General features: G+C 38.5%; 1 pseudogene; it reads right to left on the reverse strand.

Annotated features, from left to right (window-relative positions):
• Positions 1–27635: 27635 nt before the first annotated feature.
• On the reverse strand, positions 27636–168279 carry LOC132318857 (uncharacterized; annotated as a pseudogene).
• Positions 168280–288358: the final 120079 nt, after the last annotated feature.

The following is a 288358-nucleotide window of genomic DNA, read 5'->3' on the forward strand; positions in this document are numbered from 1 at the left end:
TCTAGGTATGCACAATGTCAGTGACTTAGGCTTCTGAGTAATTTTTTCTGGACAATTTAAAACCAGTGATGTAAACTCAGGAGGTGATAGTCAGATGCATTATCTCATGTATGTTCTTCTTTAAGTATAGGTGAGTTATTTCATATTTGAGCAAACTTATTTTAGTCAAGACATGCAAGGGTGTTGATGAGAGTTAATTCAAACTCTTGTAACAGATAGCTTTTACAGTAAAAGTAATTAACAATTTCTCCCTATCACTATCATTGTCTTCCAGGCTTACCACCCCCTTCAGATGAATGATGACATCTCATTCACAAGAATATGATGCAATATCCATAAGCAAGGTTTACAGGAGTTATTTTGCAGAAGTAATTTGAGAAATGTTGAGGGAGAAATAATTCAGGCATGAAGAAACTGTATTAACTAATGCCTCATTTTTTCTCATAAAATTTAGGAGTCTTTAAGACGATGTCTGTAAACATTAATCCAAAACCAGCAAGGCCCATGAGTACACAAATTATGTGTAATTTTGTTTTCTACCTATCTCCTAGCAGTGCCGTTCACTACTTGTTCATAGAGTGCTATCTAAACTTCTTAGTAGCTTCATTTCTGTTTAAAGGCTGAAGGATTTGGTCTTTAGCTTTATTGTGTTCTGAATGTCAGTGAGTCAGGATAGATTTATTTTAAACTGAACTGATGATTTTATAAGATACAGGAAGTCTGTTACTTTATAACAATTATCTCTATAGGAAAGAACAGTACAAAAATTGACACAATACAATCATGTTCAACACTTAAAAGGATGTCATGCTCATAACAGCTCAAGTACTTCTGCATGGAACTGTACTGTGCAGGCTTGTTACATCTTAAAAGCTACCTAACACCAGCCTGGTGCCTATTCTACTGCTATACAGCTGTTAATATGATTGCAATATTTATCTTTTCATATTTAGTTCTTATTCTCCATTAGAACCAGAACTCCCTCTTTTTTTCTCTTAAGAGAATTGTGCATAAAAATCAGTTTGTAACCCTTTTACAATTACGGCATTGGAAGACATCTGTTGGAGTTAATCTAGGTCATCTCTTTACTGACCTTGAAGGATTTGGAGAATTCGAAACTTCAAAGAATCTAAAATATTTTAATTGCTCCCTTATCTTCCTTCTGCTTCATCTGTAATAAAGCTTTCAGTCTAAATCATTTCTCTCCTACCAACTTAGGCACAGTATCCAAACCTTGGTTTACTGTAAGAGTTTTCTTGTTGTAGTATTGCCTGCAAGTGTCAGGTGATACCTGAGATCTATTTTATATACTCAGAGAGAAGCAGAGAGTTTACAGTCTAAAAAAAAAATCCCCAAAGTCATCATTATTCGAGCTTAAGAGATTGCCAAAGGAGAGCTGAAGGAATAAGGAATTAAATTCATGAAAGGATTTAGATAACTATTAACCATGCTAAGACAATATCTGACATTCATGGACCTCTGAACATTTTTCAGAACTCTTTTGCACCCTCTAGCTAACCAGGGAAGCATTCAAAGTCCATAGGAAACTACATTTCTCCTCGTGGCAGTGTACACAGCTACTCAGCTCTTGGCATAGTCCTCAAACCCTCCGACCCATACCTGAGCTTGCAGTGGGATTCTCACATTGTTTATTTAATTATAGGAATAGAGCCAATAATGCTTTCAAAAGCAGGGCTAGAAAAAAGCAGGGAGATGAAGAAGTTACTACTGCTAGTAACTGCTAGTTGGAAGGCATATTGTCTACCTCCTAGAACAAATATTTTCCAGGTGAGTTGTGAAGTCTCTAAGGTTGAAGTCATTCTATTTACAAAAATTTTTCAGGACACTAAGATGACCCTTCTTAGATAAAGCATACCCTAAGTAACATAAAACTTGTGTCTTCTGAATGTTTGTTAGTTTTTTGGTGATACATAAAACCTTAGACTTAAACTGCCTTAAACTCTAGGTCCATCTTTCTAACTTATCATCTTCTTCCTTTCACAGCTCATTATTTCTTTTCTCATCTTCCTTTTACTCTTCAGGCTTTCTTGTCTTATTGTCTTTATTTAATGTATATGTTTATCAATTTGCAAAGCGACAGTTGTTTCTGATAACAGTCACATCTGTATATTCACTCTTTGTGTCTCTTACCTAAAATGTTCTTATCATGACAATAAAAAATTAGCCCTTTAGTAAATGGCTCATGGAGCCATATTTTTATAAATTCTTCACCTCATCTTCAGTCTATATGTAATGGCAATTAATATTATGTCAAAATGGTGTTTTTATACAGTGTATTATAACTGTGATGTGAGGCCACATCCAAGTTCCTGGTAGCTCCTAGATGGGTACTCTGTCTCTTGATTGATGTTGGGATAAGAATTTGGTATGTATCATAGGAAAGGTACCTGGGAGCTGAGCTGGGGATACATGAGCTATGATGTGAAGTTTCAGGGCAAGGACTGCTTTGCAGAACACATCAATTGTAATTTAAAATTAATCAAAACAGAATGAACAATTTACAGCCTCACTTACCTAGTGGGTATGAAGCTGTGTAAACGAAGTTAACAGAAGCGAGGCTGTAGCATTGACCTTACTGCCTTGACACCAAAATTGATGGTGCTTTACCTTAACTAAGATTTAACAGAAGGAAAGATCATGTCTGTATCCATTTGTTAAAGAGAAAAAATAAAACAAGCTAACTGCCAGTAATATTCCCTACTAACCCAATATTCAGCAGGGATGTTTTGTTTTGGTTTTTTTGGTCTTGTAAAAAATAATGAAATAATGAAATTTTACCGCTTTTTGAATGTTTTTGAACATGCTTTCAATTATTCACCAAAAAATTAACTCCCATAACACAAAATGGAATCACATACTATACCTGGGCATCTGTTTGTACAAGACACAAACTAAACATTTGAGGATATAAACATGCAGAAATAGATTATTCAGCAAAAGTATGAATGAAAACATTGATAAGCTGCATGATGAACAAATAAATACATTAATTAAAAACACTGGAATAGAATAGAAAATGTTGCATTTTTACAATAATTTTAAGCATATTTTTTTTCCATGGAAAAAAAGAACGTTTGAGTTCTTGCATTGATGAGTTGATCCTGAGGTGAAGTTTTCTTGTCCTTTCACTACCTAGAGATCAAAAACAAGCACAAGCTGTTTCCTGAATATGCAATTGCTTGCTATCCTGTGATGTTTCTTGATGGACGGTCTTTTTAATTCACATGCAAGTGTCTCTTGTACATTTCATATCAGCTTTTTGGTTAGCAACTGCTGTAATTACCTCCAATGTTTTCTTGCAACAAATTTATTATCTTCAGTATTTTTTTCCATTTTCATTACTTTGTCTACTGCTTCCTGTTCTTTGTTATTTTTCCTCCTCTTACATTTTTTTGCTTTATCATTCATATTTACTTTCTTTTTCCTTGACTTTCTTCTTCCCTATCCTAATTTTTCTCACACCACTTTACTGCTCCTGCATTTTCTACCATGCAAATTTGCTCATGAAATGATTTTGTTTCTATTTTCCTTTTTTAATAATGTCTTTAAGTATGTCTGGTTCTCTTTGCAGAAAAGTTATATAAGACTGTGAACTGTATGTGGTATTTATAATCATGGTGTAATCAAGGGAAGAAGAAAAAAAATTCTCTTGGACAGTAACTGGACCATATGAGTCACATATCTTGAGTGACAAATTGAAGATCTCTTTTTTCTCCATTTGTCTTAAAACTCTGAGCTCAAAAAGGATTTTAGCAATGACATAGGGGCAGATGAGCTTGAAACATGCAGTGGGATGAACAGTCACGTGGGGTAAGGCTGATATTTAAAAATAAAACCACAAAACTTAGACTTACGTAACTTAACACCATGATGATATCTAGCTAATGTGATGGAATTACCACAAGAATTAAACCAGAAGTTTTTTTAGAAAAGCTAATGACAGTTTCTTGGGGCTCTGGCCTCTCCAACTTCCTCACCTGAATCTGTAAGTTATGGGCTTTCATCCTGTATTGCTTTACAGCAGCATTGACATTGCTTAGGAGAAATATCCTTTTTACAACCCACTCATATGTAGATGCTGCTCCCAAATCTCTCTTTCACCAAAAGCATAAAACTTTTGTGTTTTCATCCTCCAGCTTCTCATAAAGATCCAATCTTATTGCCAGTACCCTAACAGCACTATTGGCCCTATTGGTCCTGATGGGCCTGACCTGGGACCCCCCACCCAGGGTCTCTGTGCCCCATTTTGGCTTGATTATGCCCCATCCTGGCCCCAATGATGGTCTAGGGGTGCCTGTGCTCAGCTCCATCTCTGGACCTGACTCTGTGGGGAGCTCATCTCCTCGACAGGCCCCTCAGCCCCATCTTGTCTCCACCCACTTGTGATGGGACACCCCGGCTGGGCCCCAGCCCTGGCTCGCTGCTCCCCAAAAGTCCTGGAGGCTCTCAGTCATCCCTGCCACTGGCTGTTATCTCAGCACACCCCACTCAGACCCTGCGGGACAGTGCCTGTCAGAGAGATTGCAGCTGCACTGTGCACTGGCACTTACACCAAAAATTTTCAATTGCAGAAAAAAAAGGCCTTCCAAAAATCATATTTTTAGAAATATTCTCTGTCATTCTCTTCTGTTACTCTTTCTAACACCTCTCAACTTTAATCAGGCTACCTTGGTACTAGCTTTCAGAAACATGGGAAAGAGAAAAGGAGAGAACTAGTTCAGGACTTGCTTGGAGAAGATCAGAGGATATATGCCATCAGAGGAGCTTCCAATAAGAGAAAATTATCATTGATGAAAATTTCTTGCGACTTGCATAATTTCAGAGATATGGTCTCCCCCTTCGCCCCCCCCCCAAAAAAAAAAACAAAACACCACACCACAAATCCAAACCAAAACAACAATACAAACAAAACAAAAAATCCTCCAAAGAAAGCATGATGGCATTAGTAAGAGGCAGGAGCATATCACATAGGGCGACCAAATGGGGTGGTAACTACTCAGACCTACATATAAGACTGGTACCTTCTTTGTCGATGCAGTAAGACTCTGAATCTCTGTAAATCTCATTTATAATCCTATGCTGAAAAGACAGAAATTTCCTCCAGAATATATAAGATTTCCCAGTTCTTACACAGTCATAAGGTGGATGTGTAAAAGAAATAAAGGTTTTATTTGTAATTTTGAAGGTCTCCCCCAGAACTCCAAAAGGAAAATATGAAATGGAACAAAAAGAACAGATATGGCTGGCCATCCTTAGTGTTAAAGCACAGTCTCTCCATGCTCATTAGCATAAAGGACATCTCCAAATAATTGATGGTAAAGAACAATGAATTAGTGCATATTTTAGTCACTTAGAATTGTATTAAGCCATTTTCATGAATGTAGGATGGATTTCCTATGTCATCATTAGGGTTGAAACTGTAAAGCTGTGGAAAAAAGTTTATACTTAAGGAGAAGTAACAAATTATACACTGGGATATAAATAAATACAAGATCATGAATGATACAGTCAAACATGCTCCTGTTATCAGTCTCAAGGTATTTAAAAAGTTATTGCCCCTCAGCTGGAGTTGCAGTTCTTTGAACTGTGTTACAGTAACTTACTTTATGACTGACGAGCTTTTGTGTAAACAATAGCCACAAATACTGTGTGCTTTTTGGTTTTGTTTTTTTCAAGGATACATTTGTAGGTAACCTTCTTCAGGAAATAGTTGCTAACTCCTGATGGTCAGAAGAATCCCCTGGCAGTCCCATTCAGGTTCCTAATTTCTAGAGAAGTTCAGGATTTCAGTTTCCTTCTGCCTAGCTCTGCAGTTCCCTGGACAGGACTTGCAAGTTTTCTTGATTTCCTCTCTAATGTGCCTCAACCTAGATTTTGGATTTCCCTCAGAGTGCCAAGTATCTGGAAATTAGAAGTTACAGGTTTTAACTTTAAAGCATCTGAGGTTTTTCTGTGTGTTTAGCTTTTAAACTTAGTCTTGAAAGCTTTCAGATAAATTTATGTATGTGTACACATATTTGCAGAACCAGTGTATTTTTATACATATAACAAATAATAGAAAGTTGTTTTCAGGTATCAAATGAGACTGTTAGAAGCATTTGTCTAGTCTGCCTTTACAACAGGAATGACCACAAGGACAACCATACTCCTGAAGTCAGAGGCAGCTGTTCATTTTATAAATAATGTATCTGTTTAAAAAAAAAAAAAAAAAAAAAAAAAGTGGGACACAAATTGTAAAGTTATGGCTTTAGGTTTGGAAAAGATTTTATGGCAAGTTAGGAAATCTGGACAGCTCCACGAAAAGAAGCAAACTGTGCTGAGATCTCAGGGCTCTTCTGTTATTTATTTACATCTGAATCAAATCCCATTGTAATTCTCCTGAGGGTAATCATTTTCAATGTGCAAATCAGATAATAATAAATCAACCAATACACCATACAAAGGCCCTTAAAATAGCAATGTGGATCACATGAAAATAATTTTATTGAAGCCAGGACCCGATAAAAGAGCTAAGACCAGAGTAGATACTGTACTTACTTTTAATTAGATGGAACTCTATGTCTTAAGTTACCCAAACTACAGAATTTCTCAAAGTTATGAATCATTTATAGTTTCCTCTGTCTTGGGTCACTGAACACTCACTGTTCATCAAAACATATAGCTGTATTCTTCTGTCACTCCCATAACATTTTCTCTTACTAATGCTCCTTTTTTAGATTATCACTTCAGGACAGACTCAGCTTTATCTTATTGAACTTAATGATAAGCAATGGATATACAGAATATTTTAAATAAAATAGCAAATAAATAATACGAAGTTCTTTGCAGATATACATTTGTAAATGATCTTTTTTTTTAGATTTTTTTTTCTCAGGAATGCTGAGCACAAAAATGAGGTAGAATCCTCATAACAGATGTGTTCTTGGCTCCAGCTAACTATTCACAAAGGAGAAATATATTTTCATTTTAAATGCAGGATATTGGGTTGTTTCTGCTTAAGGCACATTTAGAGTTTAAGTATTTGCAGGATCCTCTTAAGCTGTATTTTGCCTCAGCACTTGTTAATGCCTGTTTTTCTTAGTAGAAGACCGCAATGAAAATTAATGTATTCTACAAATATGTAGTATGAGATACAAAACCAGTTCAATTTTGGGATTAATTTGTGTGTCCAGAGTTTCTCAGTCCACGCATAAGTGTATGTGTTTAATTTTTTTTCAGCTGGCATCCACAGATAAGACAGACATTTAGAGTTCAATGCTATTAAAAACAATTGAATCCTATTGTACAGAATAGATTTCAGACACATGAGTCTTTAGTCCTCTACTGTGTTGCAGATCCTTCACAAATATTGAAAAACGGTTCTAAAGGTGGTGTAGCCAGCAACAGAGAGTTTCCATGCCAGGGGGATCCTGATATTTCTTAAAACTGATGCAATATGCTGTCCAATTTATTGCTTGTGAGAATAGGAAATTTTACTGTAAAAAAAGGAATATGACTGGATGTTCCTTGCATTGTCAATAAGCACTCGGACATTGCAAAGGCTAAGGAGACTAAGGACTCCTTTGGTAGTTTTACCCCAAACACCATACTTGAAGACACACTGTGCATTTGTCAGCTGCAGTCAGTCTGCTACTCGACAATGAGTTTCATTAATTCTTTGAACCAAACCCCAAAAGATGTGTGAGATTCCTCTCTGTGGGCATCAGGGTTCTCTATTAACTTAACTGATGCTGACAATAGTTATGGGAAATCATATGGGCAGCTCAACAGTAGCTACCACAGGTTCAGTATTCCCTCAGTCCTCAGGACTTCATTTCCCTTTTGTAATTGTAGGTACCAGCTGGAGGACGGAGGCCCTGAATACTCTGCATTGTAAAGAAGGCAAGGGTTCATATTTCACATACTGTAAATATGGTTTTACTTAATTTCAACTGCAACAGTGTTCTTGCATACTCGTTAGTAGTTTCATAATGTACTTGGAGAATGTAGAAATTTCATAAGTTTTACATGAGATTTACTCTTTGTAGTCCACTGATATTTTGCAAGTTGCATATAAGTTTTTTTGAGGCTAAGAGACTAGAATGCATGTTTGTGAATAGTACTGCAGTGATTAACCTTCTCTGGCATTTGATATGACTGTAAATAACCAACAATTAGAAGTTCAGTAGCCTAGCTGTAGGACAGAACTCTAGCCTGTAACTTAAGTCAAGTGTGCATGACACAGGAACCAACACTCATTCAGATAGATCAGATAGATGGTGATTAATATTTGATGAAGTACAGAACAGTCGTAGAAAGGACAGAGTAGAAGACCATTACCAATGCCACAAATACTTTACAGATTGCTTTGTATGACTACCCTCATACTCAGAGTCAAACCTTCAAATTAATTTGCATTAGAAGATAAAGTATAACATGTCTGGCTTGATTTTTTTAATGATAGCAGAATGAACAAGAAGAGTAGAGTACTTACTGTCATAAAATCTAGAAGACTGTACCTACAAATAAGATAATTTCACTTTACTCTCAAATGGCAGCCTAAATACTTATGCCAGGTGTGTCAATTATCACATTTAATGGTTGTAAAACTATTTTCTGCAGGGTTTGGGTCAGGAACTATGGAATTTAGAAATCTTTTATCTCCCTTTAAAGATGTTTTTCACTCACCATAAATAAAATAAATACGCATGATATATAAAATAAATAACCCTCATATTGTTGGAAAAAAATAAGTAAAATAAATAAAAATTAAAAAAATACAGAATGAGGAAATACAGCTCTTTTTTCTTTCAAATTGATTATGTTGACTTTTTTACTACTCTCCTGAAAGTATTCTAAAACCTAGGATATACGTGTATTCAAAATGTCATCCACCGACTCCCCTTGAGTTTTCCTAACTGTCTCTGAGTTCTGGTCTACTTTTTATTACACTAATAAAGGCATTTGGGACACAGGAGTAAAACAAATATTGTGTCCAATTCTTGGCTATTACAGTCAAGCTCATTATATAATCCTGTTAATAAATATATTCATCTCCATCCAGAAGCAGTTACATTCCTTGTCTCCACTTATCTTGGTGAAAGTCTGCTCCAGAATCTTGCTCCTCTCAAGATAGTTAGAATCGTTGCTCTAATTTCCAGCCAAAGCTTAGTCATGGCCAGTTTATGCTCACTTATTCTTTTTCTACCATTATCCTTTTACCATTGATATATCCAAGGAGAGTAACAATGTCATCTCTAAGCCAAATTCTCCTCTTTTCTGTTTTTATCTGTTCTTCAAGGTGAGCCATTTTGCTAAGTAACAGCAGCTAATTTGCAAGGCACACATTGTGCATTATTTTAACAGTGACAGAGATTCATACAATGTGATAACTCAGGAGCAGGTTCATGAGTAAGTGATTTAAGCTGAAGGAAACACAGTTTGGGTTGAGGTTCTATTGAAAATTTCATCGTGTTGTGTGTGTTGAAGCAGCCCATAGTCTTGGCTAGAGAAGTGTAGTAGAGCATGATAGCAATCTAAATTGAGTTGTGATGGCCGACAACCCTACTGGGAAAGATACTACATGTACAGGAGTCTTCCTGTGGAGCTTCTCCTGTTTCTTTTGACTGTTGTTTTCTGGAACAGCTGGCTGCTCTTGCAGAATCACAGTTTTTTTTCCTGTATTACTTATCACGTTGTATGTGTTTATCAAGTCTATTATTCATTCATATTTGATGAAAAGTATCTCAGCCTTTTTCAGAGTTGCTTTTAATGAACATTTTTCCACAGCCACAATTACTATCATGACAAGGTTGTTACTCTGTTTGTAAACTTATCCATATTAAAATAATGAAGAACATAGCACAGTATTTGTGGTGAAGAAAGACCCCGGTTTAAATGATACATTATAATATTCTATAATCATAATGTTCTTTGTTTCATTTGTCAGACCTTCTAATGTTGTGTTGGCTTTTTAAACACTGTTACACATTGAGAGGACATTTTCAGTAAACTGTCTATTGAACTGAATCTTTAATTTTTATTTTTTTTTTAATTTTCTGAGACAATAGAGCTACTTTACAAACCAGAAGTGTCTGGTTTTTATTATTACTGCTAATATGCCTTGTTTGGCACTCACAGTAGTAAACTTTCCTGATCTTTTTTGCATTAGAATGCCTATCCTGCTGTTCTCCTTTAGAATTTGTGCTTTTGATTTTTGCAATTGTATAGATAATAGTAACTAACAGAAGGCTAGTGCAAGTAACTTGCCTTTCTCTGAGCTTTAGAGGTAGATTCTTTTAAGATTTGAGACATCTTTCCTGTGTTAGACATCTAGGCTTCACAAAATGCCGGCTTCTTTCCAGTGATTATAAAGGGTGTTGAGGGTGACTTATTCAGGTGAACTCCAAGTCAGATTTCAGATAACAACAATATTTATTAAAAGTTTCTTCTCCCTATCTTCTGCTCTTTAGTTTAATGAAGAATATCAAAACAACTTCAGAATTTTTAATTGATTGGTCATTGGCCATCAACATCCATCTCTATATTGTTCTGTTGATATTTCTATATTGGTCTTCTTGAGTCTGGTGTTTATGGGCTCAGTACTGGACCTAGATTTTCAGTAAGCACAGAATTCCCCAGCCTATAGCATAGGTTAATCCTGTCTGTAGTGGACAAACTTTTAAGACTGTAATATCTTGAGCACCTGAGGTGAAACTAATGGTCCATCTAGCCAGTGTGCTGTTGCTGGAAATAGCCAGAAGTAGGTGTCTAAGAAAAAAAAAAAAAAAGAATACAGTGATGCTTCCTCAGATATCTCCCAGGCTTCTCTATGATCAAACTTCTTAGTGTTTTTGGAAATCAGTCTTCGTTCTCCAGAATCAAGGTCTCTTAACAAATAAGACAGGAAAATACCCACCCATTAACAACTTCAAGCAGGCCACATAAAACAAAAGGAAAACTAAAAATACCTAGTCAGATTGAGGACCTTGTTTGTATCTTTTTGCCTCCAGCTGGCCAGCCATCATTGACTTTGAGGACATTTCAGGTCTCCTCTGTGTATATTGCTGACAACAGCAACAATGGAACAATTTTGTTACATGTGTAACTATGCAAATTAGTACTGGAATAATCTTTTAATTTAACCTCCAAAACTTGTTTTTCTTGAATACATCCACTGAACCTCAGTGCCTCTAATCTCATTGCCTTTAGTCAACTTGAAACATATGCTGGCACTTTGTTTTCCAAGCTAACACATAATTGCAACTCTTTTTAGGTAGTTTGTGTGCCCAGTTCCACAAGACGTTTTGTGGTTTGTAAGTAGAGACTACAAGGAATTACAGTTCATGTACCTGATGCATTTCATTCTCAGTGAATATCTATTTGAGGCCTCCTCAAAGTTCAGATTATAAGTTTGAGTATTTAATTTTGCTACAACTTTTTATATCTTAAAAAGATGCTATTCAGCATCTTATTGATTTATTCACCTAACACTCTGACATCAGCTTCTGAGAAATCACAAGTTTCTACAAGCTGCTAGTATATTTTCAGGAATTTAAACAAAGTATGGATTTAGAACTTTTCAGGAAATCAAAGTTTTCTCATGTTTTTGTATCATAACAAAGCTGCTTTTAGTTGGCTGTTTTGGAAAATTCTGTATAAGTGTCCTCAAGAATCTGCACAAGATTTTGTATTCATGCTTCCAGGAACTATCCAATATTTCTTAATATCCAGTTTCTGGGACTGAGGCTTCCGCCCATCTTCAGAACATGCATGTCCTTAGAAGGTAATGTGATCCCTCACAAATTGACATTTGTTTTTCTCAAGTTTAAACCATTACTCCTTAAAAAGCTTTAGAAGCCTTTCCGCTCCTGCCAGATGTTCTTCCGATGTTTTATGGAAACAAACGAAGTCATCTAAATACATGAGGATGTCTTAAATTCTCAAAATGCGGCTTAGATCATTTAGTGCCTTCTGAAAAGTGCCTTATACACTCACAGTTTGAAAGGCATTCTAGAGGACTGAAATAATTGAGAGGATGTCATAAATGTTTATTTTCCCCCTTAATCTTCACCTACTGCTTTTTTTCTTTTTTTTTTTCTTTCCTAATTTGATGGTATCCTGATTCTCAGTGAAAACCAGTAAAATATTTTGCTCTTGACATGGAGTCTGTCATGGAAGGAAGTTGGTAACTATCCTGCCCTGTCTCTGCATTCTGTTTTCTTAGGTCAGTATTTAAGATTATTGGGCTTTTTTATAATTACAACTGGGTATTTTCAAGTCAATGAAAATTAGCTAATCAGATCATCCTGCAGCATGCAGTTTAACCTTTTTTCAGTGTTATCTGATATATCAAAAGAATCAGAATTCCACATACTGAGTGCAAGTACAGATACTGATAAAGTTCTTCCCGTTACTTATCTTAAAAGTTACTGATGGTTAATCTTATGTATGACCAATTTCTAGTTATTCTTACGTGACACCATCTTGTCTGGAGACTCCATTTTCAGCAGCCTTTGTCCTCATATAAGCTACAAAATCTATCTGACCAATCATGAAATGTCTCATTCATGAAATAATGTACCTCATGAGACCTACAAGAAGCCTATGAATATTGTATAATTAAATATCTTCCAATGAGTGTCTTCACTATCAAACAGCTCCTGATGTGGTAAATCTGATACAAAACTATAGCCCATAGGAATTAACAGCTGATATTCTTAAAGTGTATGTTTTTGCTTCTACACTTGTAACTGCTTATTAGTCTGGGGAACAACGATTATGAACTTACCCCACCAGACTTTACATATGAAGTATTTTCACACAGGGAAGTTCATACCTTGCAGCTGAACAATGACACTCACGACTAGGGAAAACTTACAGCACCTACAAAATGTTAGCAAAGTATGATTTCATTTTCTTATGAGTCTATACCTTCCATAACGCACAATCTGTCAAATGAACACAAAATCTAATTATCTCTGCAACTTGTTGTTTTTGACTCAGGTAAAGGTGCTTCTGCCATCTTGAAGCTGCTTCCATCTTCTGTAACATCCACGAAAATAGTAGGATTTCAGGGCCAGATGCAGGTGTGATCTGTAAAATGTTGATCTGAGAACTGCATCTCAGCAAGTCTTTTACTGACAAGTAGACTGTTCTATGGCTGGGAAAGTAGTAATAGAAAAAGAGAATTGTCTTAATTTCCAGTCAGAAATCTATTAAGTTTATTGGAAAACTGAAGGTAATATCTAGCCAAAGAAAGACAGAACTTAAATTCATTTTAATTCTCTGTCCCTTCCTCCCTACTCTCCCAATTAGAGACAAAAAAGCATCAAACAAAGCAGTCATTGTGTCACAGACCTATAACATAGCACAACTTCTTACCAGAGATATTGTATGAAACTTTTTTTTAAAAAGTATTATTCTGAAATTGAGCTGAAAGTGGGCTCTCTTATTGTTGATCAAGACCGTTCTGAATTAATCTTGTTTTAAAAATGATTACAACTACTCCTGAGTTTTTATCAAAGATATTTTTATAGGTGTGCTCTTTGATCTGTTGGACAAAGTGTTAATAAAAACTTCGCATAACACAATACCCTGGAGGGTACCCCTAGGAGCTTCCTTGATATATCTTCACAACTGTTAATAACTATTATTCATGTATTTTTTCAGCTAGGTGCAAATCCATCATTGTTTCATCTGATAGGGAATCCTAAACAAAGTTTTGTTAGATATACCAGGTCTACTGAATCATGCGTATACAATAGATCTGTTAGAATACCCAGAAAGGAAATGACACACATTAGACATGGTTGTTGATTAGTATCCATGGTGTCTATTTCTGGTCACCTTATTATTACTGAGGTTTTAGCAAAGTGACTGTTCATTAAGTTATTCCATTGTTTCTGTGGGTTCTAGAATTGGGCTGGCTTTGTTTGCCTTTGATTATCCTTTTCATTTATATTGCTTTCCTTATGTTCTTTTAAATATCATTATTTCTTCCTTAATATTTAAAGAAGAACACTAATATTCTGGAGGCTGTGTTTAGTGGATTCTTTAGTGCCAGAGGATGGATTTCATCACTTGTCAAAATATTCTATGAGCCATTCTTTCCTTAGTAAGTTACTTGTTTGTAACTTACTTTTGGCCTTAGTCCTTTTTTAGTTTCATCCTTCAGTTCTCATGCTTTTCCTTTGCACTCACCCTTAGATACATATATTTATCACGTTCTTTAATTTTCAGATAATTAAAAGTGTTACTGGTACAGCTATATTTGCTTTCTGATTTGCTTTGTACCTGTTTTCAACATCATGATAGTACTTAGCTGTGCCTTTACTATTGCCTGCTTTAGACATTTTGGGAAAATTACATAGAAAATTACGTAACAGTAACATTTCTAAGTTCTGAAGTCCAATACAGTACTAACTGGTATCTGGCCTGTTTGAAACAAGCATTCCTCAAGCTTCTGAGGATATGTTTCTGCAACACAACATCTGATTACACCTGTAATGGAGAATTTCAGCACAGACAAGAGCTCATTTTCAGAAGAATGCAATTTTAGAGCAAAGTCCTCCTCTTGTTACCTTATAAGTAATATGAAAGAGCATGAATAAAAAAACGGAAAATGGATATATATTGATTTTTCTTTGTTGCAAACAAACTGAGCCAGCTACCCCGATCTGCTACTATGATGTTAAATCAGAGCTATTTGGTGTAAATGTTTGCCACTTCTAATGGTTTCTTGCCTAAGACCTCCTCCTTTGTGTCTGACTAGTTTGATGAGTGTATTGAGATGGGTGATCTATGTTGAGCTGTGTTTGTACCACGGGCACTTCTAGTACAGCCCTATGTTAAAACTGCATGATATTGACATTGTGAAGATGTGTATACATGAGCATTGCTGTGGAAAGAAAAACAGTGGCTTTTAGAGAAGATGGTGAGGAGAGAGCTGCTGAGCCAATGCACTGAACTCACTGAAGGGCCTAACAATGGAGTACAGGGAGATACTCTTTCTTTCGTGTGAATCATTCCCAGATCTGCCTTTTCCCTTAGTACTCTGAAATATCTTTTTATTGTATAGATACTTTGACATAGGGCTTAGAGGGCTTGTTGGACATTGTTTCCCTAGGCCAAAACTTTCTGAATAGTGACTTGCAAAGCTTTTTGAAATATTTAAGATCTGCTACAGTACTCAGGTCAAATGATACTGTGTGACTGCATGTTTGGTTAAGTAAAACTTCATGTGATTCACAAAATTTTGGAAAAGAATTAGTTAGATGGAATCCTTTTTATCTAAGATGAGATATTGACAGTGGTGTGCTGTAGTGTATAACCTTGCAGTTAAATATAAAGTGCTTCTTAAGCCTAAGGAACTGAGAAAATTTTAAATGAGATAATTGAAAGTAACACAATCTCATAAACACCTCTTCAATTACCATAGACTTCCGATGTACACTGATTAAAATTTAGGAAGAGACTTCAATAAGGAAAAGTATTTACCATGATCAGTGAAGGGTTCTTGGGGCCAAATGAAGTGCTAACACAGTTTATTGTAATAAAATGTATTTCCACACAGTGGAATAAGTCTTCTGGAAATATAAATCAGCATAGCCCCATTGAAGTCAATATTTGTTCACTGGCTCCAGTAGAACAATACCAATTTAAACCAGCTGGGAATGTGGATTGTTGTGTTTATAATAGAAACCAATTGTAATGCATGCTAAAAATGTTACAGGTGATTGTCAAATAAAGGGTGGGCACACACAAACAGTCAAACACATGATCATATAACAGGCATCACAGGCTAAGTTTATGCTGCCTTTTAAAAATTGACTCTTAAAAATGTGTTGTAGGGGGCAGGTTGGAGCTTTATTGCTTCTAAGCTGAAGCACTTTTAAAATATTTGAAGCAGTCTAATAATTTTCAGGCACTCTTACCGTTAAACTGGTCGTGCTCAGAAACTTGATGACTTCCAAATGGATTAATTCAGCGCACTTCAGTCTGCATATCAGTAGTATTGAAAGTATACAGTCTTTTACAGTTAGAAAACCAGGACATGTTCTTTAAGTACACCTTTATAAATTTTGGCATAACAAAAGATTATATAGTTAAAAACTTTCTTCACTTTCACACAGGCTAATTTTTAAAACATTGAAAAAGTATTCACTGCTGCTAAATATCTTTTATAATAGAGATGGTAATAGAAGGTAATAATATGATTTTTTTTTTCTTCCAATTCTTTCATTCTGTTCAGAGGAATTTATCTCCACGTACAGGGCACAAAATGCTTGTTTTATATGTTTCCTTTAAAAAAAAAAATCTTAATGAAATTTGTAATGAAATCATGCCTGCTGTATAAATATGCAATTTTAATATAACCACACTCCAAGTGTTATGTTTGTAATGGTATTCTGTTTGGGAAATGTTAGGTGGATGTTAGTTGAATGGGAAAAGGATAATGGTAAAATAAATCCATTAATATAGTGAATTCCATATCCATGGATAGGTGAATATCAGTGGATTAATTAATGTTAATATGCACACACACAGAAACAAACAAATTAATAATATATGCTTGCAGTGTGAATCTGGCATGCATGTGGACGCAGGGCTACCCGGCCATTAGTGGATACTTCATATCTCAAATGCACATACAAGAGGCAAGTATTCTTCACAGCCCCAAACATTACTGAAACAAAAACTGTAAAAATCTCTGTAATTAGTGGGTGAAGGTGGAAAGCTACAGTATTTTGTTCCCCAGAATATATTCAACAGTAAAGATGGGGATGACCAGGCATTGATGGAGCAATGATGACTTCTTGGGTAATGCCAGAAATTTGACACCATCCTGTTTATATTAACAAATGAGAAAATAAGATATCTTTTACTGTGCCATTCTGTTGTCTATAACATCAAATATGATTCCTCAGGCTTTGATGAGTATTTTCAGACAAAAATTAAAATCTCTTATAAGCTACTTTGTCAGCAGTGCAATGCTACGTATGCAGGGACTCACACTTTCCAGATGGTGTCATGATCAGTTCATACCAGAGCATACGGCTCTCATTTTTTTAGAAAACATGTGGCGCCATATGACTTACTGATCATCAGTGCTACATAGGCTTTCTGAAGCTAGTTTTCTCACTTTTTCTAAATAAAACATCAAGTAAAACCCACCAGAAAATCTGATGATGTAGCTACTTGTTTAAATAAAGTCCTTTGACTTTGTACTGAGGCAAAAGAGGAGTACAGACAACATATATATAACTGGCTTTGCTCTGGTGGTAGTAACCTTCAGGAGAGCGACCAAATGTACAGCTGGGGACATTTATTGCACAAACCACATTCCCAGAAATATTTGTGTCTATGTCTACAGGATTTCAGAATATGTTCAGACTACTTCAGCTGGTTAGGTTACTGCTGCTTATCAAATTATCTGTTGTGAATTGAGCCAAGGTAATTAACATACGTGTACCTTCCTTTCTCCAACGTATCATGCCTCTTTGCAAGTGAAATGAGATACCTTTTTTAAAAGTGGAGCTAAGCACATTAACCATTTTGAAGGTTACAAATCATGATTAAGCTGATCAATTGACAAATGGTAACTTGTTAAATTGCAATAAATGTAGTGATTGCAATCATGTGAACGTACATTTAAGGTAATAGGAGTTAAGATGAAGAAGATAGGCAGAAGCTGAACTAGCAAAGACTTAATTTTTAAATGGTAAGGTAGAACTGACAAGCACAAGCATCTGGCATTAGCTTAGCCAATTACTATGTCAGTTTAGCTGGAGCAATTGTAAATGCAAGGGCAATAATGGAAAGCTACATTGGCTTGCACTGCCAGTTTTTAGTCTATAAATGCAGATATGAACATTAGCTATGCTCAGCTGTAGCTACGCACCATGTTTGTTTAAGAAAACTTGGTTTTACTTGAATGTTTTGTGATTTCATTTGCCGTATACTTACACAAACAATAAAGACAAGTTATGTGTCATAGTTATGACGTCATCAGAATTATTTTGGCTATGACAACATTACAGTACTCAGGCGTGCTTATCAGTTCCCAAGTTTGGAGATAGCACTGCCAGAGCCTTTATTAGGATGAAGACTTTGAGGGCAGCAAACTTCTTCCAGTGCATCATGGTTGTATGCAAAGGAACTTTTTTGTGTTCTCTGAATGTCAGGATTTATGCATTCCAGCAGAGGATGGATGAAACACTCTCACTGCGAAGTACGCTGTATCACATCCCAATAGGTAAGTCTAGATGCAGCTACTCCTTGTTTCATTGAAATAAAGAAATTTTCTTTTAGCACTTAAAAGAAACTTAGGGCTTTACTTAGTTGCTTACACTTAGACAAATGGTGTTTTCTGAGATGCCTTAACGTATGGGGTCCAGCTTCCACTTTAAAGGGGCATGGATCTCCTTGTAGGTCCTGTATCATATCTGCAAGACCTGTGCAGAAGTCTTGGATGCCTAGATCTTTGTAAGTGGCACTGAATGTATTATGTGTGAGTAACTGAATTAAGCCCATAATATTATTTCTTATGTGAAATTAGACAGGAAAAGACAATATTTTCTCTTTAAACACTTTAGAAAGATGATTCAGGTCCTGACTGTAGATACATGACTATATGTGCCTGTGTAGTCTGGGATGTCTAGCTCCCACTATGGTCAAAATGGAAACCTAAAGAAGCCAGTAGAGTCTGGAGAAACATTTGGCTCACCCTAACAAAGACACCTAGATTTTGTCAACTGAAAAGCTGTCTCCATTATCTACTGTATTAGCTAGGTCTCTATTGAGTTCATATTTATACATAGATGTCTAATATATGCCTTCAGTTTATCACTGAGTTCTACTCAGTTTACCCTAGACTTGGGTGCACGGAAAAAGATGCAGACAGAAACAACTAGAAAGAGGAGTGGGTTTAATTTAAAGGATCAGTACACTACAACCTATTTTCCTATTATAGTTAATGCATGAATATTTCAGGAGTTTTGATTCAACAGAAGTTTTGAATGGAACTTGCTATTGTTATTATTAGAAGAGTGTAAGGTGCTGGACAAACGTAGTCTGGTTTTAGAGCTTTACCATTGCCCATTGCCCCTAGTCCTTCTCAAAAACATTCCCTTCACTGACAGATTTGTTCTGAATGTAAGAGAAACTTCTGAGCAGGTAAAGTCAATCATTGAGCAGAAGTTAGTCTCAGCCTTAACAGCCATCTCAGAACCCTGATGACAGTATTACCCAACCAACGAACCACACAAAATCTCTGCTGTATTGTATAATAAATGTGAATAAAAATAATACTGTAGCACATATAGTTTGATGGATTAGGTTTTTCATATTTGAAAAAGAGAACACAATGGCACACTGTTTTAAATTTTACATTTACTTGATTTTAATTCATAGAAATATATTAAAAAAAACAGGGGAAAAAATTCTTATTTGCTTTGTCATATTTGTTTATCCCTATGTATTTTACTTTATTATAACTTTATTATAACTCTATAATAGTATCTTTGTGTTTTGGTTTGGTATTTTGTGCAAAAACCAGATTATATCCACAAGTAAGTGTATAAAAGTATGATTTATTTTCATAAATATAATTCACATACAGCTCAAGAATTTTGAAATCTGTTTATATCTGTAAATGGACAGATTCAAAATACAGGATAATATTACATTTCCTTCTATTAGAGACAGAATTATAGTTTAAACCCTTTGTATAGTGAAAGCTTAATGTACTGAATAAATTCCTTTACCTAAAATAGCAGCAAATCAAAAACACACTTGGCGTGTTTTCCTGATAGCCTAAATTTATATGTTAAACTATTTAGGAACTTCCACATAACAGGAGGGAAAGGGAACCCCCTAGCGCACGAAGTAAGAATTAAACATGGATTTTACCTGAAGCTGTATCCATCAAAGGTGTACAGGATGGTATTCAAGCTGGATTTTATAAATGAAAGAAATTAAATCACATATATATGTTTCTTATTTAAAACATATTTTGGTTTTGGCACAAGCTCAAAACATCAAGATTAGAAACATTAATGTAATTAATTCAATCTGTCCTTCTGAACCAACAATATATATATGTATTTCAGTTTTACTATCTGTTAGAAATTGTCATCAAGCTTAAAAATATTAGTTATTGCCTCCAGCATGAACTCTAAAGTCATAAAAGTTATGTGGAGCATGATATATTTTATTGTCATGAAAATATTTAAAATGCATCATATCTAGAAAGTCACTGTTGTGATATTTCGTCCTGTGTGAGTACTCCATTCCACTGAAAAAGGCATCAAAATTATCCCTATGGGGAATTTCAAATATTGAGCAAATGCAGTATGAAAGCTTTAGTTGTACGTTTCTGCTAATGAACATCTCTGTATGTTTCTCATATTTGTTGATTATATGAGTCTTGAATGACTGTGAGCCCAGTTGTGAACACTTACCTTTGCATGTTCACCCTACCATGTTCCTGTTTCAAAAGTTTCCTTCATTCCTCATGCTCTTTGATCCCTTTAGCAATAATTTTCTGCTTTTTTCTGGTCTTTCTTCTTTCTGATATACATTCAGCTGTAGGAGAAGTACAGATGTACCAAAACCTTCTAGCTAATCACTTGTTGGAATCATTATCAAATACAAACATGCCGTCACAAATGAGTGGAGATTTCTAATTTGGTAGCTGATGTACACTCACTTTGTGTTCAGCACGGACTGCTGTCAAAGACAACACCAGATTCCAGCACTGAAGAATCATGCATATTTAATAAAGCTTTTAGACTACTTTGTATTACCTTTTCACTCCATTTTTATACTGGGACTTTTTACTGACTTTAATGAAGTTATTCCTGGTTCTAACAAAGTTTGTGAGATCTAAATTAGCTTCTGTATTTCTATCTGGTTTAGATACATGGCAAAACCAAATACAACCCAATCCATTCTGTTTTCCAAGGGTGCAGCTGCATTCTGTTTGCTTCCCATATTACTAATAGGACATTTCAAAGGCTTTAGTGGTATAGTATAGTACACAACCTACCTCATTGTGTCGACTTTTAGATCATTTATAGACTCTTTTTTTTATTGTCACTGATCTTAAATGCAGGATCAGTTTTGTCACTTATAAAGATGAGTTTAACTAAACTGGAAGATATAGCATTTAAGTTAGTGTATATTCTAACGAAAATAGTAAAGGTAATGCATTTCTTCAGAGATTTTTATATCTTAATATATATCAGCTTTTCTTAGATGGGTGCGTGTTTAGCTTGCTGCTCTTCATCTATATGTTGATAGATACTCTGCTGTTTTTCTGTGTCTGAGTCTCTTTCTTCAGAGATCTCTGTTTTTATTTCACCTCTACCTCTCTCAGGATTCTGCCAGTTATCCTACTCTCTCCTCAAACTTTTCAAAGCCCAGGAAGACTGACAGCAAATATTGCTGCTGCCACATTTTAGTGTTGGGCCAGCAGAGAATAATGCATCCCTCTCTCGATATGTTCACTCTACCCTTCCGCTGCTCCCTGTCAAGGGGCGTGCTGAGAAGGAGCTGAAATAAATGATTATACTCAGTCATCAGTTTGTGAAACAGAACTAGGAGGAAGTTTTAGAAATAGGTCTCCTGTTCACTCAGCAGTTAGAGGAAAGAACATCATACTGCAGAGAGCAGAGGTGAAACAAAGAGAAAAAATACTGAGTGCAAATGGCCAAGATAACCCAGTGGTGAAGGAGGGCAGCCAGAGAGCTGGAGAACTTAGAGGAAAGCCTGAGCATCCAGCCAGAAGCCATGAGTTAAGCAATTCTTGTGGGAAAGCTTGACTGTAGGGTCTTAGCACTCATCAGGAGCCCAACAAGAAGGAAAGACAGACAGGTGTAGAACACCAAACCTCATGTTATTCTGTAACCACAGTCCAAAGAAAATAAAAACCTCATTAGTATTGGAAAGTTTGACTTTCACTGTGCTCACTTGACCATATTAAGTACTCATACCAAAAGTATCAAGCTGTACTGGTCAAATGTATTGCATAACCTCATTCTGTGTCAAGTCTCAATTGGTGTAAACTTTGAAAACTCCATTAACTCCAATGAAATTATATTTATATGACCCAGCTGAAATTCTAGCTCTCAAAATGCAAAATTAATTTATTTGTTTTATTACCTTTAAGCTGAGTGTTCATGGGGTAGCAATAGAAAAAAGAATGTCATAAGAACTCACTAATGTAACCACATAATGAGGAAACATTGCATTTTTAGCATGCGTGAACAATCACAGAGTGCTTGGTTAATGTACATTACATATTACTAAAGCTAATTACCAAGGGTGCAAATTAATGACTATATCATAGCAACAGATTCTCTGGCCCTGACAGTGGTGAAACACTTGCAACATTGAAAAGTTTTAGATCCTATTGGCATGCATTTTCAAACTAAATCAATGTTTAACAACCAGAGAGGGTGGTATTAATATCACATAACTTCAGGGATTTGATTAATTTATCTAGTCATAGGTGTTTAAAGCCATTTAGGACTCCTTTGCAAATCAGCCTGGCTTCAAGCTGCCACTTCAGAAAGGCCTGGATCTCCTATGGATCCTATATTATATCTGCCATCATCACACAAATGTCTCAAACTAACTGCATCCTCTCAGACTGCAGTAGATGCCTATGTCTGGCTAACCAAATCAGGCCCCAGATGCCTAGACTGTCAATGCCTACACTTGAGCTAGTGATCTTCCACCTTCTTCATAGTCAGTAAAGACAAACTGGCACTTTCACTTCCCAACACCAATGGTGAAATGTAAATGTCCTCTTCAAGATGACTACATCCAAGAGATGCCAGTTCATTGTCCACTTACAAAAGGAGCCAAAAGTATCATCTTAGATTATATATCTACATTTTATGTGGATATTGTCATCTAGCACCATAATGTTGCTCCTAGAAGAACGTGTGTCTTCCCCCTTCCCTCCCATCCTGTTTGTCACGGTAAAGATTATGCCACCCATAAAACCACTAGTACCAATATCAGCTACCACAGGCCCACCTGGCCTAAAATAAAGTGCCATTTTCTCCTTCATCTGTGGAATGATTGACCCTGCGAGATACATATTTGCTTGCATGGTTCTAGGAAAGCCTTGGGGATTGCAGTTGTTTAGTTCTATATAGGATATGGCCTTACAGGAAAAGTATTTTGCTTTGTTTCTAATTGCAGCTGGACAGCATACTGATTGCAGTAACCTACTTTTTCAGAGAAATGTAACTAGTTTTTCATAACAGATCTTATTCACCTCATTGTTTAATAAATTAGCTTTCTGAGGGACAAACAGAGGGTCACAGCAACTTGAGCCGTTTGCCAGAGAATACATCTGCTGCTTTTCTTAATAATGCCTTTAAATGAACATCTGCAAACCTCCTGATACTATTGACTAATTGTGTCTTCCAACCTCTTAACACAGAGAAAATAAACAAACGCCCCCCCCAATATTAAACCTTGGAAGCATCAACTTCATTTCCTCAAGAAGAAAATAAAGAAAGGATGAAGCTGAACATAATTATACTTTCCAGTAACTTGTCTGTACACAAAAAAATTAAAACTGTGAAAGAATCTTGATATTTAACGTAATGGGAATACATAAATATGTATGTATGTGTGTACGTATATGCACGTACACGGACATAAATATACGGAATTGCATTCAGTGGATAATAGCTAGTTGTTGGAGAGCTGTGTAAGGGTGTATGTATATAGACAGATAGACATCCTTTCGTAATAGTAAAGCCAGAAGCTTTTTCCACCTCTGCTTCTTAAAAATAAGTTTAATTCAATTACATACAAAACAATGTAAAAGATTACAATGAAGAGAATCTTCACAGATTTGTGCAGTGTATGAATTACACAAGAAAAAGTTGTCTTTTCCCTTTTTGCTCATGTCCACATGAAGGCATATCAATAGGACTCTTTTCACAAATTAAAACAGATTATAATTTTCTAATTTTCCACTTTTGCTGAGTATAATATTTAATAAAATTTGTTGTAATTTTCAAAGTATTTAATTTACTGGTAAATAATACTGACCATTGCTTCTGATAAAAAGTACTTGCTGCCAAACTATAAAACATTGAGAGACTCCAAACACTGAGACTGTAAAGAGATTTAAGCCATCTAGGTTTTATTCTTAGCACCACGGTATACTACCTGTGTACTACTGCACCATACCTACCAAATTACTTATTCAAAGTCCTGAAGTCCTGAAGGAGAATTCTCTTCCCTATTATACTGGTTTTGGCTGGGATAGAGTTAATTTTCTTCACAGCAGCTTATGCGTGGTGCCATGTTTTGCATTTGTGACTAAAAGAGCGCTGATAACACAGGGATGTTTTAGGTATTGCTGAGCAGTGCTTACACAGAGTCAAGGCCTTTTCTGCTCCTCACACCACCCCACCAGCGAGTAGGCTGGGGGTGCACAAGAAGTTGGGAGGGGACACAGCCGGGACAGCTGACCGCAACTGACCAAAGGGATATTCCATACCACATGACATCATGCTCAGCAATAAAAGCTGGGGGAAGAAGAAGGAAAGGGGGGACATTCGAAGTTATGGCATTTGTCTTCCCAAGTAACTGTTATACATGACGAAGCCCTGCCTTCCTGGAAATGGCTAAACATCTGCTTGCTGATGAGGAGCCAATGAATTCCTTGTTTTCCTTTGCTTGCATGCGCAGCTTTTACTTTACCTGTTAAAATGTCTATCTCAACCACGAGTTTCTTCACTTTTACCCTTCCAACTCTTTCCCATCCTGCTGTGAGGGAGTGAGTCAGTGGCTGTGTGGGGCTTAGCTGCTTAACAGGGTTAAACCACAACACCTATAAAAAGCACGCATTATTTGGCTATAAATTAGATTTTCTGTACATTATAAATATAATGTTTTCTTAGTGAAATTAAGTGTTAAAAATATTTGAAATATTTCTTTTTCTACCTATTTTGCTGCTGATAAAATCTAAGTTACGTATTTAAAAATTGAAGTAAAATACTAACCAGTCTGAGAGCCAATGACGGACTCAGTTTCTTACAAAGGGATTAAGCCTAATGGGAAGGGCACTCTGTGGGCACTGTGGGTTAGAACACCCTCAAGTTGAGGAATCTACTGTATTAAAGAAGGAATGCCTCAGATGTGCTTTAAAGTATGCAATTAAAACCACAGTGCACCACTGTGCACATCTGAGTCTAGCCAACCTGCCTCTCCAGAGGATGTTCCAGGCTGTCGACACTGAGGAGAAGGACTTGGGGGTGTTGGTTGATGAGAAGCTCAATGTGAGCTGGCAGTATGTACTTACAGCCCAGAAAGCCAACTGTACCTGGGCTGCATGAAAAGAAGCGTGGCCCACAGGTTGAGGGAGGTGATTCTCCCCCTCTACTCTGCTCTCATGAGACCCCACCTGGAGTACTGTGTCCAGCTCTGGGGCCCCCAACATAAGAAGGACATGGACCTGTTGGAGTGAGTCCAGAGGAGGGCCACGAAGATGATCAGAGGGCTGGAGTACCTCTCCTATGAGGACAGGCTGAGAGAGTTGGGCCTGTTTAGCCTGGAGAAGAGAAGGCTCTGGGGAGACTTTTTAGCAGCATTCCAGTACCTGAAAGTGGCCTACAAGAAAGCTGGAGAGGGACTTTTTGCAAGGGCATGTAGTGATAGGACAAGGGGTAATGGCTTTAAGCTGAAAAAGGGTAGATTTAGATTAGATATTAGGAAAAAATTCTTCACTAGGAGGGTGGTGAGGCACTGGAACAGGTTGCCCAGAGAAGTTGCAGATACTCCATCCCTGGAAGCGTTCAAGGCCAGGTTGGACGAGGCTTTGAGCAACCTGATCTAGTGGAAGGTGTCCCTGCCCATGGCAGGGGGGTTGTAACCAGATGAACTTTAAGGTCACTGCAAACATAAACTATTCTATGATTCATTCTATGAGATGTGAAGCCTGAACATAGGTATAAATGTCATATATATATGAATGTTACTCTTAATGACCTGCTCTGGACAGCCACATACTTGCATTGTTTTGTTTCAGAAAACTCTAATTTGTTATGAAGTACTACATGAAGACTTCTCGCCGTGAGTCAGACACCAAAATGACAGTCATCACAATAACCTTTAGGGATTTTATTACTTTGGCCAATATAATCTGTAATTACTAATTCACAGGATTTAAAACCGAAATACGAATATGGAAAACAGTACAGATAGCAATGGATAACAATATCTGCCAGCCAAATGTGACCGTAGCACTTCCTACAAATGAAAGTGATTTCAATAATAAGACCTTATTTCAAAATCCTTGATTAAAAAACCCCACCAATGTGCTCTTCCTCATTTTAGAAAATTCCAGGAAAATTTGCTATTTCTGAAGTAATAGAAGAACACCCTCAGCCCTCTTCTCCCTACAAAGGACTAGCTTTCAATTTTTTCATAGTAGAAGAATGATTCTTATGACTTCACCTTCACCTGAGCCTCCAGGTTCTGAAGCAAGGACTTAAAATGCTGAAGAGGATGGACCTTTTTGTAATTTATAACAGATGAAAAAAAAACCTCAACAAAACCATAAATCAGTAAAAATGCTGCCTTTTCACATTGGAAACATTAAGAGTAAGCCTGGAATTCTGTGTATGAATTTGCTTTTCTGGCTGCACAGAAGCTCAGGTTTAATTGGGGAAAGGCTGTCACTCACACAACTACATAGACTAGGGATAAAGGCACTTCCTTGGGCTAGGACAGATGTAGGTACAAATGCCCTCAGGCTTAGTAGGGCATAAAACGTGCCTTACGCTAAGTTCTCTACCTACTAAACAATGTGCACTGCCCTGATATTTTCATTTGAGTTATCCCTATTTTCATTTGAGCTTAGTGGAATTTGAATTACATTTAATCAGTCCTTGCCTTGCCAAACAACCTCTGGGCTCTCGGTGACACAGGTGCCACAGCTCTGTCTGCTGGATCTCAACAACCTTAGCCACTTCAGAGCAAGCCTAGGTGTTTAACTGAGCAAAGGCAGCAGCCTTACTGGGTATGCAGAACAACAAGCTCTAGGTGCTCTGGGAAGATTTGTCTACAATATTGTATATTTAGAGAAAGTCTGGCAGGTAGGCAAGTTAAGCAACAAATTTCCTGACAACTCTCCTGGATGTAACCACACACATTTAATATAATAGAAATTTAGACTTCTAAACCTAGTGTTGAATCAGATCCTCAGGTATAACCTCACTTACAAGATTGGAATAACTGCATGATCTTCAGTTTCCATAGGTATTACAAAAGAAATATGTCAGCTGTTGTAACACAGTCAGATCTTACTCATGTGAACATAAACAAATGAGAGTTTTATCAGTGTTAAAGAAACAGGGAGAAACAAAAGTTTTTCCATGAAACATTCTTCTTCTGTTTCAAATATTTTGCTAAACCTGAAACTTTCCCTAGCGTAGAAAAGAATTCTGGAAGTGAGAGGAGGGGAAGCAACATTGTCACCTCGGAAAGAATAGAATAAATGAGAAAAACAAAGCACTATCACAGAATCACAGAATCACTAAGGTTGGAAAAGACCTGTAAGATCATCAAGTCCAACCATTAACCCAACACAACCATGCCCACTAAACCATGTCCCGCAATACCACGTCCACACGTTCCTTGAACAGCTCCAGGGATGGTGACTCCACCACCTCCCTGGGCACCTTATTCCAGTGTTTCACCACTCTCTCAGTAAAGAAGTTTTTCCTAATATGCAGCCGAAACCTACCCTGGTGCAACTTGAGGCCATTTCCTCTTGTCCTGTCACTCATCACTTGGGAGAAGAGATCAACACCCACCTCTCTGCAACCCCCTTTCAGGTAGTTGTAGAGAGCAATAAGGTCTCCCCTCAGGCTCCTCTTCTCCAGATTAAACAACCCCAGTTCCCTCAGCTGCTCCTCATGAGGCTTGTGCTCCAGACCCCGCACCAGCTTCATCGCCCTTCTCTGGACACGCTCCAGCACCTCAATGTGCTTCTTGTAGTGAGGGGCCCAAAACTGAACACAGGATTCAAGGTGCGGCCTCAGCAGCATCCAGTACAGGGGCACGATCACCTCCCTGCACTTGCTGGCCACAGTATTTCTGATCCAGACCAGGATGCCGTTGGCCTTCTTGGCTACCTGGGCACACTGCTGTCAACCAACACCCCCAGGTCCTTTTCTGCAGGGCAGCTTTCCAGCCACTCATACCCAAGCCTGTAGCATTGCATGGGGTTGTTGTGACCCAAGTGCAGGACTCGGTACTTGGCCTTGCTGAACTTCATCCAATTGGCCTCGGCCCATTGATCCAGCCTGTCCAGATCCCTCTGCAAAGCCTTCCTACCCTCAAGCAGATTGACACTCCCGCCCAACTTGGTGTCGTCTGCAAACTTGCTGAGGGAGCACTCTATCCCCTCATCCAGGTCATCGATAAAGATATTAAACAAAACTGGCCCCAAAACTGAGCCCTGGGGGACTCCGCTTGTGAATGGCCGCCAACTGGATTTCACTCCATTTACCACAACTCTCGGCTTGGCCATCCAGCCAGTTTTTTACCCAGCGAAGAGTGCACCTGTCTAAGCCATGAGCCGCCAGCTTCTCCTGGAGAATACTGTGGGAGACAGTGTCGAAGGCTTTACTGAAGTCCAGGTAGGCAACATCAACAGCCTTTCCCTCATCCACTAGGCGGGTCACCTGGTCATAGAAGGAGATCAGGTTGGTCAAGCAGGACCTGCCTTTCATGAACCTGTGCTGGCTGGGCCTGATCCCTTGGTTGTCCTGCACGTGCCCTGTTAGTGCCCTGAAGATGAACCTCTCCATAATCTTCCCCAGCACCGAGGTCAGGCTGACAGGCCTGTAGTTCCCCGGATGCTCCTTCCAGCCCTTCCTGTAGATGGGCATCATGTTGGCAAGCCTCCAGTCGTCCAGGACCTCCCCTGTTAACCAGGACTGTTGATGGAGAGCAGCTTTGCAAGCTCCTCTGCCATCTCCCTCAGTACTCTTTGGTGGATCTCATCAGGCCCCATAGACTTGTGAGTGTCCAGGTGGCAGAGCAGGTCGTTAACTGCTTCCTCCTGGATCATGGCGAGTTTGTTCTGCTCTCCATCCCTGTCTTCCAGCTCAGGGAGCTGAATACCCTGAGGATACCTGGTGTGGCTATTAAAGACTGAGGCAAAGAAGGCATTAAGTACCTCAGCCTTTCCCTCATCCTTGGTGGCAATGTTCCCCTCCACATCCAGTAAAGGATGGAGATTCTCCTTGGCTCTCTTTTTGTTGTCAATATACTTGTAAAAACATCTTTTGTTATCCCGTACGACCGTGGCCAGATTGTGCTCTATCTGGGCTTTTGCCTTTCTAATTCCCTCTCTGCATGACCTAACGAGATCCTTGTACTCTTCTTCCATTGCCTGCCCCTTCTTCCAAAGGTGATAAACTCTCCTTTTTTCCCTGAGTCTCAGCAAAAACTCCCCATTCAGCCAGGCCGGTCGTCTTCCCCGCCAGCTCGCCTTATGGCCCGTGGGGATTGCCTGCTCATGTACCTTCAAGATTTCCTTCTTGAAGAAGGTCCAGCCTTCCTGGGCCCCTTTGCCCTTCAGGACCATCTCCCAAGGGACCCTCTCAACCAGTGTCCTGAACAGGCCAAAGTCTGCCCTCTGGAAGTCCATCTTAGCAGTTTTCCTGATCCCCCTCCTTACTTCACGAAGAATTGAGAATTCAATCATTTCATGGTCACTAAGCCCTAGACGGCCTCCGACCTTCACTTCTCCCACCAGACCCTCTCTGTTTGTAAACAGCAGGTCAAGCAGGGCACCTCCCCTGGTAGGCTCCCTTACCAGCTGTGTCAGGAAGTTATCTTCCACACACTCCAGGAACCTCTGGGACTGCTTCCTCTCTGCTGTGTTATATTTCCAGCAGATGTCCGGTAAGTTGAAGTCCCCCACAAGAACGAGGGCTAGCGACTGTGAGACTCCTGCCAGTCACTTGTAGAATGCTTCGTCGTCTTCTTCGTCCTGGCTGGGTGGTCTGTAACAGATCCCCAGCAGGACATCTGCCTTGTTAGCCTTCCCCTCATCCTTACCCATAAGCATTCAACCTTGTCGTCACAATCGTTGAGCTCTATACAATCAAAACACTCCCTAACGTACAGAGCCACCCCACCGCCTCTCCTTCCTTGCCTATCCCTCCTGAAGAGCTTATAGTCCTCCATTGCAGCACTCCAGTAATGCGAGTCGTCCCACCATGTTTCTGTGATGGCGACGTCATCATAGTTGTCCTGCTGCACAATGGCTTCCAGCTCCTCCTGTTTGCTGCCCATGCTGCGTGCATTGGAGTAGATGCACTTGAGCTGGGCTATCGATTTCGCCCCCAACATTGGCATGCCACCCCTAGGCTCATCTCTAGGCAGCCTGGTTTCATCCCCTTCCCCCTTCAAATCTAGTTTAAAGCCACTAGTTAAGACCAGAGACAATGTTTGGGGCTGGAGCAAGGAACCGTTCTGCAGGAAATTTTTTAAGGCCTCAGTTTTATGTACGAATAATACTCAAAACTTAAATGGTGTCTAAGGTCAGAAGCTAAACAATGAGAGCTGAATATAATATTGAGTAGGTGTTTTCTAAATGAACAACTTCCATTGTAATGTTTAAATGAGGTAGGGATATTCTGTAGTACCATACTTAAGAATAGTGTTAAAGTCAGGAGCATATAATAATTTAGGGATGAAAGAGGCAGGGAAGGAGAGATTTTGGTTCCTGGTACAATAGAAATTTTGATATTGTCTATTTTTATTTTATTTTTTAATTCTTAGTCTTACTAACATTTTACAATTAAGTTTTCCTTGTGTATTTATGTGAATTAAAGACTCACACACACCTTATCAATTCTCGGTAAAAGAAATGAAAACTCAGAGTTCTTTGCAATAAGAAATAGCCCGGATTTCATTAATATTATATTAGAATAATGACAGCATTCACAGTTCATAAACTAGGGATCCTCAAGACCATGAAATTATCTAATAAATTCTGAAATTTAAATTAAATAATTTTTTATTTCAGTTGCCATACACTGATATTTCCTTGGGGAGGGGGAAGGAGAATGAATCTGATATTGTATTTTATTGCCAACTTAAGGAGCTATAACAAAAATATTTAATGGCACCATAAAACTGGCAGAGATAAAACCACTGTATTCACAGCAGTCCATTACTGTAATTATTTAGTTATTTATACAAAATTATTTAATGAAATAGAGATCTGTTTCATGAAATCTTCAAGGTCAAAGTACCACACCAAGAATTTCAAAAGTGGGTCCCTCCAGTTAGACTCATTGATTTTTTGTGCCCACACACTTGTAATCTGATTTTCTAATTATACACTGCTTTTGAAAATCTTGAGTTACTCAAGAGCTTAAGCTTAGACGCCTTATAAAAAAATATTACCTGAATGACTGAATCTTTGAATGGGACCCCCGATATCTACCTTTACTATCAGAAATGTATGCCTGAAGTCTGAACTTCTTGTCTGTACTATCTCTACAATAGCTGGAAGGAGACAGGAACCTATAAAGAAACATTAATCTCATCTGTCTTGAACATTTATCTAGAGGAGACCTGAATTTCTCTTGGGAGATGCCCATTTTCATTGATAATTGAGCAATCAAGATGACTAACATAGCCTAGACCTCTAATTTTTAGACACTTGACACTAAGTGAAATGCATCCCACCTCAGGTGGCTGTCTGGTTGAAAACTGCTGGATTTATGACATATATATGTCAAAATACTGACCTTGTAATGCAAAGTTTGTATGCAAGTAATTCTTGTTCCTTCCTCTTAGTGAAGAATGAGAAGTAACAATACTGTCATCAAGTTGCAATTCTTAAGTCTGAAATTATTTCTCTCTGTACATTTCTGAATTATACAAAAGAATAAAAAGCCAGCAACATTTATTAAAATCCTAGTTGTTTAAGTGTTTTTAAAAGTAGGATTAGAAAAGGTAAAGCATAAAGTTAGATTTCTTGGCAAGCAGGATGAATTATTTCGATTATTTCAAGCACCCACCTGCTTCCATTGAGATCTAACTCTTTATTCAATACATCTTTACTCATTAATGTATTCTTATAAAGATGAGGTCATTGCATTGGAACAAATCTCTAGGCTCAGGCTGTCAAAAATACCAAAGGCAAGTTGTATCTATCTAAGTCTTGTTAGGATAGTTGGTATACACAAGTTGGGCATGTCTGTGACAGACTGGCCTTTGGAAATCTCTCTCTTACTGTTAAATTGATTTCTGAGTCTCTTACAGCTATTAAAGAAACAGCTGGCAACTGAATTTGTTTGACATAGAAAACTGTTACCTGCAGATTGCATGCTCTTGTGAAATGCCCTAAGTTTTCCACATTTGTTTAGTTTTGCTGCAGGAATCATAATTCCTGTTGCATGGGAAACAAATGTTCTAAATGAGCAATTAAGTTATTAGGTAAAATGGAATAAGATGTTAAAAGTATTCTCTTGCTCTCTTTTTTCTTTTTTTTTTATGCTTTTTCTTCCCCTTTCTATCCTGCTGTAAGTGATCAGTTCCTTACAAGAAGAAAAGTGAATAGATGAAAAACAGGGGGCAGGTGAATCTAGTCAAACTTAATCTCATCTAATCAAGTCATGTTCACTTTCTCTAAACAAAGGCTTCAGTCAGATGAGGAAGCCTGAAGGGAGTTAGGGCAGGAGTGTGGTGATTCACAACAACTTTCCATTTGAAAATTCAGTTTTAGAAACTGTCACCCTTTTTATATCATGAAAAGAGGAACTGTATTTGGATTGAAGTTCTACTTTGGTTTAAAATGGAAATAGTGGGTTTGTTTAGTTAATTTGGTACAATTTGCATGATCTTCCTTATTATCTGCTTGTTTGTGGGGTGTTTGGTTTTTTTTTTTTTGTTTTTTTTTAGGAAAATCTATCTTTTGGTGCTATTTATTCTAGTTTATCATATAATTCAAGAGTTTTGGTTTAGGGCTAACTTGTAAACTATTCTGAGCTTCTTTTTTTTTTTTTATTCCAAACAATACAGTTGCAAATACAGAATTATTATTTGTCCAGCCATAGCTCATTTATTTTCCAGGGACCCTCATAGCCTCCAGGCTAAACATCTGTGGAGACTCCACCCTGTTCTAAGGAGTTACTTCCTCTTCGGAAACAGCCATGTAATATTGAATTGACATTATACTCTACAGCCTTTGAAGCATGCACCATTGCCAGAAATGAAATCAGAACTCCACCCAACAGAGTGTATACTTCAGAGCGTCTTGCAAGCATGGTTTATACGGACACTGCAGAAGAGTAGTTTGTGTCGATGTAATACATACAAACCTCTCTAAAATGTTGATACATAGTTATTGCAGTGGAGATTACAACACATTTCTTGGCTATGCTATTCTAAATCATTGAGACTTTTAAAAATCTGCCTATGAATGTAAATGAGATTCTAAATAATGAACACTTCTCAAAAAAATCGACATCCCCAATCCCTTAGTGCCTGTCCATTTCTTAAATTTCACTTTGAAAACCTAATCTGCTTTAGGTTTTTATTTTTACTATTGTACAGATTCTACATATAATCCTTTTTATCAGTGGAATTCATTTATGGTGTTTAAAGTACCCAGCAAAATAAGTATCAATCTCTTCATGCACAGTACCACAATGCTATCTCTGAAAAAAGTGATAGAGACTACATCTTCAAATGACTTTCCAAAACCAACAAAACCTGACATGAGCAAATATTTAATACATATGATCTCCCACAACTCCCAGAAAATTGAATGATTATTTGTATTGTTGCTGAGTGTCGTGAAAAATATAACATCCCAAAGAAAGAACTCCTTTGTTATTCAAAATCCATGATCCAGGGACCTCTAAAAACTTGTTATCTGCCAAGTAATCACAAAGCAGAACAACTGATTTAATGCACGAGTTACAGAACTATGTGAAATGGCAAAAGTTGTAAGGATAAATGCAGGAAAAAATAATGAATTAAGTGGTAGGACAAGACAGCTGTTCAATCACATTTATCTATTCCACATTTTTATCAGTCAACTGGCAGTGAGAATTAGGGTTTCTCTGGTACCTTAATCAACTTCAGAAGGTACTCATTAAAGGGTTAGAATGGGGAGCAGCAGGCAGGAAGAGCTAGCAGTAAATTAATGAAGTAGAGTCAAGAGAAGCAGAGTAACTGAGAAAATGATAGGAAACAGGAACAGATTAGAAGAGATCAGTAATTGGAAAGTGTAATAGTGGGGAGGAAACTTGATTTGAGTGGTGTGTGCAGACAAAGAGCTGTAAAAGAACTACAGTAACCCTTATATTTTTTTCTTTTAACACAGACATTTCCTTACACACAATTAAAGTAGATTTAGGGGATTAAGAAATAAATGTCTCAGAGCTTGTGGGAATAGAATTGTTAGATCTAGTGTCTTGGCCACATTCCAGTTTGGATATTGCCCCAATTTTTTAAAGCTGTATATGGTAACTCTCTGTACTTCCTGTCCTAAACTGCCAAGTAGCCTTGCTTCATGTTGTCAAATAGCTGCTTATTCTTAAGCAGTTTGTGAGTCTTTGGTGTGAAAGATGGTATATCCAACAGTCTGGCTCAAATAAATTTCTTGGAGTTGCCAAAAGGAAGTTTTACATGGCAAAAGTTGTAAAGGTAAAACCTTCCCAGAGGTCCTGCTGCAATGGGTGTGTGGAGGGCAGGGAAAGGAACATATTCAATGCATTTGAATGAGCTTCTGGCAGCACGATTTCTCTTTTGGTTCTCATTGGACTTGATGAACTTCTCTTTGGGACAAGGCAAGGGATTTGGAGTCCTTTTGATGAGTCCAAAAGGTGGCATTTGCATATGTTGTGTTGTGAGAGAGGATTTTGACACAGCTACATTCATTCACTCAACAGCATAAGAATTTTGATTTTACACATCTGAATCAAGCAAAAAAAAAGAAATTTTTTTTTCAATGCTGAGGCAGAACACTGATGTCCTTAAGTCTTTTTCTGGGCAGTGAAATGGGTAATGAATTGTGATATCATCTTTACAATTGTCATTAATGAGAAATTAATCCGTCCCTTAGGAAATAAGACCTGCTGGATGTCATTAGTCAAAGCTGATAGACTCGCTTGCCAGCACAAATTTCTTCTGGCTATACTTGCACAAGCACAAACAGACATCTTGACTTCTGTGACTGCTTGGCCTGTGCAATAAAATATAGTTATAATCTCAGTAACTAAAAGGGAGGAAACAGAGTCATGAAATAATTACCTTCTTTCTGTTTGTGCCCAAGGTCCTTTTATAGTTTATTTCCTATCTGTATTTAGCACTGTTTCCACTATGATGGTTTTCAGACTCATTATTCTTTTTTTGGGGCCTTATTTGCTGTTACTTTTTCAAAGAAGTGAAAAAATATCATCCTACCAAGAATGCTGTTGCAAACTCTTCTTTCATTGAAACTTTTGTTCTTGCCCAATAGCTTTCTCTTCTGTTTCATTCCTTCTAAGGTTGATGAGTATTATAATGGATAGTTTTGAGGGTTACCGGGTGAAGGTAAAGTTCAGGCAGGTTGCGTTCTGAATGACCCTCAGTGACAGTTGTAAATGGGGCAAACAGTTCTAATAAGGAGTTCAGACTTACAATGGCCCACTTCACCATTTGGGGGGTTGGGGAGGGAGGAATGGTCTTTATTAGCTGAAGAGATTGTGCTGCTAAGCAGCTTCCAGTTCACATGCTAATGGTTAATTTTAATGGACAGGTTGTGACATTATTCTGAAAGAAGTTAAAATAACATTTTCACAGCCTGCAGTAATATAAGAAGTCTTGCTGTAATAAAGCACCCCATCAATACAATATCAGCAGAAAAAGAACTGTTACGTGATAGCAATGGATATACAAAAGTAAGATAACTCATTCTCATGCTAATATCTCATATTAGAGATATTCTAACACTTTTTGTAATACTAATGGTACATCATTCTATGGACAAGGTTTCTTTCATGTTATAGAGGCACTAGTTAGAATACCATTTTCCCTTGACACATGTGACTGCAGGAAGACATGCAAATCCTAACACCCTCTAAGACATGGTAAGTAAATTTTTTATTTTTGCTGTTTAAAACGTTTTTCTTGGTTGGAATAAGTGTTTAAGATGAAAGAGATTATTCACACCTGATTTTGTTAAACAGGGTGGAAGAGTGAGATTCTTTGAAAACTACATGAAAATGTTGACGCATCACTGCTGATGTCAGCCCCACCAGGATTTTACCAATTTCATGTGTGGATTATTTCTACTGATGAATGTAAAATATCAGGACCTATGTAATATGAAAAGACATGCAGCGGAAGTGTGGATGGAAATGAGAGTGGCACTTTTGTTTAACATTTTAGTAGGAAGAATCCCAAAGGGAAAAATTATTGGGTTTTTTCACATGTAATTCAATCTTTGAAAATAGACACAAATATAATTTTATAACAATATAATTATTTTATGGACTTATTTTATGGACTTATTTTATGGCAGAGGTAGGATTGTTTGGATGCCCTAAATGATTATTTTGATGCCTACGCATATTTAAATTTCTTTTAACTGGTTTTCTAAAAGGTATTGTGTCATTGTAGTTATTTAATCCTAAACTTGACTCCACCTTAGTCTAGCTTTTGTCTGTAACGATTGTGTAGTGATTGTCTGGACAATGTGCACAATCTACCTGCAGAGAGAATCACAACACATGCAAAATATCAAAATTGGGTCAGAATAACAATGTTTAGCATATTTTGCTGTATGAATTCATGAGTAATATAAGAATGTTTGTGAGAGTTGTGTAATTACCTGTTCCATTACCAGAAGACTGCTCCGTTATTATCTGTATTGATGTGGGCAGGAGTGCACAGGCAATATAGTTAAGAAACACATGCTATTTTTGTGATCTAAGTTACCGAGGAGGTGATGCATGCCAGACATAAAGGAACAATTGCCATGACTTGTTTTCTTAGCCAACTGCATGCTGTTTGGCAAGTTAACAGGGGAGAATTACACGGGTTATATATAATGGAATGTCTGAACAGCTGCTGTGGTGAGAGCAGTCGACAGGTTTGTCAGCTTTTAGAGTAATTAGCCAGCAGGAAATCCATTCCCAGGTGGCTACTGGAAAAAATCAAGTTTGGTAAAGCAATGATGGGTGAGAAAATGAGAGTGGAGATGTGTACAAACTTCTCTCTCTTTTTATAGAACAACAAACACTTTCCTGAAATTTATGGGGTTGAAACAGAAGAACAGAAATACTGGTTTAGTCCATTTGTCCATCTAGACCCAAAGTCTGTCTACAGCACTGGTCATAAGTAGGCACTCAGCAAAGAGGATGGGCAGGACAGGCACATGGTTTCCTAATATGCTGTCAGATTCCAGCTGATTTCAGCTCAGGGTATTTCTAGAGTCCAGTGTGGCTTCTTTCCTTAATCATCCTCAATGCACGACTCTTCCAGGTGGCCATTCAAGCTTCACATGAACCTTGTCAACTCTTTGCAACTGCTATGTCCTTTGGCAAGGAGTTCCACAGCTCTGCTGCCCACTGCATGAAAAAAAACTTCACTTGCTTTGCTCTGAACTTGCACCCTATTTGTCTCTGCTGATGGTCCCTTCCTCTTTCACTGGAAGAGATGAGGACCTATCAGCTCCTATCCCTTCTCTTCCTCATACTCATGAGTATGTATACCACTCTTATATCCCCCTTTTCCCAAGCTGTGTTTTTCCCATGCTGAAGAATCCCAGCCTATTTGAATATTCCACACACGGAAGCCATTTCACACTCTTTTTCATTTGCTTTGCCTTTCTTTGAAGCTAGTTACCGAATGAAATTGCATTTCATTGGATAAGTGGAGTGATCACAATCTAATCTTTGCTCACTTTATGTAAACTAGCTTATATAAGCTATAATAGATGAACCAAGAGAGAAAGATGTGCTAGATGATCTCTCTGAGGATTAGTTACAGAGAAGCTGAAGAAAATAAATGAATCTAAATGCCTAAATGTAATCCCTTGCTATTAATCCAGTCCAAGTCAATACACTGTAGAGGAACTGCTTTTTCATAGCACCATAGTGATGCAGTAGTAATATCTTAATTATTCAGATGGCTAAGTGCAGGAGAGGGACTAAGAAGTGCACAGGAACTTATTTTGCAAGAAGCTGTCAAAAATAGAAGTGAACCAGAACTGGAGGCATTCACTTGCCAAATCATGAACAAGCATGGTTAACCGAAGCAAGAATTCTATATTATTCTTCAAATAAGTGCCTAATCCAGCCATGCTACCACCCTGTACAGGAAACTGGAAAACAGGAATCCTTAGATATGATTCAGGAATAGAAGCAGCTTACTGCAGGTAGGAACCAGGAGGTGGAACAGGAGAAAAATGGATTCAACTGTGCGTGGAAATCAGGGACAACTTGGAGGGAATTTCACAGAATTGTTGTTACCCACATTGTTTAATGAACTATTTAGTAATTGGTCTCAAGACATTTAAATTTTTTATTCCCAATAGAACTTATAAAGGAACCTCCACATTTCAAACAAAAGAGAATATAGTATGTTCCATGGCCACACCCATGGAGATGGCAATCCTGAAGTAGAAATTATGCATGCAAAGGACTATGTATAATGATGTTTAATACAAGGCAAGTTAAAATACTTTCAGAGTTCTTCATAAAAAACTTCTTAATGGAAAAGGAAAACCTTGACAGATATAGTAAAAACAACTACCACATTGTTCATTTTTATAAAATGTGCATGTGTTCTGCTTATTTAAATATAAATACATATACAAATAATATAATAGAACTATTAATATGTTATTAATGAATGTATTAATGCTTCAGACAATGTTATGACTTAGCCATAAGTAACAATATTAGTTCGACTAATAGGGTATGTTTGTTTTGACCTCTGACTTTTTTTTTGTTGAAACAAAATCTTTAAAGAATAGTTTTCTCCCTTATATTTTGAATAGGTTCTTACATATTATAGCTAGCCCTTTTTGTTGCATAAAATAAACCTACATAAATATTTCCACTGGAAGTTTTAGTTGAAACAACTCCCTTGATTTCAATGCCCTTTCAAACTTAATTTTAATTTCAGTAAAACCAATATGCCTCTGGGCCAAATAGTAAAATGCAACTGTCATTGTAAATTAATTTTATAGAAGTCATTAAATAGCATTTCTTGAGTGGTTAATATTGGCTCATGCGCAGAAAGTATCATGAATGAAGCAAAAGTTCACGTACCAGACTAGTGACTTGGTATTTTGTGACCTAACATTTAGGCCATTGTTTATTTATGGGTTGTGGTTGTTATTGTCATGAATTTTTAATACTTCAAGTTTTTGTGGCTATTCTTAGGTAGCTGCAAATGTATTTACACCACCATACATGCATATACATTATTGCAAGAGTAATTTGAGGAAAAATACTGGTGTATTTTTACTCCAGCTGAAGTACTGAGAATGAAGTACCACCCACCGTAGGAGATCAGGTTTGAGACCATCTAAGGAACCTGAAAGTGCACAAGTTCATGGGGCCTGATGAGATGCATCCTAGGGTCCTGGGGGAACTGGCAGATGAAGTTGCTGAGCCACTATCCATCATATTTGAAAAGTTGTAGCAGACTGGTGAAGTTTCCAGTGACTGGAAAAGGGGAAACATAACTCTCCTTTTTAAAAAGGGAAAAAAGGAAAAACTGGGGAACTACAAGTCAGTCAGTCTCTCCTCTGTGCCTGGCAACATCACGGAGCAGATCCTCCCGGAAACTATGCTAAAGCACATGGAAAACAGAGATGTGATTGATGACAGCCAACATGGCTTCACTAAGGGCAAATCGTGCCTGACAAATTTGATGGCCTGCCACGACGGGATTACAGCATTGGTGGATGAGGGAAGAATGACTGACGTCATCTACCTGGACTTGTGAAAGCATTTGACACTGTCCCGCACAACATTCTTGTCTGTAAAATGGAGAGACATGGATTTGATGGATGGACCACTCAGTGGGTAAGAAATTGGCTGGGTAGTCACACTCAAAGAGTTGCAGTCAATGGCTCGATGTCTGGGTGGAGACCAGTGATGAGTGGGGTCCCTCAGGGGTTCATACTGGGACTAGTATTATTTAACATCTTTGTCAGGAATGTGGACAGTGGGATTGAGTGCACCCTCCGCAAGTTTGCAGATGACACCAAGCTGAGTGGTGTGGCTGATACCCTAGAGGGAAGGGATGCCATCCAGAGAGTCCTTTACAGACTAGAGAGGTGGGCCTACGTGAACCTCATGAAGTTCAACAAGGCCAAGTGCAAGGTCCTGCATCTGGGTCGGGACAATCCCAAACACGGATACAGGCTGGGTGATGAGTGGATTGAGAGCAACCCTGCAGAGAAGGACTTGGGGGTGTTGGTGGATGAAAAACTGAACATGAGAGGGCAATGTACAATCGTAGCCCAGAAAACCTATCGTATCCTGTGCTGCATCCAAAGAAGTGTGACCAGCAGGCTGAGGGAGGTGACTGTCCTAGTCTGCTCTTGTGAGACTCCACCTGGAGTACTGCATCCAGCCTCAGGGTCCCCAGTACAAGATATGGACCTGTTGGAGTGGGTCCAGAGGAGGGCTACAAAGACAATCAGGGGGCTGGAGCACCTCCCCTATGAGAACAGGCTGAGACAGTGGGGGTTGTTCAGCCTAGAGAAGAGAAGGTTCCGAGGACACCTTACAGCGGCTTTCCAGTACTTCAAGGGGGCCTACAGGAAAGATGGGCAGGGACTCTTTATCAGGGAGTGTAGTGATAGGATGAGGGGAACAGTTTTAAGCTAAAAGGGGGTAGAATTAGATTAGATATTAGAAAGAAATTCTTTACTGTGAGAGTGGCGAGACACCGGAACAGGTTGCCCAGAGAAGTTGCGGATGCCCCATCCCTGGAAGTGTTCAAGGCCAGGTTGGATGGGGCTTTGAGCTACCAGATCTAGTGGAAGGTGTCCCTGCCCATGGCAGGGGGGTTGGAACTAGATGATCTTTAAGGTTCCTTCCAATCCAAACTATTTGATGATTCTGTGATTTACTGTTCAAGAAAATGAGTACTGATCATCAAATACTTAAAAGATATGACCTTGCCAAACACTCTGGGGTGCATTGTTTATGTTGATCCATATTAAATGTTATTTCACATGAAACACATGTATTTTAAGAATGATCAAACTAAGGGAAAAAATACATAAGATCAGTCAAAGCTATGTGTTGTCATACTGAAGAAGGCACACATTAAAACATATTATTTGGAGGTAAGGACTATTTGCAGTCAGCTCTTAAATTTCACAGATTTTACATTTGAGATGGGCCTCATGATGCCCTGTTTGTTGGAAAAAACCTCAGTTTTTATCAAAGAATGCAGTGGGGCATGCACAGAAGGCTAAAGGCTGGAGACTGGGGTAGGTGGAATCGCTTTGCTGTGATCATGGTTCAAAATAGATTGATTTCCAAGAAAACTGGTTTCAAGTTCTTCTCAGACAGATTTCTCTTACACATCAGACAAATGTCTAAACCAAGAAAGGATATGGTTACTGCAATACTGAATATTGCAAAATCTGACTTTCTGGTTCCTGTCCCATAGCCACATCGGTATTTTAAATTAGGTGCATAAGCTGCTTTTACAATGTAGAGGGAGAATTAGATGCCTCAGATCCAAAACAATTGACATGCTAGAAAAACAGTTTGGGGCCACAGGCTTCAGGCAGCAGCATTAAACTACATGCTTTACAGACTGTTAGGCAACTTCTTTTCATACAAATGATTCCTTTATATTTTTGTATTATGCCATCAGCAATATCATGGTATCTAGATATTTAACTGCATTATGCCATGTAAATTCATTCTATGTATCAAATCAGAACTAAATACACTGCTCAATTTCTAAATAAAGAGAAAAACATGCATGAGCCTTCGCTAATTATTTGTAGAAAATAGCACATCACTACGAGGAGTCTTGAAGTATTTATGAACAGAAAATAGGGATACTGAATGAGAACACATTATTTTCTTCTGTGTCTGTAGTCTATTTTAATACACATTACTAAATATCCAGTACAGAAATGAAGCAGAAAGGCTTATAAGACTCTTTATCATCCTGCTGGCCTGGCATTCCTGGCAGAAAAGTAGGAAATGAAATGTCATTACGTTCTGTGCATGAAAAGTACTTTAGGAGCCTGGAGCCCTGATTTATTATATTCTTCAGGGACCTTTGTTTTCTTACTAATTTTTCCATTAGCAGCTCAGCAGCTTTTGAAGAAACTTTCTCATGTTATGGGTGTATTGATTGCCGCTTTACATGAAAAATATCCTCTTTTCTGTTGCCACCTTATCGTGTTGTGCTAGGCAATCTTTAGCAAGCTGTATTTCATTTCTCTTTTCTGCTTTATGTTGTGCCATATTTTACTCACACTTCATTCTCCTATTACATATCTATTATTTGTTTATTCAATAAGCTTGGAGTTGTCAGTATTTGTACCTCAGACACTCATAAACCAAATTCAAAGAATCATTGGACTTCCAGTTTTGTGTTTCAGGGCATAATACCAGAGTCTGTTTCTTTAAAAATAGCTCCACTCCAACTCCCTTGGCTTATTTAATACTAAGGAATCTGGAAGATGCAATCTCTGAAGGTAAACTGGGTGGAGATGCTTGGTGGAAGAAAAAAAAAAAAAAGATACTGCTTTGAAAGAAAAAAGAGACCAAGTAGTGGACAACAGGAAAAGCTGACAGCTGACTGCAACACAGCTAGAAAATCTCTCGAAGAGTTAAGTTCCTTGTTGATTTGCTTCCCTGCTGTTTGACAGGGGTTTAGGTGAGTCTGGGGAGACAATTACTAGAAAGAATTCCCTGGGCAGTCGTGCAATTGGGAAAACTGAGAGAACACAGCCTGCAATAAAAAAACACACGAATATCCAGAGAGGGCTTGCTGAGTGAGCTATTCGGGGGAAAACCTTTGGCATCTGAGTATGAAGAACATTCTGAATTCTACACAGAAATATAAAATATTATTGAACATTTACCTTAGGGCACAATCTCTCAGGAGAAAATACTGGGCCTGGGGAGGTGCTACCGAGCAGAACTAATTGATAATTCAGAGCATAAGAAAGACTAGGATGACCTTTTCCATTTTAACTAAGCTTGTCTTTTCACTGAAAGAGAAAAGTTTTTAAATCAGACAAAATGACTGGAAAGTAAAAAGCACCTGAAGGATAGATGAGAAATCACTGAAATAGGGCACTATTAAAGAGGAGGAATTCAAAATAAATCTCAAGTGAGGATACAGTTCTTTACATGATGTCCAGCTGCCTCAGCTAGATGTGTCAGTAGTTCTTAGAAGTTTGGTGTCACTTGGCCCGTGTTGCTGATGCTGTGGGATTAGTGGGATTGCTTTAAAGAACAAACGAAAATTATGTATGTATGACATTCTATTTCAAAGCGTAGAGAATTTTCAAAAGCTAAAGGTTTTTCCTACTTCTAGACAGCAGAAAGCTATGTTTTTCTTAGATGCAGTCAGAATTTCAAATTTTTACTTAACTTTGACCCAGATGACCATATTGACAGAATATTTGAACATAAAATAACCTAAAACCCACAAAACCCAGCCACTATGGATGTGGCATGTGTGGTCTCAAGTTCAGTGCTACGTGCCAGGACTCCATACATACTTAGGTATCCTCTAAGGACAATACACAAAGCCTTCATGTTCAGTAAGGAACACTGAAAATTAATAACTTAAAATCTAGGAAAATACAGTTATTTCTCATCTAGCCATCCTATTGTGCTCTGGCAGCCATGAGGGCAAACTGCATTCTGCAGTGCATTAAACACAGCATAACCAGCCGGTCAAAAGAGGTGATTATCCTGCTGTATTTAGCATTGGTGAGGCCTCACCTTGAGTACTGTGTGCAGTTCTGGGCCCCACAATTTAAAAATGGTGATGAGATACTTGAATGTGTCCAGAGGAGGGCAACAAAGCTGGTGAAAGGGCTGGAAGGAATGTCCTGTAAGGAATGGTCGAGGACACCATGTTTGTCTAGTTTGGAGAGAAGTAGACAGAGGGGTGACCTCATTGCTCTCTACAGCCTCCTGAGGAGGGGAAGTGGAGAGGGATGTGATCTCTTCTCCCTGGGATCCAGTGATGGGACACGTGGGTATGGTTCAAATCTGTGGCAGGGGAGCTTTAGAGTGGACATTAGGAAACATTTCTTTACGAAGACGGTGGTTGAACACAGGAACAAGCTTCCTAGAGAGGTGGTGGATGCCCCATGCCTGTCAGTGTTTAAGAGGCATTTGGATAATGCCCTTAATAATATGCTTTAACTTTTGGTCAGCCCTGAATTGGTCAGGCAGTTGGACTAGCTGATCGGTGTAGGTCCCTTCCAACTGAAATACTCTATTCTATTCTGTTCTGTTCTATTCTGTTCTGTTCTATTTATACTATTTGAGGATTTGTTTCAAGCTTCCATTTACTTTGGATCCATAAAGGTGGTCACAAACATCCTTTAAAGAATTAAGCATGCTTCACTTTCTTTTATGAAAGAAAAAAGGTGCATGAGAGAGACACAGTTTATTTTTGAGCCTAGTAATGACCGTGTTTTTTGAGAAATAAAGGGACTGTGCATCCTGTGCTTTTCCTGGCCTAAGGGGTTTCAAAACTATAGTTTCCATGCATCCCCCAATATACCAGCTGATACGTACAGATATGTTCTGTTGACACAAATGATAACAAACATGAGATTCAAGGCACAGGAAAGACATTTTTTGGTACAGCTTAACAAATCTGGCATAAAGTTTGGCTTGTGTCTCTATTGACTTCCAGGGTAGAATTGGCTTAAGTCCACTCAGCTTAAGCATGGAAAGAATGAAGTAACATCTTTTTAGGTATACTTACAGATAGGTGTAAAGCTAACTTCTCTAATGCTCTGAGACCACATGGATCTTGAACTCCTTTGTGAATGGTCTAGGCCTCATATTGAAATCTCAGCAAGAGACCTGTCTTTCTGCCCTTCTCACTTGCAATTGCTGGAGGAAGAAATGCGTTTGAATTCTTGCTGAAGATTGTTTTTAACAGAATCTCCTGCTTTCTGTATAATGAAGACTGCCCCCTTTTTCATAGTAGCTTGATCTCATGGTCTTAATTTTCAGGTGCGTACCTATGAAGAGAAGCTGTTCTTTCATTTCTATGTCTTTTCATTTCCATGAACAGAAGCTGTTCTTTCATTTTGTGAGTGGGATAGTCTTCTGTGTTAGGCACTTAGAGCAGACTTAACAGGTTGGCCCCAGAAGAGTGTTGCATAGTGCTTTGCTCAATTTCTGCAACTAGGCATTACTTGTATGGGACACAGGCTTAGCACGGGTAAGGACAATGTGTCTCTGAGTGTAGTGAGAGTTGCACGTCCAAAATGAATTAATTTCAGGCTTCTACTGAGTTTTAGGCATCTGTTGGACAGAAACAAAACATTTTCAGTTTTGGCTTTTAAGCCTTTCTCACTGTAGGATCTGCACCTGGTGCACTTGCTTATTCTGCTGTCTTGCCCAGATTTTTCTTCACCTTGATAGTGTCTTCTGCCTGTTAAATGACCAGTAAACAATGTGTATATGTTTTTGATGAGGCAAAGAAAAAATATTGCACTCTAAAATGAAATGGCTTGGTTATTGTGGATCATAAAGAAGGTCCTCAGAAATACACAAACCTGATTCTACAAGCATTTACACAGATTTGTGAACACTCATAGAGTCATCTGCATTTGTACACCAGTCCTGGATAGGTAAGAGTATAACTTTGCTTAATGTGCAGGGAGGAAGAATTCTGTAAGAATCTTTCTTAAAATAGAGAACAGGAGTAGGAAGAAGATGTAAACCCAACATCAATCTCCTACAAAAAAACATTCACCCCAGGAAATTGGGACAGGTAAAGAGCAGTAGAGTCCTATGGCTGGAATTCCCTGTCCTGCATAGAAAGTCACCAAGAATTAGATGCCTCTGATTGGAAGAAACCTATGGAAGCCGAAGTTAAGTGTCAGTGTGACCTTCTCTCAAATGTGTCCTTTTATGAAGTCCTCCTGCTTTAGCATTTCTTGTAGTAGCACTCTTTTCAGAACTTTTAAATTATATTAAATCTTATTGTTTGTTACCAGAAGATGAGAAATATTTAGTACTTAAATGCATGGTTTTTTGCTTTAGAAAATGTGAACATTCTTCATACTCTGATAGATATCTTTATTTCTAGAAGAAACATGTTGGCTGTCATTTAAATATTTAGTCTTAATTCAAAACAAGACCTCTCATAAAGAATCTGGAAGTCTAAGATTAACGTATGGTAATCACGTCTGTTCTTAACTTTTTTCTTTTTTTTCCCCAATAAAATTCACTCTTTCTGTTTGCTTGTTAAAATAGGAATATCTGACTATGTATTTTTAATGAAGGTGAAGAAAAGGAGGGAGAAGATTCTAGAAAGTTTTGTTTAAAAGTTTGTAAAAGTGTGATGTATCCATCATTAAACAGAGCCTTGTTTTTCTTCTTTAATTGCAAATAGTTTGCTAATAAAACAGTATGCTAGATGGTTACCACTAAGGAGTATAAGAAAATTCGGAGATTAAGTAGCTGAGGTATTAGTGGCAGTATATAATCTTCTCTTAACAACTTCCTCTGTACCAAAAGACAACATGTGTGGGAAGGAAAAAATATGATGTCAATCTTTAGAAAACTTTCCAGGAGGAATGCAGGAAATTATAGGGCACTGAGCCTGACATTTGTACAGGGCAAAATAGTCAAAACCAGTTAGTCGAAGAATTCTATCACTTCAATAAAAGATGGAATTGGTGGACACTAGGGTAAATATGATCCACTTAGGTGTGAGTCAACAGGGGTTTTGTAAAGGGAAATGTCGTCTTATAAACCCTTTGGAGTTCTTATAAGGATATGGATCCAAATGATCCCACTGATATAACTGGACTTCAGAATGCTTTTGGCAAAATCCCTCACTAAATGTCTTTAAGGAAACTTTGCAGTCATGAGATAAAAGCTAAACTGAATAGTAATTTCAAAAGTAGGAAACAGAGAGTATAGGTAAATAATCTTGTCTTTCCATGGATGGAGCTTTTAATTGGAGTTGTGCCCAGACCTGTGCTCTGGGATGTAGGCTGTTGAACATATTGGTATATGTACTGGAAAAAAAGAGTGATCAGTGAAATATCAATGTTTGCGTATACAAAATTATTCATCGTACTGAGGATGACAGCAGACCATGAAGAATTGTGCCAGAATCTTACAAGACAGGTGAATCAATAACGCAGATAAAATTCAAATAGACAAATATAAAGTGGTATAAAAAAAGAAAATCATCCTTCTTTCCTGGTTTCACACATGAAAAGAAGAGCTCTGAGATGATCATTATCAGAAATTAAATGTTTAAGTTAGGCTGATTCATGACAGCTTTATCTGTGCTTAATAACAGTTAAAAAGTCAAAACATCCCAACACTGGCAGATATGACACAGGAGTAAGGGAGACATGTGCCCTTCAGGAAGGACAGATGGAGTCCACAAAGGATATCTAGAGCATTTCCAACAGAAAAGTTTTAGAGGTGTGTTTTTGGCAACTGAATTTCTTCATGGATCTCTGACTTTGCCCTATTTGAGGTTTTGACATCTAGTTCACACATTAACACGTACAGATAGACACCTTAATTTTAGTGTTTGTAGTCATATTGTATACCTCCCCATGTTGTCCACTTATGATTATTTTGTTTTTAATAAATGCAAAGTTGTAGTCTTCTAAGTGTGGTGTGTCATTTGCCTGTGTCATCTTTGCCTGTGCATCTCAGCCTATTTGGGTCTCAATTAAAAGGAGCTACCTTAAATGAAAAAGAAGTGACTCTGCAGTGCAAATGATCCTGTTCTGCATGAAATCTAGTCACTGACAAAAAGAGAAAGCGAAAATTGCTGGCTTTTCTAAACTTTGTCAGTTAATCTCTAATCTTTAGCTATTACTGATACCCCCAGTTGTAATAACAGTGATGGCAGAATGGCAACTAAACCACCAGAAAACACTTATTCTGAATGATCATGGAATCATCAGATCTTTTCAACAATGACAACAGATTTCTAAGCTAATCCTGAGACTTTTTCTGAGAGCAGTACCATATGCCATCCCATCACAGAGGATTTCACTGCTATAGCAACTCCAGTAAGGACTGCAGAGGTATGAAAGAAAAGAAGATAAAAGTGAACTCCCATGTAAAATCAAGTAATTATGATATGTGGCAGATAATCCTGTTGTCAGGAGGAGAGCTATGTCTGGAAAGAAAATGGTAATGTTCTTGCAACCAGCAGAATACTGAAAACATATAGAAAAAGCAGTTCATAGCAGCTGCTAAGGTAGCTGCAAGATATTGCATGGAAAGAGAGAAGAAAGGTAGAAAATCACCTTCAGGAAAATTGCCCCATAAAACAAGCGACATGTGACAACATGAGGGGAAAAAGGTAAGTATCTAGTCTCTCTGTTTCAATCTGTAGTTCACACCCCTGGTTAACTGTAGCAGATAAGGAAAGGTAGAGTTATTTTGCAGATGCTACTGATGGTAAAATGTTATGGCAGATAAAATAAGTGTATGCATCTTTTTCTGGGGTTTATTTTTTTATTTGCAAAATAGTCTGATGCTATGTTTTAACAGCTCTCTCATTACTCTTTAGGTCAACTGCAGAATTGGGGGAGCTTCCAGTTTGCGGAGAATGTTGTTTCCTTAGAATTTGATTTCAGCTCAAATTTGGCTGGAAGTTTCTAGGCCTCTCCAGCTGCAAGGGATTGTCTAATTCCCATTTCACTGAACATCTGCAGGAGGACTGACAGGCTCTGTGGAAGCCGGAGTACCATTCACACTGCCCTTGGCACTACGAGTCTTGAAAGATTTTTTCAAGAAACCTAGCCTCCATGCCCTAACTCTTTAAGACACAGTCTCAAAATTCAAAACCTTAAGAAGGTTACCCAGAGCCATGACGTCCACGGTAGTTACTGAGAACTCAAGAGCTGAACTTTATTTAGACCCCAGAGTCTTGCGGTTTCTTTATTCCATAGTAGGGAATATGAAAACTGTCATTTTTATTGCTCCTGAATCACAGAGTTTGGAATTGCTAGATCTAGGTGGCAGGCATGACCGTAAGAAGCAGCACATTTCAGTGTTCCCAGCCCCAGGACAGACCAACCAGCAATGAGGAAACATTTCCTTTGGAAACTTGGTTTGGATTTGGTGAGACTTTATCAGAGAGCTTGAAAGTAATTCTTTCGGTCCAGTGCACACAGAGAAATTATCTTTAATTTTGTCAGGTTGGCAGTTTAGAACTATATCCTAAAGTAACTGCTTCTACTGCAGTTGCAGTAAATTTATAAAGGGCTTATTTTTTACCTAATCCATTAAAAGCGGTGCCAGATACTGTATGTTAAACAAGATATGGTAAGCAGAAAACGTTAATTGAGAAACAGAAGCAACTCATCTTTCTTCTATCAATGGAAATATGTTGCGTATTTTATGCTGCATACTAATTTTTTGGAATGACAAGACTCTTGAAATATTTCTTTTTACATAACTTTGTTTGACAAGCAAATCATAAAGCAATTTGTAAACTTGCCTTTCAATGCAATCTTTGTGAGACATAATGATATGATGGTTTAACGAACACCCCATCACAGAGAACTCTTCAGAGAAAACAATGCAGTTCTGTCTGTGCACATTCCTCAGCTCATGAACATGATTCTGCTTACCTATTTATTCAGGCAAAGGCTATTGGACATCTTGGCGTAGGAGAACTGGACTGCAAGACAAAAGAAACAGGAGAAGCTGTTAAGAAGCTAGCTTTTTTCCACTATAAAAAAAACTCTAGTTGAGTGGAAGTGAACAGATCTCCATTCTGGAAATTATTTTTCTTCTTTTCTAGCTCTGTAATTTCAAGTTTAAATATCGCATTCCGTCTATGTTAGAAAGACAGATGTGCATGCTCCTGTTCACCTTCACCTGAAAATATATCTGTACTCCAAAGCATATGTTCTTTTTTAATTTGCAGCGATCTTTTCAGATATGTCAGGGGCTGCCTACCCAACTATATGACTGCACTGTGGCAATGTTTGTTTCACCAGAAAAAGGTTTACAGGAACAGAATGCAGAATACTGTAAAAGGTATAGTTTCTGCAGCAAGTTTCCTTCCCTAAGAGGTCACATCTGTAAAGTTTTCTTTTTTTCTTTTTCCCCCCACAATGGATAACACCTGTTGAAACTTTTGTGCTGAAAAAGAGACACAAACTGTCAGGAAAAAAGCAAAAGCACAGTTTTCTGGCTCTTTTGACCTCCATAAACACCAGATGCATTACAGCTGGAGCCTGGAAAAGTCATCATGTTGTCATAAGTTCCATAATAAATGCAGTACAAGTGTGCAGCCTGCAGGCAATTCATATGAAGGTGATTTGGTGTCAGAAGAAGATGGCGTATAGGGGAATGAATCTCTAGGTCATTAAATAAATACATCCACTGGTGAATGGCTAGTCCAAATTTATACAAGGTTAAGAAATGCGTATATGGGACGGAAAAGAGGGGAAGTTTTAATGGGAAACAAAGATAAAAATGAAAAATTTACCTAACTTTGTAATTCTTTACAGAAGCTACAATATTTTGTACTTCAATCAGTCTCCTCTCTTTTCTCTTTCTAGCCTCAGATGGTCAGTGAATAAAAATACTTACATGCTTGATAAAAAGTGCCTGTGAATATGTGCCCTGACAAATATAATCATGGTAAATTATAAGATATGTTGAGTTGTTTGTAACAACATAACCTTTGGATGTTGTCTTTTTTCCCTGGTTACAGTCACTTCATTCAGAAACTCACAACTGTGCTTAACCCATCAATTTGGGGCCCATCAACATAATGTGAGTATATAATTTTCAACTATAACATAATGTCAATGATACAATGTCAGTTCTACAATTCTCTTACTTCCCTCTCCTTCATCTCCTACCACCTTCTCAAATTATTTAATTACTGGGAAGCTTCTAAAGCTGTCTTTAAATGAAGGGTATATTTAAAGAATCTAAATTAATTAGAGTGAATTTTTTTAAACTCTTCTTCCATTTGACCCCCATTCAAATACCGGAAGCTATTACCAGCTTTAACCATGGTATTCCTGTAAGATACATCAAATGCCAGCCAGTTACTTGCACACTCGGCTGTGATGGCTTGTGGCAATTTGTTTTGTTTGCTATTTTTTTTATTAGCTCTATCAGCTCTAACACTATCCGCACATGAAAGTTTTTCACAATTACAAAGGTTCCCTGGGAAAGGCAGAAAGCTAAAAGACAAAAATGTGCATTAGCAGCCAATGTATGAACAAGAGAACTGATGGGCCGTCAGAGAGATGAAAACAAAAAGGAAATTGTTGGAGCTCATAATGATGCTTCTCTCTGGAATTTTTTCCTCACTCCTGTGCAAATTAATCTCAACCTACTGACCTTCAGACATGCTGGAAGACTACTCTGTTTGATGAGTCTGGCCTTTGAGAGAAATTAGAAAAAAGGAGAGAAGCAGTTATCCTGAGATGATACAGCATTTGACAAGGTTTGCATAGACTTGTAAGTCCTTCTTGTTTGAATGAAGCTCAGAACTTTTCTCCTATGTACGGTGTAGCTAGCCCTGTAGAAGAGTGAGATGATAGGACAGTAGAAACAGAATAAACCAGAATGAACTCTTGTGATTCTCTCATTTGTTTGGTGCAAACAATCTTAGTTTGCTTAATATTTTATTTTATGAAAGTTTTTACACCCTTTTCCACATGACTTTGATCAATGTGGCATGATTTGTATGGGTCTAATTCTGGTATCATTGGCTGAGCAGAACTAGAGCACAGACCACACCATTTGACCCAAAATTTCTATTCTGAGTATCTGTATATTCTTCCAAATAAAAGCACAGCAGGCAACTGTCTTCTTATATCCATATATATAGTAGTAAAATTTTGTGCAGTGGTGATCCTTTGTACGGGAAGGTACCACTTCACAGGTATTCTGTGGTTACACCCATGACATCAGAAAACAGCCAGAGCACCTCTGTCACCTGCTTCTGGATGCAAAGCTGTACCCCCATATGGTGCTGTTTCTACACGGGTGTGATTTTGTAGACAGAGCAAGTATGACAATCAGTGAACCTCAGCTAGGATAGAGCCTTAAATTGGAAACAAACTGACAAAACTAGCTGTGTGAAGTTCATACACAGATCTAATTTTAATAGGCTATAAGGCATAAACACACAGACTCCTTGTTCGCAGAAAGCAGAACTATGCAATGTTTTCACAGGGCAGACCATAAGGGATAGTTGCTCTTCACTGTAAAATTAAGCGGAAGGTCCTTCTAGTCAGTTGACATTGTTGATAAAAAGTTGAAACCCAGTACTTTTTATGAGAATGAAAGGACTGATCTAGGAATATCTTTCAACAATATAGATGAGGTGAAGCAATCGAAAGTAACTTTTTGCTAATAAAACATGTGTCCTTGAATGCTGCAGCACATGGTAGGCCTACTGTGACTCTCACCTGGAGTGCACATGAAGCTTTTAGATGGTCTCAAGTTAGAGAGGGCTAAGTTTGAAGAATGCTGATTAATTAAACAAGTCTTTTTTTTGTAGGAAGGACATAATTTACGTTTTTTGGGGGTTGGGTGTTTTTTTAGTTTTTGCTACCACTTGATAAAATATTTTTCTTTTTTTTTTCTTCTTTAATAATGAGAGGATGTTTAAATATTCCCTTGAAAATACCTGACAGTCATGATTCCCAGGTCAGCACATCATTAGGAATGCAGTATCTAACATTTGCAAGCTCATTTTCAAGGCCCTGCAGGCACCAACAGCCCTGACTCTTCCTGTCCTGCTTCCCCCGGGGCTCCCCCCACCCTGCCCACAGCCCAGGACCCCATTTCAGACCCCCATGGCCATCAGCCCCTGCCCCAGCAACGCAGGAGCAGGACCTGTCTCCAGCTCCCCACAGCCCTGCCCTGCCTGGCCATGGGCCCTGCCGAGCTGGGCCCACCAGCAGGACCAGGCTCCAGCCTGGTCCCTACACCTGTCCCCAGGGAGATGCCTGATGCCCGGGGCTGGCTGGCATTCCCTGGTGCTCCCTGGCTGATCTGCTCCTGGCTGGGGTGGTGGGACAGGCCCCGGCTGACAGGCCCTGCCCTGACAGACCCCCTTGGGAGCCCCTGACACTCCTGGTCCCCGGCCCACACAGAGCTACTGTCAGACAGTCACTGCTGGGCCATCGTATGCGCAGAAAACTAATTAAACCAGGACTTGCTATAACTTTGAGACTGTCCTTTTTGTAGGAAAAGTGGTGTGTAATGTCCAGACTCCCGTCATGAAAATTTCTACTCAGAAATTCTGAGATCTTAGTAGACCTATCTGAAACCTTGCCTTATTTTCTTTTATCTTTCCCAAGATCCCTGCCTCTTTTTTTAAAACGCCCAGTTGTGTCATTCAGTCAGATTCACGTGTTACATTACACATACGGATAAAAGAGGTTGGCATGGGAGAGGAACGACAAGAAGAGGCAGATTAATTTATTCCAAAACAATAGTTTTAAAATTATATTAAAGCTACTAATTGCTCAGAACTTATACTGAGAATTAAAAGTATTTATGAGAACATTACAAATGTCCCTAACTTCAAGAATAATATAAAGAGACAGTGATTTTACAGTTCAAAGGCTTCCCATTTCTTTTTCCAATACTTCCTCTGAAAAAACGAAAAAAGATAGTATAGAAAGCCTTGATTCCTTCCTTGAATTTCAAACTGATCCAGGAACAGAAATGGCTTTGATTTTTACCAGAGACTTTTGAGAATTTTAGTTCTGGACACAGGAAATATACTTAATAGTTTGGCCACTATGTCTCTCATCTACAGTCATAGAAATTATGAGTGGAACTAACCTTGAGAGTCATATAAGTGATTCCTTACTTTCAAATTAACTATGTCCAAACCGCTTGTACCAAATATTTGTCAAATCTGTCCTTAAGAATGTCCTGTAATGGAAATGTTTTTCTTATTCCCCGTGGACACTGGGAATAAATTATTCCCTTCTTCTTTGCAACAACAACACTTATTCATACAAAGACTATGCCCTTAGTCTTCTACAGACTAAACAGTCCTCATACCTACAGTCGTTCTTTTTAGGTCATGTTTCCTGTACTTCTGCACGTTCTTGTTACATGCTCTCTGGACTATGAGCAAAGCAGAAATTTTTTTTTCTGTTTTTTTTTTCCAGTCTTACAAGCAGCAGTCATGTTTATACATCTCAGTACTTGTCTCCCTTTTTGCTGCAACTTGACATTTACTGATTTATGTTAAGATTAGAAACTGTCAAAGACAGACTGAAGAACCCTGCTCAAAACTGTCTGTCATTTTGATGGTTAACCTCTGATTTAGTCATCCTGTACAGTTTTCCAGCAAGCTTTACTCCCACTCTATCATTTCTTCTTTGCTTTCTACCATGTGTCCTGAGTGTTATTGTAAGGTCATCTGAGCCAATGCTACAAGTTAGACAGAGACAGTGACTTGTACTTCTCTCTACCCATAGGACCTGGGTTTTTTTTAAATTGCATTGCTCTGAAGTTATTTTTTTCTTAACACTGTCTTTCATTTTCCAAAGGCTATAAATAGATCAGTTGATGATTTTTTTCCAGTACACTTCTGGGAACTAAGATTAGACTACAAGATGAGGAAGCTTGTTCTCCGCTCTCTCTCCTCCCCCATTTTTTAAAGCTGCATACTATGTTCTTCCTTTTCTGCTCTGAAAACCCCAGCTGCCCTCCAAGAGTTGTCAAAGGTAACACCAAATGGCTCTGAGATTCCTTTGAAAAATTCTTTCTTCCTGCAGGTGAATTTCATTAAATTTAGTAGTTTGAAGTGATCCAGTCATTAATGTATTAACAGCAGTGCTAAAAATGGGGGGGGGGGGGGGGGGAATGCCTCCACACCTCATTTGAATATTTTGCATAGCTCTTGGATAATCTCGAATCTTAACAGGAGCTGGGAACCAAGGTGAGATTTTGCAGCCTCAGAAGAGCTTTCCTTCTTCAGTGAGCACACAAGAGGCATGGGAAACTTGAGGTCGCTGAATTCACAATGCAGTGGGAGCTGTGAGCCAGCACTGGGAGCATCTGAGATGAATGGTACTGCTCATCAGCCAACTTGCCCCTGGGGTGCAGTTTCACAATTAACTTCAGTCCGTTTAAACCACACTGATGTGAAAAAAGATAATTCAGCCCTGCCCCTGTATGTCTTTTGGGAGCAAGAGCAGGACTTCTCTTTTAGAAACAGTATGGTCTTAGATTGACATGAACTGACTAAACCAAACAGTAAGAATGTGAGGCTTGCAAACCAGTATTTTCTGCTGTAATGACAGGTGAAACAATTCTTGCTGAGTTCCTCTAGAAGTGTTGAATGCAGTCATCTCTCCTTCTCCCTTCCTCTTAGGCGCTGGTAAGACAGGCAGCTGCATGCTGGATACGCCTTAATGCTCAGTTATTAACTCAGCAGTGTGAGGATGGCTGATGTGCTCATGTCAGCAGAAAGCTTTCTGAAGATGAAATAACAATAGCTACTAGAGAAGAAGGTCATGACTTAGTTGTTCCACCAAAATCAGAGAATGCCTACTTAGTTAACAGACATGTTCTCCAGATTGAATTTATTATGTGTTTAATCTATGAAGTGATGTACACGATGGTGCGTGCATTTGAAGAGTGATGAAACCCATGTCTGGTATGTATTAGTGGGGAGAAAAATCAAAGATAAATTAATAATTCCTTTAAATATGTAGCAGAATACATGATAACATCAGAATATGTGCTAACAAAGCCCATATATTTTTCATCTTTGAAATGAATGCACCAGTATATACTGGGGCCACTCAGCTGGAAAGCAGATTTGCAGAAAAGGATGAGGGAGTCCTGTTGGACACTAAGTTGAAAATGAACCAGCAGTGTACCCTTGTGGCAAAGAAGGCTAGCGGTATCCAGGGCTGCATTAGGCAAAGGATTGCCAGCAGGTCAAGGGAGGTGATCTTTCCCCTTTAGTCAGCATGGGTAAGGCCACACCTGGAGTACTGTGTCCAGTTCTGGGCTCCTCAGTACAACAGAGGTATGGACCTAGTGGAAAGAGTACAATGAAGGGCCACAAAAATGATGAAGGGAGTGGAGTATCTATCTCGTGAAGAAAGGCTGAAAGACCAGGGACTATCTAGCCTACAGAGGAGAAGGCTCGGGAGGAGAAGGCTCGGGGTGAACTTCTCAGTATATATAAATACCTAAAGGGAGGGTCTAAAGAAGACAGAGCCAGGCTCTTCTCGGTGGTTCCCAGTGACAGGACAAGAGGCAATGGGCACAAACCAAAATGCAGAAGGTTCCATCTGAACATCAGGGAACACTTTTTTACTGTGAGGGTGATCAATCACTGGCAGAGGTTGCCCAGATAGGTTGTGGAGTCTCCATCCTTGGAGATCTTCAAAAGTCATCTGGACATGGTCCTGGACAACTGCCTCTAGATGGCTCTACTTGAATGGGGGAAGTGGACCAGATGACCTCCAGAGGTCCCTTCCAACCTCAGCCATTCTGTGATTCTGTGATGCTGTGAGTCTATGAAATTTCTCTTTCAAAATTTGCTCTTGTATATCAGTGCAAGAACAGGGAGTACTGCTGGTATTTTCTTGTATGTCCCACTATGAAGAAAAGAAAAACCCTGAAGCCACAAGAATTGTTTGTGGAGGGTGAGTTACTCTGCAGTGTCTCCATGAGCAGTTAATTAAGCTCTTGGACTTCTGCTGTTGAAAGTTAGCTTTCATTAAAGAGACCCTAACATTTCATGCACAGCTTTCAAAATAGTTCTGCTCAATTCCCATTCATTTGAATAATTTAGAACAAGTTCTCAAATACCTTCTCAAATATTTGGCTAGAGTTAGTTGGAAACGAAGATTCACAAATATGTCAGGTGTTCATTAATCAAAGCACGAATGGATAGTGGGCCAATGCTGCTCAGCTCAGGAGAGGTGGTGATTAGTGTTTTTCACCACCTTTTCTATTTCTGCTAACGGCTGTGCTGCTTGCAACGTATTTCCACTAGATGGCACGCTGTGCTTCAAAATAGACTTTTTTTACAACGTTTATATAACTAGGCTTGAATGATAACTTTTGTGATAAATATGCTGCATTTCAAAGACTTAGAGTAGCAGAAAGAAGATAGGCGTGCATAATATAACCAACCATTAATGAATCAGATGTAGAAGCCATGGAGCTGTCACTATTGCTTAAATTTACACAGATACACAGATGCAGAATCATTGTAACTCTGTACTACTTTAGTACTGACACAGTGTCACTGAACTCAGTGAGGTAAGAATTGGATGATTCTGTTGCTGCAGTAATTCCAAAGACGACTTAGTCAAATTATTAGCATTGGCCTATTTAGACTTCATTAGTTTACTGTTATGTAAAAATGACATGTAAAAAACAAACATGAAATCCTTCTAATTAAGCTATGTTGAACATGCATTCTACTGTATTTCTGAACTTCTTAAATTATGTCCCATTATTTTGCAATTCTATGCTACAAAATTAAGAGCCAGTAAATTAATTTTAGTTTTTAAGTTATCAGTTAAATCAAGGTGATAATTTGTTTTCCTAGTACATTTAAAGGTAAGCTTTTGTTTCTCATAAGTCTTGAAACCCAAATTACTATTGCTTAACATTTTACCATTTAAATTACGTAGTTATATCATTGCTGTAAAATGGCTAAAATCATTCCTGAGTTGTTACTATGCAGTCAGGTTCAGTATGTGTTACAGATAACAGCCAGTGGTATTGGAAGCACTCATCTGAGCCACAATCCACTCATACTGGGAGGATTCTTCAACACAGTGGGGAAGTGACTGGACAAACTGTAACACAGGATGAAGAGGGCAAGGTTAAATCAAACTCTTGAGGTAGGAAGACCAGGGTCATGAAAGACTGAATATGCCTGATAGAGGAAATGAATGTATAACAACCCAGGAAGAAAGAGGAAAGAAGGGCAGAATGTTTAAAGGATAAAAAAGATGGAAATGAAGATTTATGGGGAGCTTGAAAGGAAGAAGCCTAAGGACTGCAGAATTCAAATTTAATTTAGAAGCCAAAAAAACCTCCTTTCATAAACAGCTTAGCTTGAGACGGAGTTATGTCTTCTTCAATGTTCCTCTTAACTTACAGGGTTATCTCAGAGAGGGAGCTTCTAATTAATCCTCACCATTCCTACAAGCCCATGTTTTTCCTTTTCCTTTTCTTTGTTATTATGGTGCTACATTTAATGTCAACATATTTTAGTTCAACTTCACTCGTGCAAAAGGTAAATTCAAGGGAAATACAAAATATCCAACATACTAGGTCTTCTCTGTTCAGAGGACATTCTTCTTTAAAAGAGATTCTGTTTTAAAGAGTTTCTTCTTAATAAAACCCAAACGTGCCCCCCTCTAAAAAAACCCCACAACTCAACACATGGATTTCTATATGAAGTGTAGTTGGTCTTCTGGAACAACAACAACAACAAAATCTGGCCTTGCAAATGCAATCAAAACTTAAGCATCTCTGTCTTGCTTTTTCCTTCCTCTGTTCTGTCACAGTCAGTAATGAGTACTTGAAAGTTGGACTGAACCTTGGTGTCATTTTATAATTCCACTGGCTTCAGTAATACAATACACAGATTGTATTGAAATCAACATTCATAGAAATTTGATTCTGAAAGTGAATGGGAATGAAATGATTCTGGTTCTTTACCAGCTCTAGAAGAAAAGTCACTAGTACTGAAAGTAATTGGAAAAATCTATAGACGTCATCCTTAAGCTTGTGTAGAAAAAATCTAGGTTCTGAATGAGACTCAAACAAACTGTCTGAAAATATGAATTACTTGATAGTGCATATGTTTTAGGGACATGTAGAACTGTTCTTCTTCTGATCACATCTTTTGATTATTTAGTGGAAATATCTTGGAGGGAAATACGAAAACCGCTTCTATCTGCACAACCAGCTACTTATTCAGATATACATATTCCCGAACATGAGTTTTAATTTTACCATAAATAGCACCACAACATCTTGATGTTTGTGATATTTATCTTTTGGTTTTGTTTTTGTTAGGAGTTGCTGAGTTCAATAGCCTGATGGAGGCAAGGCTGTTGCAGCTCCCTCTTCCTAGGTCCAGCTAGAAGTGAAGCTGAGCATACCTTCCCAATAGGCACACATGCAAACACACATATAGAATTCATATATACATATACACACACCTTAACACAGACAGAAAACATGGCACTCACATGAACATGAATGACACCAGTGGCCTCATCATCTTCCCCTCTGTGGCTGATCAAGATGAAGGCCGGTAACTGGCCTTAGACACTCAGCCTACCCAGTAGCTGGCCCCTTGGATCCCCTGGGCTTCTCTCTCTCTCTCTCTAACCGCCCCCGTCATCCCCCACCCACACCCCAGGTTTCTCCACTGACCCCACCAGATCTCACAGGCTCTGCAGAACAGTTAGAAAATAGAAATGGAGTTTACATGAGGAGACAGGACACAGTGTGGGGATCAGGTACAGGGCATGGCCACACAAGCGCACTGATCAGCATCTGTTTACATGACTGACCTCTTTTATCCCTTTATTTCTCTATTTTCCTATGTTTATTTATCTCCAAACCACCTTGACCTCTCCCTTTCCTGCCTTTGATTCCTCCCCTAACATTCCATACTAAGTCTTGTGAAATGCAAAAACATTGTTCCCTTCCATCCCAACATTAGCCCCATAACACTAGCCAGTAATATCCCTCAGTCTGCAAAGCAATCTGGAGAGCCACTTCTGTTGACTCATGGTAGTAGATGTCCCGCCCAGCCCATGAGGCTGAGGTTCCCCTGGGACAGCTGGGAGAGGCGTCAGGGCAGTGGCTTGTCTCTTTGATTAGATTATTGCTATTTTTCCTCTGCGATCCTTCTTGGTTTTGGATCCTTCTTGAACCTTTAATCACAGAACCTAACAGTGTCAACATGGTTCTTCCTTTAAGGAAGAAATAAAAAACATATTGGTCTGTTTAGACCAAATATTTGTTTTGCAGCACATCTGGAATAGTATGCACTGAATGTGTGCAGGGGGGGGGGGGGAAATAAAATCACAACAATTTATATATTTTAACATATCTCTCTGCTCTTCTGTTCCAGTTTCTTGAAATCTGTATTCATTCAGCATTCCAGCCAGGATTGATTTTTATTGTGAACACGGAATACAATCTCTTTCAACTATTTCTTAGGTAATAAAATTTCCTAAATTTGATTTTGATAGTAATGGATTCTAATTTAACCATTTAAGAGTAAAGCTGCATTTTCTTTAGGCTGCTTTATGGAGTCCAGTGTATTTAGCAAGCTCCGGCTTTTTATATGCACCATACTCTTCAGAGTATTTTAGATTTTATGAGATCAGCAGACCTTAAATGTTCACCATCTCCTAGCATTTTATGACACTGCGTCCATTTCCTAAGACAATTTCTCCATTTGCCACTGATCTTGTTGTTCACTGAACAGTAAAGTAGTAATCTTATTCCACCTTGAAGTGCCTAAATGCTGCTTTAGTGATTGTAGAATGGATCTCCTTGGTTGAATTGTCAAGGAAATTGAAATCCCACTGGTCAACAGGTCTTTTTCTTAAACCAAGAAATTGGTTTAAGAAATTACTCCTCTGGAATTGTTTTTCACCTTCATCATGGCACTTTGTATATCTTTCCTCGGAACATCCTTTATGTGTTTCTAGATTTCATGATTACTGTTTTTCTGTGTAGGATTTTTTGCTTTTGTTTCTCAAAGTCTCTTTCTCTTCCCACATGTGTGTGCTATAAGATAGTGACTTACATAACATATATAGATACTGTATGTAGAAACTAAACCTTTAGTCAGATTGCCCAGCTATACTGAATACTTTAGTCTCTTTTTAAGGTAACTGAGATGTTAAATGCTTCCTAGTGCTTGATTTTAATACCTTTTTGATAATAAAAAAAAAAGTTTCACAACTGAAAAAAACCCCATTCTACAAGGTCCTATTCCTGTTCTTCAGTGACAGACAAATGATGAACCCATGAACTTATTTCCAGAACATTGGACATCTTATTCTGTCTCATTCTTTGGACAAATAATTATGTAGTCAAAAAGCAGTATTTGTTATTGAAAAATTTTGGAAAGAAAGGCATTAATTATGAAAAATAAATAAATACATTTCAAATCTGTTCTTGAGTTTCCCAAAATTTGGAAGTGAATTAGGGATAAATCTGGAAGACTTGCTTTCTTTGCAAGGGAAAATAAAAGAAAGAAGGCAGATGCAACTTCATATTTTTACATGAAGGAATAGATCAGAGGCAGACTGTATGAAGAGGCAGACTGTACAAAGAGAGCTCTGGCAAACTGAAATTATCTACCCATGGTTAAAGTTGGGTTTTGACTTAAAAATGAACATTCAGAACAGTGTACTTCATGGCTGACATTTTTTCTTCCAGTCAGGAAAAAATGTCTCATGTCTCTTCCAAATACAGAAATAACTTTCACTGTACAACTGAAGCTTGCTTTACAGACCTTCAAGGGCGTCTGTGTCTCCATTGATTCCACTGGGAATTTTATCAAGCTAGTTCACGCACATCAAAATTCTGGCATAACTGAGATTTCTACGTTAAGCAGACTGGATCACAGCTGGCATTGGTATTTTACAGTTTTCAAACCCTACACTTTCTCCAGTATTCTAAATATACCTTCTAAAAGCCTCAGGGGAAGTGGTGGATTCCTTTTCTCCTGTGTAAAGTAGTACTTTTCTTTAAATTGAAAGAGAACAATTTGAATAAACACGGTCTGGATCAGTAAACTAATTTTTAAGTCATCAACTTTCTCCAGTTGAAATATTTTCACATTAATATTGGTTCCTTTCTTCCGGGTAGAGTGATTTCAATCCTTGAAAGTAATCTCATCTGAAGGATAATGCTATTTTGATTTTTTTTCACAGAATTTTTGCTTAGCCTTCTACCTGTTGAGGACAGGGTAGCTTTCTCAAAATTACAGAATCACTGGAGATCATCTAGTCTGACACACCTGCTTAGACCAAGATCATCTAAAGCAGGTTGTTCAGCATCATGTTGTCGTGGTTTAGTCCCAGTCGGCAACTAAGCACCACACAGCCGCTCACTCACTCCCCCACAGTGGGATGGGGGAAAGAATTGGAGGGGCAAAAGTGAGAAAACTCATGGGTTGAGATAAAGACAGTTTAGTAGGTAAAGCAAAAGCCGCGCAGACAAGAAAAGCAAAACAAGGAATTCATTCACTACTTCCCATCGGTAGGCAGGTGTTCAGCCATCTGCAGGAAAGCAGGGCTCCATCACGCATAACGGTTACTTGGGAAGACAAATGCCATTACTCCAAATGTCCCCCCCTTCCTTCTTCTTCCCCCAGCTCTATATGCTGAGCATGACATCATATGGTATGGAATATCCCTTCGGTCAGTTGGGGTCAGCTGTCCCGGCTGTGTCCCCTCCCAACTTCTTTTGCACCCCCAGCCTACTCACTGGTGGGGTGGTGTGAGAAGCAGAAAAGGCCTTGACTCTGTGTAAGCACTGCTCAGCAGTAACTAAAACATCCCTGCTTTATCAACACTGTTTCCAGCACAAATCCAAAACATAGACCCATACTAGCTACTGTGAAGAAAATTAACTCTACCCCAGCCAAACCAGCACACATATCCACTTAGCTTCTGAATATCTCCAAGGATGAAGACTTTACAGCCTCTCTGAGCAACCATTTCCAACATTTCACCATCACCAGAGTAAAAAGAATTTTTTCTTATATTTAAGTAGAATTTGTGCGCATTACCTCTTGTTCTGTCACTGGATACCACTTCTTTAGTCCATCTTCTCTCTTCCACCTCGCTTAGTCTCTCTTATCAGGTATTTATATACAATGATAAGTTCGCCCCAAACCTTCTCTTCTCCGGGCTGAACAGTCCCAGCTTCCTCAATGTCTCCCCATATGACAGTTGCTCTAATCCCTTAATCATATTTGTGGTCCATTGCTGGACTTGCTCCACCTCACTTGTCCACTTATGTAGTCTGTATTTCTTCAGTTTGTCAATGTGGATGTACTAAAGTCAAGATAACATTCACTGTTATGCTCTCATGGTGCCAGAGAATTTTTCATAGAAGGCTACCAGGTTAGTCAGGCATGATTTCCCCTTCATTGACTTCTGCCGATCGCCTTCTTGTCCTCCATGTCTATGGAAATGGCTTCCAGAAGGATTTCCTCTATCACTTTCCCGGGGACTGAGGTGAGGATGACTGGTGGGTAGTTCCCTAGGTCCTCCTTCTTGAATATTGGAGTAGCAATTGCTTTCTTCCAGTCCTCAGAAATCTGCCCTAGTCACCATGATCTTTCAAACATGATGAAGGGCGGCCTTGCAATGACTTCAGCCAGCTCTCTCAGCACTTGTGGGTACATCCCATCAGGTCCCACAGACTTGTGTGTGTCCAACTTGTTTAAGTGTTTGCTAGCTTGATTCTCCTCCACTGAGGGTCAGTCTTTCTTACTCCAGACTTTCCCATGGGTCTCTGGGGCCTGGGATTCCTGAAGGCCGGTATCAGGTGGTTCAAGTTCCCCATGAGAAACTGCAAATATAAAGCGTCTTCCAGTTTTCTGGAAGAAAGCTTCGTCACTTCTTCCTGATCAGGCAAACTATAGCAGACACCCACTGCAACATTGCCAGCATTGGTCTGCTCTCTAATTCTGACCCATATGCTCTGAACTAGCTCATCATCTGTCCCAAGGCATCCATTGATGCATTTCTGCTGTTCTTTCTCTGCCTGCCCACATTATCTTAAGGACTGAAGATTTAGAACTTCATTCCTCGTTTGGTGACTAAAGTAGCTGAGAGGGGCTTTTTTTGTGGCTATAGTTGCTTTCTTCATACGTGTCTTACAATAACTGATTGTAAAACAGCATTATGACTTCTGGCTAATTTTTTTCTAAATTCTCTTTAAAGCACAAGTATCTCATACAAGCAGTTTTAATGGAACATGACTTTTTAAAGATCTTTTATTTCTGCCTTTGAATTACACCCCAGTGACCTATGCTTTTCATTTGATTGCTAAGAAAGAAAGAAAGAAAGAGGAAAAAATGTCTTTCAGGTAGCCTAAAAGAGAACAGAAATACATGAAGAATCCTTTTCAATGTTTTCCCACAACCAATGAATGGATGGATAAATAACTAAAAATCCAAGCAAATGCTGGCTTGGGATGAAACCACCCTCCTTTTGTGTATATCTTCACTGGTAACATACTTCCCATTACCATCTGCCTGTGATAAACTGCAGTCCTGCCTTGTTCCCCTCCTCATGCTTTATTGAGCCAAAACTTCCAGTTGTGAAAAAATAGCTTAGCAAGCAGGATGCATTGTTGTCTGCCAGTATCTCCCACTCTTTATTATTGCAGCAAGAGTTCATTCTCAAGCAAGTTAATAAATCTTAAAAGGCTCTCTCACTTGACTTACTGGTCTTTCAACAGGGTGGAAATTTATTATAGATTAATCCATTCAGAAAGACAATCTGTTCCATTTTGGCAAGTACTTCCATGACTCTAAATCAGCTGAGGTTCACCTGGAAACTTGTCTATCATTTTCATTCAAATCTGAAACTTCTCTTTTGTGTGCTATTACCAGACAGTATAAAGTTTTAATATGGCTTGTTTAATATGTTTAAGATTAAAATTTCAGATTCTGACTGAGAATCAATGGGAAAAGTAACAGTAAAAAAGAGAGAGAACTAAGAATGTTGGACAAACATCAGTCAGTATGTTTGAGATCCCTTTGTTTATTCATAACACCATATCAAAAAGCTCGTTATCCTGACTCAGAAACCTCTTTCGGTATGTGTGAAAGAGAAGTCTGTGACAACAATCAAGTAGGTGGACTTACCTTACCCTAGGAATAGCCAAACTAAAAAAAAATGGAATGTCTATACTCCTCATGTGAACACAGAGATGTCTTTGCTGTTCCTTGCTGAATTCTGCCACTTTAAAGAAGTTGCACAGTTTACTGTGCCACTTTTAAAAAAGTTCCCTGCTTGAAGGGGAGGAAGCTGGTCAGGTCATATGCATGCACAGCTATCTACAGGATCAATTTTGTGCAGAAGATAGTTGCTCCCCTGTGTTTAGCACTGATGTCCCATATATGTTCTGATGGTGGCATACTGGTCAGTGAGTTGCCTCATTACTATGTAGATATACTCACTGCTGCTGCTGCTTTGTCATCTGTAGTTGCCCTGGGAGACTGTCTATGGAAAATATGACAGATTCTCTTTTTTCTCCCATAGTACATTTCTTGGCTTTTGACATGATGAGAAGACATAGGATGGGTTTCCTTACTAGGACATATTGGAGGACTATGCCAAAGAGACCATGCCAAAGTAGCGTATCTTAATTTTCTTCTGCCTATTAAGTACATGATTTTGCCTACTGCAGTTCCCTAAATTATGTCCATATGTTGTTTGGGAAAATGATAGCTGAAATGGGCCCAAACCGTGCCAAAGAGTGCCATCATTCAACAGCATGGAGAGTGGTATCCCAGAATCTGAACATATTGTCCAGAATTGTTTAGTGCAGCTCTAGGCTCTCTAACCAGAAGAGGCTCAGATCTCTCACCCTTAGAAGTGACCAAGTATTTTTTTAGAGTGGCTGCACTTTGGACCATGGTTTTATCATTACTATTATTAGATTTTTGTGAAACGGAACACTGCAATGGAAATGGAAAACAGGTTATTTGTTAGTACACTTCCATCAATACACATACACATGCATAAGTGGCAATTACAAACATCAATGTGGTATGTTATTCATTATCTAAGTGATACTATATGTTGCTTTTCACTCATCCACACTGTGCAATATGAGATGACAGTCCTTTTGCACTGTAACAGGTTTTGATTCTCAAGGTCAGCAAAGGCTCCAGAGAAAGGTCTCTGAAATGTCTTGTAGTTCTGCTGCAACACTGCTTGCACGCCACAGCATCATCTGCAACCTGGTGTGGAGATAGGTAGTGTTTTTTTCTTGAGTAAAATGGGTCATATTCATCAAGGTAAGATACAAAAGGCTGTGGAGGTACTGTGTGTTCAACAGTTATTGCTTATTAGCAATCCTTTTCGATGAAGATAAGGGGTCATTCATCACTGAGGAGCAAGCTTATCCATGCTACTTTTTGGGAGCAATCCTGGAAGTTAACTGTCTCTAGATCCATTAGCAGGCTTTGTTTAACAAAGAGGTAGTTAGGGTGACTTAAAACAAACAAACAAACAAACAAAACCCTATAAAAACTAAAACCCAAGAGTGAAGTTATTAAATGTTGTGAGTGACCAAAGTTGCTCGGTCTCATTCACTGTGGGTTTTTTTGTTAAGTCAGATGTGCACCAGATGACTAAATAATTTACTGATTTTTTAATTTCATTTGGGGGAGGGTAGAAGGAAGTTCCTTTAAAGTAGTGTAGACAAGCCCTAGGTAGCTACATCACACTAGACATTGAGATTTTTTCAGATCAAACTCTTTTTCCTGTCCCAAAAGGTGTCCTAAAAGTATTTACTGTCCTGTGGATACATGATCTTTAAAAGAAAACAAAAAAACAAACTCAAGCAAAACAAATCTGTGTGGGTTAAGTTAAATCTTTTTCAGAGGAAATGTTTTTTTAGTTTCAGAACAATACTAGTCATCTAACACATTTAGATTTTTCTGCTGCATAAAATTGCATGATAAATATATGGAAGTTCCAATCTCCTTTTCACCCTCAGTAGTCTGTTGCTTAGATTTCAATTTCCAGTCTGGGTTAGAAATACTCTTGGAAACTGGTGTGTTTATGCACAAGTGGAATTAGATTGCTTTTAAGCTAGACGTTCTTAAATGTGCAGCCTGAGTCAGATCCCTTTCTTTGGTTTAGTCACATCAGTGTAAAAGGGTAAAAAGTAAAAGTTGTCCTGATTAGTATAGGCAGGCCTAAATGACTGCACAATATGCATGTGAAAAAGAGCTCAGTGCACTGTGCAGAAATATATTATATTGATTTGCAAACTGTATTATATCCACTGTGGTATTTCAGTAATACAGTGATGGATGACAACATCTGAATTTTGTTACCACTATTTCTGGTATTTTGCATTACATTCAGCTCAGGTTTCATAATCCTCTTAAACTTTGTGGACATGTTTCCATGGCATTGTTTTGAGGAATAGTCATTAGGCCAGAACTCTTTTGCTTCTCTCTAATTTGCAAACGACACCAAGTTGGGCCGGAGTGTTGATCTGCTTGAAGGTAGGAAGGCTCTGCAGAGGGATCTGGACAGGCTGGATCGATGGGCCGAGGTCAGTTGTATGACATTCAACAAGGCCAAGTGCTGGGTCCTGCATTTTGGTCACAACAACCCCATGCAATGCTACAGGCTTGGGGAAGAGTGGCTGGAAAGCTGCCCTGCAGAAAAGGACCTGGGGGTGCTGGTTGACAGCCAGCTGAAGATGAGCCAGCAGTGTGCCCAGGTGACCAGGAAGGCCAACGGCATCCTGGCCTGTATCAGAAATGGTGTGGCCAGCAGGAGTAGGGAGGTGATCGTGCCCCTGTACTCAGCACTGGTGAGGCTGCCCCTCGAATCCTGTGTTCAGTTTTGGGCCCCTCACTACAAGAAGGACATTGAGGTGCTGGAGCACATGGAGTCATTATCACTGGAGGTGTTCAAGGAATGTGTGGACGTGGCACTGTGGGACATGGTTCAGTGGGCATGGTGGTGTTGGGTTGATGGTTGGACTTGATGATCCTAAAGGTCTTTTCCAATCTTAATGATTCTGTGATTTTCTGCATATCTGCCTTCCAGCTGTGTGGCCTCTAGCATACATTGGTGCATGGGGTCATTCTTCCCCAGGTGCAGGACTTTGTACTTCTCGTTGTTGAACTTAATGTCAGCCCATTTCTCCAGCCTGTCAAGGTCCCTCTGGATGGCAGTATGACCCTCTGGTATATCAGCCACTCCTTCCAGTTTGGGTCATCTGCAAAATTCCTGAGGGTACACTCTGCCAGATCTCCACATCATCCACATTATTAACGAAGATGTTGAACAGGGCTGGACCCAGTATTGTACCCTGGGATACAACAAGTAGTTATTGGCCTCCAGCAAGACCTTGCACCACTGAAAACTCTGGACTATGTACATTTCGACAATGCTGAGATTTTTTTAAAGATACTGAAAAAATAAAATTATAACTTTCTGTGGATCTCTCTGATTTTCATGTGTAGGTACTGTCTAAGAAAACAAATATCAAAAATACCCTGATCACTCCAGATTTTCGTATTTACTGGAGTCATTCAGAGCTGCAAAAAACACAGTCAATGCCACTATCATTGTATTCTAGGGTAAACTCAACTTGTTTTAATATACTTACACGAAAGGTAGAGATTATACTAATTTTTCTTGTCTCAACGGAAGAACTGAATGATGGTTAACTCAAACAAACAGAAAGTGTTCAGAATGGAAGGGGAAGAATACTGCAGTTGGGTCTTAAGATTAAATGGCAGGGTTTTTTTCTTCTGTATGAAAACATAAACATTTAAATGGCCTTTGAAAGAAAGATCAGCCACATTTGCTCATCTCTGCTTTGAAAGGGCACATCATAGGGAACTCAATTTTATATATAATAGGAGAACTCAGAGCTGAAAGTAACATTATTGCTGCTGTACTGTAATGTCATGTTATCAATTGCACAATAAATACAACCTCAACTGTAGCTTTCTTAAAGAGAAGAGAAGATAAGGCTGTGCAAGGAGTACTGAACTGGAACTCTATTTTGGCAGCAGAAGCTCCACTTACAGGAACTATTCGCTGCATTTTATAAATACATGCTTGAGAGTAAACATATTCATCTTGATGCAAATATGCCTGGAGAATAAGAATTTGCTTTCTTTACTGAAGTCCTGTGACTTTTATGCCTTGTAAAATCATATTTGGATGAGAATGCAATTGTGTAGTAATAAAATACTTCTTAAATAGTGGAAGAAGATACAATGTAGAATCAATCTGAAATGGTTTCCCAGATGTTGTGGTAAAATCAGAACTCTTTAATATCCAACATCATCATTTGAATTTTCATATGAATCGTGTGAGTTAACAATCATTCAGTTCTTCCCTTGAGACAAGAAAAATGAATATAATCTTTACATCTCATGTGAGTATTTTAAAACAAGTTGAGTTTACCCTAGAATGCAATAAGTGACAGTGAATGCAATAAGTGATAGTGACATTGACTGTGGTTTTTGCAGCTCTGAATGACTCTGGTAAATATGAAATTCTGGAGTGATCAGGGCATTTTTCACATTTCTTTTCTTAGACAGTACCTACACATAAAAATCAAAGACATCCACAAAAATTTACATTTTTATTTTTTTAGTATATCTAAAAAAATCTCAACATTGTAGAAATGTACCATTTGGATTACTTTTGCCTGTTGTAAAATATTTTCTTTCAACACTTTATCCGGCCACATTTAAAAAAAATAGAAAAATAAGATTCACATATAAGCTTAAATATTTTCAACTATCCAAAAAGCCACCTTATTAAATGTTGGACAAACCACAGAAATTGGGGATAGTTTCCAAGTCCACGGAAGAGTGAGAGATTTTTTCACATTTTTCCTGGAGCTGTTTTTGTAAGCAATTATACAGAAAGAGAAAAAAGAAAGAGAAAGAGAAAAGAGAGAAAACAGTGTTGAAGTAGTATCACTGGTTGATACTTTCAACTGTTTTTCTTTATTTCAGTAAGGATATTGATCTATGTACAGTCTAATTTCCCTTTAGAGTAACAAACAGGTAAAGTGAGAGCAATCAAAGAAATCAAAAAACTGCAGGGTCCATCACAGATGCAATGTAAAGCTGGTCATCTGCCCTGCTCCTGATCATTCTTGCTTCCTCATCCCTCTTTCCAGAGCTGAAATGGTGCCAGGGACACCAGCCCCCTGCTCTAGCAGGGCAGAGAAGGGTGGCAGGAGCTAGAAGCAGAGTCGCTTTGCCTGTGTCGTCCAGTGGCAGTCTTCACTCCCCTGATGCAGTGCTCTATTTATAGTGCCAGGCATTGCCATAGATTTTCTTGAAGAGAGGACCTCCTGTAAGACAAATGGGTCCAGCTCTCTGATGCTGTGGTTCCCACCAAGAGGTAAAATCCCTCAAGGGACAGGTCCTGAAAATCCTTAGAGTGCAGTGGAACTGGGGAGCAGTAATCACAGAATCACAGAATCACAGAATCATTAAGGTTGAAAAAGACCTGTAAGATCACCAAGTCCAACAATCAACCAAACACCACCATGCCCACTAAACCAGATCGGCAGTGCCACGTCCACACGTTCCTTGAACACCTCCAGTGATGGTGACTCCACCACTTCCCTGGGCAGCCTGTTCCAATGCTTCAGCACTCTCTCAGTAAAGAAATTTTTCCTAATATCCAGTCTAAACCTCCCCTCGCACAACTTGAGGCCATTTCCTCTTGTCCTGTCACTTGTCACCTGGGAGAAGAGACCAGCACCCACCTCTCTGCAACCCCCTTTCAGGTAGTTGTAGAGAGCGATAAGGTCTCCCCTCGGGCTCCTTTTCTACAGACTAAACAACCCCAGTTCCCTCAGCTGCTCCTCATAAGACTTGTGCTCCAGACCCCTCACCAGCTTCGTCACCCTTCTCTGGACACGCTCCAGCACCTCAATGTCTTTCTTGTAGTGAGGGGCCCAAAACTGAACACAGGATTCAAGGTGCGGCCTCACCAGAGCCGAGTACAGGGGCACGATCATCTCCCTACTCCTGCTGGCCACACTATTTCTGATACGGGCCAGGAAGCCGTTGGCCTTCTTGGCCACCTGGGCACACTGCTGGCTCATCTTCAGCCGGCTGTCGACCAACACCCCCAGGTGCTGTTCTGCGGGCGAGCTTTCCAGCCACTCTTCCCCAAGCCTGTAGCATTGCATGAGGCTGTTGTGGCCAAAGTGCAGGACCCGGCACTTGGCCTTGTTGAACTTCATCCAATTGGCCTCGGCCCATCGATCCAGCCTGTCCAGATCCCTGCACAGAGCCTTCCTACCCTCAAGCAGATCAACACTCCTGCCCGACTTGGTGTCATCTGCAAACTTGCTGAGGGAGCACTCAATCCCCTCATCCAGATCATCGATAAAGATATTAAACAAGACCGGCTGCAAAACTGAGCCCTGGGGGACTCCGCTTGTGAATGGCCAGCAACTGGATTTAAATTCATTCACCACAACTCTCTGGGCTCGGCCATCCAGCCAGTTTTTTACCCAGCAAAGAGTACACCTGTCTAAGCCATGAGTCGCCAGCTTCTCCTAGAGAATACTGTGGGAGACAGTGTCGAAGGCTTTACTGAAGTCCAGGTAGACAACATCAACAGCCTCATCCACTAGGCGGGTCACCTGGTCATAGAAGGAGATCAGGTTGGTCAAGCAGGACCTGCCTTTCATGAACCTGTGCTGGCTGGGCCTGATCCCTTGGTTGTCCTGCACGTGCCCTGTGAGCGCCCTCAAGATGAACCTCTCCATAACCTTCCCCAGCACTGAGGTCAGGCTGACAGGCCTGTAGTTCCCCGGATGCTCCTTCCGGCCCTTCTTGTAGATGGGCATCTAATTGGCAAGCCTCCAGTCGTCCGGGACCTCCTCTGTTAACCAGGGCTGTTGATAAATGATGGAGAGCGGCTTGGCAAGCTCCTCTGCCATCTCCCTCAGTATCCTTGGGTGGATACCATCAGGCCCCATAGACTTGTGGGTGTCCAGGTGGCATAGCAGGTCGTTAACTGCTTCCTCCTGGATCATGGGGAGTTTATTTTGCTCTCCATCCCTGTCTTCCAGCTCAGGGAGCTGAATACCCTGAGGATACCTGGTGTGGCTATTAAAGACTGAGGCAAAGAAGGCATTAAGTACCTCAGCCTTTTCCTCATCCTTGGTGGCAATGTTCCCCCCTGCATCCAGTAAAGGATGGAGATCCTCCTTGGCTCTCTTTTTGTTGTCAATACTTGTAAAAACATCTTTTGTTATCCCTTACGACCGTGGCCAGGTTGAGCTCTATCTGGGCTTTTGCCTTTCTAATTCCCTCTCTGCATGACCTAACGAGGTCCTTGTACTCTTCTTCAGTTGCCTGCCCCTTAGTCCAAAGGTGATAAACTCTCCTTTTTTTCCTGAGTCCCAGCAAAAATTCCCCATTCAGCCAGGCCGGTCGTCTTCCCCGCCAGCTCGCCTTATGGCCCGTGGGGATTGCCTGCTCATGCACCTTCAAGATTTCCTTCTTGAAGAAGGTCCAGCCTTCCTGGGCCCCTTTGCCCTTCAGGACCATCTCCCAAGGGACCCGTTCAACCAGAGTCCTGAACAGGCCGAAGTCTGCCCTCGGAAGTCCATCGTAGTGGTATTGCTGATCCCCCTCCTTACTTCACGAAGAATTGAGAATTCAATCATTTCATGGTCACTACGCCCTAGACGGCCTCCGATCCTCACTTCTCCCACCAGACCCTCTCTGCTTGTAAACAGCAGGTCAAGCAGGGCACCTCCCCTGGTAGGCTCCCTTACCAGCTGTGTCAGGAAGTTATCTTCCACACACTCCAGGAAACTCTGGAACTGCTTCCTCTCTGCTGTGTTATATTCCCAGCAGACATCCGGTAAGTTGAAGTCCCCCACAAGTACAAGGGCTTGCGACTGTGAGACTTCTGCCAGTTGCTTGTAGAACGCTTCATTGGCTTGTTCGTCCTGGTTGGGTGGTCTATAACAGACACCCAGCTTGATATCTGCCTTGTTTGCCTTCCCCGTATCCTTACCCATAAGAACTTGACCTTGTCATCATAATCGAGCTCTATACAATCAAAACACTCCCTAACATACAGAGCCACCACACCAGCAGGTACTGGTGGACCCCAAGTTGAACATGAACCAGTAGTGTGCCCTTGCAGCAAAGAAGGCTAATGGTATGCTAGGCTGCCTAAGAGAAAGTACTGCCAGCAGGTAAAGGGAGGTGATCGTTCCCATTTATTCAGCACTGGTGAGGCCACACTTGAACAGTTCTGGTCTGCTCATACAACAGAGGCATGGACCTAGTGGAAAGAGTTCAACGAATGGCCACAAATATACTGAAGGCAATGGAGGATCTCTTCCATGAGGAAAAGTGGTTAGAGCTGGGACTATATAGCCTGGAGTGGTGCCCAGTGACCAGACCAGAAACAATGGACACAAACTGAAACACAGGAGGTTCCCTCTGAACATCCAGAAACACTTTTTTACTGTGAGGGTGACTGAGCACTGATACAGGTTGCCCAGATAGGCTGTGGTGTCTCCCTCCTTGGAGATACTAAAAAAGAGTCTGGACATGGTCCTGGGCAGCCAGCTCTAAATGGCGCTGCTTGAGCAGGGGATTTGGACCAGATGACATCCAGAGGTCCCTTCCAACCTCAACCATTCTGTGATTCTATGAAACTTCAGTAGTTTGTATACTCAGCATTAGTATGTGCTTTCTTAAACTTACCCATTAGTTTGTATATAGTATTATGTCTGTTTTCACTGAGGTATTTAATTTTCTTTTGCAGGATCTATTAATTAGTCAGGCTTTGTGTTTTTTTCAACTAGATGTTACAGTATAACAGGTGAGTGCTTGCAGGGATATTGCCTCTGAAGTTTTTAAGCTATAGAGCCAAATGTAAATCTGTACAAGTTGGCTCAAAATTCTCAGAAAAGCAGGCAATCTTTGCCATACCTTCCAAGAGAGTGGAAGATGCAAAGATAGTGGAAGTGAAAGAGCTGGGAACTTGGAATATCCCTTCCTGCTGCTTCTGCATGAAATGCGATGGGATGCAACTGGGAGTGATGGGGCCATGGGCTGTTGCTGTTCAGAGGAGCCATCACCCAACAGTAACTACCATATTCTCTTCTCTACTACTAGTAATAGTAGCTGCCAACTTGGCCCCCCCAGTTTTTAGTACAAAGTAAATGGCAGAATCATTTTCCTGATCCTGGAGATATAACTAGTTGGCTAATATTTTTATGCCTAGAAGTAGCCACGTATGAAAGAATGAAGCCAACATAAAGACTGAACAAAGCATGGTGTCCCTCAGACTCCCCCTAAAGATTGAATTAAGTTGCAGAAAAATATGTTGGTGAACATGTCACAGGAGACTGTTGTAATTTGAATTTTTGGAGTTCAGAATTTTTGGATTTAAAAGCTGCATACCTGATAGAGTGGAAAAACTGCAGAGTAATCTCATTTTATATACTTCACAGGAGAAAGGAAAAGCATTATTTGGAGTTCTCATCTTTTAGGCAATAAAGCCAATCAGTGACATAGCATGTATACAGAGGAGATTAGGCTGTTACTTGAAGAACAGCTGTAATTATTGGTCCTTTTGTGCTCTGTCCTTGACTCCTGTATAAGCACAGTTATTGCCTCCTGAAAGAAACAGATTAGCAGATGACTGTCCTTGTGACTATATGTTTCATCTGAAATATGAAAAGTCCCCAAGTCTAATCCTTTTAATGTCTGTGTAACTCCCTTCCCACCTTTTTGGACAGAGATTTCTGTGTCAACCCCTGTCCGTCCATTTGTCAACCCTGTCTCCTTCCCCCGTCCTCCCCCCGCCCCCTTCTCATTTTCATGCTTCCTCATTTTGGCTGCTTGAAGTACAGTACAGTATAAAGAATTCATCCTGATTTTCATTTCAGTTGCAGTTGAGAGATAAATACATCTGCTTCAAGTCATAGTATTTTACACTTTGTTCTATTTATCAATCTACAAACTGGTAAAGGATATTTTTTGTCTTAAAGTACATAATTTGTCTTAGAGTTTTTATGATTCCATCCTCCTCAGATGCTAACAAAAAACCTAAAATAATCCTAACAGTTAATTTTCATGTATCTGAGTGTTTTAATTCTACCTCTTATTTGCAGCAAGCAAGCAATTAACAAGTCTGTGTAATCTGTTTGCATTTTTCTAATATTATAGATGTGGACACATAGTTAAAGAAACTCCAACAAATATAATAATTGTAAGATACCATGGTTATTCTTTTCCTATGAGGTTTAGGGTTCAGTACATCTGTATGATTGCAAACATTAAGGGTTTGGATTACATATTAGTGATATACAGACAAAAATAAATGAGAGCAAGCACGGTTATTACTCAGTTATGGATATAGGAAATGTAATTAGCATGAACATTCTTTTTACCTGACAGGATAGAAAAAATTGTGAAGAATACAAACAGTGCTTAAAAAAGCTTAATTATCCCTTTAAATTAATTTTATTTCCTCTGAAATTGCCTCATAACTTTACAGTACCCTTCGACAAAATGCTATCGGGTTTTTATGCTTTCTGGTGGAAAATTCTGCCTTTTTTTCTCTTTTTAAAAAATGGCTAAATTTGCAATTTTATTCTGTGATGTCCATATGGAACTCAATGTTAAAAGAATAGCTAGCACAGAGACAAAGAATTTATGAGATTGAGCAACACACAGGAATTAAATTACAGGATTTAGTACAATACATCAATTTTCACTACCTTTTAATAAAGGGATCTTGTTTATGTCGAGATCCAGAATAATCAATGCTGTACCACAGATTTGCCGATGAATACTAAATGATGAAATTGTATCTCTCACATAAATGTTTTCATTTCTTTTATTTTTACTTATTTTTTAGTGTTATATCAGATGAAACCATTACTAAATTACTGAAATGACTTCTTTTAAAGCAGTAATTAGGGTTTCCTAGCAGGCAAGGAATTAGTGTGTTCAGCAGACCATCTGGCATGGACTATGTGAGCTGCAAATACTACTTTTTGCTTTTTCCCCCTTATGCAGATGCCATTACTCATCAAAAAGCATAGACAAGTTGATTCTTTATTTCATTCCACACTATGTCTCAGACTATATGGATTCCTCTTGGAAGTTGCTTATAATGAAATATTTTGAATATATTGAAAGGAATGGCAGTTAAATATCTAGGTAGTTTTAAAAATATAGTATTCATCTGCATACAGCCTTCCCCTGACAATGTGACCTTCAGTTGCTTTGAGATTTGATTTTTTAATTATTTTTTTTTTTAAGATGGGATTTGAGAAATTAGTACAACATGGCTATATGGCTTTTCTATTTCTCAGTATATTGTGATGATAAAGATATTAAAATGGTTGAGCAGTGCTCGTATGATATATTAATAGCACTCATCAATAACTAAGGCCTGGAAGTGTATTCTTGAGAGTGGCAAAGGTTATGTCTATGGTGATCAAGGCAATATTCTGTTAAGGAGTTTATTGAGCAATAACATCCATGCAGTATTCTGCAGAGAGTCTTAGCACTGTGCCTGTGTTTGATTAGCAAAGGCTAGTCCTTGCTCTGTATGTTGCTCACTCAATTGAGGGATTTCTATTCTGTGGTCTTTTGTAGAGTGTAGAAATTCCCAAATTTGCTTAACCTGTCAGCCTAAATGAAAATTCAGACAGAGAAATACAGACAAGACCTCTTTTGAAAAGTGTTGAATGTTTTCATTCAAAGCAATTGGTCATGGTCAAGGAAAAGAACAAAATAAAAACCTGATAGTGTTTAAGACATTTTGAACGGGCTTCTTCATAAGTATACCTATATGGCGGTGAACCAGCTAATTTATCTGAAGTCTCAAAGGACTTGGAAAGACAGTCTGCATTGAGATTGAGTGTGATCATGAATTTTCTTGTCACACAGTGTGGTGTTCTGCTTTGTTGCTTTCAGTCTTTGTTATAGTAAAGTACTGTTTTTTTTCTTTTTTAATTCACTTAGGACTGATGTTTCTTAGAAAAGATAGAGAATTTGTAAAAGACTTAAAAAGCTGGTAGCATATTCTGCATATCATCTGACATAAAAAAATACTAACTCAAGAGGAAGGCTTTGATTATACAATTGATCTTTTTATGGTTCCTAGAACAGATATTTTAGCTGATGTAAGACAAGAAAATGCATATCTCTGCAATACCTTCTGTTGAATTAAGAACTGAAGTGAGCTAAAATCAGACATACAAGAAAGCAAGTTAACTTGCCTGGATAGGCTAATGATGTTGTTCACTTTTGATTACAGATGTACCCATTTGTATGTTTGGATGAGTAAGCATAATATATTGAATATTTCTAAGCTATCCATTTGCTTAAATTTAGAAACAAAGGGAAAACTTTTTTTTTTCTTTCAGAGACAATCCTAAATGCTCACAGGTAACCCACAATAGTATCCTTTTGTGTTTGCCAAGTCCAAATTGTCTTTTTGGAGACTTTCTGTGGGATCTTGCTTATGATTTTGATCCAGTCTATGAGGAGAAATTGTGACTTTACTACTGTACTGTAGCTATTTTCTATCATATTAGGTCCTACTGACAGGTTAGTTCTGCTGATGAGCAAATATACTAGCATATTTTAAATGCAATTTTGAAGATATTGAAAACAAATTTATGAGAAACTGCCAAATATCTTTCTTAAATTTGTTTTGGTTAAAGTTAATAGAGGAATAACTTTGGTGATTCTAATATAAGTCTTAAAGCTGAAGCAAAGATTTCCAAAGGATTTTGTGAATGTAGAAGAAAGAGTTGTGACTGATTTATGATTGTTTACCCAGTTAGAGAAAATCTTCTGAATACATACAAATATTTTGGACATCAGTTTCACACAGTCACAATTCACAAACCAAGTCTTTGCCAGATTATCCTAAGAAAAATAGAATCTCAGCAATGAACAAGTTAGTGTCAGAAGACACAGATGAGGCTGTAGTACTCAACACTTCCTTTGCCTCAGTCTTCATCAACAAGGTCTCTGGGTCCTCTGTGCTTAGACACAGGGTTTAAGGAGGAGAGGAAGTACCAGCTGTGGATGAGGATTGGTTCAGGACTAAACCCATACTAGTCCATGACACCTGACAGGCTGCATCTGTGGGTACTGAACGAGCTTGTCCTTCCAAGGGTCCTGTCTGTCATCTTCAAAAGGTCATGGAAATCAAAGAATATCCCTAATGACTGGAGTAAGGCAAATGTTGCACTCATCTTAAAGGTAGTCCAAAAGGTCAACCTGAGAAACTATAGTATGTTCAGTGCCTGGAAAAATCTCAGCGTGAGTTCTCTAGGAACAGTCAGCATGGATTTTTAACAAGACAAAATCATTCCTGACCCACCTGATTGCTTTCTGTGATAAAATAACTGGATTTGTGGATGAAAGGAGAGCTCTGGATCCAATTTATCTCTACTTTAGCAAGGCTTTGACACTCTGTCAAATAATATTCCTGTATAGAAGTTGGGATGTTTTGGCCTGGATGGGTGGAAAAATCGATCGTTAAAAAAACTGGCCAGATGACTGGGCTCAGAGGATGGTGGTTAATGGGTTGGATGTTGGTAACAAGTACCACAGGAGTCTGTATGGGAACGTGTCCTGTTTAACATCTTTATCAATTACATGGACGAGGTGACGCAGTGCACTCTCATTAAATTTGCGTATGACACCAAGTTGGGAGGGACCAGTAGATAAGCTGAAGGTCAGTGTTGACATTCTCTGTGTGGAGAAACGCATTGACAGAACCTTCTGAAATGCGACAAGGACAAAAGCAAAGTCCATCCTCTGGAAAGAAAAATCCCTTGGCAGCAATACAGACTGGTGAGTGATGAGCTAGAGAGTAGCAGCTTTGGGGAGAAGGCTCTGTTGGCCCTGGAGGGCAGTGAGTTGAATGTGAGCAAGCAAGGCACCCTGACAAAAAAGACAATAAGCAGCATATGGGGCTGTATGAACAGGAGCACAGTCAGAAGATCGAAGGGAGTAATTACCCCCCTCTACTCAGCTATTATGAGACCACATCTAGATAATGCACCTGATTACATTTACCCACCCCCCCAATAAAAGAAAGATATAGATAAATTGGAGGAAGTTCTATGGAAGAACACCAGAATGGTTAGAGCTGGACCACTTACCCTGTGAGGACAGGCTGAGGGACTAGGGCTTGCTTGTTCATCCTGGAGAAGAGATGGCTGTGGAGGATCTAACAGCAGCCCCCCGTATCCAGGGGAAGGTCAGAAAGGAGGTGGAGCTAGGTTCTTCCCAGCAGTCTGTGGCAGAAGAATGAGAGGCAAAGGAGGAAATTTGAAACAAAAGTTGTTCAGACAGCACACAAAGTTTTTCTCCATAAGAACAGTCAGGTAGTGGAGCAGGTTGCCCAGAGATGTTGTGCCATGTCCCTCCTTGGAGGTTTTAAAGACCCAACTGGACAAAGCCCTGAGCAATCCTCTCTGACGTCAGAGTTGATCCTGCTTTGAGCAGGACCTTCCAAGGTCCCTTCCAGCCTGAATTATCATTTGATTCTGTGATGTAACTGTATTAAGTTGTGGATGTCAGGAATGTTCCATTTACTTTTGGAACTGTTCTTTAATACTGCTTCATGAATAGCAGTCATATAGTGTTAAATAGCATAACAACTGATCAGACTTGATTTTTCAGTGGGCTCCCCTTCTCAAGTTGCATCATCGAATGTTTTTTGATGTTTAGATAATTATCTAGATACTAACAAACTAACAATGAGGAAACACTTGTGAATGTGATTATGTACATTTCATGGTTTAGATTGTTGTGCTTTTTACTGCAAGGATAGCACAATCCCACAGCAAGAAAATACCTCTACACAAGTACTGTGTCTCACATAAAAGAAAAGGCGTAACAATCAGGAGAGGTTAAGCTGGTATGTGGGGCAGAATAAGTGACACATTATCTCGGGTCAGACCCTTCCAAAAATACACTGAAATTACCTTATGATGTAAAACAGGTATTGCTATTTTTCAGGAAAGAGAAGTTGCTTAGCTTTGGTTTTATTTCTAAATTCAAAAAGTCAGAATTTTGCTCTGGAGATTTGCATTGGTCATCCAATCTCTCCTGAAATACAGTGGTGTTTCTACTGCACAGGAATCCCTAAGACATTTATTTTTCAATCTTTCTGCTAAATATATTTTACAAGTCAAGAAGAGAACATTTGTGTTTCCTTAGTGTTAGCTAGTGCTATGTGTTAATGTTCAGTTAATTAAAGTAAATAAATGCATTGGTATAGAATTTATTTATGTTTTGAGATAAAACTACGCTTCTGAGATGTTTATACTTTTATACATGTGTCTCAACTCCTTAGTGATATGAGCTTTTTAAATGTATTTTCTGCCTTCATTAGCGCAACTATTCTGTAATGTAAAGAAAATATCCATGAAAACATTGAAAACAGCATATGCTTTAAAATAACAGGTAGAAGTGAATCTGTAGAAGTTAACTGCAGACTCTCTATACTGTCCACTGTTGACTTTTGCAAGTTTAAAGAATTCATATGTAGCTTTGTTTTGGAATATTTTCTGTAATAAGCAGCAAATGGGCTTTCATATTAATTTAATAATATAATATTTCCTTAGCAGCTATAAATGCCAGGGAAACTATAATCTTGAAATGCACTCGTATCTTTCTCTTTTCTTTGTTATCTAAAGTATAATTTGTTTTGATTCCATTTCTACTGTAGTGCTCATTCCCTTTTGTTGTTCCTTCTTTATTATTTAACACAAATATGCTGATTCTGATGCTGAGAAGGCTTGCTCTTAAAAGGTATTTATACTCATAATGGTGTATCCAAATATATAAAAGAGTGTTCAAGTTTTTTCCATTTTTGTTTTGTTTTAAAGAGCATCCATATGAAGCTAATTGAAATTTAGCTTCTACTTCCATAAAGGAGAAATGGCAATTAATGTCCTCTTTACCAGTGTATTTTTTTTCTTACTGCAATTTCTTTTTCTTTTAAAGAAAGTTTCCATAAGTGTTTCCATTTGGCTTCCCTGAATAAATTTTCCTTTTCACTGCTTGCCTGCATGCAAATCCAGACTTAATCCTATTTTCCCTGAGGAAAATTTGGGGTGGGGCTTCCACTTGAAGGGCAAACTAACAACAAAGAACCATTAGAGACAAAAGGATTTTGTAAATCATTAACAGTAGCAGGAACCCTTGATCCATCTCTACCTCTTTGCTCTCCCTTCCTAGATTTCTTTTCCCTCAGTAACAGTTTATGAATTTTAATTTCACAGAATTTGGGTATCCTGGTGATAGAGTGTCATGAAATACTTGTTGTGGGAAAAAAAAAAGGAGGAAAGCAGTAATTCAGCTCTTCAGGTAACGTAAATCAATATTATGCCATCCAATTCAACAGAACTCTGTTGATTTAAGAAATTACTTCAGCACACACATCCACCACCCTCAGAAAAACATCCATTAAGCAAACTGAAAGACTGGGAATGGGAAAACCAAGAAATATAAGATTCTATGTTCACAAGAATAGTTTTCTATGCTGAATTTAGAAAGAATACTAGCACAGTAATATTTTAAATGTTGAACAAGCATCCTGCTGAAACGGTATGTAACCTTCAGAGTAACAACTTTCTTGCTTTGAGATTAATATTTTATGTGTGGCAGTTTATGGAAAACCTAAAGCTAAACACATGAATTTGTCTCAGTGAGAAAAAGAGAGAAGCTGATTAGATCAAGCACAAAAATATGTTTTTAAACTATGCATTATTAAGAAAGGGGAAAAAAAGAGAAGTAGCTGAGTTGCTTCAGGGATTACTTCTGAGATATCATAAAAAATAAGTCTGTAAAAGACTTGAAGAGGTCAGCAAGTCCACTCCCAACCCTACAGTGAAATATGCTATTCGGAAGCAATGCTAGACAAATGTTGCCAAAAGGGAATGCAGAGTCTAGACCTGCTTTCTGCACAGAATAATTTATACAATCTATTCTACTGTTTAACTAGGACATGTTTAAACTCCTGAAAGCACTGTACAGAAATGCTCAGTCTGTCTTAAGCTCATTATTTCTTGTCCTATCCAATTATTTTCAGTAACCTCCTCTTCCACTTTGCAGCTGTCTTTTAAGTGTTTTAGGACTTGTATTTCAGATTTCTTTTCCACAGAATATACAGCCTGGAAAAGTTGTGTTTCCTACACCTGCCTGTCTTTTTCTTCCGGATTTTCCTCCTGTAATATTTTTTTGAGGGTAGTGGGGAGGGGATTTGAAATTTCCAAGGCTGTACTTGACTTGAGAGATTAGCTAAAAAACCAACAAAACAAAACAAAAAAACCCACTTCATCTATCTAACAAAACACTTACTTTCATTAAGCCCAGCAAGCATGAATTTCCCAGGACTATGAAGATAGTTTTTATTCCTCCTTCTTTTCCCCATTAGCTTTGTGTATTTTTGTATTGGTATAGCTGATTATTTCTTCCTAGTTGCAATGCTCTATATCATCCTTGAATTTGAATCCTACTTATTTTATTTAATTTCTTTCATTTTCCAAATGCACTTGAGTTTTAATCTCTTTTCCTATGTACTTGCAAGTCCAAAGATGTTCAAAAGTCCAAAAACTAAATGTCTGCACAATATGTAGACCTCTTTGAGAGCTCATCCATAGTTGAACATTTGTCTTCAGGATGAGTAACTCATCCCTTTACTCTTAGATGTGAGGATTTTAGAGAATACCCACTGAAATTTCATCTCTTGAGTTCTCACTCACAGGCCAATATTGTCATTCTAATGTTCTTAAAATGCTGTATGGCAGTATCATTAAGTATGTGATACTATGCAACTATCATTATATTCCAGTCAGAAGGCCAGGAAATTCTCATCAGTCCATAGTGTTAATATTCAGGAATCTGAATATTAGGAGACAGGCAGCACATTTCTTAAGGTATGTCATTCTGACAGATAAGGATATTCATTCTCCTAAAAAGACAAATTCTAGCTTTACGCATCCTTATGATTGCCTTTGGTAAATCAGTTTGAATCTCCCAGATGTTGGGCTATGTTCTTCCTTCATCCCTGAGAAGATATGGTACTAATTCTCATTGTAATAAGATGATCAAGAGAGTCCTCTCAGTTATGAGAAGTATCCATCTGCCTGCTCCCTTTGCAAAGTATTCCATTCATCCATCCTATACTGCAGCAATCCTCTGAAGTAATCTAGTTTTCCCATCTGTAGAAGTATTTATTTACAGCATGTCAATTTACCATGACTTCGGATGATGCCAACAGCCATAGGCTCTACACACCTTTCCAAGAAATTCCCCAGGCAGGCAACTCCCACACCAACAATATTTTGTTTTTCATCTCTCCAACAAGTTGTATGCCACAGATCTCACACATTTGTACCAGCACATAGGCAGAGGCCTTAAACTTAGGTATGTTTTCATTACCTAGTCCTCATCAGTGGAAATGAAAGAATAGTTACTTGTGGAGGAATGGGACAAGGGACACGTAACAACAACGTGTAACAAGGGACACGATCTGATTCCCGTGAGCAACCCTGTCTTTGATGAGGGTGAAGGCTCAGAGGAGACTGTTAACTGTCCTTGAAGGGCAGTGGCGTAAGAAAATAGCTAGCTGATAAACAAAAAAGGCGGAACTGCATCCAGGAAAAGGAGAAGTATTATTGTGCGTGGACAAAAGCTTTGTACCAATTATATGCACGCCTTTGGCGCGTGAACAGAGGCTGTAAGCCAATCATATAACTGTTGCGGACGCGTCTTCTTGGCATCTGTCTATATATACTCTGTAAAGCTTGAATAAAAGGGAGAATGACCATACTCATATTGAGACTCCGTCGTTACTCCGGGCCCGTCTCCCACTCCAACAGTTACTCTGTGGAGATCATTTGGTTCTATAGATATTTCTCAGACATTGCAATTTTCCTTCTAAGGACCCAATTCCTACACTTGCTCACAGAATCACAGAATCACAGAATCACAGAATCACAGAATCACTAAGGTTGGAAAAGATCTGTAAGATCATCAAGTCCAACCATCAAAGGAAGCAAACCATGCTCCTTCCAAATATCCTCAATGGCTCCTTTGTTTTACTGCTAATTTTTAAATTCTTTTTGCCTAGGTGATCCCTGCCAGTATGGAGCTTTTCTGTTGACTGGAGTAATTTTTGAACACCTCTGACAGAACAGTAGCAAGAAGTAAGAAATTTAGTAATCTGAGTTTCTACCCATTTTCCAGCAGCCAGCTGGGCGACCATGCATATAGCTGCCTGCTAATGTATCTGTGAAGGTGCAGCATGTGGCTCCCTGTGGGCATCAGGGGCTCCCCAGGGGCTGGCAGGTCAGGGCCTGGCAGCCAGGACCTGTTCCACTGCCCCAGTCAGGGAACAGGACCACTGGGGAGCACTGGGACATCCCCAGCCCCAGGCATCATGAACTTCCCTGGGGATGGGCCAGGCTGAAGACATTGTCCTGTAGATCAGGGCCTGACTGTGACACAGCAGAGGCTGGAGTTCAGGTCAGTCCCAGCAGGACAGCCCCATTTGTGAAGGAAGGGAGTCAGGCCCTACCAAGACCATTTTCTTCACAATGATTTTCCCCAAAGTCACCAGCTGGGCTCCTTCCCAGCTGGCCCTGAACCCAGGCCAGCAAACACTCAGGAGTGAGGAGATCTGCTCAGGGCCCTTGCAGTAGCTTCTCAGTCCTCAAAGCTTTACTCAGATACCAAAATTTAGATATCCATGTCTTAGCTAGATTTTTATGTTCCCACCATGGTCAACGGTGAGCTAGCCAAATCAATCAGTGAAACTTGTAGATGAGAGTCAGCTCTTAACTGTAGCAGTGGATGCTCTTTCTGGTGTGCTAAGATATCTGAAATATCCACGTGGGTCTGACAGATACATATTCGCTGAAGACCAGGGGTATTCAACCCTTTTGGATGAACAGCTGAAGGCTGGGAATAATATAATTATTTAAGTTTTCCAAATTGGCTGTATGTGCCTCTGTGTAGGCAACTGAATTGTACCATGGAGATCTGTACAGTTGTCCAAATACAAGAATAAATCAAAGCTAGCGAAAAATATTTACATTTGCAGAATCTTGGACACTTACATTTATACACTTCAGTTTAGGAATATGAATCTGGAGCTGAATCCTGGCCCAGCAGTATGAAGAAAGAATAAACAGGCACTTTGACAGAAATTGGATGATTTAATTTTCTTTGGAGAGAGCTACACTGTGTGTTTGATATTTCATCATAAGGAGTACATAGCTTGCTGGAGTCTCAGTGTGGATACAGTCAGTGTTACTCAGTGTAACAATTAATATCTTTACCATGTGGAGTACATGGTATGCGTGGAGTTTTACTGTTGGTGATACAGGAATCTTTGTGACTTCTGAAATTTAAGATGATCTGGCTTAATCTGTTCTAGCTGTTGAGAAAGCATGTCGTGATTTACATCTAAATTCTGAAACTGGAAATCACATGGAAAGGAACTATTTTCACTCAGTTGGATAAGTCTCAATGCAGGATCTAAAATAAAGTAATAAAATCTCAGATTCTACTTGCTGATAAGTAAGTCTTTACTTATCAGTAAATTCTATTCTATTCTGTATTAAATATAAAATTTATAATTTTTCATTTTCCTCTCTTCGATTCAGTCATTATTTGGAAGTATTGTAGGTAGTACTCTTTCTTTTTTGAGAACTTGAACTTGAACAGTCCTTAATTTAAAGACACCTTTTTTATAGTATTCAAAACAACTGTCTGCAGCTCTTAAAATTAGATTTTGCTTCATTTTGCTTTTGTTTTTTAATGAGATGGGGTCCTAGGATTCTTGTGTAAAATATGAGTAGATGAGCAGGTTTGAAAATGTATACTTGAAAAGTCACGGAGATCAGGGGATATCCCCACTAAATGGAAAAGGGAAAATGTCATACCTGTCTACAAGATGGCCCCAAAAGAGCATCCAGGAAACTACAGACCCATCAATCTTCAATCCCTGGGAAAGTAATGGAATGAGTCCTCCTAGAAACTATTACACACCCAATGAAGCAGGTGACTGGGAAAAGCCAGTATGGATTTACCAAAGGCAAATCATGATGGACTAACCTGATCATCTTCTACAACAAAATAACATTTTCTGTCAACATGGGGAGAGCAGTGGATATTGTTTACCTGGATGATGGAATTGAAAGCACCCTCACTAAGTTTGCTGATGACACCAAACTGGCTGGTGAGATGGACATATCAGAAGGGAGAGCCATCTTACAGACAGACCAGGACAGGATAGAAGAGTGGGCTAGCAAGAACAGTGTGAAGTTTTACAAAGGCAAGTGCAAGGTCCTGCACCTGGGATGACATAACCAAAGAGCCCAATACAGGCTAGGATCTGTGTGGCTGGGGAGCAGCCTTGCTGAAAGGGAACCGGGGGTCCTAGAGGACAACAAGCTGAACATGAGTCAGCAGTGTGCCGCAGCAGCAGCAAAGGCAGCTATCAGACCCTGGATCACTGGAACTACCTCCCCAGGGATGTGGTGGCATCCCAATCACTAGAAGTTTTCAACATGTGATTGGACAGGGTGCTAGATGATCTCATGTAGGCTCCCTTTGCCATGAAAAGTTGAACTAGATGATCTTCTGAGGTCCCTTCCATCCTGGACTATTCTATAATTCTATGATTCTACAAAAATCTGATTTAATTTCCATAGAGGAAATTAAAGGTGTTACTTGAAATTATTGAAGGTTTTCCTTGAAAATCATCCCAAAAATTAATTTTCATTTGAGAATTAATTTAAAAAAAATCCAGACAACTATTGTGCTTGATTTAACCAAATTGTAGAACTGCATCTATTAAAAAAAAGTCTTTGTATAGTCCTTGTATGTGGCCATAGTTTATGATGCATTTGAAGAAATAAAAGACTTGGATCTTACTAATTCATAATTAAAATACATTTTTTTAAAATTGTAGTTGTAGCTTTTGTGTTCTGGACTAATCTTTTTGGTATACTTCTATTATTTATTTAAAGCTCATTGAATTCACAAACTCCAGGTTCTAAAATGCTCACAATGTTGCTAGACATAGTTGGAAAGCTTAGTATCTGGACTTTAATGCACAAAATATCTGCAGTTATTGATGCAGAAATGGCATAATGTGATATAGCTATTATTTCATAAGTGTTAATATGCAATCACTTCTATTTAATAAACCTATGTTATGATTGATTATTTCATTTTCTGATTTCATAATTCTACCTCATCTGATTATATACCACTGGTTCTCAAGTTTGCAATTTATTGTAAGTTCACATTGTAAAATGTCATCATGTAAGATGTCATTCAATTAAAATAAAAGGTGCTTTATCAGTACCAAACTAATGAAGTATGAAACATTTTTTAAACACTGTGTAATGATGCTGGAGATTTCTTAAGAAAATTCTGCCCATAACTATTAGGTTGAATGTGCTCCTAGTGGGATTACCGTATTTCAGGCCAGGGGACTTTTTTTGCTTTATATCAATTTTGAGAACAGGGCAAAAAGGAAGGAATGAGAGAAAACCTGTCCAAAATTATTTAGAGCAATTAAGAAAAGAGTGAAGACTCTGCCTATATAAGTTAATGTACAGTAACAATTCTAATGATTATTTCTTTATTAATTAAACCTTACACATGGCCTTAAGCTTATTTTTGTAATAGCTATTATAAAAAGATTGATATTTAACAGTAGAAGGCTAATTGTCTAGTGTATTAAAGAACATTTTGTTCTCAGGCATGTAGTCGTGTTTATTAAAAAGCCTAGCTCTTTTGAATGAATGACAGCAAGTTTTTTTATGTAGATATGGGAGCAAGTTTCTATAGAAGTAATTAAAGTTGTTTCCATGTTTTTCAAAATATTTTGTAACAGAGTCAGAAAACTGCATGAATGATAATCGGTAACTGCTGTTTAGCATTTCACTGCAAGAGCATCATGGGGTAAATAAATGGTCCTTTTTTTAAATTTCTTATTTCTTTGCAGTGATGGGCTTGATGGAAAATACATGTCCACTATCACATATTCAAGTTAAGACAATGAAGATAAGCAAGGAGAAAGCTTTCTAAGTGATTTCTTTTTTCTTGTCTGTACCAAGCACACAAAAATTCATGAAGATTCAAGGACTGGGGGAGACTGATACAGTTCATGTTTACCGTTTAGGAAAAAAAGTAAGAAATCTTTATTTCTCAGGGGTTTTGTTTGTTTGTTTCTTTGTTTTTTGCTTTTTTTGTAAATTCTGAGGGCAAATAAGTTGTCCATAAGTATGTGTATACATATCTGGCCTGATCCTTATTACAGAATCACAGAATCACTAAGGTTGGAAAAGACCTGTAAGATCATCAAGTCCAACCATCAACCCAACACCACCATGCCCTGGGACATTAGTCCCAGGCTAGTAAGTAGAACTATTACAAAGGCTGTGCACATGAAAAGGCTTTTATTCCTTAAAAGCCCAGCTTTGTGAAGGTCTAGATAGCAGGCTGTAAACATTATTAAGTAGAAATAATTCTTTAATATTCTTTGCCTTTATACCTTAAATATCTTCATCATTTTTGCTATGTATGTCCATGGACAGGAATGTATGCTGTATGAATTGTGAAAAAACCCCTTGCTTTTATTCTTCAAGATTTTTTTCTTTCATGATGTGAACAAAATCCAGGCAAACTCTCTGGTTCCATTTGAAAAACGTCATTATTAGTAAATGTATGTATGTACTCAACAGGCTTAACTATGTTGTTATTCTGTTTCCTTTAAGTAAAATATCAGGTATGGTATATAGCTTATATGCTATATAGTTTGCCTCTACAATAGTAATCTATGAGTGGTGGAAAGGTCATTTGATATCTTGATATGAAAGAAGATTTGTTAAAGGCATTACTCGAAAACTAGATAGCTAATTGGAATCTATTTGTTTGTGCCTCACATGAAGCTATAGATAAACTAGAAATAAGTTTAAAAAAAAAAAAGCAAGAACCTTCTCTCTCTTACCCTTCGATCAATGTAAATGACATTTTATTTTTAAGGACCAACATCTTTTGCAGTGTGTGATGGTGAATAATTAATGCAATACATAAATTCTGTTTTAAGGAAAGAGTTGAGAAAAAGTCACCCCTCAGGACTTCTACACATCAAAGTGGTCTGTAAAAAATGCTAGTTCTAAGATTACATCTGTATGTTAAAGAATTTGCAAAGAATAAACTTAACATTTTGTCTGAAATGAAAAAAAGTAGTGTGTCAGTTCTCACTCATTATTTGCATTGTTCATTGCCTCCATGCCAACATGTTTTTCTTTAGGTAGGGCATAAAATGTTGTTCTGTCTTTGACTCTGTCCGTTGCCATAATTCCTAATAATAGGCTCTGACTCAAAATGAAACTAATGATTCTCTTCCCTTTTAAACTGTATCAATATAGTAGGACTATTCACCAGTCAAGTATCTTCGGTAGCTTCAAATTAATTTTAGCCTGTTCTTTATTTCTTTACAAAACCTGTGGTCAATATGAAAATGCATAACTAACTTTTCAAAGCAACATCTATTAACCTATACCATCAGATAGGTCTTTCTGTTGCATGTTATCTTCTTTCTATTGTATGTTATCTTACTTACATCTTTGCTTTCTCTTGAAAGTTGCTGGAAGTGATTTCCTTGTAAAAGTCAAACTGTATACCATGGCTAACAGGTCTCCTAAATTCACAGTTTGTTATCCATTTAAAACTTTTGGACTCTGTTCCTGAGCGTGATGGTGTGCTCCCCCCAGCCTGACCTTTATATCCCATAACCTGCTGAAGCAATAACGACAAGTGGCAGTTGTAATGGATGCGTCTGGTCATGATGGCTGCATCCAGCTCAAAGTGGATTCAGGGGAGACAGATAACAACACAATAGCCAAGTGCTAATTTAGGGCAATGTGTCCACCTAATCACAGTGCTGGTCAATGTTCAACTCAAGCCAAACTTGGAAGAAACTAAAATCTGTGGTCAGTATGCAAATATGACTATGAGTCAATCATCTTACCCCCATAAATAGTGAGCAGTCCAAGAGACCTTTGAGCTCTCCTGCATGGCAGTGGGCTGCGTGCCGGTATCTCTCCTTGAGTAGGGACATCTCTCAAGGTTACTCTTTGAGGTTGAGAGATTCCTTGCCGCAACAGGTTCTTGGTAAGTGACTAATAGCATACTGAAACTCTGAAACCTTAGCTAAGTGATACAAAGGATTGATTGCACATATATAATCCTTTAGACATAAATCGTTGACCAGGTCTGGGACTAAGTCTGGATCCAGCCACACCTAGACTCCTCTCTGAGAAGAAATTTAGAATGCAAGGGGGTCCTTTCTGAACTTCATGACTCAATGGGAGGGTCTTCCTGACAGTTTTGTCTGACCCTGTCCTCTGTGCAGTCAATAATCAAGTGTACCGTGCCATCGAATCTTGTTAAACCACTGTGGCATTTACCAATAAAGTTTGTTAACTCACTATTTTATATCAATAAAATATATTGTTGCTTCTCTCTTCTAAGTGAAGTGCACTCTCGCTCCATCCATGACACTGAGTCACATTGTCTTTTAAGAATGTCAGTATAAGTGGCAAGGACAGATTTCTTCCTATGCATTAATATTATTTTTCTGTTAAAAACTGCAATTAAGATGTCATTTAGATGCTCTCTAGTAAAGCCCTTTACTCATCTATGTTTTCTTCTATGAAGCTAGACTCTTTCTGATTTCTTTTTTCTTGTCTGAAATGGCTGGTGAAATTACTAACTTTCTACACTTCTCACCTTTTTTTTTCTGACCTGTTGACTCCCCATGTACCCATTTCTGTAGTCGCATCAGATGATCAGTGTCATCTCCAAGTCACTTAGGCTAAGTTATAGCAGGATCCAGTTATCCTTTCCAGTTCTATATCTTCCTCAGATCCCAGATTAAATGAAAGTCTGACCCTTCTCCTCTCAGCACTTCCTTCTTCACAGAAACTCGGACAACATGTCTGGTTTCACTGTAAATTGCAGCACTTTCCATGGATACCTGATGTGAATAGTACAGTGAGCAGGATCCTGAAGCACCTTAGGCTAGCAGCTAAATGCAGGAATGGGTTGCATTATTTCTTTAATTCTGTTAGTTTGCTTTGATTTTTATTAACTCTTTCTTCCCCTTTTCCCTCTGAAATGATACTTTAAACCTGAGAGGCTTATTAAGTTTTAAGAATTCTCCACATTTAATCAAATGTTGTCAGTTACTGAATTTTAGCTATTTTACTGTTTCACCTCTGTTGTACAAGGATAAAAAGGGCAAAAAAGGCTTGTATACAAAATGGAGCTTGCAGGCTTACAAAATGGTGGTACAAGAAATGTCTGATGTCAAACGTGTGTGTGTGCATGTGTGTATTTGTACTTGCACATATTCTCTTGACTGTCTGAAAATAATGCCAAAGCTTCTAATATTCTTCACATCTATTCTAGATAGCATTTTACAATAGCATTAGTTAATAGTTTTGGAATTTTATAGACTTCCTTCTAGCTCATGAAGAACAATTTACAAAACTAATTACACTATACTATTATAAAACAGACTGCTAACTATTACCTATCAAATACAGTAATGCTTGCACTTACTGACTATGCTTGCATAGACTGTTATAAATGGCAAGAGCTTCTAAGAAAGTGGAACTGCTTAAATTATTGACAGTGAAATCTTCAACAGTTTCCATAAACCTGAAATAAATCTCAAGTGTAACTTAAACCTTTAAAATTACAGGATACAATACGGGATACAACAAAACAAATTTAGTTCAGAACTCAGACTTGAACATTTTCAGTTCTAAGTTCATATTACATGTTGAGTAAGTACCATTAAAATCTTGACATTTACTGTTGATAGTAGTTTAACTTCATATGGTATTTGCAGTACTCTCCATTCCAAGCATAGGGGAACTGCAAATGCCTCACTAATGGTAAATACCACAGTATGATAAATGTCAAGACTTTAATGGTTCACTGTAATCATTATGGGATAGATTCTGATAACTTAGCCCAAAATGGGTAACATCTTGCTCCATGAAGAATCTCACTGACTTTAGCAGGAATGTTTGTGATAATGTTCGGGAGAAGAGCGAGCTCCTCTTTGTAGGTATCTACTGCAAATTTAAAGTCAAATAACTATCCATATTATTTCCTCATATGCCCTTCAGCTTTTCTTTAAGCTGTTTTTTTGTAAACCCATTTCCAAAATAGGAAAGTCCGCTAAAGCATAATCTAAGGTAATGCCTGCTTGATATAGTGCAGGAAGATAGGAAAATATATTAAATACATTAACATAGCACTGAACTTGAGCTAAAATACTCCCATGGTGGAAACATATATTTGTTTGGCCTTGGATGTTGGGTTACACAACCTATGTAGATTTTGACTAGTGCATTAGCTATAAATGGCAAAGGATGTTTTTTTGGGGAGAGGGGGTGGGGAGCTGCAGGATTGGCATCTGTGTGAGAAGGTCAGAGCCACAGCCAGTCACAGCCAGCTCCAGTCAGCTCAGCATTGGATCCACCACAGGCTGAAGGTGAGCCAGTTGGAGGACTTTGTGGCACCTCTGTGAAAAGATATTTAAGAAAGGGAAGAAAATACTGGAGAGAGGGAGGAGGAGGAAACAACAAGGTCAGAAGAGTAGGAGGTGCTCCATGGCAGTACAGGCATAACCCCAAAGGGGCTGCAGCCTGTAGAGGACCCATGCAAGTACACCCCGTAGAAACTATGATCCATGGATAAGCCCACATCAGAGCAGGCACATCTCCAAAAAGGGACTGTGTCATGTGGAGGAACCACGCCAGAGCACAGGAAGCAAGTAAGAAGGAAGGAGCAGCAAAAAAAAGAGTGAGAAATAAGGAGTGGCAGAAAGAAACAGCTATGCACTGACCCCAATAATATCTAGTGCCACTTGTTGCTTCACTGAAGGGACTGAGTGTAAACTGCAGTGATAAGAGGAGGGGAGAAGAGGTGTCTGGAATGAAGTGGAGACTAGGAAGCAGGGAGGAAAGGTGTTTCAAGAGAATTGAAGCTGGGAGTGAAGTTGACCCTGGGAAAGAAGCAGGAAATGTATTTTTCCATGAGCCTTCAAATGTTTGTCTGCTCTTCTGGGTTAACCCTGGTAGGCAGCTAAGCTCCACACAGTTGCTCATTTCCTCTCAGTAGGATAGGGAAGAGAATCAGATGGGTAAAAGTAAGAAAACTGGTGCATTGAGATAAAGACAGCTTAAAAGATAAAGCAAAGTTGTACGTGCAAGCAAAGCAAAAATAGGAATTCATTCACTATGTCCCATTGGCAGGCAGATGTTTAGTCATTTCCAGGAAAGCAGGTCTTCATCGTGTATAATTGTTACTTTGAGGAGGCAGACACCGTAACTCTGAAAGTCCCCCCTTTACTCCTTCTTTCCCCCAGCTGAGCATGACAACATATGGTATGGTCAGTTGGGGTCAGCTGTCCTAGCTGTGTCCCCTCCCAACTTCTTGTGCACCCCCAGCCTACTCGCTCGCAGAGCAGCATGAGAACCAAAGAAGGCCTTGACACTGTGTAAGCCCTGTTCAGCAACAGCTAAAACATCCATGTGTTATTAAAACTGTTTGGGTCACAAATCTAAAACATAGTGCCATGTGAGCTACTGTGAAGAAAATTCTCCCAAATTGGCCAAAACCAGTACAAAACCTTTGTTTCCCAGTGCCAGAACGAGTAGCTGAATGTCTAGGTTATGTTAATTAGCAATACATGAAATTAAATTCCCCAAGTTAAGTCTGTTTCGCCCATGACAGTAATTGGTGAGTGCTTTTCCTGCTTCCTTTTCAATCCACAAGTTTTCTCATTCCTGTCTTTCCCATCCTCTCCCAATTCCTGCTAAGGAGAGGGGCAGTGAGTGGGCAAGTGGTTGTGTGGGAGCCTGGCTGCTAACTGGGGCCAGTTCACCACAACTAGGAATTGGCCAGTGTTTTCCTAGTTTATGCTTGCTCCCACTATAGCATGAGTGCAGAATTTTAGTAAGGCAAAGGAGTGTTGAATTCTGGTCTTTCTGTCTGCCCCCATAGGTTCTTGGTGTTGGATCTAAACTGATAGTTCACCGGGTGGGTGGTGGGCCTGTCAATTTAGGTTTAGCAGAAGTGCTTCTGAAATCCATTATCTGGGTGAGCATATTGACAATTTTCCAACTCCATGCTGCAAAAACTTGTAGAGATATAGTTGCTTCTTTTGTTTTCTAATTCTTTGAGTTCCATGCTAAGAAAGTACATAATTTCCATGGCGGGATCATTGGCTTGACACTTAGTCCAGTCACAAACTTCTGTATAAGAAACTGTTTCCGTAGAAAGAATAGCACTCACTAGATCTTTGTGCATTTGCAAAAAGGGCTTACAGCATTAGGTTTAAACATGGTATAAACTATGGGGAAAATAACCCATATATTTTTGTTTGCACTACTGTCCAACTGTAAAATAAATAAATAAATAAATAAAGTAGGCCCTTATCCTGAAATCTTGTAAGGAATTATGTTTCAGTCGTCTGAAGCAATTTGAAAAGCTATTTTTTTCCTTGTTATTGTTTTGACATCTTTCTACTACTTCGCTTCATAATACAGCTGAACCTGCAAGGTTAATTTCTGATGTATTTTTAGACTGCCTTTATAGTGAAGATAAAGGCTACTTGCTAAACATACAGGCCTTGCAATCTTGTTTAGCTGTTCTGATGTAACATGAGCTTTAAGTAAATTTGAACTTATGATTCTTTTTCTGACAAAAGAAGCTAAACTGTCACTGGTTTAAGAATATTGGATAAGTTCCTTTCTACCCCTCTGCATCTCTAACTTCTTCTATTTATATTGAAGACAAAAACTAGCAGTGTAATATTCCAAGGTAGATTCTGTTGTGTAATGTTTCTACTAGTGAAATTCCCTAAAGCAAAGTGATCATGGCACTGCAGTTGTGCAGATCTGTAAGTAGAAATGATCTTTCAACTCCAAACTTGTCAACTGAAAGAATAACCTCATAAGAGTGGAAACTTGAAATTTAGATTCTCGTTGCCACCTTATGTCTTACCTTCTGCATGAAAATATTACAAAACATCCTTTCATTATACAAGCATGCAGTGTGCTATTCAGCAAACACAGTGCAATAAAGAAAGTACGAGACATATTAATGTAAAATAATGGTTGACATTTAGCATACACAAAAGTCGGTAAAGTCAAAGTTATGGTTCCCAAAGAAACCATATCTCATCTCCCTTGCATAAATATATTCTTTAATATATGTGCGCGAAGTGGCTGAATTATGGTTTCCATGGGAACAGTATCTGTGGATATACACATTTGTCATTTCTCTATGTAGAGCACTCAATAGAAAATTGCCTTTATTAATAACCTCAGTTTCTTGGACCCCAGCAAAACATTCATAAAAGTGGCATGAACATTGTGAACACAAAGCTGAGAAATAGTTTCCTTTACACTTCTGTTTAAGATTTCTGTGACTGTTAGTCTAAAATTGTCCCTTTGGTCTTAACTGATGATCTTTTTGATTAGTTGCTGGAGTCTGCCTGTGATACTCATCAGACCATGGAGTTTTTATTGCTCAAATATTCAAAGGCTCCATTGTTAGATATATGGCATCATTCATGGATGCAGTAAGATAGGCAGCAGAGGTATTCAGAGGCTTCATAACTTTTGAAGTTTAAACTGTGGCACGAAAATAGTTAATGCATGGTTTGAAAAACATAAAAATGCCTCATTTCAAACATTTTGATTTTGCAGATTGAAGAGGACATGGGTTATCAATTTCCTTGAAATAGACCAAGTAACAAAGCATAGGATGCTAATTTCCTGCTGACAAGGAACAGGTAATAGTGCACTTCCAACAATAAAAGCAATTGTAATTTTAGGCTTGTACAATGAATCAGAAAAGACAAATATTCAATCAATATTCATGTCAAAACTTCATAATTAAAATCTTAGTTTCAGGTTGTGGTTGTTTTTTTTTTTAGGGGGAGGTAGTTCTCAGACTATCATTGAAAGATTGAAAATTCCTTTTTGCTCATGCTTAGGGCTTTTTATTATTTTAATCTATTTTTATATAAAAATGTATTTTTAAGATAGCTGTATGTAATCTGTTTCAAAATTCTGTTTTCAAAATTATTTTTTCAAGCGTGGAAGTATCGGTAGAGCATATATAATAAACAAAATTGCTTTACTGTTTACATCTGCATTACTCTAATGCAACTATGAAAATTCTAACAGATTTTCCTATTTTTCTGTAGTGTTGGGTTTTCTTTTAGAAGTTAGTGTGTGAGGAGTGATGAGAAGGAGGTAAAAGTTTTCTATTTCATTCTCTTATATATTCATCCTATCTGATGCAGTATTGAATGTGATGGATTTACTAAAAGTTTCATGTGCAATGCTTTTTGGGATGTTTAGTGTTGGACTTAGCAGGGTTAGGTTTACGGTTGGACTTGATGATCTTAAAGGTCTTTTCCAACCTAAACGATTCTATGATTCTATCATTGTGCAAGAAGAAAGAATAAACTATTGTGGGAGGTGTCCAAAAAGTTTTGCTCTTAGTTTTTCTTACACAATAAATTCATTCCAATTCAATGAAAGATTTGTATAATCTCAGGAAACTGGACTGATACTGAGAGTTTTCACTCTTCTATTTTTTTTTTTTTTGTTCTTAGAATTCTGGTCCTGAGCCATCTTTATATATTGTTTTCAGTCACCAAAAATAATATGCTGTGGTGGGTTGACCCTGGCTGGATGCCATGTGCCCACCAAAGCCTCTCTATCACTGCCCTTCCTCAGCTGGACAGGGGAGAGAAAATATAATGAAAGACTTATAGGTCGAGATAAGGACAGGGAGAGATCATTCACCAATTACCGTCACGGGCAAAACAGACTCGACTTAGGGAAAAATTAATTTAATTTATCACCAATCTAATCAGAGTAGGGTAATGAGAAATAAAACCAAATCTTAAAAACACCTTTCCCCACCCCTCCTTTCTTCCCGGGCTTAACTTTACTCCCGATTTTCTCCACCGCCTCCCCCACTGCGGCACAGGGGGATGGAGAATGGGGGTTACTGTCAGTTCATCACATGTTCCTGCCTCTCTTTCCTCCTTAGGGGGAGAACTCCTCACACTCTTCCCCTGCTCCAGCATGGGGTCCCTCCATGGGAGACAGCTCTCCACAAACTTCTCCAATGCGAGTCCTTCCCATGGGCTGCAGTTCTTCGTGAACTGGTCCAGCGTGGGTCCTTTCCATGGGGTGCAGTCCTTCAGGAACAGACTGCTCCAGTGTGGGTCCCCCACGGGGCCACAGGTCCTGCCAGCAAACCTGCTCCAGCGTGGGCTCCTCTCTCCACAGGTCCACAGGTCTTGCCAGGAGCCTGCTCCAGCATGGGCTTCCCACGGGGTCACAGCCTCATTTGGGTGCATCCACCTGCTCCAGCGTGGGGTCCTCCATGGGCTGCAGGTGGATATCTGCTCCACCGTGGACCTCCATGGGCTGCCGGGGGACAGCCTGCCTCACCATGGTCTTCACCACGGGCTGCAGGGGAATCTCTGCTCCGGTGCCTGGAGCACCTCCTCCCCCTCCTTCTTCACTGACCTTGGTGTCTGCATCGTTGTTTCTCTCACATATTCTCATTCCTCTCTTAGGCTGCTGTTTTCGCAGCAGTTTTTTCCCCCTTCTTAAGTATGTTATCCCAGAGGCACTACCACCGTCGCTGATGGGCTCAGCCTTGGCCAGCGGCAGGTCTGTCATGGGACCAGCTGGCATTGGCTCTGTCAGACATAGGGGAAGTTTCTAGCATCTTCTAACAGAAGCCACCCTTGTAGGTCCCCCCGCTACCAAAACCTTGCCATGCAAACCCAATATATATGCTCACGACAGAAAGAAGCATTCTTAATCCAGAAAAACACAAAGTAATGTATTTTCTGATTTTGTGTGATGAACTTACAAGGGCTCTGTCAAAGGACTGAGCACAAAAGGATCAAAATCTTAGAGATTTACTCTGAAAAACAAAGTTGCAGACTCCTCCTTGGATTCCATGCTCAGTACCTTCGACAGGCATGTGGAGATACGTAATGCTTTTTGACTAACCTGTGTATCCAAGGCCTGTCATGTTTGTGTTGTTTGATATAATAATTTTGTAAGTGAGATTATAATATAACCATATGTAGATTTCTACATAGTCTCTGTTGATTTTTAATAATTGAATAAGAATAGGAATTTGTAGGACAGAATTTATCTTACCCTAAATAAGATATTAAAAATTTCAGGCAAAATGTTTCCTAGAAGTGCTTATTTTTTTCCACTGACCATAAAGAGAGTTTATGGTGACTAGCTTAGATGCAGGTGTAGATCTGTAAACCTCTCCAGCCAGGTAAGACTAATTCCATTCTGCATATTTGTTCTTTTTTCCCTTATAATTACATTACCAACATTAATAGAGTAATCAAGGTGGTTTTTATTTTTTTCTGTCTTATTTTACTTAAAATCCCTTCATGCTTAAAAAAATAGTGTTGCTGCCCTTGACAAAGCAAGAGAAATGTTAATAGGCAAGATCTCATGTATTTAGTATATACTATGTCTTGACTTAATCTGCTGAGTATTTTAAGGTCTTAGTAAAACAGCAATGTAAATAGAAGAGAAAGAGATCCCACAGAGGTCTAATAAATTAGCAGGTTTAACATTTGCTGTAAAGAAGTGCAGTATGGGTAAGATGATACATATAGTAGTTTGCTTTTATAGAAAAAGACTGATGTAGATTTGTGATAACTAGAAACAGAGGGTCACCTTGTGTTAACTAAAGAACAATCTGTTCAGATGTCATTATTTCAATGGAATGTACATAGACTAATTTACAAGTTAGATTTGTTACAGGATTTAGTGATAAGAAACGTGCAACATTTGGTTTCAAGAGGCAAAATATCAATGTTGATGGAATTACGGTTCAATAATAAAGTAAAGCAGTATCAGTATAGATGGCATTTGACAGTTGTATAAAATACATCCTGCCTAAAAATAGACATATAAGGCTAATGAGTTAGGTTATAAAATACAATATTTAAAAAGAAGTTCTGTAAAGCTGCTTTTTCAAAGGTATTTCAACATTTATGAATCATCTTACTTTTTCCATCTCACAAACTCTTTGGTGTAGATACATTTTTGTTTAGAGTGCTTCTTTTTATTTTAGCAAGAAAAAACATTACTTGCGTCTTGTTTAATTTCTACCGGGCAGATATGTCTTTCCTAGAAATGGCTTTCGTATAACTGGTCCGAGGATTGAATGTGACAGGTGTCTAACTGTCTCTACCTTAACCTGTTGGACAAAACCAATTAGCATTAAACTTCAACGGAAGACAAAAATAATCAGACAGAGCACAAAGATGTGGATAGAATCTTGCAACTACTGCCTGATGTGAGTCCATGCCCCAAAATATAGGACAAAAATACTTCATTAAAGACTTAAATCGACAACCGGTGTCAGAACACTACAGAGTACAATGATCCTGGTCTTCTTATTATCCTTCACATTTCTGGTAGAAGAGAGAGGAGAAGTGACATGTGAGAAGCAGTAATCCTCAATGAAAGGAACAAAGATAATACAAGTAAAACTCTGATAAAAATCCAAAAATTTAAAAAGTTTCCTGAATAATAGGAATGCTATTTGTTCTATTCCCTTTCTCTACAGTTGTCAGCAATTTCAAGACTACACCCTGAATACAATGAATGCTGAAATGCCATTGTCAGGGTACCGAACATAAAATGTTAGTCACGTGCCCGTCTTGCAAGAAACAAAATACTCAATTTAGGAACAAAGATAGAGCTAAGCGTCATTGTTGGCATTGCCAGTGTTAAAGAATATTAACTAGCAGTGAGAGGCTGAGACTGAAATGTAAGATCTGCAAATATAAATGGTCATAGACCTTTCCAGAACTGTGATCTGTAAATGGCACCACATCCAGTAACAACAGCGCCAAGATCTAATGCAGGCTATAGACATTGAGTGAGATGCATCATATGATACTCACTTTATCATGCACCATCAGTAGAAGACATGAAAAATAGAGAAGTATCCTCCTCTCTCACATTCACATACATAGATGTTTATATAGATTATATACATACAGATAATGTGATTTTTTTTTTTCACTTTTTTCACATTTTTCACATTGTCCAACCTCAGCCACTCAGAACCTTTAGTATCTTCTAAGGTCATGGAAGGTATTTGGATCACACTAGTATTATGATTACAATGTAGACGAACTTAGCTTAGATGAAGAGTTTGTTTTATAACCTTCAGATGTTTGTGGAATTCTTAGAGGGAATCCAAATACTAATAGTGGATGGAGGAGGCACCTTTTATTCAGAACCACCTACACTCACAACAAAACAACAATCAAAAGTCAATACTTTACTGGGACATTCTTCACATTATGTTTTTTCCTTATGTAGGATATGTAAGTGCAACACATAAGTGCATGCTGTCTGAAGCCTCTAATAGCGTAACATTATCTTATGAATAAATCCATACAGTTATGCTTCACAATTTTCTTGCCAATACCGTTTTCAGGATAATGTTTTTTATTGTGGAATAGCAAAGTGCTTAAGGTGCAGAAGGTGTGTGTCCTTCAGTTACTGATTGTGTAGCTGAGCAGACGTAACTAAATAAAAAAGCATAATTACATGACTAAATGTTCTGAAATGGCCAGCTCTGCCAATTTTATGCAAGTTGTTAGTTATGGAAAATGCCTTTTTATCATAATCAAATGAAATTATAGAACACATCCTGGAAAATCAACATAAATGCTATTTGCTCTTGCACAATTGCTTACATAATTTATGGAGATGGCAGACAGGTTGACAGCAAATTGATACTTAGACAAATCTGTTTCACACAACTGCAGTTAATCAAGTTGCACTCTGGATGTGTTGAATGGAATGTTAGTTGTTGCAATCCCTAAAGAAATTAAGGAACCAAAGTTATTTGAAAAAATGTCCAAAACATGCAACCTCTTCCAAATGTTGTCTGTATACTAAAAATGAACAATCTTTCCTCTAAATATCATGTAACAATAACATAGTCTTTCACTGCCTTTGGAGGAAAATATATCTCATTTATCTATCATCTGTGCTAGCTCTTCAACATAATTTTGTCATCCCTTGGAGAAATCAGCCTTAAAAATATCTATTAAAGTCCCAGGAATTTTTTTATTTAAATAAAAGCAGATGTTCACAGAAAGTTTTTGAGCAAATAAAAAACTTCCTTGATGCTTTTCTGAGTTAATAAATTCCTGGTATTATTCTGTGACTATAACTACAGCATAGTTACTAGAGGTTTTGGGGTTTTTTTTTAGATATCTGTATCTCTAAACTCAAAAATCATAGAGTCATAGAAGCATTTAGGTTGGAAAAGACCTTTAAGATCATTGAGTCTATCTGTTAACCTAACAGTGCCAAGTTCTCCACTAAACCATGTCTCTGAGCACCACATCCACACGTCTTTTAAATACCTCCAGGGATTGTGACTCAATCACTTCACTGGGCAGCCTGTTCCAATGCCTGACAACCCTTTCAGTGAAGAAATTTTTCCTAATATCCAATTTAAACCTCCCCCGGTGCAACTTGAGGCAATTTCCTCTCATCCTGATGTCATAATGTACATATTGCACTGTCTTTTTCAGTTAGAATGAGTATGTATGAAAGCACATACAGATCTTAGAATGTCATCTAAGAATCCAGATACAAAAAATTGAATCACCAATACCATATCTGAGCTATGATTTAAATGACAGTTAAAATCATACTTTCAAAACTAGTTTGAATACTAATTGAAAAACAAGCATTTTGCAACTTGAGTGGAGTTACTGCTGAGGACACCATCCTGAATGTCTTACTTTAAATTTATTCTAATGCCATCTTTTAAATTATGGCTGTCCATGCTCATATGCAATGCTTCAGATATATTGTCCTTTTTTTTCCATTGTAATTTTTTTCAAATTAAGTTGTTATGTAAATATGTAATTTGTTGCATTTCATTAGCATTGGCTATTTATCACTACTTGTATTATGAAAAAGATTAAAAGATATGTGGGGTGAAATGTCAGTCAACAAGAAATTTTTTCCTTGGCTTTGGAGCACTGTGAGAAAAACAATGAGAGTTCTAAGAAACTAGTAAATGATTGCTTGGCAGATCTTTATCCGGCAAATCATGTGGGATTAGATGCTTCAATTTGAATTGCAAAAAAAGTATTCACTGTTAGTTTCTAATCTGTGAAGAGAAACCCTATCTTGAAGAGAATCCCATCTGTAATTACATTATATGGTTCTTCAAGAATCTGGCAAATGACTTGATGATTAATATATAGATTCAGAAAGTAAGAGATTTGGATTTGCTTTTCCCTATCAATAGATTTGAATCCCACATGTATCATGGAAATTTCCTAAGCTCCAGATCAAATGTGTGTAATACACTGAAAGATGTTCCTTCACCAATTCTACTGTTCCTGGGTTGCTGTGCACCTAAGATTGTGAAAGTCCTAAAGGCAGAGGGAGGTGGTAAGGACAGGCCTGAATTTAGTCTCTGATCTCTGAACTCTTTTTCCATTCTGTATTACATAATCATTACTTAAAAACAGACACAAAACAAAGTAAAATAAAGCAAAACCAAAATTTGCTTCCTCTGGTAAAGCTGCTCTTTCTCACTAATCCAATTATTTTAACTTTTTTTTTATTAAAAGTCAACAAATTCAGGCTGGGGAATGCAGTTCCTCTCACATTAGAAATGTACTTGCTGAAGGTGCACTTGATCCCACTGTCTATGTCATTGGTTCCAGTATGGAGCCTTGAGGGACACCACTTGCTACTAGATGGACATTGAGCAGTTAACCATAACTCTTTGATGCAGCCATCCAGCCAATTCCTTATCTAACAGTCCATCCATCAAACCCATATTTTTCCAATTTAGCAGCAAGAATATTATTGGGGACAGTAACAAAGGCCTTACAGAAGTCCAGGTAGATGCAGCCAGTAGCTCCTGACTCTTCTTTAAAAAGGAGAGTCCTCCTTTTTAAAAATGGGTGTGATATTCCCTTTTCTCCAGTAATTGGGGACTTTTTCTGACTGCCATGACTTTTCAAATATGATGGAGAGTGGCTTAGTGATGATATCAGCCAATTCCCTCAGGACCCTAATAAATTTAAATAACTAAATCCAAAGCATAGCTTGTTTTCAGGTGCCAGTAAGCCTTAAGCGTGAACCTAATTACAAGACAGTGAATGATCAGAGAATTCTAATGTAAACCATATTGCTACACAAACAGCATAATAATGAAGTCTGGCAATCTATGAACACGTACCTTTTAGTCCCCAAATCTTCTACAGAAATAACTCTGGCTTTAACCATATTTCCTTTGACACTCCTGGGCAAGAGAGATATTTAGACTAGCCACCATGCATCAGTAAGTGCTATGTGCATGCAGACAAGCCAGTCTGATGTTGCTAAAAGGTTTGTATAAAAATTAATTTCTGCTTCCTTTTCCTTCTGTGAAAGCACAGATTGGGATTTCTCTATATAATGTGGTGCCATTTGTTACAGAACTTTTAGGAACTTAATTACATTTAAGACTGCTAGCTCTTTCCCAAATGTGATTGAAACTGTCCCAGAGATCAAAAATAGCTTGAAGATGTAGAGCAATACAGAAAATTGTATTACTAAATTGTCTTATCAAAAAGTGACACTCATACATGTAAGTGTCAGATAAGCAGACTTTTTAGGCTAGAGCTCAAAAAGACATGACAAAAATGAAAGTCATATAAGGAACCTAAGTAAATATATACATTAGTATATTATCTAAACTTTCCTTGCCAGATTCAGAAAAAAAATATGTTAATTACTGAAAAGAAAATGGATAACCTACTCAAAATCAGCTGAGAAAAATACTGTGTACCACATATTTGATTTAGGATATAAGATGCAGTATTGCCTTGACTCACAGTAATATTTTCATTGATATAAGCAGCTCAGTTGTGGTCTTCATTATGTGTTCTACTGCTTTTTGAAGTTGTCCATAATTTCACACTCAGTTTCCTAAATTGGATCAGCTGAAAGACTTCTTTAGCCAGAAAAGCTTGTTCATCTCTGTTTACTTCCTTGTTTTCCAAAATGCACACCCATAGAACCTGACTAAAACAAAGGCATTAACTGAAATGGAGCCAACTCAGCAGATGAAAACTGCAAGAATGCTGGCACAAATGGCACCTAGCTTCCTGGGTTTGGCAATATAAATAATGTTAACGGATATGCAAATTTTGTCATGAAACTGCTGTTTATTCTACAAAAATTTGCACAATTCATGAAGGTAGCAGCTGGTAACCATTGTTAAAACTCTTGAAAACCTAACTGGGATTATTAAAAGAAACATGGTCTTAATGCATGCAGTGATTTGTGGGTTTGTTTATTTGTTTGTTTCCCTTAAACACTTATTGAATAACCACATTTCTTAGTGAATAAAGTGATGGTGATAAGTTTCTGGAAAAGCACCTCAAATATTTGAAAGGATGAAGATTTACAAGTGCCACACATAAAACCTTAATGTATCTTGGAATAACAGAGGCAGTAGCACATATTTACTCTAACTACTGATTGGCACACTAATGCATTTTAGGAAAAAACCAGAAAAAATGGTGAGCTACCTCAGACAATTGTCTGACATTTGAGAAAAGCTTATTCTCCCATCTACATATTTTGTCAATGGCCCATTTCATAATGCAAATACACTTCTCTGTCCTGCTGTTCCACTCATTTACAACATTTTTTGAAGCTATTCGATGGGTAGTTTCTACGCAAGTTACGTGGGAGGAGGACTGGAGGTGGGTGTTGTTAGAGAAGTGCAAGCAGCTGCTGTATAAATTGTATGAGTCTCATGGATGTGTAAATGTCTGTTTATTTTTTTCCTCCGAAGACTTTTTACCATCACAGAGCATAATGCTATAAATACTATGTGTATCTCCTATGTACAACAGTGGGTGAAGCTGTGACAGTGACATACCTTTTTAGAAACACTAGGTCTAGAAATATCATCCATACGTAACAGCAAGAAAAGAAGATAATTTTTATTGCTCCTTCAGGACTCAGGATCAGAGAACAGACTAGTAGGAGTGAAATTGTGGTGGGAGTTTGTTGCAGACTACCTGATCAGGGTGAATAAATGGATGAAGCTTTCTTTAAACAATTTCAAGAAGTTTCTGTATCACCGACCCCGGCTCTCATGGGGAAATTTTCCCTTTCTGATATCTGCTGGAAGGGCAAAAACAGTGAATGCAAACAGTCACAAAGATTTCTGGAGGGTATCAGAATCACAGAATCACAGAATGACTGAGGTTGGAAGGGACCTCTGGACATCATCTGGTCCACTCCACCTTGCTTAAGCATCGTCACCTAGAAAAGGTTGCCCAGGACTAAGTCCAGATGGCTTTTAAGTATCTCCAAGGACAGAGAATCCTTTTCATTCTGATAAAAAGTTATCAGGGATAACTTTTTGACACAGGTACTGGATTGTCCAACCAAAGGTGACACATAGTTGGATCTGCTATCCAGCAACAACGAAGAACTGGTCAGCAACTGCCTTGTCAGTAGCAACCATGAAATACTGAAGTTGAAGATCATAAGAGAGTGAGGAAGGCAAGTACAGACTTGGATATCAGGAGAGCAGGCTTCAGCTTCCTCAGGAAAGTGATAAGTGGGATACCAGGGGAGACAACTCTGCAGAGCAAAGGAGCCCAAGAAAGCTGTCAGGTCTTTAAGGGCAAAAACAATCCATTCCAGTACCCAGGAAAACAAACAGATGTATCAGGAGAGTGCCCTGACTGATCAGGGAACTCATAGCAGAGCTCCAATGCAAAAAGGCAGCAGAGACAGAATACAGAGGATGAACATAGAAACTGGCAGCTGGAGATGGTGTCAGGAAAGCCAAAGCTCAGCAAGAAACTTCATGGGTAATAGGAAGAGCTATGGTTACAACAGCAGCAAAGGTCTGAAAAATGAAAATGTGGGAATATTACTGAATGGGGCTGGTGATTTAGTGACAGTGGACAAAGATAAGGCTGAGGTACTGTATTGGGGCTGGCTGGGATGGAGTTAGTTTTCCCCATAGCAGCCCTTATAGTGCTGTGCTTTGTATTTGTAGCTAGAAAGGTGTTGATAACACACCAATGTTTTGGTTACTGCTGAGCAGTGCTTGCGCAGCATCAAGGCTGTCTCTCTACCCCATCCCCTGCACCACCAAAGGCCAGCAGGATGGGGTGGGCAAGGGGTTGGAGGGGACATAGCCAGGACAGCTGATCCAAACTGACCAAAGGGATATTCTATACCATATGACGTCTTGCTCAGCAATAAAACCTAAGAGAAAGGAGGAGGAAGGGGAGCATTCATTATTAAGGCATTATCTTCTGAAGAAACCGCTATGCATACTGAGGCTCTACTTCCCAGGAAGTGGATGGACATCACCTGCTGATAGGAAGTGGAGAGTTTTTTTGTTTGTTTGTTTCCTTTGCTTCTGTGCATGACCTTTACTTTTCTTTATTAAACTGCCTTTATCTCGACCCAAGAGTTTTTGATCTTTTTTTCTCTTCCCCATCCTGCTGGGGAGTGATAGAGCAGCTTGGTGGGCACCTGGCAGCCAGCCAAGGTCAACCCACCACAGGTACTCAATGCCTTCTTTGCTTTATTCTTCACCAACAGGGTCTGCCAAGCATTTGCAGTTAACAGGAGTGCTCAAGAACTACCAACAGTGGATGAGGACCAAGTCAGTGATTACCTGTGAGAGCTCAATCCTTCTACTTGTTTAATGCAGCAACTAAAAAACCTATTTTAATGGGGAAAAAAATCTAGTAATGGGGAGTGTGAAAGACAGAAATTCTTAGAGGCAGCTGGTATAAACTGTTACAGATCCCCAGAATAAAATCACATAGAATCACAGAATCGTTAAGGTTGGATAAGACCTGCAAGATCATCAAGTCCAACCATCAAACCAACACAGCACCATGCCCACTAAACCATGTCCTGAAGTGCCACGTCTACACGTTTTTTGAACACCTCCAGTGATGGTGACTCCACCACTTCCCTGGGTAGCCTGGTCCAATATTTCACCACTCTCTCAGTAAAGAAATTTTTCCTAATACACAGTCTAAACCTCCCCTGGCACAGCTTGAGGCCATTTCCTCTTGTCCTGTCACTCGTCACTTGGGAGAAGAGGCCAACACCCACCTCTCTGCAACCTCCTTTCAGGTAATTGGAGAGAGCAATAAGGTCTCCCCTGAGCCTCCTCTTCTCCAGGCTGAACAACCCCAGCTCCCTCAGCCGCTCCTCATAAGACTTGTGCTCCAGACCCCTCAACAGCTTCATCGCCCTTCTCTGGACACACTCCAGCACCTCAATGTCCTTCCTGTAGTGAGGGGCCCAAAACTGAACACAGGATTCGAGGTGTGGCCTCACCAGTGCCGAGTACAGGGGCACGATCACCTCCCTACTCCTGCTGGCCACACTATTTCTGATCCAGGCCAGGATGCCGTTGGCCTTCTTGGCCACCTGGGCACACTGCTGGCTCATCTTCAGCCGGCTGTCGACCAACACCCCCAGGTAATTATTGGTCTTCTGAATTAAAAGACAAAATACTGAGTTAAGATTTGCATTTCATGTATTTTTGTCACTGACTTTAAAACAAGTTTGCTCTTTCTTACATCAAGATCTTTTTGTGATTTTTTTTTTTTTAAAAGGAGTAACATTTATTGACTTAAATTTTGAAACCACTGTAAACAAAAGCCAAATTATACTGTATCCTTTAACTAGCGAGGTAAAGTTAGCAGTTCAGTTTTTGCACAAATAAATGAAATAGGTATGAGTCATTTTATTATTATATTTTCATGTCCAAAATTATTGTGCAGAGATGACTACTAAGCAAAACCTAGCCTAATTAGCATTGATAGTCTAGTTATCCTCTTAATGTTCCTTATTCCAGCATACGACTAGGTCTGGATCCACTGATCCTTAGAAGGCTTATTCATTCTTCAATGTAAAAGATAGCTTATGTTCATAGTCTTGGTTTTCAAATTTTGTTTTTCTGCAATCTATGACAAAGGATAATACATTTACGGAGAAAATTACCAGTTTAGAGGAAGTGCTCATTTAATTTTTCCTATGTTCAATCCATTTCCAAACACAAAAAAAAGAAAACAAAAACAAACAGACAAATATGGTAAGAAATGCAGTCTTACATGCAATCTTATAAAAATATCTGACAGTTTAAAGAAGTTAGGCTGCATCTCATTTGAATAAAAGGGAGATAAAAAGGATACTCTTTAATATCAAAGCATGCAGCTTGTTTTATCATATTCATTCCATAACATTTGCTAACTGCATTAAAGATTGTTTCCCATTGATTTTGGATTTCTATAGATAAATATGAATAGATTTAATAATATAGCATCAGTCTGAGTCACAGGAGCCCGTGTGTTTGTAGCACCAATGACTGGAGCAACTGTGAGAGTGCCTGTGTGTTCCTACGAGTGAGAGCATAGGAGGGCAGCTATGGTACCAAGAGAGTCCTGGCCAGCTCTGTGTGTTTGTGTCTGTGTGCATGAGTGAAGGTCTGTACCAGCAAGTGGAGTGGGGCTCCTGCCTCTAGGGCTCATATGGCCAGGTTCCAGCAACTGGGGAGACTGGAATCCAGAGGGCAGCTACTGGGCAAACAGTGTTTGAGCCCAGCTGCTGGAGGCAGCTTGTACATATGTGCACATATATATATTTATTCTCACTATTGGACCTCCATCCCACTCAACAAGAGAGGGGAGCAGATGAGGCCGTTGGTGCTGTCTGTGTTCATGTGTGTGCTCTGAGTGTCTGTGGTCTGTGTGGCTGGTGATGTGTATATGTGTACAATGTGTGTACGTGCATATGTGCATATGTGTGGTGTACATGTATGGTCTGTGTGCATGTGCCTGCTGGGAATACATCTTCAGCCTCATTACTGGTTGGACTTGCGGTCACAGAGCTGTGTCAGCCTTTTGTCTCTTGGGTTGTTGGATCCAGCCTGATATATTTTCCTCTGCCATTGAAGTATACCTATATTTTTATTTCTTGATTATCAGACTTTTTAAAGTAGCTAACCCTGCCTTGGTTGGATCATGATGAATATTTTACATGGAATTAAACAGTGTCCTGGTCTGGGTTTCCCCATGTGGGAAGATGGCTAGATGTCACAGTGATTCCCCTACAGTCTCTGTAACAGGATTTTCTTACACTGAAAAACATTCTGTGCGTAATGAGGGGAAAAGAAAACCTGGGAAGCTTTCCCTTTAGCTTTCTGCTTGAAATGAACCAAGCTTCAGCTAGGAAATGTATTTTGACCTGATGCTTCAAGGTTCAGTTTAGATTATATATCTCAAAAAAAAAAAAGTACTACTTTTTTTTTTTGTGTGTCTCATTATATTACCCCAATATAACAGCTTTCCTCGAAAGTCTCAATTTCATCTACATATAATAAGGAAAAAAAAGTCTCTTTCTTGTACATATTAAAAATAAATGAGTATGTATACCAGTAAGGAAAAGCTGACATTAAAAAAAAAAATCATATTTTGTTATTACTGCATTTTCGCTATCTCCATTGACTGATGGCACAGTACCTAGCACAATGTAGCATCAATGATGTGAGCCATTGTGTGGTACTGTAATGAAAATGCTAAAGCTAACAGTACTAACAACATTGATTTAAAGGTTCCTTACTCAGTAGTACCTTAAGAAGTGCAAAGTAATTCAAATTTCCTTAATAGAGATATAGATATGTTATATTTTATCTGTATGTATTTATTGCTTAGACTATTTTTTAAGGGTTATGTATACTAAGAAGTGTACTATTAAAGATTAATAGCAAGATCCAATGTTAATATTACATGGTTTTCACCAGGGAACTATAAAACTTCGAGGAGGAGATTATAATGAGGTAGAGGGCTGTTACGGGAATTATTTACTGTATGCTATATGGTGATACTACCAACCTTGTACGTAAATAAAGATGTACTCATTCTTTTATTGTCTAGAACAAATGCAATGTGTGTTTGTTAAAGATTTTGCTGTATTGATTTTATAGTAAATTCAGAAATAGCTCTCCAAGAATTTCAAATAATACTAAAAGTTCAAACAATTTTTTTAAATTTTTTTTTTTAAGTTGATGTGAGACAACATAGCATTTTCTGATATTATGGCTATTTCAGCTAAAAATGAGTGAATCAACTTGGGTAAATCAAAAGCTAACCTAGTCTTTGTCGATTCCTTGAATTAAACCATTGACATTTGGAAATGTCATAACATTTTCATGTTTTCAAACCTGTTTTTTCTGGTCTTGCTACGGCTTTGAGATGGTTGGACCAAGATATTGTAAAGGAATCTGACTTTAAAAAGCTCTGTGTTCCTATACCCTGAAATAAACCTGTTTTCTCAAAAAGGCACAAGCAGAATTGAGCAAGAAAGAGTTTTTTCACCCTGCAACAATTCCCTGCTGTGCATCAAGATGGATGTCACAACTTCCAAGATTCTATTTGAAAAAACAGAGCCATCAGGCAGGTCAAGGCACCCGCCTGGGAAAAAGGAAGTTTTCTTCATGCCCCTTGGTCTCAGCCAAGCAGGCGTGTATTTGAAGTTGACTATTTTTAATCCCATATAATCTATTCCAAATACTGAGGATACACTTTCCTCTCTTTTTGAATAGAAATATTGTCCATATTGTACATGAAGAAGTTTCAAATATTAGCTACTTAAAAACCTTTCAATTTGATAAATTTGTATTTTAGATTAAAAACTATTTCATTGAAAACATTACTGCCCAGGGAAGTGGTGGAGTCACCCTCCTTGGAGGTATTCAAAGAACGTGTAGACGTGGCATTGTGGGACATGGCTTAATGGGCATGGTGGTGTGGGGTTTTTTTCAGGTTGGTTTTTTTTTTTTTTTTGTTTCTTTTTTTTTTTGTTGATGGTTGGACTTGATGATCTTACAGGTCTTTTCCAACCTCAGTGATTCTGTGATTCTGTGATTCTAACACTTTCTAAACTCAAGACCAATTTCCCTATCTAAGGCACCTAAATCATCAGTTTTAGTCAAAGTTTTTCATCATTTTAAATTAAAAACAAAAGAATCTTGACTATTTTTTCTTTAAGAAAGAGATGGATCCATATAATTAAAAAAAACACAAACAAAACCAAACAAAACCACCCCTCACCCCCCCAAAGTTATTAGGAAAGGACACATTCCGATCAAGTCTGTTCAACATCTCCCTGTAAATACATGTATGAGTGTAGATGTGGTAGGAGTTCCACCAACACTTTTCCAAATCTTGGCTGCAGTATAGATGAGTGGTGTGGTGGACTCAAGGTGAACCTTGTATCTAAAGCCAGTCTGGTGCCTTAATCATGTGTCAGTCATTCTTTCAAGAAGTTAAATGCCAAAATGTTTCTCCTGGGATAGCTAGAAAACTGGTTCCTACTTTACATAAAGTTTGAAAACAAAAAGCTTTGAACTGAGTATTTTTTTCATATATCCAGTTTTTGGGGTTGTTTGTTGGCATGTTTGTTTGTTTTGGAAGCAAGAAGACACATGTATGAATTCACACCTATACGCTGGGCTCTAAAATAAAGTCTTGGTCTAGAGTATGAGTTTTTCCCCTTATATTTCCACTTGATTTTTTTTTTTTTTTTTACTAAACTGTAAAAAAATTAGAACTATCTTCTTCTTACTAGTAGCCCAAAGGGATGGACACTTGGATCTTTACAGTTAGGGTTTATCATCAGCCTTCCATGGCTGTAAGCTTTATTTTCACGGGAAATAAATGGCTTGTGGTAGGGAACTCTTAATTTGTTTATAATATGGGGCCAAGAATAATATAAGAAAGATAAAGAAGCCGAACTCCTTGGCTTTTTGCCATTATTTCTGAACTATGGGCAAGTGCAATTGCTTACTGCCAAGTTTAAAGGAAGAGAAAGAGAGAAAGTACTTACCAGCCTCAAGCAGAAATAGGCTGGAGAGTTTTCCATCATTATTTTAACTTCTGGTTGAAAATCATTGATAATAAAATTTGAAAACACAATATAGCACACATACATTACATCTGAAATATTTATTTTTCAACAAATGGCATATAATAGCTATTAAAAAGACACAGTGAATTAATACATTGTTTCTGTCATCAACTCAAAGAAAGGAATGTTTCAATACAAGTTTTTTTGTCTTAAATAGGCATTCAATTTGACTTTTATCCCTGATTCTGTACAGATGAGATTGTTGTTGTCAGGTGTCCCAAAGAAATTGTACTGCTAGAGATGGAAGGAAAAAGATGAAAAAATGTATGAATAATTTATTTTTATGTAAAGGAGAATTTATACTTGCCTGCTCATTATGAAGATTTTGAAAGAAGCTCACTTTCTTACAGCCTCACATGTGCTTTTGAAAGGAGACGGGAGTTCCCCTGGTATTCAGGGGCCATTTGATAACTGAAGACATCAATGAGAACATAAGTTGTCTGTCTCCCACCTATAAAAGGGAAAAGGCTATCCACATCCATCAGTGCTACCTGTATTTTAGTCTACTTGATCAGCTTCGACACCTGACTCTGGAAGGGTTGAAAGTGGTAAGTACAATGCACCTAACTTAAAGTCTGAAAAATTAAACATTTAGTCCACAGTAGTTCTAGGCTGTCATATAGGATCCTTCTATAGTCAACATATATACTGCATTATACATTATACTGCACTGGAAAGTTGGTAAGCTGATGACATCTCTCTGAAGAGGCCTTCAATTAACACAGTTTGAGATGGAATCTAGGTAATTAGCTGATAGGTGACTAAAATTAACTGCAAATGTTTTTGAGAAGAGTTCTTTACTAATATAGACATACACTTTTTTTTCTCTCTTCTTTTTTTTCCGTCTTTCTTTTTTTTTAATTTCTGAAAAGGGAATTTTACACCACTTACATGTCAACATTCAGACATGGTGCCCTGAGACCACAATATTTCTAGAAAGGATTATCAACCTTCATGTTCCTAAGGTTCTAAGAGAAGTAAGCCAGAAACAGTCGAATGACTTCCTAAGAATCTTTCATCACCTTGAAACTATGAAGTGACAGGGTTTGTTTTGTTTTGTTTTGTTTTGTTTTTTTTAAGTGATTCTGAAGTGTCTTGTTTTGGAACTATGTTAGATTTCATTAAATGTGTCATTTGTCTTGGGTGTGAAATGTGCTAATTACTATTCATGGCTAAGGATGCAAGTGAACCTCAATGCAGGTGAAGATGATGCTATAATCCAATTCAGAACCCCCTGACCTGCTTCTTACAAGATTCACCTGCTAAAGAGTGGGGAAATAAAAATCTTTTTGGGCACTTCCATTATAATGCCACTAGATTATAATTGCATCTCTTATGCATTTCTATTATAGGATCTCTAAACCTTTCTTCCTTTCAACTTAAACACTTACCAGTCCTTAGTGATTTCTGCAGTACAAAAAATCTTGCAATCAGGACTGAAAAGCATACTTGGTTAGATATTAGCAAAAGAAGGTGAATTTCCAGTTTGGTTGTTGGATTAGACAGGAATTAACCATTCAGAGAGTGATGCAACTGATCAGTCCAGGACAGCAGCAAGTTGGGTTAAAGAATTTGGAGGATTTCACTGCAGTGGCATTCCTTCCTGCTCCTGTCTTGTTCATATAGCAACCAGCTCAACAGGAGAGGGGCAGAGCTTTTCCCAAGCAATTCTCCATATGAAGGAGATTGTAAATGGAATAAAGTGATAAAAATGTATCAGTAATTTTTCCTCTCTTTAACCTGCTTAGAAAAAGATTTTTACTGAATTTCTACTTCCTTTATCAGGAATGTGTTCACACTTTTTTTTCAGTAGCATATCTATGATGATTTCTTCTATTTGGGTTGAAATCTGAGCTTTGTGCTGTACAAGACCCTCCCATAACTTCAGTGGTGCTTTTTCAGTGGTTTTATACGGATAATGCAGATGTTTTTCAAAGCAAGCTTTGAGGTGTTCAGATTCCTATTGCTTAGCCTCCCTTTTCTGTTCCTCAGTTGTGGAAAAAAAAGACAAAAAACCAAAAAGCAAACAAGCAATCTGTATCTCTGTCTTGGCTTAAATTTAGACTACAATCAGTTATATTGCTCTGGCTTGTGCTGTGCCAGAATAAAACAGTATTGACCTCTGCTTGCACACAGTTATTAATCGCTGTCTTCTAAGATCTGCTATGTTAACAGTAAACCTCAAATTTTGCATTTCCAAGATGATCTGGGTTAAACAGAATACTTTCAATAGCAGAGTTTTTGACAGAACCAGGTATAAAATAGGTACACAGTAGAAGATTTTAAATAGTGTATGCAAGGATAACCTTTTGAAAAAAAGGGGTGGAAAGCAGGTGTCATGGGGCAGCAAGAGTCACCTTCTACCTTGGTTTGGTTGCAACCACAGAAATGTGACTTGTTAAAGCCTTAGTTCTATCAGGAATGGCAGTTAGGTAAATAAAGTGCCTTTAAAAAATGATCATGAGTGACAGCTTAATGGTACGCAGGAAGACCTGAGACCTTTGCTACTGTTAAAAAGAGCTGTAGGTTTCTGCAGGTGTTTATAGTGGTTATTATACAAAACTTCATGACAATCAGCAGAAGCACTGCTAGCAGAGTGAAAACTAAACCTAAAAAAGGTTACTTTTGCAGGGGAAGTTTGACATTTCCTTTTGTGAAACAGAATGGATACTTTTAATGCTGGGGTTTTGGTGTTTTGTTTTTTTTTAATTCTACTGAATTTTAATAATCAAATTATATGAGTTAAGTAATGATAGATTTAAAAAATCTAGTTGAATTTTATAATGATAAACTGTAAAGAAAAATCAGAAAATCATCAAAACGTGAGCCTTTGAGATAATAGGTTACTTTAATGGAAATGGCATTTATTTAATCTGTGGAGTGGTAGTTTTTCTATGTGTGTTTTATCATAACCAGTTTTCATGAACGTTGTACCATATCCTTCATTTCACCTTTAAATATAAGGGATGTCAGTATTCTTTATGTGTGCTGGTTTTGGCTGGGATAGAGTTAATTTTCTTCATAGCAGCTAGTATGGGGCTGTGTTTTGGATTTGTGCTGAAAACAGTGTTGATAAAGCAGAGATGTTTTAGCTGTTCCTGAGCAGTGCTTACACAGCGTCAAGGACTTTTCTGCTTCTCCCATCACCCCACCAGCGAGTAGGCTGGGGGTGCACAAGAAGTTGGGAGGTGACACTGCCGGAACAGCTGATCCCAACTCACCAAAGGGATATTCCATACCATACGATGTCATGCTCAGTATATAAAGTAGGGGGAAAGGTGGCTGGGGGACCGCTGCTTGGGGACAGGCTGGGCATTGGTCAGAAACTGGTGAGCAATTGTTTTCATTTGCATCAATTGTCTTTCTTGGCTTTTATTTGTTGTTGTTGTTATTTGCCTTTTCATTACAATTTTTATTATTATTATCATTATTATTAATATTTTGTTTTATTTTATTTAATTTAATTTATTAAACTGTTCTCATCTCAACCCACGAGCTTCCTCACTTTTACTTTTCCGATTCTCTCCCCCACTCCGCTGGGGCAGGGGGAGAGTGGGGGAGTGGCTGTGTGGTGCTTAGTTGCTGGCTGAGGTTAAACCATGACAATATGGTACAATTTTTGCAATAACTCATTAAAAATTTTCTTACACTTTTAGACAACATACTGAATTATTTAATGTCAACAAATACTTAAACCTCAATATATAATTATTAATATATAACTCAGTATATAGAGTCATTACAGTTGAAAAATTAGAACATAAAATAAGATTGAAATATTTTTTTAATTTGAAATAAGAATATACAATCCTTTAAAATCGGTTTTAGTAAAGGAAAACTACATTTCATTGCCATCTGTCCAAAACAAGCAACATAAGATAGCCTACTGAACTGTTCCTGAAAGTTAATTGTTATTGCAATAAAAATATTTTTAACCAACAGCACTTTTTTTTTTTTTTTCTTAAATCTGATGTGGAAACCATGAAGTCAAGAGCCAGAGTATTTTAACATGCAATTAATGCAATTGCAAATGCAATGTCTTTTCATTAAAACTACATGGTAAGACAATATGGCTATTCTTTATATTTGCTGTTAGATTTCTTTCCTAGAAAAATGTAAGAAATAAATTTGTTATGAATAACCTTTCCTGAAGATTCTAACAAAAACAACAACAACAACATCTTAGATAGTAGAAACTCTGTAAGACTGCAGAGTTTGGCTCTGGTGAAGGTAAGCTAATTCAGAGGAAATGGTTTCTTATGACAGAGACAATTTACAAAACAAAAATCTGTGACTTGTCCCATGCAGTTTTGTCATTCAGAGGGTGACTATTTGAGTCTATGCCAGTCATTGAGGCTACAGGTGTGGTTAACAGAGGAAAATGTAAGCACAGGTGGAAGGTGATTCACTCCAGTAATCTAAGGGAAGTGGTATTGATGGGAGATACCTTCTTTCTAGGTATCTCAGTGGGAATCTAGCTGAATTTGTAGAGCTTAACCAACATTTTAGAGGTTAAGGTTGCAAATGTGTTGCCAGCCACAACTTTCCCAACACAGACTGAACACGGAGCAAAGACTGGGTGATATTAACAGTAATGGCAAATGATATTATGAGTGAGTGATCTGTTTTTCTTCAAAAATAAGCAAACAAAAAAGAAATAGTAGATACATGTGTAGAATCGTGCACAAGTGTTAAAGGTTTCATAACATGCAGGTGGAATGGACGAATAGAAGCACTGAGATTTAGTTTAGTTGTAGCAAGGTGAGCAGGTCTTCTAAGTAATGTGTGGAGGCCTGAGGTTACTGAAATCCTTGAAAGCTCACTGAGGAAGGAAAAATCAGGTCATTCGCAGGAGGGATGGGGATGACGCAAAAGCAGGGGAATAAGCTACTGCTAGAATGTGAAACAAAGCTATTAAGTGGAGGCAGTCAGACTACATGTTAACAGTGATCTCTTTTGCCTTGAAAGTGATGAATTAGGTGAAGCCTGAGTCAGACATTCACTCAGTGATCAACATACTGATGAGATTAAATGGGGTTGTGTTTATTTAAGGAGAGAAAATGTGTTCAAAAAAACAAAGGGTCAAAGACATCACCATCCAGTTGCTCAACATTAAACAATTATTAAAGTTTTGTGCTTTTGAGTATGTCTCACAGAACAATATGACAAACATACCTGTAAATTATTAACATTTGGACAATTATCCACTATATTACACAAAGTAATAAATAGTAAATAAAAAAATATTCACAATTAAAAGCATCTATTCGCTACATAGTAAGGAGAAAGAAATTAGCTCTATGGTCACCTTTCCCCCCCCCCTGTAATTAATGCAACATACATAGACACAGACAAAACTTAAAAGAAGAGTGGGATGATATAAGTGAGGAAAGCAACACTGATATAAGACAATTGCTGCTGACAGTCCTTGGTCTGGCAGGTAGTACATCATCTGGTCTGTGGCTTGTTTACCCAGTTTGTGATATGATATGGCTGATCTTCCTGGGTCTGAATAAAAACTGGTTAGGTCATTTCAAGTCATTTTTCAGTAGAGTCTCACAAGCTGGTGAAAAGGATCTAGAAGAAAATTGGCATTGGGAGATGGGGAGGAGCACATACATATAAGAGAAGACAACAGTGGAACTCAATATTTCTTAGTCTGATTCTTATGGTTAGTTGAGCAGTTTCCCCTTGTTCCCACTCATTGACTAAGGTCAAGATCACACAGTAAACCTAATGGTGCACAAATGAAGAAGAGAGTCCCAAGGAAGCTAAGCCATCCTCTTTTCACTCCTACTGGAATTTTCAATCCTCCATCTTCCATTTTTCATTTCCGGAGAATCCCCAAATGCATGAGAAAGAGAATGAGTGTTTTTCTCATTATTTTTTCCAAAGAAGACCTAATTTTTGGTACATTGACTTTCAGAGTTACACTCTTTGTACTTATTAAGAGCAATATAGATATAGAAACTGGAGATAGAATCAATGGATGTTCTGATGTTGAATCAATATTCTTGGTTGCTTCTAGCTCTGCCTGAGCCATCCAGAAGCACTGTCAATTCTGTTGACTTTCTTGTACAGCTTTCTCATCACCCTATATCTTTATATGTAATTGTGACATTTTAAAAGCTTCCCTTTATTTTTACACAGTCCTCTGACCTACACTGAGTCTTCATTAATACAACACAGTGAATTACATCCTTCATCCCCCTGTGAAAGCAAGGCACTAACAAAGTTTCACGTTCTGTTCCCCCACATATAAAAGAAAACCTAGTTAATTTCTCAGCCAGTTTTGAGTGATTTCTAACTTTAGACCTCTTCATAAATTCATTCACTACGTAGTTAAACAATAGGTTACAGTAACTAGCAAGCTAAACTGCTACCATGTAAGTACCAAGGCTATGCGTGTTCTTTGAGAAAACTTGTAGTTAAAGTAAGCCTGGATGATCTCATAGATGCATCAGTAATGTTCAGATGAACAAAAGCCACTCCAGCTGTTCCTCTCACCATTTCAAATACTGTGTTACTTTTAGCTGTCATCTCATTTTGTACAGTATATAATAAATGCCTCCTACTGACCTGTGCTCTTGGCAAAACTCACACATTGCTACATCTTTTCATAGAGTGTACTGCTCAGGATTGCAATCTCAGAGTTATGTTTAGTTATGTTATTGGGATTCAGTTGCAGCGTTGTGTAAGTCTAATAGTGGATGCCTAAAGGAAGAGTAAAAATCACATGGTATTTCTTTCCCAAGAAAAGTAAGAAGCCTGAAAAAAAGATGATCCCACTTTTGACATCCAGCAGAGAAAGGCAAGATAATTGAAATGTGGCAATTGATAGGTTCACATTTTGTGATATAATGTTTGAGAAGGATTTATCTTATAAAAATATGTATATTTTATGAAGATCAGAGTGCATAGCAGTCTGTTCCAACTAACTTCCTATCTGTGCCTTGGGTGAGCAGTCTCTCCGGTCCTAGTGTGCTGGTTTTGGCTGCGGTAGAGTTAACTTTCTTCATAGCAGCTAGTATGGGGCTGTGTTTTGGATTTGTGCTGGAAACAGTGTTGATAAAGCAGGGATGTTTTAGTTATTGCTGACCAGTGCTTACACAGAGTCAAGGCCTTTTCTGCTTCTCACACCATCCCCCCAGTGAGTAGGCTGGGGGTGCACAAGAAGTTGGGAGGGGACACAGCTGGGACAGCTGACCCCAACTGACCAAAGGGATATTCCATACCACATGATGTCATGCTCAGCATATAAAGCTGGGGGGAAGAAGAAGGAAAGGGGGGACATTCGGAGTAATGGCTTTTGTCTTCCCAAGTAACCATTATGCGTGATGGAGCCCTGCTTTCCTGGAGATGGCTGAACACCTGCCTGCCAATGGGAAGTGGTGAATGAATTCCTTGTTTTGCTTTTCTTGTCTGCATGGTTTTTGCTTTACCTATTAAACTGTCTTTATCTCAACCCATGAGCTTTCTCACTTTTACTCTTCCGATTGTCTCCCCCATCCCACCTGGGGGGAGTGAGCGAGCAGCTGTGTGGTGCTTAGTTGCCAGCTGGGCTTAAACCACGACACCTAGACAATAGCTTCTAGAGCTAGAGTGTAAAAGTTTTAATCTGAAGAAACTCAGGAGACTTTGCCAAAAAGTAATGAATATACAGCGAAGCGTGAGAAGGTCTTTAAGAATTTCTGTTATGCAGGACTGCCAGTGCTCTGCCTGAGAGCTGGAGGTAACAGAAGCTGTTAGCGGAGCTGTAGCGTTGGAATGGGTAGCAAAGGGAGAGCAGCACACAACACAAAATCCATGGCTACTGTAGCAAAACTTGACAACCACAATATGGAAATCAAGTGTCAGTGCAGGAGAAAGCAAGCAACCAGCTGGCCTCAGAATTGCCTCACCAAAGGAGAAGACTGTTAATGATAGTTATTTTAGGAATGCAATATGTTCTGTTACCTTATCTGTCTACCTTTTAATCTTTTTCTTTCTCTCCTCCGTTAAATATTGTTTGCTTCTGTAACTGACTTCTGTTTGCAATAGGAGAAAACTGAGCATCACAAGGTATAGCTTAATTCTCTGATGTCTCTGGGTGGAGTCTTGAACCAATGCATTACCAGCTATCCAAATTACATGAACATTGTCCTCATTGCTTGGCAGAAAGGTTACAATTACATAGTATGCAAAAGGATGAAGCTCAATTTTTTTTCCATTCTATTTATTGGATATCATTTTATAAAGACGAGGTGGAGAGTGTCCTTAAGGAAAAAAGGAGCACACGATTGATAATCTATATTAATAAAAATTCATTTAGCAACGTACCTAAAGATTCTTTTATTATTAATCCATAAGAAAAAAATATCTCTGGTGTAAGCAACAGATTGCCAGAGATGTGAGAAGAATGGACCAAGGTATAAATGATAAATAATTTAAAAATCCAAATATTTTGCTAATTACATGAGAAACAGAACGTTGTCAGGCCAACTGCTTGCTCCCTACTGTTGTAGGAAATGGTAGTAGTGATTGGAACGGAAAGGAGGAAGATCTCATAAATGAGAAGACACACAGGTGCTGAAATGATTAATGTTGGATCTAAACAGTATAGGTGTCTGGCACTTCTTGAAATGCTCAGGAAATAAATGGGATATTTATTCTCTCTGACAGGAAGAGGAAAAGTGTGTGCTTGATTCTCCTTCTCAACAAATGAAGTGTTGAGTAAACTATTCTGTTGATTTATTATAGTGGTATCAGCTACCACTCCTATTGAAAAATTTCCCTTGGTATTTTCTGTATGAGCCACTATTTCAAGTATCTCCTCTCTAACCGTGAACATTAAAATTTAAAATACGCTGCAGCATTTTTGGTAAAGCAGATGGACATGAGAGACTTCTGACACAACTAATACTGTGCGCTCGCTCTCTCTTAATATATATAGAGCAAAATTATCTTCCTAAGTCTGCACATTTTCTTATAATTTGTTTTTGTAATAATTTGCTTCAGTCAATGTTGACCTTGGCCTCTGCTGTATTTGTTGCAACAAAATATAATTGTTTTTAGTTCAGACAATATTCATCCTCTAACGATTTATTCCTGTGAATAGTTTTGCTTCTGGAGTTGTTTCATCATAAATGGTCTGGAATTCAGGCACTTGGAAATTCCACAGTGGGAAGTTAATCTCCACCTCACTTTCTAAGTGAATTATCTCTATTTTATCACAAGAGAAGGCAAGTAAAATGTAGTTTGTTTTGAGACTGAGAAGCTTTTGTCAGTGAAGTGGGATGTCAACAGAAATAGTGTTTTTGTGTACTATCGAAGAAAAATGTTAATTTTACAGGTGGAGTACTTCATTTTGGTGCATTATCTTGAAAGTTCTAATTTTGTCATCTTCATATTAAAACTTTTGTATAAACCAAAGCAGGGAGACGTAATCACTATTCTATTATATTTGGTAATTCTTTTGAAATACTGAACCCTTTGGGTAAGAAAACCACAAGAGAATTGGAAAATAGCAGGGGAGAGGGGTGTTGTTCATAATCTTAGGGGGAAGAAGAAGACAGCACTGGATCATAGACTATACAGAAACAAAGACATTACCTGGATTGATATTTTTCTAACAGTACATTATAGATTAAACTTTTCAAGATAAAGCTGATACATAACTGACTGTTTAATGATTACCTTTCAATGTTTAATCATTAGTTAACTTGTGTTGCTATCTTTATAACTTATTGGTTGAGATTCATCCTTGCTAAATTTCACACACAGACTCACACAGAATCACACAGAATCACTAAGGTTGGAAAAGACCTGTAAGATCATCAAGTCCAACCATCAACCAACAAACACCACCATGCCCATTAAACCATGTCCCACAATGCCTTGTCCACACGTTCCTTGAACACCTCCAGGGATGGTGACTCTACCACCTCCCTGGGCAGTCTGTCCCAGTGTCTCACCACTCTCTCAGTAAAGAAATTTTTCCTAATATCGAGTCTAAACCTCCCCTGGCACAACTTGAGGCCATTTCCTCTTGTCCTGTTACTCATCGCTTGGGAGAAGAGGCCAACACCCACCTCTCTGCAACCTCCTTTCAGGTAATTGTAGAGAGCGATGTGGTCTTCCCCTCAGCCTCCTCTTCTCCAGGCATCTCAAAATATTTTCAATAAGAAATGATTTAACATATTGTGAATTGTGCTGTTAACTTTGTGTGAGTGCTGATGTAGTTCTTTGAGCAGAGTTAGGTACAACTTCTGTTGTTAGTATCTTGTGTTTGATGACATTGCTTATATTTATTGTGGATAACCAATGAAGTAGTAAGACAATGGGAGATGGGAATATAGTTACTCCTAGAGCAAAATATGTTGGCATACATCCATAAAGGTTTTACCTTTGCAGCCTTTTCTTTAATTAATTCATTGTATTTGCCCTACAGTCTGTATTTTCATCATCTAGTGTCCAAAAAAAAAAGTTTAAAGTTAACTTGTTCTTTTGAACTTTTACAAATAGGCAATATAATTACACTACAGAATAGAAGAAGAGAATACGCAAAAAAAATATTTATAATTAAGATTAAATGTGTTATTGTCATATTATTTCATTCTTTATGGTAAGTTATTCCTAAAAAGATTAATATTACCCTTTGCAGAACAGAACGTAACAGTAGCATGAACCACAATTTTTGAAGTTCCAAATTTTTTTTAAAAAATTAACTATGTTAGAGGTAGATTCTTTATGCATTCAAAACCAATATTTTTCCAGGACATCAGTCTTGATGATGAATCTGCAGTCCATATTTTCTAAATGAGAAGAAATTAGAGCTAAAACATGAATTAATCTGTTTATTGAAATTATTCTGAAAACAGGTCTTTTTTGAAAACAGTGGACATCTATGTTAAGAGAAGGGCTTCTGAGGAAAAAGCATGATTTCCCCAATCTTTCTGAAGTTGTCTGACATCGCATACATCCAAAAATTCCTATGCTTGGGAAAAATTGCTTCAGTTCTTGATTTTAGTATTCCATTTTTGAAAAACAAACAAGTAAACAACCCCCATAACAGCTTTATGTGATTTACAGCTTCTTAAAATTTAACTTTCTGAAGAATAAGATATTTTTCAGATGTAGAAATATCTTAAACCTGCCATCCATTCATAGTAGTGTAGACTCACAAAAGGTGTACATTTCCTTTTTTGCATTCAACAACATAGAAGAGAAATTTTTGTTAGGAATACTATTGCTTAAAAATAAATGGAATTCTTGGAATAATTCATGAACTAGTTCTGATATTTCTGCTAGCATATTTGTTATTTGCATATTTAGTAGACAAATATTTCAGGCTATTAGTATTTCAAAAAAACGTTAACAGTATTTAGTTATTTTTTTATGAAACATCTGCTCTCTTTTTGGATAAACCTTTACAATGGAGGGTAATACAGGTACTTAAGAGGTCATTTATGTGTTCCTGGAAATTTGCTTTCTATTCATGTTCTGTTAATTTTGGTAAAGAAGAAAATAAGGAATTAAATAATAATCAGGATTTTTCTCAGCAAACTATATTCTGAAAACTTTTTGGGTTGAACCATCAGAATTTTTTGGTATAAAAAGTTGTTAAAATACTTCATTTTGACATCTTGATATTAAAAAAAAGACAGTCAAAAGAAAGTTTAGTTTTATTAAGCAAAGTAGTTCAGTAATTACTTATAAACGCATTTGATGAAATAGATATATTCTTGCAAAACAGTGTTTTAATCCAATCAACATTTTTCAAGGACAAACCTTTCCACTTAGACTTTTAAAATCTTTTTCTAATGTTTAATACCATTTGTGAATTATTTTTGACTGCATAATGACTTCTATATTTGCCAATACAGCAACTGAACTGTCTAGATACTACCTTTTTCTCTAACGTGCATTGAAATAAGAGTATAATTGATAATGCTAATTCATTTTAATGCAATGCTAATTCCTTTTTATTTAAAAGGGTTCTCTAGCACTGCTAAATTTTTGAAGCACATGTCACGTACTCCTTGTTTAGAGCAGTCCTGTGAAATACCTATTAGTGTCATTCATAAGGATGATGAAATTGTCATCCTGTTATACAATTATATAACGTATAAGTAGGAAGCTCTTCACAATGTTGCTGTTGCTAGTCTGATTAAGTCTTGTCATTAAAGACCTTTAAATATAATGATTGACAAAGGAAACCTGTTGTGAGAAAATGACAGATGCCAACAGGGCTTTCAATTAATACCATTGCAAAAGTTTAGTGCAACATCCTTTCTAGAACTGTCTATTCCTGGCATAGGTATTTGATATCAGTCCCCTTTCATTACTTTATTCCCCACCAGCAACAACACACACCTTGATACTGTTATGCCCCACTTTTCTGTGGTCACTTATTCTAGTTGCTTGCTGTTTGTGACAAAGTTGACTGAATAGTCTACCTCCCTACTCCAAACTTCTCCCAACCCACTGAGCAGATGGTCTCACTACAGCTTTGTCTAACATTTTCAGCTTAAACCCCAAACATTTCAGAAAACAAAAGGGTCTAATTTTTTAACTTTTCAATCTCTTTTTTTCTTTTCATCTTTTTCTTTTTCTTCACTGATTACATGATGCAAAACTAGCTCAAAAGAGAGACGTTTCTTTCTGTGGATACTTCATAGAGCTTTGGTTTAACTCCTTATACTTATAACTCTAGATTTCCTTCTGTATAGAAGGAGGAGGCAATGCTTACCTACTGACACAAAGACCAAGAGCAGTTTCCAGTGATGCTCAGCTGTCAAAAATACTTCCATACTCTGTAGGAATATGACTTAATTATAGTTTCATTATCTAAACCCAATCCTAATTCAGCCATGGGCTTTCTGAGAGATTTGAGAAAAGTCATATAGTCACAGATTTATCCCACCCAGCTTTACACACTCATTATCCTTATTACTGTGATCACGGTCGCCCTTCACAGTCCACACAGAGAGACCAGTTCTTCAAAGAGGGATCAAGCTGGCTTAGGAAATTTCTGCAGGTTTGTCTAAACTACAGAATTTCCCAGCGTAGACTCAAACCTTATTTTGACCCACAAGTTATGCTACAAGACTGTATATGGTACTCTTTATCTAAGTAATAAATGCACATTCTGTATCTACTAGCTATATGACATAAATTATATTAATATTTAGATGTTGACAAGGTACTAATAAGACAACTACTTAAGAGAGTTATGGTAAATTTTCATAGTGAGACTTCTGGAAAGCTGCAAAGAATTTTTGAGACAATATTTCCTTTGTATGGAATATTTAGATGTCCATTAGCTTCTAAATCATTGTTGCAAGGTAGTCACTGTAAAATGACCTAAACAAATATGAACAAGTCTTAGTGCTATTACCTACACAGCACAGATAACAAAATGGGAGGTATAATCCCTCCATCATACATTTCAGTTCAAAAGATGTTATATAGAATTAACTCCATCTGCTACAACTACAAATCTGGAGCATGACCTGATGGGACTGAGGTGCAGGCTCACATAACTTTTTTATTATCACTCCATCAGAAGTAGTAACTTGAGGAAACTGTGTAGGGCTGACAGCCAGGAACAATAAACTATTTAATCACCCTCACAATATTCAGCAGAGCTTGTCTGCTGGATCATTGAAAAAAAAATTGTCCAAACAACAGTTAGGAGCCTGAACATTAGATAACAAAGACACAATCTGTAACTTTAAATCTTTTCATTGTTTTGTTTTTTTTTTTAAGGTTTCTGAGAGGTGACACATAGTTTTACCTGCTGGAATGAAAGGTTTTGGCATAAACAGCGTGGTGGATTGACCCTGGCTGGATGTCAGGTGCCCACCAAAGCTGTTCTATCACTTCCTTTCCTTAGCTGGCTGGGGGAAAGAAAATAAAATGAAAAGCTCGTGGGTCGAGATAAGGACAGAGAGACATCATTCACCAATTACCGTCACGGGCAAAACAGACTCGACTTAGGGAAGTTAGTTAAATTTATTACCAACCAAATCAGAGTAGGGTAATGAGAAAATAAAACCAAGTATTAAAACACCTTCCCCCCACCCCTCCCCTCTTCCCAGGCTTAACTTCAGTCCCGATTTTCTCTACCTCCTCCCCACCAGCAGTGCAGGGGGACGGAGAATGGGGGTTGCAGTCAGTTCATCACACGTTGCCTCTGCTGCTCCTTCCCCTCAGGGGAAGGACTCCTCAGACTCTTCCCCTGCTCCAGTTCTGGGCCCCTCCCACGGGAGAGAGTCCTCCACAAACTTCTCCAATGCGAGTCCTTCCCATGGGCTGCAGTTCTTCATGAACTGGTCCAGCATGGGTCCTTTCCACAGGGTGCAGTTCTTCAGGAACAGACTGCGCCAGCGTGGGTCCCCCAAGCAGTCACAGGTCCTGCCAGCAAACCTGCTCCAGCGTGGGCTCCTCTCTCCACAGGTCCAATGGGTCCTGCCAGGAGCTTGTTCTAGCGTCGGCTTCCCACAGGGTCACAGTCTCCTTCGGGCATCCACCTGCTCCAGCATGGGGTCCTCCATGGGCTGCCGGGGGACAGCCTGCCTCACCATGGTCTTCACCACGGGCTGCAGGGGAATCTCTGCTCTGGCACCTGGAGCACCTCCTCCCCCTCCTTCTTCACTGACCTTGGTGTCTGCAGAGTTGTTTCTCTCACATATTCTCACTCCTCTCTTCTCCAGCTGCTGTTGCACAGTTGTTTTTCCCCCCATCTTAACTATGTTATCCCAGAAGCACTACCACCGTCGCTGATTGGCTCAGCCTTGGCCAGCGGCAGGTCTGTCTTGGAGCCAGCTGCCATTGGCTCTGTCGGACGTAGGGGAAGTTTCTAACATCTTCTAACAGAAGTCACCCTTGTAGGCCCTCCCGCTACCAAAACCTTGCCGTGCAAACCCAATATAAGCAGAAAATTTATTTGATTGACATGTGGTGTCATTCACATCTTTACTAAGCTAAACAACTAAATAGTTATTTACTATTTGTTTTGGGTGTACGTAGGAAGGCTTTGGTCTGCAGGGGTGGCAGAGGAAACACCAAGGTCAGAGGGGAAGACGGAGGAGGTGCTCCATGGCACAGGTGATACTCGCTGCAGCTCTTGGAGAGACCATGCTAGACCATGTTTTTCCTGACAGGATCTGCAGCCTGTATGATAACCCATGATGGGGCAGATATTTTTTTCCTGAAAGACTGCAGCTTGTGGAGAACCCGCATCGCAGCAGGGGAAAAGTGTGAGGAGGAAGGAGCAAGGAGCGGTTATGGACTGACTGCAACCTCCATTCCTTATCTCCCCTGCAATGCTCAGGGCAAGGATAGAGGAATCAGGAGTGAACGAATGAGGCTGAGGTTAAGAAAGGGAGGAGTAAAGGTGGTGTTTTAATTTTGTCTTTTTTGTTTTCCACTACCCAAATTAGTAATTAAATTTTTAGTTTAATAGGCAATAAATTAAATTAATTTTCCCAAAGTCGAGTCTATTTTGCCTATAATGGTAATTGGTAAGCAATCTCCCTGTCTTTATCTCAACCCACGAGCTTTTCCTTCTTGTTTGTCCTGTTTTCTCCCCCTGTCCTGCTAAGGGAGGGTGTGAGCAAGCAGCTGAGTGGACTTCTGGCTGTTAAAGGCTAACCCACCAAAGTGTTCTAAGGTTTCCTGACACATTCTTGCCTCCCAAGCATTTAGCCATGATATATCTGTTAGCATTAAAAAAAAGAAAGGCAAAGGCTAACCAATCCCAGAAACAATACACCCATTTGGAAATATATAGTAATATATCATTATATTATATATAAATATATCAATATATTATATATCAATATATCAATATAGGAAAATACCAGTATATTACTATATAGTGATATATCATAAAACCTCCAGTTTTCCCTTGGACACATAAATTGTTCTTCAAAATACAACCAGTATTGTAAATAAATTTAAATATGTTCTAGGCAATTTTGAAAACTTCAAACTTAAAGATACTTTATATAGTGTACATGAACTAGATAATTGTCCCTCAGAAAGTTTTGTCTACATTTAGAAACTTTAGAGACACTTCTATCCATTTTTTCTTCTTCCCTTTGTGTCCCACTTTCCGTTTTCAACATGTATAAATAAGATGGTGAATAAAAACATCACCAATAGTACCAAAATGAATATTTTTCTAAGAATTTCCAGTCTGATGCAGTTTAAGTATTACATGTAAAATGTATTTTGCTATCATCTGTCAGAGACATGGATCTGATTTGGAATGTTTCATCTTACTATTTGTGCATACGAAATGCAAATAATTTGCCTATAACCTGCAAGAATAATAATAATACCTCATTAATATTGTTACCTGTGTGATAAAAAACTGAAATAGTTTACAAACTAGGCAAATGTATTGAGTTTAACAAGTTAACAGGGTCATAATTTTTATAGCAGCATGTTCATGCCACTGTATTAGAGGTGGTGTCAGCATTTTCATTATAAATAATTTAAGGGTTTGTAACTCAGCAAGATAAAAACAGTAGTCCTGCTACATTTTAAATTAATTATTTGCTCAATGCATCTTCAGGCCTCAAAGGAGCATATGATAAAACTTAACGTTTTCCTCTAGGGGCTTTAGTAAAGCAGCTAGACATTCAGCTTTAACCAGACAATTTAAAAAGGTTCCTCAGTGCTACTTTGAATGTAAAGTTTGTCTAAACGTGATGTAGTTACATGCCAGGATAGGATCATTTTAGGATGTGTTCCAAGAACAGGCACAGCAGTGACTACCACTATTTGCCAAATAATGAATGGTAAGAATGATATTACTTACTGCAGAGGACAAGTGAGAGTTCACAGGAAGGAGAAAGACATTCTTTGTTACCAGATTATCTGGGAATCCTGGGTGTGCATTAAGAAGGAGAAAATATATGATTTCATTCCTGGCCCATTTCCAAAAGAAACACTTAAACATTCATTTATTTGTATACTAGTGAACAGGCTTGCTGATTTCATAAGGCTAAAATGAAGCAGACATTTAAAGAATTTCTGGATTATTGCTTAGATGGAGACATACTTAGGAAGCAAAAGAGCACTAAAGAGGTTGAAATCAGGTAATGATGTCTATTAACTCAGTTATATCACTACCATCACGCCCAATGTTTGTCAACATTCTCTTCCTTCTTTCTTAAAGACTGGAACCAAACTGGAAATCAAAATCAAAAGAAAGTGGAGAACGAGTGAAGTGGTCATCTGGCAAGCAGGGTTCACCCTGCTATATTTTTTAATAAAATGAATTAGGAACTGGAAGTTCTTCTTTCTCTTTAACTACTCTGGAGACTTTCTTAAATATAGAAGACTCTGCTGCGGTCATCTGAAGCTCAGTAATATGAATCCTGCATTTGATTCGAGAACACAATGTTTTCATCCTCACTTTCTTTCATTGAAGTACAGGTGCTGCAGTAGGATTAATGGAGTTAAGATTAACATGAGAACTTGATGATAACTGTTTTGAAACAAAGGAGGAATGCTTTGCAGTGTATGAGTTATTGCTGGCCAAATGTTATATGCATAATTTCAAAAAGAAATACACTGACTACATCACACCATTTCTGATCTTTGTCTTGCCTTTTTTTTCCCCTTGCAATTTTGAGGACAATGATTACACAAAAATTATGTATATAGTGTTCTAAAAAAGCAGCAAACACTTTAAGTAATCTTGGCATGAGGTAAATACCAGGCAAAAAACAAAAAAGGAAAGACTCATAGTGGGCAAGACCTGAGTGATTACTACACTGTTCTACATTTTTATGAGATGTTTAATCTCAGAAAATAACAGAGGTTGAGATTTTTGTTTGGTTGGTTTGGGGGTTTTTCCCCCTCTCCTAAAGAAGCACTGTGAAAACAATTTCTAAATCACCTTTCATTTTGTATTAAAGCACAGTCAGTTTTGTCTACTGGGTATGTACATATCACTTGAAGTGTTATTGTATCTAAACATTCAAATTATTCCAATCCCTTGAAATCAGCATGAACAGATGGAAGGTTTTCATTTGCACACTTGATGACGAGCTCATTAGGTATCCTCAGAAAAGCTTTTGAAGGACTTAACTATTTGAAAAGGTCCTCTCAGGTTTAAAGTGCCAAGTTCTCTTGCACACGGTGCAGGTGAACCTCCTTAGGAGCTAAAGGGGCTGATAACCCTTGAGTAAGAGAAAGCCTTTAAGATTTTCTTTAACTCTACTGCAACTAATAGCAAAGGACTTCTGAAACTGTGGCTTGTGGAGCAGCTTTCAGCATTTTGTGGAGACTGCACAGTGAGGTTCTGCAGGGCTGCCAGTATGGTATATTGCGATGGTCTCCCATAACACCCTATCAAGCCTTCAGAAATAGCTGCTGAAGCTGCTTTACTTTTTGTTGTTGCATTCTGTCTCACTGTAGTGTTCAGCCTCTGAAATGATATCCCTCTTGGATTTTGAAAATCTCTAACCATATTTCTTGTTTGTGAACTAATCATGCAGGTCAGGGTTTTAAATCAACACGTTGCTCTAGTACATTAAAAACATTCCTTTGATTGAAATGTATTTCATTTCTAATCATAGTATACAGAGCTGTGATTTAAGTATCTATTCCCAATATAGGGAGCTTACATTACTAGCATGTTGTTAATTTTCCCAGGGCACAGATTGCTTTAAAACATGAATGTGGATTTTAGTACCATTCCATTTAAGCTGACAGATCTTTCAGAAGAAACTTTACCTATTCTGCGCAAACTCATGGGATGCAGCTTTCTCCATCTCAGGAAGAATGTTCTCATCTGTTCCTGACTTCAGGAGCACGGCAGCTAATTTGTAACGGTGCTCTTTTTGCTTCTAATCTGACCTTGATCATTACTGTTGAGCCTTAAATCTCCAGAGAAGGTTAGATCATCATCCTCATGAGGCAGGACTGTAGCTGTAAAACCGACAGAATGAAGCTGCCTGGCAAGTGCGCCCCCCGTGGAAAAACAAAAAACACCACCACCACCACCACCAAAAGAAAGAAAGAAAAGGACAAAGATAGGTTTAATCTGTAGATGGCAGTAAGAGCCAGCAAGAAGCCTGAAGGCTATGCTGAGACCTTTTGCACATTAATCATACATGCAGCAAATTCCACAAAGTACAAGCTGACAAAGACCTTGCTTTGCCACAATCAATCTTTATTCACCGCTAGATTACAGTGGTTAGATATACTCAATTGCCTCAGGTCCAGGATAAAGCTTATAAATAACTATATATGTAATCAGCTTAAAATTTTGCTATTGTATTTTTTATTCTATTTTTGTTCTAAACTGAGATTGGGGTGCAATTCTTAGCTTTGCTATATGACCACCCTGGCCATCTGTCACCTTGACTACAAAGCTGTAATTTTAATGTTTGACTCTGTAAATGTTTAAAGCATTGTTCTATTATTTACAAAGGGAAGTATACAGCTAATAGAGTGCTGTTGAAAGAGGACTGTCTCAGCTCACTTGTCTGTAGTCCAAGATTTTTACTGCTGTGTGTCTGTGTTTTAAACTGAAGCAGCAACAGAATGGTGGAGTAAATGCTGCATTGTACTGCAGGATCCATTTTGGACAGCTCTATTCTCTAGCCCCCTTTTCTTTTTCAAAAAATCACAATGTACAAAGGATGATGTCTTTCTTCACTTTGGAAAGTTAGCAATGCACATATTTTCCTAACACACACTCAGCAACAGGAACTGTATAAGTATGTTCAAAATAAAAAGAAAAAAATTGAATAATGATGTGGATTTATTTTCCATTTCACTATATATTAAAATAACTTATTTAGAAATTTATATTTAGATTAACGTAATTTTGTAGATTTTTTTAAGTGCTTAGTTTATATAAAATATGAACTCCACCCTATATGTCTTGATTTGGCTCTATTTGTGCAATCTATGTATTCGTGTATCAGTCAGTCCCATGATGTTTTATCATTTAACTTAACAGCCCTTTCTCCATGGAAGAAAATTCTGTTATTTTTCTGCTTCTCATTCAATAGTGAAAATGTGCAAAAAATTTGTAATAAACCTAAAATTCCTTACCAAATAAAAGTATTTTCACAACATGACGCTTAAATAACATTATATAAGGTAAAAAAAAAAATTAAAAGGACTAAAAAAGCCAAATGAAAGAGAAATTATTTGTGGCCTTTAGTTATAAATACAGAGATTGTTAAGGAGGGCAAGATAGAAAAGAAGGTCTATCATGTCAAAGCATGTTTTTTGTAGGAAGTGAGTAGGGTCAGAGGCACACACATACACATATGTGTATATATATGAATGTAATTAGAGATATTGACAGGATAATTACTTTCTAGTACTTCTTCAATATCAGGAACTACTGCAGAGCTTCTGAGTACCTGCATTTGCTGTCAGATGCTTGCTTTAAGAAATTCAGCTTCCACAGTTCAAATGTAGATACCACATTTCAAGTAGGTTGCTTAACAGAAATGAGTGCAACTCAGTAAGATTTTCCCCCCGCCCCAGGTACACTGATGTTTTATATTCTGCTGAAATCAGTTGAAGTGTGTCACACTGGCATCGAAAGAAAACAACAGGTGGTGATTTCAGATTTCCCAGGTGAGGACTGCAATCAGTTGATCAGACTGCAGTTGCTTTTTACTCTGGGGTAAATTACAAATATGCATGGATTGTTCTTTGTGGTCATGCTTCATTGGTGTCCGGATTAGCTTCTGACATCACCAGCTTAAACTACATCTCATTTAGAGGCAGATAATTTTATCCTCCTGCCAAGGACATTCACATAAGTCACAGCATTCTGTGTCTGCCTTGGCTGTAGGAGAGTCATCTGTTTTAACTCTTTGAGAAATAAACATATTTTACTGAGAACTTTTCCATTCTAACATTTTTGCATCATTTGTTTTTCTTTATTCTTTTATATATCCCCTTCTAATTAAAGCTAAACAGAACATTCCTTTAAAAAAAAAAAACAAACCCAAACCCTTACTAATCAAGTGCCAAAGAATGCACAATAGACTTTAGCTGAGATTTATTCATTGCAAGTATAAAACGTTTGAGCAGCCTGTAATTTAATCTTCTTTTTTTTCTTTTTTTGTTTTCCTTTATCAAGTGATTGGTAGGCTGTAGAAAGCTCTATCCATTTTCTTGATTAATACAGTACAATATTACCTTTGGTTCCCTATCAGCATGAAGGTTATGAAAACTTAGTAGCACTCATGACATAGACAATATCTCAAACAGAAGACAAGAATATTAAATATGTATAGTATTTTTTGACAAACTGTTGATGCAGAGCTGAAAAGGAGGCATGAGATACCATCATGATATTAACACTTTGCGGAAGAACTTTGTAATTTTTGTACTTTAATTTTTTTTTATTTTGTTTTCCACTGGCAGAATGTCTGGAGCCTGGATCTCTTAAAAAAAGTCCAAATTTCACTAGTACTTCTCTTTAATTCGTGTTCACAGCTTGAAACTGGTTGGAATTGTGAGGAAGGTCAGCAGGTCAGAGTGCACTTCGTTAAGTTTATATGAATAAAAATAACCACTGGGATCAAAGTCTATTCCACCTTATTCATTTAGAATGTAATCAGATAAATGTGGGCTTAACAGCTTCTCTGTTTAAGCCCAAATTCAGAAGGCTGATTTGAGTTCTGTTAGTACCTTGTTAGTATGGGGATATTTAGAAGCACCTTTCTCTCCACTGACGGTTTTGTATGGGAATATTATAATACACTAATATCTGTCTTGGGAAACAGGTTTTTATAATGTTAATTCACTTCTCATTAGTTTCATAACTTTGGAGCTAATGGCAAAATAATGTAACAGGATAACAGTGTCTGAAAATGAACAATATAAATAACGATCTGCAGTTCAGGCAATATCAATACCTTTAAGAATTAGAAAAGTAGGAGGCAGGTAATACAAATCTGACAAGCCACATTGAGTATTTGGCAATGAAGGAAAATACAGAGGAAAAGAGAGAGCTGGAGATACAAAAATTGGAGTGGGAGGAACCACAGCACTGAGTATATAAAGGCTTTTTTCATGTAGCACTCTGAATTAAGGAGTTAACCTCAATGTTACTCTTTATTTCAAAATATTGATATTTAAAACAATCATTCCACTACGAAGAAAACAGGATTTATGTACAAAAGTTCCAGATAGCATGTGTTATCTGAACTGACTCTATGGGAAATGTACCCATCAAATCTTTCCCTTTTTTTCTTTTTTTTTTTTTTCCCCCCTGATACCATGATCCTTTAAAAATGTATAAATGGTCTAAATTTGGGTGACATTTCATACAACAGAGAAGACTTCAATCAGTTTCCTTTTGGAAACAAAGGTGAGGAGAGTTGGAAAACCTTATAACTATTGATAAAATACTCCTACCTAGAATTTGAATTGAGCAAACAGATGCAAAATTTAAGAGTGAAATACTTTCTTCATTGTTTTTGAAAGTCCAATCCACATAGAAGACAGTAAGCTTTTACTCTGAAGAACTTTTCACTCATTTATTAAAGGTTTGGAACAATGAAGATTCACCCAGTGCAATTGATTATCTATTTCTTATTTTATTTATTTTAAAAGGAAAAAAAATGTGTTTACATTAAAAAAAATAAAATGGAAAAATCAATTTGTTGTTTCAAAATTTATATTTAGATATTTAGAATATACTGTGATGGAGGGCATTTCTTCATGCATTTTCAGCATGTGTCTTTAATTGTACATGACTGTTTTTATTTCCTGGAACATATCAGTTTTCCCCTTGAAGTTCTTTCTTGATGGAGCTCAAAAAGAGGTTTTAGCTTATCCATCATATGATTCAGACATTGCAATTTTAATCATATTTGTATCTTTATTTGACATTAGCTTACAGGAAAATGTTTAGTAGTATGGAACATTTTGGCTTAAAATACACAGGATGCATTTTTAAGTGGCCTTGTTTCTATGGCAATGGACTGGCAGATTACCAGTGAAATCAATGGCAAAGTATAATAAAACAAATAAAAATCACCTTCCTACAGACAACCTTTTTACTTTGCTCTTACTACTTTGATCTTCATTTTGTAAATGATTTTCTTAAGTAGGACAAGTTTTTGCATTATTCTTAGTAGCTTTTTTTAAACACAAATGGTTTTAGTTAAAGCTAAGACCAACATAAAACTGTCATAACTGCCTTTGCATCACCAAAATTGGGTCATGCCTTCAGTGACATGGAGTCTTGGATGGTGCAGGTATTCAAGTAAGATCACTTGGAGCCAATTTTAATCCTTATATTACAACTGGCAAGAAAGATAAAGCCAGGATGAGTTTGGAAGGCATCACCAATTTAGAAAGGATTTCTGTTGTGTTTGAAAGTTTTAAACCATCCTTCAGTATCACAGAGAGAGTATTTACCTGCTCATCTCCATTTGCTATCATTTTATGGTTTCTAAGTTTAACTGTGATGATTTCATTGTTTGCCATTCTATTCTGTAAGGCCTTTGATACGGTCCCTCACAATATTCTTACCTCTAGATAGGAGAGATATGGGTTTGACAGATGGGCTGTTACACGGATAAGCAATTGGCTGGGTGGCTAGGTCCATAGAGTTGTAGTCAAAAGCTCAGTGTCAAAGCAGAAACGAGTAACGAGTGTGTCCCTCAAGGATCTATACTGGGACCAGTACTATTTAATACCTTCATCAGTGACATAGACAGTGGGATTGAGTGCACCCTCAGCAAGTTTTCAGATGATACCAAGTGGTTGGCTTGAGTGGTGGGCCCTTGCAAACCTCATGGAGTTCAACAAGGTGAAGTGCAAGGTCCTGCACCTGGGTCAGGGCAATCACCAGTATCAATACAGACTGGGGGATGAAAGAAAAATTCTTTTCTATTTTCTTGCATAAGGAACACTTAAGTAAAACTTGTTACTTCATTAGAAAGGACTTTTTTTGATTATTTCTCTTTAACCATCTTTTGAGTAGTACTAATTATATTTTAGAGATACTGAAATTTTTCAAGTTAGAATTGCAGAACTTTGGAAAGCTACATACTCAACTTTCTTGTTCTTTTACCATTTTGCTACCATTGACCATGTTTTAGACCACTATTCATTTGCCTAAAATTTGCCATCTGAGATCCCTTAGGTATGTAAGGTATTCACACGGGGCTCACAGGTATGAAAGAAGACTTAAAGGAGACTTGTATCTTTCTGACCAGAAACTAGAAGTCTAGAAGATTACCACCTAGTGTCTAAAGCTGCTCCAGATAACTACGTTCAGGCAGCTGACTCCCATCTTCTTTCTTCTGTATCTTGTATCTTATTTTAGATGGAAGTTTCTTAGAGGTTTTGGCTAGGACTTTCAACTATTACCATTAGTCAGTGCAGTGTGAACACCTGAGATAAGGGATACAGTTGCACAGCTTCCGGATCAGATCAATCCTGCTTTTGTCCATATTAGTTTGAAAAATCTCTAAGGCAAGAAGATAATGCCTTTCTATAAAACACCCTGTAGCCTGTTATTGCTGCCAAAGCAAACATTTCTAACACAATGGTGGGAGATGAGACTTTAGAATTGGTGTTTAACTGAGAGACAGAATCAAGATAATTTGGAATGTGAATACAAACTACAAGATATATTTGGAGCAGCAGCTTATGTTGCAGGGAAAAGGTTCTCCTTTTGATGCAATACATGCTGATACCATAAGGAAATAAATCCTATAATTTGTTACAACAGAAAAACAACTGCACTCCAAATAAAACATATACAAGGCAAATAAATACATCCTTGTGATCAACTGGATCTTAATTTGACTCTCAGGCTCTCAAGGGCTGGGTAACATTCAACACTTGCAGCAGAGGAAAAAAATATTGAGGAGAAGACAAATGTAAATGCAAGTTAATTGCCTCTTTCACTAAACACCTAGGGATTCTATGTATTCCTTATGCATTTTCTTTCAATAACCTTTGGATAAAACACAGAAAAAATGCCAGGAGAAGAAACCTAGCATTCCCTATTATAGAGCTACACCACTTGTCTTTCCCCTTCTTCTGTCTTCTTCCCCCTTTAAGTCCCTTGCTAGAGGATATTATCCTTGTTATTAGTATTCTGGTTTTAGCCTCTCAGTCTGAGAAATGTTTTCAACCTGAAATTCCCATTTTCTGGGCAAGCAATGTCAGCTAGCTATAAGCTTTGGCAAAAATTAGTTAACAGTCTATGAGTAAGTATGTTTATGACTGCTGTGTATCATACTGAACTCAGTGTTAGTGTGTGTTGGCATACTCTTTACATGTCTGTTATATCCAGTTCCTCAGGGAAAGTGGTCAGGAGCAAAAAATCTTGAATGGATGTTGTCGTGGGTTGACCTTTGCTGGCTGACAGACATCCATTCAGCTGCTCTCTCACTCCCCCTCTTGAACAGGACAAGAGGGAGAAAATAGGATGAAAAAGCTTTAGGTTTCAGATAAAGACAGGGAGATCACTTACTCATTACCATCAGGGACAAAACAGACTTGACTTGGGGAAAATTAATTTAATTTATTGCCAATTAAAATGGATTTGGATAGTGAGAAACAAAGACAAAAACGGAAACACTACCTTTGCTCCCCACACACTTTTCAGGCTCAGATGATCTCCTTCATTCCTCACATCTTTACCTTTTACCCACTCCCCACCGAGTAGCACGAGGGGGATGGGGAGTTGGGAGTTGTGGTGAGTTCATAATGGTTCATCTCTGCTGCTTGTTCTTCCTCACACTTTTTCCCTGTTCCAGTGTGGGTTCTCTCCATGGGCTACAGTCCTTCAGAATAAGTCTGTTCCAGCATGAGCTCTCCATGGGCTGCAACTCCTTCATGAAATCTCCACATGGTCCCATGTGGGGTCCTCCATGGGATGCAGTGTGGATATTTGCTCTGGTCTGGTCCTCTCCATGAGCTGCAGGAAAATACTTTCTCCCTTATGGTCTCTTCCATAGGCTGCAGGGGAATCTCTGCTGTGGTGCTTGGAACACCTCTTCCTCCTCCTTCTCTGAGCTTGCTGTTTCTCACACTTTCTTTCTGCCTCCTTAGTGTTGTGTGGCATTTTGTCTTTTCTTAACTACATTTTCCCAGAAATGCCACTCTCTTGGCTGAAGGGCTCAGCTGTGCCTTGTAGTGGGTCCATTGGAGCCATCTGAAAATGGCTGTGTCCAGCACGGAGCAGCCCCTGGCCGCTCCTCGCAAGGGGCCACCCCTGCATCCTCCCCCACTCCCCCAGGGAACACCTGGACACCTGCAACCAGCACAGATGTACCTGCAGATAACTGTCAACCTCTTCAGTTCTTGGGCACACACAGCTGCAGGTCTTTAAGAAACTTTAGAAGTAACACATAAGGAAACAATGGCTCCTCAGGCACCTAAAAAGTTAGTCATATAGTATGTGGATTTTGCTCTTAAGTGCAGGTGCTAAGTGTTTCTTGCGGATTTGAGGTTTAGTTCATAAATCTCTATACTCTTAACAATTGCTACATCACTTTGGGGACCAGATGAAGGTGAAGAAATTTCAAACACCAGCAGAATCCTAAATTCATCACTGAATATTACGTCTGCTTCCTGGATCTCAGTCTTTGGGTTCTCCAGTGTACAGATAATAAAGTGATGGACATTTCAGAAATCCTAACTGACAGACATACAGTGGTTTGGGAAATAAGATTTTCAGTTTGCACTGCTTCAAATGTATGAAGTAATTAGCTTATTCCTTCTGAAAAAAAACAAATGTATCACATATGCAAGTGATTTATCCTCTGGACCAAAGGCCTGATGTTACTTTCAACAGCAATAGTTTTACAACAATGCAATTCTGAATTCACAACTTAGTTTGATTTGCCCCAATGTGAGAAGTTCGTAAGTCTCTAGATCTTCTATAGAATATATAATTCTGCTTAGTATTCTCTAAATATCACAGAAAAGTATGAAGATTTTTTTGCTTTGACTTAGATGTTCATTGTGAAGTGTATGAAATGTTTGCTTCAATGAACATCTAAGTTCATCTAAAGTAATTATCTTTCTAAAGGCTAAAGTAAAATTCAGTCTGTCATTACCTCTTTTGACATTTAGAGTATATTGAGATACTTCCTAGTGGCTTTTCTATACAGATGCATACAGACATCATTATGCAGTCTTTCTAGATGCTTAAGGAACTGATTCTCTATGAAGCAGATTCCTATCTACTTTGTCCCCTCTCTGCCCTCCCAGTGTTCAGATTTAAACTTACTTTTATACTACTATCTACTTTTTGCCAGGCCACACAACTTAACTTGCAAAACAAGCTATTCACCCCAAAATGACAGCCCAATAACTCCTAAAATTGGAGCTGGTAAAAAGATGGGTAGTTCTGGATGTGAATGTGTTTTCTCCACAATGTTTTTTTTATGAACAACTTAAAGTCCACACATTCTGCAAGTATCAGCTATAAATTTTTCTTCTGAAAAATAGCTGACAAATTAGCAGTTAAAGTGTCATATACTTCAGAGCACACATGGCAGTTATTAAAATTCATAAGAACTTCACAGTGGTCACAGATCATGTGTCTTTCATCTATGCAGTGCTCTGCAAAATTTTCTTCAGACATTAGGAGAAGCATTTCTTCACTCCTTTCCACTCAAAGCATATGCTTTCTACCTAAATTCTGGAAAGTACTCCTGTATGGGCTGCTGTGACACATTGTAAAGTTCAGTGGGGACGTGAGGCACGAATTGCACTTGTGACATGCTCTGAGTTCCTAATGAACTAGCAGGAACAGCCTGCATGCTTATTAAAGTGTGATGTTTTCTCTTCCTGGCTTAATCAATTTGTCTGTTAATGTTCCTTGCTGACCTGTCAACCTAGCATCTGCCTGGTGCTCTCCCCTTCCATTGCAATAATCTAATCTAAAAGTACAAAAGCATAAAAGGCTGGTGAAAACCTTACACAAAGGGAATCTGTAATAGATTTTTACACAATGCAAAAGTAAAATAGAAGTAGCTGAGAGAGCAGGCCACAAAATACTGCATCAGTAAAAAGGTACCATATTTAATATTCTGCAGTATTATACCATTGTTGATACCTCCTCTGGTGATTTATAAATCTGCTAACATTAGCTATGTCTGTTGTCATGTGGGTAATAGTTTGATCATTTTTTAGTTTCACAGAACTTTTTCTAACATCATAATTTTATCTCTGGAAAGAATATTTTATTGCCTGGTTTCAACTACTGCAAGATAAATTTTGATACAGTGGCCACAGTGCTGCACCTGTGTTGTATTCAGCCAAAGCTTTACTTCTGAAAATATTAATTTCTCTTTTGAAAGTTGTAGGAAAGGCAGATACCAGTATTTCTCTTAGTAATTTTTTCCATTGTTTGTAGCATATGACTGATGATGCTGTCATGCCTTTTGCCTACCTGGAAATATTTGGGTGAGAATATTTTAGCAGTAGGGATACCAACACATCAAAATCACCAGTGAATCTTCTAAAAAGGAAGTTTTCTATTGATTGCTGCAGACTGCATTAGTAACATTCTTATCCTGTATGGTTTCATTATTTTTGTTGGATTTTCCCTAACATCTTTCTCAATTATTATCAATTTCTGAATGACTTGATATGACATGAATACATCCGGCCTATTTCCAAGTACTGAAGAAAAATACTTATAGAATTGTTTCTTCCTGCCTTTGCCTTGCATTGCATTGCTTTGCCTTACTTTCCTCTTCGTCTTTCTCACCAAATTCCTCTTCAACTTCACTTCCTTCTTTCTTTCTTTCCTGCTTTTCAGTAACACTTTGTTGTCCGTCTATTAATGGTCTTGTTCTGTTTAGGAGCATTAAGATATTTTCACTCCCCAAATATTTCCAAAAAATCTTATATTTAGTTCTGCCAACCCTGGTTTCCACTTCACAAACTTTTTTTTTCATGCACAATCCATTGCCATAATTCTTAATTGATATTTAATTTGCCTCCTAGCATCTAATTTTCTTCTATTGTATTTTTAATTGCTCCCTTTAATTTACAGTTGACGCAGGATTGGATTTTAGTGACATTAGCATGTATATATAGAGCATATACATTAGCATGTATATGCTCTATTTTCTATTAAAATTAATCCATGTTCCTTTTTCCTACAAAAGAGAAAAAGATAAGGCCTGTTGAAAAAGGGGTTACAGCCATTGTCCTTTAGACATCATTTTAATATACATATGTGAACCAACTTGTTAAAATGATTCTTGGGTGAATTAATAAAGCCGCTTTATAAATAAAACCCACAAAATAAATCCCTATATTGGAGTACCCTGTTGCACACCGTGAGAAAAATAAGTGGTGGTGTGGTTTTAACTTATTTATGAAAAAGAAACTATGACAGGAAAATCAGTCAATTATCAGCAAGGAACCCTTTTTTTTTTTTTTTTCATAATGTTAATATATTTTTCCTAAATATGAATGTTAATTAAAAAAATTATAAGGGGTAAAATCTGTCTTTGCAGAACTTCGCAAATAAATACAGGGAAATTATGCTAAAAGCATAATGTCTATTAACTGTTCTCTGAACCCTTACTGGACATTTACAAAGAGCAATTAAGCCTGGGTTAGAGGAAATAAAATGTGAGAGAAATTATGGCTAAAAGGTTTTGACCCTCTTCTATACAAATACAAAAGCTAGCTGAGGACAAAAGTTACTGAGCAACCTAGAAAAAGGGATTTATGGTTATCTAAAGATAAAGACTTACGGAATCCCACAGCAATTATTTTTTAAGCAAACTGAAGCATTGCATTGTCAAAGAGGTTAATACTAAAGCCCAGCATTAGTTGTGCATAATTTTACTGACGTTGGCAGTCACTATCAAATGAAATTGTCCTATTAGTGTAAGTTTTACATGATATCTGTCAGTAGATCATTCATGTAGCCTAGACATCTCCTTTTTAGATACCCTTATATCTACAACTATTAGAGCGATAATACATAAAATATTTATAGATTAGACATTTCCAATTGTTTTAAGAAACAGTTATAAAATTATACTCCTCCTAGAAAGAGTGAACTGTTCTGTGCTCTAATACCAGCCGTAAATTAAACAAAATAAGCACAAAACCATTACCAAGAGAAAATGTATTTGTCATCTACCAAGACTCACAGAAAAACTAATGTTGGAAGGGACCTCTGTAAGCCATCTAGACCAAACTCCTGCTTGGAGCATGGCTATATTGAAATTATTCAAGGTTGCTCAAAGCCATGTCTTGTTCAGTTCTGAAAATCTCTGTGTAACCTGTGCTTAGTGATTTTTTTCCTTTTGTTTTACTTACATGCATATCACAATTCCTTTTGTCACAACTATGACCATTGTCTCTTGTTCTTTTACTGTGTACCTCTGATAAGAATCTGGGTTGGTATCTTTCTTTCTGAAATGGACAACTGCAGTGAGATCTTTTGTTTTCTTCTCAGGCCGTGTACATGTGTGTCCAGGTGCTTGAGACAGGCCCCTGTCAGCCTGCTTTCTCATTGTTAGTGAGAGATTCTTTCTTGTAGTCCTCTTCCAGATGTATTTTCCCCTATTTCCTATTTCTTTGCTTACCCATGGGTAACCTAATGTCATCATCTACCATTCCAAACTATAAAGTAGAATCCCACAGTAACCCAAACAAAGCCCTACTAGTCTATGGCCAATTGACCATCTATTAAATCTTCTGTTTAAGGTTCAAAATACTATTTTAAGTAGCCTATGCATGTCTACACATTTAACTAACGTACAAAAAACACACTGTTGCCTGAATGTTGACTAAGGAATGTTGTTCAAGGAACGTGTGGACGAGGCATTGTGGGACATGGTTTAATGGGCATGGTGGTGTTAGTTGATGGTTGGACTTGATGATCCTATAGGTCTTTTCCAACCTTAGTGATTCTGTGATTCTGTGATTCTGTACGACAAGATAGTGGAGATGAGAAGATCTATCCATTTCAGTGTAAGAATTCAGAGAAAACAAGACATTCAAGGAGGGGGAAAAAAAAAAAAGGCAAGACATAGATTTTGCAGATCAGTTGCCTTTTTTGAGGAGGACAGAAATGTCTGAGTAAAGGTTCAGTTGTTCTCATATTTATTCACATATGAAATGTAATATAATAGAAGAAAAGCTGAATAGTATCATTGATTTGGTAAGCAACTTGACCTAAAGAAGATAATAAGTGGCACCAGAACAATAGAAACTACACCTTAGACTCAATCTAAATGACGCTCAGGCACCTTCTCACAGCGAAATATTCTAAAGGTCTGTGGTATTGGTAACACTGTATTTACCTCTTGAGTATTTCCTAAACATGAAGAATAGTGAATGATTCTTTCTTCTTAAAATCAACCTAAAAACTTTTTAAAAGATAATGTCCTGTGCAATGAAATGACTAGCATGTTAACAGATAGAGGAGTTGGAAATATAGCCCATTAATTTCATTTCAGCCGTAACAGCCTTTTTGAATTTATTGCAAGTAATGTTCATCTTACCTCATGTAACCACTTGTTAGGAATGCAGTTTGTGGGTAACATTAATAATACAAATAGCCAAACCAGTCTTTGATATACAAGCATTCAAACGTCTTGCTTCTCTGCACCCAATTCAACAAGAGTATAGTTCACAAAGCAGCATTTTGGCAACTGATGATTCATTTTCTATTTTAAAGCACAAAAATAAGATATCTCTCAACTGTGTAGTTACTATCTATTAGTCTTCAGACTTCCTTAACCTATGACAAAGCTAAATAGTTACATTTTTGCTCTTTATTGTTAGAAGAACAGTAAAATAACCAGTTTTGGTATTGAAAGGAAACAAATATTCACATCTAGCATGGAAGAATTCAATAATTCGAGTTATCAAAATACAAGTTGGTTTCTTGTATTTTAAATGGGCAATATCTGCATAAAGGAAGAAAAAAAGCCACTTAGTATAATAAGAAATACAATGAACTTTATTTTTCGTTCCTAATGCAAAGAAGGTTCCCCATTTTGACCCAATTTAATTTAATTTAGATCATAATATCATTTTGCTGAAATTACCAAAGTAAACAGTCTTTTATGAAATACGAATGTTGCAAAATATTGTACTCATTCACCTAAATTTTCATGATTATCTAAACAGAGTCTTGATGTTTTTCTTCTTTAAATTGCTACTGAAGTTGGCGAAATTGTAACTGTCAGTTGATTTTTAGAATTAGACACAATTCATAGTGAAATACATCCTGTCTTTTTTCCAGTCAAAATCTTTGGCTTGCCTTACTAGCAGATCTTGTCCACCTGTGAAGGACATGAGACATAAACCAATTCATTAGTTCAAATATGACTAAAACTGAAGAAACAGTCTTTGTCTTACAGACGTGTAAAGCACCACACTATCTACATGTTTTCCCCATATTCCATTTTGAAGAACAAGTAGCACAAAAATGTCCCCAGTGGCATCTATCAATTGTCCTTGATCTCTCTTTAGGTATCAGACAGGAGGCTGATAGAACAGCATCTGTTGTTTTTGGAAGCACCATCTCTCATACATATTTCTATAATGGTTAGTCTCCTTGTGACCCCATTCTGAAAAATAAGTACAATATCTGAGAACTGGCTTCCTCTCAGATTATACTGCAAATTTGATATTGTCAGGTTTTCTTCTCTTGTAAAGTCTTCACAGACATACTGTGTTTATCTGCATGTGTGAGAAAGTTCCATACTGTCTAGAGGTAACATAGCCAGTATTTTCACCAAATTACAGAAGATGATTTCTCAGTTATTCTAAAGTCCACCTGAAAATAGAATTAAAAATTATTTAAACCCAATATTACATTAGCAAAAAAAAAATCAAACTTTTTTTAAAGTTTTTTACCCATAAAAAGTGTAATTTAGATGGGGAGGAAAAAACCAACTCTTAACCTAAAACAAAGGACACATGGAAGTCTTACTGCATTTTTTCCATTACTTTAAGAGAGATGGAATGGGTTAAAGCACATGAGAACAAGGAATTGATCTTTTATGGCAACAGACAAATTGTAGTCTTACCTCTGCGGAGAATGTTCTCCCTTAATCCTATTTTCAATTCTGACTTAATCAGAGAGGCATATCAACTGCTCCTGCAATGAAATAATGTCAACTTTCAATATCACAATCACATCATGACCTAATACAGTGTCACAGAACCTTCCCTTAGATGTGCAGGATCCTATAAGGCTACTTCACATCCTGTTATTCCTACATGGAGTCATCATCCTTCCAGTTTGAAACCTTCTCAGTTCAGAAGGCTGAATTCAAAAGAGGGCAAGATAAGAAATAGAAATGAGATGCAAACCTAACAAGTTTTCAGAAGACTATTTTTTCTGTGACTAACTAGATAACAGCTTGCCTACCATTAACGTCATGAAATACGAAGAGTATATAATAGCTATTAGATCTTTTAGACTCCATGATACTGACCCCAGGGTATTCTTGCCCCTAAGCTTTGCTCATAAGCCAAACAAGGCTTCAGTTATCTGTTATGGAGGTCACTAGTGAGGGTGAGATTTTGTTCCATTCTCCATACCAGCAATACAGTGTTCTAGTTTTTCTTTTAAAATTATGGTTTAAATAATTTGTGTATAGCAAAGGAGAGGAGAGTTTTAGATTTTCAAATGCTATGTGTCTACTGAGAACTTGAAAATTGTTATAAAAGGCAGTAAAAAAAATAAACCTTTAATGTTGCTAAAACAATGCTATGTTTAAGTCAGTCACCTTCAGTATTTTTAAAGGCTTACACTCACACAACTCCTTCCCTCCCAAAACAAAGACATTAAAGAAACAATCAATATTTAGAGGGAGTAGGATTTCTGCCTTCAATATTTGTGAATAACACCTTCTGGAAAAAGATGTCTCAGAGTGAAGCAATAAATTTAGGACTGCATCTGAATCTGAGACTCTGAGTAAAATTCTGTATGTGCAAAGTTTATATATTTTCAATAGACTGATCATTAATGTTTCAAGCCTGTTTCATCATTGTACTACATAAGTACAGCTATCGCATTTGATAAACACTGAGTCTTGCTTAATTAATGATTTTCCAGTAATTGGACCAAATAAGTCTGGTTTCCTTGGCTTTGTCATTTGCCTTGTAACTGAAAGGGAAAAAGTTACTTACATGGCTGAAACTGAGGCCCTTGCATATGCCTTTCTCTTTCCATTAACTGTATGGCATTTTACTGTAACCATTTTTCTTTATATCCATTCAGATGTTTAAATGTGGTCTAATTCAGACCGTATGAATATATCTCCTCAAAATGGATGCAGCCCTGCCAAAGATTAGTTAATGTCACTCCCATTTTGGGATAATTGTACAGACTGCTTACAGGCTCAACAGCATCTTGAGGAGGGAAGGGGGAAATAAATCAAATTTATTTGAAAGTTCTGACTTCATCTCTTTGCAAGTGTGTAAGCCTGGGGCTATTTCTAGAGTAAGCTTGTTCTTTGTAGACTCAATTGCGTACATTTCTACTGTAGCAATGTAAGAGCAAAATTTAATTCTGGCTGTTGTAGCATTAAGTGTGACTAAGCAAAATGCACCCTGGAATTCCTGCTCCATTGTGATTGATGACTATCATAAAACTAATTTGAACAGTTAGAATAAGTGTTTTCAGGATGTGGGTATTAGCCTATCTCTTGTTTTTTCTGAGTTTTGTTTGAGGCTTTTGCCACAGCACCTAACACCAACAAATCTATAATCTCATTTGGGACCTCTGTTAATGGTCGCTATTGCCTCATACAAATCATAAGAGATTAACATTTTGATTTAGTGAGTATCTCTCTAAATGCTTGTGAATTACTTAATGCACTATAGCCAGGATTCCAATGCCTGCTTCTGAGTCATTGTAATAGAATGAATAAATAATAGCAATTCAAGGCACAAAGCCCTGACTTTCAGTTTTAACTGCTTCTACATTTCCTAACAGCGATTATCTACAGTAGTGATAGTGCCCAAATTTTCTCCTGATGTTAGCAGCCTGACCAGAAAAGAATGTGTCATAACTATCCTAGAGCCTGCTTTCATTACACTATGACAGTTTTCTTGCATAACAAGAAAACCTGGATAATTTATAAAATGTTTATATGAGCACTGAGTTTTTGGAACCCTATGGTAAATCAACTACCAAAGTCTTTGAAGTTCACCCATCACTGTTGGGGCTTAAGTAGCTTGGTTCACAGTCTGTTGACTGCCTGTATTAATAAAGCCAAATCATTAGTTAGACTGTCTGTATGAAGGGGTTCCAGTTTAATCCATACTATAGTTTCTGCATGAATGGGATTGACTTTGAAAACTGACTATTCAGCTAGGGCTTGGGGACCAGGGGGTATTCTTCTGAATGAGATAATAGAAACCCAACTGACTGGATTTAACCTACTGCAGACAGATTTATACATTCCTATCTTCACATTTTTCATGTCAACTTTCTTTTGAAGTGTCTAATACATATCTGAAGTGACTTTGTCACTGGGGGTAGAAAACCTGATTGGGTTGAGTACTTTGATCCTAGATGTAGGGATCAAATGATTAAACTGACAACTATTCAATATGTATTTCTCCAACTCACTTAAGATATTGAACAGTATTTCAAAAACTGTTTGAGAATATGAACACCTGAGTTTCATTTGCCTTCTATAGCCTTCAGAGCTTCCCAGAAATGTCTAGAGTTAGCTGTATCTCTAAACTTCTGAGTAACTATAGTGGGATACAGTTCCCTCAACTTATTTATGAAGTCTTATGCATGTAGTCTGATGGCCTAAAAGAGAGCTCCAGTAATTGTGCAAAATAATTTCCAAACAAGGAAAGGTCTTTAAGTCTTTTCTTTTAGACTAACCCTGTCCTAGTTCTAGAAATTGCAAATATTGGGTGTAAAAGCAATCCTATCTTTATTCTTATATGGAATCTGAACTTCTGCAGCTAGCCCATCAAAAAGTATTTGTTAGCTGTATGATTAAAAATGGTAATATAGTCATTGGAGCAGATAAAGATCCTGGCAATAGACAAACTGAAAAGTGGAAACAGATAATCTTAGAGAATAGAGAACTTACAAACAAAGGAGGAAGGAGAGGGAGGGTATTTGCTAATCATCCCAAAATCTTTGAATAATTGGTGAGTCTAGCTCGTGATTTGGATTGCACTCAGTCTCCACCGAAAACATCTTGTATTGTTAGCAATAATAGTGTAGGTCTATGACATATAACTGGGTGAGTGCGATTTAAACAGCTTTGTTATTGGTTAAACTATTTTTTTTCATTAGGTTATTGGGTTGTTTTGTTTTGGTTTGGTTTGTTGTTTTTATCTCCTTTTTTGAGGGAAAGGGTGACAGCCTTGCAAATACTTTTGGACTCTCTTAGATTCCCAAGCAGGAAGAAGGATAGCAAAGCGCAGAGCCAAATTATTTGAATCCTCAGCTTTTAAAATGCCCATCTAGTCTATAGGATAGATTACATTAAATAATAACAAACATTTACATAGACGAGGGCATATACCTGAGACCCCTAGAATCCAGGTGGCTGATTTTAATCTTCTCTTTCACATTTTTTCCTGTTATTCTGTCTTGCATGTATGAATGGAAACAAATGGCTGAAGTGGAGATGATGTCTAGAATCTTAAACAAGACACATGAATCTCATTCTCTCTTTTAACTCCTGCAACACTGTACAGTCTATTACCATGTTGATACTTACAGTAATATTTGCAAATAGCTAAGTTGCTGTCTCAACTGTTTGTTTTTGCCAGTTGAACAGCCAGACAAATAGTATGAAGTTTTTATCCATTGAAGTTTCTCTTCTGGCTCTCTAAGATCTTCAGGTAGAGTATCTTTTCACTTTCACAAAAATGCCAGAAACTCACACTGTGCTTATAGATAACACACACTAATATTTGCTAAAGTGGTACATGAGGAATTGCCTTTCTGCAGTTTCTGTTTCAGCCAGTGCATTATAATTAGTTTCAGACCCCACCTTACAGTAAATGTACTGCAGATCAATTCTTTAGTCTCAAAGATGTAAAAAAACCCCAAACCCAAACCATCCTTCTTTAGCCATCAAACAATTAAGAATGGTAACAGCTTCTGTGGTGATCCCATGTAAGCATCATAAAAGCAATATAATTATGTAGAGACAAATAGACCAATATTAATCTTGAATGACTCTGTGAAGCCAGTCACTTTATAACAGATTAAGTCCAATGTAAATAAAGATCACAATTTGACTTTAAAAAAATAAGGCAATAAAATGAGAATTTAGACTATATGTCTTACTCAAAGAAGTCCTGCCTGTAAACATAATCAATTGTTGACTTTTATTACACAGTTAGTTGCTAGCTACAAGAATTTTGTTCTTATAGTACAGCCTTTTTGTGAATTAGATTAAGTATCTCATAAAAGTAGCAGGACTTTAGTCTTTCCTTATAGGATCAGTTGAAATTGGAGTGCTCTCAGTCGAGATATAGTGTGATTTTCAAAAAATCTTTTTCCCTTCCTTCTTATCCCCCAAAATGTTGTCATTTATTTACCCTTGTTCTTGTTTTCACTTCTCAGAGTTTTCCAGAGATTTTCAAAGTAATTTTTGTACTTCCTGCAGAGACAAGTAATGCCTGGGAATCCTGAAACTCAGTGAAACATGGTCAAGAAAAACTGGACATTCCTCCACTTTTCTTCTCTGTACCCTAAAAAAAATACACCTTGTATTCTTTTAGGTTTTTTCCTTCTTTTTTACCCATACAACTGAGAATTTTTTTTTTTTAAACTTTGAAGAGAAAGCATGGGAAAATAGGCAAGAGTAATAGGACCTGAGCATCCTCTCTCAGCTTTACCTTAATTTCTTGGACCTAAACAAGTCTGACTGTCTTAGAGCATGTCTACATGAATAGATGCAGGCAGAATCAAGATCACCTGCCCACAACTTCATTCTGAGCTGTCTGAGCTGTTTGTAGATGGGAAATATATTAGTGCAATTAACATATGTTGTATCTTCCTGACTGATCAGTAGCTCTGCCCTGACAGACTTCATGTGTGTGTGCACCTATCCGTCTCCTTCCATTCAACAGGCTTTGGTTTCTCCCAGTTAGTCCAGTAGACATTATCTGCACCACTTCAAGACTGACTTCATTTTTTCATGAACATGAATGACCAGCCTTGCGTGTGTTTAGATGTTTAAAAACTCCTTTTGAGAAGCCATAATACAAAAATTAAAAACACTTTTCACAGGAACTGGGGGAAAAAAAAATTAAACCAGATCTTTCAACCATCATACTGATCTCATTTTTTATGTCAGTGCAATTTTTTGGTTTTTTTTGTTTAGTTGGGATTGCCTGTGTTTGACAGAGCAATAAGGAAAATCAGAATCAAGTCTTCTATTAAAGGACGCTCAAGCAGAATTTTTTTTTTTTCAATTAACCTATTCCTTAGGAAAATGTGGCCTTTGCAGAGCAAGCGTAACAGGATTTGAAGGGAATCAGAAGGCAGCAAATGTTCCCTATTCATGGGTATAATTTTAAAGCCATTTTCCAAACTGTTGGTGAACTTGCCTGGGAAGGAAGAGTAGATTAATTTGCTCTGTTTCTTTACACAGTATTTAGCTTTATGCTGTTCACTAAACAGGGTAATTACAGCACCAATCTTCACAATACGCACATACTGTAGGTGTATTTTGGAAAATGCTTCTTTCAACATTAATTTTTAAAATAAATATTAATGATGTCCAGTTAATAGAAAAACTTTTTCTTTTTTTTTCCCCTTTTAAATCTAGCCAGCATTTTTCAACATGTATATCAAGAGGGATCCCATGCACCTATAATATTTCAAATCCAGAAGACATTGCAAAACTCATTTATTTTTGTTTTAAATAACTATCTCTTAGGCATGATAAATTAAATGCAGAAATTGAACATTAAGTTGATAGTTTTATTCATCTACGTATAAAAGCAGAGCAAACAGTTTGCTGCAGTGCTTGTATGTGCACATGTATTTCTTCTGTATGACACATCCCCCGAAGGGCCCCTGGGAAATTCCATCTTGCTGTGCTATAAATGAAATGTCCTCTTGTAGTATACTGCACCATACTTCAGCAGCAGGCATCTTCCCAATGTCCTTCAACTTATAAAGAACTGCAGCAATGATGTGCCCGAGGGAAAACCTGGGAAGCTCTTGTTAAAATTCCATCACCAAATTAAGTGGAAGCTTGGAGTGATTTTCCATCCTCTGATGCAAAGTGCAGGTTCATACAGAATGCAAAACCATCTCTTCCAGAGATGAATTATTTCTAGAGCTTTAATACAATTACATTTGAAAAGCAAATATTTTGCCTGTTGGATAGGGCCAAACTGCATCAAAGGGCAGTTTAATATACCTATCTCCAGGCTTTCTTACATTGCCTTCATTTTCTTGACACTGTAGCTGTCGGATGTTACATATTTTTGTGATATGATTAAAATTTGTCTAATTTTTTGTCAGCTTTTTAATAATTTTGGTGAATAAAATACATTTCAATGAAATTGATAAACTAGCTTGTGCATTCTTGTAATACCTTTGAACTTCTAGCACACTCCTTTTATCTTAAAAAAAAGGACTAATTATTTTGCAACATAAGATGGCTCAGTTGTTACAGGTAAATGAAAAGGAGTTCATAGCTTTCATTATGTCTTTTATATGAAAAATACAGTGCCTAATGGTTTTATGGTTGGAGGGTTTCTTTTGAGAGAAGGGCAACAGTGGTGACTCTTTTTTCTAATTTTTAGTGCACTTAAATTTAAATTTATCAGGTAGAATGTCATATATTCTATCAAGTTAATACAGACAGCAGATTGATCTTTATAAAATATGCTTATTGAAATGCCTTTTGCTTATTTTGGAAAAAAAAAAGTAAGAAAGAAAAAAAGAAAAATGATCCACTTAATTCCCAGAATTATAAGGAAAAGAAACATTATTTTTTAAGAGTTTTGGATAGTAATAACAATAAGAAAAAAAAGCTTTTAACATAACAATGGCAAAATTACACCTACTTTATTTCATAGAATCACTGTGGTCAGAAGCAATCTCTGGAGATTGTCTAACATAACCTTACTGATCAGAGCAGGGTCAACTCATGTACAGTTAGGTCTTGAATATCTCCAAGGTTGGAGAGTCCATAACCTGTCTGGGCAACCTGTGCCAGTGCTCAGTCACCCACACAGTAAAAACTGTTTCTCACATCTAGGTGGAATTTTCTGTGTTTCAGTTTGCGCCCATCGCCTCTTGTGCTGTGACTGGACACCACTGAGAGGAGTTTGGCTCCATCATCTTTGCAGCACCCTCCCCCATCAGATATTTAAACACATAATAACCATCAACCCCTCTCCCATCCAGAGCCTTCTCCAGGCTGAACAGTACTAGCTCTCAGCCTCATCTCACATAAAAGATGTTCCAAGCTCTTACTCATCTTTATGGCCCTTCTCTGGACCCACTGTAGTATGCCGATGTCTCCCTTCTACTGGTGAGGCCAGAATTGGACCCCACATTCCAATTGTGTCCCATCAGTGGGTAGAGGGAAGGATCACCTCCCTCAGCCTGCTGGCAATGCTCTTTGTAATGCAGCCCAGAAGGCTGTTGGAACTCTTTTCTGCAGGGGCACATTGGTGCCTCATGAGCATGTTGGTGTTCACCTGGAGCCCAGAGCCTTTGCTGCAAAGCTGCTTCCCATCCAGTTTGTCCCCAGCCTGTACTGGTGCATGGGCTTATTCTTCCCCAAGGGCAGGACTGCGTATTTCCCATTGTTGAACTTCATGAGATTCGTGTTAGCCCACTTCTCCAGTCCATCCAGATCCCTCTGAACAGCTATCTGCCTGTTGGGTATATCGAGTTAATTTTCATCACAACATCCCGCGTGGTGCTATGTTTTGGATATGTAACCAAAATATAATCATGCTTTAGCTATTGCTGAACAGTTCTTGCACAGTGTCAAGGCCTTCTCCATTTCTCATTCGCCCCCCCCAGCATGGAACTCAAAGAATTAGAGAACAAAAGAAGCAACTATATTTCTACATGTTTTTGCAGCATGGAGTTGGAAAATTGTCAATATGCTCACCCAGATGATGGATTTCAGAAGCACTTCTGCTAAACCTAAATTGACAGGCCCACCACCCACCCGGTGAACTATCAGTTTAGATCCAACACCAAGAACCTATGGGGGCAGACAGAAAGACCAGAATTCAACACTCCTTTGCCTTACTAAAATTCTGCGCTCATGCTATAGTGGGAGCAAGCATAAACTAGGAAAGCACTGGCCAATTCCTAGTTGTGGTGAACTGGCCCCAGTTAGCAGCCAGGCTCCCACACAACCACTTGCCCACTCACTGCCCCTCTCCTTAGCAGGAATTGGGAGAGGATGGGAAGGACAGGAATGAGAAAACTTGTGGATTGAAAAGGAAGCAGGAAAGGCACTCACCAATTACTGTCATGGGCGAAACAGACTTAACTTGGGGAATTTAATTTCATGTATTGCTAATTAACATAACCTAGACATTTAGCTACTCGTTCTGGTATTGGGAAACAAAGGTTTTGTACTGGTTTTGGCCAATTTGGGAGAATTTTCTTCACAGTAGCTCACATGGCACTGTGTTTTGGATTTGTGACCCAAACAGTTTTAATAACACATGGATGTTTTAGCTGTTGCTGAACAGGGCTTACACAGTGTCAAGGCCTTCTTTGGTTCTCATGCTGCTCTGCGAGCGAGTAGGCTGGGGGTGCACAAGAAGTTGGGAGGGGACACAGCCGGGACAGCTGACCCAAATTGACCAAAGAGATATTTCGTACCATAAGATGTCATGCTCAGCAATAAAATTGGGAAGGCGGGAGGGAGGGAGTTTTTCCAAAATTGTCATTTCTTAGGGACTGGCTGGGCAATTGGTCTGCTGGTGGTGAGCAATGGCTTTTGCATCACTTACTGAGGGTTTTCTTGTGTTGTTTTTCTTTGGCCCATGAGTTTTCTCTGTTTTGTCCTTCCCATTCTCTCCCCCATCGCACTGCAGGGCAGGAGTGTTCGTGTAAGAGAGGGGCTGTATGGTGCTTAGCTGCCTACAGATGTTAACCCATGACATGCCCTCATCCACTGAGCAAGTCATTCTGTTGTAGAATGCCATCAATTTTGTCAGGTATGATTTCCCCTTTGTCAATCCATGCTGACTACTCCCAGTTATTGTCTTGTTCTTAATGTGTTTGGAAACTTTCTCTGGATTATTTGCTCCATCATCTTCACAGGGATTCAGGTTGGGCTGATCAGCCTGTAATTCCCTGGATTCTGTTTAGCTTCAGATCTCCACATGCAGCTGCTGATTTCTCACCAATATTAAAGAAAGAATAATGAAAGGAATAACTCAGGTTTGATGCCAGTAACAAACTGATCCCAACTTACTCTTTCCTTAGTCCCTTTGACTAGAATATCTCTTGATCCTTCTTGCTATAAGGAAAGCGTTTGGGTTAAAAGGATGAGAAAAACAAAAAAACCTCCACCCCCCACCCTCCCAAAACCTGAGAATGAAGGAGACAGAAATTTGCACTTTTAAAATTTCCTAATCAACTGAGGACTCCTTGCTGGCTGCAGCAGAGAACCCCGCAGAAATATGGGATGTGTTGTCATACCATCACAGAAGGTTTCAGACTACATTTGACTAGATACTGAGGGGACAGCTAGAAGTGAGAAGTGGTGAGTCTGTGATATGGAGAATTGGGCACTGTAGTATCATTGTGAGGGTGTTTAAATGCAAGTGAGAGTGGAGGGTACAATTGGTGTAATCAGGTTTAAGAGACGATGACTTTGCTCTATTACCATGGCACAAAGAATCACAGAAAGATAGGACTGGAAGAATTCTAATGAGACTGCTTATCCCAGTAATGCACAAGGTAGGATAAAATACACTTATGTTAATCCTGCTGGTTTTGCCTTACATATTTTAAAAGATTTCTACTGATGCATATTCCACAGAAATAAGCAAATCTTCAGCAGAACCTTTAGCAGATCTAGTTAGAGTCGGGGTACAAAAGTTTGTCTGGAATAAAATAATAAGCCTTAGTAGTAGGAGTAGTAGGAATGTTGTGATAAATAACTAGCTCCTTGACTAAAACCACTCTCCAAATATTTTTTATACATACCATTTAAAGAACTACAAAAAATCCGTCTGATGTCAATCAATGCACTCCCATTGACTTCAATAGAACTAAGTCAATTTACAGCAACTGAGACTCTGGCTCCAAATTTCATAGTTCAAACTCACCATAAAACAGCGAGGAGAAATTTTAGGAGGCAAACAACCCACAAAATTAAATTGATCTGCAAATGGAGTATTTCTCACCATAAATTAATTTGTCAGCAGATGCTGGCTTTTATCAAATAATTTCAAGAATCTAATTTAACAGTGAAGGAACTGAAGTATCAGTCAATTGTAGTTTGTATGTTTTACCCTTCAGCATCCCCCATATAAATGCCTGAAAATAGGTTTTCTAATGGAAAGCCTGCAAAATCCCCATAACAATAGCAGAACAAACAAATTTAACTGCAGTTAAACAGCATAAAGCAAATTTACTAGAATAATATATAGGCAGTTCATCATCACAACTGTAGCAACATTTTAAGTAACAGGATGTCTGCTTTCTGGGCACACTGCAATTAGAATGAGTTCACAACAAATGTGTTCATCAACCTGAATCTGCTCATTACAAGGATGTAAAAAGAGCCATCAGATAGATTACTTCAATGTCGTTAGTTTCCTTTGTTTATCTTTTCCTCTTTTTCCCTCTCTTTTCTTCTGTATTTGAAGGGAAGATAGTTTTCAGTTATAGACACCCACTTTAGACGCTAAGTTATGGTCATTTTGTTGATTTTTCCTACATAACCTTCATATGGGAGTTTGTGTTTCTCCTATTAAAGTTCATATTGCTTATTCATTGGACTAGATTATGGAAACAGCATATGAGTTAACTGTAAGTATCTCATGTTTGGTTTTTATGCTAGCTGCCTTTTTGTCAGACATGTGAGTGATGTTTCCTGCTAGTTGCATGGTAGAATTTTATTACTCTGAGAATGAAAAACATGTCACAGGCATTTAAAAACTGTTTAGAGGATCTAATTAATCTAATAGGGGAGCAGATGAGCTATCCTTTCTTTCCCTTCCTCTCCCTTCCTCTGCTATATTTCTCACTCACTAGTGGCTTTTATTATGGCAATTTATCTAGACCTAGAAGAGCTGAAGGGGAATATGGAGGAATAAGTGCCTCTCTGTGTAGTTAATAGTTACACTATGACATGAATGGTTGTTTAAGGTTACAGAAAGAGTGATGAAGCTGATACAGCTTCTAGTAATTGAACTCTTTTGAAGTGATTCTATTCTCACTGATAAATGATGTAAACCAGGAGTAGCTTTGGTTGCACATATAAAACTGGTGAAGGTTTTCTGAAAATTGAGACCAGATGCTATCTAAACAATAAAGCATAAAATGAAGTGGTTTTTTCACACTTGCAAAGGAATCTGGCTATTTGTTATAAGGCTGTGGAAGCTGTAATTGTTTACAGAATCACAGAATCACTAGGGTTGGAAAAGACCTGTAAGATCATCAAGTCCAACCATCAACCAAAAAAAAACCACCCCCATGCCCATTAAGTCATGTCCCACAATGCCACGTCCACACGTTCCTTGAACACCTCCAGGGAGGGTGACTCCACCACCTCCCTGGGCAGTTTATTCCAGTGTGTCACCACTCTCTCAGTAAAGAAATTTTTCCTAATATCCAATCTAAACCTCCCCTGGTGCAACTTGAGGCCATTTCCTCTTGTCCTGTCGCTAGTCACTTGGGAGAAGAGGCCAACACCCACCTCTCTGCAATCCTCTTTCAGGTAATTGTAGAGAGCGATGAGGTCTCCCCTGAGCCTACTCTTCTCCAGGCTGAACAACCCCAGCTCCCTCAGCCGCTCCTCATAAGACTTGTGCTCCAGACCCCTCACCAGCTTCATCGCCCTTCTCTGGAAACGCTCCAGCACCTCAATATACTTCCTCTAGTGAGAGGCCCAAAACTGAACACAGTATTCGAGGTGCGGCCTCACCAGCGCCGAGTACAAGGGCACAATCACCTCCCTACTCCTTCTGGCCACACAGTTTCTGATCCAGGCCAGGATGCCATTGGCCTTCTTGGCCACCTGGGCACACTACTGGCTCATATTCAGCTGGCTGTCGACCAACACCCCCAGGTGCTGTTCTGCGGGCGAGCTTTCCAGCCACTCATCCCCAAGCCTGTAGCGTTGCATGAGGCTGTTGTGGCCAAAGTGCAGGACTCGGCACTTGGCCTTGTTAACTTCACCCAATTGGCCTTGGCCCATCGATCCAGCCTGTCCAGATCCCTCTGCAGAGCCTTCCGACCCTCGAGCAGATCAACACTCCCTCCCAACTTGGTGTCGTCTGCAAACTTGCTGAGGGTACACTCAATCCCCTCATCCAGATCATCAATAAAGATATTAAACATGACCGGCCCCAAAACTGAGCCCTGGGGGACTCCGCTTGTGACCGGCCGCCAGCTGGATTTCACTCCATTCACCAGAACTCTCTGGGCTCGTCCATCCAGCCAGTTTTTTACCCAGCGAAGAGTGCACATGTCTAAGCCACGAGTTGCCACTTTCTCCAGCAGAATACTGTGGGAGACAGTGTCGAAGGCTTTACTAAAGTCCAGGTAGACAACATCAACAGCCTTTCCCTCATCCACTAGGCGGGTCACCTGGTCATAGAAGGAGATCAGGTTGGCCAAGCAGGACCTGTCTTTCATGAACCCGTGCTGGCTGGGCCTGATCCCTTGGTTGTCCTGCACGTGCCCTGTGAGTGCCTTCAGGATCAACCTCTCCATCATCTTCCCCGGCACTGATGTCAGGATGACAGGCCTGTAGTTCCCTGGTTACTCCTTCCGGCCCTTCTTGCAGATGGGTGTCACATTGGCAAGCCTCCAGTCATCCGGGACCTCCCCCATTAACCATGACTGTTGATAAATGATGGAGAGCGCCTTGGCAAGCTCCTCCGCCAGCTCCCTCAGCACCCTTGGGTGGATGCCATCAGGCCCCATAGACTTGTGGGTGTCCAGGTGGCATAGCAGGTCGTTAACTGCTTCCTCCTGGGTCATGGGGAGTTTATTTTGCTCTCCATCCTTGTCTTCCAGCTCAGGAAGCTGAATACCCTGAGGATACCTGGTGTGGCTATTAAAGACTGAGGCAAAGAAGGCATTAAGTACCTCAGCCTTTTCCTCTTCTTTCGTGACGATGTTCCCCGCTGCATCCAGTAAAGGATGGAGATTCTCCTTGGCTCTCTTTTTGTTGTTAATGTATTTATAGAAGCGTTTTTTGTTATCCCTTACGACCGTGGCCAGATTGAGCTCTAGCTGGGCTTTTGCCTTTCTAATTCCCTCTCTGCATGACCTAACGAGGTCCTTGTACCCTTCTTCAGTTGCCTGCCCCTTAGTCCAAAGGTGATAAACTCTCTGTTTTTCCTGAGTCCCAACAAAAGCCCCTTGTTCAGCCAGGCCGGTCATCTTCCCCACTGGCTCTTCTTACGGCACAGGGGATCAGCCTGCCCCTGTGCCTTCAAGATTTCCTTCTTGAAGAAGGTCCAGCCTTCCTGGGCCCCTTTGCCCTTCAGGACCATCTCCCAAGGGACCCTCTCAACCAGTGTCCTGAACAGGCCAAAGTCTGCCCTCCGGAAGTCCATGGCACTGGTTTTGCTGACTCCTCTCCTTACTTGTCCAAGAATTGAGAATTCAATCACTTCATGTTCGCTAAGCCCTAGATGGCCTCCGACCTTCACTTCTCCCACCAGACCCTCTCTGATCGTAAACAGCAGGTCAAATAGGGCACCTCCCCTGGTAGGCTCCCTTACCAGCTGTGTCAGGAAGTTATCTTCCACACACTCCAGGAACCTGCGGGACTGCTTCCTCTCTGCTGTATTATATTTCCAGCAGACGTCCGGTAAGTTGAAGCGCCCCACAAGAACAAGGGCTTGCAACTGTGAGACTTCTGCCAGTTGCTTGTAGAACGCTTCATCGGCTTGTTCGTCCTGGTTGGGTGGTCTGTAACAGATCCCCAGCAGGGTATCTGCCTTGTTAGCAGTCCCCCTCAACCTTACTCATAAGCATTCAACCTTGTCATCACAATCATCGAGCTCTATACAATCAAAACACTCCTTGACTTACAGAGCCACCCCACCACCTCTCCTTCCTTGTCTATCCCTGCTGAAGAGTTTATAGCCCTCCATTGCAGCACTCCAGTCACGTGAGTCATCCCACCATGTTTCTGTGATGGCAACTACGTCATAGCTGTCAATCTAATATTATTAAAAGTCAAATCTTTGACTGGACTAATTGTTAATGATTGTTGTACTTTCAAAACAATGCAGCCATGATCTAACAAGAAATATGAAATACTAAGTTTCTGAAAAATAATGCTGGAAACTATGTTCCTACATCAAAAGTTTCAAAAGTGACTGATATTTTACTCATTCTTGGATGTCTAAATTGAGACACATTTAGACATACATTAGACTTTTCTGACATTTTGGCAGAATGTATCTGGATACCTTAATTTGACCTTCTGAGAAAAGCCTGGGTGCATATCTTTATAAATGACCTGTATTTCCAAAGTACTAAATATGTCATAATTCTCATTCTCAGGGAAGGGGAAAAAAAAAAATCAAAGCAGGGATGGATCTCATAAAGAGTAGTGCATCTGGAGCAATATTAAGTTGAGCTGATGTTCTTAAGTCCCAAATTTCTGTCTTACAGAAAAAAAGAGATTTTGCTCAGCAGCTCCATAACATATAAAATATTTGCTTAACTTGAACATTCACTGAACCATTGCATTTCTGTCACTGCCTGTGCTCAGAGAAGCTTCACGGTCAGCATAAAAGTCAGTGTACAGCCAGAAACTTAATACCTCCACACACAATACAAGGTCACCTACACACACAATGCAGACATTGCTTATGAGCTTGCATTTTTCCTGCACAGTGTGTGACCTTAAGTAGATGACAAAATACTGGAAGATGGGTTAATGTGAATTTGAATAGCTCTAAGGAAGGCAGCCTTTGAAACTGTACCTGTACTTTTTACCAGTGTTTTAGCTTCTAGGACATGCAAATCAGGCAGGAATCGCCTCTGATTATGCTCCTAGCATTTATTTGCAACAGTTTAGTGGTCCTTGTTCACACTTTTGAGATGTGACTCTCTGTGGATTAACCTTAAGAGACGATTCCCTCGCTGCATCCCAGGTGGGTGGAAACTATTGCTTACAGCCTTGAGTCTATTCTTTTACACATCTTGATGTTTAGTGTTTTCTGATGACTCTACTCTGGTTTCTTTCCCAGTAACTCGGTTTTTTGAATCATTGCTCTAATGAACCAGTCCTACATGCACTGCAGAAAAGACTCAGAACCACATGTGGTTCTGGATTCCACTTCAGGGACAACTTGCTTTAAAGTGAGAATTTGGTGTACCTAACTTATGGGAAACCTGTTCTTTTATGGGATATGGATAGGTGTAACTGAACTTTGGATAGTGCAGCATGGAACCTGGAGTCCACAGTCAGGCTTACAGAGTCTTACTATTAGCGAGTGCAAAAAGCTAAAGTTTTTGAGTAGTGTCTAAGTCAAGCAGTGCACTGGACATATGGAAACAAGAAATACTGAGTCCTGACTGAAGTCTTAAATCCTGTCCCTAGCTATGCCATGAGCTTATGTGAAGAATTGCTAGCCACTTGTGATTTATGTGAGAGACCCGTTACCTAAAGGCAAGTAACGATGTTGGGTTTTGTTCGGTTTTTTTCCTCCCAAAGAATTGGCTAGAACTTAGGCTATAGTTTTAATTTCTTCTCTGACTGCAAGGCTCAACCACAGCTCCTGCTGTGCTAAAGCAGGCACTAACCTCTGACTGCAGGCTGCTTTTTATGGGAGGGCATTCCCCTCCTGTTGTGGAAGTTATCTCAGTTGGAAGAAAGAAACATACAGTTTCTTGGCTCTAGTGGTCACAGCAGCTGTCCAGCAAGGTTGATTTCTGAGTTTTGATCTCTGCTCCAAGGCCTGTTTCCCTATGTAATGCAATATATTGCATGTTAGTCACCTAGCCATTAACGGAAAAACCCCTTCAGCTTGTAACACACTTACCCAAAACTCTCAATCTTCATTCTTCTGAGTACACTGAAGAGGAACTTTAGGTTCAGCAAAAATTTCTATTGTTTGCTAAGCTATAGATAGAACATTAAAAAAAAAAGGTCAGGACTCAGCAGCTGCATAGTATAGAGAGCAGGTAGGTAAAGCATATGTGCACGTGGTTATATAGATGTTTGTGTGTGCGGTGTATGTGTATACCTTAAGGAAAAAAAAAAAGTTGTTTTTAAGTAAAAATGCTCAGAGTTTTGTTAACAGCTGCAATAAAAATTAAAGAATGTTTCCAAAATTATCTTTAGCTATAGTAGGCCTTTATAAACTTTCTTTATCAATAGCCTTTGTACTACTAAATATAAAATAAAATAATCTAAAATCTGCCCACTCCATCTTATAAGGAACAAAAGCAGCCATACAGCGAATTACACCTCTCATTATTTAATATGTCATTATGCAATTTTCTCTTCTAGTGTTCAGTTCTCTAATGAAGTTTTTTGACTTTTCCTGTGTGGCTTTGCATAATTAAATGTTTCTAATTATGGGTCAGATATCTGCCCCTTCACACCTGATCAAAGTAATATAGATGAGTATTATCTAGCCCTGAGTAATCATTGTTTGGAATAAAATTGTAAAGTGGCCTTCTGCTCATTTGGAACAGAAGAGCTATTTTCCTAACTTTTCATGTTGTCGTTGACAATCTGGAGATGACTGCAAAAAATAACAAGTAAAATACTAACCTTGGCCAAATTTCTATGTTCCAGTGCCTTTTCTTTCACTGTGGGAGCCAGTCCACCTACCTTAGACATCTATTACACTTAAGTTTTTTGCAGACTTTCTAAACAATCTTTTCTAAAGTGAATGCAGTACTAAGCTGCCAACACCTAGGTATATGCACGTAGAGTATCCAAGGCATCCATCCACACAAGGCAGACACATACATCACTCCTGCACACTCCTGTCCTCCTACACAGCACTGCTCTGGGAGACCTATGCTTTTCTGAAGCAGTAGCTGGAGATAAGGTGTGGTATCATACAGCATCTAAAATGTCACAAAGGATCCATGTGTCAGTGTATTAGCAACTGAATCCTGCCATAAATGTCTAAAATGACTGTCAAATGTCAATGAAGAACGCTTTCAGAGGGTGACATACACCACCAAAATATAAGTATTTATAAGACACTATTGGGACTAGTTAAAAACCATATTTACATGCGACAAGATTGGAGTAGGAAAAAAAGACAATAAAAAAGTCAGAAGGATACAGGAGAAATACTTAAAATTTGAGGAAAGAGAAATAACTAACTGTACTAACATAGGTTATATTCCATGCATTTCTGGGAACGGAACAAAAGATCTGTGATTCTTGCAAATCCTCTGTTGTCAGAGCAAATCCATGTGTGTCCTTCCTCTTGCCAGTGCAAGAGAACTACTCCCTATTAGTCCTGTCTCTCTCAGCTCAAATGTTAGAGGTCTGTGGAGGAGATCTAATGGTTCCAGCTGTGAATGAGTTGCAGATGACAATACAAATGAATGTGATGAAACTTGCAGGAGGGTAAAGTATTCAACCAATAAAATACCAGCAGGAAAAATACTAATTTGGTTTTCACATGCACTGTTTGAACTAGATGCACTAAAGCAGGCTTTTCACTACACACTTAGTAATAATAAGAAAATAAGATATCAAAGTATTGGGTATTAGAAGAAATCCTCTGTATTGCACAATGAGTTAAATTTATAGAAAAATTATTCAATATCGTACAATTAAAGAATTAACTATAATGACTACACACAAGGGGATTAAACTAAACTTGCATGGATTCCTTCACTTCTGACTTTTTCAATCAATGTATTGATTGACTTTTTCCTTTTTATAGTTGATTGTATCACATATGACTATTTCCTTCTGGTTTTAGCTTGTTTCTTAAGAAATGTATAAAATAAACATAGAATCTTAGGGTAACTAAGCCCTGAATCTCAGCTTCAGTGAAGAATCATTGGATCAATTTAGCTGCCCACAGATAGGCATCTAAGGCTGTACAAGTTTTACTATGGTATCCTACCTTGCCTTCAGCTGCCAGTCCAGAAAGGCATGGGTCTGCTGTAAAGCTATCTTATACTAGATTACCCTGTTTTGTCCTTGGATATCTTAGAGCGTCTCAGGTTATCTGAACACCTTTAATCTGACTGGTTGCTGCATTATATCCTATTAGTGTATGCAAGACACCGCTCTAACTGCATTTGACATGGCTACTCCCAGCCTTCTCAAAGTCTCTTGGTATGTTCCCCAGAGAAATGTCCTGTGAAAAGAGGAGGGTGAGAGGAAGGCGAAGGTGTGTTTCCAGGTGGCCTCCAGAAGAAAAGAATACAGCAGAAGAAAGGTGACAGGGCCTGGTGATAAGGCTGAAGGAGAGAAAACAGTAGCCAAGCAACGCAGTGGGAATAAAAGCTCCCATACCTGGCAGAAGCCAGACTGACTCCTTTTGCTCACCCTTCATTGGTAGCCATAGTGACAGTTATCAATCGCTAGAAGAAAATGATACAGCTCCAAGCAGTCCCTGGTTTCCCCTTATGCAGATCTCTGTCTTGCCTGGCCAGAACCTTCTTACTCATAGCTTCATTTCTTGGCCGTGACCTGTCTTAGTCTACATCCTCCAGCTCTTTTCCATCCCATCATAGGCCATGTGCCACCCTATAGGACTCAATCCCACTGTACATCTGGCAAGAGTGTCCTCCCCAGCTAAAGAGTGCTGGGCACACAGTATGCAGCGAGCAGGGGCGCTTTAACCCCACTCGGTGTGTTTAATACAAAGAGCATTTGTTTTTAGACACTACAAAGACCACTGGTCTCTCTCTTAGATTTTTTTTTTCCTAAATAATCTTCAGGTATCCTTATTTTTACTTTTTTGGAGGGTAATAACTTCATAATTTATTGCCTGTACCTGGCACCACCTAACTGAAACTTCTTAGGACCATCAAACATTTAAGAAATAAGTATTATAGGAAACTGTGATTCCACCTTACTGTTTTTTGTTTGGGGTTTTTTTTTGGGGTGGTGTTGGTCTTTTTCTTGAAAACTGTAATTTGTAGCCTGAGAAGAAATATTTTTTTAAAATTTGCATTTCCTGTGTATTTCCATTTTTGGTGAGGTTTTTAAGTGCTCCGTTCTTCCACTCATCAATGTTTTCTTCATTCAACTCTGCTAAAATATAATGCTCAATAGTCTCTCAGAGCCAAGGAATCTGAAAAGTTTCTTTAAGTGATTACAGGTGTAAAGGGATGAACTCTACATAACAGCTGGTTTCAGCCAGCTTTTGTGAAGTTTCTTAATAGCAGTACAGTTTTACGTCTTACATACTTACAAGTTACACAGATATCTTCTAGGTACTTAAGCAAGCAATGTTATTGGGATGATAAACTCTGTATGGCAGAAATGAACAGAAGTATATGAATGCTTGAAACGAAAAGTTATGTAGTTAAGAATCAAAAGACTGTGTTAACTAACCAGCTTTAAAGAACTGCTTAGATGGAAAGAAAATGTTGATCTAAGTGAAGATGGCTGCAAAGTAGCCACAAATAAATCTACAAATGGAAAGTTTCTTCACACAATGGGGTGAAGTTTTGGAACAACGTTTCAAAAGGAGCAATAAATTCTTCCAAAAGGCAAACTACAAGTCCTTGAGTTGTGCTGTTTCACAACATGAAAATTTGTTTCTCAGTCAGCTCTTCTCTAGAAGAAAATCCCTTTCTATTCCACTAAAAAACACAGCTAGTTACGAAAGGAACGAAAGCACTAACTCATGTCTTGAAGTTGTTATTTGTACATCAAAAAAAATAGAGGGAATGTTTAGAACTGTACATGCCAATTAAACAGATCAATGGTTCACTTCAGCAGAAAGAAGTTTTTTGTAGGAACTGCAAGCAAACTATATATTATTGGATGAACATTTTTAACAGATCTTATTAGCATAAAATTGAATGTTTCATTCATGACTGCACATGCAGACTGTAAAAACCCAACATGACCTCATTGATTTTTTGAATGGAGGTAGCAGAGCCTTTCTGCAGGATGCATTTATGACATAAATGATTCATATGTCACTTTTTCAGCATAACTGTGAAAAGGTGCTACGCTTCAGTGCCTTTATTGTAACCTTAGAGAATTTTGTCTTCCCTTATGAATATAGCTTGTACATTTATCTGATTTACTCCCTATTGTGGTGTAGTTTCCTTAAGACCTTTAAAAATAAGTTGGTTTTGATGGATAGAATTTAGTAAAGTTTAAACAACACTTTTACAACAGGGAATTTTCATAATTGAATTCAGTGCCAGGGTAGCCAAAATCCTTCACTATGTGAGTTAATTATACAGCTTTATATACATATACAAATTTATCTACAGTTGTCAGTAATATCACAGAAAATAAAATATTTCAGACAGAGGGAAAAGGCTATTTAAAAATTGATTTGGATTGTATTTGTAATCTATATGTATTGTTAAAAGTTTAAAATAAAATTAAATATAGTCCTGTTAAATTGGTCTCAGTTTTGTTCATTGTTATTCTGCCTCTTTTGTGAGGACCACGGCATTGCCAAATTTTCATCTTATCATATTTGTAGATTCTGTTTCACATACATACACATAAAATACGAAAGGATGATTTTTTTGGCCTGAAGTTGTGTTCATAGTACAAAAATGAATACAGAAAGCTAAAAACTTAACTGGGAGGTGGTGGTTATTTTGTTTTCTAATGCAGAATGGTAAATCTCTTGTAAATATTTTAGAATTCCTATGCTAGAATAATACATGTACCCTTGAACCAGGTAAGTCTGAGTTGTAATTTGGATGTCTTGAAAATTTTGGACAAGTATTAGAATCCTTGTAGGTTCTCTTCAGATTTTTTGAGCAAATAGTAATTTCACAGAATCACAGAATAGTTGAGATTGGAAAGGACCTGTGGAGGCTTTCTGGTCCAATCTGCCGTGCTCAAGCAGGGCCATCTAGAGCTGGTTGCCCAGGACTGTGTCTAAATGTTTTTTGAAGATCTCCAAGGATGGAGACTCCACAGTCTTCCTGGGTAACCTGTTCCAGTGCTCAGTCACCCTCACAGTAAAAAAGTGTTTCCTGGTGCTCAGAAGGAACGTCCCGTGTTTTTGTTTGTGCCCATTGTCTCTGGTCCTGTCGCTGTGCACCACTGAAAAGGGTCTGGCTCCATATTTTTGCACCCTCCCTTCAGGTATTTATATACACTGATGAGATCCCCCCCAAAGCCTTCTCTTCTCCAGGCTGAACAGTCCCAGCTCATATATGAGTCTTTTCTCATATGTGAGGTGCTCCAGTCCCTTAATCATCCTTTTTGTTGAACTCTCTCTAATTTTTCCATGTCTCTCTCATACTGAGGAGCCCAGAACTGGGCACAACATTCCAGGTGTGACTTCATTAGTGTTGAATAAAGTGGAAGGATCACCTCCCTCTTCCTGCTGGCAATCCCTTGGCTAATGCAGCTGAGGATACCCTTAGCCTTTGTGGCTGCAACAGCATTTTGCTGGCTCGTGTTCAACTTGGAGTCCACCAGGACCTCCTGGTCCTTTTCTGCCAAGCTGCTTTCCAGCTGGGTGAGCCACAGAATATGCTGGTGCATGGGGTTGTTCTTCCCCAGGTGCAGCACTTTGCATATCCCTTCCTTGAACTTCATGAGGTTCCTGTCAGCCCATTTCTCCAGCTTGTCAAGGTCCCTCTGGATGGTAGCACAGCCCTCTGGTATATCAGCCGTTACTCACAGTTTGGGAGTAATGTTTACTCATCTGCGAACTTGCAAGGGTACACTCTGCCCCATCATCCAGATTTTTAATGTAGCTGTGAAAGAGGACTGGATCCATAATTGGCCCCTAGGGTACACCACTAGTCACTGGCCCCCAACAAGACTTTACACTGCTGATCACCAGCCTCTGGTCCAGCCATTCAGCCAGTTTTAAATCCACCTCACCATCTGCTCATCCAGCGTTTACATCAACAGCTTCTCTATGAGGATCTTATGGGAGACTGTGTCAAAGACCTTTCTGAAGACCAGGTAGACAATATCCACTGCTCTCCCTTCATCTATCAGGCCAGTCATTTCATCATAGATGTTTATCAAGTTGGTCAAGCATGACTTCACATTGGTGAAGCCATACTGACTATGTCTGATGATTTTCTCATTTTTTATGTACCTAGAAATGGTTTCCAGGGTTAGCTGCTCCATCACCTTCCCAGCGATTGATATGAGGCTGATCGGCCTGCAGTTCCCTGAGTCCTCCTTCTTACCCTTCTTGAAGATAGGAGTGGCATTTGCTTTCCTCCGGTCTTCAGGCACTTCTCGCAAGTTGCCTTGATAAATCAAAAATTGTCAAGGGTAGCTTCAAGGACATCTCAACATTCATGGGTGCATACTATCAGGGCCCATGGACTTCTGTATGTCCAGTTTTCTTAAGTATTCCCTGGCCTGATCCTCTTTCACCAAGGGTACATCTTCCTTGCTCCAACCTTTCCCCTGGTCTCTGGGACTTGGGATTCCTGAAGGTCGGTCTTGCTAGTAAGGACTGAGGCAAAGAAGGCATTCAGTGCTTCTGCCTTTTCCATGTCCTGTGTAACCAGGTTCCCTGTCTCGTTGAGCAATGGGCAGACATTTTCCTTACTCTTCCTTTTGTTGCCTATGAACTTACAGAAGTCCTTCTTCTTGTCTTTGGCACCCCTGGCCAGATTAAATTCCATTTGGGCTTTAGCTTTCTTAATCTCATCCTTGGATGCTTGTGCAGTATTTCTGTATTCCTCCAAGGTTACTTGTCCTTGCTTGTACCTTCTGTATGCTTCCTTTTTGTGTTTGAGTTTGTCCAGGAGCTCTTTGTTCATCTATGCAAGTCTCCTGATATTTTTGCCTGACTTCCTGTTCATTGGGACTGCTCTTGAGCTTAGAGGATGTGATCATTTAACATTAATCAGCTTCCTTGGGCCCCTCTTCCCTTCAGGGCCTTATCCCATAGGACTCTTCCAAGCAGATCTTTGAAGAGGCCACAGTCTGCTCTCTTAAAGTTCAGGGTTGCTTTTCACCCTCTTCCCTGACCTCAGGATCCTGTACTCCACCATCTCATGGGCACTGCAGCCAAGGCTGCCTTTGACCTTCATATCCCCAGTGAGCCTCTACTTGTTGGTGAGTAGGAGGTCCAGCAGAGCACCTCTCCCCATTGGCTCCTCTATCACTTGGAGGTAGAAGTTATCATCAGTGCATTCCAGGAACCTCCTGGATTTTTTATGCCCTGCTGAGTTGTCCCTTCAACAGATATTGGGGTGAAGTCTGCCAATGAGGACCAGGGTCTGCGAACATGAGACTGTTCCTATCTGCCTGTAGAGGGCCTCATCCACTTGTTCTTCATGGTCCGGTGGCCTATAGCAGACACCCAATATAATGTCACTTTTGCCTGTCCTATCTTTAATCCTAACCCATAAATTCTCTGTCAGTTCCTCTTCCATCCCCAGGCAAAGCTCCATATACTCCAGCTGCTCTCTCACATAAATGACAACTCCCCCTCCTCATCTTCCCTTCCTGTCCTTCCTAAAGAGCCTGTATCCCTCCCTTGCCACACTCCAGTCATGGGAACCATCCCACCACATCTCCATGGTCCCAACAAGATCATAGCCCTGCAACTGCACTCAGATCTCTGACTCATCATGTTTATTCCCCATACTGTGTACATTATTATACAGGCACTTAAGAGGGCCACCCCAACAACTCTCTCCAGAGAGAGTTTGGGGGTTTGTCCCCAATGGTGCCTTGTAGGCACCTCCTTGCCCACATGCAGGTGCTGGAGGTGACCCCACCCAAGCCTCATTTTGTTGACTTTGCGATCCCTTCCTTCATGCCACCCCATGCCCTTTGCTCAGCAAACCTGTCCATTGCTCCCTCACAGCACTGCTGGTTGCCATCTTCTTCCACAGTCATTCCTAGTTTAAAGCCCTCCTAATGCCTCCTGAAATGGAAAAAAAAAAATAAAAAAAGAGAAGTTGAATTTTTTTCTGGTTTTCCCTGTAACACTATTTTTATTTAGTTGCAGATGCTGAAAAAGAAGTTTGATCATTTATTCTACCCCCATAACTGCCTATAGTTCATCACTAAATCATATGCTAAATGTCCTCTTTCTCTGAAAGTATCTTTCACTTGTACTGGTTCTGGCTGGCATAATTTTCTTCATAGTAGGTGGCGCATGGTGCTGTTTTGGATTTGTGTTGAAGGTAACCAGGGAATTTTTAACTGTTTCTGAGCAGTGGTCACACAGCATCAAGGGCTTTTCTGCTTCTCATGCTGCCCCACCAGCGGGTAGGCTGGGGGTGCGCAAGAAGCTGGGAGGAGACACAGCCAGGACAGCTGACCCCAACTGACCAAAGGGATATTCCACACCAGGTGATGTCCTGCTCAGCAATAAAAACTGGAGAAAAAAAGGAGAAAGGGAGGATATTTGGAGTTTGTCTTCCCAAGTAATCGTTATGTGTGATGGAGCCCTGCTTTCCTGGAAATGGCTGAACACCTGCCTGTGGATGGGAAGTAGTGAATGAATTTCATCTTTTGCTTTGCTTGCCTGCGCAGCTTTGCTTTACCTATTAAACTGTCTTTATCTCAAGCCACAAGTTTTTTCACTTTTACTCTTCCGATTCTCTCCCCCATCCCCCTGTGGGGTAGTGAGTGAACAGCTGTGGGGCTGAGCTTTCTAGGGGGGCTAACCCACGACAACACTCCTTCAACTGTCTTGGGCAAGCTCCCTCCCTTCCCCACTCCCTATTTCTGTTCCTTGAGAAAAGTTCAAGAGAATCTATGCAAGAAATGGTAGGATCATTGGTGATAATAAAGAGAGGGAAAATAAAAAATTATGTAGACATGTTTATTTAACCATATTATTTATTTTGTTCAAAGATTACAGGTCTCATTTTCCTCTAGTTATGAATACTGGCTGATCATTATGTTGGAGGTCCATTGAATAATTATTTTTTTTTATTTACTATGTAATTATGTGTTAATTTATTGTTTATTACTTTTTTGAGAATTTTTGACAAACTGGATTTTTTTTTAGGATTTACAAATAACAAAAAAGGAACATGATTTCACAAAATATAGTATCCACAAAAGATAAGTCGAGTTTTTAATTAAGGAAAAACATATCAAGTTCTTTATTCCACACACTGTTCATGTTTTGTGCTTCTGAGATTTCCTGATTGAACCTGTTCACCTCTGCAATTCACAAACATTTGTTTCCCAAACGTGCATGTTTCACATCCATTTATTAAGGTTCTAAGAAATGATATAGCTGAAAGATGGAGAATTCACTTTGATTGCTTGGCATTTCTTAGAAATTCTTTGATCTGTCTCCTTCCTTTCAGAGATCAAGTACATATAAAATGTGATCTGTTTTCCTGCAGCTGATGATGTATTTAGCCATGTTTTTTTTAACAGTCTGCATTAGCGATCCAAAAATTCTGCCATACATACCACATATGTAAATTACTAGAGATTATCATATTGTATTTTTGCACTTCTGCTTGCATTTTGCATATGTAGAAAATAAATTATGGAATATAAGTGGAAAGCAAAGCTCTTTATCCGTTTGTGGTTAGTGTGGATGTTTAGAATGATAAAGTCTTTGCTTTTGACCAGTACCAAAAGCTCTGATGCAAAGACTGTTGAAGGTAATGAATATCAGCATCAGGGGGGTCTGTAATCCATTCTAATAACATAAGGCTTGTCGACAAACTGCAAATGCAACCATTAACAGTGCAATATTACATAGCTATACCAGATAATATTGTCTCCATCTATATTATTGTTTCTGTACCCTTACCTTATGACCCGGACTCTCACCTTTGTGAGGGTGATAGAAAACGTGTTTGCTGTTGCGGGACAGTGACTTAGAGGTGGCTGCTGTCTTGATGGCCTTGTCTACTGGGCATCTTGATCTATGGTTTCAGAAGCACCATTGCGGAGCATGAACTTATGACTGGAGTAAGTCTTCGTATAGCTACATTTCAGAGGCAGAAAAAAACTGCAATATGCTCAGCGAAATTAGCAACCTGATATTGGGCAGTCTTTTGATATTAGAAGCTAGAGATTTTAAGGGTTCAGAATCCAGAAGCAAAGTAAATCTTTCAAAATCAGCTGTTCAATTTCTCCTGCTATGCAGCAGCCATATACTAAGAAAATAATCACCTGTTCAGATTAATTTTATGCTCTGTGTGTGAGTAGTAATTTTTACTGGTTACATTTTGTGTACGCATAACAGTGAAGAACTAAATCTTTCCAGTTCAGTTGGTTCATCTATGGGTTGCTGGCTTCTCCCAGTGTCTATTTCCTTCCACTTCTGACTGAAATGAAGTATAGCAGAAATACACCACAGGACTGCTTCCTATTCTTTCTTCTGAAGAACTAGCACATCATGCAGACGCATTTCACATTTTTTTGGGAAAAAATTGTGATAAGCTTTTAATAATTCTTGTATTTTCTACTTTGTGAGGATATTAATGTGCATGCTGCAGTGAGGGATAGGGGACAGTAGCTAAACATACATTTCTACTCAACGATTATGTGGAAGGAGGTATTTTCCCTGGCTTCACAAACTCTCTGTATATAGAGCCTGTATAAAGTTTCTGTATTCTTTTTTCCAGCAGGATGAGGATGTGTGGAGATCTCTTTTCTCGCAAATGTTTTCTTTCATTCGGTATTATAGCTGTTTTAAAAAGAATAGATGTGAAGTTCAGAGATTAGCTAAAATAATCGCTAAAATATTGCCACTCAGGAGTTCACCATACTTGAAGATAGAAAATTTAAGATTCATTGGGAAGTATGAGTCTCCTATTTCCTAGTACAATGTTTCCACAGGTCAGAATTAAGTATGCTGTTGGCAAAATTGACTGCCCAAGAGTAGAGCCAGGAGGGTGCCCAGGGTCTCTCTTGGGGGCAGACTTACCAGGGTAACGGGCAATACCACTCATCCCTTCCATAGTGAGAGGAGAGCGCAGACCAGCTTTCTGGTTCCAGAACACAGAAGATATTGCAGTGCATAATAACAAACATGAGTCATAAAACCTCTGCAGTGCCATATTCCACATTCCCATTTCCTTATATCCATTTTCCTTAGCACACATACTGACTTATTTTTGTTAAATAATTGCATTGTGCATTCCTGAAACAATAATGAAAATAACTGGATTTCACAGAACTGAAATAGGAGTTTATAGTAATTGTATGAAAGCATGTGGCTTTTAACAAGAAGTTGATGCTGGTTCTTCAACTACACCTATTTTGAAACATGTATAAGAAACTTACTGTTTCATATTAAGCAGCACAGGGCTTTTCTGGGGAACAGAGTATGGGAAGGGTTCAAAGGTGTTTTCATATTCAAACCAAACTTTGAAACTGATACTTTCCATATGTGTATAGATTTCATGTATATAGATTTCAGATGATAAGCAAATACAGTAACAGACTGAAAAATATAGATACCAAAAAAGTTTGATATGAATAATAAGAGATAATGAGCTCATGTTGCTTCAGATGTGTCTGTTCATGCTGTGCATTTGTGCTGATTGAAGTAAAATATAAAAACTAAGCTCTGGATAGCTCATTTTCTTCCCCAAGGCTAGAAACTGCTAAGTTTTTTCCTAAAAGAAATATGCCACCTGGGTAATAATTTAAATATATGGACACAAAGTTTCTGTCTTCTATGAGGTGATATCAAAGTCAAATCCATCGTTTTGACAGTACATCATGTATGGTAGCTATAGATCTCAATCCTTTTGTAATTAGCAAGTTTATGAGGAAGTAATGGTCCATTATTCTCTACTGAATTGTTTGAAATTTGTCCTGTCTTTAGAAAGGGCAACTTTCAAATTCACAAGTATATTGGTAGGTATGTCTTGAATTAAGCTGTTCTGAAAGCAGTCAAGGTGATAGTGACAGCAGAACAAAACAGAACTAAACCCAATCTACAATCTTTACAATAATTCAGATTTTTAAATCTTGATTTAAATTAGGAAACTTTCCACTCAACGTAGCTCCTTAGAGTAAATTAAATTTTTCTTTCTCTTTTTCAAGTTTTCTGTTTCTCTTTTGTTTTCTATTGCCGAAACTGAAAAAAGAAACACATTTAATTGCAATGATTTTACCGTATGTACAAAGTACCCTTGAGAACATATACTAACACAAAACTGCAAGTTTTTTTAACATGTGGTGAAGAAAGATAGAGTGGTTTGACATGAAAACAGGTAAACTGAAACTGGAAATAGGGGATATGTTTTAAAGAGACAGTGTGATTAAAATTCAAAATTAACACGCCCAAAGACTGATTGTGGTCTGTAAACAGAAATTGTGGGGTTCAGTTGACATAACTGAATACAGCTTCACTGTCTTAAAGAAATTATTAGTGTCACTCAGCTATCTATTCATGGGTATGTTATTCTCATATATGTTGCAGTGCATTCAATTTTTTTTTTTCTGATATTATAGAGCAAACTTCCACTGCCTTTGTCATTTTCATGATTATATTCTCACAATTGTTTTTTTCCATTGACCACAGATGTTAAAATGCCTAATATATTTCTATTATTTCATTCATACTGTCCTCAGGCCAGATCCAGTTCTTTTGAACTATTATTGAAAAAAGAATGCTGAAATAGATATAAAGTTTTCCTATGTGTTAATTAAAAGCATAGAAATTTTGTTAAGCTATGTGTATCACATTCTCTTACAATATTATTTTTAACATATTTTAAAAATTAGACTGAAAAGAACATTCAACTAAATCTTTTATTTATGCTTGCTTAGTGATTTTCCCAATGGACAGTAACTAGCATTTTTGCTGCTTTTGAAATTCTGATGAATTACTTTTTATTAGAATTCATGTTTGTTTACTCATTTCAAGCAGATTATTTCCTCTTAAAAAGCTGCTATGATTACTAGAAACAATATATATACACAGTATGTACAGAAAATTTCGTTTGTTCAGCCTGGAGAAAAGAAGGCTCTGGGGAGACTTTGTTGTGGCCTTTCAACATTTAAAGGGGGCTTAAAAGAAAGATGGAGAAAGACTTTTTATCAGGGTCTGTAGCGATAAGACAAGGGGCAGCGATTTTAAACTGAAAGAGGGTAGGTTTAGATTGGACATAAGGAAGAATTTTTTTATGTTGAGGGTGGTGAGACACTGGAACAGGTTGCTCAGAGAAGTTGTGGATGCCTGATCATAGGAAGTGTTCAAGGCCAGGTTCGATGGGGTTTTGAGCAACCTGATGTAGTGAAAGATGTTACTGCAGGGGGGGTTGGACTAGGTGATCTTTAAAGGTCCCTTCCAACCCAAACCATCCTATGATGCTGTGATTCTAAGATTGCAGTCTCCCTTTCTCACATTCTTCAGCTGTGTAGTTTTATTAGATGATTTCAAGAGATTGGTTCGTGAGTTAAATAAACCAGCTGTTTTTATATATAAGAAATTCTGTGACTGGCTTTGAGTGAGTAGTATATGTGCATATGTATTACTCTTCTCCAAGGGCAGGACTTGTAATTTCCTTTTGTTGAACTTCATGAGATTCCTGTTGGCCCATTTCTCCACTCTGTCCAGGTCCCTCTAAATGGCAACGCACCCATCTGACATATCTACACTGAGTTTTATAGTGCCTGCAAACTTGCTGAGGGCACACTGTCCTGTCACCCAGGTCATTAATGAAGATGTCAAACACTACTGGACATAGTGTTCGTCCCTGGGACACATCATTAGTCACTGGTGTCCAGCTGGACTTGATGCTGCTGATCACAACCATCTAAGCCTAGCAGTTGTGACAGTTTTCAATCATCTGCTTCACTGTCCATTTTTCTATTGTAAAATCACTTATGGATGCCAACAGTATGAAACTTCTTCATATTGCTCTCCTAGCTTAAGCCATTTAACACTGGTTAGGGACAACAGTGAAGTTGCTAGAAACTTGTCTTGGGAATATAGTTCAGTTAAACCTCATTTGCATGATGAAAATCGAAACACAATGGAAGCAAGATTTATATTGATCAGAAACATTTCAATTATTTTTATTTTTTATTGCTTTGCAAAGACATTTTCCTCAAGACTTAATTTTTTTTCAGTTATTTAGCTAGTAGTTATTTAAAGTCATCTGTTGAAGGTTTTCTACAGATGTGAATTTATAAATAAACTGTGTTTTCTGATTTCTCTTTTGGATGATAGGAAAAACCTAAGCCAAATAAAAATGCATAACAGTGATTGCATCTAATTTTAAAATATTTGTGCATCAGCTTGTGTATGTGGCTCCCTGCACATTTTGTTCTCATTAAAATGCCCTAGGGAATCCATTTTGAATAAAACTAACTAAATAACAAAGCCATACTTGACATTAATCCTCTTTTTTTGAAGAAAAACTTAGTAGGGATACACATGTGAAATCTATTCATTCTGCCCACTATAATAATTGTAACGCTTGTTAAGAATTTAAAAATAGAAAGGTATGAAACCTAGTTTGCATTTTACATTCCATAAATTAGCACAAAGTGTAATGAGCTATGAAACTATCTCAAAGATTACATCAGTTTAAAAGACAAATTTGAGTAAGTTGAGTTTCACTACTGACAGTAAAACAAGCTGAAAATTCATATAGGAGAAATTCTGCATTTTCTATTATAGTGAGTTAGATTTCAGTCTCACAGACATTTATTTACCTTTTAAACTTTATTAATAATTTGAAACCAATATGATTATAATACCTGAGAGTTTTGACACTAATTTAAAAAGATTTTTTAAATGTACAGGTTTTTATTCAAAAGTTGTCAATATATAGAAAAGTATGGACATATACACACACAAACACGCGCACACTGTCCTGATATGCCTTGACTTCATAGCAACTGTGGTGTTTTCACTGCATAGACATGCTGCTGATGTCTACTCTGCTGCTTCCCCTGGACTAGTGCCAATGTCCCAGTGTCTTATCAGGGTAAGCCCTGACAATGGCTGGTGTATGGCTGGAATTGCAGTCTGGATGATTGGTGAAATCCGGGGTGTACTGTAGTATGTTTTAAGAAAAATGAGCACATATGTACCAAAACTGAAAGGTACCCTCATTTAATCTCCTCCTCTTCTAAAAGTGCAGTGCATACTTCAAAGGACACTGGTGGTCTGAGCAAACTGGCTTCCAATAATTCAATACCAAACTTGGACATAGCAAGCAAATAAGGTACAAATATTACCTCCAATGTTAAAATCCACAGGACATATTGGAGTCTTAACATAGCATTAAGGTAACAGAGTTTGGGAAGGGAGGTTTCCTTGCCCTAGGATGAGACAGTGATTACATCACCGTTCCTCCTGTTTTTTCTGATGGGAGAGAACATCCGTGACATGTATCTAGGTTTTATTAAACTCTTACTGATTGATTGCATTTTCCTAGACAAGCTAGACACCTAGTTCTTGAACCACTATTACTGCAGTTTGAAGTGTAAGTTCCTTTAGATTACAACCACTCTCAGCCTGACTCCTGTTAAAGAGCAGTGATGCTTTACAATTCATGGCTCTTCACAGGTACCCAAAAAGTTCAAAACGGGGTTCAGTGTTCATGCAGAACATTTTTAAGAAAAGTGATAAATCAAGTTAGGTACTTCACTTCAAAATCCAAGTGAATCTTTTTCATTAACAGGAAACATTTAGGAACATCTTTAAAAAAAGAGAAAAACCAAGAAAAACAGTATGCTATGACTGCTGTTTACAAACAGAGAGGATCTGGTGGGAGAAGTGATGGTCGGAGGCCGTCTTGGCATAGCGACCATGAAATGATAAGAGTTCTCAATTTTTGGCCAAGTAAGGAGGAGGGTCAGCAAAACCAGTGCCATGGACTTCCGGAGGGCAGACTTTGGCCTGTTCAGGACACTGGTTGAGAGGGTCCCTTGGGAGACGGTCCTGAAGGGCAAAGGGGTCCAGGAAGGCTGGACCTTCTTCAAGAAGGAAATCTTGAAGGCACAGGAGCAGGCAGTCCCCATGTGCCGTAAGAAGAGCCGGCAGGGAAGACAACCAGCCTGGCTGAATGGGGAGCTTTTGCTGGACTCAGGGGAAAAAGGAGAGTTTACCACCTTTGGAAGAAGGGGCAGGCAACTGAAGGACCTTGTTAGGTCATGCAGAGAGGGAATTAGAAAGGCAAAAGCCCAGCTAGAGCTCAATCTGGGCATGGTCGTAAGGGATTACAAAAAATGCTTCTGTAAATACATTAACAACAAAAAGAGAGCCAAGGAGGATCTCCATCCTTTACTGGATGCAGGGGGGAACATCGTCACGAAGGAAGAGGAAAAGGCTGAGGTACTTAATGCCTTCTTTGCCTCAGTCTTTAATAGCCACCCCAGGTATCCTCAGGGTATTCAGCTCCCTGAGCTGGAAGACAAGGATGGAGAGCAGAACAAACTCCCCATGATCCAGGAGGAAGCAGTTAACGACCTGCTATGCCACCTGGACACCCACAAGTCTATGGGGCCTGATGGCATCCACCCAAGGGTGCTGAGGGAGCTGGCGGAGGAGCTTGCCAAGCCGCTCTCCATCATTTATCAACAGTCATGGTTAACGGGGGAGGTCCCGGATGATGGAAGGGTTGCCAACGTGACACCCATCTACAAGAAGGGCCGGAAGGAGGATCCGGGGAACTACAGGCCTGTCATCCTGACCTCAGTGCTGGGGAAGATTATGGAGAGGTTCATCTTGAGGGTGCTCACAGGGCACGTGCAGGACAACCAAGGGATCAGGCCCAGCCAGCACGGGTTCATGAAGGGCAGGTCCTGCTTGGCCAACCTGATCTCCTTCTATGACCAGGTGACCCGCCTAGTGGATGAGGGAAAGGCTGTTGATGTTGTCTACCTGGACTTTAGTAAAGCCTTCGACACTGTCTCCCACAGTATTCTGCTGGAGAAAGTGGCAACTCGTGGCTTAGACATGTGCACTCTTCGCTGAGTAAAAAACTGGCTGGACGGCCGAGCCCAGAGAGTCGTGGTGAATGGAGTTAAATCCAGTTGGTGGCCAGACACAAGCGGTGTCTCCCAGGGCTCAGTTTTGGGGCCAGTCATGTTTAATATCTTTATTGATGATCTGGATGAGGGGATTGAGTGCTCTTTCAGCAAGTTTGCAGACGACACCAAGGTGGGTGGGAGTGTTGATCTCCTTGAGGGTCGGAAGGCTCTGCAGAGGGATCTGGACAGGCTGGATCGATGGGCCGAGGCCAATTGTATGAGGTTCAACAAGGCCAAGTGACGGGTCCTGCACTTTGGCCACAACAACCCCATGCAATGCTACAGCCTTGCGGATGAGTGGCTGGAAAGCTGCCCTGCAGAAAAGGACCTGGGGGTGCTGGTCAACAACCAGCTGAATATGAGCCAGCAGTGTGCCCAGGTGGCCAAGAAGGCCAATGGCATCCTGGCCTGGATCAGAAACTGTGTGGCCAGCAGGAGTAGGGAGGTGATCGTGCCCCTGTACTCGGCACTGGTGAGGCCGCACCTTGAATCCTGTGTTCAGTTTTGGGCCCCTCACTACAAGAAGGACATTGAGGTGCTGGAGCGTTTCCAGAGAAGGGCGACGAAGCTGTTGAGGGGTCTGGAGCACAAGTCTTATCAGGAGCAGCTGAGGGAACTCTTTAGTCTGCAGAAGAGTAGGCTCAGGGGAGACCTTATCGCTCTCTACAGTTACCTGAAAAGGGGTTGTAGAGAGGTGGGTGTTGGTCTCTTCTCCCAAGTGATGAGTGACAGGACAAGAGGAAATGACCTCAAGTTTTGCCAGGGGAGGTTTAGACTGGATATTAGGAAAAATTTCTTTTCTGAGAGAGTTGTGAAGCATTGGAACAGGCTGCCCAGGGAGGTGGTGGAGTCACCATCACTGGAGGTGTTCAAGGAACGTGTAGATGTGGCATTGTGAGACATGGTTTCATGGGCATGGTGGTGTTGGTTGGTGGTTGGGCTAGATGATTTTACAGGTCTTTTCCAACCTTAGTGATTCTGTGATTCTGTGCTTCTGTGACTTTACGTCTTTTATATAGACAAAAATCCCAATTGCAGGGTGTTATTTAAGTACCTTTTTTGGTCTTTAGTATTCTTACATTTAAGTAAAGTTGATTCTCAAGACCCCGCTTTGTATCCCAGTTAGTAAAGATACAGCATGATTATACAGATAACATGGCAAAACTGATAATACCCTGACATTCACAGATAATCCATTCAGTGGTTTTTGCGTTGTTGGGGGGAGGGGAGGGCAGAGATTTCCTAGCAAGTTTTTTGTAAAAATTAAACTGATGTTTCTTTAGCAGGTTATCCAAAAGAGACTGTAGATGATGTGAAAGTTCTGCAGACCAAGGTCAGAGAAGATGGAGGAGGAGGCAGTGCTGCAGGTGATGGAGAAGAAATTCCCCTGCAGCCCCTGCAGAAGACCGCAGAGCAGGTATTTCCCTGCTGCCCATGAAGAGACCATGCTGGAGCAGATACCCACACTACAGCCAATCAAGGACCTCACACTGAGGCAAGTGGATATGCCTTGAAGGAATTGCAGCCTGTGGAAAGCCCGTGCTGGAGCAGTTTTATCCTGAAGGACTGCAGCCCGTGGAGAGGACCCATGCTGGAGCAGGGGAAAAGTGTGAGGATGAAGGCGCAGCAGAGAGAAGATGTTATGGACTGACCACAACCCCCATTCTCCATCCCCCTCAGGTGGGGGAGGTAGAAGAGTCAGGAATGAAAGTATGAAGTTCAGCCTGGGAAAAGAAGGGATGGGGTGGGCGAGAAGACGCTTTGGGGGTGTGTGTGTGGGGGTGGGTCTTTGTTTCTGACTGTCCTACTCTATTTTAATTGGCAATAAATGAAATTAATTTTCCCCGAGTTGAGTCTGTTTTGCCTGTGATGGTAATTGGTAAGCGATTTCCCTGTCTGTCTTGACCCATAAATGTTTTCATTGTCTTTTCTCACCTTTGTCCTATTGAGGAGAGTGAGAGAGCAGCTGGGTGGGTGCCTGGTGGCTGGTCAAGGTCAATCCATTACAGACCCTAATTATAAAAAGGTACTTAGTGTGACAAATATATTCCCAGACAAATTATTGTGTAAGAATGAGAAAATTCTGACTATATTTATTTATTTATTTACTTGCTTACTTACCTATCTATTTATTTATTTATTTGCATTGCTGCTTACCAGTCTGGATGTTACACAAAATGAAAATCCTATGTTCTCAATGAATTCTTTTTATAAGCAGAAGTTTTTATATAGTAAACTCTATGAATGAGCTTACTCTAGGTAAATGATAAGCAGTTTCAAATATAAAATTAAATGCTGGCTGTTCCCCCTGGTAAAAGAGTTTTGGGGGTGTAGACTATTTCAAAAGTTAGTATTGAATCAAAGCTTCTTAATGCCCATGTAGTTCTAACAAGAAATATTTTGAAAGACACTTGTCATGAAACCGTATTTAACAAGATCACTAGAAAAGAAGAAGAAAATAATTTGCAGAGTCAGCTAAAATCTATAAAATAACATGCAATAGAGAAAAATATGTAATGTTGCAATTTTGGATCAGTCCTTAAGAAGTGAAGAGCCACCAGCTAAAAGTCCTTTACAGTTTCACTTTCTCCTTTCTTTTTGCTCAAACCCTTATACAACAATGAACAGCTAATGTAATGTGAGAACTGTTTGAGCTGGAAAGTACACAGTGAATCAAGATCATTACATTCTTCATTACATTCTTCAGTGAAACAAAATGTCCTTTGTAAAACCCAGAGAAGACTGTTCAGTGAAAAGAAAGCAAAAAGAAATAAACGGGGCAGCTTGGTCTACATTCATCCTGCCTTAATTGAGCACCAGTTGATGTACTTAATTTAAGACCCTAGCTCATTTACACTTCCCTATGCTCCCAAAAGAGAGTTAGGTATCTCCAGAGAACAATTCAGATTTTAATTTTAAATCACTTTCTGTAAAAAATAAGTCTAGAGTGACTCTATTCCTTAGTTAGCCTTTTTGGATATGTGCCTAAAACTTTTTCAAATTATTTTTTTTTGGCAATATCTTTAAATGTCTTAATCATTGTCTTAAAAAATTGTTGAAATTATCATTTTCTTCCATTAAAAGATGTAGACAAGTAACTTCTCTTCCCTCAGTATACTTTAAATTGGCTCCCAATTCCTATGAAAACAATATGTAAATAGAAATATAAAACTCACTTATTTTCTCCACTTTCAGAATGTATACACATATATTCTGTTCCCATTCTTGACGACATAGCTGGATTTACATGTCTTTGCACAAATGGAAAATTAATTCCTGGAGTTTAAAAAGCAGTTGGTTGAAGTATAAACAACAGATAAGACAAAGATATTTCTGTTAGTTGCCAGCCTAGTAGCAAGTAGGTAGTGGATTAGTTGCAGGAATTTCTTTTGATTTTTTAGGGTATCTTTGTCCTATATTTACCAGTACTGAGTAATGATTTTCATGCTAACATGTAACTCTAAAAAGTTACCATCAGGTCCTTCTAGATTAAGTGCTTGCAGACATAGACCATGAAATATATTGTTATTAATCTGCTTCTGGATGTCTATGAATCACTTATTATGTCAATGCAGTTATGGATTATTCGCATTTGAGAATATGTCTTACTTGCTTTGCTGAAATGATACATTGTTATGCTTCACTTGTGACCGAGTTGTGCATGAAGCAGCTATCCAGCAGCAGCAGACATCCTGAGATGGAGCACAGGCAGCTACGCCTTGTCTTCTCGTCTCGCTTTGCAGACTAGAATAGGACAATAATGTTTCCATCTCTCCCATTGACTCCTCAGGACATTATTTTCTCCAGGTGAGGGAGTTGGAGTGCAACCCAAACACTCCTCTAAATGCGGTATCTGCAATTGGCCCCTTGGTTGTGCCAACACCCTTCCTGTGAGTAAGCTATGTAAAACTACAAAGGCCCAGAGGGAAGCTAATACTGGTACAGCTTGCTGTGGAGCTGAGTTTAGATTTATTTTTCCCCATTGTCCACACTGCTATATATTTAAATTGTGAGGCATAAAAATATGATTTATGATTGGGATGAGACATTTCCATAAAAAATACAGTTGCATAAGATCTGGACCTCTGATAAAGGGGAAAAGAAAAAAAGAAAAAATAAATCAGTCAGTTTAAATATCCAGGAGGTCAATTCCCCATAACTTTTCTTGATGAAACAGTGACTATCACTGCACTTTGTTTCCTGTTTCAAATGTTTTGATAGTATAATTATGAATCATACAAACTCTTTGCTTTTTGTTTTTAATTAACATTCCATTAGTTCTTTCAGAACTGACAATCTTCAGGCCAAGTCTCTGTTTTGAAAATAGCTGATGTAGTAAACCATGACCGATATCATTTATAGTAGAAATTATGACAGAATTATAGGAAGACAGCAAAGACACTTTGAAGATTAAAATATCCAGCAGCCCATGTTTTTTTCTCTCCTTAGCTACTAACCCTTTGAAAGCTTAAGCAAGAAATCTGAATGCAAACCAAATCCAACTTTCTCCTTAGAAAAAGGAGAGAGTTCGTTGTCAGCAGAAAGGTATCTAACACTGACATTCTGAGCTTACCACAAAGGAGAACTATGATCAGCAGATTATTTATTCTGCATAAAGACATCTTCCTCCATTTAAAATAAAATCTTTCTGCCTCTGAATGACAAATAGAAAATTACATGCAGGTTGGTGTATTATATTTTATATATACCATGCAATAATTAGATAAGTATCCTGTTCATTGGAAAAATACACACTAGTTGATTTATTTATAGATTTTTAGAGAATCTTCAAAGCCCAGATGAACTCTTTTCAAATACATTTTTAGGACCTGAAATTAAACATTGATGTCTTAAGAACTGGTCTTAGGTAAATGGAATCTTTCTTTGGATACCTTCAAAGACTACTTCCACTTCATCTACCTCTCAATTGTTTCCTCAGTTATGGAGAGAACACTCAGAGTGTAAGCAATGACAAGCTATTTTCTTTGAATTCTTTAACATCATAAAGCAATGCAGAGGCTTTTAAGATTCCACATGAATCTGAGTAGGGTAAATTCCCCACATAACCTTCTTTCTAGTGAAGAGGAAGGGAGAAAAAACAGGATGAGAGGGGGCAGTGACACAGAGAGATGTTGTGTTTTGTTTTTTTATTTCCCTTGCAAATCATCCTATTTATGCTACTAGATTGATACACCATAACACAAAATTCTTTACACACAATGGATAGCTCCCTGTGTATCACTGAATGTCCTAAGGTGAAAAGTCATTTTGTAGAGTGTTAGACACTGGAATTGTCTTTTCTAGATTGAACCAAGCTTCTTGTAGGCATCTGTCATTCCTCACTTTATTTTCCTACCTTCTGGACTGAGAAGACTGTGGAAATGAACATTTCCTTGTTACCAGATCAAAAAGCCTTGCTCTGCTTCCCGTGCAGGATATGGGGTTCCTGTCATATTCTGCACACATCTCCTGGTTCTTCTTACTTACTGGTGTAATTTGAGACTAACTCCTCTCAAATTAGTGATATAAAACTATCATATAGGAGAATGGAAAAAGGACAAAGTTTTGCAGTTTCATTTAAATCAACTTCTTTATTTCCTTACTTTAAACGTGATTAGCTTTGTAGAGTAACACTTGATAAAATATTTTGAACTATGTTTCTTTTATGTTATTAATGGGATTATCTATTTATTTAGACAGTAAATATCAAAACAGTGTCATGTAAATTAAAAATACATTACTACTAGTGACTATGTGAAAGAAACACCTAGCACTTCTGCTAAACTAAGGCTTTCAAATAGGGTTAATTAATCAGGAAGAAAGACATTTGATTCTGTAGCCACTTACAGAAAACTTACAACTATTAATATTAAAAAGGAAAATAACTGGAAGCAGTATTTTAAAGGAGATTTAACCAGAGAATTTGCTTAAAAGAAGGATTTCAGGTTCATGCAAATTGATTTCTTTCAATACTTAGCTTCACTCTCAGTTGAATCCAAACAAATTTTTTTTTTGATGTCACAATGAACTAGATGAAGCTAAAATTCTGCATCTTGTGCTAAAATGTATAAAAAAGCCATTTTTCCCAGACAGTTACAAGGGGTTTCCAAGGTAGTTCAGCTATACTGCCTGTTATGATCCCCCAGATCTTCTGAGTCTGTTTCAGACTTCCCAGGCTACAGTTTATAGCACAGAGCATGAAATCTTCCAAAACTCACCTTAATCAAGCCTGGGGCAGAGACAGGCTTCCCAGACCCTTGGGCTTTAAGTTCTCAATGATGACAGGTCCTGAAGCTCAGGACACCTCACCAGTCTCCATATTTGAGTTCTTGAGAGCTGAATCTTTGTATTCAGATAATTTTACACTTACTAGCTAGTCTCTGTATGCATGTGAATTTTATACTAACAGGTTTAGCAGTGGCTCCCATTCTAGTTGGTGTATCTACTTAACCTAGTTTTTTGGCAAAGACATGACTCCAGAATAGTTGCACTTTTTGTTATACTGGGTAACTTCTAACCAGCTCTTCCTAAGAACATTTATCTACTCATACTTTGAATGCCACAGCTTTGAAAGAAGCATAAAAACAGGTCCACAGAAGAAGGGATTCAGAGCATAAACTTAGTCTTGCCCTTGTCTCTCCTTCATCATGCTATTAATTTCCTTCTAGTTAGAAGAGTGTTATATAGTTTGCAAAATCAAAGACTCAAAAGATTGGAAATGCTGAAATTGAGGCTTGCTGTGCATATTCATCATGATACTCTCTGTAGCTGCATAATTTCCTGACATTTTTCCAATGAGATCTGCTATTAAATGTGCATAGTTAATGTAAAATTTATCAATGCTGTACAATATTTCCCATTTTAATGTGCATGTTATGCAGTATAAAATTGCAGATCTTAAAAATCTTTTTGTATACTGCACCTGCATAGTTTTTCCAATCAAACATGGTTGTAACCTCATTAAAGAATGAAATCATGTTTGCATGGCATATCCTGGTATTTAAAAAACCTAGGTGACCACCACTGACTAGACTGAAATCTTCCAGCTTCAGCTGGAACCTGAATCTTTCTTCATCATCTATTGAAATAGCACATAGTGCTCAGCATTTCTTTTTAGGCAAGACTGAAGCTACCATGAGATTCAGGAATTTTTTTAGGTTATGTGAAATTCTTCCATCTAGAAGCCTTCTACATCCTGCTTAGGAATGCTGTCCTTAAATAGCTTGAATTGGTAAACAGCTTTCTCTAAAAAGAGAAGTCATATCTGGTTGTGCTACAAAGAACACAAGGAACTGAAGGGCTCCATGTATGTCTCCTTGACATAGGCGAGTGTCTGGCAAAACAACAAAAAAATTTTGTTTTCATCAGCAATAGAATGCAAAATAGAAAATACACGAGTAAAAGAAGAAAACTGAAATTAACTCTGCAAGTTAAAAAAGAGATTATATTACAACTAAAAGTTGAGACTGAATAAGTTAGATCACAGAGAGATGCAAGAATGATATAATGTAAAAAAAGAAGACATAAACATTAAGATGGCACTAAATGGAAGTGTTACAGTAACATTAGAATTCAGGGAAAATGCAAACACTTTAGCAAGCTAGGAAAAGACAAGGTCAAATATGTTTGTGACAAGACACAGTAAAAAGAACAAGAGATATAATATAGCTTATTTTATATTTCTATTAATTTTAGAATTAGATTTTGAAGTAATAGGAAACTGGTCTCCTAATTGTCTCCTGGTTTACATCTACATATTGTTTGTGTGTCTGTGATGAGCATAGGTGAGGTAATTTAAAGCCTACTTTTCTTAATTCTCAGAGTTTTTATTCACTTTAAAGAATTTTTACTAGTAATTGTCCTTTTTGCTATGTTTTAACTGAGAAAAGAGTTACTGCTGTAGCTTATTGTCAGGATTGATTTGAAAATTCTTCAATTTACCTTTTCTGCTAAAAAAAAGAATTGTTATTTCTGCCTTCATTTTGTAGTGTGTGTTAGGGAGCTATTAAGAACTACAGACTGACAAAAAAATCCTGACAAAAACCATCCACAATCCCCAAGAAACAACCAATAATCTCTCCCTCAAAAAATGCAATTTGAAAAAAAAAAAGAAAAAAACCCAAAAAGCCCTATAGTCCATTCTGAATAAAAACTGACATAGAAGTAGGAATTTATGTCTGTTATTGGCAAACAGGGACTGTGAATGCTCACTTATTTTAGGTCATAAAAAGTCAGAAAATGTAGCATCCAGATGTAGTGAAATTCACAAGCATCAAAATTTGCCAATGCATTGTAACATATTGCTAAACAAGCACAAAAGAAGACAAAACAGTGAGAAATAAAACTGCATTAAGCAGAGATTAATGCATTGATCAAATGCAACTAGCTGCTAATTATAGTATTCAGTATGTGTGGAAGTTTTTAGCAGTATATGTGAAATGCATGTATTTTTCGTTCACTTACAGTATCCCATAATTTGTCTTTGCAGGGAATAGAAGTCTCATTGCAGCCTGCGGTATCTGCAGCATTAACTTAATGGTGCATTCTGGGATATCACAAGTGAACAAGGAAATACCAAGGATTTTGCAGAAAGAAAAAGATAATGAAAAGCTAGTTATATCTTGGTTTCTTTCTGAGTGCTCCTAAAGACTGGTTGTTCAGGCTTTTCAACACAGAAACCTCAAAATAATTAAGGTTTTTATTTTCTTTAGGGTTTCAGTGTACTTTTAAGATCAATAAACTATGTTCTTCAAACACTCAAATCTCTTGTCTCCTGGATGTTTGCTCAAGTCTAAATACCAATATGTCACACAGTAACTAGTTAAAAGTCTATATTCCATTTATTTGTGCTAAGCAGCAATCTTTCTTTGAAAAATTGCAGCAGAAAAAGTAGACCTGTGTTAAGTTGCATGGAAATAAAAAATGTAAAAAAGCATAACTATAAAATTGCAATTTTAGTTCTATTCTTAAATAATTTAACAACTAGTACAAGTCATAGAAATGTCCATTCAGAAAGGAATGTTTTATGCTTGTCTTGATTTAAGAAATAAAACCAAGTTGAGTAATGCAGTCCTTGACTGAAGTAAACTATACTCATAATAATTAGATTCACTAATTTTTGGGTAAGATGAATATTTTTCACTGTGCTTTCAGTAATGGTGGAATGTTTTTTGTCACTCCTAACGGAAACACACACTTGTCTATTTCATATATATAGTGATTGTGTGGCACATTCAAATGTACGATATTCCCTGTGAATAATCTTTGAGCAGTACAGAAGTCAAATTGTAAAATGTCTGTGATTTGATATATAATATTTCAGCAAGTCCTGGCAAGAAAACTGGGCTGCCTGCCCAAAGACACATATAATTGAATATTGTTGATTAAATTTAATTGACTATTTTTTCTTTGAAGTAGAGATCATGAAGTTTTTCTTTATATAACTTTTTCTTTATGTGACCAAGAAATTTATATGTAAACCCCTAATCATTACAAATATCTTGTACTGCTCAAAACTTCAGTGTGGATAAAATATTCTTCAGTTTTGATACTCATGGACAACATTGTAATATATGAAGAGCTGTTTCCTTGCTTTGTTCACACAAACACCACCGTTGATTTCCATGAAACTATTAGGATGAATAGTATATCAAGATTCAACTTTTATTTTACTTGCTTTATGTTTTATTGAGGTACAATATTGCCGTGTGCAGAAAACCTGTAAATTCAGTCCAGGTGGACATGGAAACTTTAGCCTTGAGTATACTAGAGCAATGTCTGAAATGCAAAAGAAATCCATGTGGTGTTTCATCACTGCCTTTCAGCAGGTCAGTGATATGTGAGGATGCATAATGAGGGTCCACAGCAGAAGTCAGATTATGTGGCACTTTCACAAACTACCTTTTTCCTGCTATTCTCCAGATTGCTTAGGGGCCATCGAAAATGAAGAAAGCCAAAATGATCAGCCTCTTCAGCAGCCCCCTCTTACCCAGGAAAGCACATGTTGTGAAACAGAAGCTATTTGCACAGTGGGGTCTTGAACTGTGGCAATTGCACTCTACTGACCTTCATCAGGGTGCTGAAACTTCTAATACAACTTGGTCTATGCCTGGCATTATGTATGTATTAGCTGGTTTCTGGGTCCTGAAAGTCACAGAATGGTGTTATGTTTAATCCAGTGCTACATGTTGGTCTGGTTTGGAATACTAAACTAGAGGAGACATTTTTAAATAATCACAGCAGCTGTTTCAGGAGGTTATATCTGTCAGAAAATCAAAGGAAAACAGCTTACTTTGTAAGTTTCCATTAACTGCCAAAACAATTCCTAAATCCCAGGAAATACTTTCAAAGTGCCAGACTTTTTCTTCTTTTTTTTGCTATATTTCCCAAATGTTTACACACAAAAATATTTCAAGGCTTTTTTTCTGGACTAGTAAATGCATAAAAAACTTAGAGCTCTTATAACTGCTTCTGGTTTCAGTATTCAATCTAGCACAACAAGAAATTATCCTGAAATCACTGATCCGCTATGTGAGGATGAAGGAAGCAAGGTATCTGACTTCAAAAACCCTTTTGCAAGCCATCTTTGTATACTCGGAGAGTGTACAATGATATTGTAGGAATATATGTGAAGAGTGGGTTTGTAGCAGTAAAACAGAGAAGAGATCCTCAGCAGTCCGACTTGCTTCCAAAGGGAAATAATATAAAGAGGTGAAAAAAGTAAACCAGAAATAAAGGCATAAAATGTACAAATAATTTTTAGGTCCTATCTGTCCTGTCTACAGCAGAAAAACTTATGTCGCATTACTTCAGCACTGATGTTATGGCCGGGGGGAGAACAGTTGAGAAAGAAAGAGAAAGAGAGGTTTGTGTTGTATCCCAGTCTCCTAAGAAAAATAACATAAGACAAAATAATAGGAAGTTGTTGTATCTCTGCAGACTGGTAAATCTGGATTACCATTACTAGTAGCAGGCCACAGGTCTATATTCAGCTGCAGGTTCCCAGAAGGACTTATCAGCTGTGATTTGCCTAATTTGTGAAAGAGCCTAGAGCTGTTTTTACCTTTTTTAGCAGTAACAGCAATTGTCTAACAACCAGAAGACTGATGATTTTTGCCTAATTAATTTTAGTTTTGTTTAGCTTTGCATGATATATTACTTTTGATATAGTTCTGTAATTAATTGATAGTGAAACAGTACTCTTCTCTGTAGGGCTAACAGTGACCCCATGATAATGATGCAGTGTAGAGAAGTACAATCACAGAATGACTGCATTCAAAAGCGTGGGCACAGGATGACAACAGAGGCTTCAGGGCTATAAACTAATCACCAACACTCAATTACTGTTTTTAAAAGGACTACAACCTTGGGAGCTGGGTAAAATTGGTTTTATGAAGGACAAAGAGAAAATAAACAGGCAACACATGTAAAACAGATTATGTAAATTCAGGTCTAACATGGAACTGCAGATCAGTGAATAAAACCCAAGGTGTAGTGCATGCTGTAAAATGTGAAAGATTATCCCAAGAGGACTGCGGGATTATAAGGAAAAAACCATCACCATCACTGTCACCATCATACTCATCCTGGTGAAGATCTCCAAAAGCTGATGACTCACCACAACATTCCTTCCCTTCTTTTTGAGGAAGCCTACGAACATCAGCCTTAGATGCACTAAAACTGGAGGGGCACTGAAAGGGTGAGTCAGAAACATTGTATCCTGACAGAGAGCTGGTGGCAGTTTCAAGTAGTGTCTTCCTTTGAAGGCTTGACAGTTTGTCAGTGTAGGGAGAAGTTTTGGGGTTTTTTTTATTTAGTCTAAATATGTGCACTAAATAGTGTCTGAGCACTAAATTTACTGGTGTATACGTATCCTAACTGGGTACTTGGATTCTCAAAGGAGCTCTTTTTTGAGCAAGTTTAGTCACTCTATAAGCTCAAATACCACAGTGTACAGATTGGTGAGGTGTAAGGGAACAGCACATAAAAGAATCAGTAAGAAAAACCTCTCACATAGATTTTCATAGTGGGGACATCTACAGCTGAATTAGTCATTCCAGGTGCTCTTCAGAGACAATGGAAAGAAATAGGTATTTTAAGGCTTCTTCTTATCCTAAGGTACATGTTTAAAATAGGTTAATTGAATCTTAGCCCAGAAGACACATTTCTTTCCTCTTTAAACTACAAAGGCTATCTAAAGTGACCACTGAGAAGTGGAAACTTGCATTATAGATGGCTGAAGTTATTTAAGATGGATCCTGTTACTCTTGACTGCTAATCTTTTCCCAAATCTTCTCTACACTTTCTGCATTGAACAAATAGCATCTTGCTAGGCTGTGCCAGCAGATGAAAGGATTTTCCACTTTCTGCCTCCATCTGTTCCTTTTTCAAAGGCTAGGGTTCGAACCCAACCCTTCCTATGAACATGTTTTATTATAAAATGCATTTAATTTAGAAAATTTTAAACTAACACATTCTTGAGGAAGAAAAAAAGCATAAAAATACTCTTCATTGGTTTTGTAAAGAGGAAAGATTGGGAAAACCAAATTGCAGTAAACAAAGAATCCAGTTGTAATCAGAGTATTAAAAATTATCCTACTTAAAAAGTTGACGAGAAACCATATTAACTCATGCCTATAAAACATTTTGAATATAAACCATAAAAATAAAAAATTATGAACATAGCATTTGAGAAAAAAAGTATGTTCAGGAAAGCAAACAACACAAAAAATTGACATTGTCCTTTTTAATAGTTTTTTATAACTAAGCAACCATAACAACAACAGCAACAACAACAACAATAATAATAAGTATTATTATAATATAAAAGCACTGAGGTAGAAGGCTGCGATACAATAAGTAAGAACCTGATAATGGACATACTTTTTCACATGCATAAACCGCCTGAATTAGTATCCTATTTCCAACAGCGACCGTAAATGGATGCCAGGAAAGAGGAAGAGCAGGGCAAACACCTCTCCTAGGAATATGTCTCCTAGGAAGATTCCAGACTTCATCTACTTTCAGCTCAGGTGATTTCTACAGATATACTACCTCCTCAGTAAGTCAGTAAAAGTGGGTAACCATCTCTTTTTATTTGTTTTGAACCTTGTTTGTACTACCTTCATCTGATGGCCCATAGTTCTATATTCTGTCTCTTGAGATGGTTTCTGGTTTCTCTGAGATACTCAGGTTACCAGAACTGTTATGGCAAGAAGGGGCAGGCATTTTAAAAATATAACCACAGTTATTTTGCAGCTGCTGATCTGAAAAGGCTGCCCAACATGAGTGATGTGAGGACAGACAGCAGAAGCGTGGAGCAGATAGGGGCAAAAATGTGTGGTATTGTAGGTGTTTGGATGAGGTGTTATAATTCCAGCAAATGCTTGCATGTCATACACAGTGCCTGTCAACTTACTTGAAGGACTGTGTATTTTTTATTCAGTAAGATAGCAGTTATGTAAGGACCAGAGTTTTTATAAACTAAAATTTTATGCCTGCAATAGCTGCATCTTTCAGGTAGAGAATAAATTAACAAAGATATATTATCTGGTAGATTTTGATAATATCTCCATATATATCTTAACAAACTAAATTTCTCTTTTGTGCCCCCCCAAAAGCTACTGATATTTTGAGGCTCTGCAACAGTTTCAGACAAAACCTTTACTTTGATAGATTGTTACCTGAGGGAAAGTGGAAAGATAATTACACAGAGAAAAGTGTGATCTGAGGAGATGAGGAGAGAATGAACATAAGAGAGGAAAGCTGGCAGTAATCCTTAATTTAAGGCTAAAACTTAAGAAAGGGTTTACGTTCAGAACTACTTTTTTATGGTACCTAAAACCACCATTTAGTCAATGGTCACTCTATGAAAATCAGGCTCTTGCCTAACCTTGAATATTCCTATGTTTCTGCCAGAATACTTTAAGTGTCTATGTTTCCACTAGGGGTATGGGCTACACTGTACAAAATTTAATGGCCAATGTCCAACTCAACCCTGACATAATTCAAATACTGCTTCTCAAACTGGATATTAACCTTTACTGATCACACCTGAAGGATCACAACTGACATATTCTAGCATGATATCTGCTAAACAAGCTTCACATAAAAGAGTGTGAAAGAATTGTAAGAAGGTACTGTATTGTGCTTCACATTCAAAAGTTATCCATCTCCTTGAAAACCTGCCGTTCACATAACTCTTACCAAATTCGTGCAGTAGGCCAACGTGAGCATAGAGGTCTGGATTTGCCTACCCATAAGATTACAAAGCACCAGCTCTCCAGTGCCTGTCTAGAGGATCTGGCATAAATGAGTTGTGAGGAAAGAGTGAAACTAAAAAGGAATTGTTTGTGATTTTCCAGCTTGGAGGAGAAAACTGTGACTATGCAAACAAGAATTTAAATTTCGGATTAATATTAGGAGAAAAAACCCACCCAAACTCAAAATTAAATCTATTGCACTGTGGAACTCTTTTGTTAAGAAAATGTCATTTTCCTCTCCAGACACTGAGACAAGAGTGCATTGGAGATCCCCTGAATGAAGTGGTTCTACAGCAACGGGGGATGTTGTTGTTTTATCTTTGTAATTCCAGCTATGAAATACCCAAACTCCCTTGGTGTTTTGCACCAGGAGGTGCTGATCCTTAATGATTCATTGATTCCCTGATTCTCTGGACTTGAAACTTTGTAAGAAAAATCACTCTTCCTTTTTGAAAAGCTAATACTTTTATTATCTGTTTAGAAACGTTCAGTTGTGAACTGAGTGTAGTATGATTAATACACTTGAACTATGTATTTTATTTCATGTAGCAATCTTTAAAATATATATTATTAATCTTTAATACTATAATGCATTTCTTAGAACTGTAAAAAAAATCTGGAAAGAAGTATTTATGAAATTATTAGCACTAATTTTACTGATCATGTGTATTTTAAAGGTTATGAGTTTCATTTTAATGCTGAAAGAACTGAGAATCTTTAACTGACATATTTTTCCTATGCATAGGTTCTTTATTGTGACAATTTAAACATTATTCTAAAAAAAGTGAGTATATACAGTTGTTTTAAGTTCTCTTTCATCCTGTCAAGTTACTTAGCAGTCCACAATAATAGTAAAATTATGAAGTAAAAGAGAAGAAAAACTCTCTTAAAACTACAGTTTGATAAGAACAAAAGGTAGTGGAAGGAAATAATAAAAGAAAGGAGATATATGTCTTCATACTATTACAAAACATCTTGATTGTAACAGCAGATTTTGGTAATTTTTTTTTAAAACTGAAGAAAAAACCCAAACATCTATCATCTATATGGTAAGACATGACACTCTCTAACAGCATGTTTTTCAGGTGTGAACAATGGTTGAAGACCAGGTTTTCTTGGGCACAGAGAGTTATCTGCTTTTGCGAGGATTTAACACCTCAATGAAATGAATAATTATGAATAGAAAAGCAATGCAATATATTCCAGTTTACAAGGTTATCACAGTTAGCTAACTGCCTTCAACTCTGACAGTAGTCCTCCAGCCCCCTCTTTACATGAGTTCACTCCTTCAGCTAATATTCTGCTTTTACTCTAAAGACTGGTGCTCGGGTCGGACTGTATTAGCTTCTAAACACTGTACAAATTCAAGTGCATTTCAGCTTATCATTTGAGCATATTATGCTGCTTGTTACACATTTTAGGAACCTCTGATAAACCGCAGAGAATTTTTAACAAAGGCTACTAAAGTTAATCATGGAGTTTAAATGTAATTTTTATGTACATAATACTGATCTTGAAACTTGCCAAAGTATTTCTGTGCGGTTGCTCATTGAACATACACAAATTTATAATGCAAAAACCTCAGAAGAATAACTGTGAAATTCAAAAGATTTGAGCAAAATGTAGGATTAGGCCTCTCTAGTGGACAGTGTATTGGATGGATAGTACATCAGGGCATGGTAAGTTTGCGCACACACACAGTCTTAATTTGCTTGAATAAAGCACAGTCTTGTCCAGGTCAAATTAAAGTTGGTGTAATTTATAGTCTATACAAATAGAAATATATCTGTAGTAAGACCCAAGGAAGGATTGAGTTTGTATCTTTTGATTAAATAACCCATTGTAATTCTGTTCTGAAAAATAGAAACTCTGCTGCTTTATACATTAAAGTGTTCAGGGGTATTCTCTGTTATTTAAGCAACTTATATTAAGCATTTTCTTACAGCATTAAGACCCAATCTGAGAGACTGTAAAAACAAATTATTAGTGAAAGCTGGTTGTAGGTATTTGGATTATAAATTTAAAAAAAAAAAAGAAGTAAAAAAAAGGCTGTGTTCCAAAATTTACATTCTGCATTGTCATAATGCACTTGTAACATGCAATATGTTGCTATTAAATTATTTTTTCAATCATTAAGGTCATGATTATAGTGAGGCTTATCAAATCCTGAGTTCAATAATTTGATTTTGTAGAGTGCAGATACATACGCACTTCAGAGAAGATTTAACTGTAACATTAATTTCCTGTTTTATGGATCTTATTAATGGTAAGAGGCTATTGCTATGAAAAAAACGGGAAAAATGTACTTGAAAAAATTTGCTGAGGATCGGTAGGGTGTATTTTAAATCACACTATAATTTTTATTGAGCAATGGTACAACAGCACTCTAAAACAGAGCAGATAACTGATCTCCAGCAACAACCCCTAACACCAGTTATCTGTCATGACTTCCACTGACAGACTCCTCTTATGATTTCACTGCTGAGCTTCTGTACTCCGTCTTCTTTGAAGTCAGTTTATTTTACTATATGAATATGCCTGGTCCTCACCAAAACTTCAGTCTCAAGACACTAAGTCATTTGTCAAAGCTTTCCAAGACTTGCAAAATAAGAACTAGTGGGTAGCAAAATTTTATCTCAGTGGAAGTTCATGTGGACTACTTCTGCATGCTTTAAAAAGTCTCATCTATAAATCTGAACATTATTCACATTTTTATTCATTACCGACCCATAACTTTCCTCTAACTCTCTTAGAAGTTTCCAGGACATTGAACAGAAGGAATGATGGAACAGAATCCAACACAAAATCTTGGAAGAGAGGTCATGGAGAAAAAAACCCGTGGACCTATTATACACTGGAACCTTTTATAAAAACAAAATAAAATAAAAAAAAGGAAAAAAGTTCAGCATGTCTCAAGTGCCTCCCAGCTCACAGACTGATGTTAGTAGTCCATAACATTGAAGACAGTTGAGAAGGCTTATAGTGTATACTTAATTCGTCATTAACAAGAAGAAATCAATCAGAGCTACCATTAAATAATAATACATAGGTCTGAAAATAGATTGGCTAGTACCCTAGATCATTTAAGAACTCTGGGTACTCACAGAGTGGTTTGTTACAAACTTCTTCACATACCTCTGTACTCCCAAAAGGACTGATTGAACACTGAAAATAGACCATAAAAATAACTCCTTCAGGAGATGAGATTACATTATAAGAATATGAGAGCAGCTGGGCCAGATGACAATAGGACTAACCACATACAGCAGTAAATGTGCTAGTGCAGCAGCATGATTTACACCCTTCTTTGTCAAAATAGAGTGGTCTTGTCAATATTCCCTAGCTACAGCAGATCCCAGTCCATGTTATTGTCTGAACCACATTTTGATATCACCTGAGAAAGTAACATGGAGGTCAAAATAACACCATGGAGCAAGGTAACAATTAAATAGTGAGGATGACTGTGGGCCCTTGCTTGGATCATACCACGTTGTGGCTACTTTACTAATATACCTAAAATCCTTCCAGCTCACGATGTCCAGGAGTGGAAGCCCTGGGGAGAAGAAAAAGAAAATAAGTATTATCAAAGTAACTCATCTGCTGATTAGTAGTTCTGTGGCTTCCTCAGCTTTAGCGGTCTCTTCGTATTTGATAGCACCTTATAGTTTTCTTCCATAAGTTGTTCGAACCCTTTTTCAACTGGTGCTATCTTTCAGCATCCACAGATCCCCCAGCAAGCCTAATTCCAGATATCAAGAACTCCCATCTCTTGTCTGTCTTGAACCAATGATCAGCCTGTATAATTTGGTACATGCTACTTCTAGTGCTAGAGAAGTGAACCATGTTGCTCTGTTCATCTTTCCCCATGGCACTGTAGCAGCTGGCATGGGTTGGACCTGGTTTCAAAAATAGAGGAGCAGTTTAAGGGTAAATACCTGAGAAAGAATCAGAGAAACTTTAAGAGGGGCAGAATGTGAGCGCCAGTGATTGTGACAGCCTGTTTTAGGTGCTGCAGATATCTGAATGAGCTGATCAGAAACAGGTATTCTCTACTCTGCCATATAACTGACAGGGTCTGTAATCACTCAGGAAGACAGATGGAAGAGACCCTGAGAGAGACCCTATGGAGAGAACAGAGGGGACCTTACAACCTGACCCCAGAACCGCAATTGGCACCCCTGTGTTGACCTACCTAACCATGTTACCATTCACTGGGTAAAAAACTGGCTGGATGGCTGGGCCCAAACAGTTGTGGTGAATGGAGTTAAATCCAGTCGATGGCCGGTCACAAGTGGTGTTCCCCAGGGCTCAGTATTGGGGCCAGTTCTGCTTAATACCTTTATCACTCATCTGGATGAGGGGATCGAGTGCACCTTCAGTAAGTTCACAGATGACACCAAGTTGGGCAGGAGGGTAGGAAGGCTCTTCAGAGGGATATGGACAGGCTGGAACAATGGCTCGAGGGCAAATGTATGAGGTTCAACAAGGCTAAGTGCTGAGTCCCACACTTGGGTCACAACAACCCCATGCAATGCTACAGGCTTGGGGACGAGTGGCTGGAAAGCTGCCCCACAGAAAAGGACCTGGGGGTGTTGATCAACAGCCGGCTGAATATGAGCCAGCAGCGTGCCCAGGTGGCCAAGAAGGCCAATGGCATCCTGGCTTGTATCAGAAACAGTGTGGCCACTCAGCACTGGTTGAGGCCGCACCTTGAATCCTGTGTTCAGTTTTGGGCCCCTCACTACAAGAAGGACATTGAGGTGCTGGAGCATGTCCAGAGAAGGGCAATGAACCTGCTGAAGGGTCTAGAGAACAGGTTCTATGAGGAGCGGCTGAGGGAACTCAGGTTGTTTAGTCTGGAGAAAAGGAGCCTGAGGGGGGAGACCCTATTGCTCTCTACAACTACGTGAAAGGAGGTTGCAGTGAGGTGGGTGCAGATCTCTTTTCCCAAGTTGCAAGTGACAGGATGAGAGGAAATGGCCTCAAGTTGCACCAGGGGAGGTTTAGATTGGATATTAGGAAAATTTATTCACAGAAAGGGTTTTCAAGCATTGGAACAGGCTATCCAGGGAAGTGGTTGAGTCACCATCCCTGGAGGTATTTAAAAGATGTGTGGATGAGGTGCTTAGGGACATGGTTTAGTGTGGACTTGGCAGTGTTAGGTTAATGTTTGGACTCAATGATCTTAAAGGTCTTTTCCAAACTAAACAATTCTATGATTCCATGATTCTATATTGTCCCCCTGGCAGGACAGAGGAGTCATGTCCCTCCTGAACATTAAATATACCTGTGACTATGTGTTTTGATATCTGAGTGCTTGTAGTCTTCACACTGTCAATTTAGTCCAAAACTGTGACAAGGACTCATGATTTCATAATCTCTTTTATATCACCCTTCAGTCATCTGTTTTCCATGCTGAACTGTCCTAGTCTGTTGCTCTTCCACATACAAAACCATTCTACCTCTTAGACTATGCTTCATGACTTTATATCTCTTCTGTTTCTACACTCTTTTGAGATAGGCTCATGGGTGCATCATGGAGGTACACAATGGTTTACTTTCCATTCTTTTACTAATAATTATATCTTTTTGCTGTTTCTTTTTTGAATATACCTTAATATTGGGCCAATGGTTCACAAAATTATCTCTGACAGCCCTACAATGAGATTATTTCCAATCAGCTCAGAGCCCAGCACTGTATAACCAAGACTGAGATCGATTTTTTGATGTTTGCTTTACATCTATTTATGCATCTATTTATTTAAGTTCTTGGTGATATCTCTACCCAAACAGCTCAGGTGAACTCTATTATTTTTGTCTCCACTCTCTTTTCCATTAACATGCAGAGGAAAGATCTGTTATTCTACTACACAGAGCTAATACTTCTGTAGTCTCCTCTGTAGTCAAATATTAAAGGATTTAATTCAAATATTTTGAAAAATATAATTTATGGTTTTCTGAATATTTAAGTAAGATATTTAAAGCACACGTATCAGCATAAAGTCTACTGCACAGTCAAACTAATTTTGAAATTTTAAGTCATTCAGGTTCAGCTGTTTCAAAACAAAGAAATAATTTGGTATTTTCTCTCACAGTCTTATCTGTTTATCTTGATGTCTGGTTATGTCAATGTACCCAGGGATCAAGAAAATACGACTTCTGTAATGAACACCAAACTTGTTTTTCACTTTGTATTGCAATATATCTAAGAAAGATATACAGCAGATTAGTTTAGTTTAAATTTAGTTTATAATATACGGGTTAACTCCAGGTTTTGTTTGCCTTTTTTGTTTTGTTTTGTTTTACTTTTAAGTGAAGTTTCTCACTTAAAGGTAACTGGCCTATATAAATCACTCTTACGCAGTCTATAATCTGCTTATAGCCTGTGATCTTGCAGTATTAGTATAGAGTTCTTGAAGTTTTCCAATTATTACTGAAAATTATTGAATATACGTAATAGGTAAACCAAAGAAGGTTTGCAATATTTGTAACCTTAATCATGTGCACTATACCTCATTCCTTGTTTTCTTACCCATTATTGAATTTATTTCCACCTGAGAGCTGGCAATGGGCAGAAAAAACATTCTGAGTTACAATATACAGCTCTGATTTTAGTTATTTTTTCGCTCTTAAAATAATTGTAGCATTTAGTTACTATTTAAACAAATTACCTCTAAAGTATTAAAATAATGTATACTGAATAACTATTTAAAATGACAACAGTAACTCACAACTGCAAAACCTGGATATGCATTAACATTCTAGGTTGTTTTCTGGAAATCTTGCTTCAAATACCAAAATGCAGAATCATGAGGGCATGTTAGCATACCTTATCATATATACTGCTTAGCTGGATGGTTATAGTTTTGTGGCTACTGTCACTGGCACAAATGCAGGCATTTGGCTCCCCAATGTAAACTAGAAAACAATCATCCTCACATAATGAATGGTCACTAATGGTTTGATGCTGTGGACAATTAGTTTCACTAATATGGTAGAACATAGTCAAGGTTATGCTTAAAAACAGATTGATAAGCCAGTAATGTAAGCAAGAGATGTTCTTCTGCCTAAGCAATAAAGTTCATTAATATCTGGAGCAACCAAAACAGTAGAGGCAGGTAAGATTTAGAAACCTAATTATCACAGATTTGGAAGGGATTAGAAATGAAGGAGCATAAAATTACCCGATTATTCGGAACTGCCTATTTGTGGCTGGATTGGAGGTTGACAATGTAATTTAATCAATGGTGACTTCAATTTTATTTATATTCATATAGTAAAGAAGGGTTTTGAAAAACACCCTCTTTGAATTAAGTTAAAATTTGCATCACTACACCCTGTAGATATTTATCAAAATCTCCCGTATTTATTTCATAGATGATTCCTGTTCATAGTTGCTGTTTAAACTATAAAACTTCCATGTTTCAAACAACTTACACTAATTATTGAGTTTATATTACATCCTTTTTCAAATGCATTGTACCAGTGATTAAGAGTACGGCTTTCTCTTTATATAACACAATAGCAATATTGTGCTTTAAGAATAAAACTGGAAATAATGTCCCTACTCAGAGAAGCTTATAGTCCAAATTAGATGGAAAACATAATAAGAAATGGCAGCAGACCATGGAGGGAATAAAGAAACAAAATGGAAGGAAACAAACTGAAAGGGGAAAGTGCCCTTAGGAATGTTATTTACGAAAAGTGAAATAGTTCTTAGTTTTTTCTTCATTTTAACATATTTTTTCATCTTAGTTTCTTGTTGTTGTGTCAGTCTTTGTAAACATTTAAACATGTAAAATCAGGAGGAAAAGGTCTCATGCCATCACTGGAATGCTCCCCCACCACTCTTGCACCCTGTTAATCTAACTGATTAGAATGACATTGTAAATATTTGGAATAATGGAGATAAAGTTCCAGCATTCCCAGGAAGAGTAAATATTACACAGATTTGGACTTAAAAAGAATGCAATAAGGCACAAGAAGAAGGAGGTAGCAAAAATGCTGTCCTTCAGTGGAAATATATACATTCATGTATATGTACACACCATGTCATGTCATATGTGAAGATGAACTGCTTCAGTCGTTTTCACTACGTCTTGCTTTTCAAGAGGGTTAACTAACTAATTTTTTTAAATAAGGATAATGAAACACTTCCTCTGTTGTTTCTGTACCATTTTTACCTTTATTATCATACAGCCTTTTCTTATTTCATTTTTGCTTTTGTTGTCTTCTAGACAGCTGTAGAATCCTAACTCACGAGAATAGTTCCATGGAAGTCAACACAGATGTATGCGCCATTTATATAATTTATACTTTCTTGTTTCAACATTTCACATCAATTAATTGTGGACTTTCTCATGGTATTGTCTGTTACACTCAAAATTCTGTTATGGGCAAAAGGGAAAACACACCATATATATGCAGAGACAAGAACTTATTCTTAGTCTAATTAAAGTCTTAGCATTCTAATCAAAATACAAGCAGTTATTGGTTCAGTTAAAATGACACTAATACTCGCAGTCTACTTCATATAGAAAAAAATGCATCAACAATACATTAAAACTGTTACACAAACACATCCTAGTATCTACCTTTTTTCTTGGGGTTTATGACTCTTCCAGAGTCCTGCTGGAGATAGACTAGGGTTGACAATGCCAGACTTCCTCAAGAAGTCTGTGAAGAGAGTGGGTCATGACAAGTCATCATTGTCAAGAGGTCTTTGCCTGGAGGAGTATGATGCTGTTTGATTGCTGTTTTTCATTCTTCACCTTGGAATCCACTCAGTGTTATTTTTACAAGTTTTCTTAAAACAATCTGCTTCTCTTTTAGTTGGTTTCTAATTTTCCAGCTTTTCTGTTCCTTGATCACTGTAAAGAAGGTATTATATGATTCACAAGGTTGTAGACTTGTAGTGACCAGTGACTGATCATTGTGGTTTTTGTTTGCTGTCTGGGACTTCAGATATTGTCCTTTGTTAGCATTCATTCATACCACATTTTATTCTACAGTCACAGACAGTTCATTCTACAGAGAATAATTGCATGGTTTTGCTATCTGTTACCAGTAGGCTGCATATCACACAACTGTACAAAGTTAAACAAAATCCAAAACAAATTTAAGAAGCAGTTACCTGACCACTAGGCAATTGCCATCACAGCTGAAAAAAGGTAAAAATAGCTCAGGCTGAGACAAGTCCAAATGAGTCCTAAGACTCTGTACTGTCAATCCAATACAAAGCCTGTGGCTTTTTACGATCATATTTGCAGGGATTCATGACCAGTTATGCTTCCCCTACTCATTTGAATGTCCTCCCCCAGCAAACTGAAAGACGGAAGCTGAACAGTACCAGAATTACAGATCAAATAAAATAAGAAAACAAATTTGCCAGCAAGTCAGGAACAGGACAGTAACTGATCTTACATCTAAGTCATAGTCTTGATTTGACACAATGACTACTAATAGTTATTTCTGAGCAACATTAGTAAGAGCCACAGGAATAACAAGAGGAACAAACAAGAATGAAAACTCAAACTCTCTTATGTATGCCACCACTACTAGTGACGTTTCAGTGTTAAAAAACTTAATGACTTTTATCAACCTGTATATTAGTTTGGCAAGAGAAAACCTCAGCTTCATAGCAGTTCATGCTTACTGATACAACTTTTCATTAGCAACACAATCTGCCTTGTACACCCTTCCTGGAGTTTGCATTCCGGGAGGTATGAATGGCTGACATAGGTTTTCCTGACACTACTGTGTCAACATCTTGACCCAGCCTTTGTGCTTTTTCTAAGAGAAGTGGAAAGGACCTTTCACATTTTGCCAAGGAAATTGCCTGTCTATAAATGTATCACTTCTGCTTTTGGGCTTTTATCATTACAGCTTGAGCTAAATTAAGTTGGGGTAGGAAAACAAACAATGTTTCAGATCATTACGTTTTTTTTCAAATTTAAATGCTATGTCGCTTTGTCCTGGATTTGGTTCAGTACTGGTTTACAAGTTTCTTCAAATACAGTTCTTCAACAGATAGAAATATACTGTATGCTTTTCTGAAAAATGTTGACCTTGCAAACCTCCTGTAATTTGCATAGGACATTATTATTATAATTGCATCCCACTGTGGTATGTAGTATACATAAGCAAAATGAAAAGTTATTGTGGTCAAAGAAAGTTTACAGTATGAATGGGTAAAACAGGTGATAAATGAGAGGCTGAAAACTGAAAAAACCCCAACTTGTTCAGTTTTATACAAATAATAAATGGCTGAGGCAAGGAGGGAATCAAGATTACTTGACTCCAGAAAAAATACAGAGATGGAGTCTGGCATTTACAGAATTCTTCTAATTTTCACCATGTTTTAATCTGGCATATAAAAATTGGTTGATTGAGTTTTGTTTGAGAATTCAGTCTCAGTTTTGAACAATATTTTGTAGGACAGGTGGTGTCAGTATTCACTTTATCTTCCTTATGTGTTAATCCTTAAAATGTTATGAGAAAAAAACAAGCAAATAAGCCCCTTCAGGAAGTAATTAATTTGATTCTTCAGATACTGTGTTATTTGGTTTATCACTCCATAAAATATGAAATTTCTTCCATTCAACTATGAAAAGCTTTTCTTTCTCTTTTACATTAAATCTCTCTTCAATATTGAGTCTATCCTTTTCTGTATTATATCAACAAAATTTTATTCTGAGTCACATTTTTTATTTTCTCTATAAAATCTATGGAAAAAAAAAATTTTAAGGAAAGATTTTTCAATATTCCTTTTCCAGTGTGTTGTGGTATGCTCAGCTTAGTCCACTCAGTGTGACATATCTCTATGTCATGGATGTACCTAAATAAAGAAGAAAAAAAAAAAAAAAAGTATTGATTATCTGAAAATCAAAATATATATTGAGCGTTCAAGATCATTAACCATCCAGGTTTTTTTATAAATATGTCTAGATAGCCCTTACTTTTATCAAGATCATAGGAAATATCACCAGCATTAAAAAAACCTAAGAAACAATTTTTTTTTTAAATGGAAAAGAGAAAAATATAATACAAATGAAAATTAAGTTCTTCTTCAAATCAATTTAGATTATCCTTATAATATCTTAATAAATATACATATTCTATACATAGAATACTTTCCAGATACACCAAGCCATAAACAAAATTGTAGAAAAAACCAAACTGATACTAAACAGTTCACTCAAATACTTTTAAAGACATTTAAAGAAAGAAAGAAACTGGTTCCTATTGTTGTCTACATAATTATATTCAATTATTTATCATTTAAGCTTTGAAATTCTTCTTCTTTTCTTCAAAAGAAAGAAGCTCTATTATTTTGGACACCATCCCAAACTGAGGATGACAACATCAGAGGGGCATTGGTTGAGAGAGAAAGGAATAAACATTTGTGTGTGAGAAAATGTAGTAACTTGCCAAATACTGAATAATTGCTAGGCAAGCCCCTTGTCTGGCACTTCTTACAAGTGAGTAGCCTGGAATGGGCTGGTGTATCATTCTCAGCTCTTCAGAGATGCAGCATCTGCACCAACTTTGTTTTATCAGACTAGAACCAGAACACAATTTGCTTTGAAGCTTTAAAAACAGTGGAAAATGTGGTAAATTAAGGAAAAAACAGGGGAAAAATGAAGAAAATATAAGAAACCTTGAAGGAAATGTTACCCTAAAAGAAAAATAAAGTAATATCAAGCAAATCATAATAAAAATATACCATAGGAAAATTATTTACCATTTTTTACCTAATCATTTGGTGAAATGTCTTCTTCCACTTTCTAAACATAAAGTTGGAAAACAGTAATGCTCTGTGAAGAAATATAATATTTCCAGCTGTTTCGCCTGCCTCTACTCAAAAAAACATGCGAGCAAAAGAGTTTTCATGATCATCTTCATTTATACTAATGAAATCGTGTTAACTTTCAGTAATGATAAATAAATGCAGACAAAGTGCTACAGGTCAGGATTCTTCCCTGACTTGACTTCACAGAAACATAGTTACCTCTACACTACTTTCACTATCAGCATCTGGGACTGTCTCACAGTCCTAGCGCCAGATGCTAAAGATAAGTTCATCTTTCAATGTGCATCTTTAGCGCAGACTATCCTCTGCTGTGAAATCATTTTTCGCCACAAAGAAAAAGCTATTTGTTTTTCTACAAACTCTGAGTGCAAATTAACAATATAAACATAGTTACCTCTACACTACTTTCACTATCAGCATCTGGGACTGTCTCACAGTCCTAGCGCCAGATGCTAAAGATAAGTTCATCTTTCAATGTGCATCTTTAGCGCAGACTATCCTCTGCTGTGAAATCATGTTTCACCACAAAGAAAAAGCTATTTGTTTTTCTACAAACTCTGAGTGCAAATTAACAATATACTGCTGATTCCAAGAGTTAAGAACTGGAATGAAACAGGAGGCAAAGCCACACTGTCAGTATGAACGTGGCAATAGGAAACTTCTCTAATTTTCATAACCGCTCGACCTCTCTTAATATTGTGTTAAGAGTTACTTTCATCTGTGCCTGATAAGCACAGTGTTTGCTAAGGATTTGATGTTTTGGTTATTTGAAGGCTCCAAAGGCTAGCTTTAGATACAGTGAGTTATCAGCAATATTCTTTAAAATTACTATTAGTGTCTATTTCACAACATTATTTTTTAGACTTGAAAGTGATCTTCCTGGGAATCCAAGAATCAATTATGTTGCACTTGCTTATTCTTCAAGATTTAATAGTTTTTCACTGGATAAATATGTGACTAATCATGTTACACTTACATTGTTTTTATTTAAAAATTAAATGAATTGCCAGATTCCAAGCTCTCTAACAATGAAACTATAGACTAGGTATATTCTAGCACTCCTTAAAGTAATGTCAGTAACACTTAGACATTCAAAAGGCTAGAACAATCAGGATAGGTTTTTATTTTCACTTTCAAAATAATGTGTTAATTTTAAAATATTCTGCTCCATTCACAGGGGTCGTGTTTGTAGGGGAAGGTACTAGAGCATGATACAAACTCTATTGAATTACTATAGCATGTGAACCAGGTTCATGTACAAAAATGGTAAGAATAAGTCTTCAACAATGAGAAAATAGAAGTAGAATAATCCTTCTCCGAGCTCAGGAATGTCTGGATTACAGTCCTACTGGTGATATCTGAAGAGTTGTTTTTGTGCTGGGTAAATAAGCTGAATAGTATTTTTTTTTCTTTTTTTTTTAGACACTGTTGCTTCTGTCTCTGACTCCACATTCCTGGCAACTGTCTTTGTGTCAGTGTTGATTTTCGTCAGAGGGATTGGCAAGGGGTTCTGGATAATAATTCCTGCTTTTTTCCTTTGAAATTCTCCAAACCAGTAACAGTTGTCAGAAATAAACCCCATATATTTATAAATTAAGTAATTATTAAATTAATAATAATTAATACCCATAAATACATAATATTTGCTTCACAGGTTTTTATTTTGATTTATTGTTCACTTGCTTGTTTAGTAAAACAACCCACCACAGAGCTGCCAGCACTCTGGAACTAGGACAAAGGCCTGAAATACAAGGAGAACTGTGTTCAAGTTCAACTTCTCAATCAGGCAAAACACTTAAAGCACTTACTAAATGCAGTGTCATAATTGCTGTAATCTAGTGATATAGAGTGGAAGTTTCTAACTATAATTTGTATTTTGGTCTGTTTTCTGACAAAGGCTTTGTCAAAACTGTCATGCTCTTTCATACTAAGTTTCAATTTGAACTTCAATAATAATTAAAATAATGACAGTTTTTGCTAGCTTTAGCTGGCTCTTAATCTACAGTTAAGGAAGGAGGACATTGATGTTATATTACTGAAGCACACAGAGAAACATTTTAATATTATTTTAATATTAAAGAGAGCAAACAGGTTCCTTAACTTTAATTTTTTTAAATAACAGTTAGTTATTGAGTGCACCCTCAGCAAGTTTACAGACAACACCAAGCTGACTGGTGCAGTTGATTTGCTAGAGGGAAGGGATGCCATCCAGAGGTACCTTGACAGGCTTGAGAAGTGGGCCCATGTGAACCTCATGAAGTTCAACAAGGCCAAGTACAAAGTCCTACACCTGGGCCAGAGCAATCCCCAGTATCAATACAGGCTGGGGGATGAATCACAGAATCACAGAATCACACAGAAACACAGAATCATTAAGGTTGGAAAAGACCTTTAAGATCATCAAGTCCAACCATCAACCCAACACCACCATGCCCACTAAACCATGTCCCAAAGTCCCATGTCTACACGTTCCTTGAACACCTCCAGTGATGGTGACTCCACCACTTCCCTGGGCAGCCTGTTCCAATGCTTCACCACTCTCTCAGAAAAGAAATTCTCCTGATACCCAGCCTAAACCTCCCCTGGTGCAACTTGAGGCCATTTCCTCTTGTCCAGTCGCTAGTCATTTGGGAGAAGAGACCAACACCCACCTCTCTGCAACCCCCTTTCAGGTAATTGGAGAGAGCAATAAGGTCTCCCCTGAGCCTCCTCTTCTCCAGGCTGAACAACCCCAGTTCCCCCAGCCGCTCCTCATAAGACTTGTGCTCCAGACCCCTCACCAGCTTTGTCGCCCTTCTCTGGACATGCTCCAGCACCTCAATGTCCTTCCTGTAGTGAGGGGCCCAAAACCGAACACAGTATTCAAGGTGTGACCTCACCAGCGCCGAGTGCAAGGGTACAATCACTTCCCTACTCCTGCTGGCCGCACTATTTCTGATCCAGGCCAGGATGCTGTTGGCCTTCTTGGCCACCTGGGCACACTGCTGGCTTATATTCAGCCAGCTGTCGACCAGCACCCCCAGGTCCTTTTCTGCAGGGCAGCTTTCCAGCCACTCGTCCCCAAGGCTGTAGCATTGCATGGGGTTGTTGTGACCAAAGTGCAGGACCCGGCACTTGGCCTTGTTGAACCTCATACAATGACCTCGGCCCATCGATCCAGCCTGTACAGATCTCTCTGCAGAGCTTTCCTACCCTCAAGCAGATCAACACTCCCGCCCAACTTAGTGTTGTCTGCAAACTTGCTGAAAGAGCACTCAATCCCCTCATCCAGATCATCAATAAAGACATTAAACAAGACCAGTCCCAAAACTGAGCCCTGGGAAACACCACTTGTGACCAGCCACCAACTGGATTTAACTCCATACACCACAACTGTCTGGGCTCAGCTGTCCAGCCAGTTTCTTATCCAGTGAAGAGTACACCTGTCTAAGCCTTGAGCTGCAGTTTTCTCCAGGAGAATTCTGTGGGAGACAGTGTCAAAGGCTTTACTAAAGTCCAGGTAGACAACATCAACAGCCTTTCCCTCATCCACTAGGCAGGTCTCCTGGTCACAGAATGAGATCAGGTTGATCAAGCAGGACCTGCCTTTCATGAACCCGTGCTGGCTGGGCCTGATCCCTTGGTTGTCCTGCAGTTGCCCTGTGAGCGTTCTGAAGATGAACTTCTCCATAATCTTCCCTGGTACCGAGGTCAGGCAGACAGGCCTGTAGTTTGCTGGATCCTCCTTCCGTCCCTTCTTGTAGATGGGCGTCATGTTGGCAAGCCTCCAGTTGTCTGGAACCTCCCCTGTTAACCAGGACTGTTGATAAATGATGGATTGAATGGAGATCAGCCCTGCAAAGAAGGACTTGGGGATTCTGGTGGGTGAAAAATTGAACATGAGTCAGCAATGTGCTCTCACAGCCCAGAAAGCTAGTTGTATCCTGGGCTGCATAGCAAGAAGCACTTGCAGTAGGTTGAGGGACGTGATTCTCTCCCTCTACTCCGCTCTGGTGAGACTTCATCTGGAGTACTACATCCAGCTCTGGGGTCCTCAGTACAGGAAAGACATGGACCTGTTGGAGCGGGTCCAGACGAGTGCCACAAAGATGATCAGGGGGCTGGAGCACCTCCCCTATGAGAACAGGCTGAGACAGTGGGGGTTGTCTGGCTTAGAGAGGAGAAGGTTCAGGGGACACCTTATAGCAGCTTTCCAGTATTTAAAGGGGGCCTACAGGAAAGATGGGGAGGGTGTGTAGTGCTAGGATTAGAGGAACGGTTTTAAGCTGAAAGAGGGTAGAATTAGATTAGATATTAGAAAGAAATTCTTTACTGTGAGGGTTGTGAGACAGTGGAACAGGTTGCCCAGAGAAGTTGTTTTTTGCCCCATCCCTGGAAGTGTTCAAACTCAGGTTGGACCGGGCTTTAAGCAAGGTAATTTAGTGAAAGATGCCCCTGCCCACAGCAGGGGGTGGGACTAGATGATCTTTAAAGGTCGTTTCAAAGCCAAACTATTCTATGATGCTATGAATATCTAAGTTGAATGAAAATACTTAGCAGATTCCTGATTCTTCATCTTCTTCACTGGCACATCTCTCAATATTATGAAATAGGTGGATGAAATAGTACTGCATACATTGCAGTGACAATACAAAATGTCCTTGAAAGATCTAAATCCCATTCATTTAAACCATAGACTCAAGAGTCATTAATGTATTCAGGAGTTCTTTGGATGACAGGACTGAGATTAATTTCAAGATTATGACATTTACATTTAGGTGTCTGCTTCCATTATCATCAGCGGAGATCAATGGAGCCCACAGAACAAATGGCATGTGAGGGTCAAGTCAGTTGTCCGGACATAACTGATAATACCTTTTGAGAGGCACCAGAATATGTGAGAGGTCCACACAGGGATGGCAGATATGACACTCATGAGACCCACATCACTATAGAATGGCAGCTGGAGGACAGCCAGGATTTGCTAGGGCATCGCTCATCTTCCTGGACAACTCCTGTGAGGCATTTGAACAGAGTCCAGTGTATCTGTTAAACGTCTTCATGGAAGGCCTGGGAAGAATTACAGCTGGCAAAGCTGAGCTTTAAAATTGATTTAGTGGTTCATTTGTAGTTTATGGGCAATTTTCTTAATGAAAAGTTTTTACTGATCAGCATGACTGGACGTCAGAAAGGCATAAAACACAACAGAGACATAAAGAAAAGAATTAGATGCACAAAGAACATTCTTGAACAGAAGAGTCCAAACCAGTGGTCTTCATACTGGTTCACATCTTCAAAAGTCCAAGCTTGTTTGGTCTTGCTTGCTGCAGTTATTTTCAAGACTAAGGTAATCTAGTAGAAAGTTTATAGAATATGCTGACATAGTTTTATGACACAAAGTTAGTGTACCAAAATCAGATACCAAACACTTAAAAATATAACAAAGTCCAAATGCCTGCTGATGCAGAGTTCCTTAGAGAGGAAAAAAAAATCTTAAGCCTGTTATTTAGAGCTTCCATTACTGAAGTAGTTTAACATTTTGTCACTCCACTGAAAAGGCAGAAAATTCAGTGTTTTAAGTCATCATATGTGTAGATGATAAAATTCTAGAATATCAGCTATATGCTACAATATTAGTCAAACTGTGGTATTTAGTTCCTTATCTACGGTTTCATTTTTCTTTGCATATTAACTAGGCAAATATGCCACCAGGAACAAGTGTCATTTATTGTAAATATGAAGTATCAGGAATTTTATGTATCTTGGTCATTTTTCATGGTAACACAAAAAAAAAAGATCATGTTTCTGATTATAGCTTTGACATAGGTATAGTTATGTATAAAAGATTTGTTGTTTTTCCATGAGATGAACTTAACCAAGGTAAATGTTAGTCAGATATTTTACTGTAAGGATACCTCCAAAATGTGTTCATAATTTAATCTTCTCATTATATTGAAGCAAAATGAATATATCTGATTTCTATTTTTTTTTCCCCAATGGCTATTATTTAAATAAAGATAATCTTTCAATGTATTGTTATTTATTATCCTTAGAACATTTGGTCACTTTTTTTATTAAATCTTATTCTGTGTACAGATATACTTACACATATATCTGTATAGGTGTATACATTTTTGAGGGTATTTCTGCATCACCAAATAATTTAGCTGCCCAGTTTGCTTCTGGGTTGTGGTTTCCTGTCATTTGCATTTGAAAAGAAAAAAAAGAAAGTAATTCTTTTCTAACCAGTCTTTTGAAACCAATCAATGTCTTTCCTTTGAAATAATATCTCCATGCAGGTTTGGGTATAGAGCTTTCCAAGACTTGTTCTCAAAATGCAATCTGGGCATGACTGCACCTGTTTCCTCTGTCCTACACAATTCTCCAGCATGCTCTGAAAGCTTTTCACCTCAAGACATCACTCTAAAATTTCCTTCAGATAACAGTTTTCCAGAAAATATGAAGCCTTTGTCATGTCTCCAGTTGTTTCCATGGTGCAGTCTTCAAGGTCTATAAGAACTTGCAAACAATTAAAGTCTTAATTATTTTTCACATTCTAGGAGTTTCTTTTGCAAGACAACAGATATATTCAAAGTTTTTAATCAGTTCTGTCATTGATTCACTCTTCTGAATCTCAGTCATTCTTTAGGTTTACATCTATCTTTTATGTCTGCTTCAAATGCACATGATTTTCTTGGGATCTGTTGCTTGGACCCATTGCTTGCGTTTTTATGCCATGTCTACCATATTAAGATGTTTCCCTGGTGTATGCTCTAATTTTATGTCAAACTTTTCAGTTCCTGGGAAAGCCCTTAACTGAGAATCAGCAGTATACTAACTTTTTAGGACAGAGATTTCATATTTCATTTTGTAGACCAACATGCAACAGAAGAAAAAAACAAGCAGTAGTCAGGACTAATGAAAGGGCTGCCATTTTTTGTGGGATGTACACCAATAAGAAGAGGGATGAACTATAACTCAGATAGAAATCATATAAAAGGATCTATTGTGGTTTTTTTTTGTTTTGGATTAATGGTATTGAGAACATAAGAACTGAACTCCAATTTGGGAATCCATGCTGTGAAGAGCAAACAAATTACTCGTGCTAGTTACAAATTGGACAATCAAGGCCATGTGAATTGGTAGAATTAAGGTTTCTGTAAGGCCTACTGCAGAAATTTTTAGAAATGTCACTTCAGGAACTTTCAGCTTCTAATTTGCTCATTAAAGAAGAAATGCAAGTGAATAGATTAAAAATATTTGCAGGCAAAGCAGTTTTACCACTCTTTAAGGATGAAGAAAAAAGTTAAGAATGTCATCTGTGTTCGGAGACAATAGCTTGACTATTGAGATCCAGCATTGTCTGAGATACTGTGTAGATCTCTCAGTAAACTGGCAGACTGATTCCAGATGTTACCTCTTAGTTGCTTCACTGACACTGGATTCTATAGGAGTTTAGGTGCGGGGACACTTACAGGTCTGTTAGGACAGACAATGGGCTTTTGTTCTGTACACAAAAGGCAGATTTCTGTCCTTCTTAGCCTTGAAGAACATGCATATGACGTAGCTTGTGATAGAATTTCCTGCTGAGGATATTAGAAAAGTTATTTTGAAGAGTATTAATGAGTAATAGTTAAAATAATCAAGTTACTTATGTATATTTTATATATAATATCATATATTATAACAATTAATGAAGTAATTAATTAAAAGAGTACAACAAGTCTTATGTTTAGTTTTCTTTAGATTTTGGATCTTAGTAGAAAAACTCTCCATCCTCTACTTTCTGAGAGTAGACTATACGGCACTGAAGTTGTCCTTGTCCTCAAATCTAAATGCACTGAACTAACATGATACAACCATATCAGTCCTGATCTCTTCCATAGACTGGAGGTGGACAACATTTCCTTTGTTTTCACTCTATAAACATATAGAGTATTATAATAAAATGACCTGTCTTTAGCAAGAGATTACTAATTATACTGAAGTATTAGGAAATGAGCATTTACACAATAAGGCAGAAAAAGAAAATGGCAATAAAAGGGAAGACTAAATATTCTTCTAACCAAATACAAATACTTTGGAAGTCAAGATGTGGGATTAATTCACATGGCTGCTAGGGAAATAATTAAATTTAATAATCTATTCTCTTAGCCTTGAAACTCAAAGTAGCTGATAGTAGTATCATGTAGCTGATAAAAACAAAGACAAACATGACAGCAAAGTAGACAATTATTTTAGTTTGGAATGCTGAGTAAATAATACCAGAAAGCAATGCACAAGTGTGGTAATACAGTTATTTAAACTGAAAGATAACTGGAGAAGAGATTTCTACACTGTAGTTTACACATTATCCACAAAGGGGATTGTTCTTCAAAATATTATCAGGCTGTCTTCATAGCCACAGGACCGGGGAAAAGGAATAATAATTTTATTAAAAGTGAAAGAAAACATTCCTTGATGCTATATTTTTAAAATGGAAGACTAGAAAAATAATCCTTCTGATGAAAGTAAAATGCGAGATTCTTCAAAAAAACCTTCAGAATAATGAGAAGCCATTAAGCTAGGTATTGCAATGCCTTTTCAAAAATTTGTGCTATTTTATTTAAACAATAAATAGACCAGAATCCATGCTACAAATCAGGTGGCCGGTTGATACAAGCTGTCATAAGTCCATTGACTTCACCAAAAGATGTTGTATTGAACCAATGGAAGAGCTGGTCTGATGTTAGAGTGGAAAAAAACCACCAAAACCCTTCCTGCTGTTTTCTGTCCAAAATATAACAGATGAATGCAGCGATAAATGATGAAAATACACATGCATTTTAACTACTTATTATTGTTTTTTTACTATGCAATTGTGAAATATGGGGGTTTTGCATCCCAGTTAGAGGACAGCCCAGATGGCGAAAGCTTACTCTCTATTAAAATAACCTCAGCTGCCCACTGACTACGCACTTCAAGCAACAGACATTTCATAATAACAGAGCTAATTGTCCAGCCAAAATACTTAGGATGTTCTATGGAAATTTTTAGTACAAAAAGTCATTGAAGCCATGTGGCTGCTGCATATTTTTTTTCCTTCTAATTTCATATAATCTCATAATTTTATGTAATCTTTTACCTATGGGATAGATAAACATTAGACTGTTGAGTTTAAAGAAAGAGGTCAGAAATTTAGTTTCTTGAGTCTGTGCAAAAAGGAGAAAAGGATTGCACGGTAAACCTACCTGCCTTTTCAGAATCAGAAGCTGCAAAGAAGTTCCACCTCCATTGTATACATGCACATCATCCAAGATAAAGGTCAGTATCTTACATTCGTTACAGCTATAGTGCTTTACTGGAGCAGCAGAGAAAGAAATGTACATCTCCTAGGCACAGTGTCCTCTAAGACAAAAAGTTTAATGTTTCCTCCTCTCACCAGACATTTCCTAAGATGTAGTGATAAGAAGAGTGTGGGGAAAACAGAACAATAGGAAATGGTGATTAAAAACAGGATAGTATGCTATTATTTTACTTTTCTATGGTACTCTGAAGCATTGGCTTGCCTCCCCTGGATATTTGAGACAGCCATTTCACAATTCCATATGGTTTCTGGCTAGAAGAGTCCATTATGTTAATCTAGTATAACCTCTTCAAAGCAAAGACTTAGACTATCCAAAAGAATCTAAAGGAAACAGTTTATTATTCTATGTTGTGCCATGCACTATCATAAAAATGTGCATTCATTCATGCAGAATTTATGGCTTCATGCAAAAATTGTTTTGCCTTGAATGTTATATGGATAGACTGAATGCCTTAGATGTCAGGCTAGTAACGGTTCTTCTGATCTGAAAATTGGTGAATGAACCTATGAAGCAACAGGTTGGGAAAAAAACCCCAACAAACAAAAAACAAACAAAAAATTTCCCACAACACAAAAAAAAAACCCCAACACCAGCATGACTACAACAGATAAATGTCCAGTGTTCCATTGAGATACTAAGTAGAAACTGTGGTATAACTGCATCAAGTATGGGACAGAGGAATGCTATCTAGCTCCCAAATCTCAGTGAACCCATTAACCACATCACAACATAAGGGATATCTAAATTGCAGTGATAACAGTGTAATGGGTTCTTTTTGGAAGAAAATCTCTATATATGGGCTAGAAGGAGTTGCAGAGTATTTGGATATCTCAGTGCAGATGACCACAAGATACATCATGATATTCACCCATCTCAACAGTACAGGACTTGGTTTTAAAACAGTTTGACCATGTTTCACAACTAGTTTTCTAATATTGCCATATCTTTATGCAGCTATATTTTAAAAACACTTGGATTATTTATTATGTGAAAGTAATTACAGTAATTCATGAGAACAGTCTTATGAGGAGCGGCTGAGGGAACTGGGGTGGTTTAGTCTCGAGAAAAGGAGGCTCAGGGGAGACCTTACCACTCTCTACAACTACCTGAAAGGAGGTTGCAGTGAGGTGGGTGCAGATCTCTTTTCCCAAGTTGCAAGTGATAGGATGAGAGGAAATGGCCTCAAGGTGCACCAGGGGAGGTTTAGATTGGATTTTTGGAAAAATTTCTTCACCAAAAGGGTTATCAAGCACTGGAAAAACATGCCTAGGGAAGTGATTGAGTTACCATCCCTAGAAGCATTTAAAAGATGTGTAGATGGGGTGCTTAGGGACATGGTCTAGTGGTGGACTTGGCAGGGTTAGGTTAATGATTGGACTCAATGATCTTAAGGGTCTTTCCCAACCTAAATGATTCTATGATTCTAATTCTTTTCAAGGATCTCTTTCCTTTACTTTTCCACATCTCCCGTGAATACTGAACAAGTGAATGAGCCAAACATAAAACAGAAAAACACAGGTCCTTTAATGTGATGACCACCCTCTTGAAATTATATTCAGTCTTTGTGTTGCATCTAGCTTTGTTTACCAGTTTATGTCTGTGATAAAATGAATCTAATTGTTACATTGATTTAAACACTATAAAAATACAGAAATCAACTATGAGAAATAAAAATTTTTAATTTTCAGCTTTCTGATAAATTGTAAGTAAGACTATGTACATATGTATTAGCAATATTTTAATTATACATGGCTGTGTGGCACTACTGCTTAATCATCAGTAAAATGTAGCAGACTAGAATACCACAGGAGATCAGAGTAAAAGTATATGTACAGTACAGTGCTAAGGAGATCCTAGTAAAAGTATATGTACAGTACAGTGCTAAGAACTATAGCTTAGTAAATATACCAGGGGATACATACGCCATTATGATGTGTGCATGTTATCAGGATATGGTAAGGGGAAAAGAAAAAAATGTGGTTTTATTTTTCAGTTCTCAGTCTTGCAATGTTCTGAGAGAAAAAGCTAAAATTTTAAAAACACTTTCAAATTTTCTGACATAAAAACCATTTTTTTTTAATACTGAATGAAAGTTAGAAACTAAAAAAAATTTAAATGTTTCAAGATAGCTGAATCAAACTATAGAACAATTTATTTAGTAACAGCTATTGTCTGGATTACCTGAGAAATATCCTGTACGATACAATTTTCCAGACATTAAGTCTAGACTTCAATTATTACATTGTATGACATAGAGTATACAATGAAGTATGTTTCTCCATTGGGGCTAAAACCCTCAGGTTTATTGTAAAAAATACAAACACAAAGTTTGCAGCTAAAAAAAGGAGATAATGAAGGTCAATCAGTAGTGATTAAGCCTAGAAGTCAATAAACCTCTCATGCTTCTTTATGTTAAGCAGGCAAAAGCTATTTAAGCATTTTCTGTATGTTGATCATATTCTGCAGCTTTTGGAAGGCTTGTGCTGATTGTCGTAACTGACAAATAACATTTTTCAAATACACTTCTGAGAACAATATTCTGCAGTTTGTTTTCTAAGGAAAGTGAAGTTGCAAATGCAAATTCAGAACAGCAATATTCATATACCAGCATTTATCACTCATCAGTTAGATTAAAATACGCATCTTTGCGAATGTACATTCACATACAGGGTAGTAGTAAAAAGCTTTTACAAATTACTTCCCCTCCACCCCTGCTTTTTCGTATTGAAGCCACATAGTGTTTTTCCTAGCAGATTTGCTTGTTTTCTTCATCAACAGAAAACATTACTACCCAGATCCTCTGCAAGGACAAACAAGTGTAGTAATGCTGAACTCAGTGGAGTGCTGGGAAAAAAACACACAAAAAATCCAACAAAGAACCCAAAACAAAACAGTGGTACTGAACACGCAAATCTCCTGAAGTTGGTCCTAAATTAACAGATTCGTTATTCTTATCTTTACCTCATTAGCACCTAGTAATGTGAACCAAGACTGGTGTTGTGTGAGCTGCAGGTGGGCAAATCCAGTAAAAAGATTTGTGAGAATGGTTCCCCAGTAAGACGGGATTCCTGTTGCTTATAAGTGTGATCATAAGGTGGAGAAATTAAATTACAGAAACAGGGATTGTAACTGAAAGGAACACATGTGTCTACATATGAAATTCAGAGTGAGGCACAAATGACAAAATTTGAAAATCACTGATATGCAGGGAAGACTATGCCATTTTTATTCAGCTCAATGAGGAGAGCAGGATGCTGTTCTACTGCTGCTGGAGAAACCACAGAAAGAATAGCTGAACAGTCAACACGTACTTCCTCGTCCTATCTGCAAAAGGGTATTTCTAGGGATGATGTAGTATCAGCTTTAAATATCATTGATAGAGTTAAACTGATACGCATGTTGCTATGGTCACTACTTAAAGCAATGGTCTATATTCAGACAGGGATGCTTTTCTGTGGAATGATGGGTGTTTAGTCACTATATATATATGGAGTTAACAGCTTCTTAAATGACTAAACAAAGGCCCTTTTTACAAACTTACAAGTACCCCGCCCTAACCAAGCAAATACTTACTCTCCTCTGATGTAAAAATAGCAGGGTTTGTTTGCAAAATGCAGTCCTCCATAGTTATGCTAACACCATGCCTATCACTGATAATAACAATTTCAAATCATAGAATCATAGAATCATTTAGGTTGGAAAAGACCCTAGGTCTTAGGTTGGATCATTGATACCAACTGTAAACCTAACACTGCCAAGACCATCAAATGAAAAAATGAATTGAAACTAAGGTCTACATAAGGCAGATGGAATATGGTCTGAGACTGACACAAACAAATGGGTAAAAGCTGTACATACTAGAAGTTAAAGTTACTGGTTATCAGAAGAGTATGCTTCTGAGACAGACTATTACATAGAATGAAAAGAATCTAGCCAGGATAAGGATGCTCTTTTGTGGCAAGACAAATGAGTTTTGATCCTAAATTAATTTTCAACATGGTGGTTAGTAAGTAAAATTTTCTCAAAATTTACAGAATTCAGACAGTAAGCTTGTCAAAAGCATGTCGGTTCTGTTTGACATACCACAGAGCTGATGACTAACAGGTGGTGATGAGCAAACTCTGAAAACAACTTTCAGCTGTTTCTGACTATGTAAAGAGTTCTAGTCTCCAAATCTTGGGACTAGAAGCCTTCACGGGTTTCTTCCACATTTATAGAGTATTTAGATGTGCTTGCAGTTATGTGACTGAAGTTAGGGTTTTCTTTTTCCCCTGTGCTGGTTTACTTGCACAGCGTTGTTTGTGTGGATGCAAGGAGCATTCAGCAACTGACAATCTCAAAACCATACGAAGCTGTGCAGATATGTAGGCAGGAAGAAAGCTTGGTACATAGATGGAGGGTTAGAGAGTCAGAGAGAGATAGGGATAGAAATATACCTACAACTTTGCTAGTATTGTAACAATTAAAACATTATTCCTGTTCTTGTCTGAAATTAGGGCTATTAAATGGTTGCTGATTTACTGTTTTCATTACAAAAAGTTTGTCTTATCTCCTTTCTTTAAAAGATTCTACTTCAGTTACTTTTAAATAGCCTTGTATTCTTCAATCTCCGTGACGCTTAGGCATTTACTACTCATCTCCACCTTTAGGATACTGGTTAAAAGGCCATAGACCTTTATATAAGCATGAAAGAAGAATATTAGAAGGATTTAAAAATATTTTTATTGAACTGAAAGTTATTCTTAAAAGTCAAATTTTAAATTTCTAGTTAAAATTAATATTCCGTCTGGCATGACAGGGCTTCTCCCTAAATTAATATCTGTCTTAGGGTATTAGTCTGGTACTAGCTCTTTACACAAGTGTGAAGTCCATATGCCTAGCTAGCCAATCTCTCTGACATCTATACAGTATTTGTACATAACTGCTTATGAACATATGTGTAAAGTTTTGTTTGGTGCAAAAGTGACCATCTTATTGTTTTTTTGTTTTTGCTAAGAAATAGGTTATTCTGGGTAAAGGTCACTGAATCTTACCTACTAGTGTATGACTTTTTGTGTTGCAATGTTGCATTTTATGCAAAGGATAGTTGGAAAACAGAGCATGACTTTTCAAAAAAGAATAAGGCTACCTTAAAAACAAATCACTTGGAGAAGATCCTCTGAATAAAAAAAGAGGAATTTAATTTTTGGTGTGGATGCTAATCTGAGGTGGGATGGGGTGTCTTCCTGATATTCTTATTTACTTCCATTAACTGGAGTATGCATACATGATCAGATTCAGCTTCCTTTAATGTCAGTGGAAAAATTGCTACCGATTTCAACAGAAACAAGCCAATCTTACTGATTTTTCATGCTAAGTGAAATTAACATGCTTGAGCAGAATATAAAAAGCTCATGAAGCAGAATATTATAAATCTTGGGGAAATCAGTGGTACATTGGTTTCAGAGAAGAATTGTGAGCATTCTTATGATAAAGGTTAACTGCATTAGTATAAACATTAAATCTTATACATCAACAGATCACATGACCACAAGCCAAGTATGAGGAAGTCATGATCCACACCAAATCCAAAAGCACAGTTTAGATATATAATATTAGTAAAATATACAGTTTTTCTGTATTTGTAAAAATTAGCATAAGAATATGCTTGTCTATTAAAAACAAGAAGACTGGGTTAAAAAAAAAAAAAAAACAAAACCAAAAAACCTACTAAGCAGAAGAAAATCTGTCTATTTGTTTCTCACTAAAATACATTTTCATTACGTTGGTTGGTTCACCTGTTATGCATTTGAATTGCTAGGCGTAAGTGGATTTATTTCTTACTGTCTTATCCCAAAGCATCACTGATATTAGAATATAAGCTCAGTGCTCTTTAAAGTTACTTTCTAAGGACCTATTGTCTTAGAATGGACCAAATTTCCAGGTTACATAATGTTGCCATAGAGGCTCCACACACAAATTATTGATATTATTCCATGCATGCTGTTCAATTTAAGGCACGATTATATTTTTTTTCAATTTTTATGTCATTTTCATTGCCCGTTCTGCAAAACAGAAGAAGAACGTCCATGATGAAGCACTCTGCCTCAATTAGTTCTTTATTTTATAGCTACCATTCTTGCTCATGTGGTATATAATTAATGAAAAAGTAACAATAGTAAAATCCTATAATACTTTATGGTCTTCCTTTCTGTTACTTTATCTGGGGCATACCAGTCCTATTTGTTTCTTTCTCATAGTCAATAATTCTAAAAGATGAGCCAGTGTACAATACTGTCAACTTTACTGTATAATATTTTATATTAGTCTCTAGCCAACCTGCTCTAATCAATTATAATTCAACTCATAGCACCTGGACAGAGTCCCATGTCCTATATTTTGTCCTTATATCTATGTTGTTATCTACTTTTCAACACATCTTATGTAAATGAGATGATCCTGATTCCATAAATAAGATACTTCTTTTTCATGACCATTCTTTGACAAAATACTTTTAGGTTGCCACTGTTTAGTGAATTTTCCCAAAAAATTATTCTAATCTGTTCAGTTTATGTTTTGCACAGTTTGCTATCACCATCTGTTTATGACCCACAGTATCCTCAACTTCTCTGAGTCCTGTTCTTTAACCCTGTCTGTCACTTCCTTCTTTCCAGACCTCCTGTTCAGCTTCCTATTACTAATCTTTATTCAGTTTACTACTTCAGCAGAATGCTGTAATAAAGAGGAGCTTACATACTGATTAAATTAGTTCAGTGAACTTTGCTTTTAAGAGATTTATTAATCTCTTCAGCATTTTTTTTTTTACCTTTTGCTTTTCCTCATGTTTCCAACCCAAGCCTTTTTGTTTTGGAAAATACTTACAGTTACTATGCTTGTCATTATTGCTAGGTCCATCATTTCATTAGCCAGCTTAAGTAAGAGATAAATCTCAGCCTTATTTCAGCCATTACATTCAGCATTTTCCCTATAAAATAGGCATTAAGTAGCCTCTCCTTTTAGTTATTAGTCATTTAATCATATAGCTATTTCTTTGTAAGTGTTAGCATTGGTGGCACTAGAAGCCTGATACTCAGAAGAAGAAAGATAATAAAGAATTACCTGTGGAAACATCATTCTTATTTAGAATTTGAATCATAATTGTACTTTTGTATCATTCATTGTTTTCCATTAATTATATGCATTCGCCAAATCTCTCTGTTCAAATACTGTTACAGTTCCTTTATGTGACACCTTATTCATTTATAGGACAGACCTATGCTACCGCATACCTACTATATAAGGAGGCTCTTGAATATATCTTTGCATCCTGTTCCTCTTCCCCCTTCTGTATTCACTCTTTTTTCCTTTAAACCTTTCTGAGAAAATGATTTTTTGGTCTTCTTTTTACATGTATTTGTATAATATATATGATATGCAAGTCAACTGGTTAGTCACACAACTTGATTAATTTTTGGTTCTCTTCAGTAAAGGCTGAAAGATTGCATAGTATCTTGTACTTTGCCATTCTTCTTCACCTTGTTTTGACATGTATTCTATTTAGTGGTTTTGCAGTTGCTACTATTGTCGTCTTTGGCATGTATTAGGTTTGTTCTGAAAATTGATGAAGACAGTTTTAAAAGAATTCATTAAAATTGCTACCGTAGTCACTATTGACAGAAAAGCTTGACCCAATTATTAGTCTTGAAAGCAGGAAGGATTATGGATTTTATATGTCAAGATTTTTGTCACATTGCATTTTTTGCATTATGTCTGACTTCACGGAAATCAGTATTACAAACCCTTGTAACAGGAGCTTACATAGCTCTTTCCTGTCCAGATGCTTATGTATAAACATATGGATATTTTAGTCAGGAGAATCATGAATACAGACCCTAAAGAGACAAATGGACTTGTGATCTGTCTAGTCACAGGTGACAGGTGACTTTTAATTTGAGGATTAGACTCTCCAAAATTTAGGCATAAAGGGAAAAGAATAAAACTTCACCTAACCAGCAGTTTCAATACATGAAAAATCCTACCAACTTTCATTTTTTTTCATTCTGGTGAAGAAAATAAGACAGAGATGCATCTAATCTAAGAGATGTATTTGCAGATGATACAAAGCTGTGAGAAGTTGTTGATACACCAAATGACTGTGGTGTAATTCAGAGGGACCTTGACAGTCTGGAGCAACGTACCGACAGAAATCTTGTGAAGTTTATAAAAGGGAAATGCCAAGCCCTGCACATGGGGAGAAATAACTCCATGCACCAGCACAGGCTGGGGGCTGACCTGATTGAAAACAGCTTGGCAGGAAAGACAGTGAGGACTGACCATGCACCAGTAATGCACTTTCACACCAAAGAAGGCTTCCCCTCTACTCAACGCTGATGAGGCCACAGCTAGAGTGCTGGGTAAACGTCTGGGCTCGCTAGTATGACGAAGACATGGACTTAGAGTTGGTCCAAAGGACTGCCATGAAGATGATCAAAGGACTGGAGAATTTGTCCTATGAGGAAAGACTGAAGGAGTTAGGTCTTATCTCCCTGAAGAAGAGAAGGCTCGGTGGGGACCTCATCACAGTATTCCTGTACTTAAAGGGAGCTACGAAGAGGATGGAGGATCTCTCTTCATAAGGATCCATGTGAAGCTCTGCAAAAGCAGGCATTAGAGAAATGTTGAGGATGAGCATGCAACTTCAGTCTTTCTCTCTCATTCCTTTGTCCGCTCCTCCTTAAGGAGGCACATGAAGAAGACGAAGGGCAACAGGTACAAGTTGCACCAGGAGAGGTTTCATCTCAACATAAGAAAGATATTTTTTACAATGAAAACAATCAATCACTGGAAAAACCTCCCCAGGGACATGGTAGAATCCCCATTGCTGGATTTTTCAAATTGTGATTGGACAGGGAGCTAGATAATCTCATCTGGGTTTCCTTTGCTGTGAAATGTTGGACCAGATCACCTTTTGAGGTCCCTTCCAACCTGGGCTATTCTATGATACTGGAGCAAGTCTGGCAAAGGGCCACAAAGATGATTACAGAATCACAGAATGGTTGAGGTCAGAAGGGTCCTCTGGAGATCATCTAGTCCAACTCCCTTGCTCAAGCACTGTCAGCGTGAGCAGGTTGCCCAGGACGGTGTCCAGTCGAGTTTTTAATATCTCCGTAGACAAAGACTCCACAATCTCCCTGAACAAGCTGTTCCAGTGTTTGACCACCCTTGCAGTAAAGATGTGTTTTCTTTGATTAAAGGATTGGAGATAAGCAGATCACTGGAGCATCTGTATATCAGAAGAGGCTGAGAGAGCTGGGACTGTTCAGCCTGAAGAAGGGAAAGCTTAGAGGGGATTTTGTCAATGTGTATAAATACCCAATGGGAGGGGTAGTAAAGAAGATAGAGCTAGACTCAGCTCAGTGGTACTCAGAGACAGTACACAAAGCAATGGGCAAAAACTGGAATACAATATAGTAAAATGTACTCATCCGTTCATTTCACCTCCCAGTTTGTTTTTTTATACCTTTAGAAAGTTGTCTTGCCTCTTGTAAAATATTTTGCTCAGTCATTTTCTGAATGTTTTTGACAGTTTTCTGTACGTCTTGCTGTATTGTTCATAAGCACCTTCATTTACAAGGTTTTTTTTACTTCTGCCAGGAATCTGATTATGATTTGTGTTTGTAATTGGAATGGATAGCTCATTACAGTTGCTAAGTGGAGCAGCGCCCATAACCTGTAGTTTCTAATTCTATATATTCAGAGCTGTCCATTCTATGAAAGGGAAGATTTTTAATACAGAGACTGGAGACTTCACATCAGGCATGTGAAGTTAGGGGTTACTAAAGAAGTTACCTAGTAATTCTTCAGTATGCGCTTTAATTTTTAAGATATGAAGGTCAACCTGAGCAACCACTACCTTCCTTTGAGAAAGAGAAAGGTTAATCTTATGAAAATTCAAGAAGGAAATATTTCCCTATCTTTATGAAACACATGATGTTAAATATGCATGCATTTAAATAATTATTTTTCTTTCCTGTAATTCCTTGACATATAAAGGACTTATAGAGCTGAAAAAAAAAGTTTTTATAAATACTAATATGCCAAAAATCTACATCTCCAAGGCACCAAAATTTTCATAAATTTCACTGTAACATGATGAAAAGTCTTAGGCAAACACAGGGGAAATTAATGTTGGAAATTGTTTCCTTTTTCATCATGAAACATTTTAATTTTAAGATTACTACAGATGACAAGAAAGATAAAATTAAACAGTCAAAAAATCTGAAAGAAAAAAAATATTTATTGGTAATATCACAGAACAGTATTGATCAAATCAAAAGTGAGTTTCATTGCTGTTGTTTTGTCTGAATGAACTCGGTTGCAAGTCCAGGAGAATATATTTCAGCCTTCTCTGGAGATCCAGAGAGAGAAAGAGTAGTTACAGAGTTATTCCTCTGAAAATGCATATTTATTTATTTACTTATGTTTTCATTCTGGTGGGATTTACAGAGAGCCTTGATGTCTCTGCTATTTTTCCTTTTTTTCTATTGTCTTGCAGCTTGGGATACCATCGGAGGTGTCAATATTTATTAATATATCCCTGTGTAGAAAGGAAAGGAGGAAAAGATGACTTCTTGCATGCTTGCTCTTGTAATTCTCACAAAGAATTGAACGGAAAAGTGAGTATTCAGTAAACTAAGTATTTGTAAATGAAGGATGACATACTATGCTGGTTTTGGCTGGGATAGAGTTAATTTTCTTCATAGTAGCTAATATGGGGCTGTTTTGTATTTGTGCTGGAAACAGTGTTGATAACACAGGGATGTTTTAGCTGTTCCTGTGCTTATACAGGGTCAAGACCTTTTCTGCTCCTCACACCACCCCACCAGCGAGTAGGCTGGGGGTGCACAAGAAGTTGGGAGGGGACACAGCCGGGACAGCTCACCCCAACTGACCAAAGGGATATTCCATACCATATGACGTCATGCTCAGTATATAAACTAGGGGGAAAGCTGGCCGGGGGACCGCTGCCTGAGGACAGGCTGAGCATCGGTCAGAGGGTGGTGAGCAATTGTTTTCATTTGCATCACTTGTCTTTCTTGGGTTTTATTTTTTGTTGTTGTTATTTTCCTTTTCATTACAAATTTTATTAGTATTATTATTATCATTATTATGATTTTTTATTTTATTTAATTTCACTTATTAAACTGTTCTTATCTCAACCCATGAGCTTTCTCACTTTTACTTTTCCGATTCTCTCCCTCATCCCACTGGGACAGGGGGAGAGTGAGCGAGTGGCAGTGTGGTGCTTAGTTGTCAGCTGGGGTTAAACCATGACACATACACAAACCAAGCATAGATTAGTATGGTTTCATGTAGTAAAAACTGTCAATTCCTACTATGTTAAAATACCAGTAAAAGAGGCTTTAGGATGCACCTGATAGCCTAATATTTTGCCAGAAATAGCATCTGTAATATTGAGGGATCAAATAGCATCCAGTTGAAAAAAACTTCAGAGATTTGCAGATTATATTGTCATATAATTAATAAACAGCTCCAGAGATTTGCAGATTATATTGACATATAATTCGTAAACAGCTCCATGCAGCTAAATTTCAAATTCAACTGAAGTTGACATCCTTCGCTGTGGTTCACTCCCTTTCATGAAGATAAATATGTGAGTGCTTCTTTGTGCCTAACTATACTGAGAAGGATTACTCTGGGAACTGTATCAAATAAGTAGCATGCCTCATGTTTTAACCATTAGCAGCTGGAAAGCAGGTGTGCAATAATCTGCTATCCTTTTGCGACACTTCAGGTCCACATTGACTTTCATCACAAAAAATAAAAGATGCAGTGCTTCATGGCATAATTTTCCACACAGAAATCCTGTGGAATTTGCTTAATGTTTACATTTGCTGTTCATATAAGCATTTATTCCTGCCAACATTTTCTGGATGATTAATTAAAAATTTATCAACACACGTTTGGAAGATAGGTGAGATAACAAAGTGCACCTACAGTTTCAGTAACTGAATGTCATCCTGGATACTCATTGACTATAGCTGGGATCTAGACACCCAAAGCTTAATTCAACTACTTAGTTGAATTAAGAAAGTTGAATTAAGGTACAAGACTCTTGCCCTATGACAAAGCTAATAGATAAGACATAGGATCTGTAGGACAACCTAACCCTTCTGGATAAACAACTATAAGCCAGACAACACTGGACATCACAAATGGTATTATATGTATGACTGTACCTTGTGTCAAGCTAGTAGGTCACGAGTGGGCACATTTATTTAGACATTTAAAAGTAGGAGTCTGCAGTCTTGAGCTGAAACCTGCCCTGAGTACCGAACTTATTCTGCCATAACTCCTTTTTCTCACATACTAACATTAATGTAGATATTTTTACTAACTGGAAAGAAATGTGATGCTTTACTCATGTCTGATCTTTTTTAGAATTTTGTAGATGGTTGATCCAGACGTTTATAGGTCCCTAAACATGACTCAACAGTGTTTTGATCACTTTCTGTGAAACTTCCTACTGCAGCCTGAGATCATGGTAGTCAGAACGGTACCATTAGCCTGGGACCCTACAGAAAGACACTGTTTAGCACTGTCTATCAGGATGCAAATTAAATTAACCCATTTGTGAAAACTTTTGAAGTTCACATTTAAGCAAACACAACTACTGTAACCATAAGTCTGAATAACCAATAGACTACATATACTTTAATCACCTTCCAGAGAGAGAAAGCCCAATTTATCACTGCATAGGTCCAGTTTTACAGTGGATGTCATTCAATTAGAATCTGTGGGGTTACTTTTATATAGAAGTGAAGAAACATTGGTAAACCACTCATTCTCAAATGGCTTGTAAAAGTTTTTATAACTTTTGACTGCATACTACTGCATGCACTGCATGTACATTAAACTCATTTTTTACCTCATAATTTTATTCCTATTTTTCTGTTCTTTAGGAAAAGATTTGAGAAATACACTTGACATGAATTTTTTGTAGAGTTTCGTTATTTTTCCTTTTTGTTTAAATTAAATGCATAGTTATCCTTATTTTTAGAATGAAATTTCATTGGAAGTTCCTTTGTTCAGGTACATCAGATCAAAAACTGCAGTAGGTGCCTTGACAATACTCCAGCATGGCAAAGATTGTGATTCGGGAACAGTTGTAGGCCGTGTGACAGCTTCCATGAAAGAAAGGTTAGCTGACTATTGGAAATGCCTACTCCCCCCCAAAAAACAAGAAAACAGCATACATTGGGTGTAGGTGGGAAGCTTTTGGTAGCTGTGGGGCTGTAGGGGTAGCCTCAGTGAGAAGAGGCCAGGGGCTGCCCCATGCTGGACACAGCCAGTTCCAACCGATTCCAATGGACCCACTGAAGGACACAGCTGAGCCACGATGGTGGTGCTTTGGAGAAATAATATTTAAGAAAGGGCAAAACACTGCACAGCAGTGAAGAGTAAGGAAAAAAGATGGTGAAAAACAGCCCTGTGAAGACCAATGTAAGAGAAGAAGGAGGGGGAATAGGTGCTCCAGAAGTTGGAACAGAGATTCCCCTGCAACCCATGGAGAGCGCCACACCAGAGCAGATATCCATACCACAACTTGTGAAGGACACTACGCTGGAGCAGGTGAATATGCCCTGAAGAAACTGTGGTCCATGGAAGTCCCACACTGGAGCAGGTTTACCCTGAAGGATTGCAGACTGTGGAGAGGAACCACACTGGAGCAGGGGAAAAATGGGAGGAAGAAGGAGTGGCAGAGACGAGCTGTTATGCACTGACCATAAACCCTCATTCCTCATCCCTCCCTGCACCACTCAGGGTGGTGGGAGGCAGAGGATGTATAAGAGTTGCAAAAGAAGTGAAGTTGAGCCGGGGGGTGTGTCTGATTTCCTCACTGTCCAACTCTATTTTAATTGGCAATAAATTATATTTGATTTCCCCAGGTCAATGTTCTGCCCATGGCTGTAATTGGTGAGTGTTGTCCCTATCTTTATCTCAGCCCACAAGGCTTTTCATCTTATTTTCTCCCCCTTGTTCTGTTGAGGAGGTGTTGTGGTTTAACCCCAGTAGGCTGCTAAGAACCACACACTTGCTCCCTCTCACCTCCCCCCACCAGTGGGATTGGGGGAAAAGGAAAGGAAGAATAAAAGCAAGAAAACTTGGGGGTCAAGATAAAACAAATAAATAAATAAATGCATTGTTTAATAAGTGGAAGAAAAGAGAAGAAACCAAACCAAAACAAGTGATGTAAAGGCAATCACTCTCCACCTCCCATGGGTAGACCAATGCTCAGCCAGTTCCAGAGCAAAAGATGGCTAAGCCTCCTATAACCCCCTTTTTCCCCTTTTAATGCTGAGCATGATGTTATATGGTATGGAATACCTCTTTGGTTAGTTTGAGTAATCTGTCCATTTGTGTCCCCTTCTAACCTATTGCACCCCCACACCCCACCAATCTATTGACTGGGAGAGCAGAGTAAGAAACAGAGAAGGCCTTATTGCTGTGCAAGCACTGTTCAGCAAAAGCTATAAAGTTAGTGTGTTATCAATACTGTTTTGGTCAAAAATCCAAAACAGAGCACCATATGAGCTGCTATGAAGAAAATTAACTCTATCTTAGCCAGGCCCAGTATAGGAGGTGAAGTGAGAGAGTAGCTAAGTGAGCATTTGGCAGCTGGCTAAGGTCAAGCCACCGCAACCCAAAAACCCCAAACTAGACCTTATGCTGTTGCCGTGAAGCACTGGTGGAGACAGTAATTTAATGAAGCTTTTAGACAATATTGTTACTAATGCTGATTAGCTGATTATATTCATGGCTTTGACATACACTTCACTACGACTCAGTTAGTATAGGAATTGAAGGATTGAAAGCTTTTAGAATACTAAAACCAAAAAGTACAAGTTAAATAAAAGTGGGTTAGAAAGACATGTAACACTGTAAGGTGGCTATAACAGATCATTTTTCAGCACCGGATTGAAGGGACAAAAATGAACTTTTTTCACTGCATAAGATGTGTAGTACACTGATGTCTGGTGAAAGGAAGATTGTTTTGGCATTAGTAACACTTTATAAACATGTAACCTTTTGTTAATCAACAGAAAATATGGTTCTGGGTTTTTTACTAGGCATTTTCTCCTTTTCTGTGACATTTAAATAATTAAACTTTAAATACAAACTAATAATGCCTTTTTTAAGCAGCAACTTTCCTGCTTATCCTCTTTTTTTTTTTTACTGGGAGCAAAAGATGTCATTTTAATTATACTTTGCACATATTTATGGATAACAGGAAGGTAAATGAGGTGTTCATTAAACTGAACTTAATGAAATACCCTGAGTCTGAATTCACCACTGCATATTCAAGTATCATTTAAACTTGTTCTTTTAAGTTTGCATTTTTCTTACTTCAGAGCTTGTTTGCAGCACTTTCCCTCTTCCTGTTGTTGTAATAACTCACTACCTTTTCTGATTTTCCATTAAGGTCATAGAAATTATCTTTCCATAAATCTAGCAACACTTTCATTTTTGGTATATTTCCTAAACCTTTTTAAAAATGCTTCACTCACATTTCTCTTAGAAAGCTTTACTTGTGTATTTGTATGTCTGAGAGTGAGATTTACCTTAAAAGGACCAAAAAAGCATTCTTTTCAATTCAACAGACAAACCCATCTGTTTTTAAAAAATACTTTAAAAACTGCCACACAGATTTTCATGATTTTGAAATCCTGTATCTCTTCTCATAATACAATATATTATTTTTGTTTGGTTTATTCATTTTACTGGTTTTTAATAGATAAATTTACAGGTACATGGATTGGAATTATTGTCCCTGCAGAGGAAACCTTTGTCTCACCAGCAAAAACAAAAGGTGGTAATCGATTCTGAAACGCTCGCTCTCACCATTTGAGTTAAGAGAAGTGTAAAAAGGACATTTCTGAGAAGTAGATTAGAAATAGCATGGAAAAGGGAGATACAAAAAGGAATGAAGCTGTTGTCATACTTCCTGATGTGTCAATTAGCAGTTGACATTTTTCTCATTGGAAGTATCAGAAAAAATATTTTCTGACCTTATTTGAGCATTGTGGTTGTTACCTCATCTCTGAGAAGTAGGAGCAAATATTTGTTTTATCATGCAGTTGGCCAAAAAAGAGTATTTGTATCTATCAGTCTGTCTATCTATTTTACTTTCCTTTCAATTGATTATAAGTCAGCTAGCTTCAAGATATCTGAATTCAGGAATTGGTAAATATCTGTCAATATTAATTCCTAAATTTGGTGGAAGCAAATTTAGGATAGAGCTCTAAGGGTGCTTGTGACCAATGGCAGAATGATGATGGACGAGGAGTTTCAGGAAGAGCCTATAATCTTGTTGAAAAACAAAAAGTCTAACAAAAATGTCCCTCTGTTGAACTCACCCCAGTTTACTGATGTCTATCATGTACTGGGGAACACCAAACTGGATGCAGTAATGTTGGTGGGATCTAACTAGTATTGAGTAAAGGCGAGGATAAACACTTCCCTGGACCTTCTGCCTGTGCTGCTGTTAACACAACGCCAGATGCTGTTGGCCATTTCTGCTGCCAGTGCACACTGCTGGCTCAAGTTATTTCACATCCCCAGGGACATTTCCCCAGAGCTGCTCCCCAGCTCGTCTGTATTACTGTTGAATTTCCTGAGGTTCCTGTTGGCCTGTTCCTCCAGTCTGTCTCCATCTCTGTGGGGGCAGGGGCCCTGTCTTCATATTGACTGGTCACTCCACTTTGTTGTCATCAGTAAACTTGATGAGAGTGAACTGTGTCTTCTCTACCAGATGCTTGACAAAGACTTGAACCAAGACACATTGATGTCTTCAGAAACACTGCTAGAATTAAGTGTTAGTTTTCTAAAATATTTTGTAAATAGATGTAACTACTTTGTGTAAAGTAGTCTACTTTTGTGTAAAGTGATGTCTAAAATTTATGAATATGCACATGTTTTCATAGAAAATTCCTAATATAATTTAATGAATCATAACATTTTGATTTGAAGCGTGAAAACATAAGTAGCTTAATTCAAACTATGAAAATCATGAAAAACATGCTAAGCATTCCTAAGAGATGTTCAGAATGTAATGATGCACCATTCAGACAAGTCAGGACTAAAGCTAAAGTCTTTGAAATAAATATCTGGAAAAGCATTTTGAGTCATTTGTAAAGATTCTTTACATATTATACAGCTGTTTTAATTTCCTGTCTTTGTGGGCAGTAAGTGCCGGTGAAAAGATTGTTTTTAAGAAGACTGCAGAACAGAGGGAAGGTATCAAAACATGAATAAAATAGTGCTACAGTTTAATCCAAGAATTCACTGGTATTCTTCCTATTTGCCACCCTGTAGACTCATTCTGAAACTTTGAAAGCCTGAGCTCCTCAGGTATGTAATCACATCTCACCACATGGACTGGCATTGGTAACAGACCATTAAATCTTAATGAATTTGGGTAAGATATTTTTTTTCCCAGATGGAAGTTATGCTTTGCTTGGTAATTTTTCTTTATTTAAATCTGACACTTCAGCATCTGTAAACTACTCTAAATATCTGAACACATTTTTGTTGATGTAGTCAATGCCAATCAACATATTCTTACTACATCCTGCTTTCACTAATTCATTTATCTCAGAGAGGTAAGAAATGTCTAAATAGATTTCAATTTGACATTTAAGTTATAATAATTCAAGTTATTTTGGATTTCAAATGTAGAATTAAAAAACCCCAACCCTCTGTAAATCAGAAAGTGTGACATATTTAATTTTCAAATAGAAAATAAGTGTTTTCTTAAGTTAAGAAATGTTATAGATCGATTCAGTGAGCACCTGAGTCTGCAAGAGTTTGTCAAATATACTTTACTTTTTTAGTGTATTACATGTTAACAAAAAAATGAATAAATGTTACTTGAGGGACTCTTCTCTTATATTCCCAGATAAGAAAGCTTTATTTCCGCTTGCTGAAACAATTTACACTGGTAACTGAAACAATTTAAACTAGTATTTTATATGCTGGGATACAGAGAGATCAATGACTTCAAGGTTCAAGCATTTGTTTAGAATTACAGAATCACACTATGTCTGAGGTTGGAAGGGACGTCTGGAGGTCATCTTGTCCAACCCTCCCTGCTAAAACAGGGACAGCTAGAGCTGGCTGCCCAGGACCATGTCCAGATGGTTTTTGAATGTCTCCAAGGAGGGAGACTCCACAACCTCCCTGGGCAACCTGTGCCAGTGCTTGGTCACCCTCACAGTGAAAAAAGTGTTTCCTGATGTTGAGATAAATCCTTCAGTGTTTCAGTTTGTGCCCATTGCTTCTTGTCCTGTCATTGGGCACCACTGAAAAGAGCCTGGCTCCATCTTCTTTGCACCCTCCTTTCAGATATTTGTGCATATTTATGAGATCCCCCTTGAGTTTTCTCTTCTCCAGGCTGGATAATCCCAGCTCACTCAGCCTTTCATAGGATCATGGAATCACAGAATGGTTTGGGTTAGAAGGGACCTTTAAAGATCATCTAGTCCAATCCCCCCTGTTATGGGAAGGAACATCTCTCACTAGATGCAACCTGAGGTTGCTCAAAGCCCCATCCACCCTATTCCTGAACACTTAAAGTAAATACTTTCCTTGTATAAGAGATTCTTCAGTCCCTTAGTAATCTTCATGTCCTTTCTCTGGAGTCTCTCCAATATGTCCACGTCTCTCTTGTACTGAGAAGCCCAGAACTAGACACATTACTCCAAGTGTGGCTTTACCAGTGCTGAGTAGAAGAGAAGGATCACCTCTCTCAACCTCCTGGCAACACTCCTCCTTATGCAGCCCAGGATACTGTTAGCCTTCTTTGCTGCAGGGGCACACTGCTGGCTCATGTTCAACCTGGTGTCTCCAGGCCCTTTTGTGCTAAGCTGCTCTCCTGTCCAGGTGCAGAACTTTGTACTTCCTCTTGTTGAACTTCATGAGGTTCCTGTCTGCCCATTTCTCCAGCCTGTTGATGTCCCTCTGGATGGCAGCATGACCCTCTGGTGTAGCAGCCACTCCTCCCGAATTTGTGTCATCTGCAAACTTGCTGAGGGTACACGCTGCCCCATCATGCACATCTTTATTGAAGATGCTAAACAGGACTGGACCCACTATTGATCCCTGGGGTACACCACTATTTACCAGCCTCCAACTAAATTTGCACCACTGATTATCGCTCTCTGGGACCAGCCATTCAGCCGGTCTTCAATCCACCTCACTGTCTGCTCATCCAGCCCATACTTCAACAGCTTCACTATGAGGATCTTACAGAAGACAGTGTCAAAAGTCTTACTGAAGTCTAGGTAGACAATATCCTTGTCTACCAAGCCAGTCATTTCATCATAGAAGTTTATCAAGTTGGTTAATCATGACTATCCCCTTGGTGAATCCATGCTGACTACTCCTGCTGGCTTTCTTGTCCTTCATATGCCTTGAAATGGTTCCCAGAATTAGCTACTCAATCACCTTCCTAGGGATCAAGGTGAAGCTGATTGGTCTGTAGTTTTCTGGGTCCTCCTTTTTGACCTTCTTGAAGATAGGATTGACATTTGACTTCTCCCAGGCCTTGGGCACTTCTCCCAATCATGATGATCATTTAAGAAGAGGTGTGTATTCAGCACAAAATCTGTGTTAAAACACATCTTCTACTCATTAAAAAGTGAGCCAAAGACTGACACACTTCCTAGTACATACTAGCTCATTGGCAGAAATTTCAGGGTAAACATGACTCTTGACTTTGGTCTCTGGGACTTGGTGATCATCTTGCCCAGTGTCAGTTTACTCATCCTAAAGGGATAACCACAGGACAGAGGAAGTCCGAGGATGTAAGGCTCCACAGGACAATACTACATTCTTGTAAATGAGCTCTTGTATGAGCTTCCAAAATTATGCTTCCTTTTCATGAGGCTGTTGTGGTCAGCTCACTGAAGAGGATGCTGACCATGGCCCTTCTGAGAGCAGCATGTTGAAAGGTCATCTGTTATGAAAGCAAGATAATATAGACAGCTTTACATGAGCTAATTCATACCATATGTGGCAGAATTTTTGTACAGAAGCAAAGTCTAGAGATGCAAACTTCTGGTGGTGTCAAATACAATCCACAGATACCATGTGATGTGGATGTCAGGTTTCATCACCAAGTGCATTCTTCTAGAGTACCTCTTATTATTCTGCACTACCTCTTCATGGGAATTTAACCAAGTAAGTTAGTAAACATTTTTCTGGATATCTGGGTTGAAATAAAGTATGCAAATCATGTAGTCTAGATAAGCTATGATACTAGTAGCTGTATTAATCTGAAAAACTATAGACATAAAGTCATATTCTACATATCGTGATTCTTTAGTCATTTCACTATGTTTATACCAGATATTTGAGTTTGAATTTGTCTTACCAACTACATACTTCTTTTTTGTATGTTGGTCACTGTAGGCTCCCTTTGAAACCAATGGGAAGATATATAATTTTTATATGATTTTTATACTACATTACATCTGCTTTTAAGATAGTGTTACATAATAAGTTAGATAATTGTGCTTCAGAAACACTTATTTTCTCTTCAGTTACTATATCTGATTAGTCAGATATAGACATCTACGTTACACTTGTCTAAAGCTAGATGAGATGAATCCCACACCAGCTAAGAAATCAATGAAAATTTTAATGCAGTTGTTGCTTGTGTCCTTCTGGTCCTGCAGCAGGAATTGCTAGAAAGAAAGAAATTAATTAAGTTAATAAATACATACATATATACATAACTTACAAATTGAGTAGATATTAATTCTACAGGCTGTTGCTATAATTTTTTAAGCCTTCTGCAGCAAGTATAACTCTTCTGTGTTCTCCTCCATCCATTTAATTCAGTATTTGAAGAACAGACAAAATCTGAAACTTCCTGTAAGAGGTGTTAGGATTAGGGTTAGGGTTAGCATTAGGGTTAGTGTTAGGGTTAGTACTAGGGTTAGGGTAAGAGAGGCCTGCAAAAACAATGCCTAGATGTTAAGAACATTTTATTCTAACATTTCCTTCTCCACTTTCAATGTGTAGTGTTCAGAGGTGGCATCAGCAAGAAATCAGAGTATATAGCTATGATATAGCTTTAGTACAAAAGTAAATGTTTCAGTAACGTAAAACGAAAGCTAGTATGTGAGAACATAATGGTTTTATGTGTCAGGCTGCAAATACCAGCTTTTCCTAGTACACAATAATCGGCTCAACCCAGAATGTATTACACAGTGTTACATATCTAAAAGGCCCAGTTGTCCTTGCACAAACACACCTGACTGCAGGCATTATCTTTCTTCTGAGTAAATGGTATTCTAAATCATTAGTGATGTATTCTATCTAAACAAAGCAAAACTTTCAAAATACTGAATTAAATTCATTATATTGCAACTTTTAACAGTTAATTAAAATTTGTCTTCATTTGTCATTTTAGCTCCCACTGTATTTCAATACTTTATTCTGTTGTACTCACTTTCCTATATTATTGCCTTATATCATAAGTCATTGAAAATCACACTGCTGTTTAAAGTCAACAGACTTCAAAAGTAGGACTACTAGCTTAAAAGGAGTCCTTAATTTCAGGATCGTTCATTCAGTCAGACACAAGTCCAAAAGACGTATAAGAGTACTGATATAAAATTTTTTATACTTGATTATTCATCATCTAGAAGATAAATATTTATTATTTATAATAGCTCTTTCACAAATTATGCATATGTAAATGTAACAGAAGCAAGGGGGAAATAAAGTCATTAAAACCATAATATAAGGAGTGACACGGAGTGACACCAGCATAGGCTGTATGACTTAAGGCTCCTGTGTAGAGTGATGACTGATAGAAAACTGCATATGAAGCTTCCCCAGTTTCTTTTTTCATTAATATTTTCATCTGAATACTGTGATAATCCAGAAGATGCTTCAGAATGGCAAACTGTCATGTTAGGTGGCTGTTAGCTGCAGCAATTTTCACTTTCTGACTTTAATCCACTAGTATTGAGTCACAGTCTTTAGAATTAATGTACTCAAGAAAAACTGTTTATAAACACCACAGAAATATCAAAACTTTTTTTTTAAATTGTTACACTATATGGAAAAATCTTTCATTATGTATGTATATTACTTTTATATTTCAAAGAAAGGAAAAACTTTACTACAGAGAAAAGAGTTTTTAAAGATATTGCTCAGGATTTTATTCACACCATAAATACTGTACTGTCATATTAAAATAAACATTTTTTCTCATAGACAGTATTTAAAATATGCTTTCTATCTGACCAGATACATTCTAGTTACTTTGTTTTCAATTTAACTGTAACACATTAAAATGCAGCACACAATGATCTAGAAGATTAAGATTAATTATGTTGCCTAACTATAGGCATCTATTGTCATATGAGGCTCGAACTCCTCTTCTAGGTACGTGTCCCATTGGTTCCATGTCATATCTGTCAGTCCCAAGCAGATATCAGAGACAGGCTGAGGAGTTTTAAATGATACTCCGTGAGAGTCTCGAGTCAGCCAAATTGAGTCTTAGTTACCTAAACTCCCATTTGTGCTCAGTGAAGAACAGCTAACTATCAAGTGGATTAGAAGTGGGTATCTAGTGAATTTGATAACTTCTACACTATCCAAGATATCAGCCTAGGACTGACAGAGGAGACCTATGAAAACCTGAATCTTTCTGAAGACAAAGCTGAATACCAAATAGGGAATCTCTGATAGCACTAAATTCCTGTGTTTAGGCAACTGAATGAGCTCTTTACACTGTAGAAATCTACATTAGGTCATATGAAACCTACCTTAAATGTCATCGATATCTCCAGGTTAGTTGTAATTTTGTAGTTTTGGTATCTACAGAAGAGGTTGTAGAAATGAACAATGATAATAATTTTGCATAAACTACAGCTAACATTTTTAAATGTGAACAAAATAACTGTGCTTTATGCATATTTTCCAGAAACAAAACAAACTGGGCCAAGCGTAGTCATAGATTTTTACAGTCAGATTTGATTACAAAAGATTTTGTTTTTCTGATAATAGAAGCCTTAGGCTTTTATCCACTAATTCCTAATAATACACATCTAACTTCTTGTTGAGTGAGAAGACAGTTAATACAAAAAATACCTAATCTTGTTTTTAAAATTTTCTATTACAGTTCTTAATTACCTTGAGTGTATTGCCTATTTTTTTTTTCAGTTTTCAAACCAAACTTAACATTTCACCATGCCATCACTGAATTAGAAATCTTAACTGCGAGAAACTTTTCAGTTCTAAATGGGAGTTTGAAATACAGCAAACATGTTCTTGATATGATGCCTGCTATAAAACACAAAGCAGAATGTCTCCAGAATCAATCTGTGTTAATTTTTTTCTTCACTGTTATCCTAACAAGCACATTGCATCAAGTCATCTTCTGACACTGTGAATGCATTAGTTCCAAAGTATACCCATATCCAGCTTCTCTGCGTATACTTTATTTTATTTTTCTGATCAACTGGGAGGCTTTGATAGATGTAAGGGAAGAGAAAATATAGTATTTTCTGCACAAGCATGTTTGATTTATTTTTTGATACAGCAAGTGAAGATAGAATGCCCACTTGAGAAGGTCAAGGTTCAGTATGACATTGAGTTTTCAAAAGAGTAAACATAATTTCTCTCTAGACTACAGAAAGAAGCATAAAAATATAGCAAGTTTAGCTGTCTCAAGTATTTCTCAGGCAGCTAGGAAACCCTAATCTAATCTGGATCAAGCTGCTCAGCTGAATCCAGGCTCTGATTTCCTGACATAGGTTTAACCCGTCTCAAATGCAGAACAGGACTGATGATGATGAATCATTCTGTCATTTAGTATGAGAGATTTTGAGGCCTCTTCCTCCTAAAAAAACAGCATCCCCATTTTAGTTTGTATTACTTTCCTTTTTTGCTAACATGATTACATATGATTATACTTTTTCATGGTTATTGTTATACTTTTCCATGTTGCTTAGTTAAGGCTTGACCAATGTACTGACCTTTAAGCATTGCTGTTAATGATAATACTATTTAAAATGTGACAAAGCTATATGAAACTGTAGAAAGGAGAACATGCTTTTTATTACATAAATGTATGGCAGACTGCATTTTAAAGATGCCAATGAAAGAGTCTGACTGGCAGTTTCAGGGTAGAAAAGATTGGACACATTTTACTCCATTTTTTCTTTTTATTTCACTATTATTGTGAGAGGTAGGAATCAAATTGGTCACTGAACAATGTGTTGTAGAGTTTTATGGCCACCATGATAAACAGCTTCCCAAACAGTTTGACTTTTTTTCCAAGTCAGATATATTAAGCAAAGTCCCTTGGACACTCTAAGATCCATCCTTCATAACAACAGAAAATTTCAAGTAAGAAATAAGGATGCTAATAAACATTGGTTTTGAGGGTTTTTTTTCTACAGGCAGATTTATTTTACAGACTATTTTTTTTTTTATACATTTATTATTTTAAGCTTTCCTTGTAAGCTTTTGCTTACTTCACAAAAATAATTTTATATTACATTCTTCAATTATGAAAACTAAGCTTGTTTCTAGATTTCTATGAAATCACAGAAGCTGCGTATCCATCCACTAATGCTTTTCTTTCATCCTCCTGCCATGAAGCAGGCAACTTGCACTTTCACCAAGCAGCAGCATTGCTCCTTCTCTGCACCTGTCCATCAGACACAGGTGGTTAGGCCAGTTACTGTGGAACATGGGATCTGAAGGCAAGATGGGTTTTGTGCTGCTATGGGGAAACACAGACCTCTGCCCAGCTGCGGGTCCATACTACAACCCCATAAGGACTGTGTGGTCTGACAGGTAGTTGTGCCTCCTGGTTGCTATAAGGATCTACACTTTCACAACTGCAGTTCACACCAAGGCAGACTCTACCAGGCAACATTTGTGGTTATATGGTAGATGCAAGGGATGATCAGAAGCAACCATTGTCATTGCAGCAGCTGAGCAACATGGAAAGACGACCTAGGCCATTTTATAATCAAAACTTTGCAGGGGGTAGGTAAAAGTTCCCTGAGGTAAACAGTATTGCCCCAAAAACAGAACTAAAGAATATTTGCTTGCTATTACTTTGATTGCTTTGCTTATTCTACTTCCACTTGCCAAATAATGCATTTCAATGTATTTAAAATTCCTTTAATGAAACCTTTCTCTCACCTCTTAAGATAAGTGCCTTTTAGACTGTAAGCTCTTCAGGGCAGGGACTATGTCATTTTATTGTGTGTGATTATAGGGCTTTTTAACACCATGAGCCCCCTTTGGAAATTATGACTTTAATAAGTAATAATAATGCTGCCCAAATCCTTAAAATGGATCTTTACTGGAAAGTTTCCACTGCAAGGAAAATGATGGTTAAAACTTTCTCTGATGAATAGCACCAACACAGAAAAGCATCAGAATAATTGTAATGGCTACATTCTGCTGGCTGCTGTGTAATATAATGAAGTCAGCACCTGCTGGGTCCAGATAAATCAACTGTTGCTTCATAGTGTGCAGCTGGACTTTTTAGTCAGATTACTCACAACAGTGGTATTCCCATCATGGCCATTATGAACACCACATTTAAAAAATAAATAAATACACAATATGCTAATGTAATTTTGGGATGATTTAGTAGCAGCATGAAAAATGTACTCAGTTGCTGTTGTACTAGGCAGAGGAACTCAATGCTGGCCAGAATGAAATGATCTATCAATCTTTATATTTCAGTTACCCAAGGTCAAAATAAGAACCTTACCAGATGTTTTTTTTTCCTTCTCTGATCTTTGAACTCAATGCCCAGAGGTAGAAAACTTTTTGATGGTGTTCATATTGCAAGTGAAACAGTGCTTCAAGTGCAGTAGGAAGATTTACTCATTTTAGCACATCCAGAGGCTTTGGGCACATTCAGCATAAGTGAACCCACTCTACAGACTTCTCAGGGCACAGTTTACACTAACCAAGGCAAATGTTCATATCTACTCGTCCTTGCTATGATTTGGGTCTAGGATTCTTTTAGTAATACAGCAATAAAGATAACAGGCAGAATATGGTGTCAAGCAATGACCATACTTAGCTATAATATAAAGATGTGTGTATCCTACAGAATCCTACAGAAAGGAGAAGGAGGAACGTTCAGAGTTATGGCATTTGTCTTCCCAAGTAACCATTATGCGTGATGGAGTCCTGCTTTCCTGGAAATGGCTGAACACCTGCCTGCTGATGGGAAGTAGTGAATGAATTTTGATTGCTTGTATGTGGAGCTGTTGCTTTACCTATTAAGCCATCTTTATGTCAAACCATGAGTTTTCTCACTTTTACCCTTCTGATTGTCTCCCCCATCCCACTATGGGGGAGTGAGCAAATGGTTGTGTGGGGCTGAGCTGCCTACTGGCGTTAAACCACGACAGGTAGCTATGCTCATACATGTACATACATACAGTCACACATTTTGTTTTGCACTTCTAATGGATTTACTAATGTGGACTGGTGTTTCCCAATTAAGTGATTTATTTTGAGGTACATGGATCCAGGTCTGCAAAGAGGAGATAATAAGCATTACTTTTGATATCTGGGGAAAATTTTTTCTCAGGCAGAAAAAAACTACTAAATCGTTTACTAAATGATTCCTTCTGTGCAGTTAGGATAAGAGTTTAGTGTCTGTCTCCTCTTTCAAAAAGATGGGGAAAGCTGTAGGGAACCTTATATACACTCAAAAAAAAAGGCTTCTGACTATCTGTCGTTATTAATAGGTAATTTAATAGAACTAAACCCAAAAAACTAGTAAATTCTCAGGAAAAAAAGGAGTGAAACTTTAAGGAAAAGATCCTAATTCAGGGAATAACAAATATTAATTCAAAACATTTGAGTTTCCATATAGAAAATCTTCAATGACTTTTAGTTCAACCCAATCTCCAACTCAATCATCCATACGTATCCAACAAACCACGTGCATACAACGTGTTCACTCCTACTTCCCTAGTGCATCTACACATCTGAAAGAATTCTATCTTTAATAATGTTTTATTTACTGAGAAACAGTAAACCAGAGAAAAACCGTTCAGCAATACAATTACAAACCATGTTGGGTTTTTTTTTTCTTAATAACCACTGTATATATATTGATCCTGGCCAAAAACCAATTTGGTGTACATGGAAGAATACGGGAAAGATACAGGTAAACAAATTAACATTTTGGGAGCTCAGGCAAACTTCATGATGTGGCTATAGATGTGTTAGGGCTTGAAACTGAACTTTGGGATTGAATTTGACCTAATTCTAATTGGGTAGAATTCAGCTAGCTCCTACCTGCTGTTTTGGTACTTAGTTGCCTACAAAGAGATGCCTACAAAGTACCTAACAATAAGTCTGCTAGAGGAAACCTGAGCTCTTCCGAAGCAGCACCAGTGGTTAGGAAAGTTACCTGAGAACATAATAAAAAAACCCAATAAATGCTTGCTTTTCACTAACCAAATCTCACCCCAAAATCACACACCTAACAATAAAATTAACCAAGTCTCCCTTACTGTCTTTCTAGTATATGACATCTTGATCTGTTGAGAATTTACTTAGATTCCATGTGTTTGGACAGACTATTCTGTTAACAATTAATAGGAAATATGCAGGTTATTTTATCTTTCACTATAAACGTTTAGTAAAAATAAAAATCTTACAGACTCACTTTATTACTACATACTCAGTACAAACTGTACATTTTCAAACAATCGGAAACCCATAACTATTAGCTAAAAAGAATTAGGTTTCAGTGTTCTGTATCAGTAAACTGTATTTCACTTGAAAGACTCAACCATAAACAAAAGAATTTGTATGAAGGAACTATTAAAATTCTAATACACGATTACTCTTTATTGTTGGTTTTTTTAAGGAAGATTATTTTTTTCTGTGTTTCTCATGTGAAATGTGGACGTGTGGCTTTATCAAAAGTCCAGTGAATTAATGAAAAATTTCCATTGAAACCAGTGGAGTTTCAATCAAGTAATTTTCCCCTGCTGAGACAACTTCTTTTAGATATTAATTCTCTTTAGGTACTAGATCTGTTTAAACAGATGTGTTGATATGGGGTTTAAGTGCTGTGTAAAACTTAACGAAATGTGAAAAGAAAAATGTTATGTATACTTTAACATTTATGGCAATTCATCTAGGACATGATTAGATGATTTAGCTCTCCTCTCTCTCTCAGTTTGCATTTTCACTTGCATTTGTCTTCTTTTTTAATTTGAATAGTTGCTCTTCTGTTGGTTATTATTTGGCTTTTCCCTCTTCATGGGCCTAAGTTTTGCTTTTTTGTTTGTTTAGATGTGATACATGTTTGCAAGTGAAAAGGGTTTGTATCATTACACTATCCATCAGCCTGCCCATCTGTCACTATGACTTGTAAGTCCGTCAGCCACCTACAGCTAAATTTCACAAGAGGGCTGCAAATAAAGGTTAAGGAATCACAGAATCAAAGATTAATTAAGGTTGGAAAACACCTGTAAGATCATCAAGTCCAACCATCAACTAACACCACCAAGCCCATTAAACCACGTCCCACAATGCCTTGTCCACACAAGGGGAGCTTTCCAGCCACTCATCCCCAAGCCTGTAGCATTGCATGGGGTTGTTGTGACCAAAGTGCAAGACCCGGCACTTGGCCTTGTTGAACCTCATACAATTGGCCTCGGCCCATCAATCCAGCCTGTCCAGATCCCTCTGCAGAGCCTTCCTACCCTCAAGGAGATCAACAATTCTACCCAACTTGGTGTTGTCTGCAAACTTGCTGAAGGAACACTCGATCCAGTCATCCAGATCATCAATAAATACATTAAACAAGACCGGTCCCAAAACTGAGCCCTGGGGGACTCTGCTTGTGACCGCCCGCCAACTGGATTTCACTCCATTCACCACAACTCTCTGGGCTCGGCCGTCCAGCCAGTTTTTTACCCAGCGAAGAGTACACCTGTCTAAGCCACGAGTCACCTGCTTCTCCAGGAGAATACTATGGGAGACAGTGTCAAAGGCTTTACTGAAGTCCAGGTAGACAACATCAACAGCCTTTCCCTCATCCACTAGGCAGGTCACCTAGTCAAGCAGGACCTGCCCTTCATGAACCCATGCTGGCTGGGCCTGATCCCTTGGTTGTCCTGCACGTGCCCTGTGAGCACCCTCACGATGAACGTCTCCATAATCTTCCCCGGCACTGAGGTCAGGCTGACAGGCCTGTAGTTCCCCGGATCCTCCTTCCGGCCCTTCTTGTAGATGGGCATCACGTTGGCAAGCCTCCAGTCGTCCGGGACCTGCCCTGTTAACCAGGACTGTTGATAAATGATGGAGAGCGCCTTGGCAAGCTCCTCCGCCAGCCCCCTCAGTACAACTGAGTGGATGCCATCAGGCCCTATAGACTTGTGGGTGTCCAGGTGGCATAGCAGGTCGTTAACTGCTTCCTCCTGGATCATGGGGAATTTATTTTGCTCTCCATCCTTGTCTTCCAGCTCAGGAAGCTGAATACCCTGAGGATACCTGGGGTGGCTATTAAAGACTGAGGCAAAGAAGGCATTAAGTACCTCAGCCTTTTCTCTCTTCCTTCATGATGATGTTCCCCCTGGCATCCAGTAAAGGATGGAGATTCTCCTTGGCTCTCTTTTTGTTGTTAATGTACTTACAGAAGCGGTTTTTGTTATCCCTTACGACCGTGGCCAGGTTGAGCTCTAGCTGGGCTTTTGCTTTTCTAATTCCCTCTCTGCATGACCTAACAAGGTCCTTGTCCTCTTCTTCAGTTGCCTGCCCCTTCTTCCAGAGGTGATAAATTCTCCTTTTTTCCCTGAGTCCCAGCAAAAACTCCCCGTTCAGCCAGGCCAGTCGTCTTCCCCGCCGGCTCTTCTTATGGCACACGGGGACTGCCTGCTCATGCACCTTCAAGATTTCCTTCTTGAAGAAGGCCCAGCCTTCCTGGGCCCCTTTGCCCTTCAGGACCGTCTCCCAAGGGACCCTCTCAACCAGTGTCCTGAACAGGCCAAAGTCTGCCCTCCGGAAGTCCATGGCACTGGTTTTGCTGACCCTCCTCCTTACTTGGCCAAAAATTGAGAACTCTTATCATTTCATGGTCGCTATGCCAAGACAGACTCCGACCATCACTTCTCCCAGCAGACCCTCTCTGTTTGTAAACAGCAGGTCAAGCAGGGCACCTCCCCTGGTAGGCTCCCTTACCAGCTGTGTCAGGAAGTTATCTTCCATACACTCCAGGAACCTCCGGGACTGCTTCCTCTCTGCTGTGTTTTATTTCCAGCAGATGTCCGGTAAGTTGAAGTCCCCCACAAGAATGAGGGCTTGCAACTGTGAGACTTCTGCCAGTCACTTGTAGAATGCTTCGTCGGCTTCTTCGTCCTGGCTGGGTGGTCTATAACAGACTCCCAGCAGGTTATCCGCCTTGTTAGCCTTCCCCCTCATCCTCATCCATAAGCACTCAACCTTGTCATCACAATCGTTGAGCTCTATACAATCAAAACACTCCTTAACGTACAGAGCCACCCCACCGCCTCTCCTTCCTTGCCTATTCCTCCTGAAGATCTTCTAGCCCTCCATCGCAACACTCCCAGTCATGCGAGTCATCCCACCATGTTTCTGTGATGGCGACTATGTCATAGCTGTCCTGCTGTACAACGGCTTCCAGTTCCCCCTGTTTACTGCCCATGCTGCATGCATTGGAGTAGACACTTGAGCTGGATTATTGATTTCTCCCCCAACATCAGCACGCCACCCCTAGGCTCATCTCTAGGCAGCCTGGTTTCATCCCCTTCCCCCTTCAAATCTAGTTTAAAGCCCTCTTGATGAGGCTTGCCAACTCATAAGCGAGAATCCTTTTCCCCCTTGAAGATAGTTGAGCTCAATCTGCTGCCAGCAGGCCTGGTGCCATGTAGACCGCCCCATGGTCAAAAAAACCAAAATTCCTCCGACGGCACCAGCCTCTGAGCCACGTGTTAACCAGGTTCGCTTTTCTGTTCCTTTCAGCATTCCTCCGCGCCACTGAAGGGATTGAGGAAAACACCACCTGTGCTCCCGAGCCCTCAACCAGTCTCCCCAGCACTCTGAAGTCCCTCTTGATCACTTTTTGGCTTCTTTGCTCAAGCTCATCGCTGCCAACCTGCAAAACCAACAGCAGGTAGCAATCAGTGGGCCGTACCAGACCAGGGAGTTTCCTAGTGACCTCTCTCACCCGGGCCCCAGGGAGGCAGCAGACTTCCCAGTGGGTTGGGTCAGGGCAGCATATTGGGCCCTCTGTTCTCCTCAGGAGGGCATCACCTACTACAATTACCCTCCTTTTTGTCCTAGTAGAGGTCGTTGAGATGCGTGGGGCAGACTGTCTCACCCTAGGCAGGCCCCTGAAAGGACTTTCATCCATATCCTCATTATCCTGGCCCTCAATTTCCAGAGCCCCATCTCTGTTGTGTAGGGGCAGCTGGGAAGGTGAGGGAGGCCAGGAGGGGACTCACCTGCTGCCCCAAGCAGGGACCTGTTTCCATTCCCCTTCGCCTCTTAGGTCCCCTCTTTCTGCCCAGCAGCAAGAGGGTAAGGGATCCTCTGCTTCTCATGGAGCCTCCATCCTTTGCCTTTGCCTCAGGGATGGTAGACTGGTGGAGCCACACCCTATCTCCCTCTCACACTCCCTGATACTCCTCAGCCTCTCCACTTCCTCTTTCAGCTCTGCCACCAGGCTGAGCAGATCATTCACCTGGTCACACCGCACGCAGATGTGGTCTCCTCTGGCCTCCGGCTCAAGCAACAGGCTCAGGCACTCCGGGCAGCCAGAGATGTGGACAGCCGCATGCCCAAGCAGGAGCTCTGTCTGGGTCACCACATTCCTTCTGGCAATGGCTTTCAGCCGAGTGGAGACCATAGTTGGGCCTCTTCTGGGAGGGCGATGACCACTTGTCAGGAGAGCCTCCAGAGCCAGGATGGAAGACTGCGCTCTGTCCACACGCCTTGCCTGTGCAAACTGGCGCGCCACACCCTGTTTGCCCACCTTCTTCGCCACAGTCCGGGTCACTCGCACTCCCCGGGGGCTGCTCCTGTACACGAGGGGCTCAGGCCGCCGCCGCTCTCGTCCCCGCCCACGCTGAGTCACAGCTGCCGCTCGTCAGGAGCTCGCGCTGCCGGCTCAGGGGGGGGGGGTGTGTGGGGGCGGGCTGGGGCACCCTCTCTCTCCCTCTGCTTTCGCCTTCGCAGTTTTCCGCCCTAGGAAGGGTCCCCCGCCGCGATCCTCCGCTCCAGTGCCCTTCTCCTCGGTGGCTTCCTACAAGTTTTGTGACACTGGCAGCTGAAAGCCGGTGTTTTCAATGCATCCAGTAAACAGTATTTTTATCTCAGCTCCTTACCAGCCAGGCAGTAGTCAGATGGCCAGGCAGCACCTGCTTCTTGCTCTTAGGCTAGTACAGACATATCTCCAAACCATCCACAGCATATATTGCTATTTGTTCAAAAAGAGGGTATGAAAAGAAGAAATATTTTGTGTTTTCTCAGTTTTGTTAGAAGTGGGATACTTGCTGACATCTAAGCCAGAATCAAAGGTCCATTGTACTAAATCCTGTACAGCATACTGTTACTAATCTTGTAAGCATACTCTTAAATTTAGGTAAAGATAATCCCATTAATATGGTTTATGTGGAGTTTCCTGTGTTGAATTCTGTAAAATTACAGAGATCTGAACCTTCATAGCTTCATACTTAAGATCTAAAGAGAAAATGTCAGTGTAGCATAGAACACTCCTCCTGGTTCTAATAATAGCACTGTTATTTTGGTCAGTTTTCTTTCACCTAGCTACAAAATGAGAGCTGGTTCTCTTCCTGCGTTCAGCTTTGAAACTACAGGATCTCTATCCTAATAGTTCTTTTTTAAAATTAACAAACCTGAGTGGTCCTAAACCACCTTCAAACAGCTAGAAGAACTAAATTCCTTCCACAGATACCCTTAAGAGCCCATGCTTGCAAGCACTTTCCCTGTTGAAAAGAGTGAATGTTTTGATGTGAATAGAAGGAAGAAGAGAGCATTGAATGGGAAAATTCAACCAAGGATATGCTTGTGCTTGTGTCAATTATTCTCCCTAGCTGATAAAGCATTCTGAGAGGGAAGCTTCCTTTTCTTGAACCTCTCACAGCTTTCCTTTCTGTTGAATTTGAGTTTCATTTAGTATCTATGACTAGCAAAATGCTCATATACATAGATACCTCTTGCTGATCTGCAGGAGATGTTTTTCTTGGTGCAGTCTTGAACTGCTGCTTCATTTCATTGTATGCTTTTTCTCTGCAACCTTTCCTTCTGGATCACCAGATGATTCACAGTCTCCTCTGTGCCTGTCAAGTTTGGGCCTGACCTCCATGTGCCTTACTTGGTCATAGCGATTTCATCTTGCTGGTGCTAAATAAAAGCACATCAGTACACATATCTCCAGAGTTCATTCAGCTCTGTCATTGATCTGTGAATTTTTGTCACCCACAGCCCATTTCTGATTGTTGTCTATATTTCATTAGGGTCAGGCTGATTTTTAGATCCAGAGTTGGAAGTAGGTCAATGCACCAGTAAGAATTATCGGAAGCTGAAAGGTGTCAAGAGAAGGTGACAGGATATATGGGACACTGTGGAGAAGGTGTTGGTGACCATTATCAGTTGGTGGAAGAAGAAATAGAGGGGTTATTCTGAATAAACAGAGGAAGTGTTACTGATATGAGAGTTGTTACCATTTTCAAGGAGCCCAGCAAAGTGCTGGACACAATGTTTGTGCCAGGTCCTGACAAAAGGGCACTTTGGAAGTGGAAAGTTAAGAGCTCAGAGTGCTTTGTTCTAGCTTTCCAGAAGCCAGTTTTTATTAGGTGTGAAGTTTGTTTGGAAAGTAATTTCCCAGAGGAACTGTGAAATATCCCAAAAAACACTACTTTCTGCAATGTGTTCAAGGTGCTTTTCTGTGACTTTGCCTCTGCAATTTACATTGCATCGTCATTATGTACAGCAATAAACAGATGACAAAGTTCATATCTGCCTATAAACTTCTGAAAATAATAGCTCCAAACAACTGCATTGCAAACATATCTGAGAAGAAGATGACAGAACTTTCACAGCACAGATGTTACTCGTGCCTTTAATGCACTGCTGCTCAGATGCAGCAACAATGAGCACCACATGAAACATTGTGCAGGATGGAATTAGGATATTCTCAGGTGGAGTGCAATCCTGTTCAGAAATGCAAAACAAAACCCATGCTCCATTTAACCTCCAGTAAAACCCTTCAAGTACAGCAGCAGTGGAGCTTGAATGATATACATGAAATTGTTTTGGCTCTGTATAGTAGACTAAATTTTACCCATGATGTATCACTGACAGGTCTAGCCTATTGTCCTTCATAGAGAAGTAACTAATAATTTCTTCATAGCCTTTCCACTTGTAAATTGAAGTGTCTCTCACTCACAAAGATAAATAGCAAATCATAATCAAGTCATGGGTCTCCACATAAAGACTATACATTTTCACTTGGCTATTTTCTGCTTTATTTTCTGCTGTAAAGAAAAACTATCTTGTATACAATATTGCCATGACTGCTTAATATATTTTCATTTATTCTGACGTTAATTTTCATTACATTTTTACTCTGGTTCCTACTGAAAAATAAATAAATAAAAAAAAAAGACAGGGAAAAACATGAAAATAAAGCATCTATAGTTCTGGCTCTAGAGATTTTGACAACCTTGACAAATCACAATGAGGAAAAATATATTAAACTGTCGTAAGGAAGAAAATTGAACAGGGAATAAGACTGTTTATTTCTGTACTCTTTTACTTGTTTTCATAAAACAGAATATTAAGGACTATATCCAAAAATGGGTGTTCAAAAACATTTTCTCAATGATCGTTTACATGTGACTAAAGTCTTCCTTGATTTTCCCACCCATTTTTGTACTTTTTAGTTCTAGCTAATGGAAGAGTCTGTAAACAGAACCAGAAACCTTTAAAAGAACAATTCAATTTTAAATTATTCCACTGTTTTAAGCAACATAATCACACTGAGCAACTGGAAATAGACTGACTTGGAAAAAAATTGGGGGAAACAAATGGAAATAGCTGATTGGTAAAGCTCTACTCAGACCTATCAGGGTCTTGTTATTCTCATTTTGAATAGCTGTCCCTCATTTTAAGCATGAAAATGGATCTTTTTAACTCCCTTAGCATAATTGATAGCTTTTGCAACAGCTGAAGATATCAAAATTTTGAAAAGAACCATATAATGAAGAACAGTGTGTGTTTGTATCTGACCAAACATTGTACAAGGTTGTTACAGGCAATCTGCCTATAACATGATTTACTTCAGCAACAATTTTGACCATGCCCTGTCTTATTTTTTACTCAAAGACCTAAAGAGCTGTTCTTCATGTTTATCTTTCCTTGGAAATTTTATGTATTTTCTTCTATTCCCTTATTACTTTTAATTGCTTTTTAAAAATACTAAAAATTACTATTCCTACTATTAAAAATAATCACAGAATCACAGAATCACTAAGGTTGGAAAAGACCTGTAAGATCATCAAGTCCAACCATTACAAAAAAAAAAAAACAAAACAAAAACAAAACCGAAACCCACAACAAAAAAACCACACATCAAAACAACCCACCCACACCACACAGCACCATGCCCATCACGCCATGTCCCACAATGCCACATCCACACGTTCCTTGAATACCTTCAGGGAGGGTGACTCCACCACCTCCCTGGGCAGCCTATTCCATCGTGTTACCACTCTCTCAGTAAAGAAATTTCTCCTAATATCGAGTCTGAATCTCCCCTGGCGCAACTTGAGGCCATTTCCTCTTGTCCTGTCACTAGTCACTTGGGAGAAGAGGCCAACACCCACCTCTCTGCAACCCCCTTTCAGGTAATTGTAGAGAGCGATAAGGTCTCCCCTCAGCCTCCTCTTCTCCAGGCTAAACAACCCCAGCTATCTCAGCCACTCCTCATAAGACTTGTGCTCCAGACCCCTCACCAGCTTCGTCGCCCTTCTCTGGACACGCTCCAGCACCTCAATGTCCTTCTTGTAGTGAGGGGCCCAAAACTGAACACAGGATTCCAGGTGCGGCCTCACCAGAGCCGAGTACAGAGTCATGATCACTCCCCTACTCCTGCTGGCCACACTATTTCTGATCCAGGCCAGGATGCTGTTGGCCTTCTTGGCCACCTGGGCACACTGCTGGCTCATTTTCAGCCAGCTGTCAATCAACACCCCCAGGTCCTTTTCTGTGGGGGAGCTTTCCAGCCACTCGTCCCCAAGCCTGTAGCGTTGCCTGGGGTTGTTGTGGCCAAAGTGTAGAACCCAGCACTTGGCCTTATTGAACTTCATCCAATTGTCCTTGGCCTATTGATCCAGCCTGTCCAGATCCCTCTGCAGAGCCCTCAAGCAGATCAACGAAATAATAAATACGAAATCAAGAGTGAGGGGTTGGACTAGGGCTCTCATAAATTATTTTTAATCGTGTAGAGGTATTCAGCACTCATTTCAGTTGCCCATACAGAGATATCCACTGTGGGTTTAGACAGCCCTGAGTAACCTACCTGGGCTTCAAGCCCTGCTGTAAATGAGCATGGTACACCTCCTAGGCTCTATCTGGGATCTGCAAGCTTTGTCTCGGATAATGCCCGCCATCTCAAAAAATAGATGCCTGTGTTTAGACAATGAAAGCCCACCTCTAAATCCACATAAGCCTAACCTTCCCCAAGCTGTTGGTGTAAGTTTGTCTTCAGCAGCACCTTAAAGTAAAAAACCGCACTTTGCACAGTCTGTGCAAAGAGACCGGAAACATCCAGAGAGAAGTAAATCAGATGTGGTCCATAACCACTTAAGCCCTCTGCTGCTTTTGAAATACTTCACTTGTACTATTTTCAGCAGTAAGCCAAAGGATGCCGTCATTAATTTTACCTCGGTTGTTGACAAATGTAAGCTATACAATAATTGAAACATTGTTCTGCTTTTTCTGCTTACAATATTATTTAATGTCTACCAGCATAAAAACTCTCTTTACATCATATCTTTTTTTGTGTCATTATATACAAGCAATGAAAGGTACAGCTAAAAAGGATATTTAAAATTCATCAGCAACTGATTAATTTTACCCACAGAATAAACAGAACTTTGAGTAACTTATGGTTATGTTTGCATGATACAGACTAATGACTATATTTGCTTTTCCACAGCAACTGTGTTATATTAGAATGAGCCAACTGATGAAAAAACGCCATTAAGCTATGAATATATTAGTAAAATTTGAAGTAGAGACACAAATACAATTATGACATCCTAAGGCGTTGTATAATAACGCAAAATAACAATTTTTCCTTTCCAGAAGTGAAGACTTCAAATGAAATAGTGATGTTTCAATGAAAAGTAAGTGTATCATCTTTTCAACAGAACAAAAAAGTTAATCTATAAACTCAAACCACTTCAAAAAGTATTTTCAGTGTTGTAGTGGGTTGAACTGGGCTGGTGACCAGGTGCCCACCAAGCCACTTTATCACTCCCCCTTCTAAACAGGAAAGGGGGACAAAAATATGACAAAAAACTCATGAGGTCAAGATGCGGGCAGGGAGATCACTCACCAATTGCTGTCACAGGCAAAACAGATTCAACTTGGGGAAATTAATTTATTGCCAATTAAACAGAGTAAGATAACGATAAATAAGAACAAATCTAAAGAACACCGTTCCCACACCCCTCCCTTCTTCCCAGGCTCAACTTCACTCTCAACTCTTCAACCTCATCTCCCCGAGCAGTGCAAGGGGATGGGGAATGGGGGCTGTGGCCAGTTCGTAACACTCCATCTCTGCTGCTTCTTCTTCCTCATGCTCTTCCCCTGCTCCAGTGTGGAGTCCCACCCATACGAGACTGTCCTTCACAAACTTCTCCAATGTGGGTCCTTCCCATGATCTGCAGTTCTTCAAGAACTGCACCAGAATGGGTCCTTTCCACAGGGTACAGTCCTTCAGGAACAGACTGTGCTAGTGTGGGTCCTCCATGGGGTCACAGGTCTTGCAAGAAAACCTGCTCCTTTGTGAGCTCCTCTCCATGGGCAGCAGCTCCTGCCAGGAGCCTGCTTCAACATGGGCTCTCAATAGACTGCAGATTCCTTCAGGGCACATCCATCTGCTCTGGCGTGCTGTCCTCCACAGGCTGCAGAGTGGATATCTGCTCCACTGTGGACCTCCATGGGCTGCAGGGGGACAACCTGCTTCACCATGGTCTTCACCACAGGTTGCAGGGGAACCTCTGCTCCAGTGCCTGGAGCACCTTCTTCGTCTCCTTCTTCACCAACCTTGGTATCCTCAGGGTTGTTTCTCTCACATTTTCTCACTCCTCTCTCCCAGCTGCTGCTGCAGTGTTTTTTACCCTTTCCTAAATATGTTATCACAGAGGCGCTACCACCGTCACCGATGGGCTCAGCTTTGGCCAGCAATGGGTCATTCTTGGAGCCAGCTGGAACTGTCTCTGTCCGACATGGGGGCAGCTTCTGGTGTCTTCTCACAGAAGTCACCCCTGCAGGCTCCTCACTACCAAAACTTGCCACGTGAACGCCATACAAATGTCTTCTGCTTTTCTTTCAGTTTTAGTTTTCCACAAAACACTTAAAAAAAACCCAGTAGTTTCAAGTTCCAAAAGTGAAAATGGACCTGAGACAGAGGAAACAATAATAGTGATGGTACTACTGCTGGCATACAAAGCTGCGATATTTATATAAATAACACCTTTATGTGAAGGTCTAGGAATTCGAAGAAATGTGAAGAGCAATCTAATGCTTGTCATTATGCAGTCACCTTTCTGTGCATGGACTAATGTGGTCATACAGGTCAGACTCTGGTTTGCAGTTAGACTCTTTAACCTTCAAGTTCCTCGAGTACAACAAGGTAATATGAAAGATGGAGACAGTCTCTTTCCCCGCTTTTGCTCTAGCTTATCCTTGGTTCTTAAGATAGATTTATCCTACAATTTGAACAAAAAATCAAAGTACATTAAAAGGAGAGCTGCAACAGGCTCTGCCCTCCTTGATTTCTTGACATTGCACATGAGGAATGTTCAGTGAGGCTGTTATTTTTCATGGGAGAAAATATAGATAAAAATATTTCACTGGTGCTGGTGAGGATAAATATAAAAATCGTCAAGAAAATACTACCAGTTTCTAAGAAAAAATCATAGTTGTATTTCATGGTAGGATATAAAGTAATTTTCTATTGAAATAATTAATTTTGTGACCAATGCAGCAATTAAGCTCAAAACAACATTAACAAAAGAACAAAAAACCCTCAATAGGTCCTTTCTTTTAAATACAACAATAAAACTAGAGCTACCATCATTAAACAGAAAATAGTGCTAAGTTTATTGCTTCCAGTTACTCATTAGAGATTAATAGACACAATGACAATGATTGATGTGCTTCCACCTTAGTGACTGTAGTTGCTTTCCTTTCTATTTTATACTCAATATCCTTTTTTTATTCCAGGTAGCTACTGAAATATTCCAGTGTCTGCGTACTTACAGCTTACATATGACATGGATTCAGTGTGCTATTTGGAGCTAAAAACCAATTTCCTATATCTTTTAGTGGGTATTTGATGATGGTTTAGATATAAATATATTTTGGTCAATATACTTCAGTCTAGGTCATATATCTGCTAACTCTACTTAAACGTGCTTAGCTTCTTTGACTTAAAAGGTTATAGCAGATAATAGCAAAGAAACTGAATATAAGTGCTTTAGCAATTGCATTGTCAACTGCATTGTCAACTGTGTGTAGTTGCAATCATGATATTACAGCAGTTTTGAAATACTTAAAATATGGTGAGAGATTTTTGTGTGAAAAAATAATTGAAGAAATATTTTGAGACAGTTTCAGACTGCACTGTGAGTGAGACACATTGCTAGATATCCTTGGTTAGTTGCCTTGCACGTATTGTAAATCCCCAACACCTTGTCTGGTGGTGCCAAAGTATCTGTCCATGGAAAATCTCAGACACCTACATTTTTCCTATTAAGTCTGCCCATTCCTGACAGCATGAAAAGCTTAGCAAAATTCACAACTTATCTATAATCTCCCTAGACTGCCTATGGATCACCTTAGGGTCTTAAGCTACAATAGAAAAAGAAAAATCTTTCCTCTCTATTTTTTTTTTTTTTCCTATAGAGTAATACTTAATCGTATGAGATGAGCTGAGTATGCATAATGAAAAAAAGATTAAAAAATGATTTTTAGTTTCCAGGAAAGTGGTTAATCACTGGTCACAGGTGTGTAACTCTGCTTCTTTTTGGAGCTTGTCCAGTTCCCATAAGTAATTAAATATTTATTGGAGCAGACTGATTTACTGCTATATTTACCACTTACACTTGATAAATATTTTCTGATCACTGACATCCTTTCCTCTTCCTGTTAGGCCAAGTTTTGGATGACACAATCTTTTCCCACTTCTTTTTCTGCATGTAGTTATTTTCTGGAGCATTTATTATTTATTCATGTATGAAACTTAAGAGAAGTAGCCAAAGCAGAGGCCTGTTGCAACCATAGACTAAGTTGCAACCATTGAGTAAGATATTAGTATATTCGCAGAATCACAGAATCACTAAGGTTGGAAAAGACCTGTAAGATCATCAAGTCCAACCATTAACAAAAACAAAAAACAAAAAGCAAACAAACAAAAACCCCAAAAAACCACAAACAAAAAAAACCACCACACACCACCATGCCCATCAAGCCACGTCCCACAATGCTACGCCCACATGTTCCTTGAATACCTCCAGGGAGGGTGACTCCACCACCTCCCTGGGCAGTCTATTCCATCGTGTTACCACTCTCTCAGTAAAGAAATTTCTCCTAATATCGAGTCTGAATCTCCCCTGGCGCAACTTGAGGCTATTTCCTCTTGTCCTGTCACTAGTCACTTGGGAGAAGAGGCCAACACCCACCTCTCTGCAACCCCCTTTCAGGTAATTGTAGAGAGCGATAAGGTCTCCCCTCAGCCTCCTCTTCTCCAGACTGAACAAGCCCCGTTCCCTCAGCCGCTCCTCATAAGGCTTGTGCTCCAGACCCCTCACCAGCTTCGTCGCCCTTCTCTGGAAACGCTCCAGCACCTCAATATCTTTCTTGTAGTGAGGGGCCCAAAACTGAACACAGTATTCGAGGTGCGGCCTCACCAGCGCCGAGTACAAGGGCACGATCACCTCCCTACTCCTGCTGGCCACACTATTTCTGATCCAGGCCAGGACGCTGTTGGCCTTCTTGGCCACCTGGGCACACTGCTGGCTCATCTTCAGCCAGCTGTCGACCAGCACGCCCAGGTCCTTTTCTGTGGGGGAGCTTTCCAGCCACTCGTCCCTAAGCCTGTAGCGTTGCCTGGGGTTGTTGTGACCAAAGTGCAGGACCCGCCACTTGGTCTTGTGGAACCTCATCCAATTGGCCTCGGCCCATTGATCCAGCCTGTCCAGATCCCTCTGCAGAGCCTTCCGACCCTTGAGCAGATCAGCACTCCCTCCCAACTTGGTGTAATCTGCAAACTTGCTGAGGGTGCACTCTATCCCCTCATCCAGATCATCAATAAAGACATGAAACAAGACCGGTCCCAAAACTGAGCCCTGGGGGACTCTGCTTGTGACTGCCCGCCAACTGGATTTCACTCCATTCACCACAACTCTCTGGGCTCGGCCGTCCAGCCAGTTTTTTACCCAGCAAAGAGTGCACCTGTCTAAGCCAGGAGTCGCCAGCTTCTCCAGGAGAATACTGTGGGAGACAGTGTCGAAAGCTTTGCTGAAGTCCAGGTAGACAACATCAACAGCCTTTCCCTCATCCACTAGGCGGGTCACCTGGTCATAGAAGGAGATCAGGTTGGTCAAGCAGGACCTGCCCTTCATGAACCCGTGCTGGCTGGGCCTGATCCCTTGGTTGTCCTGCACGTGCCCTGTGAGCACCCTCACGATGAACTTCTCCATAATCTTCCCCGGCACTGAGGTCAGGATGACAGGCCTGTAGTTCCCCAGATCCTCCTTCCAGCCCTTCTTGTAGATGGGTGTCATGTTGGCAAGCCTCCAGTCGTCCGGGACCTGCCCTGTTAACCAGGTGTGCTGGTTTTGGCTGGGATGGGGTTAACTTTCTTCATAGCAGCTAGTATGGGGCTGTGTTTTGGATTGTATGGGGCTGTGTTTTGGATTTGGGCTGGAAACAATGTTGATAAAGCAGGAATGTTTTAGTTACTGTTGAGCAGGGCTCACACAGCACCAAGGCCTTTTCTGCTCCTCACCCCACCCCACCAGTGAGTGGGCTGGGGATGCACGGGAAGTTGGGAGGGAACACAGCCGGGACAGCTGACCCCAACTGACCAAAGGGATATTCCATACCATATGACATCATGCTCAGTATATAAAGCCGGGGGAGGAAGAAGGAAGGTGGGGACATTCGGAGTAATGGCGTTTGTCTTCCCGAGCAACCGCTACGCGTGATAGAGCCCTGCTTCCCTGCAGATAGCTGAACACCTGCCTGCCGACGGGAAGTGGTGAATTAATTCCTTCTTTTGCTTTGCTTCTCCGCGCGGTGTTTCTTGCTGTAGTTATTAAACTGTTTTTATCTCAGCCCACGAGTTTTCTCACTTTTACTCTTCTGGTTCTCTCCCCCACCCCACCTGGGGGGAGTGAGTGAGCGGCTGTGTGGTGCTTAGTTGCCGGCTGGGCTTAAACCACGACACCAGGACTGTTGATAAATGATGGAGAGCGCCTTGGCAAGCTCCTCTGCCAGCTCCCTCAGCACCCTTGGGTGGATGCCATCAGGCCCCATAGACTTGTGGGTGTCCAGGTGGCATAGCAGGTCGTTAAGTGCTTCCTCCTGGATCATGGGGAGTTTGTTCTGCTCTCCATCCCTGTCTTCCAGCTCAGGAAGCTGAATACCCTGAGGATACCTGGGGTGGCTGTTAACAACTGAGGCAAAGAAGGCATTAAGTACCTCAGCCTTTTCCTCTTCCTTTGTGATGATGTTCCTTCCCGCATCCAGTAAAGGATGGAGATTCTCCTTGGCTCTCTTTTTGTTGTTAATGTATTTACAGAAGCAGTTTTTGTTATCCCTTACGACCGTGGCCAGGTTGAGCTCTAGCTGGGCTTTTGCCTTTCTAATTCCCTCTCTGCATGACCTAACGAGGTCCTTGGACTCTTCTTCTGTTGCCTGCACCTTCTTCCAAAGGTGATAAACTCTCCTTTTTACCCTGAGTCTCAGCAAAAGCTCCTTGTTCAGCCAGGCCGGTCATCTTCCCCGCCGGCTCTTCTTATGGCACATGGGGACTGCCTGCTCATGCACCTTCAAGCTTTCCTTCTTTAAGAAGGCCCAGCCTTCCTGGACCCCTTTGCCCTTCAGGACCATCTCCCAAGGGACCCACTCAACCAGCGTCCTGAACAGGCCAAAGTCTGCCCTCTGGAAGTCCATCGTAGTGGTATTGCTGAACCTCCTCCTTACTTGTCCAAGAATTGAGAATTCTATCATTTCATGTTCGCTAAGCCCAAGACGGCCTCCGACCTTCACTTCTCCCACCAGACCCTCTCTGTTTGTAAACAACAGGTCAAGTAGGGCACCTCCCCAACCTTGAACCTTATTTGCCTTGAACCCAGGCATAAGCGTACTGAAATATTGTAACGGCAAGAATGCATAAACATTTTGCAACATTGTAACACTGCTAATAGCATAATTATTATGCAAGAATGTATTAATATTTTCCGAGAGAGTTAAGCATAGGGAAAGAAATATAAAATGTATTCACAAAGGGGCAAATGGAGACTTGTGATACAGTTGTAAAAATAGGAGTACAGGAAAATGTACAAGTAGTAAGATCTGTCAGATCAGACCGAAGGGTTTGGAGGAGCCAGGAGAGGTGGCTGTAGGAAGTAGAACTGGCAAGGTGCCTAGTGAAACCAGAACAAGTCGTGTTCCCCATAAAAACACCAAATATGTCAGGAATGTATGAGATCACAACCCTGTATTTTGGGGAGAGAGATGACAAACGTAAATACACCATTGATGGCTGAGGAGAGTTAGGGGATAAAAGAAGGAGCCCAACTGATTCCAGCTTCCCTTCTCAAATTGCTTTCAAGTCTTGCCACCTCAACCTCGGCAACTAACTGCTATCATGGACTGTAGCCATCAGCGCTGACTGCACAGGATGAACACAAGAAAGGCAGAAAAGGAAGGCTGAATAAGTACCATGCAAGGTGCAGGAGTCCCCCTGTTCTTGCATGTGGAAAACTTGCCATTTAAGATTGTGAACACGAAGGTTTTCATCTCCCATATAAGATATATTGCCTTATGATGCCCTCATTTAAGTTGGCAATAAATCAAGCTGTCCTTATCACTGCAATGGGCTAAGATCCCTTTTATTATTTCTGCCTGTATAACTTACAGTTTAGCATCTGGTGCAAGTTCCTTATGTTGCAAAAAATTTTGAAGGAATGTGCTAGGGGCACAGGACTGTATCCTAGAGAATATGGAATCACCATTGTTTGTCACGGACCACAACCTTTGTGTTTAGCTGACAAAACAAACCTCGAGAATTTTCAGGATTTTCCTAGACTTTTCTTGGTCTGCCTTAAACTTTGTTTTAGTTTATATAACCATCATAAAAACTGTGAAACAATAGGGTCACTACTACCCAATCTGATTTCTTTTCTACCTACCTTTGTACAATTGTGCAAGGTAACGTTTATCGTCACATACTGTGGTGAGTTGATCCTGGTAGGCAGCTTAGCCCCACACAGCCACTAGCTGTCTCCCCCACAGAGGGATGGGGGAGACAATCAGAAGGGTAAAAGTGAGAAAACTTGTGGGTTGAGATGAAGACAGTTTAATAGGTGAAGCAAAATGAGCTGCTAGGAAGAAAATGAACCAAACCAGACAAAACTAGTACACGCACATATATACGCACACGTGCACACACTACTAATTAATATTAATAACAAGTAGTTCTTTTGCAGTGTGCTGGTTTTGGCTAGGATAGAGTTAATTTTCTTCATAGTAGCTAATATGGGGCTGAGTTTTGTATTTGTGCTGGAAACAGTGTTGATAACACAGGGATGTTTTAGCTGTTCCTGAGCAGTGCATACACAGTGTCAAGGTTTTTTCTGCTCCTCACACCACCCCACCAGCGAGTAGGCTGGGGGTGCACAAGAAGTTGGGAGGGGACACAGCTGGGACAGCTCACCCCAACTGACCAAAGGGATATTCCATACCATATGACGTCATGCTCAGTATATAAACTAGGGGGAAAGCTGGCCCAGAGACCGCTGCTTGGGCACAGTCTGGGCATCAGTCAGAGAGTGGTAAGCAATTGTTTTCATTTGCATCACTTATCCTTCCTGGGTTTTATTTCTCTTTTTTTTTGTTATTTTCCTTTTCATTACATTTTATTATTAGTATAATTATTATCATTATTATTCTGTTTCATTTTATTTCATTTATTAAACTGTTCTTATCTCAATCCATGAGCTTTCTCACTTTTACTTTTTCGATTCTCTCCCCCATCCCACTGGGGCAGGGGGGGAGTGAGTGAGCAGCTGTGTGGTGCTTAGTTGCCGGCTGGGGTTAAACCATGACAGTCCTTTTTTGGTGCCCATCATGGGGCTTGAAGGTTTTGAGATAATAACAGATTGAACAGAGCATATTGCAAGGAATTTGTATCTGTTACCAGTTGCAGGTCACTATATTGGTTCATCTGTTCTCGACTTTAGCTTATCTGATCTGAACCATGCTTTTTTTTTGCTGTGCCTGTTAAAAATTGGTGTTGACTTTTGCAGTTTGCTATGTTCTGTAGTGATTAGTGAAGTTTTGAATGGGAGATTTGTTATTAAAACACCGAACTTGAGCTTAATCTGGTATTTGGTCTCTGTACTGAAGCCATTGTACTTTGGGTACCATCTCATGCAGACAATTAACAATTATACTTCTTCCTCTGAGAGGTTTTTTGTGGAGGAAATACAGAACAGCACCCTTGCTACCTTATTCTGTGATGTTGTCTCCCTCGTTACAATAACTTCCCAGTATCTTGAAGATCCTCGGGTAGTTAAAATACTTCTATTGGTATTTCTTAGAAATATTGCTTGGGTTTTGTCGAAGGTAAACAAGCAGTTTAGGAATATGACCCAGGCTCTGTGAGAGTATGGTCATGGGTGGCACGGCCTGTGGGAGAATATGGGCAGGTATCTAGAGAACTTCTCACCTCCAATGGTCTGAACTTCACTCCCGAACAACTACAAGATCCTGATGAAGTGATAGAATGAAAAAAAATTCTGTGGCTACTCCAAAGAGGCACAACTTACAACACTGTGCTGGGCCGTGGCCAGTATCTGCCGAACGCTGCTCAATATTATGCAGCACCCTCAGGGAGAAGAGAGGGAAAACAAAGCAACAGACACTGTGGCTAAACCAGGCACTGTATCAGTTGCCCCTATAACTAAAAAGAAACACTGAAGCAGAAGTCAGCTCGTTTAGTAAGGGATGAAGAAGCTTCTCCTAAGAGGGAGCAGGAGTAAGAATCAGAAGAGGCAGCCTGTTCTACAGCAGAGCAGTCACAAGAATAGGAGGAGGAAGAGACTGAAATCATCAATGAGACAGAAGCCATCCTATCCCTATTCCTAAGTGAGCTGCGAGATATTCAAAAAGATTTTAGCCATCAACCAGGTGAGCTAATTCTCAGCTGGTTACTTCGATGCTGGGATATTGGGGCCAGTAGTCAGGAATTAGAGGGTAAGGAAGCCCATTGGATCCCAAGCTGGGATCCCTTGCTAAGGATAAGGCCATTGACAAAGGGACTGGAAAAAAAGCAGGAGTCCTCAGTCTTTGGCAGCGACTCCTGTCAAGTGTGAAGGACAGGTATCCCTTCAAGGAAGAACTTGCAAATTCCCGAAGAAAATGGACCAACGTTGAGGGAGGCTTCCAGTATCTGAGGGAATTAGCTGTGTTGGAGGTGATCTATAATAACCAGGCATCCAAAGACCCAGATGAAATCCAGTGCATGCAGTCCATGTGGCGAAAGTCTGTACAAAATGCACCAACATCATACACCCACACCCTGGTGATAATGAGCTGGACAGGCACTGAGGCACCACTATAGATGAACTCTGAGAATGCAAAGAGCTAGGCGAGAAGGGTAGGTTTTCCTCATGTACTCCAACCAAGGCCTCAGCTATTAATAGTCAGCCTTTTTCTGTTCAAGGGAAAGGGTACCGGTGGCGCACACCACGTGCAATCCTGTGGTTCTTCCTGCATGACCAGAGAGAGGACATGAGGAAGTGGGATGGTCAACCTACTGGGAGAGTAGAAGCTCGGGTGCAGGAACTGCAAGGAAAAACAACAGCCAAAAAGCATCCATCCAGGAAAATTACTGCTCCAGTGTCGGTTGGGCAGAGTAGAAGGGCTGATTGTACTTTTGACCCTGATGAAGGGACTTCTGTTTTGCAGTCACAAAAATCAAGTAATGAAGACTCAGACTAGGAATAGAGGGGCCCTGCCTTCGGCCAGGCGGAGGAAAGGGACAACCGAGTTTACTGGACTGTGTGGATTCGATGGCCTGGCACATCAGCCCCACAGGAGTATAAAGCTCTAGTGGACACCGGTGTACTCTAATTCCATCAGATTACAAGGGGGCAGAATCCATCTGTATATCTGGAGTGACAGGGGAGTCCCAAGAACTGTCTGTGTTGGAGGCTGAAGTAAGCCTAACTGGGAATGAGTGGCAAAAGCACCCTATTGTGACTGGTCCAGAGGCTCCATGCATCCTTGGCATAGACTATCTCAGGAGAGGGTACTTCAGAGACCCAAAAGGGTATCGATGGGCTTTTGGTACAGCTGCTTTGAGTACGGAGGAAATTAAACAGCTGTCTAGCTTGCCTGGTCTCTCAGAGGATCCTTCTGTGGTGGGGTTGCTGCAAGTTAAAGAACAGCAGGTGCCAATTGCTACCATGACAGTGCACCGGCGACAATATCGCACCAATCAAATCTCCCTGGTTCCCATCCATAAGTTGATCCGTCAACTGGAAAGTCAAGGAGTGATCAGTAAGACTCATTCACCCTTTAATATGTCCAGTGCAAAAATCTAACGGAGAGTGGAGGCTACCAGTGGACTATCGAAGCCTGAACGAAGACACACCACTGCTGAGTGCTGCCGTACCAGACATGTTAGAACTCCAATATGAACTGGAGTCAAAGGCTGCCAAATGGTATGCAACAATAGATATCGCCAACACGTTTTTCTTGATCCCTCTGGCAGCAGAGTGCAGGCCACAATTTGCTTTCACATGGAGGGGTATCCAGTAAACCTGGAATCGACTGCCCCAGGGGTGCAAACATAGTCCTACCATTTGTCATGGATTGATACAGAGTGCACTGGAACAAGGCAAAGCTCCCGAACACCTGCAGTATATTGATGACATCATTGTGTGGGGCAACACAGCGGAGGAAGTGTTTGAGAAGGGGTGAAGAATAATCCAGATTCTCCCGAAAGCTGGTTTTGCTATAAAACAAAGTAAGATCAAAGGGCCTGCACAGGAAATTCAGTTTTTAGGAAGAAAATGGCAAGATGGGCGTCATCATATCCCAATGGATGTGACCAATAAAATAACAGCCATGTCTCCACCAACTAACAAAAAGGAAACACAAGCTTTCTTAGGTGTTGTGGGTTTCTGGAGAATGCACATTCCAGGTTATAGTCTGATTGTAAGCCCTCTCTATCAAGTGACTTGGAAGAAGAACAACTTTGTATGGGGCCCTGAGCAGCAGCAAGCCTTTGAACAAATTAAACGGGAGATTGTTCGTGCAGTAGCGCTTGGGCCAGTCCGGACAGGACAAGATGTGAAAAACATGCATTACACCTCAGCCAGGGATAATGGCCCCACCTGGAGCCTCTGGCAGAAAGCACCTGGAGACACTCAAAGGTCGACCTCTAGGGTTTTGGAGCCGGGGATATAGGGGATCTGAAGCCCGTTACACTCCAACTGAAAAAGAAATATTAGTAGCATATGAAGGAATTCAAGCTGCTTTGGAAGTAGGTGGTACTGAAGCACAGCTCCTTTTGGCCCCTCGATTGCTTGTGCTGGTCTGGATGTTCAAAGGGAAGGTCCCGTCTACGCATCATGCAACTGGTGCTACATGGAGTAAGTGGGTCGCACTGGTAACGCAACAGGCTTGCATGGGAAACCCTGACCGCCCGAGAATCCTGGAAGTGATCATGGCCTGGCCAGAGGGCCAAAACTTCAGAGTGTTGCACCCCTGAAAGAATTGAATCAGACAACAGGACTCATTTCCAAAACAATCTCATTAACACCTGGGCCAGGGAACATGGCATTGGCTGGGTGTATCGCATACCCTACCATGCACCAGCTTCTGGGAAAATTGAATGATATAACAGACTGTTAAAAACTACACTGAAAGCAATGGGTGCTGGGACATTCAAGCATTGGGATACACATTTAGCAGAAGCCACTTGGCTAGTTAACACTAGAGGCTCTGCCAGTCAACCTGGCCTTGCCCAATCAAAACCCCTGCACACTGTGGAAGGAGATAAGATCCCCTAGTACATATAAAGAACTTGCTGGGAAAAACAGTCTGAGTTATTCCTTCCTCAGGAAAAGGTAAACATATTTGCGGGGTTGTTTTTGCCCAAGGACCTGGGTGCACTTGATGGGTAATTGAGAAGGATGGGGGAGTCCAGTGCATACCTCAAGGTGATTTAATTTTGGGTGAAAGTAGCCCATGATTTGAGTTACATGTTACAGGAATTACTATAGCAGGAACCACCCAAACCAATGGAGGACAAGCCTTACAAGAAGCAGTGCAGGTGCAGCAGTGACCTGACCTGAGCTGGCTGTGGTAACCAATAACTCCATGCAAAGAAAACCTCTCCTGTCCTGAGTGACCATCATAACAGATGAAGCCCAAAGTCATGGACTAAATGAACTCAATGGACATTTTGTGGACATTTGTGGATATTTATGGACATTTTACAGACATTTCACACGGGTGATCCACAGACTAAGGGAATGATGTCTGTGTACCATATCGAAGGATGGGAAGGGTGATGGTAGGTAATGAGAATGTATTGGATAGTGTGCTACCTGACCGTGACATAAATGGTATGGAATAAGGGGTGGACAATGTGCTGGTTGTTTTCATTTGCATCACTTGTCTTTCTTGGCTTTTATTTTTTTGTTGTTGCTGTTGTTATTTTCCTTTTCATTACAATTTTTATTATTATTATAATTATTATTTCATTTAATTTAATTTATTAAACTGTTCTTATCTCAACACATGAGCTTTCTCACTTTCACTTTTCTGATTCTCTCCCCCATCCCGCTGGGGCAGGGCGGGGAGTGAGTGAGCGGCTGTGTGGTGCTTAGTTGCCGGCTGAGGTTAAACCACAACACTCTGTTTTCTCCACAGGGCTAACAGGATCAAGTAGCTATATATATATTTAAAAGCTGGTGTACTTTTGAAACATCTCAGACAACAGAAATATTGAGCAAAGAATTTTACACAGTCACTTTTTTCTGAACAGAACAACTTATGAATTCTTTAATACTCAAAGTCTGCAACACTCATAAACTGCAGAAACCAATAAAGTGAAAAAGATCAAGTTCTGGCATACTACTAAATATAATTGGAGACTAGCATACCTAATATACTTTTGATAATAGCCAGTGGCCTAGTTAGATAATCATACACATATGTCTAAAGGAAATTCTTATTTCACCTAATTTTTCTGCTGTATCAATTTATTGCATTTTAGCAGTGTGCAATACTGTTGGAGTGAGCTCTTTACCAATAATCTATGTGAATAAGCCCTTTGAAATTTACCTGCTCAAAAGTTTTTCTGTGCATTTATTTTTTAAAATCCTCAGTGCATGTTGCTCTTCAAGAAAATGTGAGAATAGGAAAGAAATCATAACTGTGTTGTTGGCCTATCTACAGCTCTACTGAAAGAGTTCCAATTACAGTTTTATGAAAGTTTGTACAGAGCCAAATTCAAAATTCTTGCACTATGTCAAGTCATTTTGAGTTATGTCAGCAGTGTCATATATCATTACATCATGGTTTTGATATGATCATTATAAGCACAGCAGGAAATAATGTGCATGTGTGGAAAAAAAAAATTGTTTTCTCACATCCCAATCCTACCTCAGTATTAACACAATGTCTATACAGGTTTTTACCAGTTTTACCTGTTCAATTGCTTTTCAGAGAGTTTTAGGGATTTTATTATGTTTCTCTGTACCAAAAGAAAACTTTAAATATTGGGACCATTGAAGCAAGATTTTTAGAACGTTTGGTATTCAAGTCCTCTGCCTGGGCCTAAGTATCCTAAAATCCCTACTGGATTCTGAAGTAAAAGTTCCACACATTGTTGTAATATTGTCAACTCTTTATTTCAGTTTGGACCACTACTATAAAAAGAAGGTAACAGAAAGCATTGACTGAGTCCCATATCTGCATTCCTCTAAATGGAAAGGGTGAAGAAAGAGATAAAAAAATCTATTAAGGATTAAAACCAAAGGAAAAAAAATCCACAGAATACAACTCATGCCACTTTATAATATACTTGAAAAGTTGACATGTGAAAGAAATAATAATAATAATATTATAGAATAAGGTAAGACTTGATAATGTTTCTGGGGTACGTCTTGCTACTGCAACACATTCTGACAAAAAGCAAGACATAAAGATGTAATAGTATCCTGGATGGTAGTCAAACAGCTTTTTAAAATGGTTTTGAAATTGTCAAGGCTTCATCTGACCAAAGTTTCAAAGCATCTTTCATATTCTGGAAGTACCAGTCAAGTGTTGGGTTTTGTACATTAATATTTTGGGGATGGGGGATGGGGGTGGAGTATAAAGAATACTAAGATGAAGTTAAATGAGTAATACTTTCCTCCACAAAATTTCATCCTGCTCTTTCTTTTTCACCACTGCACTTTAATAAAGCAAGTAACATGAGTTGCTGATGGGAGTTGCTCTCCTGGCTACTTTTTTGAGAGAATTGTATCTGGGTTGAACAAAGGGTTGTTTCATGTACAAATCAATAAAAAATGAATAATCCCATTGCAACCTTGAGAGAGGTAAAGAAGAAGAAAATACAAAGAATTCATAGCACATTTCTTGTTTGAGAAAACTTTGATAGACCTCAAGTTAAGAACATAATTCACCTGTGCATGAAAAATATTTAAAATCTTCCTAAAATTAATTTTCTATCTATCTCAAAAGATATGAAACAATTTAATGCTTATATATTACTTAGCTAAAACTGAAACTCTTCTTCAAAGTTTGCTCTGAGTTATAATTAAAATGTAATATCTTAGGTTCAAGTCAGAAAGGACATAGAAGAAATGTATTCATTTTTAAAAAAATATCTAGGAAAAGTAATCTTCAGAGTCTAAGAGAGAAAATAATTCTCCAGAAGCTATACCAATATTGGTGGCAGATTAATAGAATTAAAGAATCACAAAGGTAAAATTCAAAAGAAAAATAAGTTGAAAAAATAAAGAAACACAATTAAGTGAGATTCAGATACATTCACAAAATTACAGGTGCAATGAATACATAACAGAAGACACCTACTGACCTGTAGTTTCTTTACTTCTCCACATCGATTTTTAAGTAAATTTCTCTGAAACTATACTTTCATCCTTAAACTTTTTCTTATAAATGAAATTTTAATAAAGTAGCTATAGAAGAGCAATGCTGTAAAAATACAGATTATAAGAGTGGGCAAAATGTATCAGACAGCAAAACCATTGTTCATAGTGCTTTTTTTCTTTTTTAATTATAACAGAAATGATAGCAAAATTGTTTGGTGATTAATAAACCACTACCTAAAGTCTTCACTGAAGTGAGAAGTGAAAGTAATTTAAGTTGATGTCCTCTGCAGACAGCACTGGCAGCTAAAAATCCAGGAACAGTAATTAAAAGGACACACAACCAATACATTTTTTCATATTTTAGGACGTTATGAAAAAAGCTGAAAGTATTGATTTACCACTGAGTGCAATGATGTCTGAATTTTTACTTTAACCTTGTAATTATTTTTGCAGTAAAATTGTAATGGAGTTGTAGATGTGGTTTAAATGAATCTTCATCTATAACTCATTGTTAAACTTCTCTGTAATCTTTTGATTCATTAAAATAGTCTAAAGTCCCCAGTGAAGCAGCACACAGTTGGAATTTCTAGCTTTTATGCAAACTAAAATCATACTTACTACTTGAAATTCATATTGATAGTTCAAAAAAAATCATGTGTTTAAAGTAAATTTCTGACATTCTGTATGAAGTCATGTTCCTTTTTGGTCAGAATATGCCATATTGTGTCATGTCACAAACTGTCCTGAATGGTATTACTGTAACAAGTCATGACAAACCAATGAGATATACTAAAAGAAGTGAAATATTTTTAAGACTATTTTGCAATCACTGGAATCACAAGTACGATGTTTGAACATTATTCATCAAATAGCTGAGTGTAATTTTAGCTGCATTTGTGTCTGTCAAGTTAAATCTCCTTTCTTTACACAGAATTATCCTTCATGTATATGCAAGTATAGGTATATAAATACACAAATATGTATATATTTTTGGTGTGTGTAACTTGCTATAGTCTTTTGTAGTGAATCTATGATTGGTGGCAGGGTGTCTGGACTCTGTCAGTGCATCAGTGTTAAAAAGCATGCAAAACCAGAGCTATTGAGTTAATTCTAATGGGTACATCAATATCCATAGCAGACCTTCTATGTGAAGGTTTATCTAACCCCATGCTTGAAGCATCTTTCTGTGGTCTTCCTAGCCCATTCTTTCCTTTTTGGGACAAGGAAAAAAACCTATTTAAAAGCTTCAAATCAACCACAAGTAAGTGACAGTTCCCCGAAGGGAATATTTTAAGGACAATGACTGTCACACTCTAAAAAGACTGGTCAGGACTCCTGCTCAGCCTATAACCAGTATTTCTATGGGCTTAACCAGCATTGACATGAGAAAGTCTTTTTTTAAGATAAACTTTCATGGGCATCCAAGGAAATACTGCTTCAGAAATATTAATAAAGATTATGAAAGACTTAAAAAAATTAACTTTTCTGGAGAGTATTACATCATAAATGGGAGGTTTTGATCTGCCTTCTCTCAACTGACACACTTTCAAATCCTAACGGGAAGCAAGTATTTGCTTATAGCATGATCAGAAGCAAGCACATTAGCTATGTCCAATCCAATTAGTTCTCTCCTAGACAAATGTGCTTTAGAAGGAGCTATCTGGAAGCCTTGGAGACATGAGCAACTTGATCTGTTCACCTCAGGGTTACTGATGGTCATTGGCTTTCATGTATTTCGTAGACATACTGTGGACTCCCATGGTTATTTTTAATTGATTATCATGTCGTTTATTTTCCAAAGTCAAATCTGCTATCATCTGGCCTCTTTCTAATTTATCATAAAGACATTCTTTGTAGACAAGAACCAAATTTTTAAATACTCTGTACTAATTTTTATACAAATAATAGTAAATAGACAATAGTTGAAATATACTGTAGTGTGTTTGACTCTGAAGACTGTTGTTTACATTTGTTCTATTTGCAAGTTATATTCCATGCAGATATACAACATATATGAGATCCGAAAAAATCTAAGACCCTAGATTTAGGGACATAAATTTTCTGTTGACATATATGCATACAGCGATTCAATTCAGTCCTTGATCTTACAGCCAGATCTCCAGAAATCTGGACTCTAGCTGGTCAAGAACATCATTCAGTTATCAAACACAAACAACACATACCTCCACTTGGCAAATTCCTTCTTGGAGGTAAACATTAGCCAATAAAATGCACAGTGTCTCAGAAATCAGGCATATACTGATTCTTGAGTTAGAAGTTCTCTACATAAAATTTGTTATTTTCATCACACCAGCATCATGCATTTTGCTTCAGTGCCTATAAGAAGGCCTCAGGGATTCACTAACCTTTATGGGAAAAGTCTTTTATAACTTAGTACCTGTTCTAGAGGGCTTTTTTAAGCTTCCTGTAAAATTTAATAGAGGATAGAACTGCTATAAAATTCTACAGGAGAGGTGAAATCTTACAGAAGACTGGCAATTCTCATTCACTTCCATAGATACAACTTCCACAAAATTCTCCTAAAATATTCTTTTCCTGTATACGGTAGTATACTTTCTGTTAGCACATATTCTTACTTGCTCTGAAATTTATGAAAGTATAATTGATATTTTAATGTTAGGAAGCAGTATTTTAATCCCAAAAGTAATTTTCCTCTTATTCCTCACATTATTTTAAATCTTATAAGGAAAGATAAAATAAATATGTTTGTATTTTAAACATCTTCATATATCCTGACATTTATGCAATCAAATTATAACAAATTATAAAACTACTTTGGTGTGTAATTTCCAACTCATATTTTGGGGTTTATGGTTTACTTAATTTGTGTATAATATGGCTGAGGTATACATAATATCTTATATTTTATTCAAATATACAAACAATCATTACCTTATGGACTGAATGTATTATTACTGGGGATGTTATTTAAGAAACAGTAGGTAAATATGGGATTTACATTTTTTAAACTGGGAAAATATTTTCAATTTTGGTGAAAAGTACTATTGAAAAAACAGGTTTTTTTGCGTATCAGTTATCTGCATCTGCTGCAGTGGATATTATTCCAGTAGAAAATTCAGCTCACTACTATTTTTGTATATTGATTTCTTCTAAATTTTTTAATGACAAATTATGCTACCCCACCTAGTAATCAGTACTGTCTTTTTTAAGTACATATTAATAAGCTGATTCTGCACTGTTTGAGATAATGTTTTATTAGGAAACTTACTGTATTGTTGTTCTAATTTATTATTAAAAAATTCAATTGATTTCCGTTCCAATAAACTAGGTGAGTGTAAATTGTCAAGTACAATCATGGAACTCCATGTGTTCATAAAAGAATCCATGCTTGTCTCATGCATACCCATTGACGATGGTTTTATCTTCTAACATAAATTCAAGAGAATTAGGAAAAAAACCAGAAGAAATATCTGCAACAGCATGCTTCTTATAAGTAAATGTATTCAAACACTACCAGCAATAGGTTGTTTCTAAAATGTTTTTAGAGCTTTAGGCTGAAGTCCTTATAGTGAAAAAAGTTAAGGGTAAAAAAAATGTGCATACTTTTTGCAATAAATGATCACCAGCTAGTTTTGTAAATGACATTAAATATTATACAAATCTTTTAATTTTCATTTAGAATTGGAGTTTCATGTTAAATTAAGATATGCATGCTGTGTTGCATACTAGACTAATTGTGTCAAGGTTGTTCTGTGTAAAGCTGGAGAACAGGAACTCAAAGGGTCTGTGTTTGCTATGGGGCAGATGCTTTCTACTGTTCAGTCTCCAAGTCTTGGTTCCCTATGCACATCCTACTTGGAACAAGACTGCATAACCAGACAAGATATGGATGACATTAACCTAGGTACTTGCATTTCTTTTCAAAGTAAATGCAGAATAGGAAGGGAGATGTAGTCCTTTGCAGTAGCACTATGTTTAGGGAATTGTTGCTGAGTACACTGGCCCTGTAGCTCAAGTTTGTCATTAATGATGAAAGACTAGAAAGGGAGGTTTATGCAGGTTATCTGATAAGCTTGGCAATAAAGCCTGGAGTTCCTTACCTTAAGCAATACGAGAAATAAAGGCTGTTTGAAAAAAATGGATGCATCTTTGAGCAAAGTGCCAGTCCCCAGAGGAAAAAAAAAATTAAACAAATTCAGGACAGATCTTAAAGTTTGCCCATTTTAGTGTTAAACACACTGAGCTGACAGACAGCAACAAGATCAAACCAAGAATGGTGTCTTGAAGACTGTGTTTTCAGAGATGTTTATTTACAGAGAATCTATTTATGAGGCTCAGAACAGGGATCAAAGTCTGTTTACCATTTATGTTTGAAAGGCTTGTAGAGATGAATGTTTTAAATACAGCTATCATCTTTTTGGTTCCCTTTTGTAGCAGGTACCCCTGAAAGTATAAGCAAAAGATGGTAGCAGAAGCCTTTAAGGTGCACACAGAGGTTGACATCAAAGGCCTTAAGGGTATATAAATGTTTTATTTTTGGTCACTAAAGAAATGCAGCTCTGGGAGAAGGGTAGAACCAGTTTCAGAACTTGTATATTTATAGAGTTCTGTAAGAACCTATTTCAGCTTCCCACGACTGAAAACATAGGCATAGGTATCTTTACATTGCAACATACGTTGCAACAAGGCAGCTAGCTACCTGTAGTGGCCCCTCACCACAAGAAAGACATTGAGGTACTGGAGCATGTCCAAAGAAGAGCAACAAAGCTGGTGAAGGGTGTATAGAACAAGTCCTATGAGGAGCAGCTGAGGGAACTGGGGTTGTTCAGTCTGGAGAAAAGCAGGCTTAGGGGGGAGACCCTATCGTCTCTGCAACTACCTGAAAGGAGGTTGTAGAGAGGTGGGTGTCGGTCTCCTCTCCCAAGTAACAAGTGATAGGACAAGAGGACATGGCCTCAAGTTGTGCCAGGGGAGGTTTAGATTGGATATTAGGAAAAATTGATTCACCTCAAGGGTTGTCAAGATTTGGAACAGGCTGTCCAGGGAAGTGGTTGAGTCATCATCCCTGGAGGTATTTAAAAGACGTGTGGATGTGATGCTTAGGGACATGGTTTGGTGGTGGACTTGGCAGTGTTAGGCTAACGGTTGGACTCAATGATCTTAAAGGTCTTTTCCGGCCTAAACAATTCTATGATTCTGTGACTCTATCTTCAGAATTCAGAAAGCAGAATGGATCAGTAGGATATCCCATATTGTTACCTTATCATTAAATGGAAATATAGCACTATGCTTTGTGTGCCTGCAAAGCATCGGTGGGTAATTTGGATGCAATTCTTGTTTCTCCATCTCTAGAAGGAGAGTATAGATGCATGCCTACAAGAATAATACAATGATGGAAGAAAGGAAGTGCACTGGCAGTGGAACCAGGGTTATGTATCCTGGAAAGAACATAGGGATGTTGCCTGGATGTGTAGGGATGGGATCAGGAAAGCTAAGGCACAGGTGGCACTGAATATGGCAGGGGATGCGAGGAATAATAACAAAGGCTTCTACAGGTATGTTGGCCACAAAAGGAAGATTTTAAAAAAATCTACTCCCCCTGACAAATAAAACAGGAGAACTAGTGACAACGTAAGTGGAGAAGGCTGAGGTACTCAACATTTTTTTTGCCTCAGTTTTGACTGGTAATCACTCTTCCCACATCTCCCAAGCCAATGAACCTCAAGGCAGGGTCTTGGGGAGTAAAGTCCCTCCCTTTGAAGGAGAAGATCAGGTTCGAGACCATCTGAAGAACCTGAACATACACAAGTCAATGGGACCTGACAAGATACACCCCAGGGTCCTGAGGCAATTGGCTGATGTAGTTACCAAACCACTCTCCACCATATTTCAAAAGCCATGGACTTTCAATACATAAAGGGGGCTTATAAGAAAGTTGGAGAGAGACTTTTTATCAAGGTCTGTAGTGACAGGACAAGGGTCAACAGTTTTGAACTGAAAGAGGGCAAGTTTAGATTGGACACAAGGAAGACATTTTTTACAATGAGGGTGGTGAGACAATGGAGCAGGTTGCCCAGAGAAGTTGTGGATGCCCCAGTCACTGGAAGTGTTTAAGGCCAGGTTGGACAGGGCTTTAAGTAACCTAATCTAGTGAAAGATGCCCCTGCCCACAGCAGGGGAGTTGGACTAGATGATCTTTAAAGGTCCCTTCTAACCCAAACCATTCTGTGATTCTATGTTGTGACTGCGTTAATGGTGAGAAAGTGCTTCAAGTTTCCTAAGTGAAAGTTTCTAAGTACAAAGTTCCATAAGTAATGTAACTTACATTTTAATAGCTTCTTATCCTCCTGATAAGGCACAGCATACTGCATAATATATGCACATTCTTGCTTCTTTCACCACTGAGTTGCGTAGACTTGTAGATGGAAACTCAGAAACAGCATTACAATCCACAACAGTAATAGACAAAAGTTACCATTTTCAGCTAACCTGAGCTGAAGCTGCTATCACATTCTGTAATGTTGACTGTTCTACTGGTCAAGAAAAATGGAAATACAATAGAAGAAGTTTCAGTACAAAAGGAAATATTCCCAAAACATATTAAGGCATAGAATACAGCTAAAAAACATTTTTACGATACACAAACAAACACCTTTCATATGGAACAATGTGTATTTCATTTGTGTGTTTTCTTATATATTGTGCAGAAAATGTAACATGGCAAAATTGTCAGTATGGCTGCAATAATTTTTATTACTACTATTATTTTATTTTATTTAAAGGAGCTATGCTTTCCTGGAAACTTAAGTTTCATTCCTACTAAACCTGAAATTATGTATGTGGAATTTGTATACAATCTGACCCTGAATGTACCTTAAATAATCCTGATATATGACATGTATGAGATCCTTACTAAAAAAACCCAACAAACCAGACCCATCTGCATTGAACAGAAAAAAAGTCCTCCCTAAAATCCAGTGTCCTAAAAGCAGAACTATAAAAAGAATTAAATAGTAGATTGTGAAATCACAATAAGACCACACAGATGTGCAGACATATAATTGACATACTAAATTTTATGAGCAGGGTTTGCAGAGTCATTTTGTTGGATTCAAGTCAGAAAGATCCATTTCAGTGTATTCAAGAGACAGGAAGAGAAATCTCCATCAACCTGAAGGGTAGCAGAAAATTTTCTTCAGGGAAAATGTATCCACTTCTCATGTCTCCCATTTTAGTATTTAGATTAATGCACATCATGTATTTGGCTTCTCGCTATGCTTTTCTTTCCCAGCATAATTTTTGCAACAGATTTGCCTGGCAGCATTAACTACCCTTGATAGTTTTCTCTCTTACTGTGTGATTACTTGCTTAGCATAATGACTTTTCTGCTTTTTTAAATTAGTGTAGTGTCACAGAATTTACTGGCTAAAAAGTTGACTTTAATGCAATATGATAATATCAGTAATGAGAAAAACATATAGAAAGTTAATGTAACTACATTTCAGATGTCCTTATAACCTTTAAGAATTTCCATGTTTTATTTTGGACAGTTAAATTTTGAAAGGGCATTTAGAACATTCAGAACTATAATATGAAAATAACAAAACACAGCTGAATAAAATTTCCCAACAGAATATTTTTTTCTCATTAGAAAGAGTTGTAAAAAAAACCCCAATGTCTCATTAAAAATATTAATTTTATCTGTGTTCTTCTAATGCTAACCTGACTTACCATGATAAGATGTCAAATGATGATCATCATCACATATAAACTGTATAGCAATATAAATTATATTTAACATAACTCCCTCTTACAGTCTTCATTATGCTTATATTATAATTTATGCAGGGATTCTAAATTGTGCATAATTTTATTTTATGCATTTTTAAAATAGAATTATTTGATATATCCAGAATACTTTTTTCCAAGAAACTTCTGAAATTAGTTCACTTCTTTTATTTCATTGTAAATTTTGAATATTTTACTTTTTATTCAAATACAGGATGTTTTGGTTTTTTTTAACTGGAATTTGAGGTGACCACAGTTCCAATTGCTGACCCATTATATGACTTAGTATAGTTCTACCACTCTTTTGTTTGATTTCATTCATGTGTTAAAACTGTGAAAGAATTCGGGAGCATGGATGATTTTTGAATCAATAACCACAGTTGACAGTGAAGAGGTTTTACTGTCAGGTTTTTACTGCTCTGGGCAGAGATAAGTTTAAGCAACATTAAAGTAAAAATGAACCGACATAATATTTACATTCCCTTCTTTCCAAATGATTAATGTTAAAAATAATGCTGTGAGAAAACTACCGAAGGAGAGAAAGATGAAGACTTTTCTTTTTAAAACATTGAGTGGTTAAATTGTATAACCCCACTTATTGTTTTGAGTGAATCTCCATACAAATGCGGAAATTAACTGATAAACGAATGAACCGATGGATATTTTTGTTTTATTCTCTTATCAGTAGAGAAGATTTCCTGCAACATATGCTACACAAGAAGAGAAAGAGTGCTTCTCATAAACAAGCCACTGAAATTCTGTTCTTTTGCATAATAAAACTGGATTAGTTCTGTTCTGCTTAGTCTCAAGCCCAGGGAAATGCAGATGCACACATGAATGACTAGCTGATAAACTATACTTAACTGTATTGAAGAGGTTATATAAATGCTACATAAAAATATCATCAGTTTTCACCATTTAATGCCATATTATGCATATAAATGCTGATACACTCACATAAGACATAAGTGTTTTCCTAATATAAGAAAGAATCCAAACATATTTATATATATTAGTCACAATATTTCAGTGTTAAAGTAGTTAATGTAGTTCAGCTTTAATGAAATTATCACTAACTTTCAAGTACAGGGAATGTTTCATACGGTAATTATAAGGAGGCCTTGAAAGAAACTTGAAACAGCCTGTGATCTCAAAGAAAAAGAAAAACCACTTTAAAAATAGCTAACCTGAACAAGCTTTTAACACTTAGTAAGGATAAAGATGTTCTCAGTGTATATATAATCTACTTTATTAATTGTGCAAAATTTTGTGGTTTCCTTCCAAAAAGCCATTAATCTGGAATGTAATTAAAAACATAACATCTAAGAACAAATGTAAATGTTTCTGGAAGTATGATATTAATGATATTGGCATGAGTTAGCCATTATGTGGGTATATGGGTACATTTTTCACATACAGCTTTGCCACTGTACTTTATTTCTGACCTACAAGACCCTTGCTATTCAGCACTTGTATCTCAGCCAATTAATGAGTGGTAACTGCGTCATGTTTGTGAATAGATTCAAATAACTATTTCAAGTATTAAGCAAATATCATGTAACTTATTTTAAAATGAGAGGAAGTCTTGACCCTGAAATTCTGAGGTAATGATACAGTGTTCTTGGGGTTTCTTCCCCTTCTTCACCAGGAAACAAACAGAGCTAATTGAATGCCGTTCATTATCTTTTCCTTGGGTCTGGATGATTTATGCAAATGCATTCCTGTATTTTCCAGATCTTCCTTTCTGCTAACTAATTTGAATATTTTTCTTTCATTTTTCATTACATAAATCTTAGTGATGAAATACAGGTGCTTTAGGGCTTTTATACCCATCATGAAAATTCTTCAATTATTTTTCACAGTGTAACACTCAAATATCTCCAGCACACCCTGTGGCTGGATCTACATTTCAGTACCTCCTGCTATAGGCAGACTGGACTCACTGGCCTCATTTAATTTGCAAAGAAAATATGCTCCAATTATCTCCGTGAAGAGACCTGCTAGAACACATTTTTTTGTTTCCTCCCTCTGGAAGGAAATCTGCATGTGCAGTGGAATGGTGAGCTAACACAGTTCCCCACAACATGGAACTGAGACCGAGGCAAAACACACTTAGTGTCAGAATTGAAGGATGCACTGCAAGGCATGCTTACCTCACAGGTACAGCCTCTCACTCTGTAATATATATTGGATAGTTACATGGCACCATTCTGCTATTTTTTTTCATTTGCCAGGTCCTCATGGATTATAACTTTACTAATAAATTAATTGTGTTTGGGTCACAAGGTAAACAGGCATAAAATGACAAAACTCACAAAATCCCCAAAACAGTAGGAAAAAATCGGTTGAATTCTCTTACTTTGCAAAGCATGGAAATATCTAGCATGAATTTCCTCTGGTCAATGTTAATGCTTAAATGATGATTTGGAATTTTCTGAGAGAAAAACAGCTAGCACAAGTTAAACTGTGCCAGGGATCATTCCAGCAATTTAACAGGACAGTTGATTGAGTTCCAGTACCTGGGAACTTTCCTTGTTTCTGTATAATTTTCTAATAGCAACATAGCAACTATATATTTTTATCATTATTATTTTTAAGGAGAATTCTGGTACACATTTAGGGTTTGTCTAAACTTTCCACTTAAGCTGCCCTATGGCATGCTCAAGACCTTTTTTAAGAACTAGGCAAACAATGAGTCTGAAACAGTGAGCTAGCAAGAGATGGAAAATAACCTACATAAATTAACAAGATTCCTCACACTTCAGTTTGTCAGGCAAATCGTTAAGCTACCATCCAGGCCCACCACAACATACTGCTCAGAAGCTGTCAGGTGGAGAGGACACAGAGAGGAGGCAGAGCATAAGTGGGCAACTATGTGTCAGGAGGACTCCCCTGCTGTCCAGTATCTTTTTCTGAGCAATTCACAGTCTATAGATAGCAGCTTATCTTCACAATTTTTTAAACCACAGAAAAATAAATAGACTGTTCTTTGGGTTTCTCCCTATTTTCTTCATGGAGGTTTAAGTGAATCAAGAAATTTCATTTACCAAATTAAAATAATGTATCTAATAGTTCACACAACTACAAATATGATCATCCATATGTGAATATAATTCAAGTAGATCGGAATGTATTCAGCTGAGACATCACATTCCTTTGGCAATTAATTCTTGAAAGAATTAATCCCTGAAGAAATTACAAACATTTTCACCTTATATGGAGAGTATTCTCCTGGAGAAGCTGGCAACTCGTGGCATAGACAGGTGCACTCTTCGCTGAGTAAAAAACTGGCTGGACGGCTGAGCACAAAGAGTTGTGGTGAATGCAGTCAAATCCAGTTGGCAGCCGGTCACAAGCAGAGTCCCCCAGGGCTCAGGTTTGGGACCGGTCTTGTTTAATGTATTTATTGATGATCTGGATGAGGGGATCGAGTGCTTGGGTGGGAGTGTTGAGCTGCTGGAGGGTCAGAAGGCTCTGCAGAGGGATCTGGACAGGCTGGATCGACGGGCCGAGGCCAACTGTATGAGGTTCAACAAGGCCAAGTGCCGGGTCCTGCACTTTGGTCACAACAACCCCATGCAATGCTACAGGCTTGGGGACGAGTGGCTGGAAAGCTCCCCCGCAGAAAAGGACCTGGGGGTGTTGGTTGACAGCCCAAGGATGAGTTAGACCTGGTTAGCACAGTTGCTAGCATAAGCCCATGAACTTTAATAAACCTGTTGTTTAAGTAGGCAATATATGACCAACCTCTTGTTCCAAATGCCAGAATGAGCTTCAAATAGTTTTTGTGAGCTCAAGGAAATGGATAGCCAAACTCTACAAACAACCTATCATCAAGAACTGCAGCATGCCCAGAAGAATGTTCTTTCAACTGCCATAAGCAGCAACACCAATTCAGAAAGCAACCGTGCAGCTTGAACACCTTACACCAAGGTGGTTGTCTCTATCTAATCCTGTAATTAGGGAAAGTAAAGAATTCTGGGGGAATCTGGGAACCAAAGGGATGCTCGGGGTCTCATGACACTGCACCAGGCATATCTGGAACCCCTCTACTAGGCCCCCAACTCTCCTCCTAGGCTGCTGATTTCTCCCACAGCACGGGAAAGCTGCATAAGGAACTGCTACGCTGACCCACATAACTTCCGTCCCAGGCTGTACCATCTCCCTCATTGAACAGGGAAGTCATCACAGAATCACAGAATGATAGGGGTTGGAATGGACCTCTGGAGATCATGTAGTCCAATGCTGCTGCCAGAGCAGGTTCACCTACAGCAGATTGCACAAGAATGCATCCAGGCGAGTTTTGAATATGTCCAGAGAAGGAGACTCCACAACCTCTCTGAGCAGCTTGTTCCAGTGCTCTGCCACCCTCAAAGTAAAGAACTTCCTCCTCATCTTTAGATGGAACTTCCTATGGCCAAGTTTGTGACCGTTACCTCTTGTCCTGTCACTGGGCACCACTGAAAAAAGACTGGCCCCATCCTCCTGGCACCCACCCCTTAAGTATTTAGAAGCATTAATAAGATCCCCCCTCAGTCTTCTTTCCTCCAGACTAAAAAGACCCAAGTCCCTCAACCTTTCCTCATAAGAAAGATGTTCCAGTCCCCTAATCATCTTCGTAGCCCTTTGCTGTACCCTTTCCAGCAGTTCCCTGTCCTTCTTGAACCAGGAACCCCAGAACTGGACACAGTACTCCAGATGCGGCCTCAGCAGGGCAGAGTAGAGGGAGAGGATAACCTCCCTCGGCCTGCTAGCCACACTATTCTTGATGCACTCCAGGATGCCATTGGCCTTCTTGGCCCCAAGGGCACATGGCTGGCTCATGGTCATCCTGTTGTCCACCAGGACTCTCAGGTCCCTTTCCACAGAGCTGCTCTCCAGCAGGTCAGCCCCTAACCTGTGCTGATGCATGGGGTTATTCCACCCCAGGTGCAGTACCCTACACTTCCCTTTGTTGAATTCCATAAGGTTCCTCTTTGCCCAACTCTCCAGCCTGTCCAGGTCACGCTGAATGGCAGCACAGCCTTCCAGTGTGTCCGCCACTCCTCCCAGTTTTGTGTCATCAGCAAAACTTGCTGAGGGAACAGTCTATCCCTTCATCCAGATCATTGATGAATATATTGAACAGGACTGGAGCCAGTACTGACCGCTGGGGAACATTGCTTGTTACAGACCTCCAGCTAGACTCTGTGCCACTAATCACAACCCTCCGAGCTCTATCTATCAGCCAGTTTTCAGTCCACCGCACTGTCCGTTCATCTAACCCACGCTTCCTAAGCTTACCTATGAGGATGATGTGGGAGATGGTGTCGAAAGCCTTGCTGAGGTCAAGGCAGACAACATCCACTGCCGTCCCCTCGTCTATCCATCCAGTCATGCCATTGTAGAAGGCTATCAGGTTCGTCAGACATGACTTCCCCTTGGTGAATCCATCTTGACTAGTGATAACCTTTTCCTCCAGATGCTTTGAGATGACACCCAGAACGAGCTGTACCATCATCTTTCCAGGGATGGAGGTGAGGCTGACTGGCCTGTAGTTTCCTGGGTCTTCCTTCTTGCCCTTTTTGAAGACTGGAGTGACATTGGCTTTCCTCCAGTTCTCAAGCACCTCGTCTGTTCTCCAGGACCTTTCAAACATGATGGAGAGTGGTCCAGCAATGACTTCTGCCAGCTCCCTCAGCACTCACGGGTGCATCCCATCAGGACCTAGGGACTTGTGGAAGTCCAGTTTACTTAATTGGTCACTAACTTGATCCTTCTCAACCAAAGGGAAGTCTTCCTTCCTCCAGACCTTCTCTGTTACCTCCAAAGTCTGGGACAGGAGAAAAGCATGAGATGCTAACTTTAAAGCCCTAGCCATTAAACTTATTTAGTTAAATGAGGTATGACTACATAATTATTGCAATTAATCCCTGTTCAATGTAGAGATAAACAGAAAACCCTCAAGATTCCTTCTGTACTAACATGGAGAAAGCCTCCTTGATCCCTTATCTAGCTAGTCATTGTTTGTATTAGCCTCACCTATCTTAAGGTACCTTGCTGAGCATCTCAAATTTAGGATTCCTGTACAAGAAGACGAAGTGAACATTTCCAGAGAATGACTAAAATCTCAATTAAGGTGATCTGGCCATGCCTGAACTGAAACATGCCAACCTCCTTCTATGGACTCCATAAATATCCCAGTGACTAAGCTAAGTAATTTAGGTACCTGTAGTATGAAGGATGAATCCAGGACAGCAGTCTTAAAAAGCTGGTCATCATACTGTGTAGAAAGATCACATTTCTACAACTTTTCAAAATATATATCCAAAACCGGTGATAATTCTCTCTTGTTATGATATTGCCTGAAAATTCCTATGTGGTTGATTAGCTATGACAACCTCCTTATTAAATAACTTTTTAAACAATAGACCTAACTCCAGAAAATATTTAAATTTATGCTTAAAACATATGTTTAAAACTAATATGTAATGAAAATCAATCATTGTTTAAGATGAGTATTTAACTTTTACCAAGAGAAGAAAATAACCTAAGATAAATTCAATGTCAAACTTCAAGTATTTATTAGTTCCAGTATACAACTGAATATTTGAAAAGCAATCTGATAGAAATTCTTTCTTGTCCAGCTATGTTATTAAATAGCTTTTCAGACAGATATCTTCATAAAGGAGCTTGTTGTTGGATTCTACTTTTAGTGTATTGTCCCTCTAGTGTATCTAGCTTGCTCATACTAACACTCTGCTGTTCTTCACTTTGCCAGTGTAAGAATCTTGCAAAAGGTTTCTAAAATTTACAGACAAAAGATTTAAAAGTTTCTCAACCTAACCAAACTCCCTTGATTTTGGAACTTAAACTTTGCATCTTAGTCCCTTACACAGACTGTGTAATAATTTATGGCAGGATTTCAAATGACTTCTCAAACATTTTTTCTTTTGGAGAGAAGGGGAAAAAAGGGAAAGAGTGATTCCATAAGGATCCTGTGTAATATGGAATAAGGGATTAAGCCCTTTTTTATAATCTAACATAAGAAACTTGATATGCTGCCCCATTATTCTGAAAGAGATGTAATTAAAAATAACGATAAAAACGTAGTTTGAAATCATACAAATAAACTGCCTCCATATTCCCCTATTTCTGCATAAAATTTTGTGACTGGATTAGGTTTCTATATAACAGAAGTTAAGGCTCATTGGATCAGATAGAATTTCTCACCATTATCTTTTCCTTATTAAAGCTTTACTGAATAGTAACAAGATTAAACAGACATTTTTTCAGATAATTAGCAGTTTAAGTGACTGCATGAAAAGAGGAAATTCTCTCACTACTGTGAGAAATTATATCTGATCCAATGAGCCTTAACTTCTGTTATATAGAAACCTAATCCAGTCACAAAATTTTATGCAGAAATAGGGAAATATGGAGGAAATCAGGTGTTTGATCTCACAGAGCTCCTTCCACTAGAGGGAGATGAAACCTCGTTTGAATGACTATCATATATTGTGGTCATATTAAAAAGCTGTATTTTAAAATGTACCACTATTTTCTCTCTTCTATTTTGGACTTAGCAATGAACTTGCATTTTAATGTTCAAATACCATCTCCTGATGCTATCTTTCTAAGAAGGTTTTCACCCTTTTAATAAACATTTTGCCTCTTACCAGGCAACAAATAGATAGTACACAGAAAACAGTCAATATTTATATACATAGTCAAAATGTGTGTATATATATATTCCTATATAGTCAATATTGTGCGATTTCAATGAGACTATGTTAAGCAGTAGCATCAAATAGTTTTCAAATAGTTTTTTTTGTTTAACATCCTCCACAGTCAGGATGCTTTATAAATATCAATAACAATAATAGACAGCATTTTTAGGGAAGTATTAAGCTACTATCAATACATAAGTCACTTTTGATAGTTCAGGTTATGCACCATGTAGCCAGCTCTACAAATCCATTTGTGTGAGAGTAAGTAAGAAGAGGTTTTATTTCACAGATTTATAGCTATAAATAGTATTTATAAACATTGTAGAATAACAGTTTTTTTCACTTTCTAATTTGTTTTTTGTAAAGAAGATATTACCTCTAAGTTCTAAACTATCTGCATAGACAGAGAGGACACATTATTGCCTTGTTTCTGACCTATAACAGATTTTTCTATTCTTTTTTGGCTGTTTTTACAAGGTGGGCCTAGTAAACATGCCTGTAAAATATGCTGTTTGCCCCACCTTTCCTCCTTCTTCCCCCCATTGCTGAGCATGGCGTCATAAGGTATGGAATATCCCTTTGGTCTGTTGGGGTCAGCTGTCCCGGCTGTGTCCCCTCCCAACTTCTTGTGCACCCCCAGCCTACTCGCCAGCGGGGCAGGCTGAGAAGCAGAAAAGGCCTTGACACTATGTAAGCACTGCTCAGCAACAGCTAAACCATCCCTGTGTTATCAACACTGTTTTCATCACAAATCCAAACCATAGCACCATACAAGCTACTATGAAGAAATTTAACTCTATCCCAGCCAAAACTAGTAGATTCTTCACCCCTTATTCCATACAAGTTATGTCATGCTCAGGTCCCACACTATGCAATACATCCTCATTAACCAACTCCCCCTTCCCTTCCATTGGTATATACACAGATATCATTCCCTTAGTCTATAGACCAACCCTGTAAAATGTCCATTAATGTCCACAAAATGTCCATTGAGCTCATTTAGTCCATGACTTTGGGCTCCGTCTGTTATGGTGATCACTCAGGACAGGAGAGGTTGTGTGTTGTGTGGAGTTATTGGGCACCACAGCCAGCTCAAGTCAGGTCACTGCTGCACTTGCACTGCTTCACTGCTTCCCATTTATGCACAGCACTTTGTCCAGGATAAGAAAAAAATTTGCACTCATAATTTACTTCTTTTGAATCTTTCTTAAACCAAAAGAGAGACAGTCTTTATGCTATTCATTCTATTATCAGGTCTATCAGATAGCTACCTCGATGATAGCTCTTCAAAGCTACACACTTAAAGGTATAAGTTGTACATCTAATTTTCGCATTACATTCTTTAAAACTGTGAAATTATTTGGCCTTTCTTATCTCTTTATTTCCTCCAATACTCTTAGTATAACTCATTTTTTAAACTGCAAGGGTTTATGTTTTCCAATTTTTAAACAAGTATTTTCTTTTTCTATGTTTAATGTCTTTAAGAAAACAGAGTAAATCTATTTTTATCCACAAAAATGTGTGTTACAGAGAATATTGTCAAGTCTTAAAAGCAATTCTAGTCGCATAGCTTCTAGCAAAAATAACTGATTTAAGGAAAGTGAAATCATCCAAAGACATAGAAAATAAAGTTTTCTGATCATAATCAGGAATAACATATTTTAAAATTTTTTATTCCTAAAATATATAGGCAGTAGGTTGAGTATCCACTCATGGGCACTTAAAACAGAAATACATATATAGGATTTAAACAATCATTTCATTGATTTTTGGAAAACACTTTAATCCTTTTTTTTCTTTCTGTGTAATCAGTGTTCATCTTCAAAATTAAATTTATTACACTTTACTGTTGCTAATCTTAGCAACAGCATTTAGTTCCTGATATTCATTAATTCTACAATCAATATGTTTTTATTCACACAGACATTTAATTATTGGATATCTGATAGCTTGCACATGTTTGTCCCTGTGTATCTGTGAGTACATGTGTGTGTGTATAAAGTATATATATTAAGACTATATAGTGTAAAAATAACAATAGGAGGAACTTAAAAAAACCTCAGCCTGAAGGTCAAGCTGCAGAAATAATTTCTAGAGGAGATTAAAGTAAAGTAAGCTTTGACTACCTCTGGGAAACAGTAAAACCTTCTTATTTTGAAAAAGTTGTTTCACTCTAACCAGAGTGACAGTCACAGCTTGCAGACTACAGATTTTCCCCAAATCTTCAAAACTGTAGGCTGATCTCTTGATAAGCTTTCAAAAAAAACAAAAAAAAAAGGTTGTTACACTTTCCTTTGTTTGAAGGAATCTTTTGTGGCTACAGACCAACTCACAGCCCTGGGAGGTTGGAGAGTGGGGGACTCATGTCCTCCCTACAGTATGGAGCCTGACCTTGACTGGAGAATGCATACATTTTCAGAAAATGGAGTACACTCTCATATTCTCGCTTTTGGATGTAGCTTTAAAATACACTAAGGACATGGAAATCACCAGTATTTATTACATATAAGACACAAGTAATGAGTAGTAGAAAAAGCAAAACAAACAAAAGCAAGCAGATAGCCTTGCCTTTGACTGGAGCTGGATTACTCATGTGTAAATTAAACACATACATAAAGGGGAGTTTTCAGGTCTAGGGCCCTAGGCTACCATTTGTGATGTCTGATTTGCAAGAAAATTATTTTCTTCAATGTACCAATTACTTTCTGCTCAACTTACAATAGCTTCCAAATAGATCATTAGCCAAATAACAATTACCTTGGGCAAAGAATACCTCTTAACAAAGCCCAAACTATTTGGCTGATGGAAGCAGCCTTAACTTGTTGAATTACACTGCAGCTTAAAAAGAGGTTTTTAACAAGAGACTTACATTTTTAAGTAATTTCAAATGTAATTTTTTCAAGTGTAATTTTTGATTCTAGGCATTTTATAATTTCAGTATTAGCAAAATGAGATTTGCATTAGTATTGAATCATTTGTTTTGGAAAAATCTGATTTCCTGTAAACTGAATGTACCAGATACTGGTTACTTGCAGTTTTATTTTTACAAAACCATTAATTATAAGCCAAGGCAAGTGCTAAAAATTCATAATCTTAAATTAAAAAAAGAATACTCAATAGAACTGCTGACTATACACCTGCCACATTCATCTAAATTTATGACTATTTTACCATTCAATTATAGGCATTTGTTATATACAAAGATGCTACAAGTCAAAATAACTACAAATGCTACTAAAGAATGAGTAGCAAAAATTAAAGCCAAATCTTACAAATTAAGGTATAGCTTATAGATGAACAGAAATTTTTCTGTAGTCGTTATTAAGACCAGGGCCAATTCTTTCTGTATTGAAACGACAGGTAATTTTCTGCTGAGTACATTGAAGACTAAAATTAGGCTAAAATTCTCATAAACAGAGCCAGGACTAAACTACTACATCACTTTGGTTCCTTTATTTTATTATTCAAACATACTAAGGAACGTGGGTTTATGTTTAAGGAACTAGATGTGGTTACAAGGAGTCTGCATTTAGACCTCTGTTTCTGTCAGTGGATTTGTTGGTAAGAAAACACTTCATTTTGGTCCCCATCTTTTAAAAAAGCCTTTTTTTTTTTTTATCCTGAGCACAACAAGGATGAAAGCTTTACTCCAGCTAAACTTGTCTTGGCCTGCTTGGAGCTTTGTTACTTGGTTTAGCAGCAACAGCAATTTTAATTTTGGCCAGGTAACAACAGCTGATTTCTTAAACTTTTGTTTACATTTTGTGAGAGACGGAACTGTGAAACATTTGTTTCAAAGATTGCTTGTTTAAGGTGAACGAAGATTGTTTGTTTAAGCTGGCCGCGGAATGCGATAAGGACAGCTGCAAGGCCACAGAGGCCTCTGGTTTGTGAAACTTCATCCTGCCCAGTCAAGTGATAGCTGATAGTCCTGTGAGGCGTGTGTGCATATACAGCAATGCGGAGACCTGCAAGTAGGTACCATTGTCGTGCAAACTGCAGCCCCTGAATGGGAGGGTAAAAGGAACTGTTGAAAAAAACTTTGGGCAATTGCCTACAGCGAAACCACCGAGAGGCTTGGACCCCCGGGACGGACGGGACGCTGTGGATCCATGGCGGTGACTATTCTTGCAACTCTACCTCGACTGCTTGCTTGATTTCTACCTTTTCCTTCCACTCTATCCTATTGCTACTATTTTCCACTTTTGATAATAAAAAGCTGTTTTAGGCGTATGGCATTTGACCTCGTTCGTGTCTTAATCTTGTTCTTGGGATCATATCAAAACCTCCCCTGACATTGGATTGGGATACCTTTGTATGTTACAGACATAATTTTTATAAAGACACATAACAAGCAGTAATTCTACGTAGAATGTGATATTTAAGACTTTAAATTAATGATGATATAACATAATTAACAGAGTGATAGCATAGCACATAGAGAAATACAGGCCCCAGATGAGAACAGAAGCCTTGAGAAGCAGCAACACAAGATGTGGTGCGGAGAAGCAGGGGCATAGGATGATAAGAGATTGGGCAGAGGGTATAAACCCCATGGAGACACCATAGCTATAAACAACTCATATGTGGTCAGCTAAAGAAATGCAGACCTAGAACTAGACAAAACTGGTTTTGAGAGGTAACAAAGAGAACAAAAAAAATATTATTTAAGATGCATAAAAAGCACAGTCAATTCATGAAGCTGCAGACCATTGAAAAAAGGACAAAGTGGTAAAAACATGTCAACGAACATACAAAAATGACCCCAACTGGGTCCCAGAGTGAGGGAAAAGAAGCCATCAGCATGAACATTATAATTGTCCAGGCAAAGGACCCCAGGTGCAGATGACTTGCAGTAACACATCCACAACTGCCAGTAAACCTTCTGAATCACTGACCTTAGGGCCCATAGGAGCAATGGAAGAGCAATTCCCTTTGGTCTGAGAAAATGCACTCTCAACAAACACATAAACTGGTCATCTACTAATTCAGAATTAAGACAGAAAAGTCACACACTAGCTTACACCTCAGTCACTTGAGTTCTTTGAAAGAGATTCCAGAAAAGAAATCCCTAAACTCTTCATTTTGCCGAGGTGTGGAATTATTACTGGAGGTGACTTAGAAATTAAATCTATATTCACATTTTTTTGGAAAGGAACAGCATTTAAGAAACTTTCAGGGTGGAGTGCAGCGGTCATGCAAAAATTCCATTCCACAAAGGTCCCCTAGGCAACCTTAGATGTTGGCAATGCCAGGGGAGTTTGTTGCGTTGACTCTAACAGAAACTGTGCAGGGGAGTGGAGTGGAGTGGAGTGGAGTGGAGTGGAGTGGAGTGGAGTGGAGTGGAGACACCACATCCAGGCTCTGTAACAAGGTGGGAACCAGAAGGTACTGTGGAACAATGGGATGGAGACTCACCCTAATAATTAGGATATGTACCTGATCAAGGACAATGCTATTGTACAAAGATACAATAACGTCTTTAGTGTGTGTAATGGTGTGTAGTGGAGTACCTGGGAATGGGCCCACAGTCTGTCACCTTTTGACAAAATACTTGTTATAATCTCATTATAACACTAAAAAACACACCTCCATTCCAAAGCTACCCACCTCCAAGGTGCGACCACCCGTCACTGAGCCTGTGCTCTGAATTTTTCTTGGTCTATACCTTTAAAAGCAAAATGAGAAACTTTTACACCAATTACAACAAAGAAATACATGACTAGAATCACTCAAGCTCCACCTGTAAAGTAAAAATAGTATAAAAAGGCTTAAGAGAGGAGGGATGTTAGGGAAGATACTATCGCAGACCTGCTCTGACATCTGGGATCAGTCGATAGGCTGAATCTCTCTTCCCCCCCCAACAGGGACGCCTTTGGATAAGATTTGGACACTTGGCTATACCAAGTGTTCCCCCTGGGACATTTAGAAATCTCAATAGAGTTGTTTTGTGATTTAATGCATTTGTAGCCGGCCATATTCCTCATATTAACACTTGGCTATACCAAGTGTTTCCCTGGGAGATTTAGGAACCTCTATAGAGTTGTTTTGTGATCTAGTGTGCTTGTAGCCAGGCTATATTGTTCATATTAACACGTGGCTTTACCAAGTGTTTCCCCATGAGATTTAGAAACCTTTGTGATCTAACACATTTGTAGCCAGGCTGTATTACTCATATTCTTGCTATTTGTACCACCTTTGTGGACAGTAGTTCTATCAACGGCAATCCAAAAGAGCTTGTGTGTCTGTTGCTTTAATAAGCTACACTATTCATTAATCTAACCGTAAGAGTTCTTATTGAACGCG

This window comes from Gavia stellata, chromosome 1, assembly GCF_030936135.1.
Source record: "Gavia stellata isolate bGavSte3 chromosome 1, bGavSte3.hap2, whole genome shotgun sequence".
NCBI lineage: Eukaryota > Metazoa > Chordata > Aves > Gaviiformes > Gaviidae > Gavia > Gavia stellata.